The sequence below is a fragment of the Carettochelys insculpta genome, chromosome 2, assembly GCF_033958435.1.
Source record: "Carettochelys insculpta isolate YL-2023 chromosome 2, ASM3395843v1, whole genome shotgun sequence".
NCBI lineage: Eukaryota > Metazoa > Chordata > Testudines > Carettochelyidae > Carettochelys > Carettochelys insculpta.
In genome coordinates, this window is record NC_134138.1 from 193,155,721 (window position 1) to 193,429,479 (window position 273,759).

General features: G+C 54.1%; 3 protein-coding genes, 49 non-coding genes and 6 pseudogenes across 58 annotated transcripts; 57 read left to right on the forward strand and 1 right to left on the reverse strand.

The window, feature by feature from the left end:
• The first annotated feature begins 16,153 nt into the window (after nucleotides 1-16,153).
• Nucleotides 16,154-16,272, forward strand: LOC142009785 (5S ribosomal RNA). Its single transcript, XR_012644563.1, has one exon. It is a non-coding gene; the product is annotated as a 5S ribosomal RNA (ribosomal RNA).
• Nucleotides 16,273-17,425: 1,153 nt separating this feature from the next.
• LOC142009933 (5S ribosomal RNA) lies at nucleotides 17,426-17,544 on the forward strand. Its single transcript, XR_012644690.1, has one exon. It is a non-coding gene; the product is annotated as a 5S ribosomal RNA (ribosomal RNA).
• A 1,153-nt stretch (nucleotides 17,545-18,697) lies between these two features.
• LOC142009818 (5S ribosomal RNA) lies at nucleotides 18,698-18,816 on the forward strand. The gene has a single exon (XR_012644596.1). It is a non-coding gene; the product is annotated as a 5S ribosomal RNA (ribosomal RNA).
• Nucleotides 18,817-19,969: 1,153 nt separating this feature from the next.
• Nucleotides 19,970-20,088, forward strand: LOC142009893 (5S ribosomal RNA). Its single transcript, XR_012644654.1, has one exon. It is a non-coding gene; the product is annotated as a 5S ribosomal RNA (ribosomal RNA).
• A 1,153-nt stretch (nucleotides 20,089-21,241) lies between these two features.
• LOC142009940 (5S ribosomal RNA) lies at nucleotides 21,242-21,360 on the forward strand. Its single transcript, XR_012644697.1, has one exon. It is a non-coding gene; the product is annotated as a 5S ribosomal RNA (ribosomal RNA).
• A 1,153-nt stretch (nucleotides 21,361-22,513) lies between these two features.
• LOC142009919 (5S ribosomal RNA) lies at nucleotides 22,514-22,632 on the forward strand. The gene has a single exon (XR_012644676.1). It is a non-coding gene; the product is annotated as a 5S ribosomal RNA (ribosomal RNA).
• Nucleotides 22,633-23,786: 1,154 nt separating this feature from the next.
• Nucleotides 23,787-23,905, forward strand: LOC142009938 (5S ribosomal RNA). Its single transcript, XR_012644695.1, has one exon. It is a non-coding gene; the product is annotated as a 5S ribosomal RNA (ribosomal RNA).
• A 1,153-nt stretch (nucleotides 23,906-25,058) lies between these two features.
• LOC142009930 (5S ribosomal RNA) lies at nucleotides 25,059-25,177 on the forward strand. Its single transcript, XR_012644687.1, has one exon. It is a non-coding gene; the product is annotated as a 5S ribosomal RNA (ribosomal RNA).
• A 1,154-nt stretch (nucleotides 25,178-26,331) lies between these two features.
• Nucleotides 26,332-26,450, forward strand: LOC142009941 (5S ribosomal RNA). Its single transcript, XR_012644698.1, has one exon. It is a non-coding gene; the product is annotated as a 5S ribosomal RNA (ribosomal RNA).
• Nucleotides 26,451-27,603: 1,153 nt separating this feature from the next.
• LOC142009791 (5S ribosomal RNA) lies at nucleotides 27,604-27,722 on the forward strand. The gene has a single exon (XR_012644569.1). It is a non-coding gene; the product is annotated as a 5S ribosomal RNA (ribosomal RNA).
• Nucleotides 27,723-28,875: 1,153 nt separating this feature from the next.
• Nucleotides 28,876-28,994, forward strand: LOC142009802 (5S ribosomal RNA). Its single transcript, XR_012644580.1, has one exon. It is a non-coding gene; the product is annotated as a 5S ribosomal RNA (ribosomal RNA).
• A 1,153-nt stretch (nucleotides 28,995-30,147) lies between these two features.
• Nucleotides 30,148-30,257, forward strand: LOC142009825 (5S ribosomal RNA; annotated as a pseudogene).
• A 1,153-nt stretch (nucleotides 30,258-31,410) lies between these two features.
• Nucleotides 31,411-31,529, forward strand: LOC142009813 (5S ribosomal RNA). Its single transcript, XR_012644591.1, has one exon. It is a non-coding gene; the product is annotated as a 5S ribosomal RNA (ribosomal RNA).
• Nucleotides 31,530-32,682: 1,153 nt separating this feature from the next.
• Nucleotides 32,683-32,792, forward strand: LOC142009819 (5S ribosomal RNA; annotated as a pseudogene).
• Nucleotides 32,793-33,945: 1,153 nt separating this feature from the next.
• On the forward strand, nucleotides 33,946-34,064 carry LOC142009824 (5S ribosomal RNA). The gene has a single exon (XR_012644597.1). It is a non-coding gene; the product is annotated as a 5S ribosomal RNA (ribosomal RNA).
• A 1,153-nt stretch (nucleotides 34,065-35,217) lies between these two features.
• Nucleotides 35,218-35,336, forward strand: LOC142009830 (5S ribosomal RNA). Its single transcript, XR_012644602.1, has one exon. It is a non-coding gene; the product is annotated as a 5S ribosomal RNA (ribosomal RNA).
• A 1,153-nt stretch (nucleotides 35,337-36,489) lies between these two features.
• Nucleotides 36,490-36,608, forward strand: LOC142009841 (5S ribosomal RNA). Its single transcript, XR_012644613.1, has one exon. It is a non-coding gene; the product is annotated as a 5S ribosomal RNA (ribosomal RNA).
• Nucleotides 36,609-37,761: 1,153 nt separating this feature from the next.
• On the forward strand, nucleotides 37,762-37,880 carry LOC142009939 (5S ribosomal RNA). Its single transcript, XR_012644696.1, has one exon. It is a non-coding gene; the product is annotated as a 5S ribosomal RNA (ribosomal RNA).
• A 1,153-nt stretch (nucleotides 37,881-39,033) lies between these two features.
• Nucleotides 39,034-39,152, forward strand: LOC142009851 (5S ribosomal RNA). Its single transcript, XR_012644619.1, has one exon. It is a non-coding gene; the product is annotated as a 5S ribosomal RNA (ribosomal RNA).
• Nucleotides 39,153-40,305: 1,153 nt separating this feature from the next.
• Nucleotides 40,306-40,424, forward strand: LOC142009863 (5S ribosomal RNA). Its single transcript, XR_012644626.1, has one exon. It is a non-coding gene; the product is annotated as a 5S ribosomal RNA (ribosomal RNA).
• Nucleotides 40,425-41,577: 1,153 nt separating this feature from the next.
• Nucleotides 41,578-41,696, forward strand: LOC142009874 (5S ribosomal RNA). Its single transcript, XR_012644637.1, has one exon. It is a non-coding gene; the product is annotated as a 5S ribosomal RNA (ribosomal RNA).
• A 1,153-nt stretch (nucleotides 41,697-42,849) lies between these two features.
• On the forward strand, nucleotides 42,850-42,959 carry LOC142009820 (5S ribosomal RNA; annotated as a pseudogene).
• A 1,153-nt stretch (nucleotides 42,960-44,112) lies between these two features.
• Nucleotides 44,113-44,231, forward strand: LOC142009937 (5S ribosomal RNA). Its single transcript, XR_012644694.1, has one exon. It is a non-coding gene; the product is annotated as a 5S ribosomal RNA (ribosomal RNA).
• Nucleotides 44,232-45,384: 1,153 nt separating this feature from the next.
• Nucleotides 45,385-45,503, forward strand: LOC142009887 (5S ribosomal RNA). The gene has a single exon (XR_012644648.1). It is a non-coding gene; the product is annotated as a 5S ribosomal RNA (ribosomal RNA).
• A 1,153-nt stretch (nucleotides 45,504-46,656) lies between these two features.
• Nucleotides 46,657-46,766, forward strand: LOC142009821 (5S ribosomal RNA; annotated as a pseudogene).
• Nucleotides 46,767-47,919: 1,153 nt separating this feature from the next.
• Nucleotides 47,920-48,038, forward strand: LOC142009896 (5S ribosomal RNA). Its single transcript, XR_012644657.1, has one exon. It is a non-coding gene; the product is annotated as a 5S ribosomal RNA (ribosomal RNA).
• Nucleotides 48,039-49,191: 1,153 nt separating this feature from the next.
• Nucleotides 49,192-49,301, forward strand: LOC142009822 (5S ribosomal RNA; annotated as a pseudogene).
• A 1,153-nt stretch (nucleotides 49,302-50,454) lies between these two features.
• LOC142009817 (5S ribosomal RNA) lies at nucleotides 50,455-50,573 on the forward strand. The gene has a single exon (XR_012644595.1). It is a non-coding gene; the product is annotated as a 5S ribosomal RNA (ribosomal RNA).
• Nucleotides 50,574-51,726: 1,153 nt separating this feature from the next.
• LOC142009897 (5S ribosomal RNA) lies at nucleotides 51,727-51,845 on the forward strand. The gene has a single exon (XR_012644658.1). It is a non-coding gene; the product is annotated as a 5S ribosomal RNA (ribosomal RNA).
• Nucleotides 51,846-52,998: 1,153 nt separating this feature from the next.
• Nucleotides 52,999-53,108, forward strand: LOC142009823 (5S ribosomal RNA; annotated as a pseudogene).
• A 1,153-nt stretch (nucleotides 53,109-54,261) lies between these two features.
• LOC142009898 (5S ribosomal RNA) lies at nucleotides 54,262-54,380 on the forward strand. Its single transcript, XR_012644659.1, has one exon. It is a non-coding gene; the product is annotated as a 5S ribosomal RNA (ribosomal RNA).
• A 1,153-nt stretch (nucleotides 54,381-55,533) lies between these two features.
• LOC142009904 (5S ribosomal RNA) lies at nucleotides 55,534-55,652 on the forward strand. The gene has a single exon (XR_012644665.1). It is a non-coding gene; the product is annotated as a 5S ribosomal RNA (ribosomal RNA).
• Nucleotides 55,653-56,805: 1,153 nt separating this feature from the next.
• Nucleotides 56,806-56,924, forward strand: LOC142009913 (5S ribosomal RNA). The gene has a single exon (XR_012644670.1). It is a non-coding gene; the product is annotated as a 5S ribosomal RNA (ribosomal RNA).
• Nucleotides 56,925-58,083: 1,159 nt separating this feature from the next.
• Nucleotides 58,084-58,202, forward strand: LOC142009934 (5S ribosomal RNA). Its single transcript, XR_012644691.1, has one exon. It is a non-coding gene; the product is annotated as a 5S ribosomal RNA (ribosomal RNA).
• Nucleotides 58,203-59,355: 1,153 nt separating this feature from the next.
• LOC142009914 (5S ribosomal RNA) lies at nucleotides 59,356-59,474 on the forward strand. Its single transcript, XR_012644671.1, has one exon. It is a non-coding gene; the product is annotated as a 5S ribosomal RNA (ribosomal RNA).
• Nucleotides 59,475-60,627: 1,153 nt separating this feature from the next.
• On the forward strand, nucleotides 60,628-60,746 carry LOC142009915 (5S ribosomal RNA). Its single transcript, XR_012644672.1, has one exon. It is a non-coding gene; the product is annotated as a 5S ribosomal RNA (ribosomal RNA).
• A 1,159-nt stretch (nucleotides 60,747-61,905) lies between these two features.
• On the forward strand, nucleotides 61,906-62,024 carry LOC142009916 (5S ribosomal RNA). The gene has a single exon (XR_012644673.1). It is a non-coding gene; the product is annotated as a 5S ribosomal RNA (ribosomal RNA).
• A 1,153-nt stretch (nucleotides 62,025-63,177) lies between these two features.
• On the forward strand, nucleotides 63,178-63,296 carry LOC142009917 (5S ribosomal RNA). The gene has a single exon (XR_012644674.1). It is a non-coding gene; the product is annotated as a 5S ribosomal RNA (ribosomal RNA).
• Nucleotides 63,297-64,455: 1,159 nt separating this feature from the next.
• On the forward strand, nucleotides 64,456-64,574 carry LOC142009918 (5S ribosomal RNA). The gene has a single exon (XR_012644675.1). It is a non-coding gene; the product is annotated as a 5S ribosomal RNA (ribosomal RNA).
• Nucleotides 64,575-65,727: 1,153 nt separating this feature from the next.
• Nucleotides 65,728-65,846, forward strand: LOC142009942 (5S ribosomal RNA). Its single transcript, XR_012644699.1, has one exon. It is a non-coding gene; the product is annotated as a 5S ribosomal RNA (ribosomal RNA).
• A 1,159-nt stretch (nucleotides 65,847-67,005) lies between these two features.
• On the forward strand, nucleotides 67,006-67,124 carry LOC142009920 (5S ribosomal RNA). The gene has a single exon (XR_012644677.1). It is a non-coding gene; the product is annotated as a 5S ribosomal RNA (ribosomal RNA).
• A 1,158-nt stretch (nucleotides 67,125-68,282) lies between these two features.
• On the forward strand, nucleotides 68,283-68,401 carry LOC142009935 (5S ribosomal RNA). The gene has a single exon (XR_012644692.1). It is a non-coding gene; the product is annotated as a 5S ribosomal RNA (ribosomal RNA).
• Nucleotides 68,402-69,554: 1,153 nt separating this feature from the next.
• On the forward strand, nucleotides 69,555-69,673 carry LOC142009921 (5S ribosomal RNA). Its single transcript, XR_012644678.1, has one exon. It is a non-coding gene; the product is annotated as a 5S ribosomal RNA (ribosomal RNA).
• A 1,153-nt stretch (nucleotides 69,674-70,826) lies between these two features.
• LOC142009922 (5S ribosomal RNA) lies at nucleotides 70,827-70,945 on the forward strand. Its single transcript, XR_012644679.1, has one exon. It is a non-coding gene; the product is annotated as a 5S ribosomal RNA (ribosomal RNA).
• Nucleotides 70,946-72,105: 1,160 nt separating this feature from the next.
• LOC142009923 (5S ribosomal RNA) lies at nucleotides 72,106-72,224 on the forward strand. Its single transcript, XR_012644680.1, has one exon. It is a non-coding gene; the product is annotated as a 5S ribosomal RNA (ribosomal RNA).
• Nucleotides 72,225-73,377: 1,153 nt separating this feature from the next.
• Nucleotides 73,378-73,496, forward strand: LOC142009924 (5S ribosomal RNA). Its single transcript, XR_012644681.1, has one exon. It is a non-coding gene; the product is annotated as a 5S ribosomal RNA (ribosomal RNA).
• A 1,159-nt stretch (nucleotides 73,497-74,655) lies between these two features.
• On the forward strand, nucleotides 74,656-74,774 carry LOC142009925 (5S ribosomal RNA). Its single transcript, XR_012644682.1, has one exon. It is a non-coding gene; the product is annotated as a 5S ribosomal RNA (ribosomal RNA).
• A 1,153-nt stretch (nucleotides 74,775-75,927) lies between these two features.
• On the forward strand, nucleotides 75,928-76,046 carry LOC142009943 (5S ribosomal RNA). Its single transcript, XR_012644700.1, has one exon. It is a non-coding gene; the product is annotated as a 5S ribosomal RNA (ribosomal RNA).
• A 1,159-nt stretch (nucleotides 76,047-77,205) lies between these two features.
• On the forward strand, nucleotides 77,206-77,324 carry LOC142009936 (5S ribosomal RNA). Its single transcript, XR_012644693.1, has one exon. It is a non-coding gene; the product is annotated as a 5S ribosomal RNA (ribosomal RNA).
• A 1,153-nt stretch (nucleotides 77,325-78,477) lies between these two features.
• Nucleotides 78,478-78,596, forward strand: LOC142009926 (5S ribosomal RNA). The gene has a single exon (XR_012644683.1). It is a non-coding gene; the product is annotated as a 5S ribosomal RNA (ribosomal RNA).
• Nucleotides 78,597-79,755: 1,159 nt separating this feature from the next.
• LOC142009927 (5S ribosomal RNA) lies at nucleotides 79,756-79,874 on the forward strand. The gene has a single exon (XR_012644684.1). It is a non-coding gene; the product is annotated as a 5S ribosomal RNA (ribosomal RNA).
• Nucleotides 79,875-81,027: 1,153 nt separating this feature from the next.
• LOC142009928 (5S ribosomal RNA) lies at nucleotides 81,028-81,146 on the forward strand. Its single transcript, XR_012644685.1, has one exon. It is a non-coding gene; the product is annotated as a 5S ribosomal RNA (ribosomal RNA).
• Nucleotides 81,147-82,300: 1,154 nt separating this feature from the next.
• LOC142009929 (5S ribosomal RNA) lies at nucleotides 82,301-82,419 on the forward strand. The gene has a single exon (XR_012644686.1). It is a non-coding gene; the product is annotated as a 5S ribosomal RNA (ribosomal RNA).
• Nucleotides 82,420-83,572: 1,153 nt separating this feature from the next.
• Nucleotides 83,573-83,691, forward strand: LOC142009931 (5S ribosomal RNA). The gene has a single exon (XR_012644688.1). It is a non-coding gene; the product is annotated as a 5S ribosomal RNA (ribosomal RNA).
• A 1,155-nt stretch (nucleotides 83,692-84,846) lies between these two features.
• LOC142009932 (5S ribosomal RNA) lies at nucleotides 84,847-84,965 on the forward strand. Its single transcript, XR_012644689.1, has one exon. It is a non-coding gene; the product is annotated as a 5S ribosomal RNA (ribosomal RNA).
• Nucleotides 84,966-86,966: 2,001 nt separating this feature from the next.
• GLB1 (galactosidase beta 1) lies at nucleotides 86,967-239,179 on the forward strand. 2 transcript variants are annotated; one of them, XM_074988215.1, is made up of 17 exons: nucleotides 86,967-87,088; nucleotides 110,766-110,935; nucleotides 115,616-115,766; nucleotides 116,132-116,192; nucleotides 116,779-116,873; nucleotides 122,706-122,886; nucleotides 124,144-124,202; nucleotides 124,946-125,067; nucleotides 125,173-125,213; nucleotides 126,365-126,477; nucleotides 133,850-133,924; nucleotides 138,452-138,541; nucleotides 143,207-143,320; nucleotides 144,757-144,888; nucleotides 153,354-153,593; nucleotides 236,989-237,151; nucleotides 238,311-239,179. In XM_074988215.1, exons 1-16 carry the CDS (start codon nucleotides 87,023-87,025, stop codon nucleotides 237,094-237,096), a joined length of 1,818 nt encoding a protein of 605 aa, XP_074844316.1. In that variant the 5' UTR covers nucleotides 86,967-87,022; the 3' UTR covers nucleotides 237,097-237,151; nucleotides 238,311-239,179. The 2 variants fall into 2 exon arrangements, with proteins under 2 accessions (XP_074844316.1, XP_074844315.1); XM_074988214.1 differs by lacking the exons at nucleotides 236,989-237,151; nucleotides 238,311-239,179 and adding an exon at nucleotides 162,552-163,432.
• TMPPE (transmembrane protein with metallophosphoesterase domain) lies at nucleotides 86,971-94,336 on the forward strand. 6 transcript variants are annotated; one of them, XM_074988218.1, is made up of 3 exons: nucleotides 86,977-87,088; nucleotides 88,389-88,463; nucleotides 90,578-94,336. In XM_074988218.1, exon 3 carries the CDS (start codon nucleotides 90,672-90,674, stop codon nucleotides 91,989-91,991), a length of 1,320 nt encoding a protein of 439 aa, XP_074844319.1. In that variant the 5' UTR covers nucleotides 86,977-87,088; nucleotides 88,389-88,463; nucleotides 90,578-90,671; the 3' UTR covers nucleotides 91,992-94,336. The 6 variants fall into 6 exon arrangements, with proteins under 6 accessions (XP_074844320.1, XP_074844319.1, XP_074844318.1 ...); XM_074988217.1 differs by lacking the exons at nucleotides 86,977-87,088; nucleotides 88,389-88,463 and adding exons at nucleotides 88,582-89,024; nucleotides 89,531-90,103; XM_074988219.1 differs by lacking the exon at nucleotides 88,389-88,463 and having other exon boundaries at nucleotides 86,971-87,088.
• On the reverse strand, nucleotides 213,088-214,158 carry CCR4 (C-C motif chemokine receptor 4). Its single transcript, XM_074986069.1, has one exon. The coding sequence runs from the start codon at nucleotides 214,156-214,158 to the stop codon at nucleotides 213,088-213,090; it is 1,071 nt and encodes a 356-aa protein (XP_074842170.1).
• Nucleotides 239,180-273,759: the final 34,580 nt, after the last annotated feature.

The following is a 273,759-nucleotide window of genomic DNA, read 5'->3' on the forward strand; positions in this document are numbered from 1 at the left end:
ATACATACTGTTGCCTCCTTCTTAAGGTGGCACAGTGGCAGTTCGTGCCCAGTGTGCAACGCTGGCCCCATAACACACCGAGAGTGGAAGAAGAATCTTTATTTGGCATGCCAAGTAAGGTGCAGGGGGATCTCTCCTCAAAGCCTGCGCACCTTGCAACGCAAAGTGAGCAATACTTATACCTCTCTCCTCCTTTGTTCACCACCCCCCCAACAAACCAGGGGAGAGTTTCTCATACTCCCTTTATCCATTCCTCCAGCTCAGACTGAATTTCTACTGCCCATATGACATTCTGCTCTGGTAATTCCCTATTAATCAGGAGGTACCAATAGATTATTAACAGAATGTAAGTTACAGGGAGGTAGAGTTATTCAGTCGTATAGAACATGAACAGGATTTCAGTAACAAAACAATGCTGAATTTCATGAGAAAATTAAGGAGGATTCACTAACAATGCTAAATACAATATTGAACCTCATGGGAACATCAGTAAGCATTCATTTACAAAACAATGTTTCTATGAGTACAGAATATAACGTTTCCCCTGCCAACAATACTAACTTGGCTACCTCTCTGATACCTCAAGTTAACACCCCAAACAGAAATCATGGAGCGATACATAGCCCTGAAGCAAATACATAAAAATTTAAATGTGACCCACTCAAGAATTGTTCTTGAGGAGTCAAAAGGGAGACAATGTAGATAAATGTTTGTTTTAACTATTTTCTCTCTGGAGTTTTTAAATATTGTGTCAAGTCATTTTATGTATTATTGTATTAAGTCCTGTTATATAGAAATTTAGTTATATTTTGTGGAACAGTTCCTAGAAGGAAGTAAGGTAAAGAAAAACCTCCCTGTACCCTTTATTTTTGGATTGCTTAATTGATTGCCCTGTTGAGTGGATGAGGTGTGAATGGAAAGGCATGGAAGACAGGCACCTCAGGTACTTGCAAGGGTTGGAAAAGGTAGACCTAAGACCAATGAGAAGAACAAGGGAACCTGTGGAGTGGGCCCATTGAAACAAGATGAACATATGGACAACTTGGGAGTCACCAGCAAGTGCCTGCCTTTGGAAGCACTGCCCAGAAGAAGGTGCTAAATGTATATTTATTCATAAGATTACTCTTCCAGATTCTGCACATGCATGAGATGGCTAAACGGTGTCACCATGCATGAGAGAGAGGACACTATGAATGCAAGGCATCTTGCACAGGGAGCCCTGGGTTTGTCTTGTCAGCACTGGAGCACCAATGCGGATTGGAAGAAGCCCGGCTTCACCCCTCCCGCAACTAACTCACATAGCCATTGCAATTAGGGGAAGCAACTATTGGTAACAGCAACAAAACTGGAGTGTGTTTGTATATGTGTATATCTTGAAAGTGCTACTTGACTGCTTTTTGTTTTGATAGTGTATATCTGTATGTGTCTGTGTGTGACTGTAATATATCATATGCATATCATAAGTGTTGATTGCTATATGTGTATTGCCAATCAATGCGGTGTTGTGCCTTTCCCCTCAAAAGATCCTGTGCAATACTTTTCAGAACAAGACTTGGATAGGAGAAATCCTTGCCCCAGGGAAAGCAAGAGGCCTCGAAGCATCCCTGCCTGGGGGCCCATAAGGGGGAAGAGGGGTGATGGTGTCCTTTGGGCTTTCGGAGGCTGCCCACCCCACTTGCCCCCAGGGAGGGGCTTGGGCAGAGGGAGAGGTTGTCTATGACGGGCGAAGCCGCTGGGGCCGGTGCCCCCATTTTCCAGCACAGTGTACGCTTTTGCAGCATAGTCCTTGCTTGCTTTACAAAAGTCTGCCCGGCCGTAGGCGATAGCAGAAGGAGAGGGCTTCTGGGCTCCAGCGGCCCCAGGCCTGCTGGTTTAGTTTTGCCAGCGGCTGGTCTGGCCTCTGGGCAGCAGGCGTGGGAATCTTTAGGGTTAATTAGTAGAAAAAGATTCACAGGAAACTGGAATATTGTATTTAGGAAAAATGAAACTGTTTGTAATTAGTCTAGTGTTATGAATTTATATTTGTAATTTATGTTTATAATTCAAGTTATGTATCATTAAGGACAAAACCAGACTCCATATTTTAACCAAGGATCCATTTTGATGCCATACTCCATTTTGTAAAGCTCTCTTGAAACCAAATCTACCTAAATTGTGTGATGTGGTAAACCCAGTGGTAGACCGTTACCTGGAAGCTTCCGGAGCCTTCTAGAAGGACAGTATACTGGGTCTATTTGGAGACCAGGGAGTGGGTGGGGACAGCCCGCCCACGACTAAAAGGCCCCTCTTAATAGAAGAGGGATCCCATTAAAAAAATACAAAAAAAAAAAACAACCATGGCCCCAACAGAGTGAGGGGGACAACTGAAGAAAAAACGGGGACGGGAGTGAAGGTCAAAGGTTTAAAATGAGGGAACCAGAAGGGGACACTAAGCAGAGAACCCTGGACTGCGCCCACTGCCCCTCAAAGGTGTCGAGAGCCAGTGGACGCCGCCCAAAGGAACTCTGCCCGGATTCATGAGCGGAAATAGGCCCCACAGTCGCAGGCTTCCCCCCCGCCAGCCTTCTCTCCCGAGTGTTATAAATGGCTACCTTGGCCATAGCCAGGAGGAGGCTGATGAGGAGGTCCCGTGACTTAGTGGGGCCATGGATGGGGTGTGCTAGAATGAGGAGGTGCGGGGAGAAGTGCAGCCAGAACCTCAGCAGGAGGTTCTGGAGGAGCCGGAAGAGGGGCTGCAACCTGACGCATTCGATGTAAATGTGTGCCAGGGTCTCCCTCGTGCCACAAAAGAAACAGGTATCTGGGAGGAGGGTGAACCGCGCCAGGTACACGCCCGTGCTCACCACCCCATGCAGGATTCTCCAGCTGATGTCCCTGGTGGGCCGCAGGACCAGGGAAGAATAAAGGCTGGCCCACCGGCGCTCCCCACCCTCCGAAGATGGTAGAAGGTCCCACCACTTGTGGTCTAGGTGGGACATGAGGGTGGGATAGTGGAGCGTGTGAAGCACGAGCATGTACAGATGATGTCTGGATGCGGTTTGAAAGGGGACCAGCTGCAAGGCATGCAGTCATCTGGGATGATGCAGGGGAGGGGGGTGGGAAGGCTCACAGAGCCAGGGACCCACAGAGAGATCCGGAGAGCCAGGAGTGAGAGGGGGGCGGGGTGCACCCTCTCGCCAGACCCGGCACAGGTAGACGTGAGCGGCGGGTGGCAAGGCGGCCTTCACCTCCTTGAGTACGCGCCGGGGAGAATGTAGGGTGGAGAGCCCCATGTGCTGGGCAAGCATCGGGGCCTCCATCCAGTCTCCCTGGCCGTAGTCCAGGACGTCTCCGACCCTGGTGATTCCACCGAGGACCAGCCTCTGGCACACCGTGGGGGACTCCGCCGCCTGCACACGGAGGTACGGGTTGTGTAGCAGGGGCTCCGCGAGGAGGTCTTCCCCTGCGGCGGCCCCAAAAGACCTGGAGACTGAGAGCAGCCACCAGGTGCGGAGGAGGTCCTGGTGGAAGGCCGGCAGCTCCGAGAGGTCTCGCGGATGGCCTCTCAAAGGCAAATAAAGGAGCTGCCGGTTGTATCGGAGCCCTTGGAAGCAACGGAGGAAAGCATGCGCCAGCGTGCTCCACGCCGGACTATCTGCACTATTGCTGTTAAGGAGTCCCTGCAGGGCCCGGAGGTAGAAGACATGGACCTGAGTGCGTAGGCAGGTCAGGCCCTGCCCTCCCTCCTCCAGGGGGAGATGAAGAACCCCTACAGGGACCCACTGCAGTCCTGGCCAAAAGAACTTCAGAACTACCTTCTGGAGGGCGGCCAGGACAACCGGGGGTGGGACAAGGGTGTTGAGATGGTGCCAGAGCATGGACAGGACTAGTTGGTTAAGCACCAGTGCCCTCCCCCGTAGGCAGAGGCACTGGAGCAGCCCTGCCCAACTCCGCAACCGCTCAGCCACCCTGCCCTCTAAACCCTGCCAGTTTTCCAGTGGAGAGGGATGTGTGGCAGATAGAAAGACGCCTAGATAGGATAGCAGACCCGCGCTCCACCGAATGGCCTGAAGCGCGGGTGGGAGGTGGCCTGCCTGCCACCCAGTCCCAACCACCAAGCCAGAGCTCTTGACCCAGTTGACCCGGGCAGAGGAGGCTGCAGAGTAAATGGCTTGGCAGGCCTCCAACCACACCAGGTCTCCCGGGTCCTGGGCCACGAGGAGTACGTCATCGGCGTACGCTGACAGAACCAGCCGCTCACGGAGCACCAACCCCGTCAACCTTCGTCGAAGGAGACAGAGGAAGGGCTCGATGGCCAGAGCATAGAGCTGGCCTGACAGCGGGCAGCCTTGACGCACCCCTCACCTGAAGCTGACCGGAGCGGTCAGGATCCAGTTGAGCTTGACCAAACACTCTGAGGCAGTGTACAGCACCCGGAGAAACCCGATGAAACGGGGTCCGAAGCCGAATTCCTGCAGAGTGCCCAGGAGATACCCGTGGTCCACCCTGTCGAATGCCTTCTTCTGATCCAGGGACAGGAGGGAGAACGACAGACCATCCCTACACCCGAGCTCCAAGACATCCCGGACCAGGTAGAGGTTGTCAAAGATGGTGCGGCCATGGACGGTGTAGGTCTGGTCGGGGTGGATCACATCCTGCCGCACGAACCCCAAGCGATGGGAGATGGCTTTAGTGATAATCTTGTAGTCTGTGCTGAGGAGCGAGATGGCACGCCAGTTCTGAAGGTAGCGGGGGTCCCCCTTTTTGGGCAGCAGGGTGACGATGGCCCACCTGCACGACAGGGGGAGGACCCCGCTTTGCAAGGACTCAGCCCAGACGCTGAGCAGGTCTGGACTGAGGACATCCCAAAACACGTGGTAGAACTCCACGGTCAGCCCGTCCATGCCCGGGGACTTGTTGGTGGGCATGAGACAGAGGGCTTCCAAGAGCTCAGCCAGAGTGAGAGAAAGCTCTAGCCGGTCCCAGTCGCCTGTGCTGACCGAAGGAAGTTGGTCCCAAAGCACTCTGCAGGCGTCGGCGTCGGTCGGATCCGGGGAGAAAAGGGTGGCGTAGAAGGCACGAGCCCTCTCACGCATCTCCGCCGGATCCGTAAGAGGGGTGCCATCCTCCGCAAGGAGGCAGAGGATATGTTTCTTGACACCCCTCTTTTTCTCCAGGGCATAGAAGAAGCGGGAGCCGCGGTCCATCTCCCGAAGGAGCTGGATCAGCGACCTCACAAAGGCCCCCTGTGCCCGAAGGGCGTCGAGGGCCCTGAGCTCATCCCGCTTCTCCCGGTGTGGGCCGCAGAGGGATGGATCTCCGGGGCTGGCGGCCAGGTGCCTCTCCAGCTCAAGAACCTCCCGCTCCAGCTGTCCTATCAACGCATCCCGCCGCCGGCTGGCCTCCCGGGTATAGTCACAGCAGAAGAGCCGCACATGCACCTTTCCCAGATCCCACCACCGCCACGCCGAGGGAAAGGCACATTGTTGCCCGCACCAGGCCAGCCAGAACTCTCGGAAGGACGCCACAAAGCCCACATCCTCCAGCAGCTTGTTATTAAAATGCCAGTAGGCTGACCCCCGCTTCCCCGGCGAGAGGGAAGCCTTCACGGCCATTAAGTGGTGGTCCGAGAAGGGGGCTGGCCACACGCTGGAGGAGTGGGCCCGCAAGAGATGGTGACGAGAGATGTAGATGCGGTCCAACCGGGAGTGCACGGATTTGTGGCCCACCACCCGGACGTAGGTAAAGACGGTGTCCTCATCTGGGTGGTGGCTGCGCCAGACGTCCACCAGGGAGCGATGATTGATAAGCTCCCTGCAGACATCCGCAGCAGCCGGGCACTGCTCTGTCCTCATGCGGTCCCACTCCTCGAGGGTGCAGTTGAAATCCCCACCGAGGACCAGGCACTCGTGAGGATCGATGGAGTCAAGGAAGGCCACCGCCTACCAGAAGAAGAATGTTCTCTCCGGGACGGATGTTGGGGCGTAGACGTTGACGAGGTGGAGGGGCAGCCCCTCCACCCGTACCCAGAGATACAGCAGGCGGCCTGGCATGACCTCGACACTCCTCAGCACCTCAGGCTGCAGGTCTGGGGAGAACAGGGTCGCCACCCCGGCCCGATGGGCCGAGAGGTGACTAAGGTGGACCCCGTCTCCCAACTCCAGCCGCCAGCTGGCTTCGGCAGCTGGAGTACTGTGGGTCTCCTGGAGGAAGGTGACCGAGTACCCCACCTCTCGGAGAAAGGAGAGCACCTGGCACCTGTGGAGACCCGACCTGCAGCCCCTGGTGCTCAAGGTGGCAAAGATGATCGGCAGCATTTAGAGGGCTGGGGAGGATCCTCACCGGAGGGAACGCCAGTGGTCCCCGTGGGGCTGCGCAGCAAATGGTGGCAGACACCATAGGTGATTAGGGCATCACGGAAGCCGCACGCCCATTGGTAGGCCGTGGCGTCCCTCCTCCTGGTCCCCTTGCGCTCCTTCAGAAGGACCCTCACGGACTCAAGGATGAGATGGAAGTCACCCCAGCGCTGCAGGGCGAGAGCTATGTTGTTCTTGGAGCCGCGAACATCCTCCAAGAACTCGCGCATCTCATCCGCTAGTGCCTGGGGTGCCGAGGCCTCGGGGTCCTGAGTGCCCCTTGGCCTCGGGGTCCTGAGTGCCCCTCGGCCTTGTATCCTTTTGGGCTCCGTGGCCGGCAGGGAAGGTCATGCAGTGGCTGGGGTTTGGTTTTGGGAGGACTAGGGGTGGCGGAGGGAGAGCAGCCCCAGAGGTGCTGGGAGAGGGCGAGACAAAGGGGGCCTCCTGAGGGATTGTGGCCTTGGGGGCAGTTATGAGCAGACGAGGTTCGAGGGGAGGTGCAGGAAGAATGGGGATGGGGACAAAGGTGATGAATGTATTGGGGGGAGGGGGAGTGTCATGGAGAGAAGGGGAGGGCGGAGGGAGAGGGGGTGGGGGAGAGGAGGAGGAGGAGGGTCTGGAGGGTGTTGGGACGCAGTTTCTGGGACAGGACTTTGACTGGAAGTGGGGGTATGAGTAAGAGGGGTGTGGGGAAGGGGAGCTTTTCCAGGTGGCAAGAGGCGGCGGGGTAAGGGCGAGGTGCCATTGCATCTAACAGCAGGCACCAGTGAGGTGGAGGGGTCGGCGTTGGGGTTTTCGATACCGGTGGGGCGGGGGCAGGGTACGAGGGGAACACAAATCCCTCCAGGATATCCGGGGGCAGGACAGCTACAGCCGGGAGGTGATCCTCAGCTGGGGTGGGGGGGGGGGGGGTCGCACCCTGTGACGTCCCAGAACAAGGGAGGATAATGGTTGGGGGATCGCTGGCAGGTGAGGGGGGCGGCTGGGTGTGGGTGGCTGGCCCACAGGCCTCTAGCAGCAGACCCTCTACGCCCAGAGCAGCCGGGGTAAGGTCTAGGGCCTCGACCTCCTGTGAGAGGAGGGCGAGGCCGAGGCTCATCTCCTCCAGGCACCCTGCGACAGTGGTCCGGGCAGCGGCCGGAGGGGTGTCAGAGGAGGGCATGGGCTCAGGACAAGCCCCCTCTGCCCCTTTGGGCTTGGGCTCCGGGACAGGAGGGGCGATATTCTCCATTGCCGCCGCGGCGGCCTCAGTCACCCCCGGCAGATGGTCAGTAGCCAGGGGTTCGGCAGATGGATCAGGGATGGCGGCTCTCTTTAATGCCTTGCATGGCACATCCACCCCGTCCTCCAACAGGGTGGAGTGCCAGGCGTGTGCGCTTCTTTTCTTGCGCTTCCCCCTTACCAATACCCAGTCCTCCAGAGAGGTGTGCTCAGTGGTGGAGGAGCAAGGACCAGGGGACAGAGGCAACGAGGAGGGAGGGAAGGAGAAGGAGGACGGGACAGCGAGGGAAAGGGACGGCCCGCCCTGGGGTGGGCTCTGTCCGGGTCCTGCCGCCGGCCCTGCCTCCCTCTCCTCCACAGACCTGGCTTGAATGCCTGCTCGGGCGCCAGCACCTGCTTCTTCTTGCCCCTCACCATGTGCCTGGGCCTCCTCCGACACCTGAGCGGCGATGGTTCCGTCCGGGGCGGGAAGAGGAGGGGTGGTCCCAGGGCCTGTCGCGGTTGGGGTGTCGCCGGTCGTGTGGCTGGCACCCCCGGGGTCAGAGGAGGTCCCGGGCTCTTCTCTTTCATGCCGGGCCAGGGGGCAATCCCTCGGACATGCCCTGCCGCCCGACACACGAAGCACCAGGCCTCCCCCAGGGCGTAAAAGACCCGGTACTGGGCCCCTTGATGAGGCACCAGTATAGTCCCCTCCTGGGCCACCCTGCCCTGTGCTGCCGCCAGCGGCAGTTGGATTCGCGCCTGCCAGCGGAAGGAGAGCACGTGCCGTAGTGCAGGGTCTTTGCAGCCAAGAGGGAGGGGACTCAGGACCGACAAGGGTCGGCCCAGGGAGGTGAGGAAAGGCAGAAGGGCGGAATTGGGAAGGAAGGGAGCTACAGAGGAGAAAACCACCCGCACGCCCAGGTCCTCAAGCGGCTCCAGGGGCACATAGATGCCCCCGACCTCCAAGCCCCTCTCCACCGCCTCCTGCGCGGTGGCCTCCGACGCCAGGAAGAAGACGATCTTCCCGAACATTCAAGAGGCCGCCACCATGGCTGCGGGCCCCACCACCCGCACCAAAGCCCGCACGTAGGTCTCCAACCTAGGTCACCCACGCCAACGCCCGCACGTAGGTCTCCAACCTAGGTCACCCGCGCCAACGCCCACATGTAGGTCTCCGTGCCTCCTGGTGAGGGCGGGGGAGGGGCCGCGACCGTCGGGGATGGTATTCCGAGCGGAGGCGGAAGGAGCAGGGTGCAAGGCGGCTGCCACCACCTGGGCATATGACCTAGGGGCCGGGGGATCCAAGCCCTCAGGATCAGTGGTGGGAGCAGGGGGGAGGGAAAGAGGGGCTGCAGCAGGTGCATCGGCAGCTGGGGTGGAGTGTCCAGCTACAGGAAGTTTGGCCTTCCGGGCAGGGCTCTTGCCCTTTTTGGTCCCGTGGCCATTCCTGCCCTTTTGGGGGGGTGGATTAGGGGTGGGGTCACCGGAGGAGGATGCCGCGGCGGGGGCACCAGGAGCCCCGGAGCCCACACCCGCGCCCTCAACCGTCACAGAGTTCCCAGCAGCCCTGGACGAGTCGGCTGCTGCTCCAGAGGTGGAAGGAGTGACAGTGGAGGGGGGCATCTATGGACAACCCCCCAGTGGGTGGGGAGGCCATTTTATAAGGTGTGAGTATTCGTGAAAAAATGGGAGTGGGGCCTTTAACTAGCGGGGGAGGGGAGAGGGGAAAAGAAAGAGAAATGAAAGTGGAAATGGCTGCCCCTCCCCCACCAGCCAGGCTGAGGACCTGGACAGGCAGGGGTGGGGCAGGAGGGTAAAAAAAACAAAAAACAAAGGAAAGGGAACACAAAAAGGCCACAACTCCCCACACAAGATGATAAGATGGTTCCTGCTTCTGCACTGGGATGTGGGGGGAATTCAAGGTGTGTGTGTGGGGAGGGGAGTGCAAGGAAGGGGAAGGGGCTCAGGCACCTAACGAAGGAAGGAGGGGGGGATTTGCGGGCACAAAGGGGAGGGGGAAGAAAGGGGGTGGCAGAGCCAACCAGAAAGGGGGGAGGGCAGGGGTATAAAGGGAGGGATGTGCCCACGGGTGCCTGAGGGGTGGGCCCACAGCAGCTGCTGCAGAGCCTCACAGAAACAAAGGAAGGAGGAAGGGGCAGATGGTTAGGGTGGGGCCCAGATGAGAGGGCCCCAGTGGCAGCTGGGTGTGGGGGGGCGGCAAAGGAGGCAGTGGCTGCAGGGGTGGGGCAGGGACCGCACCCTAACACCCCACCCCCAACTACGCAGCCACCCCCCCATGGAGCCCTGGTGGAGAGGGACCCCACCTAAACTCACCCCCCCCAGCCACTCCACGGCAAGCTGTGGAGGGAAATCCGGGCCACCGCCCAAGAAAGCCCCTTCCCCCCTCCGAAGCAGCGAGGATGCAGCAGCCAGCAGATGGAAAGAGTGGGCCCAAATGGAGGCCCAGAAAATTCCCCCCCAGAAGATGGTAAAAGGGGGGGGAAGGGTACCCCCTTCCCTGCCAAGAGGCAGGGCAGCAAGAGTCCCCCCCCACACCACCCACCCAGCAGCTCCAGAGAGAAACTAGCCAGGAAGGGTGGAGTAGGGGGGGGAAAGGAGCAACCTGCCCAAGCAGGGAAAGGGAAGCTGGCCCAAGAAAGGGGCCAAAAGACAATCCCAGAGGGGGCTGAAGCAGCCAAAGGCTGCCTGTCCCCCAGTACTCACCTCCCAACTGCAGGGCTCCCCAGGTGGGATCCCCACAGCCTGGAGGACAGAGCGTTTCTGTTCCCTGTCTAGGCCCAGACCTTCATTGGTCAGATAGGCCCTGTGCTCCCTATAAAAGGCTCCCCATCTGGTAGCAGCGGGAAAGGTTTTGGGAGGTGCACCAGAGGAGCAGGAGCAGGAGCAGGAGCAGGAGCAGGAGCAGGAGCAGGAGCAGGAGCAGGAGCAGGAGCAGGAGCAGGAGCAGGAGCAGGAGCAGGAGCAGGAGCAGGAGCAGGAAGGTACCATAGGGAAGTGGTGGGTGAAGTGGCCCAGGGTGAGGCTACTACTTTGGGGCAGGGGTAAAGGTCCTGCTAGTTGCCTCTTGTTCTCATAGGGACCCTGAGCCGGAGTCCAGGGTAGAGGGTGGGTCTGGACTCCCCCGCCCCTTCCCCTGAGGGATCACTTTACTGGAGCAGGCGTGGGCCTGCAAGGGGACTGGTATTATTCTCCCTGGACTGGTCCTGCCTATGATGAGGATGGCTCGCTAAGCGGAGATCCCTGAGTTTGGAAGGGCCTGGGCAAAAGGGGGGCCTTTGTGAGTCTCTGAGGCAGCACAGATCCACCAGGAGGCGCAGGGACCCACAGAGGCTGACAAGGGACTTTGTCACAGTGAATAGGCGTGAATTGCATTAGAGGTGTGAATGGGGAATGTGTGATTGTGAATGATTGATCCTCAACACCACCAGCCTGTCCTGATGATCAAACACCAGTGGCTGAAGAGTGCAGACAACTCCAGGAAGGTGAGAAAAAGATCCGCCCCAAAGACAAAAGAACAAAGTCCCATTAAGGACAAGATGAAAGTTATGTCTGAACACTGAGGCAGCATGACACCACAGGACCCCTAGGCTTACATCTGACTTAAAGCCTATAAAAGAAGGGCTGAGAAGGGACGACCTCTGGGTAACGCTCTGCTTGTAACATAGAAGAGCATTGGTGCGTGCCTGACAGACCCATCCGCTCTTCGTGCCCGGCTTTCCTGGCCAGTTAGCCGTCATGAACTGCAAACTCAGGCTATGAACTCAAGCTACAGACTCCAGCTACAATCAGGACTGGTAATGAAATAGCAGCTACAGAACATTTGGGAGTGTGTGTGTGTGTGTGTAGGTATTAGGCATTAGATATTGGTTGTAGTAGTAGTACCACTACTATAACCAATATCTAATGCCTAATACCTACACACACACACACACACACACACACACACACACACACACACACACACACACACACACACACACACACTCCCAAATGTTCTGTAGCTGCTATTTATATTCTTATAATTAACGTGGTGTACTGCCTTCTCCCCTGAACAGATCCTGTGTATTTTATCTGTATAACATTTTTGGGGGACAATGCATTAGTGGGACAGAGTACCCACAATTAGAGTATCCATGATTATAATAGAAACTGGTGTGCACACTGCCAGCTTTAGTAAGCCTGACATTGTAGGATAAAGATTGGAAACGTCCAACTAATTAATCAAACAAACTCTGGAGTACATTGGAGTTGACTTGCGTATTAATACTGTTGTGAGTTGTTCTTTCAGTTGTGAGTTGCTCTTTCAGGAGTTGTACACTGAAATTGCTCTTTCAGGGGTTGTGGGTTGCTCTTTTGGGAGTTGTATAGTGAAATTGCTGTTGAAGGAGATATATACTGGTTTTGTGCAGTGGTTGGTTTTTGCTCACAGTGGTTGGGGAAAAATGTTTAGGAAAACACAGTCTAAAGAGATCTGTAGAGGAAAGCAGGAAACACTACCTTTTCTACAAGATCCCACACCCTTTAAACAAGTTTTACAAAGATTCAGGCACAGCCCCTGGGCTGAAGGGATCTGGCAGATGTATGCACCATCCCAGATTTGGAGGATAAAACCACACTGCAGTACAGGATCAATCAAGCCATTGAACATATGAATGAAAAAAATGCAAAAACAAAGAGCTGATGAGCCTGCTTTATGGGAAGCTGGAGACTGAGTAATGTACTTAAAGCTAGAAAAGAAGGACCATACCCAAGATCCAAATGGGTAGATCCGTATTCCATAGTTGACTGCCTCAACCCCTTGGCATATGGAATGGCAAAAGATTTCAAACCCAAATGGGTACACGTATCCCAAATAAAACTGTTTTAATAATATTTCATCCCCTTTAGGTAACACCACCACCTGGAATCCTGCTGGCAGCTGATCACCTCCCGTTCAATTGTTACTATCATAAAACAATTAACAGTTTTATTTCTTTATTTTTTTCCTGATTGCACAAGCCTTACAGGGAGAAAGAATCCCAGAACCAGAGCTTGAAAGTGCTGAAATTCTGATTCACAAAAGTCCATCCTGGGAAAAGATGAGACCACAGGATGAGGAATGGCTTTATCTGCTTCTGGGGATTCTTATTAAATCCATTACTGGTAGAAATGAAAATCGGCATGGACTGGACTCAATTAAATGTGTCTAGAATGGTATCTAAATGTTTACCTTACTCCCTCCCTATGCTGATGGCTTGTGTAAAGACATATCAACCCTCCAATGTTTGAGCAAACTGAAATGTGGCAGATACTATACTGGGGGGAATTGGTTTTGAAACAGGGATTATGAATACTGTAGATCTAAGGTGATCAAAAACAACTTAAGCACTTTGTCACAGCTGCAAGATAATCATATTCAAAAGTAGGTGAATGCCAATAGGGATCTGTTTCAAATGGGTTCAGGAAACTTGAAAGCTAAATGGAACATGTGGCAGTGGCTGAACACTCCCACCTGGTTGCTATATAAGAAAGAGATGGAATTAGGAAATAAAACTGCAATGGATTGGGTGTACTGAAATGCACATTCTCAGGTTGGCAATGCTTGAACATGAAATGTATTGGATGTTATCTGGGAATATTAAGGTTTTAGTGCATCTCTTGAGACGACTGAAAAGGTCATTGTTTAATACCTATAAATATGAATGGCTACAATATGTCTCTTGTATGGTTAAACCTGATTTACTGTTTGGTGAAATTGTTGTTAAAATAGCTTTCAAGTTTGTCTGCGGAGACTGAGCTATGGAGGGTAACCCCACTCCCAATATTGACCATGCGATCCTTCTGGCTTCCCCAGGTTGTGAGCCAGTGGGCTGGGAGAGAGGACGAACTACTGGGCACTCGAGGGTGTACTGAGTGGAGCCCTCAGAAGGGGGTATGCTTGTCACTGCCTGTCACCGCAGAACCGAGCAGTACAGATACTTCCTTGGGAACATGCCTATGGGATGAACTAGAAAATATAACACCGGTATTGTTTAATGGTGGTGGTGGGGTGTGTGTGTGTGTGTGTGTGTGTGTGTGTGTGTGTGTGTTACCTCTGGGGAGAATGTAGTTTAGGAAGATGGGAGCGCTAGCCAGCTGCCAGTGGATGAATGTAGATGCAATGCTGGTGTGCTGTATGGCAGCAACCACACTTACTGTCTACCAGAGGACAGCACAGACAACTATAACCACCAATGCAGTTAACTTTTCTCTAAACCTGTGGTTGGACTGGCATGATTCAACCCATCACTTACTCAAAGCAACAGAGGTGACTCAGTTTTTACAACAGACACAGAAGGAGATCAGGAAATGTGTCATTCAGATACTGCATGCAAATGGAGACATGTTAAGAATCGCTAAATCTGAAAAGGAAATCACTTCAATCATTGGTATGATCTTTTCCCAGGCTGGTCTCCCACACCAAGGGCGTGCTATCACTCATATTCCATCCCTTGCTAATTGAACTAGAATTATGCTGTATTTGCTTGTTGGGTATGTGTGTTATGTGCTGTTGGGTAAAAAGAGTGTATTCCAAATTAAAACCACAGGCTCACATAATGTCCCAATATATAACCTTCAAACAAGTACATAAAGGGTGCGTCTACAGTAGCCGGCTACTTTGAAGTAGCTGGCACAACGTTGAAATAGCACGCGTTGTATTTACAGGCACCATGCGCTATTTTGACGTTGAAATCAATGAGACGGCGAGACGTTGAAATCACTGTTTGTATCCAAAGATGAGAATAGCTCCCTACGTTGATGTAGACTGTGTGCACATGATCCGCGTCCCGCTACTTTGAAAAAGTGGGGTCCTCCATGGCAACAATCAGCAGATGCTCTGCCCAGCCACTGTGGGGCTCTAGAGCCATGTCTACACATGCACGCCGCTTCGAAGTAGCAGCACTAACTTCAAAATAGCACCTGTCATGGCTACACGTGTTGGGTGCTATTTCGATGTTAACATCGACGTGAGGTGGCGAGACGTCGAAGCTGCTAACCCCATGAGGGGTTGGGAATAGCGCCCTACTTCGAAGTTGAGCGTCGAAGTAGGGCACGGGTAGATGATCCGTGTCCCACAACATTGAAATAGCGGGGTCTGCCATGGTGGCCATCAGCTGAGGGGTTGAGAGACGCTCTCTCCAGCCCCTGCAGGGCTCTATGGTGACCGTGTGCAGCAGCCCTTAGCCCAGGGCTTCTGGCTGCTGCTGCTGCAGTTGAGGATCCATGCTGCATGCACAGGGTCTGCAACCAGTTGTCGGCTCTGTGGATCTTGTGGTGTTTAGTGCAACTGTGTCTGGGAGGGGCCCTTTAAGGGAGCGGCTTGCTGTTGAGTCCGCCCTGTGACCCTGTCTACACCTGTGCCTGGCACCCTTATTTCGAAGTGTGCTACTTTGGCGTGTAGACGTTCCCTCACAGCGCCTATTTCGATGTGGTGCTGCGCAACGTCGATGTTGAACGTCGACGTTGCCAGCCCTGGAGGACGTGTAGATGTTATTCATCAAAATAGCCTATTTCAATGTCACTACATGGAAATAAGCTACGTCGATGTAGGCTTCATGTGTAGACGTAGCTGAGGGTTGCCACTTGTAGCAGCCCTTAAAGCACCATGGACCTAGATTTCCTGTGGGAGGAAGCTGAGAGTTTGCAGGCAGCAGCACACACACGTGCTAGCCCTACACGCCCTCCAGAGACCCCAAACATCCCAACCAGTGCCATGGCATCCACCCAGCCCCCAGCGTGCCCCCAGCACTCCCCCTCTGAGGGGACCCAGGCACCCTTGGCAGCCAAACGGGGGGTCCTAAAAGAGGCGGGGCCCCTGCTGGTTGGAGGCCGAGCTCTGAGACCTGCTGGGGCTCTGGAGTAGAGAGGAGGTGCTCCACGTGATGGAGAACAAGCAGTGGAATGTGGAAGCATTCATCTGACTGGAGCAAGGTGAAGGAGTTTGGGCCTCGGCCCCGGACGGGGCCGGCACACCTGGGGCTGCCCTCGCTGCTTGGCCAGATTACAAGGAGCTCAGGGCCATCCTGGGCACCTGGGACACCTCCTCCCCCACGACCACCCCTGACACCGTGTCTGAGACCCAGCAGGCCTCAAAGGTGGAGTCTGGCCCGAAGGCCAGCCCTACACCCTGGGACCAGCCCAAGAACCCCCACTTGGGATGGTGGGAAGGAGTCCAGCAGCGACTGGGGGGTCCTCGCAGACCACCTGTCGGAGCACCAGGGGGGCGTCCACCTACTGGGTTCCCCCGACCACGACAATGGATGATCACATGGTATGTGACATGTGACATGGTTTGCGGGCGGGCGCGAGGGTTAGGGCGCTGTTGTCGGGCGCGGGGGAAGGCGAGAGCGGGAGGCTGTGTGGGGGTGAGCGGGCGTGGGAGGCCTTGGGGAGGGAGGGAGGCGTGGTAGGATGGGAGGTGTGAGGTAGCGTTGGGGGCCGGTGTGGGGAGGCGTTGTGCGGGGCCGGACGGTGGGGAGAGGCGTTGGCAGCAGGAGGTGGGGCGTGCGGGGCTGGTGTGCAGCAGGCCGAGGCTGCGGGCTGCCTTAAAGGCAGGCAAAGGGAACAGTTGCAGCGTCTACGGCCATACCACCCTGAACACGCCCGATCTCGTCTGATCTCGGAAGCTAAGCAGGGTCGGGCCTGGTTAGTACTTGGATGGGAGACCTCCTGGGAATACTGGGTGCTGTAGGCTTTTTGCCGCTGGCTCGCTTTTGCCGCCTGGTCCTCGCTTGCCCGGACGAAGGTGTCCCCGGCCGTGGCCCAGGGGAAGCGGGAGGGCGAGGGCGAGGGCTTGCGGGCTCCAGGACTGCCGCTTTTCTTTCGCCAGCGCCTGGTGTGGCCCGCGGGTAGCGGGCGTGGCAGTCCAGCGGTCCCGTCGGCCCCTCCCTGCGCAGCGCGTTGCGCGGCTGGGGGCCGGGCGGGGGGCTGGTAAGCGGGAGGGCTGTGGGGCCCGGCCCGGCCCTGCGTCCCGTTGCAGGCCTTCGGGTTAGCGTGAGCAGGGCAGCCCTTTCCCAGCATGCCTGCTGGCCCTGTAAAACGTGGTGGGAGGGCGGGCGCAGGTGCCTGAAGGCGTCCGTTTCGGGGCAGCCCTCGCCCCCGGGGAAGGCGGCAGGCCTGGAAGCGTCCCTGGCTGGGGGCCCGCGAGGGGGAGGTGTGGGGCTGGGGGCCTCGGGGGTGGAGGGGGCGTCCCGGCCCGCCTGCCCCCGGGGAGGGGCTCGGTGAAGGGGAGGGGGGCCCGTGGTGGGCGAGGCCGCGGGGGCCGGCGCCCCCGTTTTGCGGGAGAGAGGAAACGGCCGTCGGAGCGTGGGCGTGAGGCGCCGTAGGGGGCGCGGGAGCGGGCGTGGGCGTTGGGAGGCAGCCCCGCGGCGGGCGTGGGGTGTGGTCGTGGGCAGGGTTCCCCGTAAGCTGAGCGCGCGGTGGGCGGCCCGGGAGGGCGTGGTGTGCCGTCCACGTGCGGGAGGGGGGAGGCGCCCCCGGGCGCTGGCAGCGGGCAGCATGTGTCGGTGCGGGTGGGTGTCAGGTGCCCCCGCCCCCCTGGTGGTGGTGCAGATAAGGACATGGTTTGCGGGCGGGCGCGTGGGTTGGGGCGCTGTTGTCGGGCGCGGGGGAAGGCGAGAGCGGGAGGCTGTGTGGGGGTGAGCGGGCGTGGGAGGCCTTGGGGAGGGAGGGAGGCGTGGTAGGATGGGAGGTGTGAGGTAGCGTTGGGGGCCGGTGTGGGGAGGCGTTGTGCGGGACCAGGCGGTGGGGAGAGGCGTCGGCAGCAGGAGGTGGGGCGTGCGGGGCTGGTGTGCAGCAGGCCGAGGCTGCGGGCTGCCTTAAAGGCAGGCAAAGGGAGCAGTTGCAGCGTTTACGGCCATACCACCCTGAACACGCCCGATCTCGTCTGATCTCGGAAGCTAAGCAGGGTCGGGCCTGGTTAGTACTTGGATGGGAGACCTCCTGGGAATACTGGGTGCTGTAGGCTTTTTGCCGCTGGCTCGCTTTTGCCGCCTGGTCCTCGCTTGCCCGGACGAAGGTGTCCCCGGCCGTGGCCCAGGGGAAGCGGGAGGCCGAGGGCGAGGGCTTGCGGGCTCCAGGCCTGCCGCTTTTCTTTCGCCAGCGGCTGGTGTGGCCCGCGGGCAGCGGGCGTGGCAGTCCAGCGGTCCCGTCGGCCCCTCCCTGCGCAGCCCGTTGCGCGGCTGGGGGCCGGGTGGGGGGCTGGTAAGCGGGAGGGCTGTGGGGCCCGGCCCGGCCCTGCGTCCCTTTGCAGGCCTTCGGGTTAGCGTGAGCAGGGCAGCCCTTTCCCAGCATGCCTGCTGGCCCTGTAAAACGTGGTGGGAGGGCGGGCGCAGGTGCCTGAAGGCGTCCGTTTCGGGGCAGCCCTCGCCCCCGGGGAAGGCGGCAGGCCTGGAAGCGTCCCTGGCTGGGGGCCCGCGAGGGGGAGGTGTGGGGCTGGGGGCCTCGGGGGTGGAGGGGGCGTCCCGGCCCGCCTGCCCCCGGGGAGGGGCTCGGTGAAGGGGAGGGGGGCCCGTGGCGGGCGAGGCCGCGGGGGCCGGCGCCCCCGTTTTGCGGGAGAGAGGAAACGGCCGTCGGAGCGTGGGCGTGAGGCGCCGTAGGGGGCGCGGGAGCGGGCGTGGGCGTTGGGAGGCAGCCCCGCGGCGGGCGTGGGGTGTGGTCGTGGGCAGGGTTCCCCGTAAGCTGAGCGCGCGGTGGGCGGCCCGGGAGGGCGTGGTGTGCCGTCCACGTGCGGGAGGGGGGAGGCGCCCCCGGGCGCTGGCAGCGGGCAGCATGTGTCGGTGCGGGTGGGTGTCAGGTGCCCCCGCCCCCCTGGTGGTGGTGCAGATAAGGACATGGTTTGCGGGCGGGCGCGTGGGTTGGGGCGCTGTTGTCGGGCGCGGGGGAAGGCGAGAGCGGGAGGCTGTGTGGGGGTGAGCGGGCGTGGGAGGCCTTGGGGAGGGAGGGAGGCGTGGTAGGATGGGAGGTGTGAGGTAGCGTTGGGGGCCGGTGCGGGGAGGCGTTGTGCGGGACCGGGCGGTGGGGAGAGGCGTCGGCAGCAGGAGGTGGGGCGTGCGGGGCTGGTGTGCAGCAGGCCGAGGCTGCGGGCTGCCTTAAAGGCAGGCAAAGGGAGCAGTCGCAGCGTCTACGGCCATACCACCCTGAACACGCCCGATCTCGTCTGATGTCGGAAGCTAAGCAGGGTCGGGCCTGGTTAGTACTTGGATGAGAGACCTCCTGGGAATACTGGGTGCTGTAGGCTTTTTGCTGCTGGCTCGCTTTTGCCGCCTGGTCCTCGCTTGCCCGGACGAAGGTGTCCCCGGCCGTGGCCCAGGGGAAGCGGGAGGGCGAGGGCGAGGGCTTGCGGGCTCCAGGCCTGCCGCTTTTCTTTCGCCAGCGCCTGGTGTGGCCCGCGGGCAGCGGGCGTGGCAGTCCAGCGGTCCCGTCGGCCCCTCCCTGCGCAGCGCGTTGCGCGGCTGGGGGCCGGGCGGGGGGCTGGTAAGCGGGAGGGCTGTGGGGCCCGGCCCGGCCCTGCGTCCCTTTGCAGGCCTTCGGGTTAGCGTGAGCAGGGCAGCCCTTTCCCAGCATGCCTGCTGGCCCTGTAAAACGTGGTGGGAGGGCGGGCGCAGGTGCCTGAAGGCGTCCGTTTCGGGGCAGCCCTCGCCCCCGGGGAAGGCGGCAGGCCTGGAAGCGTCCCTGGCTGGGGGCCCGCGAGGGGGAGGTGTGGGGCTGGGGGCCTCGGGGGTGGAGGGGGCGTCCCGGCCCGCCTGCCCCCGGGGAGGGGCTCGGTGAAGGGGAGGGGGGCCCGTGGCGGGCGAGGCCGCGGGGGCCGGCGCCCCCGTTTTGCGGGAGAGAGGAAACGGCCGTCGCAGCGTGGGCGTGAGGCGCCGTAGGGGGCGCGGGAGCGGGCGTGGGCGTTGGGAGGCAGCCCCGCGGCGGGCGTGGGGTGTGGTCGTGGGCAGGGTTCCCCGTAAGCTGAGCGCGCGGTGGGCGGCCCGGGAGGGCGTGGTGTGCCGTCCACGTGCGGGAGGGGGGAGGCGCCCCCGGGCGCTGGCAGCGGGCAGCATGTGTCGGTGCGGGTGGGTGTCAGGTGCCCCCGCCCCCCTGGTGGTGGTGCAGATAAGGACATGGTTTGCGGGCGGGCGCGTGGGTTGGGGCGCTGTTGTCGGGCGCGGGGGAAGGCGAGAGCGGGAGGCTGTGTGGGGGTGAGCGGGCGTGGGAGGCCTTGGGGAGGGAGGGAGGCGTGGTAGGATGGGAGGTGTGAGGTAGCGTTGGGGGCCGGTGTGGGGAGGCGTTGTGCGGGGCCGGGCGGTGGGGAGAGGCGTCGGCAGCAGGAGGTGGGGCGTGCGGGGCTGGTGTGCAGCAGGCCGAGGCTGCGGGCTGCCTTAAAGGCAGGCAAAGGGAGCAGTTGCAGCGTCTACGGCCATACCACCCTGAACACGCCCGATCTCGTCTGATCTCGGAAGCTAAGCAGGGTCGGGCCTGGTTAGTACTTGGATGGGAGACCTCCTGGGAATACTGGGTGCTGTAGGCTTTTTGCCGCTGGCTCGCTTTTGCCGCCTGGTCCTCGCTTGCCCGGACGAAGGTGTCCCCGGCCGTGGCCCAGGGGAAGCGGGAGGGCGAGGGCGAGGGCTTGCGGGCTCCAGGCCTGCCGCTTTTCTTTCGCCAGCGCCTGGTGTGGCCCGCGGGCAGCGGGCGTGGCAGTCCAGCGGTCCCGTCGGCCCCTCCCTGCGCAGCCCGTTGCGCGGCTGGGGGCCGGGCGGGGGGCTGGTAAGCGGGAGGGCTGTGGGGCCCGGCCCGGCCCTGCGTCCCGTTGCAGGCCTTCGGGTTAGCGTGAGCAGGGCAGCCCTTTCCCAGCATGCCTGCTGGCCCTGTAAAACGTGGTGGGAGGGCGGGCGCAGGTGCCTGAAGGCGTCCGTTTCGGGGCAGCCCTCGCCCCCGGGGAAGGCGGCAGGCCTGGAAGCGTCCCTGGCTGGGGGCCCGCGAGGGGGAGGTGTGGGGCTGGGGGCCTCGGGGGTGGAGGGGGCGTCCCGGCCCGCCTGCCCCCGGGGAGGGGCTCGGTGAAGGGGAGGGGGGCCCGTGGCGGGCGAGGCCGCGGGGGCCGGCGCCCCCGTTTTGCGGGAGAGAGGAAACGGCCGTCGCAGCGTGGGCGTGAGGCGCCGTAGGGGGCGCGGGAGCGGGCGTGGGCGTTGGGAGGCAGCCCCGCGGCGGGCGTGGGGTGTGGTCGTGGGCAGGGTTCCCCGTAAGCTGAGCGCGCGGTGGGCGGCCCGGGAGGGCGTGGTGTGCCGTCCACGTGCGGGAGCGGGGAGGCGCCCCCGGGCGCTGGCAGCGGGCAGCATGTGTCGGTGCGGGTGGGTGTCAGGTGCCCCCGCCCCCCTGGTGGTGGTGCAGATAAGGACATGGTTTGCGGGCGGGCGCGTGGGTTGGGGCGCTGTTGTCGGGCGCGGGGGAAGGCGAGAGCGGGAGGCTGTGTGGGGGTGAGCGGGCGTGGGAGGCCTTGGGGAGGGAGGGAGGCGTGGTAGGATGGGAGGTGTGAGGTAGCGTTGGGGGCCGGTGTGGGGAGGCGTTGTGCGGGGCCGGGCAGTGGGGAGAGGCGTCGGCAGCAGGAGGTGGGGCGTGCGGGGCTGGTGTGCAGCAGGCCGAGGCTGCGGGCTGCCTTAAAGGCAGGCAAAGGGAGCAGTTGCAGCGTCTACGGCCATACCACCCTGAACACGCCCGATCTCGTCTGATCTTGGAAGCTAAGCAGGGTCGGGCCTGGTTAGTACTTGGATGGGAGACCTCCTGGGAATACTGGGTGCTGTAGGCTTTTTGCCGCTGGCTCGCTTTTGCCGCCTGGTCCTCGCTTGCCCGGACGAAGGTGTCCCCGGCCGTGGCCCAGGGGAAGCGGGAGGGCGAGGGCGAGGGCTTGCGGGCTCCAGGCCTGCCGCTTTTCTTTCGCCAGCGCCTGGTGTGGCCCGCGGGCAGCGGGCGTGGCAGTCCAGCGGTCCCGTCGGCCCCTCCCTGCGCAGCCCGTTGCGCGGCTGGGGGCCGGGCGGGGGGCTGGTAAGCGGGAGGGCTGTGGGGCCCGGCCCGGCCCTGCGTCCCGTTGCAGGCCTTCGGGTTAGCGTGAGCAGGGCAGCCCTTTCCCAGCATGCCTGCTGGCCCTGTAAAACGTGGTGGGAGGGCGGGCGCAGGTGCCTGAAGGCGTCCGTTTCGCGGCAGCCCTCGCCCCCGGGGAAGGCGGCAGGCCTGGAAGCGTCCCTGGCTGGGGGCCCGCGAGGGGGAGGTGTGGGGCTGGGGGCCTCGGGGGTGGAGGGGGCGTCCCGGCCCGCCTGCCCCCGGGGAGGGGCTCGGTGAAGGGGAGGGGGGCTCGTGGCGGGCGAGGCCGCGGGGGCCGGCGCCCCCGTTTTGCGGGAGAGAGGAAACGGCCGTCGGAGCGTGGGCGTGAGGCGCCGTAGGGGGCGCGGGAGCGGGCGTGGGCGTTGGGAGGCAGCCCCGCGGCGGGCGTGGGGTGTGGTCGTGGGCAGGGTTCCCCGTAAGCTGAGCGCGCGGTGGGCGGCCCGGGAGGGCGTGGTGTGCCGTCCACGTGCGGGAGGGGGGAGGCGCCCCCGGGCGCTGGCAGCGGGCAGCATGTGTCGGTGCGGGTGGGTGTCAGGTGCCCCCGCCCCCCTGGTGGTGGTGCAGATAAGGACATGGTTTGCGGGCGGGCGCGTGGGTTGGGGCGCTGTTGTCGGGCGCGGGGGAAGGCGAGAGCGGGAGGCTGTGTGGGGGTGAGCGGGCGTGGGAGGCCTTGGGGAGGGAGGGAGGCGTGGTAGGATGGGAGGTGTGAGGTAGCGTTGGGGGCCGGTGTGGGGAGGCGTTGTGCGGGGCCGGGCGGTGGGGAGAGGCGTCGGCAGCAGGAGGTGGGGCGTGCGGGGCTGGTGTGCAGCAGGCCGAGGCTGCGGGCTGCCTTAAAGGCAGGCAAGGGGAGCAGTTGCAGCGTCTACGGCCATACCACCCTGAACACGCCCGATCTCGTCTGATCTCGGAAGCTAAGCAGGGTCGGGCCTGGTTAGTACTTGGATGGGAGACCTCCTGGGAATACTGGGTGCTGTAGGCTTTTTGCCGCTGGCTCGCTTTTGCCGCCTGGTCCTCGCTTGCCCGGACGAAGGTGTCCCCGGCCGTGGCCCAGGGGAAGCGGGGAGGGCGAGGGCGAGGGCTTGCGGGCTCCAGGCCTGCCGCTTTTCTTTCGCCAGCGCCTGGTGTGGCCCGCGGGCAGCGGGCGTGGCAGTCCAGCGGTCCCGTCGGCCCCTCCCTGCGCAGCCCGTTGCGCGGCTGGGGGCCGGGCGGGGGGCTGGTAAGCGGGAGGGCTGTGGGGCCCGGCCCGGCCCTGCGTCCCGTTGCAGGCCTTCGGGTTAGCGTGAGCAGGGCAGCCCTTTCCCAGCATGCCTGCTGGCCCTGTAAAACGTGGTGGGAGGGCGGGCGCAGGTGCCTGAAGGCGTCCGTTTCGGGGCAGCCCTCGCCCCCGGGGAAGGCGGCAGGCCTGGAAGCGTCCCTGGCTGGGGGCCCGCGAGGGGGAGGTGTGGGGCTGGGGGCCTCGGGGGTGGAGGGGGCGTCCCGGCCCGCCTGCCCCCGGGGAGGGGCTCGGTGAAGGGGAGGGGGGCCCGTGGCGGGCGAGGCCGCGGGGGCCGGCGCCCCCGTTTTGCGGGAGAGAGGAAACGGCCGTCGGAGCGTGGGCGTGAGGCGCCGTAGGGGGCGCGGGAGCGGGCGTGGGCGTTGGGAGGCAGCCCCGCGGCGGGCGTGGGGTGTGGTCGTGGGCAGGGTTCCCCGTAAGCTGAGCGCGCGGTGGGCGGCCCGGGAGGGCGTGGTGTGCCGTCCACGTGCGGGAGGGGGGAGGCGCCCCCGGGCGCTGGCAGCGGGCAGCATGTGTCGGTGCGGGTGGGTGTCAGGTGCCCCCGCCCCCCTGGTGGTGGTGCAGATAAGGACATGGTTTGCGGGCGGGCGCGTGGGTTGGGGCGCTGTTGTCGGGCGCGGGGGAAGGCGAGAGCGGGAGGCTGTGTGGGGGTGAGCGGGCGTGGGAGGCCTTGGGGAGGGAGGGAGGCGTGGTAGGATGGGAGGTGTGAGGTAGCGTTGGGGGCCGGTGTGGGGAGGCGTTGTGCGGGGCCGGGCGGTGGGGAGAGGCGTCGGCAGCAGGAGGTGGGGCGTGCGGGGCTGGTGTGCAGCAGGCCGAGGCTGCGGGCTGCCTTAAAGGCAGGCAAGGGGAGCAGTTGCAGCGTCTACGGCCATACCACCCTGAACACGCCCGATCTCGTCTGATCTCGGAAGCTAAGCAGGGTCGGCCCTGGTTAGTACTTGGATGGGAGACCTCCTGGGAATACTGGGTGCTGTAGGCTTTTTGCCGCTGGCTCGCTTTTGCCGCCTGGTCCTCGCTTGCCCGGACGAAGGTGTCCCCGGCCGTGGCCCAGGGGAAGCGGGAGGGCGAGGGCGAGGGCTTGCGGGCTCCAGGCCTGCCGCTTTTCTTTCGCCAGCGCCTGGTGTGGCCCGCGGGCAGCGGGCGTGGCAGTCCAGCGGTCCCGTCGGCCCCTCCCTGCGCAGCCCGTTGCGCGGCTGGGGGCCGGGCGGGGGGCTGGTAAGCGGGAGGGCTGTGGGGCCCGGCCCGGCCCTGCGTCCCGTTGCAGGCCTTCGGGTTAGCGTGAGCAGGGCAGCCCTTTCCCAGCATGCCTGCTGGCCCTGTAAAACGTGGTGGGAGGGCGGGCGCAGGTGCCTGAAGGCGTCCGTTTCGGGGCAGCCCTCGCCCCCGGGGAAGGCGGCAGGCCTGGAAGCGTCCCTGGCTGGGGGCCCGCGAGGGGGAGGTGTGGGGCTGGGGGCCTCGGGGGTGGAGGGGGCGTCCCGGCCCGCCTGCCCCCGGGGAGGGGCTCGGTGAAGGGGAGGGGGGCCCGTGGCGGGCGAGGCCGCGGGGGCCGGCGCCCCCGTTTTGCGGGAGAGAGGAAACGGCCGTCGGAGCGTGGGCGTGAGGCGCCGTAGGGGGCGCGGGAGCGGGCGTGGGCGTTGGGAGGCAGCCCCGCGGCGGGCGTGGGGTGTGGTCGTGGGCAGGGTTCCCCGTAAGCTGAGCGCGCGGTGGGCGGCCCGGGAGGGCGTGGTGTGCCGTCCACGTGCGGGAGGGGGGAGGCGCCCCCGGGCGCTGGCAGCGGGCAGCATGTGTCGGTGCGGGTGGGTGTCAGGTGCCCCCGCCCCCCTGGTGGTGGTGCAGATAAGGACATGGTTTGCGGGCGGGCGCGTGGGTTGGGGCGCTGTTGTCGGGCGCGGGGGAAGGCGAGAGCGGGAGGCTGTGTGGGGGTGAGCGGGCGTGGGAGGCCTTGGGGAGGGAGGGAGGCGTGGTAGGATGGGAGGTGTGAGGTAGCGTTGGGGGCCGGTGTGGGGAGGCGTTGTGCGGGGCCGGGCGGTGGGGAGAGGCGTCGGCAGCAGGAGGTGGGGCGTGCGGGGCTGGTGTGCAGCAGGCCGAGGCTGCGGGCTGCCTTAAAGGCAGGCAAGGGGAGCAGTTGCAGCGTCTACGGCCATACCACCCTGAACACGCCCGATCTCGTCTGATCTCGGAAGCTAAGCAGGGTCGGGCCTGGTTAGTACTTGGATGGGAGACCTCCTGGGAATACTGGGTGCTGTAGGCTTTTTGCCGCTGGCTCGCTTTTGCCGCCTGGTCCTCGCTTGCCCGGACGAAGGTGTCCCCGGCCGTGGCCCAGGGGAAGCGGGAGGGCGAGGGCGAGGGCTTGCGGGCTCCAGGCCTGCCGCTTTTCTTTCGCCAGCGCCTGGTGTGGCCCGCGGGCAGCGGGCGTGGCAGTCCAGCGGTCCCGTCGGCCCCTCCCTGCGCAGCCCGTTGCGCGGCTGGGGGCCGGGCGGGGGGGCTGGTAAGCGGGAGGGCTGTGGGGCCCGGCCCGGCCCTGCGTCCCGTTGCAGGCCTTCGGGTTAGCGTGAGCAGGGCAGCCCTTTCCCAGCATGCCTGCTGGCCCTGTAAAACGTGGTGGGAGGGCGGGCGCAGGTGCCTGAAGGCGTCCGTTTCGGGGCAGCCCTCGCCCCCGGGGAAGGCGGCAGGCCTGGAAGCGTCCCTGGCTGGGGGCCCGCGAGGGGGAGGTGTGGGGCTGGGGGCCTCGGGGGTGGAGGGGGCGTCCCGGCCCGCCTGCCCCCGGGGAGGGGCTCGGTGAAGGGGAGGGGGGCCCGTGGCGGGCGAGGCCGCGGGGGCCGGCGCCCCCGTTTTGCGGGAGAGAGGAAACGGCCGTCGGAGCGTGGGCGTGAGGCGCCGTAGGGGGCGCGGGAGCGGGCGTGGGCGTTGGGAGGCAGCCCCGCGGCGGGCGTGGGGTGTGGTCGTGGGCAGGGTTCCCCGTAAGCTGAGCGCGCGGTGGGCGGCCCGGGAGGGCGTGGTGTGCCGTCCACGTGCGGGAGGGGGGAGGCGCCCCCGGGCGCTGGCAGCGGGCAGCATGTGTCGGTGCGGGTGGGTGTCAGGTGCCCCCGCCCCCCTGGTGGTGGTGCAGATAAGGACATGGTTTGCGGGCGGGCGCGTGGGTTGGGGCGCTGTTGTCGGGCGCGGGGGAAGGCGAGAGCGGGAGGCTGTGTGGGGGTGAGCGGGCGTGGGAGGCCTTGGGGAGGGAGGGAGGCGTGGTAGGATGGGAGGTGTGAGGTAGCGTTGGGGGCCGGTGTGGGGAGGCGTTGTGCGGGGCCGGGCGGTGGGGAGAGGCGTCGGCAGCAGGAGGTGGGGCGTGCGGGGCTGGTGTGCAGCAGGCCGAGGCTGCGGGCTGCCTTAAAGGCAGGCAAGGGGAGCAGTTGCAGCGTCTACGGCCATACCACCCTGAACACGCCCGATCTCGTCTGATCTCGGAAGCTAAGCAGGGTCGGGCCTGGTTAGTACTTGGATGGGAGACCTCCTGGGAATACTGGGTGCTGTAGGCTTTTTGCCGCTGGCTCGCTTTTGCCGCCTGGTCCTCGCTTGCCCGGACGAAGGTGTCCCCGGCCGTGGCCCAGGGGAAGCGGGAGGGCGAGGGCGAGGGCTTGCGGGCTCCAGGCCTGCCGCTTTTCTTTCGCCAGCGCCTGGTGTGGCCCGCGGGCAGCGGGCGTGGCAGTCCAGCGGTCCCGTCGGCCCCTCCCTGCGCAGCCCGTTGCGCGGCTGGGGGCCGGGCGGGGGGCTGGTAAGCGGGAGGGCTGTGGGGCCCGGCCCGGCCCTGCGTCCCGTTGCAGGCCTTCGGGTTAGCGTGAGCAGGGCAGCCCTTTCCCAGCATGCCTGCTGGCCCTGTAAAACGTGGTGGGAGGGCGGGCGCAGGTGCCTGAAGGCGTCCGTTTCGGGGCAGCCCTCGCCCCCGGGGAAGGCGGCAGGCCTGGAAGCGTCCCTGGCTGGGGGCCCGCGAGGGGGAGGTGTGGGGCTGGGGGCCTCGGGGGTGGAGGGGGCGTCCCGGCCCGCCTGCCCCCGGGGAGGGGCTCGGTGAAGGGGAGGGGGGCCCGTGGCGGGCGAGGCCGCGGGGGCCGGCGCCCCCGTTTTGCGGGAGAGAGGAAACGGCCGTCGGAGCGTGGGCGTGAGGCGCCGTAGGGGGCGCGGGAGCGGGCGTGGGCGTTGGGAGGCAGCCCCGCGGCGGGCGTGGGGTGTGGTCGTGGGCAGGGTTCCCCGTAAGCTGAGCGCGCGGTGGGCGGCCCGGGAGGGCGTGGTGTGCCGTCCACGTGCGGGAGCGGGGAGGCGCCCCCGGGCGCTGGCAGCGGGCAGCATGTGTCGGTGCGGGTGGGTGTCAGGTGCCCCCGCCCCCCTGGTGGTGGTGCAGATAAGGACATGGTTTGCGGGCGGGCGCGTGGGTTGGGGCGCTGTTGTCGGGCGCGGGGGAAGGCGAGAGCGGGAGGCTGTGTGGGGGTGAGCGGGCGTGGGAGGCCTTGGGGAGGGAGGGAGGCGTGGTAGGATGGGAGGTGTGAGGTAGCGTTGGGGGCCGGTGTGGGGAGGCGTTGTGCGGGGCCGGGCGGTGGGGAGAGGCGTCGGCAGCAGGAGGTGGGGCGTGCGGGGCTGGTGTGCAGCAGGCCGAGGCTGCGGGCTGCCTTAAAGGCAGGCAAAGGGAGCAGTTGCAGCGTCTACGGCCATACCACCCTGAACACGCCCGATCTCGTCTGATCTCGGAAGCTAAGCAGGGTCGGGCCTGGTTAGTACTTGGATGGGAGACCTCCTGGGAATACTGGGTGCTGTAGGCTTTTTGCCGCTGGCTCGCTTTTGCCGCCTGGTCCTCGCTTGCCCGGACGAAGGTGTCCCCGGCCGTGGCCCAGGGGAAGCGCGAGGGCGAGGGCGAGGGCTTGCGGGCTCCAGGCCTGCCGCTTTTCTTTCGCCAGCGCCTGGTGTGGCCCGCGGGCAGCGGGCGTGGCAGTCCAGCGGTCCCGTCGGCCCCTCCCTGCGCAGCCCGTTGCGCGGCTGGGGGCCGGGCGGGGGGCTGGTAAGCGGGAGGGCTGTGGGGCCCGGCCCGGCCCTGCGTCCCGTTGCAGGCCTTCGGGTTAGCGTGAGCAGGGCAGCCCTTTCCCAGCATGCCTGCTGGCCCTGTAAAACGTGGTGGGAGGGCGGGCGCAGGTGCCTGAAGGCGTCCGTTTCGGGGCAGCCCTCGCCCCCGGGGAAGGCGGCAGGCCTGGAAGCGTCCCTGGCTGGGGGCCCGCGAGGGGGAGGTGTGGGGCTGGGGGCCTCGGGGGTGGAGGGGGCGTCCCGGCCCGCCTGCCCCCGGGGAGGGGCTCGGTGAAGGGGAGGGGGGCCCGTGGCGGGCGAGGCCGCGGGGGCCGGCGCCCCCGTTTTGCGGGAGAGAGGAAACGGCCGTCGGAGCGTGGGCGTGAGGCGCCGTAGGGGGCGCGGGAGCGGGCGTGGGCGTTGGGAGGCAGCCCCGCGGCGGGCGTGGGGTGTGGTCGTGGGCAGGGTTCCCCGTAAGCTGAGCGCGCGGTGGGCGGCCCGGGAGGGCGTGGTGTGCCGTCCACGTGCGGGAGGGGGGAGGCGCCCCCGGGCGCTGGCAGCGGGCAGCATGTGTCGGTGCGGGTGGGTGTCAGGTGCCCCTGCCCCCCTGGTGGTGGTGCAGATAAGGACATGGTTTGCGGGCGGGCGCGTGGGTTGGGGCGCTGTTGTCGGGCGCGGGGGAAGGCGAGAGCGGGAGGCTGTGTGGGGGTGAGCGGGCGTGGGAGGCCTTGGGGAGGGAGGGAGGCGTGGTAGGATGGGAGGTGTGAGGTAGCGTTGGGGGCCGGTGTGGGGAGGCGTTGTGCGGGGCCGGGCGGTGGGGAGAGGCGTCGGCAGCAGGAGGTGGGGCGTGCGGGGCTGGTGTGCAGCAGGCCGAGGCTGCGGGCTGCCTTAAAGGCAGGCAAAGGGAGCAGTTGCAGCGTCTACGGCCATACCACCCTGAACACGCCCGATCTCGTCTGATCTCGGAAGCTAAGCAGGGTCGGGCCTGGTTAGTACTTGGATGGGAGACCTCCTGGGAATACTGGGTGCTGTAGGCTTTTTGCCGCTGGCTCGCTTTTGCCGCCTGGTCCTCGCTTGCCCGGACGAAGGTGTCCCCGGCCGTGGCCCAGGGGAAGCGGGAGGGCGAGGGCGAGGGCTTGCGGGCTCCAGGCCTGCCGCTTTTCTTTCGCCAGCGCCTGGTGTGGCCCGCGGGCAGCGGGCGTGGCAGTCCAGCGGTCCCGTCGGCCCCTCCCTGCGCAGCCCGTTGCGCGGCTGGGGGCCGGGCGGGGGGCTGGTAAGCGGGAGGGCTGTGGGGCCCGGCCCGGCCCTGCGTCCCGTTGCAGGCCTTCGGGTTAGCGTGAGCAGGGCAGCCCTTTCCCAGCATGCCTGCTGGCCCTGTAAAACGTGGTGGGAGGGCGGGCGCAGGTGCCTGAAGGCGTCCGTTTCGGGGCAGCCCTCGCCCCCGGGGAAGGCGGCAGGCCTGGAAGCGTCCCTGGCTGGGGGCCCGCGAGGGGGAGGTGTGGGGCTGGGGGCCTCGGGGGTGGAGGGGGCGTCCCGGCCCGCCTGCCCCCGGGGAGGGGCTCGGTGAAGGGGAGGGGGGCCCGTGGCGGGCGAGGCCGCGGGGGCCGGCGCCCCCGTTTTGCGGGAGAGAGGAAACGGCCGTCGGAGCGTGGGCGTGAGGCGCCGTAGGGGGCGCGGGAGCGGGCGTGGGCGTTGGGAGGCAGCCCCGCGGCGGGCGTGGGGTGTGGTCGTGGGCAGGGTTCCCCGTAAGCTGAGCGCGCGGTGGGCGGCCCGGGAGGGCGTGGTGTGCCGTCCACGTGCGGGAGGGGGGAGGCGCCCCCGGGCGCTGGCAGCGGGCAGCATGTGTCGGTGCGGGTGGGTGTCAGGTGCCCCCGCCCCCCTGGTGGTGGTGCAGATAAGGACATGGTTTGCGGGCGGGCGCGTGGGTTGGGGCGCTGTTGTCGGGCGCGGGGGAAGGCGAGAGCGGGAGGCTGTGTGGGGGTGAGCGGGCGTGGGAGGCCTTGGGGAGGGAGGGAGGCGTGGTAGGATGGGAGGTGTGAGGTAGCGTTGGGGGCCGGTGTGGGGAGGCGTTGTGCGGGGCCGGGCGGTGGGGAGAGGCGTCGGCAGCAGGAGGTGGGGCGTGCGGGGCTGGTGTGCAGCAGGCCGAGGCTGCGGGCTGCCTTAAAGGCAGGCAAGGGGAGCAGTTGCAGCGTCTACGGCCATACCACCCTGAACACGCCCGATCTCGTCTGATCTCGGAAGCTAAGCAGGGTCGGCCCTGGTTAGTACTTCGATGGGAGACATACTGGGTGCTGTAGGCTTTTTGCCGCTGGCTCGCTTTTGCCGCCTGGTCCTCGCTTGCCCGGACGAAGGTGTCCCCGGCCGTGGCCCAGGGGAAGCGGGAGGGCGAGGGCGAGGGCTTGCGGGCTCCAGGCCTGCCGCTTTTCTTTCGCCAGCGCCTGGTGTGGCCCGCGGGCAGCGGGCGTGGCAGTCCAGCGGTCCCGTCGGCCCCTCCCTGCGCAGCCCGTTGCGCGGCTGGGGGCCGGGCGGGGGGCTGGTAAGCGGGAGGGCTGTGGGGCCCGGCCCGGCCCTGCGTCCCGTTGCAGGCCTTCGGGTTAGCGTGAGCAGGGCAGCCCTTTCCCAGCATGCCTGCTGGCCCTGTAAAACGTGGTGGGAGGGCGGGCGCAGGTGCCTGAAGGCGTCCGTTTCGGGGCAGCCCTCGCCCCCGGGGAAGGCGGCAGGCCTGGAAGCGTCCCTGGCTGGGGGCCCGCGAGGGGGAGGTGTGGGGCTGGGGGCCTCGGGGGTGGAGGGGGCGTCCCGGCCCGCCTGCCCCCGGGGAGGGGCTCGGTGAAGGGGAGGGGGGCCCGTGGCGGGCGAGGCCGCGGGGGCCGGCGCCCCCGTTTTGCGGGAGAGAGGAAACGGCCGTCGGAGCGTGGGCGTGAGGCGCCGTAGGGGGCGCGGGAGCGGGCGTGGGCGTTGGGAGGCAGCCCCGCGGCGGGCGTGGGGTGTGGTCGTGGGCAGGGTTCCCCGTAAGCTGAGCGCGCGGTGGGCGGCCCGGGAGGGCGTGGTGTGCCGTCCACGTGCGGGAGGGGGGAGGCGCCCCCGGGCGCTGGCAGCGGGCAGCATGTGTCGGTGCGGGTGGGTGTCAGGTGCCCCTGCCCCCCTGGTGGTGGTGCAGATAAGGACATGGTTTGCGGGCGGGCGCGTGGGTTGGGGCGCTGTTGTCGGGCGCGGGGGAAGGCGAGAGCGGGAGGCTGTGTGGGGGTGAGCGGGCGTGGGAGGCCTTGGGGAGGGAGGGAGGCGTGGTAGGATGGGAGGTGTGAGGTAGCGTTGGGGGCCGGTGTGGGGAGGCGTTGTGCGGGGCCGGGCGGTGGGGAGAGGCGTCGGCAGCAGGAGGTGGGGCGTGCGGGGCTGGTGTGCAGCAGGCCGAGGCTGCGGGCTGCCTTAAAGGCAGGCAAAGGGAGCAGTTGCAGCGTCTACGGCCATACCACCCTGAACACGCCCGATCTCGTCTGATCTCGGAAGCTAAGCAGGGTCGGGCCTGGTTAGTACTTGGATGGGAGACCTCCTGGGAATACTGGGTGCTGTAGGCTTTTTGCCGCTGGCTCGCTTTTGCCGCCTGGTCCTCGCTTGCCCGGACGAAGGTGTCCCCGGCCGTGGCCCAGGGGAAGCGGGAGGGCGAGGGCGAGGGCTTGCGGGCTCCAGGCCTGCCGCTTTTCTTTCGCCAGCGCCTGGTGTGGCCCGCGGGCAGCGGGCGTGGCAGTCCAGCGGTCCCGTCGGCCCCTCCCTGCGCAGCCCGTTGCGCGGCTGGGGGCCGGGCGGGGGGCTGGTAAGCGGGAGGGCTGTGGGGCCCGGCCCGGCCCTGCGTCCCGTTGCAGGCCTTCGGGTTAGCGTGAGCAGGGCAGCCCTTTCCCAGCATGCCTGCTGGCCCTGTAAAACGTGGTGGGAGGGCGGGCGCAGGTGCCTGAAGGCGTCCGTTTCGGGGCAGCCCTCGCCCCCGGGGAAGGCGGCAGGCCTGGAAGCGTCCCTGGCTGGGGGCCCGCGAGGGGGAGGTGTGGGGCTGGGGGCCTCGGGGGTGGAGGGGGCGTCCCGGCCCGCCTGCCCCCGGGGAGGGGCTCGGTGAAGGGGAGGGGGGCCCGTGGCGGGCGAGGCCGCGGGGGCCGGCGCCCCCGTTTTGCGGGAGAGAGGAAACGGCCGTCGGAGCGTGGGCGTGAGGCGCCGTAGGGGGCGCGGGAGCGGGCGTGGGCGTTGGGAGGCAGCCCCGCGGCGGGCGTGGGGTGTGGTCGTGGGCAGGGTTCCCCGTAAGCTGAGCGCGCGGTGGGCGGCCCGGGAGGGCGTGGTGTGCCGTCCACGTGCGGGAGGGGGGAGGCGCCCCCGGGCGCTGGCAGCGGGCAGCATGTGTCGGTGCGGGTGGGTGTCAGGTGCCCCCGCCCCCCTGGTGGTGGTGCAGATAAGGACATGGTTTGCGGGCGGGCGCGTGGGTTGGGGCGCTGTTGTCGGGCGCGGGGGAAGGCGAGAGCGGGAGGCTGTGTGGGGGTGAGCGGGCGTGGGAGGCCTTGGGGAGGGAGGGAGGCGTGGTAGGATGGGAGGTGTGAGGTAGCGTTGGGGGCCGGTGTGGGGAGGCGTTGTGCGGGGCCGGGCGGTGGGGAGAGGCGTCGGCAGCAGGAGGTGGGGCGTGCGGGGCTGGTGTGCAGCAGGCCGAGGCTGTGGGCTGCCTTAAAGGCAGGCAAGGGGAGCAGTTGCAGCGTCTACGGCCATACCACCCTGAACACGCCCGATCTCGTCTGATCTCGGAAGCTAAGCAGGGTCGGCCCTGGTTAGTACTTGGATGGGAGACATACTGGGTGCTGTAGGCTTTTTGCCGCTGGCTCGCTTTTGCCGCCTGGTCCTCGCTTGCCCGGACGAAGGTGTCCCCGGCCGTGGCCCAGGGGAAGCGGGAGGGCGAGGGCGAGGGCTTGCGGGCTCCAGGCCTGCCGCTTTTCTTTCGCCAGCGCCTGGTGTGGCCCGCGGGCAGCGGGCGTGGCAGTCCAGCGGTCCCGTCGGCCCCTCCCTGCGCAGCCCGTTGCGCGGCTGGGGGCCGGGCGGGGGGCTGGTAAGCGGGAGGGCTGTGGGGCCCGGCCCGGCCCTGCGTCCCGTTGCAGGCCTTCGGGTTAGCGTGAGCAGGGCAGCCCTTTCCCAGCATGCCTGCTGGCCCTGTAAAACGTGGTGGGAGGGCGGGCGCAGGTGCCTGAAGGCGTCCGTTTCGGGGCAGCCCTCGCCCCCGGGGAAGGCGGCAGGCCTGGAAGCGTCCCTGGCTGGGGGCCCGCGAGGGGGAGGTGTGGGGCTGGGGGACTCGGGGGTGGAGGGGGCGTCCCGGCCCGCCTGCCCCCGGGGAGGGGCTCGGTGAAGGGGAGGGGGGCCCGTGGCGGGCGAGGCCGCGGGGGCCGGCGCCCCCGTTTTGCGGGAGAGAGGAAACGGCCGTCGGAGCGTGGGCGTGAGGCGCCGTAGGGGGCGCGGGAGCGGGCGTGGGCGTTGGGAGGCAGCCCCGCGGCGGGCGTGGGGTGTGGTCGTGGGCAGGGTTCCCCGTAAGCTGAGCGCGCGGTGGGCGGCCCGGGAGGGCGTGGTGTGCCGTCCACGTGCGGGAGCGGGGAGGCGCCCCCGGGCGCTGGCAGCGGGCAGCATGTGTCGGTGCGGGTGGGTGTCAGGTGCCCCCGCCCCCCTGGTGGTGGTGCAGATAAGGACATGGTTTGCGGGCGGGCGCGTGGGTTGGGGCGCTGTTGTCGGGCGCGGGGGAAGGCGAGAGCGGGAGGCTGTGTGGGGGTGAGCGGGCGTGGGAGGCCTTGGGGAGGGAGGGAGGCGTGGTAGGATGGGAGGTGTGAGGTAGCGTTGGGGGCCGGTGTGGGGAGGCGTTGTGCGGGGCCGGGCGGTGGGGAGAGGCGTCGGCAGCAGGAGGTGGGGCGTGCGGGGCTGGTGTGCAGCAGGCCGAGGCTGCGGGCTGCCTTAAAGGCAGGCAAAGGGAGCAGTTGCAGCGTCTACGGCCATACCACCCTGAACACGCCCGATCTCGTCTGATCTCGGAAGCTAAGCAGGGTCGGGCCTGGTTAGTACTTGGATGGGAGACCTCCTGGGAATACTGGGTGCTGTAGGCTTTTTGCCGCTGGCTCGCTTTTGCCGCCTGGTCCTCGCTTGCCCGGACGAAGGTGTCCCCGGCCGTGGCCCAGGGGAAGCGGGAGGGCGAGGGCGAGGGCTTGCGGGCTCCAGGCCTGCCGCTTTTCTTTCGCCAGCGCCTGGTGTGGCCCGCGGGCAGCGGGCGTGGCAGTCCAGCGGTCCCGTCGGCCCCTCCCTGCGCAGCCCGTTGCGCGGCTGGGGGCCGGGCGGGGGGCTGGTAAGCGGGAGGGCTGTGGGGCCCGGCCCGGCCCTGCGTCCCGTTGCAGGCCTTCGGGTTAGCGTGAGCAGGGCAGCCCTTTCCCAGCATGCCTGCTGGCCCTGTAAAACGTGGTGGGAGGGCGGGCGCAGGTGCCTGAAGGCGTCCGTTTCGCGGCAGCCCTCGCCCCCGGGGAAGGCGGCAGGCCTGGAAGCGTCCCTGGCTGGGGGCCCGCGAGGGGGAGGTGTGGGGCTGGGGGCCTCGGGGGTGGAGGGGGCGTCCCGGCCCGCCTGCCCCCGGGGAGGGGCTCGGTGAAGGGGAGGGGGGCCCGTGGCGGGCGAGGCCGCGGGGGCCGGCGCCCCCGTTTTGCGGGAGAGAGGAAACGGCCGTCGGAGCGTGGGCGTGAGGCGCCGTAGGGGGCGCGGGAGCGGGCGTGGGCGTTGGGAGGCAGCCCCGCGGCGGGCGTGGGGTGTGGTCGTGGGCAGGGTTCCCCGTAAGCTGAGCGCGCGGTGGGCGGCCCGGGAGGGCGTGGTGTGCCGTCCACGTGCGGGAGCGGGGAGGCGCCCCCGGGCGCTGGCAGCGGGCAGCATGTGTCGGTGCGGGTGGGTGTCAGGTGCCCCCGCCCCCCTGGTGGTGGTGCAGATAAGGACATGGTTTGCGGGCGGGCGCGTGGGTTGGGGCGCTGTTGTCGGGCGCGGGGGAAGGCGAGAGCGGGAGGCTGTGTGGGGGTGAGCGGGCGTGGGAGGCCTTGGGGAGGGAGGGAGGCGTGGTAGGATGGGAGGTGTGAGGTAGCGTTGGGGGCCGGTGTGGGGAGGCGTTGTGCGGGGCCGGGCGGTGGGGAGAGGCGTCGGCAGCAGGAGGTGGGGCGTGCGGGGCTGGTGTGCAGCAGGCCGAGGCTGCGGGCTGCCTTAAAGGCAGGCAAAGGGAGCAGTTGCAGCGTCTACGGCCATACCACCCTGAACACGCCCGATCTCGTCTGATCTCGGAAGCTAAGCAGGGTCGGGCCTGGTTAGTACTTGGATGGGAGACCTCCTGGGAATACTGGGTGCTGTAGGCTTTTTGCCGCTGGCTCGCTTTTGCCGCCTGGTCCTCGCTTGCCCGGACGAAGGTGTCCCCGGCCGTGGCCCAGGGGAAGCGGGAGGGCGAGGGCGAGGGCTTGCGGGCTCCAGGCCTGCCGCTTTTCTTTCGCCAGCGCCTGGTGTGGCCCGCGGGCAGCGGGCGTGGCAGTCCAGCGGTCCCGTCGGCCCCTCCCTGCGCAGCCCGTTGCGCGGCTGGGGGCCGGGCGGGGGGCTGGTAAGCGGGAGGGCTGTGGGGCCCGGCCCGGCCCTGCGTCCCGTTGCAGGCCTTCGGGTTAGCGTGAGCAGGGCAGCCCTTTCCCAGCATGCCTGCTGGCCCTGTAAAACGTGGTGGGAGGGCGGGCGCAGGTGCCTGAAGGCGTCCGTTTCGCGGCAGCCCTCGCCCCCGGGGAAGGCGGCAGGCCTGGAAGCGTCCCTGGCTGGGGGCCCGCGAGGGGGAGGTGTGGGGCTGGGGGCCTCGGGGGTGGAGGGGGCGTCCCGGCCCGCCTGCCCCCGGGGAGGGGCTCGGTGAAGGGGAGGGGGGCCCGTGGCGGGCGAGGCCGCGGGGGCCGGCGCCCCCGTTTTGCGGGAGAGAGGAAACGGCCGTCGGAGCGTGGGCGTGAGGCGCCGTAGGGGGCGCGGGAGCGGGCGTGGGCGTTGGGAGGCAGCCCCGCGGCGGGCGTGGGGTGTGGTCGTGGGCAGGGTTCCCCGTAAGCTGAGCGCGCGGTGGGCGGCCCGGGAGGGCGTGGTGTGCCGTCCACGTGCGGGAGGGGGGAGGCGCCCCCGGGCGCTGGCAGCGGGCAGCATGTGTCGGTGCGGGTGGGTGTCAGGTGCCCCCGCCCCCCTGGTGGTGGTGCAGATAAGGACATGGTTTGCGGGCGGGCGCGTGGGTTGGGGCGCTGTTGTCGGGCGCGGGGGAAGGCGAGAGCGGGAGGCTGTGTGGGGGTGAGCGGGCGTGGGAGGCCTTGGGGAGGGAGGGAGGCGTGGTAGGATGGGAGGTGTGAGGTAGCGTTGGGGGCCGGTGTGGGGAGGCGTTGTGCGGGGCCGGGCGGTGGGGAGAGGCGTCGGCAGCAGGAGGTGGGGCGTGCGGGGCTGGTGTGCAGCAGGCCGAGGCTGCGGGCTGCCTTAAAGGCAGGCAAAGGGAGCAGTTGCAGCGTCTACGGCCATACCACCCTGAACACGCCCGATCTCGTCTGATCTCGGAAGCTAAGCAGGGTCGGGCCTGGTTAGTACTTGGATGGGAGACCTCCTGGGAATACTGGGTGCTGTAGGCTTTTTGCCGCTGGCTCGCTTTTGCCGCCTGGTCCTCGCTTGCCCGGACGAAGGTGTCCCCGGCCGTGGCCCAGGGGAAGCGGGAGGGCGAGGGCGAGGGCTTGCGGGCTCCAGGCCTGCCGCTTTTCTTTCGCCAGCGCCTGGTGTGGCCCGCGGGCAGCGGGCGTGGCAGTCCAGCGGTCCCGTCGGCCCCTCCCTGCGCAGCCCGTTGCGCGGCTGGGGGCCGGGCGGGGGGCTGGTAAGCGGGAGGGCTGTGGGGCCCGGCCCGGCCCTGCGTCCCGTTGCAGGCCTTCGGGTTAGCGTGAGCAGGGCAGCCCTTTCCCAGCATGCCTGCTGGCCCTGTAAAACGTGGTGGGAGGGCGGGCGCAGGTGCCTGAAGGCGTCCGTTTCGGGGCAGCCCTCGCCCCCGGGGAAGGCGGCAGGCCTGGAAGCGTCCCTGGCTGGGGGCCCGCGAGGGGGAGGTGTGGGGCTGGGGGCCTCGGGGGTGGAGGGGGCGTCCCGGCCCGCCTGCCCCCGGGGAGGGGCTCGGTGAAGGGGAGGGGGGCCCGTGGCGGGCGAGGCCGCGGGGGCCGGCGCCCCCGTTTTGCGGGAGAGAGGAAACGGCCGTCGGAGCGTGGGCGTGAGGCGCCGTAGGGGGCGCGGGAGCGGGCGTGGGCGTTGGGAGGCAGCCCCGCGGCGGGCGTGGGGTGTGGTCGTGGGCAGGGTTCCCCGTAAGCTGAGCGCGCGGTGGGCGGCCCGGGAGGGCGTGGTGTGCCGTCCACGTGCGGGAGGGGGGAGGCGCCCCCGGGCGCTGGCAGCGGGCAGCATGTGTCGGTGCGGGTGGGTGTCAGGTGCCCCTGCCCCCCTGGTGGTGGTGCAGATAAGGACATGGTTTGCGGGCGGGCGCGTGGGTTGGGGCGCTGTTGTCGGGCGCGGGGGAAGGCGAGAGCGGGAGGCTGTGTGGGGGTGAGCGGGCGTGGGAGGCCTTGGGGAGGGAGGGAGGCGTGGTAGGATGGGAGGTGTGAGGTAGCGTTGGGGGCCGGTGTGGGGAGGCGTTGTGCGGGGCCGGGCGGTGGGGAGAGGCGTCGGCAGCAGGAGGTGGGGCGTGCAGGGCTGGTGTGCAGCAGGCCGAGGCTGCGGGCTGCCTTAAAGGCAGGCAAAGGGAGCAGTTGCAGCGTCTTCGGCCATACCACCCTGAACACGCCCGATCTCGTCTGATCTCGGAAGCTAAGCAGGGTCGGGCCTGGTTAGTACTTGGATGGGAGACCTCCTGGGAATACTGGGTGCTGTAGGCTTTTTGCCGCTGGCTCGCTTTTGCCGCCTGGTCCTCGCTTGCCCGGACGAAGGTGTCCCCGGCCGTGGCCCAGGGGAAGCGGGAGGGCGAGGGCGAGGGCTTGCGGGCTCCAGGCCTGCCGCTTTTCTTTCGCCAGCGCCTGGTGTGGCCCGCGGGCAGCGGGCGTGGCAGTCCAGCGGTCCCGTCGGCCCCTCCCTGCGCAGCCCGTTGCGCGGCTGGGGGCCGGGCGGGGGGCTGGTAAGCGGGAGGGCTGTGGGGCCCGGCCCGGCCCTGCGTCCCGTTGCAGGCCTTCGGGTTAGCGTGAGCAGGGCAGCCCTTTCCCAGCATGCCTGCTGGCCCTGTAAAACGTGGTGGGAGGGCGGGCGCAGGTGCCTGAAGGCGTCCGTTTCGCGGCAGCCCTCGCCCCCGGGGAAGGCGGCAGGCCTGGAAGCGTCCCTGGCTGGGGGCCCGCGAGGGGGAGGTGTGGGGCTGGGGGCCTCGGGGGTGGAGGGGGCGTCCCGGCCCGCCTGCCCCCGGGGAGGGGCTCGGTGAAGGGGAGGGGGGCCCGTGGCGGGCGAGGCCGCGGGGGCCGGCGCCCCCGTTTTGCGGGAGAGAGGAAACGGCCGTCGGAGCGTGGGCGTGAGGCGCCGTAGGGGGCGCGGGAGCGGGCGTGGGCGTTGGGAGGCAGCCCCGCGGCGGGCGTGGGGTGTGGTCGTGGGCAGGGTTCCCCGTAAGCTGAGCGCGCGGTGGGCGGCCCGGGAGGGCGTGGTGTGCCGTCCACGTGCGGGAGGGGGGAGGCGCCCCCGGGCGCTGGCAGCGGGCAGCATGTGTCGGTGCGGGTGGGTGTCAGGTGCCCCCGCCCCCCTGGTGGTGGTGCAGATAAGGACATGGTTTGCGGGCGGGCGCGTGGGTTGGGGCGCTGTTGTCGGGCGCGGGGGAAGGCGAGAGCGGGAGGCTGTGTGGGGGTGAGCGGGCGTGGGAGGCCTTGGGGAGGGAGGGAGGCGTGGTAGGATGGGAGGTGTGAGGTAGCGTTGGGGGCCGGTGTGGGGAGGCGTTGTGCGGGGCCGGGCGGTGGGGAGAGGCGTCGGCAGCAGGAGGTGGGGCGTGCGGGGCTGGTGTGCAGCAGGCCGAGGCTGCGGGCTGCCTTAAAGGCAGGCAAGGGGAGCAATTGCAGCGTCTACGGCCATACCACCCTGAACACGCCCGATCTCGTCTGATCTCGGAAGCTAAGCAGGGTCGGGCCTGGTTAGTACTTGGATGGGAGACCTCCTGGGAATACTGGGTGCTGTAGGCTTTTTGCCGCTGGCTCGCTTTTGCCGCCTGATCCTCGCTTGCCCGGACGAAGGTGTCCCCGGCCGTGGCCCAGGGGAAGCGGGAGGGCGAGGGCGAGGGCTTGCGGGCTCCAGGCCTGCCGCTTTTCTTTCGCCAGCGCCTGGTGTGGCCCGCGGGCAGCGGGCGTGGCAGTCCAGCGGTCCCGTCGGCCCCTCCCTGCGCAGCCCGTTGCGCGGCTGGGGGCCGGGCGGGGGGCTGGTAAGCGGGAGGGCTGTGGGGCCCGGCCCGGCCCTGCGTCCCGTTGCAGGCCTTCGGGTTAGCGTGAGCAGGGCAGCCCTTTCCCAGCATGCCTGCTGGCCCTGTAAAACGTGGTGGGAGGGCGGGCGCAGGTGCCTGAAGGCGTCCGTTTCGGGGCAGCCCTCGCCCCCGGGGAAGGCGGCAGGCCTGGAAGCGTCCCTGGCTGGGGGCCCGCGAGGGGGAGGTGTGGGGCTGGGGGCCTCGGGGGTGGAGGGGGCGTCCCGGCCCGCCTGCCCCCGGGGAGGGGCTCGGTGAAGGGGAGGGGGGCCCGTGGCGGGCGAGGCCGCGGGGGCCGGCGCCCCCGTTTTGCGGGAGAGAGGAAACGGCCGTCGGAGCGTGGGCGTGAGGCGCCGTAGGGGGCGCGGGAGCGGGCGTGGGCGTTGGGAGGCAGCCCCGCGGCGGGCGTGGGGTGTGGTCGTGGGCAGGGTTCCCCGTAAGCTGAGCGCGCGGTGGGCGGCCCGGGAGGGCGTGGTGTGCCGTCCACGTGCGGGAGCGGGGAGGCGCCCCCGGGCGCTGGCAGCGGGCAGCATGTGTCGGTGCGGGTGGGTGTCAGGTGCCCCCGCCCCCCTGGTGGTGGTGCAGATAAGGACATGGTTTGCGGGCGGGCGCGTGGGTTGGGGCGCTGTTGTCGGGCGCGGGGGAAGGCGAGAGCGGGAGGCTGTGTGGGGGTGAGCGGGCGTGGGAGGCCTTGGGGAGGGAGGGAGGCGTGGTAGGATGGGAGGTGTGAGGTAGCGTTGGGGGCCGGTGTGGGGAGGCGTTGTGCGGGGCCGGGCGGTGGGGAGAGGCGTCGGCAGCAGGAGGTGGGGCGTGCGGGGCTGGTGTGCAGCAGGCCGAGGCTGCGGGCTGCCTTAAAGGCAGGCAAAGGGAGCAGTTGCAGCGTCTACGGCCATACCACCCTGAACACGCCCGATCTCGTCTGATCTCGGAAGCTAAGCAGGGTCGGGCCTGGTTAGTACTTGGATGGGAGACCTCCTGGGAATACTGGGTGCTGTAGGCTTTTTGCCGCTGGCTCGCTTTTGCCGCCTGGTCCTCGCTTGCCCGGACGAAGGTGTCCCCGGCCGTGGCCCAGGGGAAGCGGGAGGGCGAGGGCGAGGGCTTGCGGGCTCCAGGCCTGCCGCTTTTCTTTCGCCAGCGCCTGGTGTGGCCCGCGGGCAGCGGGCGTGGCAGTCCAGCGGTCCCGTCGGCCCCTCCCTGCGCAGCCCGTTGCGCGGCTGGGGGCCGGGCGGGGGGCTGGTAAGCGGGAGGGCTGTGGGGCCCGGCCCGGCCCTGCGTCCCGTTGCAGGCCTTCGGGTTAGCGTGAGCAGGGCAGCCCTTTCCCAGCATGCCTGCTGGCCCTGTAAAACGTGGTGGGAGGGCGGGCGCAGGTGCCTGAAGGCGTCCGTTTCGGGGCAGCCCTCGCCCCCGGGGAAGGCGGCAGGCCTGGAAGCGTCCCTGGCTGGGGGCCCGCGAGGGGGAGGTGTGGGGCTGGGGGCCTCGGGGGTGGAGGGGGCGTCCCGGCCCGCCTGCCCCCGGGGAGGGGCTCGGTGAAGGGGAGGGGGGCCCGTGGCGGGCGAGGCCGCGGGGGCCGGCGCCCCCGTTTTGCGGGAGAGAGGAAACGGCCGTCGGAGCGTGGGCGTGAGGCGCCGTAGGGGGCGCGGGAGCGGGCGTGGGCGTTGGGAGGCAGCCCCGCGGCGGGCGTGGGGTGTGGTCGTGGGCAGGGTTCCCCGTAAGCTGAGCGCGCGGTGGGCGGCCCGGGAGGGCGTGGTGTGCCGTCCACGTGCGGGAGCGGGGAGGCGCCCCCGGGCGCTGGCAGCGGGCAGCATGTGTCGGTGCGGGTGGGTGTCAGGTGCCCCCGCCCCCCTGGTGGTGGTGCAGATAAGGACATGGTTTGCGGGCGGGCGCGTGGGTTGGGGCGCTGTTGTCGGGCGCGGGGGAAGGCGAGAGCGGGAGGCTGTGTGGGGGTGAGCGGGCGTGGGAGGCCTTGGGGAGGGAGGGAGGCGTGGTAGGATGGGAGGTGTGAGGTAGCGTTGGGGGCCGGTGTGGGGAGGCGTTGTGCGGGGCCGGGCGGTGGGGAGAGGCGTCGGCAGCAGGAGGTGGGGCGTGCGGGGCTCGTGTGCAGCAGGCCGAGGCTGCGGGCTGCCTTAAAGGCAGGCAAAGGGAGCAGTTGCAGCGTCTACGGCCATACCACCCTGAACACGCCCGATCTCGTCTGATCTCGGAAGCTAAGCAGGGTCGGGCCTGGTTAGTACTTGGATGGGAGACCTCCTGGGAATACTGGGTGCTGTAGGCTTTTTGCCGCTGGCTCGCTTTTGCCGCCTGGTCCTCGCTTGCCCGGACGAAGGTGTCCCCGGCCGTGGCCCAGGGGAAGCGGGAGGGCGAGGGCGAGGGCTTGCGGGCTCCAGGCCTGCCGCTTTTCTTTCGCCAGCGCCTGGTGTGGCCCGCGGGCAGCGGGCGTGGCAGTCCAGCGGTCCCGTCGGCCCCTCCCTGCGCAGCCCGTTGCGCGGCTGGGGGCCGGGCGGGGGGCTGGTAAGCGGGAGGGCTGTGGGGCCCGGCCCGGCCCTGCGTCCCGTTGCAGGCCTTCAGGTTAGCGTGAGCAGGGCAGCCCTTTCCCAGCATGCCTGCTGGCCCTGTAAAACGTGGTGGGAGGGCGGGCGCAGGTGCCTGAAGGCGTCCGTTTCGGGGCAGCCCTCGCCCCCGGGGAAGGCGGCAGGCCTGGAAGCGTCCCTGGCTGGGGGCCCGCGAGGGGGAGGTGTGGGGCTGGGGGCCTCGGGGGTGGAGGGGGCGTCCCGGCCCGCCTGCCCCCGGGGAGGGGCTCGGTGAAGGGGAGGGGGGCCCGTGGCGGGCGAGGCCGCGGGGGCCGGCGCCCCCGTTTTGCGGGAGAGAGGAAACGGCCGTCGGAGCGTGGGCGTGAGGCGCCGTAGGGGGCGCGGGAGCGGGCGTGGGCGTTGGGAGGCAGCCCCGCGGCGGGCGTGGGGTGTGGTCGTGGGCAGGGTTCCCCGTAAGCTGAGCGCGCGGTGGGCGGCCCGGGAGGGCGTGGTGTGCCGTCCACGTGCGGGAGGGGGGAGGCGCCCCCGGGCGCTGGCAGCGGGCAGCATGTGTCGGTGCGGGTGGGTGTCAGGTGCCCCCGCCCCCCTGGTGGTGGTGCAGATAAGGACATGGTTTGCGGGCGGGCGCGTGGGTTGGGGCGCTGTTGTCGGGCGCGGGGGAAGGCGAGAGCGGGAGGCTGTGTGGGGGTGAGCGGGCGTGGGAGGCCTTGGGGAGGGAGGGAGGCGTGGTAGGATGGGAGGTGTGAGGTAGCGTTGGGGGCCGGTGTGGGGAGGCGTTGTGCGGGGCCGGGCGGTGGGGAGAGGCGTCGGCAGCAGGAGGTGGGGCGTGCGGGGCTGGTGTGCAGCAGGCCGAGGCTGCGGGCTGCCTTAAAGGCAGGCAAGGGGAGCAGTTGCAGCGTCTACGGCCATACCACCCTGAACACGCCCGATCTCGTCTGATCTCGGAAGCTAAGCAGGGTCGGCCCTGGTTAGTACTTGGATGGGAGACATACTGGGTGCTGTAGGCTTTTTGCCGCTGGCTCGCTTTTGCCGCCTGGTCCTCGCTTGCCCGGACGAAGGTGTCCCCGGCCGTGGCCCAGGGGAAGCGGGAGGGCGAGGGCGAGGGCTTGCGGGCTCCAGGCCTGCCGCTTTTCTTTCGCCAGCGCCTGGTGTGGCCCGCGGGCAGCGGGCGTGGCAGTCCAGCGGTCCCGTCGGCCCCTCCCTGCGCAGCCCGTTGCGCGGCTGGGGGCCGGGCGGGGGGCTGGTAAGCGGGAGGGCTGTGGGGCCCGGCCCGGCCCTGCGTCCCGTTGCAGGCCTTCGGGTTAGCGTGAGCAGGGCAGCCCTTTCCCAGCATGCCTGCTGGCCCTGTAAAACGTGGTGGGAGGGCGGGCGCAGGTGCCTGAAGGCGTCCGTTTCGGGGCAGCCCTCGCCCCCGGGGAAGGCGGCAGGCCTGGAAGCGTCCCTGGCTGGGGGCCCGCGAGGGGGAGGTGTGGGGCTGGGGGCCTCGGGGGTGGAGGGGGCGTCCCGGCCCGCCTGCCCCCGGGGAGGGGCTCGGTGAAGGGGAGGGGGGCCCGTGGCGGGCGAGGCCGCGGGGGCCGGCGCCCCCGTTTTGCGGGAGAGAGGAAACGGCCGTCGGAGCGTGGGCGTGAGGCGCCGTAGGGGGCGCGGGAGCGGGCGTGGGCGTTGGGAGGCAGCCCCGCGGCGGGCGTGGGGTGTGGTCGTGGGCAGGGTTCCCCGTAAGCTGAGCGCGCGGTGGGCGGCCCGGGAGGGCGTGGTGTGCCGTCCACGTGCGGGAGCGGGGAGGCGCCCCCGGGCGCTGGCAGCGGGCAGCATGTGTCGGTGCGGGTGGGTGTCAGGTGCCCCCGCCCCCCTGGTGGTGGTGCAGATAAGGACATGGTTTGCGGGCGGGCGCGTGGGTTGGGGCGCTGTTGTCGGGCGCGGGGGAAGGCGAGAGCGGGAGGCTGTGTGGGGGTGAGCGGGCGTGGGAGGCCTTGGGGAGGGAGGGAGGCGTGGTAGGATGGGAGGTGTGAGGTAGCGTTGGGGGCCGGTGTGGGGAGGCGTTGTGCGGGGCCGGGCGGTGGGGAGAGGCGTCGGCAGCAGGAGGTGGGGCGTGCGGGGCTGGTGTGCAGCAGGCCGAGGCTGCGGGCTGCCTTAAAGGCAGGCAAAGGGAGCAGTTGCAGCGTCTACGGCCATACCACCCTGAACACGCCCGATCTCGTCTGATCTCGGAAGCTAAGCAGGGTCGGGCTTGGTTAGTACTTGGATGGGAGACCTCCTGGGAATACTGGGTGCTGTAGGCTTTTTGCCGCTGGCTCGCTTTTGCCGCCTGGTCCTCGCTTGCCCGGACGAAGGTGTCCCCGGCCGTGGCCCAGGGGAAGCGGGAGGGCGAGGGCGAGGGCTTGCGGGCTCCAGGCCTGCCGCTTTTCTTTCGCCAGCGCCTGGTGTGGCCCGCGGGCAGCGGGCGTGGCAGTCCAGCGGTCCCGTCGGCCCCTCCCTGCGCAGCCCGTTGCGCGGCTGGGGGCCGGGCGGGGGGCTGGTAAGCGGGAGGGCTGTGGGGCCCGGCCCGGCCCTGCGTCCCGTTGCAGGCCTTCGGGTTAGCGTGAGCAGGGCAGCCCTTTCCCAGCATGCCTGCTGGCCCTGTAAAACGTGGTGGGAGGGCGGGCGCAGGTGCCTGAAGGCGTCCGTTTCGGGGCAGCCCTCGCCCCCGGGGAAGGCGGCAGGCCTGGAAGCGTCCCTGGCTGGGGGCCCGCGAGGGGGAGGTGTGGGGCTGGGGGCCTCGGGGGTGGAGGGGGCGTCCCGGCCCGCCTGCCCCCGGGGAGGGGCTCGGTGAAGGGGAGGGGGGCCCGTGGCGGGCGAGGCCGCGGGGGCCGGCGCCCCCGTTTTGCGGGAGAGAGGAAACGGCCGTCGGAGCGTGGGCGTGAGGCGCCGTAGGGGGCGCGGGAGCGGGCGTGGGCGTTGGGAGGCAGCCCCGCGGCGGGCGTGGGGTGTGGTCGTGGGCAGGGTTCCCCGTAAGCTGAGCGCGCGGTGGGCGGCCCGGGAGGGCGTGGTGTGCCGTCCACGTGCGGGAGGGGGGAGGCGCCCCCGGGCGCTGGCAGCGGGCAGCATGTGTCGGTGCGGGTGGGTGTCAGGTGCCCCCGCCCCCCTGGTGGTGGTGCAGATAAGGACATGGTTTGCGGGCGGGCGCGTGGGTTGGGGCGCTGTTGTCGGGCGCGGGGGAAGGCGAGAGCGGGAGGCTGTGTGGGGGTGAGCGGGCGTGGGAGGCCTTGGGGAGGGAGGGAGGCGTGGTAGGATGGGAGGTGTGAGGTAGCGTTGGGGGCCGGTGTGGGGAGGCGTTGTGCGGGGCCGGGCGGTGGGGAGAGGCGTCGGCAGCAGGAGGTGGGGCGTGCGGGGCTGGTGTGCAGCAGGCCGAGGCTGCGGGCTGCCTTAAAGGCAGGCAAGGGGAGCAGTTGCAGCGTCTACGGCCATACCACCCTGAACACGCCCGATCTCGTCTGATCTCGGAAGCTAAGCAGGGTCGGGCCTGGTTAGTACTTGGATGGGAGACCTCCTGGGAATACTGGGTGCTGTAGGCTTTTTGCCGCTGGCTCGCTTTTGCCGCCTGATCCTCGCTTGCCCGGACGAAGGTGTCCCCGGCCGTGGCCCAGGGGAAGCGGGAGGGCGAGGGCGAGGGCTTGCGGGCTCCAGGCCTGCCGCTTTTCTTTCGCCAGCGCCTGGTGTGGCCCGCGGGCAGCGGGCGTGGCAGTCCAGCGGTCCCGTCGGCCCCTCCCTGCGCAGCCCGTTGCGCGGCTGGGGGCCGGGCGGGGGGCTGGTAAGCGGGAGGGCTGTGGGGCCCGGCCCGGCCCTGCGTCCCGTTGCAGGCCTTCGGGTTAGCGTGAGCAGGGCAGCCCTTTCCCAGCATGCCTGCTGGCCCTGTAAAACGTGGTGGGAGGGCGGGCGCAGGTGCCTGAAGGCGTCCGTTTCGGGGCAGCCCTCGCCCCCGGGGAAGGCGGCAGGCCTGGAAGCGTCCCTGGCTGGGGGCCCGCGAGGGGGAGGTGTGGGGCTGGGGGCCTCGGGGGTGGAGGGGGCGTCCCGGCCCGCCTGCCCCCGGGGAGGGGCTCGGTGAAGGGGAGGGGGGCCCGTGGCGGGCGAGGCCGCGGGGGCCGGCGCCCCCGTTTTGCGGGAGAGAGGAAACGGCCGTCGGAGCGTGGGCGTGAGGCGCCGTAGGGGGCGCGGGAGCGGGCGTGGGCGTTGGGAGGCAGCCCCGCGGCGGGCGTGGGGTGTGGTCGTGGGCAGGGTTCCCCGTAAGCTGAGCGCGCGGTGGGCGGCCCGGGAGGGCGTGGTGTGCCGTCCACGTGCGGGAGGGGGGAGGCGCCCCCGGGCGCTGGCAGCGGGCAGCATGTGTCGGTGCGGGTGGGTGTCAGGTGCCCCCGCCCCCCTGGTGGTGGTGCAGATAAGGACATGGTTTGCGGGCGGGCGCGTGGGTTGGGGCGCTGTTGTCGGGCGCGGGGGAAGGCGAGAGCGGGAGGCTGTGTGGGGGTGAGCGGGCGTGGGAGGCCTTGGGGAGGGAGGGAGGCGTGGTAGGATGGGAGGTGTGAGGTAGCGTTGGGGGCCGGTGTGGGGAGGCGTTGTGCGGGGCCGGGCGGTGGGGAGAGGCGTCGGCAGCAGGAGGTGGGGCGTGCGGGGCTGGTGTGCAGCAGGCCGAGGCTGCGGGCTGCCTTAAAGGCAGGCAAGGGGAGCAGTTGCAGCGTCTACGGCCATACCACCCTGAACACGCCCGATCTCGTCTGATCTCGGAAGCTAAGCAGGGTCGGCCCTGGTTAGTACTTGGATGGGAGACATACTGGGTGCTGTAGGCTTTTTGCCGCTGGCTCGCTTTTGCCGCCTGGTCCTCGCTTGCCCGGACGAAGGTGTCCCCGGCCGTGGCCCAGGGGAAGCGGGAGGGCGAGGGCGAGGGCTTGCGGGCTCCAGGCCTGCCGCTTTTCTTTCGCCAGCGCCTGGTGTGGCCCGCGGGCAGCGGGCGTGGCAGTCCAGCGGTCCCGTCGGCCCCTCCCTGCGCAGCCCGTTGCGCGGCTGGGGGCCGGGCGGGGGGCTGGTAAGCGGGAGGGCTGTGGGGCCCGGCCCGGCCCTGCGTCCCGTTGCAGGCCTTCGGGTTAGCGTGAGCAGGGCAGCCCTTTCCCAGCATGCCTGCTGGCCCTGTAAAACGTGGTGGGAGGGCGGGCGCAGGTGCCTGAAGGCGTCCGTTTCGGGGCAGCCCTCGCCCCCGGGGAAGGCGGCAGGCCTGGAAGCGTCCCTGGCTGGGGGCCCGCGAGGGGGAGGTGTGGGGCTGGGGGCCTCGGGGGTGGAGGGGGCGTCCCGGCCCGCCTGCCCCCGGGGAGGGGCTCGGTGAAGGGGAGGGGGGCCCGTGGCGGGCGAGGCCGCGGGGGCCGGCGCCCCCGTTTTGCGGGAGAGAGGAAACGGCCGTCGGAGCGTGGGCGTGAGGCGCCGTAGGGGGCGCGGGAGCGGGCGTGGGCGTTGGGAGGCAGCCCCGCGGCGGGCGTGGGGTGTGGTCGTGGGCAGGGTTCCCCGTAAGCTGAGCGCGCGGTGGGCGGCCCGGGAGGGCGTGGTGTGCCGTCCACGTGCGGGAGCGGGGAGGCGCCCCCGGGCGCTGGCAGCGGGCAGCATGTGTCGGTGCGGGTGGGTGTCAGGTGCCCCCGCCCCCCTGGTGGTGGTGCAGATAAGGACATGGTTTGCGGGCGGGCGCGTGGGTTGGGGCGCTGTTGTCGGGCGCGGGGGAAGGCGAGAGCGGGAGGCTGTGTGGGGGTGAGCGGGCGTGGGAGGCCTTGGGGAGGGAGGGAGGCGTGGTAGGATGGGAGGTGTGAGGTAGCGTTGGGGGCCGGTGTGGGGAGGCGTTGTGCGGGGCCGGGCGGTGGGGAGAGGCGTCGGCAGCAGGAGGTGGGGCGTGCGGGGCTGGTGTGCAGCAGGCCGAGGCTGCGGGCTGCCTTAAAGGCAGGCAAAGGGAGCAGTTGCAGCGTCTACGGCCATACCACCCTGAACACGCCCGATCTCGTCTGATCTCGGAAGCTAAGCAGGGTCGGGCCTGGTTAGTACTTGGATGGGAGACCTCCTGGGAATACTGGGTGCTGTAGGCTTTTTGCCGCTGGCTCGCTTTTGCCGCCTGGTCCTCGCTTGCCCGGACGAAGGTGTCCCCGGCCGTGGCCCAGGGGAAGCGGGAGGGCGAGGGCGAGGGCTTGCGGGCTCCAGGCCTGCCGCTTTTCTTTCGCCAGCGCCTGGTGTGGCCCGCGGGCAGCGGGCGTGGCAGTCCAGCGGTCCCGTCGGCCCCTCCCTGCGCAGCCCGTTGCGCGGCTGGGGGCCGGGCGGGGGGCTGGTAAGCGGGAGGGCTGTGGGGCCCGGCCCGGCCCTGCGTCCCGTTGCAGGCCTTCGGGTTAGCGTGAGCAGGGCAGCCCTTTCCCAGCATGCCTGCTGGCCCTGTAAAACGTGGTGGGAAGGCGGGCGCAGGTGCCTGAAGGCGTCCGTTTCGGGGCAGCCCTCGCCCCCGGGGAAGGCGGCAGGCCTGGAAGCGTCCCTGGCTGGGGGCCCGCGAGGGGGAGGTGTGGGGCTGGGGGCCTCGGGGGTGGAGGGGGCGTCCCGGCCCGCCTGCCCCCGGGGAGGGGCTCGGTGAAGGGGAGGGGGGCCCGTGGCGGGCGAGGCCGCGGGGGCCGGCGCCCCCGTTTTGCGGGAGAGAGGAAACGGCCGTCGGAGCGTGGGCGTGAGGCGCCGTAGGGGGCGCGGGAGCGGGCGTGGGCGTTGGGAGGCAGCCCCGCGGCGGGCGTGGGGTGTGGTCGTGGGCAGGGTTCCCCGTAAGCTGAGCGCGCGGTGGGCGGCCCGGGAGGGCGTGGTGTGCCGTCCACGTGCGGGAGGGGGGAGGCGCCCCCGGGCGCTGGCAGCGGGCAGCATGTGTCGGTGCGGGTGGGTGTCAGGTGCCCCCGCCCCCCTGGTGGTGGTGCAGATAAGGACATGGTTTGCGGGCGGGCGCGTGGGTTGGGGCGCTGTTGTCGGGCGCGGGGGAAGGCGAGAGCGGGAGGCTGTGTGGGGGTGAGCGGGCGTGGGAGGCCTTGGGGAGGGAGGGAGGCGTGGTAGGATGGGAGGTGTGAGGTAGCGTTGGGGGCCGGTGTGGGGAGGCGTTGTGCGGGGCCGGGCGGTGGGGAGAGGCGTCGGCAGCAGGAGGTGGGGCGTGCGGGGCTGGTGTGCAGCAGGCCGAGGCTGCGGGCTGCCTTAAAGGCAGGCAAGGGGAGCAGTTGCAGCGTCTACGGCCATACCACCCTGAACACGCCCGATCTCGTCTGATCTCGGAAGCTAAGCAGGGTCGGCCCTGGTTAGTACTTGGATGGGAGACATACTGGGTGCTGTAGGCTTTTTGCCGCTGGCTCGCTTTTGCCGCCTGGTCCTCGCTTGCCCGGACGAAGGTGTCCCCGGCCGTGGCCCAGGGGAAGCGGGAGGGCGAGGGCGAGGGCTTGCGGGCTCCAGGCCTGCCGCTTTTCTTTCGCCAGCGCCTGGTGTGGCCCGCGGGCAGCGGGCGTGGCAGTCCAGCGGTCCCGTCGGCCCCTCCCTGCGCAGCCCGTTGCGCGGCTGGGGGCCGGGCGGGGGGCTGGTAAGCGGGAGGGCTGTGGGGCCCGGCCCGGCCCTGCGTCCCGTTGCAGGCCTTCGGGTTAGCGTGAGCAGGGCAGCCCTTTCCCAGCATGCCTGCTGGCCCTGTAAAACGTGGTGGGAGGGCGGGCGCAGGTGCCTGAAGGCGTCCGTTTCGGGGCAGCCCTCGCCCCCGGGGAAGGCGGCAGGCCTGGAAGCGTCCCTGGCTGGGGGCCCGCGAGGGGGAGGTGTGGGGCTGGGGGACTCGGGGGTGGAGGGGGCGTCCCGGCCCGCCTGCCCCCGGGGAGGGGCTCGGTGAAGGGGAGGGGGGCCCGTGGCGGGCGAGGCCGCGGGGGCCGGCGCCCCCGTTTTGCGGGAGAGAGGAAACGGCCGTCGGAGCGTGGGCGTGAGGCGCCGTAGGGGGCGCGGGAGCGGGCGTGGGCGTTGGGAGGCAGCCCCGCGGCGGGCGTGGGGTGTGGTCGTGGGCAGGGTTCCCCGTAAGCTGAGCGCGCGGTGGGCGGCCCGGGAGGGCGTGGTGTGCCGTCCACGTGCGGGAGCGGGGAGGCGCCCCCGGGCGCTGGCAGCGGGCAGCATGTGTCGGTGCGGGTGGGTGTCAGGTGCCCCCGCCCCCCTGGTGGTGGTGCAGATAAGGACATGGTTTGCGGGCGGGCGCGTGGGTTGGGGCGCTGTTGTCGGGCGCGGGGGAAGGCGAGAGCGGGAGGCTGTGTGGGGGTGAGCGGGCGTGGGAGGCCTTGGGGAGGGAGGGAGGCGTGGTAGGATGGGAGGTGTGAGGTAGCGTTGGGGGCCGGTGTGGGGAGGCGTTGTGCGGGGCCGGGCGGTGGGGAGAGGCGTCGGCAGCAGGAGGTGGGGCGTGCGGGGCTGGTGTGCAGCAGGCCGAGGCTGCGGGCTGCCTTAAAGGCAGGCAAAGGGAGCAGTTGCAGCGTCTACGGCCATACCACCCTGAACACGCCCGATCTCGTCTGATCTCGGAAGCTAAGCAGGGTCGCGCCTGGTTAGTACTTGGATGGGAGACCTCCTGGGAATACTGGGTGCTGTAGGCTTTTTGCCGCTGGCTCGCTTTTGCCGCCTGGTCCTCGCTTGCCCGGACGAAGGTGTCCCCGGCCGTGGCCCAGGGGAAGCGGGAGGGCGAGGGCGAGGGCTTGCGGGCTCCAGGCCTGCCGCTTTTCTTTCGCCAGCGCCTGGTGTGGCCCGCGGGCAGCGGGCGTGGCAGTCCAGCGGTCCCGTCGGCCCCTCCCTGCGCAGCCCGTTGCGCGGCTGGGGGCCGGGCGGGGGGCTGGTAAGCGGGAGGGCTGTGGGGCCCGGCCCGGCCCTGCGTCCCGTTGCAGGCCTTCGGGTTAGCGTGAGCAGGGCAGCCCTTTCCCAGCATGCCTGCTGGCCCTGTAAAACGTGGTGGGAGGGCGGGCGCAGGTGCCTGAAGGCGTCCGTTTCGGGGCAGCCCTCGCCCCCGGGGAAGGCGGCAGGCCTGGAAGCGTCCCTGGCTGGGGGCCCGCGAGGGGGAGGTGTGGGGCTGGGGGCCTCGGGGGTGGAGGGGGCGTCCCGGCCCGCCTGCCCCCGGGGAGGGGCTCGGTGAAGGGGAGGGGGGCCCGTGGCGGGCGAGGCCGCGGGGGCCGGCGCCCCCGTTTTGCGGGAGAGAGGAAACGGCCGTCGGAGCGTGGGCGTGAGGCGCCGTAGGGGGCGCGGGAGCGGGCGTGGGCGTTGGGAGGCAGCCCCGCGGCGGGCGTGGGGTGTGGTCGTGGGCAGGGTTCCCCGTAAGCTGAGCGCGCGGTGGGCGGCCCGGGAGGGCGTGGTGTGCCGTCCACGTGCGGGAGGGGGGAGGCGCCCCCGGGCGCTGGCAGCGGGCAGCATGTGTCGGTGCGGGTGGGTGTCAGGTGCCCCCGCCCCCCTGGTGGTGGTGCAGATAAGGACATGGTTTGCGGGCGGGCGCGTGGGTTGGGGCGCTGTTGTCGGGCGCGGGGGAAGGCGAGAGCGGGAGGCTGTGTGGGGGTGAGCGGGCGTGGGAGGCCTTGGGGAGGGAGGGAGGCGTGGTAGGATGGGAGGTGTGAGGTAGCGTTGGGGGCCGGTGTGGGGAGGCGTTGTGCGGGGCCGGGCGGTGGGGAGAGGCGTCGGCAGCAGGAGGTGGGGCGTGCGGGGCTGGTGTGCAGCAGGCCGAGGCTGCGGGCTGCCTTAAAGGCAGGCAAGGGGAGCAATTGCAGCGTCTACGGCCATACCACCCTGAACACGCCCGATCTCGTCTGATCTCGGAAGCTAAGCAGGGTCGGGCCTGGTTAGTACTTGGATGGGAGACCTCCTGGGAATACTGGGTGCTGTAGGCTTTTTGCCGCTGGCTCGCTTTTGCCGCCTGATCCTCGCTTGCCCGGACGAAGGTGTCCCCGGCCGTGGCCCAGGGGAAGCGGGAGGGCGAGGGCGAGGGCTTGCGGGCTCCAGGCCTGCCGCTTTTCTTTCGCCAGCGCCTGGTGTGGCCCGCGGGCAGCGGGCGTGGCAGTCCAGCGGTCCCGTCGGCCCCTCCCTGCGCAGCCCGTTGCGCGGCTGGGGGCCGGGCGGGGGGCTGGTAAGCGGGAGGGCTGTGGGGCCCGGCCCGGCCCTGCGTCCCGTTGCAGGCCTTCGGGTTAGCGTGAGCAGGGCAGCCCTTTCCCAGCATGCCTGCTGGCCCTGTAAAACGTGGTGGGAGGGCGGGCGCAGGTGCCTGAAGGCGTCCGTTTCGGGGCAGCCCTCGCCCCCGGGGAAGGCGGCAGGCCTGGAAGCGTCCCTGGCTGGGGGCCCGCGAGGGGGAGGTGTGGGGCTGGGGGCCTCGGGGGTGGAGGGGGCGTCCCGGCCCGCCTGCCCCCGGGGAGGGGCTCGGTGAAGGGGAGGGGGGCCCGTGGCGGGCGAGGCCGCGGGGGCCGGCGCCCCCGTTTTGCGGGAGAGAGGAAACGGCCGTCGGAGCGTGGGCGTGAGGCGCCGTAGGGGGCGCGGGAGCGGGCGTGGGCGTTGGGAGGCAGCCCCGCGGCGGGCGTGGGGTGTGGTCGTGGGCAGGGTTCCCCGTAAGCTGAGCGCGCGGTGGGCGGCCCGGGAGGGCGTGGTGTGCCGTCCACGTGCGGGAGGGGGGAGGCGCCCCCGGGCGCTGGCAGCGGGCAGCATGTGTCGGTGCGGGTGGGTGTCAGGTGCCCCCGCCCCCCTGGTGGTGGTGCAGATAAGGACATGGTTTGCGGGCGGGCGCGTGGGTTGGGGCGCTGTTGTCGGGCGCGGGGGAAGGCGAGAGCGGGAGGCTGTGTGGGGGTGAGCGGGCGTGGGAGGCCTTGGGGAGGGAGGGAGGCGTGGTAGGATGGGAGGTGTGAGGTAGCGTTGGGGGCCGGTGTGGGGAGGCGTTGTGCGGGGCTGGGCGGTGGGGAGAGGCGTCGGCAGCAGGAGGTGGGGCGTGCGGGGCTGGTGTGCAGCAGGCCGAGGCTGCGGGCTGCCTTAAAGGCAGGCAAGGGGAGCAGTTGCAGCGTCTACGGCCATACCACCCTGAACACGCCCGATCTCGTCTGATCTCGGAAGCTAAGCAGGGTCGGCCCTGGTTAGTACTTGGATGGGAGACATACTGGGTGCTGTAGGCTTTTTGCCGCTGGCTCGCTTTTGCCGCCTGGTCCTCGCTTGCCCGGACGAAGGTGTCCCCGGCCGTGGCCCAGGGGAAGCGGGAGGGCGAGGGCGAGGGCTTGCGGGCTCCAGGCCTGCCGCTTTTCTTTCGCCAGCGCCTGGTGTGGCCCGCGGGCAGCGGGCGTGGCAGTCCAGCGGTCCCGTCGGCCCCTCCCTGCGCAGCCCGTTGCGCGGCTGGGGGCCGGGCGGGGGGCTGGTAAGCGGGAGGGCTGTGGGGCCCGGCCCGGCCCTGCGTCCCGTTGCAGGCCTTCGGGTTAGCGTGAGCAGGGCAGCCCTTTCCCAGCATGCCTGCTGGCCCTGTAAAACGTGGTGGGAGGGCGGGCGCAGGTGCCTGAAGGCGTCCGTTTCGGGGCAGCCCTCGCCCCCGGGGAAGGCGGCAGGCCTGGAAGCGTCCCTGGCTGGGGGCCCGCGAGGGGGAGGTGTGGGGCTGGGGGACTCGGGGGTGGAGGGGGCGTCCCGGCCCGCCTGCCCCCGGGGAGGGGCTCGGTGAAGGGGAGGGGGGCCCGTGGCGGGCGAGGCCGCGGGGGCCGGCGCCCCCGTTTTGCGGGAGAGAGGAAACGGCCGTCGGAGCGTGGGCGTGAGGCGCCGTAGGGGGCGCGGGAGCGGGCGTGGGCGTTGGGAGGCAGCCCCGCGGCGGGCGTGGGGTGTGGTCGTGGGCAGGGTTCCCCGTAAGCTGAGCGCGCGGTGGGCGGCCCGGGAGGGCGTGGTGTGCCGTCCACGTGCGGGAGCGGGGAGGCGCCCCCGGGCGCTGGCAGCGGGCAGCATGTGTCGGTGCGGGTGGGTGTCAGGTGCCCCCGCCCCCCTGGTGGTGGTGCAGATAAGGACATGGTTTGCGGGCGGGCGCGTGGGTTGGGGCGCTGTTGTCGGGCGCGGGGGAAGGCGAGAGCGGGAGGCTGTGTGGGGGTGAGCGGGCGTGGGAGGCCTTGGGGAGGGAGGGAGGCGTGGTAGGATGGGAGGTGTGAGGTAGCGTTGGGGGCCGGTGTGGGGAGGCGTTGTGCGGGGCCGGGCGGTGGGGAGAGGCGTCGGCAGCAGGAGGTGGGGCGTGCGGGGCTGGTGTGCAGCAGGCCGAGGCTGCGGGCTGCCTTAAAGGCAGGCAAAGGGAGCAGTTGCAGCGTCTACGGCCATACCACCCTGAACACGCCCGATCTCGTCTGATCTCGGAAGCTAAGCAGGGTCGGGCCTGGTTAGTACTTGGATGGGAGACCTCCTGGGAATACTGGGTGCTGTAGGCTTTTTGCCGCTGGCTCGCTTTTGCCGCCTGGTCCTCGCTTGCCCGGACGAAGGTGTCCCCGGCCGTGGCCCAGGGGAAGCGGGAGGGCGAGGGCGAGGGCTTGCGGGCTCCAGGCCTGCCGCTTTTCTTTCGCCAGCGCCTGGTGTGGCCCGCGGGCAGCGGGCGTGGCAGTCCAGCGGTCCCGTCGGCCCCTCCCTGCGCAGCCCGTTGCGCGGCTGGGGGCCGGGCGGGGGGCTGGTAAGCGGGAGGGCTGTGGGGCCCGGCCCGGCCCTGCGTCCCGTTGCAGGCCTTCGGGTTAGCGTGAGCAGGGCAGCCCTTTCCCAGCATGCCTGCTGGCCCTGTAAAACGTGGTGGGAGGGCGGGCGCAGGTGCCTGAAGGCGTCCGTTTCGCGGCAGCCCTCGCCCCCGGGGAAGGCGGCAGGCCTGGAAGCGTCCCTGGCTGGGGGCCCGCGAGGGGGAGGTGTGGGGCTGGGGGCCTCGGGGGTGGAGGGGGCGTCCCGGCCCGCCTGCCCCCGGGGAGGGGCTCGGTGAAGGGGAGGGGGGCCCGTGGCGGGCGAGGCCGCGGGGGCCGGCGCCCCCGTTTTGCGGGAGAGAGGAAACGGCCGTCGGAGCGTGGGCGTGAGGCGCCGTAGGGGGCGCGGGAGCGGGCGTGGGCGTTGGGAGGCAGCCCCGCGGCGGGCGTGGGGTGTGGTCGTGGGCAGGGTTCCCCGTAAGCTGAGCGCGCGGTGGGCGGCCCGGGAGGGCGTGGTGTGCCGTCCACGTGCGGGAGGGGGGAGGCGCCCCCGGGCGCTGGCAGCGGGCAGCATGTGTCGGTGCGGGTGGGTGTCAGGTGCCCCCGCCCCCCTGGTGGTGGTGCAGATAAGGACATGGTTTGCGGGCGGGCGCGTGGGTTGGGGCGCTGTTGTCGGGCGCGGGGGAAGGCGAGAGCGGGAGGCTGTGTGGGGGTGAGCGGGCGTGGGAGGCCTTGGGGAGGGAGGGAGGCGTGGTAGGATGGGAGGTGTGAGGTAGCGTTGGGGGCCGGTGTGGGGAGGCGTTGTGCGGGGCCGGGCGGTGGGGAGAGGCGTCGGCAGCAGGAGGTGGGGCGTGCGGGGCTGGTGTGCAGCAGGCCGAGGCTGCGGGCTGCCTTAAAGGCAGGCAAGGGGAGCAATTGCAGCGTCTACGGCCATACCACCCTGAACACGCCCGATCTCGTCTGATCTCGGAAGCTAAGCAGGGTCGGGCCTGGTTAGTACTTGGATGGGAGACCTCCTGGGAATACTGGGTGCTGTAGGCTTTTTGCCGCTGGCTCGCTTTTGCCGCCTGATCCTCGCTTGCCCGGACGAAGGTGTCCCCGGCCGTGGCCCAGGGGAAGCGGGAGGGCGAGGGCGAGGGCTTGCGGGCTCCAGGCCTGCCGCTTTTCTTTCGCCAGCGCCTGGTGTGGCCCGCGGGCAGCGGGCGTGGCAGTCCAGCGGTCCCGTCGGCCCCTCCCTGCGCAGCCCGTTGCGCGGCTGGGGGCCGGGCGGGGGGCTGGTAAGCGGGAGGGCTGTGGGGCCCGGCCCGGCCCTGCGTCCCGTTGCAGGCCTTCGGGTTAGCGTGAGCAGGGCAGCCCTTTCCCAGCATGCCTGCTGGCCCTGTAAAACGTGGTGGGAGGGCGGGCGCAGGTGCCTGAAGGCGTCCGTTTCGGGGCAGCCCTCGCCCCCGGGGAAGGCGGCAGGCCTGGAAGCGTCCCTGGCTGGGGGCCCGCGAGGGGGAGGTGTGGGGCTGGGGGCCTCGGGGGTGGAGGGGGCGTCCCGGCCCGCCTGCCCCCGGGGAGGGGCTCGGTGAAGGGGAGGGGGGCCCGTGGCGGGCGAGGCCGCGGGGGCCGGCGCCCCCGTTTTGCGGGAGAGAGGAAACGGCCGTCGGAGCGTGGGCGTGAGGCGCCGTAGGGGGCGCGGGAGCGGGCGTGGGCGTTGGGAGGCAGCCCCGCGGCGGGCGTGGGGTGTGGTCGTGGGCAGGGTTCCCCGTAAGCTGAGCGCGCGGTGGGCGGCCCGGGAGGGCGTGGTGTGCCGTCCACGTGCGGGAGGGGGGAGGCGCCCCCGGGCGCTGGCAGCGGGCAGCATGTGTCGGTGCGGGTGGGTGTCAGGTGCCCCCGCCCCCCTGGTGGTGGTGCAGATAAGGACATGGTTTGCGGGCGGGCGCGTGGGTTGGGGCGCTGTTGTCGGGCGCGGGGGAAGGCGAGAGCGGGAGGCTGTGTGGGGGTGAGCGGGCGTGGGAGGCCTTGGGGAGGGAGGGAGGCGTGGTAGGATGGGAGGTGTGAGGTAGCGTTGGGGGCCGGTGTGGGGAGGCGTTGTGCGGGGCCGGGCGGTGGGGAGAGGCGTCGGCAGCAGGAGGTGGGGCGTGCGGGGCTGGTGTGCAGCAGGCCGAGGCTGCGGGCTGCCTTAAAGGCAGGCAAAGGGAGCAGTTGCAGCGTCTACGGCCATACCACCCTGAACACGCCCGATCTCGTCTGATCTCGGAAGCTAAGCAGGGTCGGGCCTGGTTAGTACTTGGATGGGAGACCTCCTGGGAATACTGGGTGCTGTAGGCTTTTTGCCGCTGGCTCGCTTTTGCCGCCTGGTCCTCGCTTGCCCGGACGAAGGTGTCCCCGGCCGTGGCCCAGGGGAAGCGGGGGGGGCGAGGGCGAGGGCTTGCGGGCTCCAGGCCTGCCGCTTTTCTTTCGCCAGCGCCTGGTGTGGCCCGCGGGCAGCGGGCGTGGCAGTCCAGCGGTCCCGTCGGCCCCTCCCTGCGCAGCGCGTTGCGCGGCTGGGGGCCGGGCGGGGGGCTGGTAAGCGGGAGGGCTGTGGGGCCCGGCCCGGCCCGGCCCTGCGTCCCGTTGCAGGCCTTCGGGTTAGCGTGAGCAGGGCAGCCCTTTCCCAGCATGCCTGCTGGCCCTGTAAAACGTGGTGGGAGGGCGGGCGCAGGTGCCTGAAGGCGTCCGTTTCGGGGCAGCCCTCGCCCCCGGGGAAGGCGGCAGGCCTGGAAGCGTCCCTGGCTGGGGGCCCGCGAGGGGGAGGTGTGGGGCTGGGGGCCTCGGGGGTGGAGGGGGCGTCCCGGCCCGCCTGCCCCCGGGGAGGGGCTCGGTGAAGGGGAGGGGGGCTCGTGGCGGGCGAGGCCGCGGGGGCCGGCGCCCCCGTTTTGCGGGAGAGAGGAAACGGCCGTCGGAGCGTGGGCGTGAGGCGCCGTAGGGGGCGCGGGAGCGGGCGTGGGCGTTGGGAGGCAGCCCCGCGGCGGGCGTGGGGTGTGGTCGTGGGCAGGGTTCCCCGTAAGCTGAGCGCGCGGTGGGCGGCCCGGGAGGGCGTGGTGTGCCGTCCACGTGCGGGAGGGGGGAGGCGCCCCCGGGCGCTGGCAGCGGGCAGCATGTGTCGGTGCGGGTGGGTGTCAGGTGCCCCCGCCCCCCTGGTGGTGGTGCAGATAAGGACATGGTTTGCGGGCGGGCGCGTGGGTTGGGGCGCTGTTGTCGGGCGCGGGGGAAGGCGAGAGCGGGAGGCTGTGTGGGGGTGAGCGGGCGTGGGAGGCCTTGGGGAGGGAGGGAGGCGTGGTAGGATGGGAGGTGTGAGGTAGCGTTGGGGGCCGGTGTGGGGAGGCGTTGTGCGGGGCCGGGCGGTGGGGAGAGGCGTCGGCAGCAGGAGGTGGGGCGTGCGGGGCTGGTGTGCAGCAGGCCGAGGCTGCGGGCTGCCTTAAAGGAAGGCAAAGGGAGCAGTTGCAGCGTCTACGGCCATACCACCCTGAACACGCCCGATCTCGTCTGATCTCGGAAGCTAAGCAGGGTCGGGCCTGGTTAGTACTTGGATGGGAGACCTCCTGGGAATACTGGGTGTTGTAGGCTTTTTGCCGCTGGCTCGCTTTTGCCGCCTGGTCCTCGCTTGCCCGGACGAAGGTGTCCCCGGCCGTGGCCCAGGGGAAGCGGGAGGGCGAGGGCGATGGCTTGCGGGCTCCAGGCCTGCCGCTTTTCTTTCGCCAGCGCCTGGTGTGGCCCGCGGGCAGCGGGCGTGGCAGTCCAGCGGTCCCGTCGGCCCCTCCCTGCGCAGCGCGTTGCGCGGCTGGGGGCCGGGCGGGGGGCTGGTAAGCGGGAGGGCTGTGGGGCCCGGCCCGGCCCTGCGTCCCGTTGCAGGCCTTCGGGTTAGCGTGAGCAGGGCAGCCCTTTCCCAGCATGCCTGCTGGCCCTGTAAAACGTGGTGGGAGGGCGGGCGCAGGTGCCTGAAGGCGTCCGTTTCGGGGCAGCCCTCGCCCCCGGGGAAGGCGGCAGGCCTGGAAGCGTCCCTGGCTGGGGGCCCGCGAGGGGGAGGTGTGGGGCTGGGGGCCTCGGGGGTGGAGGGGGCGTCCCGGCCCGCCTGCCCCCGGGGAGGGGCTCGGTGAAGGGGAGGGGGGCCCGTGGCGGGCGAGGCCGCGGGGGCCGGCGCCCCCGTTTTGCGGGAGAGAGGAAACGGCCGTCGCAGCGTGGGCGTGAGGCGCCGTAGGGGGCGCGGGAGCGGGCGTGGGCGTTGGGAGGCAGCCCCGCGGCGGGCGTGGGGTGTGGTCGTGGGCAGGGTTCCCCGTAAGCTGAGCGCGCGGTGGGCGGCCCGGGAGGGCGTGGTGTGCCGTCCACGTGCGGGAGGGGGGAGGCGCCCCCGGGCGCTGGCAGCGGGCAGCATGTGTCGGTGCGGGTGGGTGTCAGGTGCCCCCGCCCCCCTGGTGGTGGTGCAGATAAGGACATGGTTTGCGGGCGGGCGCGTGGGATGGGGCGCTGTTGTCGGGCGCGGGGGAAGGCGAGAGCGGGAGGCTGTGTGGGGGTGAGCGGGCGTGGGAGGCCTTGGGGAGGGAGGGAGGCGTGGTAGGATGGGAGGTGTGAGGTAGCGTTGGGGGCCGGTGTGGGGAGGCGTTGTGCGGGGCCGGGCGGTGGGGAGAGGCGTCGGCAGCAGGAGGTGGGGCGTGCGGGGCTGGTGTGCAGCAGGCCGAGGCTGCGGGCTGCCTTAAAGGCAGGCAAAGGGAGCAGTTAAAGCGTCTACGGCCATACCACCCTGAACACGCCCGATCTCGTCTGATCTCGGAAGCTAAGCAGGGTCGGGCCTGGTTAGTACTTGGATGGGAGACCTCCTGGGAATACTGGGTGCTGTAGGCTTTTTGCCGCTGGCTCGCTTTTGCCGCCTGGTCCTCGCTTGCCCGGACGAAGGTGTCCCCGGCCGTGGCCCAGGGGAAGCGGGAGGGCGAGGGCGAGGGCTTGCGGGCTCCAGGCCTGCCGCTTTTCTTTCGCCAGCGCCTGGTGTGGCCCGCGGGCAGCGGGCGTGGCAGTCCAGCGGTCCCGTCGGCCCCTCCCTGCGCAGCCCGTTGCGCGGCTGGGGGCCGGGCGGGGGGCTGGTAAGCGGGAGGGCTGTGGGGCCCGGCCCGGCCCTGCGTCCCGTTGCAGGCCTTCGGGTTAGCGTGAGCAGGGCAGCCCTTTCCCAGCATGCCTGCTGGCCCTGTAAAACGTGGTGGGAGGGCGGGCGCAGGTGCCTGAAGGCGTCCGTTTCGGGGCAGCCCTCGCCCCCGGGGAAGGCGGCAGGCCTGGAAGCGTCCCTGGCTGGGGGCCCGCGAGGGGGAGGTGTGGGGCTGGGGGCCTCGGGGGTGGAGGGGGCGTCCCGGCCCGCCTGCCCCCGGGGAGGGGCTCGGTGAAAGGGAGGGGGGCCCGTGGCGGGCGAGGCCGCGGGGGCCGGCGCCCCCGTTTTGCGGGAGAGAGGAAACGGCCGTCGCAGCGTGGGCGTGAGGCGCCGTAGGGGGCGCGGGAGCGGGCGTGGGCGTTGGGAGGCAGCCCCGCGGCGGGCGTGGGGTGTGGTCGTGGGCAGGGTTCCCCGTAAGCTGAGCGCGCGGTGGGCGGCCCGGGAGGGCGTGGTGTGCCGTCCACGTGCGGGAGGGGGGAGGCGCCCCCGGGCGCTGGCAGCGGGCAGCATGTGTCGGTGCGGGTGGGTGTCAGGTGCCCCCGCCCCCCTGGTGGTGGTGCAGATAAGGACATGGTTTGCGGGCGGGCGCGTGGGTTGGGGCGCTGTTGTCGGGCGCGGGGGAAGGCGAGAGCGGGAGGCTGTGTGGGGGTGAGCGGGCGTGGGAGGCCTTGGGGAGGGAGGGAGGCGTGGTAGGATGGGAGGTGTGAGGTAGCGTTGGGGGCCGGTGTGGGGAGGCGTTGTGCGGGGCCGGGCGGTGGGGAGAGGCGTCGGCAGCAGGAGGTGGGGCGTCCGGGGCTGGTGTGCAGCAGGCCGAGGCTGCGGGCTGCCTTAAAGGCAGGCAAAGGGAGCAGTTGCAGCGTCTACGGCCATACCACCCTGAACACGCCCGATCTCGTCTGATCTCGGAAGCTAAGCAGGGTCGGGCCTGGTTAGTACTTGGATGGGAGACCTCCTGGGAATACTGGGTGCTGTAGGCTTTTTGCCGCTGGCTCGCTTTTGCCGCCTGGTCCTCGCTTGCCCGGACGAAGGTGTCCCCGGCCGTGGCCCAGGGGAAGCGGGGGGGGCGAGGGCGAGGGCTTGCGGGCTCCAGGCCTGCCGCTTTTCTTTCGCCAGCGCCTGGTGTGGCCCGCGGGCAGCGGGCGTGGCAGTCCAGCGGTCCCGTCGGCCCCTCCCTGCGCAGCGCGTTGCGCGGCTGGGGGCCGGGCGGGGGGCTGGTAAGCGGGAGGGCTGTGGGGCCCGGCCCGGCCCGGCCCTGCGTCCCGTTGCAGGCCTTCGGGTTAGCGTGAGCAGGGCAGCCCTTTCCCAGCATGCCTGCTGGCCCTGTAAAACGTGGTGGGAGGGCGGGCGCAGGTGCCTGAAGGCGTCCGTTTCGGGGCAGCCCTCGCCCCCGGGGAAGGCGGCAGGCCTGGAAGCGTCCCTGGCTGGGGGCCCGCGAGGGGGAGGTGTGGGGCTGGGGGCCTCGGGGGTGGAGGGGGCGTCCCGGCCCGCCTGCCCCCGGGGAGGGGCTCGGTGAAGGGGAGGGGGGCCCGTGGCGGGCGAGGCCGCGGGGGCCGGCGCCCCCGTTTTGCGGGAGAGAGGAAACGGCCGTCGCAGCGTGGGCGTGAGGCGCCGTAGGGGGCGCGGGAGCGGGCGTGGGCGTTGGGAGGCAGCCCCGCGGCGGGCGTGGGGTGTGGTCGTGGGCAGGGTTCCCCGTAAGCTGAGCGCGCGGTGGGCGGCCCGGGAGGGCGTGGTGTGCCGTCCACGTGCGGGAGGGGGGAGGCGCCCCCGGGCGCTGGCAGCGGGCAGCATGTGTCGGTGCGGGTGGGTGTCAGGTGCCCCCGCCCCCCTGGTGGTGGTGCAGATAAGGACATGGTTTGCGGGCGGGCGCGTGGGTTGGGGCGCTGTTGTCGGGCGCGGGGGAAGGCGAGAGCGGGAGGCTGTGTGGGGGTGAGCGGGCGTGGGAGGCCTTGGGGAGGGAGGGAGGCGTGGTAGGATGGGAGGTGTGAGGTAGCGTTGGGGGCCGGTGTGGGGAGGCGTTGTGCGGGGCCGGGCGGTGGGGAGAGGCGTCGGCAGCAGGAGGTGGGGCGTGCGGGGCTGGTGTGCAGCAGGCCGAGGCTGCGGGCTGCCTTAAAGGCAGGCAAAGGGAGCAGTTGCAGCGTCTACGGCCATACCACCCTGAACACGCCCGATCTCGTCTGATCTCGGAAGCTAAGCAGGGTCGGGCCTGGTTAGTACTTGGATGGGAGACCTCCTGGGAATACTGGGTGCTGTAGGCTTTTTGCTGCTGGCTCGCTTTTGCCGCCTGGTCCTCGCTTGCCCGGACGAAGGTGTCCCCGGCCGTGGCCCAGGGGAAGCGGGAGGGCGAGGGCGATGGCTTGCGGGCTCCAGGCCTGCCGCTTTTCTTTCGCCAGCGCCTGGTGTGGCCCGCGGGCAGCGGGCGTGGCAGTCCAGCGGTCCCGTCGGCCCCTCCCTGCGCAGCCCGTTGCGCGGCTGGGGGCCGGGCGGGGGGCTGGTAAGCGGGAGGGCTGTGGGGCCCGGCCCGGCCCTGCGTCCCGTTGCAGGCCTTCGGGTTAGCGTGAGCAGGGCAGCCCTTTCCCAGCATGCCTGCTGGCCCTGTAAAACGTGGTGGGAGGGCGGGCGCAGGTGCCTGAAGGCGTCCGTTTCGGGGCAGCCCTCGCCCCCGGGGAAGGCGGCAGGCCTGGAAGCGTCCCTGGCTGGGGGCCCGCGAGGGGGAGGTGTGGGGCTGGGGGCCTCGGGGGTGGAGGGGGCGTCCCGGCCCGCCTGCCCCCGGGGAGGGGCTCGGTGAAGGGGAGGGGGGCCCGTGGCGGGCGAGGCCGCGGGGGCCGGCGCCCCCGTTTTGCGGGAGAGAGGAAACGGCCGTCGCAGCGTGGGCGTGAGGCGCCGTAGGGGGCGCGGGAGCGGGCGTGGGCGTTGGGAGGCAGCCCCGCGGCGGGCGTGGGGTGTGGTCGTGGGCAGGGTTCCCCGTAAGCTGAGCGCGCGGTGGGCGGCCCGGGAGGGCGTGGTGTGCCGTCCACGTGCGGGAGGGGGGAGGCGCCCCCGGGCGCTGGCAGCGGGCAGCATGTGTCGGTGCGGGTGGGTGTCAGGTGCCCCCGCCCCCCTGGTGGTGGTGCAGATAAGGACATGGTTTGCGGGCGGGCGCGTGGGTTGGGGCGCTGTTGTCGGGCGCGGGGGAAGGCGAGAGCGGGAGGCTGTGTGGGGGTGAGCGGGCGTGGGAGGCCTTGGGGAGGGAGGGAGGCGTGGTAGGATGGGAGGTGTGAGGTAGCGTTGGGGGCCGGTGTGGGGAGGCGTTGTGCGGGGCCGGGCGGTGGGGAGAGGCGTCGGCAGCAGGAGGTGGGGCGTGCGGGGCTGGTGTGCAGCAGGCCGAGGCTGCGGGCTGCCTTAAAGGCAGGCAAAGGGAGCAGTTGCAGCGTCTACGGCCATACCACCCTGAACACGCCCGATCTCGTCTGATCTCGGAAGCTAAGCAGGGTCGGGCCTGGTTAGTACTTGGATGGGAGACCTCCTGGGAATACTGGGTGCTGTAGGCTTTTTGCCGCTGGCTCGCTTTTGCCGCCTGGTCCTCGCTTGCCCGGACGAAGGTGTCCCCGGCCGTGGCCCAGGGGAAGCGGGGGGGGCGAGGGCGAGGGCTTGCGGGCTCCAGGCCTGCCGCTTTTCTTTCGCCAGCGCCTGGTGTGGCCCGCGGGCAGCGGGCGTGGCAGTCCAGCGGTCCCGTCGGCCCCTCCCTGCGCAGCGCGTTGCGCGGCTGGGGGCCGGGCGGGGGGCTGGTAAGCGGGAGGGCTGTGGGGCCCGGCCCGGCCCGGCCCTGCGTCCCGTTGCAGGCCTTCGGGTTAGCGTGAGCAGGGCAGCCCTTTCCCAGCATGCCTGCTGGCCCTGTAAAACGTGGTGGGAGGGCGGGCGCAGGTGCCTGAAGGCGTCCGTTTCGGGGCAGCCCTCGCCCCCGGGGAAGGCGGCAGGCCTGGAAGCGTCCCTGGCTGGGGGCCCGCGAGGGGGAGGTGTGGGGCTGGGGGCCTCGGGGGTGGAGGGGGCGTCCCGGCCCGCCTGCCCCCGGGGAGGGGCTCGGTGAAGGGGAGGGGGGCCCGTGGCGGGCGAGGCCGCGGGGGCCGGCGCCCCCGTTTTGCGGGAGAGAGGAAACGGCCGTCGCAGCGTGGGCGTGAGGCGCCGTAGGGGGCGCGGGAGCGGGCGTGGGCGTTGGGAGGCAGCCCCGCGGCGGGCGTGGGGTGTGGTCGTGGGCAGGGTTCCCCGTAAGCTGAGCGCGCGGTGGGCGGCCCGGGAGGGCGTGGTGTGCCGTCCACGTGCGGGAGGGGGGAGGCGCCCCCGGGCGCTGGCAGCGGGCAGCATGTGTCGGTGCGGGTGGGTGTCAGGTGCCCCCGCCCCCCTGGTGGTGGTGCAGATAAGGACATGGTTTGCGGGCGGGCGCGTGGGTTGGGGCGCTGTTGTCGGGCGCGGGGGAAGGCGAGAGCGGGAGGCTGTGTGGGGGTGAGCGGGCGTGGGAGGCCTTGGGGAGGGAGGGAGGCGTGGTAGGATGGGAGGTGTGAGGTAGCGTTGGGGGCCGGTGTGGGGAGGCGTTGTGCGGGGCCGGGCGGTGGGGAGAGGCGTCGGCAGCAGGAGGTGGGGCGTGCGGGGCTGGTGTGCAGCAGGCCGAGGCTGCGGGCTGCCTTAAAGGCAGGCAAAGGGAGCAGTTGCAGCGTCTACGGCCATACCACCCTGAACACGCCCGATCTCGTCTGATCTCGGAAGCTAAGCAGGGTCGGGCCTGGTTAGTACTTGGATGGGAGACCTCCTGGGAATACTGGGTGCTGTAGGCTTTTTGCCGCTGGCTCGCTTTTGCCGCCTGGTCCTCGCTTGCCCGGACGAAGGTGTCCCCGGCCGTGGCCCAGGGGAAGCGGGAGGGCGAGGGCGAGGGCTTGCGGGCTCCAGGCCTGCCGCTTTTCTTTCGCCAGCGCCTGGTGTGGCCCGCGGGCAGCGGGCGTGGCAGTCCAGCGGTCCCGTCGGCCCCTCCCTGCGCAGCCCGTTGCGCGGCTGGGGGCCGGGCGGGGGGCTGGTAAGCGGGAGGGCTGTGGGGCCCGGCCCGGCCCTGCGTCCCGTTGCAGGCCTTCGGGTTAGCGTGAGCAGGGCAGCCCTTTCCCAGCATGCCTGCTGGCCCTGTAAAACGTGGTGGGAGGGCGGGCGCAGGTGCCTGAAGGCGTCCGTTTCGGGGCAGCCCTCGCCCCCGGGGAAGGCGGCAGGCCTGGAAGCGTCCCTGGCTGGGGGCCCGCGAGGGGGAGGTGTGGGGCTGGGGGCCTCGGGGGTGGAGGGGGCGTCCCGGCCCGCCTGCCCCCGGGGAGGGGCTCGGTGAAGGGGAGGGGGGCCCGTGGCGGGCGAGGCCGCGGGGGCCGGCGCCCCCGTTTTGCGGGAGAGAGGAAACGGCCGTCGGAGCGTGGGCGTGAGGCGCCGTAGGGGGCGCGGGAGCGGGCGTGGGCGTTGGGAGGCAGCCCCGCGGCGGGCGTGGGGTGTGGTCGTGGGCAGGGTTCCCCGTAAGCTGAGCGCGCGGTGGGCGGCCCGGGAGGGCGTGGTGTGCCGTCCACGTGCGGGAGGGGGGAGGCGCCCCCGGGCGCTGGCAGCGGGCAGCATGTGTCGGTGCGGGTGGGTGTCAGGTGCCCCCGCCCCCCTGGTGGTGGTGCAGATAAGGACATGGTTTGCGGGCGGGCGCGTGGGTTGGGGCGCTGTTGTCGGGCGCGGGGGAAGGCGAGAGCGGGAGGCTGTGTGGGGGTGAGCGGGCGTGGGAGGCCTTGGGGAGGGAGGGAGGCGTGGTAGGATGGGAGGTGTGAGGTAGCGTTGGGGGCCGGTGTGGGGAGGCGTTGTGCGGGGCCGGGCGGTGGGGAGAGGCGTCGGCAGCAGGAGGTGGGGCGTGCGGGGCTGGTGTGCAGCAGGCCGAGGCTGCGGGCTGCCTTAAAGGCAGGCAAAGGGAGCAGTTGCAGCGTCTACGGCCATACCACCCTGAACACGCCCGATCTCGTCTGATCTCAGAAGCTAAGCAGGGTCGGGCCTGGTTAGTACTTGGATGGGAGACCTCCTGGGAATACTGGGTGCTGTAGGCTTTTTGCCGCTGGCTCGCTTTTGCCGCCTGGTCCTCGCTTGCCCGGACGAAGGTGTCCCCGGCCGTGGCCCAGGGGAAGCGGGGGGGGCGAGGGCGAGGGCTTGCGGGCTCCAGGCCTGCCGCTTTTCTTTCGCCAGCGCCTGGTGTGGCCCGCGGGCAGCGGGCGTGGCAGTCCAGCGGTCCCGTCGACCCCTCCCTGCGCAGCCCGTTGCGCGGCTGGGGGCCGGGCGGGGGGCTGGTAAGCGGGAGGGCTGTGGGGCCCGGCCCGGCCCGGCCCTGCGTCCCTTTGCAGGCCTTCGGGTTAGCGTGAGCAGGGCAGCCCTTTCCCAGCATGCCTGCTGGCCCTGTAAAACGTGGTGGGAGGGCGGGCGCAGGTGCCTGAAGGCGTCCGTTTCGGGGCAGCCCTCGCCCCCGGGGAAGGCGGCAGGCCTGGAAGCGTCCCTGGCTGGGGGCCCGCGAGGGGGAGGTGTGGGGCTGGGGGCCTCGGGGGTGGAGGGGGCGTCCCGGCCCGCCTGCCCCCGGGGAGGGGCTCGGTGAAGGGGAGGGGGGCCCGTGGCGGGCGAGGCCGCGGGGGCCGGCGCCCCCGTTTTGCGGGAGAGAGGAAACGGCCGTCGGAGCGTGGGCGTGAGGCGCCGTAGGGGGCGCGGGAGCGGGCGTGGGCGTTGGGAGGCAGCCCCGCGGCGGGCGTGGGGTGTGGTCGTGGGCAGGGTTCCCCGTAAGCTGAGCGCGCGGTGGGCGGCCCGGGAGGGCGTGGTGTGCCGTCCACGTGCGGGAGGGGGGAGGCGCCCCCGGGCGCTGGCAGCGGGCAGCATGTGTCGGTGCGGGTGGGTGTCAGGTGCCCCCGCCCCCCTGGTGGTGGTGCAGATAAGGACATGGTTTGCGGGCGGGCGCGTGGGTTGGGGCGCTGTTGTCGGGCGCGGGGGAAGGCGAGAGCGGGAGGCTGTGTGGGGGTGAGCGGGCGTGGGAGGCCTTGGGGAGGGAGGGAGGCGTGGTAGGATGGGAGGTGTGAGGTAGCGTTGGGGGCCGGTGTGGGGAGGCGTTGTGCGGGGCCGGGCGGTGGGGAGAGGCGTCGGCAGCAGGAGGTGGGGCGTGCGGGGCTGGTGTGCAGCAGGCCGAGGCTGCGGGCTGCCTTAAAGGCAGGCAAAGGGAGCAGTTGCAGCGTCTACGGCCATACCACCCTGAACACGCCCGATCTCGTCTGATCTCGGAAGCTAAGCAGGGTCGGGCCTGGTTAGTACTTGGATGGGAGACCTCCTGGGAATACTGGGTGCTGTAGGCTTTTTGCCGCTGGCTCGCTTTTGCCGCCTGGTCCTCGCTTGCCCGGACGAAGGTGTCCCCGGCCGTGGCCCAGGGGAAGCGGGGGGGCGAGGGCGAGGGCTTGCGGGCTCCAGGCCTGCCGCTTTTCTTTCGCCAGCGCCTGGTGTGGCCCGCGGGCAGCGGGCGTGGCAGTCCAGCGGTCCCGTCGGCCCCTCCCTGCGCAGCGCGTTGCGCGGCTGGGGGCCGGGCGGGGGGCTGGTAAGCGGGAGGGCTGTGGGGCCCGGCCCGGCCCGGCCCTGCGTCCCGTTGCAGGCCTTCGGGTTAGCGTGAGCAGGGCAGCCCTTTCCCAGCATGCCTGCTGGCCCTGTAAAACGTGGTGGGAGGGCGGGCGCAGGTGCCTGAAGGCGTCCGTTTCGGGGCAGCCCTCGCCCCCGGGGAAGGCGGCAGGCCTGGAAGCGTCCCTGGCTGGGGGCCCGCGAGGGGGAGGTGTGGGGCTGGGGGCCTCGGGGGTGGAGGGGGCGTCCCGGCCCGCCTGCCCCCGGGGAGGGGCTCGGTGAAGGGGAGGGGGGCTCGTGGCGGGCGAGGCCGCGGGGGCCGGCGCCCCCGTTTTGCGGGAGAGAGGAAACGGCCGTCGGAGCGTGGGCGTGAGGCGCCGTAGGGGGCGCGGGAGCGGGCGTGGGCGTTGGGAGGCAGCCCCGCGGCGGGCGTGGGGTGTGGTCGTGGGCAGGGTTCCCCGTAAGCTGAGCGCGCGGTGGGCGGCCCGGGAGGGCGTGGTGTGCCGTCCACGTGCGGGAGGGGGGAGGCGCCCCCGGGCGCTGGCAGCGGGCAGCATGTGTCGGTGCGGGTGGGTGTCAGGTGCCCCCGCCCCCCTGGTGGTGGTGCAGATAAGGACATGGTTTGCGGGCGGGCGCGTGGGTTGGGGCGCTGTTGTCGGGCGCGGGGGAAGGCGAGAGCGGGAGGCTGTGTGGGGGTGAGCGGGCGTGGGAGGCCTTGGGGAGGGAGGGAGGCGTGGTAGGATGGGAGGTGTGAGGTAGCGTTGGGGGCCGGTGTGGGGAGGCGTTGTGCGGGGCCGGGCGGTGGGGAGAGGCGTCGGCAGCAGGAGGTGGGGCGTGCGGGGCTGGTGTGCAGCAGGCCGAGGCTGCGGGCTGCCTTAAAGGAAGGCAAAGGGAGCAGTTGCAGCGTCTACGGCCATACCACCCTGAACACGCCCGATCTCGTCTGATCTCGGAAGCTAAGCAGGGTCGGGCCTGGTTAGTACTTGGATGGGAGACCTCCTGGGAATACTGGGTGTTGTAGGCTTTTTGCCGCTGGCTCGCTTTTGCCGCCTGGTCCTCGCTTGCCCGGACGAAGGTGTCCCCGGCCGTGGCCCAGGGGAAGCGGGAGGGCGAGGGCGATGGCTTGCGGGCTCCAGGCCTGCCGCTTTTCTTTCGCCAGCGCCTGGTGTGGCCCGCGGGCAGCGGGCGTGGCAGTCCAGCGGTCCCGTCGGCCCCTCCCTGCGCAGCGCGTTGCGCGGCTGGGGGCCGGGCGGGGGGCTGGTAAGCGGGAGGGCTGTGGGGCCCGGCCCGGCCCTGCGTCCCGTTGCAGGCCTTCGGGTTAGCGTGAGCAGGGCAGCCCTTTCCCAGCATGCCTGCTGGCCCTGTAAAACGTGGTGGGAGGGCGGGCGCAGGTGCCTGAAGGCGTCCGTTTCGGGGCAGCCCTCGCCCCCGGGGAAGGCGGCAGGCCTGGAAGCGTCCCTGGCTGGGGGCCCGCGAGGGGGAGGTGTGGGGCTGGGGGCCTCGGGGGTGGAGGGGGCGTCCCGGCCCGCCTGCCCCCGGGGAGGGGCTCGGTGAAGGGGAGGGGGGCCCGTGGCGGGCGAGGCCGCGGGGGCCGGCGCCCCCGTTTTGCGGGAGAGAGGAAACGGCCGTCGCAGCGTGGGCGTGAGGCGCCGTAGGGGGCGCGGGAGCGGGCGTGGGCGTTGGGAGGCAGCCCCGCGGCGGGCGTGGGGTGTGGTCGTGGGCAGGGTTCCCCGTAAGCTGAGCGCGCGGTGGGCGGCCCGGGAGGGCGTGGTGTGCCGTCCACGTGCGGGAGGGGGGAGGCGCCCCCGGGCGCTGGCAGCGGGCAGCATGTGTCGGTGCGGGTGGGTGTCAGGTGCCCCCGCCCCCCTGGTGGTGGTGCAGATAAGGACATGGTTTGCGGGCGGGCGCGTGGGATGGGGCGCTGTTGTCGGGCGCGGGGGAAGGCGAGAGCGGGAGGCTGTGTGGGGGTGAGCGGGCGTGGGAGGCCTTGGGGAGGGAGGGAGGCGTGGTAGGATGGGAGGTGTGAGGTAGCGTTGGGGGCCGGTGTGGGGAGGCGTTGTGCGGGGCCGGGCGGTGGGGAGAGGCGTCGGCAGCAGGAGGTGGGGCGTGCGGGGCTGGTGTGCAGCAGGCCGAGGCTGCGGGCTGCCTTAAAGGCAGGCAAAGGGAGCAGTTAAAGCGTCTACGGCCATACCACCCTGAACACGCCCGATCTCGTCTGATCTCGGAAGCTAAGCAGGGTCGGGCCTGGTTAGTACTTGGATGGGAGACCTCCTGGGAATACTGGGTGCTGTAGGCTTTTTGCCGCTGGCTCGCTTTTGCCGCCTGGTCCTCGCTTGCCCGGACGAAGGTGTCCCCGGCCGTGGCCCAGGGGAAGCGGGAGGGCGAGGGCGAGGGCTTGCGGGCTCCAGGCCTGCCGCTTTTCTTTCGCCAGCGCCTGGTGTGGCCCGCGGGCAGCGGGCGTGGCAGTCCAGCGGTCCCGTCGGCCCCTCCCTGCGCAGCCCGTTGCGCGGCTGGGGGCCGGGCGGGGGGCTGGTAAGCGGGAGGGCTGTGGGGCCCGGCCCGGCCCTGCGTCCCGTTGCAGGCCTTCGGGTTAGCGTGAGCAGGGCAGCCCTTTCCCAGCATGCCTGCTGGCCCTGTAAAACGTGGTGGGAGGGCGGGCGCAGGTGCCTGAAGGCGTCCGTTTCGGGGCAGCCCTCGCCCCCGGGGAAGGCGGCAGGCCTGGAAGCGTCCCTGGCTGGGGGCCCGCGAGGGGGAGGTGTGGGGCTGGGGGCCTCGGGGGTGGAGGGGGCGTCCCGGCCCGCCTGCCCCCGGGGAGGGGCTCGGTGAAAGGGAGGGGGGCCCGTGGCGGGCGAGGCCGCGGGGGCCGGCGCCCCCGTTTTGCGGGAGAGAGGAAACGGCCGTCGCAGCGTGGGCGTGAGGCGCCGTAGGGGGCGCGGGAGCGGGCGTGGGCGTTGGGAGGCAGCCCCGCGGCGGGCGTGGGGTGTGGTCGTGGGCAGGGTTCCCCGTAAGCTGAGCGCGCGGTGGGCGGCCCGGGAGGGCGTGGTGTGCCGTCCACGTGCGGGAGGGGGGAGGCGCCCCCGGGCGCTGGCAGCGGGCAGCATGTGTCGGTGCGGGTGGGTGTCAGGTGCCCCCGCCCCCCTGGTGGTGGTGCAGATAAGGACATGGTTTGCGGGCGGGCGCGTGGGTTGGGGCGCTGTTGTCGGGCGCGGGGGAAGGCGAGAGCGGGAGGCTGTGTGGGGGTGAGCGGGCGTGGGAGGCCTTGGGGAGGGAGGGAGGCGTGGTAGGATGGGAGGTGTGAGGTAGCGTTGGGGGCCGGTGTGGGGAGGCGTTGTGCGGGGCCGGGCGGTGGGGAGAGGCGTCGGCAGCAGGAGGTGGGGCGTCCGGGGCTGGTGTGCAGCAGGCCGAGGCTGCGGGCTGCCTTAAAGGCAGGCAAAGGGAGCAGTTGCAGCGTCTACGGCCATACCACCCTGAACACGCCCGATCTCGTCTGATCTCGGAAGCTAAGCAGGGTCGGGCCTGGTTAGTACTTGGATGGGAGACCTCCTGGGAATACTGGGTGCTGTAGGCTTTTTGCCGCTGGCTCGCTTTTGCCGCCTGGTCCTCGCTTGCCCGGACGAAGGTGTCCCCGGCCGTGGCCCAGGGGAAGCGGGGGGGGGCGAGGGCGAGGGCTTGCGGGCTCCAGGCCTGCCGCTTTTCTTTCGCCAGCGCCTGGTGTGGCCCGCGGGCAGCGGGCGTGGCAGTCCAGCGGTCCCGTCGGCCCCTCCCTGCGCAGCGCGTTGCGCGGCTGGGGGCCGGGCGGGGGGCTGGTAAGCGGGAGGGCTGTGGGGCCCGGCCCGGCCCGGCCCTGCGTCCCGTTGCAGGCCTTCGGGTTAGCGTGAGCAGGGCAGCCCTTTCCCAGCATGCCTGCTGGCCCTGTAAAACGTGGTGGGAGGGCGGGCGCAGGTGCCTGAAGGCGTCCGTTTCGGGGCAGCCCTCGCCCCCGGGGAAGGCGGCAGGCCTGGAAGCGTCCCTGGCTGGGGGCCCGCGAGGGGGAGGTGTGGGGCTGGGGGCCTCGGGGGTGGAGGGGGCGTCCCGGCCCGCCTGCCCCCGGGGAGGGGCTCGGTGAAGGGGAGGGGGGCCCGTGGCGGGCGAGGCCGCGGGGGCCGGCGCCCCCGTTTTGCGGGAGAGAGGAAACGGCCGTCGCAGCGTGGGCGTGAGGCGCCGTAGGGGGCGCGGGAGCGGGCGTGGGCGTTGGGAGGCAGCCCCGCGGCGGGCGTGGGGTGTGGTCGTGGGCAGGGTTCCCCGTAAGCTGAGCGCGCGGTGGGCGGCCCGGGAGGGCGTGGTGTGCCGTCCACGTGCGGGAGGGGGGAGGCGCCCCCGGGCGCTGGCAGCGGGCAGCATGTGTCGGTGCGGGTGGGTGTCAGGTGCCCCCGCCCCCCTGGTGGTGGTGCAGATAAGGACATGGTTTGCGGGCGGGCGCGTGGGTTGGGGCGCTGTTGTCGGGCGCGGGGGAAGGCGAGAGCGGGAGGCTGTGTGGGGGTGAGCGGGCGTGGGAGGCCTTGGGGAGGGAGGGAGGCGTGGTAGGATGGGAGGTGTGAGGTAGCGTTGGGGGCCGGTGTGGGGAGGCGTTGTGCGGGGCCGGGCGGTGGGGAGAGGCGTCGGCAGCAGGAGGTGGGGCGTGCGGGGCTGGTGTGCAGCAGGCCGAGGCTGCGGGCTGCCTTAAAGGCAGGCAAAGGGAGCAGTTGCAGCGTCTACGGCCATACCACCCTGAACACGCCCGATCTCGTCTGATCTCGGAAGCTAAGCAGGGTCGGGCCTGGTTAGTACTTGGATGGGAGACCTCCTGGGAATACTGGGTGCTGTAGGCTTTTTGCTGCTGGCTCGCTTTTGCCGCCTGGTCCTCGCTTGCCCGGACGAAGGTGTCCCCGGCCGTGGCCCAGGGGAAGCGGGAGGGCGAGGGCGATGGCTTGCGGGCTCCAGGCCTGCCGCTTTTCTTTCGCCAGCGCCTGGTGTGGCCCGCGGGCAGCGGGCGTGGCAGTCCAGCGGTCCCGTCGGCCCCTCCCTGCGCAGCCCGTTGCGCGGCTGGGGGCCGGGCGGGGGGCTGGTAAGCGGGAGGGCTGTGGGGCCCGGCCCGGCCCTGCGTCCCGTTGCAGGCCTTCGGGTTAGCGTGAGCAGGGCAGCCCTTTCCCAGCATGCCTGCTGGCCCTGTAAAACGTGGTGGGAGGGCGGGCGCAGGTGCCTGAAGGCGTCCGTTTCGGGGCAGCCCTCGCCCCCGGGGAAGGCGGCAGGCCTGGAAGCGTCCCTGGCTGGGGGCCCGCGAGGGGGAGGTGTGGGGCTGGGGGCCTCGGGGGTGGAGGGGGCGTCCCGGCCCGCCTGCCCCCGGGGAGGGGCTCGGTGAAGGGGAGGGGGGCCCGTGGCGGGCGAGGCCGCGGGGGCCGGCGCCCCCGTTTTGCGGGAGAGAGGAAACGGCCGTCGCAGCGTGGGCGTGAGGCGCCGTAGGGGGCGCGGGAGCGGGCGTGGGCGTTGGGAGGCAGCCCCGCGGCGGGCGTGGGGTGTGGTCGTGGGCAGGGTTCCCCGTAAGCTGAGCGCGCGGTGGGCGGCCCGGGAGGGCGTGGTGTGCCGTCCACGTGCGGGAGGGGGGAGGCGCCCCCGGGCGCTGGCAGCGGGCAGCATGTGTCGGTGCGGGTGGGTGTCAGGTGCCCCCGCCCCCCTGGTGGTGGTGCAGATAAGGACATGGTTTGCGGGCGGGCGCGTGGGTTGGGGCGCTGTTGTCGGGCGCGGGGGAAGGCGAGAGCGGGAGGCTGTGTGGGGGTGAGCGGGCGTGGGAGGCCTTGGGGAGGGAGGGAGGCGTGGTAGGATGGGAGGTGTGAGGTAGCGTTGGGGGCCGGTGTGGGGAGGCGTTGTGCGGGGCCGGGCGGTGGGGAGAGGCGTCGGCAGCAGGAGGTGGGGCGTGCGGGGCTGGTGTGCAGCAGGCCGAGGCTGCGGGCTGCCTTAAAGGCAGGCAAAGGGAGCAGTTGCAGCGTCTACGGCCATACCACCCTGAACACGCCCGATCTCGTCTGATCTCGGAAGCTAAGCAGGGTCGGGCCTGGTTAGTACTTGGATGGGAGACCTCCTGGGAATACTGGGTGCTGTAGGCTTTTTGCCGCTGGCTCGCTTTTGCCGCCTGGTCCTCGCTTGCCCGGACGAAGGTGTCCCCGGCCGTGGCCCAGGGGAAGCGGGGGGGGCGAGGGCGAGGGCTTGCGGGCTCCAGGCCTGCCGCTTTTCTTTCGCCAGCGCCTGGTGTGGCCCGCGGGCAGCGGGCGTGGCAGTCCAGCGGTCCCGTCGGCCCCTCCCTGCGCAGCGCGTTGCGCGGCTGGGGGCCGGGCGGGGGGCTGGTAAGCGGGAGGGCTGTGGGGCCCGGCCCGGCCCGGCCCTGCGTCCCGTTGCAGGCCTTCGGGTTAGCGTGAGCAGGGCAGCCCTTTCCCAGCATGCCTGCTGGCCCTGTAAAACGTGGTGGGAGGGCGGGCGCAGGTGCCTGAAGGCGTCCGTTTCGGGGCAGCCCTCGCCCCCGGGGAAGGCGGCAGGCCTGGAAGCGTCCCTGGCTGGGGGCCCGCGAGGGGGAGGTGTGGGGCTGGGGGCCTCGGGGGTGGAGGGGGCGTCCCGGCCCGCCTGCCCCCGGGGAGGGGCTCGGTGAAGGGGAGGGGGGCCCGTGGCGGGCGAGGCCGCGGGGGCCGGCGCCCCCGTTTTGCGGGAGAGAGGAAACGGCCGTCGCAGCGTGGGCGTGAGGCGCCGTAGGGGGCGCGGGAGCGGGCGTGGGCGTTGGGAGGCAGCCCCGCGGCGGGCGTGGGGTGTGGTCGTGGGCAGGGTTCCCCGTAAGCTGAGCGCGCGGTGGGCGGCCCGGGAGGGCGTGGTGTGCCGTCCACGTGCGGGAGGGGGGAGGCGCCCCCGGGCGCTGGCAGCGGGCAGCATGTGTCGGTGCGGGTGGGTGTCAGGTGCCCCCGCCCCCCTGGTGGTGGTGCAGATAAGGACATGGTTTGCGGGCGGGCGCGTGGGTTGGGGCGCTGTTGTCGGGCGCGGGGGAAGGCGAGAGCGGGAGGCTGTGTGGGGGTGAGCGGGCGTGGGAGGCCTTGGGGAGGGAGGGAGGCGTGGTAGGATGGGAGGTGTGAGGTAGCGTTGGGGGCCGGTGTGGGGAGGCGTTGTGCGGGGCCGGGCGGTGGGGAGAGGCGTCGGCAGCAGGAGGTGGGGCGTGCGGGGCTGGTGTGCAGCAGGCCGAGGCTGCGGGCTGCCTTAAAGGCAGGCAAAGGGAGCAGTTGCAGCGTCTACGGCCATACCACCCTGAACACGCCCGATCTCGTCTGATCTCGGAAGCTAAGCAGGGTCGGGCCTGGTTAGTACTTGGATGGGAGACCTCCTGGGAATACTGGGTGCTGTAGGCTTTTTGCCGCTGGCTCGCTTTTGCCGCCTGGTCCTCGCTTGCCCGGACGAAGGTGTCCCCGGCCGTGGCCCAGGGGAAGCGGGAGGGCGAGGGCGAGGGCTTGCGGGCTCCAGGCCTGCCGCTTTTCTTTCGCCAGCGCCTGGTGTGGCCCGCGGGCAGCGGGCGTGGCAGTCCAGCGGTCCCGTCGGCCCCTCCCTGCGCAGCCCGTTGCGCGGCTGGGGGCCGGGCGGGGGGCTGGTAAGCGGGAGGGCTGTGGGGCCCGGCCCGGCCCTGCGTCCCGTTGCAGGCCTTCGGGTTAGCGTGAGCAGGGCAGCCCTTTCCCAGCATGCCTGCTGGCCCTGTAAAACGTGGTGGGAGGGCGGGCGCAGGTGCCTGAAGGCGTCCGTTTCGGGGCAGCCCTCGCCCCCGGGGAAGGCGGCAGGCCTGGAAGCGTCCCTGGCTGGGGGCCCGCGAGGGGGAGGTGTGGGGCTGGGGGCCTCGGGGGTGGAGGGGGCGTCCCGGCCCGCCTGCCCCCGGGGAGGGGCTCGGTGAAGGGGAGGGGGGCCCGTGGCGGGCGAGGCCGCGGGGGCCGGCGCCCCCGTTTTGCGGGAGAGAGGAAACGGCCGTCGCAGCGTGGGCGTGAGGCGCCGTAGGGGGCGCGGGAGCGGGCGTGGGCGTTGGGAGGCAGCCCCGCGGCGGGCGTGGGGTGTGGTCGTGGGCAGGGTTCCCCGTAAGCTGAGCGCGCGGTGGGCGGCCCGGGAGGGCGTGGTGTGCCGTCCACGTGCGGGAGGGGGGAGGCGCCCCCGGGCGCTGGCAGCGGGCAGCATGTGTCGGTGCGGGTGGGTGTCAGGTGCCCCCGCCCCCCTGGTGGTGGTGCAGATAAGGACATGGTTTGCGGGCGGGCGCGTGGGTTGGGGCGCTGTTGTCGGGCGCGGGGGAAGGCGAGAGCGGGAGGCTGTGTGGGGGTGAGCGGGCGTGGGAGGCCTTGGGGAGGGAGGGAGGCGTGGTAGGATGGGAGGTGTGAGGTAGCGTTGGGGGCCGGTGTGGGGAGGCGTTGTGCGGGGCCGGGCGGTGGGGAGAGGCGTCGGCAGCAGGAGGTGGGGCGTGCGGGGCTGGTGTGCAGCAGGCCGAGGCTGCGGGCTGCCTTAAAGGCAGGCAAAGGGAGCAGTTGCAGCGTCTACGGCCATACCACCCTGAACACGCCCGATCTCGTCTGATCTCAGAAGCTAAGCAGGGTCGGGCCTGGTTAGTACTTGGATGGGAGACCTCCTGGGAATACTGGGTGCTGTAGGCTTTTTGCCGCTGGCTCGCTTTTGCCGCCTGGTCCTCGCTTGCCCGGACGAAGGTGTCCCCGGCCGTGGCCCAGGGGAAGCGGGGGGGGCGAGGGCGAGGGCTTGCGGGCTCCAGGCCTGCCGCTTTTCTTTCGCCAGCGCCTGGTGTGGCCCGCGGGCAGCGGGCGTGGCAGTCCAGCGGTCCCGTCGACCCCTCCCTGCGCAGCCCGTTGCGCGGCTGGGGGCCGGGCGGGGGGCTGGTAAGCGGGAGGGCTGTGGGGCCCGGCCCGGCCCGGCCCTGCGTCCCTTTGCAGGCCTTCGGGTTAGCGTGAGCAGGGCAGCCCTTTCCCAGCATGCCTGCTGGCCCTGTAAAACGTGGTGGGAGGGCGGGCGCAGGTGCCTGAAGGCGTCCGTTTCGGGGCAGCCCTCGCCCCCGGGGAAGGCGGCAGGCCTGGAAGCGTCCCTGGCTGGGGGCCCGCGAGGGGGAGGTGTGGGGCTGGGGGCCTCGGGGGTGGAGGGGGCGTCCCGGCCCGCCTGCCCCCGGGGAGGGGCTCGGTGAAGGGGAGGGGGGCCCGTGGCGGGCGAGGCCGCGGGGGCCGGCGCCCCCGTTTTGCGGGAGAGAGGAAACGGCCGTCGCAGCGTGGGCGTGAGGCGCCGTAGGGGGCGCGGGAGCGGGCGTGGGCGTTGGGAGGCAGCCCCGCGGCGGGCGTGGGGTGTGGTCGTGGGCAGGGATCCCCGTAAGCTGAGCGCGCGGTGGGCGGCCCGGGAGGGCGTGGTGTGCCGTCCACGTGCGGGAGGGGGGAGGCGCCCCCGGGCGCTGGCAGCGGGCAGCATGTGTCGGTGCGGGTGGGTGTCAGGTGCCCCCGCCCCCCTGGTGGTGGTGCAGATAAGGACATGGTTTGCGGGCGGGCGCGTGGGTTGGGGCGCTGTTGTCGGGCGCGGGGGAAGGCGAGAGCGGGAGGCTGTGTGGGGGTGAGCGGGCGTGGGAGGCCTTGGGGAGGGAGGGAGGCGTGGTAGGATGGGAGGTGTGAGGTAGCGTTGGGGGCCGGTGTGGGGAGGCGTTGTGCGGGGCCGGGCGGTGGGGAGAGGCGTCGGCAGCAGGAGGTGGGGCGTGCGGGGCTGGTGTGCAGCAGGCCGAGGCTGCGGGCTGCCTTAAAGGCAGGCAAAGGGAGCAGTTGCAGCGTCTACGGCCATACCACCCTGAACACGCTCGATCTCGTCTGATCTCGGAAGCTAAGCAGGGTCGGGCCTGGTTAGTACTTGGATGGGAGACCTCCTGGGAATACTGGGTGCTGTAGGCTTTTTGCCGCTGGCTCGCTTTTGCCGCCTGGTCCTCGCTTGCCCGGACGAAGGTGTCCCCGGCCGTGGCCCAGGGGAAGCGGGAGGGCGAGGGCGAGGGCTTGCGGGCTCCAGGCCTGCCGCTTTTCTTTCGCCAGCGCCTGGTGTGGCCCGCGGGCAGCGGGCGTGGCAGTCCAGCGGTCCCGTCGGCCCCTCCCTGCGCAGCCCGTTGCGCGGCTGGGGGCCGGGCGGGGGGCTGGTAAGCGGGAGGGCTGTGGGGCCCGGCCCGGCCCTGCGTCCCGTTGCAGGCCTTCGGGTTAGCGTGAGCAGGGCAGCCCTTTCCCAGCATGCCTGCTGGCCCTGTAAAACGTGGTGGGAGGGCGGGCGCAGGTGCCTGAAGGCGTCCGTTTCGGGGCAGCCCTCGCCCCCGGGGAAGGCGGCAGGCCTGGAAGCGTCCCTGGCTGGGGGCCCGCGAGGGGGAGGTGTGGGGCTGGGGGCCTCGGGGGTGGAGGGGGCGTCCCGGCCCGCCTGCCCCCGGGGAGGGGCTCGGTGAAGGGGAGGGGGGCCCGTGGCGGGCGAGGCCGCGGGGGCCGGCGCCCCCGTTTTGCGGGAGAGAGGAAACGGCCGTCGCAGCGTGGGCGTGAGGCGCCGTAGGGGGCGCGGGAGCGGGCGTGGGCGTTGGGAGGCAGCCCCGCGGCGGGCGTGGGGTGTGGTCGTGGGCAGGGTTCCCCGTAAGCTGAGCGCGCGGTGGGCGGCCCGGGAGGGCGTGGTGTGCCGTCCACGTGCGGGAGGGGGGAGGCGCCCCCGGGCGCTGGCAGCGGGCAGCATGTGTCGGTGCGGGTGGGTGTCAGGTGCCCCCGCCCCCCTGGTGGTGGTGCAGATAAGGACATGGTTTGCGGGCGGGCGCGTGGGTTGGGGCGCTGTTGTCGGGCGCGGGGGAAGGCGAGAGCGGGAGGCTGTGTGGGGGTGAGCGGGCGTGGGAGGCCTTGGGGAGGGAGGGAGGCGTGGTAGGATGGGAGGTGTGAGGTAGCGTTGGGGGCCGGTGTGGGGAGGCGTTGTGCGGGGCCGGGCGGTGGGGAGAGGCGTCGGCAGCAGGAGGTGGGGCGTGCGGGGCTGGTGTGCAGCAGGCCGAGGCTGCGGGCTGCCTTAAAGGCAGGCAAAGGGAGCAGTTGCAGCGTCTACGGCCATACCACCCTGAACACGCCCGATCTCGTCTGATCTCGGAAGCTAAGCAGGGTCGGGCCTGGTTAGTACTTGGATGGGAGACCTCCTGGGAATACTGGGTGCTGTAGGCTTTTTGCCGCTGGCTCGCTTTTGCCGCCTGGTCCTCGCTTGCCCGGACGAAGGTGTCCCCGGCCGTGGCCCAGGGGAAGCGGGGGGGGCGAGGGCGAGGGCTTGCGGGCTCCAGGCCTGCCGCTTTTCTTTCGCCAGCGCCTGGTGTGGCCCGCGGGCAGCGGGCGTGGCAGTCCAGCGGTCCCGTCGGCCCCTCCCTGCGCAGCGCGTTGCGCGGCTGGGGGCCGGGCGGGGGGCTGGTAAGCGGGAGGGCTGTGGGGCCCGGCCCGGCCCGGCCCTGCGTCCCGTTGCAGGCCTTCGGGTTAGCGTGAGCAGGGCAGCCCTTTCCCAGCATGCCTGCTGGCCCTGTAAAACGTGGTGGGAGGGCGGGCGCAGGTGCCTGAAGGCGTCCGTTTCGGGGCAGCCCTCGCCCCCGGGGAAGGCGGCAGGCCTGGAAGCGTCCCTGGCTGGGGGCCCGCGAGGGGGAGGTGTGGGGCTGGGGGCCTCGGGGGTGGAGGGGGCGTCCCGGCCCGCCTGCCCCCGGGGAGGGGCTCGGTGAAGGGGAGGGGGGCCCGTGGCGGGCGAGGCCGCGGGGGCCGGCGCCCCCGTTTTGCGGGAGAGAGGAAACGGCCGTCGCAGCGTGGGCGTGAGGCGCCGTAGGGGGCGCGGGAGCGGGCGTGGGCGTTGGGAGGCAGCCCCGCGGCGGGCGTGGGGTGTGGTCGTGGGCAGGGTTCCCCGTAAGCTGAGCGCGCGGTGGGCGGCCCGGGAGGGCGTGGTGTGCCGTCCACGTGCGGGAGGGGGGAGGCGCCCCCGGGCGCTGGCAGCGGGCAGCATGTGTCGGTGCGGGTGGGTGTCAGGTGCCCCCGCCCCCCTGGTGGTGGTGCAGATAAGGACATGGTTTGCGGGCGGGCGCGTGGGTTGGGGCGCTGTTGTCGGGCGCGGGGGAAGGCGAGAGCGGGAGGCTGTGTGGGGGTGAGCGGGCGTGGGAGGCCTTGGGGAGGGAGGGAGGCGTGGTAGGATGGGAGGTGTGAGGTAGCGTTGGGGGCCGGTGTGGGGAGGCGTTGTGTGGGGCCGGGCGGTGGGGAGAGGCGTCGGCAGCAGGAGGTGGGGCGTGCGGGGCTGGTGTGCAGCAGGCCGAGGCTGCGGGCTGCCTTAAAGGCAGGCAAAGGGAGCAGTTGCAGCGTCTACGGCCATACCACCCTGAACACGCCCGATCTCGTCTGATCTCGGAAGCTAAGCAGGGTCGGGCCTGGTTAGTACTTGGATGGGAGACCTCCTGGGAATACTGGGTGCTGTAGGCTTTTTGCCGCTGGCTCGCTTTTGCCGCCTGGTCCTCGCTTGCCCGGACGAAGGTGTCCCCGGCCGTGGCCCAGGGGAAGCGGGAGGGCGAGGGCGAGGGCTTGCGGGCTCCAGGCCTGCCGCTTTTCTTTCGCCAGCGCCTGGTGTGGCCCGCGGGCAGCGGGCGTGGCAGTCCAGCGGTTCCGTCGGCCCCTCCCTGCGCAGCCCGTTGCGCGGCTGGGGGCCGGGCGGGGGGCTGGTAAGCGGGAGGGCTGTGGGGCCCGGCCCGGCCCTGCGTCCCGTTGCAGGCCTTCGGGTTAGCGTGAGCAGGGCAGCCCTTTCCCAGCATGCCTGCTGGCCCTGTAAAACGTGGTGGGAGGGCGGGCGCAGGTGCCTGAAGGCGTCCGTTTCGGGGCAGCCCTCGCCCCCGGGGAAGGCGGCAGGCCTGGAAGCGTCCCTGGCTGGGGGCCCGCGAGGGGGAGGTGTGGGGCTGGGGGCCTCGGGGGTGGAGGGGGCGTCCCGGCCCGCCTGCCCCCGGGGAGGGGCTCGGTGAAGGGGAGGGGGGCCCGTGGCGGGCGAGGCCGCGGGGGCCGGCGCCCCCGTTTTGCGGGAGAGAGGAAACGGCCGTCGCAGCGTGGGCGTGAGGCGCCGTAGGGGGCGCGGGAGCGGGCGTGGGCGTTGGGAGGCAGCCCCGCGGCGGGCGTGGGGTGTGGTCGTGGGCAGGGATCCCCGTAAGCTGAGCGCGCGGTGGGCGGCCCGGGAGGGCGTGGTGTGCCGTCCACGTGCGGGAGGGGGGAGGCGCCCCCGGGCGCTGGCAGCGGGCAGCATGTGTCGGTGCGGGTGGGTGTCAGGTGCCCCCGCCCCCCTGGTGGTGGTGCAGATAAGGACATGGTTTGCGGGCGGGCGCGTGGGTTGGGGCGCTGTTGTCGGGCGCGGGGGAAGGCGAGAGCGGGAGGCTGTGTGGGGGTGAGCGGGCGTGGGAGGCCTTGGGGAGGGAGGGAGGCGTGGTAGGATGGGAGGTGTGAGGTAGCGTTGGGGGCCGGTGTGGGGAGGCGTTGTGCGGGGCCGGGCGGTGGGGAGAGGCGTCGGCAGCAGGAGGTGGGGCGTGCGGGGCTGGTGTGCAGCAGGCCGAGGCTGCGGGCTGCCTTAAAGGCAGGCAAAGGGAGCAGTTGCAGCGTCTACGGCCATACCACCCTGAACACGCCCGATCTCGTCTGATCTCGGAAGCTAAGCAGGGTCGGGCCTGGTTAGTACTTGGATGGGAGACCTCCTGGGAATACTGGGTGCTGTAGGCTTTTTGCCGCTGGCTCGCTTTTGCCGCCTGGTCCTCGCTTGCCCGGACGAAGGTGTCCCCGGCCGTGGCCCAGGGGAAGCGGGGAGGGCGAGGGCGAGGGCTTGCGGGCTCCAGGCCTGCCGCTTTTCTTTCGCCAGCGCCTGGTGTGGCCCGCGGGCAGCGGGCGTGGCAGTCCAGCGGTCCCGTCGGCCCCTCCCTGCGCAGCCCGTTGCGCGGCTGGGGGCCGGGCGGGGGGCTGGTAAGCGGGAGGGCTGTGGGGCCCGGCCCGGCCCTGCGTCCCGTTGCAGGCCTTCGGGTTAGCGTGAGCAGGGCAGCCCTTTCCCAGCATGCCTGCTGGCCCTGTAAAACGTGGTGGGAGGGCGGGCGCAGGTGCCTGAAGGCGTCCGTTTCGGGGCAGCCCTCGCCCCCGGGGAAGGCGGCAGGCCTGGAAGCGTCCCTGGCTGGGGGCCCGCGAGGGGGAGGTGTGGGGCTGGGGGCCTCGGGGGTGGAGGGGGCATCCCGGCCCGCCTGCCCCCGGGGAGGGGCTCGGTGAAGGGGAGGGGGGCCCGTGGCGGGCGAGGCCGCGGGGGCCGGCGCCCCCGTTTTGCGGGAGAGAGGAAACGGCCGTCGCAGCGTGGGCGTGAGGCGCCGTAGGGGGCGCGGGAGCGGGCGTGGGCGTTGGGAGGCAGCCCCGCGGCGGGCGTGGGGTGTGGTCGTGGGCAGGGTTCCCCGTAAGCTGAGCGCGCGGTGGGCGGCCCGGGAGGGCGTGGTGTGCCGTCCACGTGCGGGAGGGGGGAGGCGCCCCCGGGCGCTGGCAGCGGGCAGCATGTGTCGGTGCGGGTGGGTGTCAGGTGCCCCCGCCCCCCTGGTGGTGGTGCAGATAAGGACATGGTTTGCGGGCGGGCGCGTGGGTTGGGGCGCTGTTGTCGGGCGCGGGGGAAGGCGAGAGCGGGAGGCTGTGTGGGGGTGAGCGGGCGTGGGAGGCCTTGGGGAGGGAGGGAGGCGTGGTAGGATGGGAGGTGTGAGGTAGCGTTGGGGGCCGGTGTGGGGAGGCGTTGTGCGGGGCCGGGCGGTGGGGAGAGGCGTCGGCAGCAGGAGGTGGGGCGTGCGGGGCTGGTGTGCAGCAGGCCGAGGCTGCGGGCTGCCTTAAAGGCAGGCAAAGGGAGCAGTTGCAGCGTCTACGGCCATACCACCCTGAACACGCCCGATCTCGTCTGATCTCGGAAGCTAAGCAGGGTCGGGCCTGGTTAGTACTTGGATGGGAGACCTCCTGGGAATACTGGGTGCTGTAGGCTTTTTGCCGCTGGCTCGCTTTTGCCGCCTGGTCCTCGCTTGCCCGGACGAAGGTGTCCCCGGCCGTGGCCCAGGGGAAGCGGGAGGGCGAGGGCGAGGGCTTGCGGGCTCCAGGCCTGCCGCTTTTCTTTCGCCAGCGCCTGGTGTGGCCCGCGGGCAGCGGGCGTGGCAGTCCAGCGGTCCCGTCGGCCCCTCCCTGCGCAGCCCGTTGCGCGGCTGGGGGCCGGGCGGGGGGCTGGTAAGCGGGAGGGCTGTGGGGCCCGGCCCGGCCCTGCGTCCCGTTGCAGGCCTTCGGGTTAGCGTGAGCAGGGCAGCCCTTTCCCAGCATGCCTGCTGGCCCTGTAAAACGTGGTGGGAGGGCGGGCGCAGGTGCCTGAAGGCGTCCGTTTCGGGGCAGCCCTCGCCCCCGGGGAAGGCGGCAGGCCTGGAAGCGTCCCTGGCTGGGGGCCCGCGAGGGGGAGGTGTGGGGCTGGGGGCCTCGGGGGTGGAGGGGGCGTCCCGGCCCGTCTGCCCCCGGGGAGGGGCTCGGTGAAGGGGAGGGGGGCCCGTGGCGGGCGAGGCCGCGGGGGCCGGCGCCCCCGTTTTGCGGGAGAGAGGAAACGGCCGTCGCAGCGTGGGCGTGAGGCGCCGTAGGGGGCGCGGGAGCGGGCGTGGGCGTTGGGAGGCAGCCCCGCGGCGGGCGTGGGGTGTGGTCGTGGGCAGGGATCCCCGTAAGCTGAGCGCGCGGTGGGCGGCCCGGGAGGGCGTGGTGTGCCGTCCACGTGCGGGAGGGGGGAGGCGCCCCCGGGCGCTGGCAGCGGGCAGCATGTGTCGGTGCGGGTGGGTGTCAGGTGCCCCCGCCCCCCTGGTGGTGGTGCAGATAAGGACATGGTTTGCGGGCGGGCGCGTGGGTTGGGGCGCTGTTGTCGGGCGCGGGGGAAGGCGAGAGCGGGAGGCTGTGTGGGGGTGAGCGGGCGTGGGAGGCCTTGGGGAGGGAGGGAGGCGTGGTAGGATGGGAGGTGTGAGGTAGCGTTGGGGGCCGGTGTGGGGAGGCGTTGTGCGGGGCCGGGCGGTGGGGAGAGGCGTCGGCAGCAGGAGGTGGGGCGTGCGGGGCTGGTGTGCAGCAGGCCGAGGCTGCGGGCTGCCTTAAAGGCAGGCAAAGGGAGCAGTTGCAGCGTCTACGGCCATACCACCCTGAACACGCCCGATCTCGTCTGATCTCGGAAGCTAAGCAGGGTCGGGCCTGGTTAGTACTTGGATGGGAGACCTCCTGGGAATACTGGGTGCTGTAGGCTTTTTGCCGCTGGCTCGCTTTTGCCGCCTGGTCCTCGCTTGCCCGGACGAAGGTGTCCCCGGCCGTGGCCCAGGGGAAGCGGGGGGGGGCGAGGGCGAGGGCTTGCGGGCTCCAGGCCTGCCGCTTTTCTTTCGCCAGCGCCTGGTGTGGCCCGCGGGCAGCGGGCGTGGCAGTCCAGCGGTCCCGTCGGCCCCTCCCTGCGCAGCCCGTTGCGCGGCTGGGGGCCGGGCGGGGGGCTGGTAAGCGGGAGGGCTGTGGGGCCCGGCCCGGCCCTGCGTCCCGTTGCATGCCTTCGGGTTAGCGTGAGCAGGGCAGCCCTTTCCCAGCATGCCTGCTGGCCCTGTAAAACGTGGTGGGAGGGCGGGCGCAGGTGCCTGAAGGCGTCCGTTTCGGGGCAGCCCTCGCCCCCGGGGAAGGCGGCAGGCCTGGAAGCGTCCCTGGCTGGGGGCCCGCGAGGGGGAGGTGTGGGGCTGGGGGCCTCGGGGGTGGAGGGGGCGTCCCGGCCCGCCTGCCCCCGGGGAGGGGCTCGGTGAAGGGGAGGGGGGCCCGTGGCGGGCGAGGCCGCGGGGGCCGGCGCCCCCGTTTTGCGGGAGAGAGGAAACGGCCGTCGGAGCGTGGGCGTGAGGCGCCGTAGGGGGCGCGGGAGCGGGCGTGGGCGTTGGGAGGCAGCCCCGCGGCGGGCGTGGGGTGTGGTCGTGGGCAGGGTTCCCCGTAAGCTGAGCGCGCGGTGGGCGGCCCGGGAGGGCGTGGTGTGCCGTCCACGTGCGGGAGGGGGGAGGCGCCCCCGGGCGCTGGCAGCGGGCAGCATGTGTCGGTGCGGGTGGGTGTCAGGTGCCCCCGCCCCCCTGGTGGTGGTGCAGATAAGGACATGGTTTGCGGGCGGGCGCGTGGGTTGGGGCGCTGTTGTCGGGCGCGGGGGAAGGCGAGAGCGGGAGGCTGTGTGGGGGTGAGCGGGCGTGGGAGGCCTTGGGGAGGGAGGGAGGCGTGGTAGGATGGGAGGTGTGAGGTAGCGTTGGGGGCCGGTGTGGGGAGGCGTTGTGCGGGGCCGGGCGGTGGGGAGAGGCGTCGGCAGCAGGAGGTGGGGCGTGCGGGGCTGGTGTGCAGCAGGCCGAGGCTGCGGGCTGCCTTAAAGGCAGGCAAGGGGAGCAGTTGCAGCGTCTACGGCCATACCACCCTGAACACGCCCGATCTCGTCTGATCTCGGAAGCTAAGCAGGGTCGGGCCTGGTTAGTACTTGGATGGGAGACCTCCTGGGAATACTGGGTGCTGTAGGTCTTTTGCCGCTGGCTCGCTTTTGCCGCCTGGTCCTCGCTTGCCCGGACGAAGGTGTCCCCGGCCGTGGCCCAGGGGAAGCGGGAGGGCGAGGGCGAGGGCTTGCGGGCTCCAGGCCTGCCGCTTTTCTTTCGCCAGCGCCTGGTGTGGCCCGCGGGCAGCGGGCGTGGCAGTCCAGCGGTCCCGTCGGCCCCTCCCTGCGCAGCGCGTTGCGCGGCTGGGGGCCGGGCGGGGGGCTGGTAAGCGGGAGGGCTGTGGGGCCCGGCCCGGCCCTGCGTCCCTTTGCAGGCCTTCGGGTTAGCGTGAGCAGGGCAGCCCTTTCCCAGCATGCCTGCTGGCCCTGTAAAACGTGGTGGGAGGGCGGGCGCAGGTGCCTGAAGGCGTCCGTTTCGGGGCAGCCCTCGCCCCCGGGGAAGGCGGCAGGCCTGGAAGCGTCCCTGGCTGGGGGCCCGCGAGGGGGAGGTGTGGGGCTGGGGGCCTCGGGGGTGGAGGGGGCGTCCCGGCCCGCCTGCCCCCGGGGAGGGGCTCGGTGAAGGGGAGGGGGGCCCGTGGCGGGCGAGGCCGCGGGGGCCGGCGCCCCCGTTTTGCGGGAGAGAGGAAACGGCCGTCGGAGCGTGGGCGTGAGGCGCCGTAGGGGGCGCGGGAGCGGGCGTGGGCGTTGGGAGGCAGCCCCGCGGCGGGCGTGGGGTGTGGTCGTGGGCAGGGTTCCCCGTAAGCTGAGCGCGCGGTGGGCGGCCCGGGAGGGCGTGGTGTGCCGTCCACGTGCGGGAGGGGGGAGGCGCCCCCGGGCGCTGGCAGCGGACAGCATGTGTCGGTGCGGGTGGGTGTCAGGTGCCCCCGCCCCCCTCGTGGTGGTGCAGATAAGGACATGGTTTGCGGGCGGGGATGTAAAAGCGTGGGGGGCGGGCCGGCGCGTGGGTTGGGGCGCTGTTGTCGGGTGCGGGGGAAGGCGAGAGCGGGAGTCTGTGTGGGGTGAGCGGGAGTGGGAGGCCTTGGGGAGGGAGGGAGGCGTGGTAGGATGGGAGGTGTGAGGTAGCGTTGGGGGGCGGTGTGGGGAGGCGTTGTTCGGAGCCGGGCGGTGGGGAGAGGCGTCGGCAGCAGGAGGTGGGGCGTGCGGGGCTGGTGTGTAGGAGGCCGAGGGAGCGATTGTACCTTCTACTACGATACCGCCCTCAACACGTCCGATTTCGTCTTATCTGGGAAGTTAAGCAGCGTGGGGTCTGGTTAGTACTTGGATGGGAGACCTTTTGGGAATACTGGGTACTGTAGTCCTTTTGTTTTTTTACTTGGTCCTCGCTTGCCCGAACTAAGGTCTCCCCATGCATTACTGGGTGTAGTTTGTGGTCACCCCTGTGACTGGTGCCGTTACTGCCACGGTCTATGGAAATTGGTGTCCCATCTTTTTCTAGAGGACGAAGTTTATTTGGGGGCAAATCGTAGCTGCTGGCGGGTCTCGCGTGACCATAGCGCAGAAACTTATCTGCCCTGCGTGGCGGGGGTGGTGTCAGCGTCGTGCGGGTGCGTCAGGGCCAGGAGTAGAATGAAAAATTGGGACGAAGGATTGGAATGGAGGGGAGCAGCGTGGCAGCTGCTGTGGTTAATGTCTTGTCTCCCTGTCCTACCGGGAGACACCGAAGGGAAACGCTTTCCGCTTGGGCCATTCCCTGCGTGTGCACAGCCCGGCTGAAGGGAAAAGGGTTTTTACCCCCACGCATACTCCGTCTGACCCATTCCCGCCCGTGCGGCTGCCTGTGAAAGCTGCAGCCCAGGCAGGTAGCTAAGTTGCAGCGGGGCTGCAGCAGGTCTCGCTGCGTGCAGAGCAGGGAAGAGAGGCCCGGGTCTGACGCGTTCTCTGCTCACGGCTCCGCCTTTTCTCGTTCTAGCCCCGGAAGTCGGGCCCCTGCCGCGTGCGAGTCATGCAGCAGCGCCGCTGTCTCCGCCCTCCCAGTCCCCTCCCGCCAGGCTGGGGCGGGTGGCGCATCAGCTGATTGCGCGAGTCCTGAGACCCGGCGGCGCGGACCTGGCCGGTAGAGGCGTCGTTCTTGCAGCTGGGCCCGGCCATGGTTCGCCTCCTGCTGCAAGCGGCCGTGCTGGGGGCGCTGCTCCCCGCGGGGCTCGGCGCGCGGGTAAGTGTCTCTCCGCCGAGCTGGGCTCCTGCGGCCGCGGGGAAGGGGCTGCGACGTGCCCTTGGGTGGGCGGATCCGGCGGCCCTGACTGCAGAGAGGCTGGGAGCGGGGGTGGGAACCGCGCCTGGAGAGGCATTTGGGGCCTTGCCGCCCCGCTTTCGTTTCATTTACGCACGGTGCAAGCGCTTGTGGGAGACTGGGGGGCGGCCCGTTCTCCGCGCCCAGAATTTCTGGGGGGAAGGAGCAAAGCTCTTGGAACGGGTCCCAAGCAGTCCCGTAGCGCCTTAGAGCCTGACCAAGTGGGCCTGATCCCTGCCCCCCCCCCCATATCGTTTGTTAGTTGCCGCAGGACTGCTCGTTATGTGCCAAGCCCCCGAGTGACCGGCTGCCCCTCTCGGAGCGGGGTGATTGAGGGGCAGTGTGTGAGAATAGGCTGCTGTGGGTTCCCACTCCCCGGTGCCCTCTGCTCCAATCTGAAGGGCTCTGATGCCTGAGGAGGTTCCGGGCCCCTGTTTTCTGCTCTTTGGTTGGTGGGTGGGACAGATCCAGGTTACTTCAACACTGTCATCTTTCTTAGGATCCTGCCCACTTTCCTCCTCCCGGGGTTATGGGCTTTGGGTCTGCTCTCCTGTGAGGCAATTTGCAGTTTTTCTTCTTGGGAAGAGGGGTTTTTGTGCTGCCTCGCTTTGTGAGAACACAGTCTTGCTCCATGTTTTCTGAGGTCATCCCTTCCAGAAAATCCAGGCTATCCCAAAAGCCATGAATTGTCATTACAACCTTCCACTACTTCTTGCTAGGCTTGTTTTAGCCTTTGTTATTCAGAATTAATCTGGACCAGTTGTATAACTCTGAATCTTTTTCCTGCTTGAATTTGTTTGTTTTTTTGTTTGTTTGGGTTTTTTTGCTATTCTGATGGTGCCAGAGCCCTGACAACATACCTTCTAGAAAACATTAATTTCACTTATGTGAGCTGACAATGAGGACGTGTATCCACCTTTTCCCCCGCCATTTTTAATATGCTGTATCATTCTGCTTCCTCTTTCTATGTAGATTTGGTGCTTTAGGTGCCAGATCAAAACTCATGTTGATACAGAGTGCCTCTAAATCCTGGCCTAGACTACCCGGGTGTGGAAGGGATTGATGGCCACTTTAATTTAATGTTATTTTAAACTAGCTTTCCAAAGTTTGATTGCCATAAATAAGTGAACTACCATCTTAAAAGTGCCAGCTTGTGCTGTTTGTGGTCTCAAGGCTGCTTTAAAGGATTTTTTTTAATGCATGTATCATTTTTCTCCTACAGTTCCTCTGAGGAGGAAAAGTATGGGAGGAGATTCAGGAAGTAGCTTCCTAACTTTGTGTTCCAGTGATGCTGAAGGTTGGAATGGAATGATTGATATCTCTGTCATTATTCTGAGGCTAATGTAGTCACCATCATGGGTTAGTCGGGGGGGGCGGGCACAGTGGGGGGAACTTGTCACCCATATTTAAAATAAACCAACCTCTGGAAACATTTGATATCTGAGAGAGAGACTAGAAACTGACCAAACGGAATACACATACTTATAAAACAGAAACCAAAAATTAGAAGTCTGGGAATCCTTGTTCATGTGAGTGGAAGTGTACCTGAATGTTTGCAGTCCTGTTTTAAAAAGGGACTTGTTGGAAAGGGTCCAGAGCACCATGAATAAAGAACGGTGCTGCTAGCTCAGGAGGGAAAATTCACTTATTTGTGAAACAGGAGTCAGCAATTTGAGAAAAAAATTGCATGACCAAAGTTTACTTTTGTGGTTTGATATTTTTTTCTCTCTGCTTTTGTCTTGCTGATTCTTGGAAGAGCTTCTCTACACGCCCCCCCCCCCATCACACAGCGCTCCCAGAACTGTGTGTTTTGATGTACCATTTTTAATTCCCCAAAGCTACTGTGCATGAGAAGCAGGTAAGGCAGTGAGTGAGTCCAAAGTGTTAACTGTAGGTAGCTGTGTTTTTTTTTTTTTTCTGTGCAATATCTAGGAGTTGGTAATGTTTTATTCGTTATTGCAGGGGTGAGCAGAGGTTTTATGTTGTAGAGCCCCCCACTTTTGTCCTTGCAATTAGTAGGGCCCCTCCCCAACCTGCCTGGAAGCAGTCAGTGGTCTCCCGGAAATGATGTGCCCTCTTCCCTTGGTGGTGGGGTTGGGGAGATGGCTGATTGCATTGTGCCCCTCTATGAAATTTCACACCCCTTCTCCCTGGGGGTGGGGGGGGGGCTGCCTTACCCTCAGCTGGAAATAGTTTCTGTTATGTATGCGGTTTCCAGTTTGGCTCAAAAGCTCTCAGCACCCTCACCAAAAAACTTGTTCCAGCACCTCTGCGATTGGGGCCCCATTGAAGTTCTAATTATATCCCCCAGACTTTTAAGCCTGTTTGGCTCCCACATTTACCCCTCACAATATCTCATTTCAGACCTTTCGAACAGCCAAGAGAACATTGCAAGTCAGCAGGTACCATGGGCCCTGCCCTGCTGTTTGCAGTGCTTGGAATTGGCTCTTGTTCTGGAAGAAGGAATTGAGTGGAAGGGGTAGGGGAGAAACCTCTTAACGATAAAAGAAATGGAAGCCAGGCCCTGCTGCACAAAGGCAAAGTGACTGTACTGGGAAGGTGTGTGAATGGATCAGGTGCCCTGGCTGCTTTGCAGTGTGGTCCCCAGCTGCTGTCCCTTTAAGTACCCCGGGGACAGGATTGATCAAGCCAAGCTGTTAGTTTGGTGCAAGCCTGACTGCTGGAAAGTTAGGGATCCCTGGCTGGCCTTAGTCTCTGCTCCTGTTCCCTCCCCAATCCCAATGGCAAGGGAGGAGTGCAGCCTGCCGAAGCAGTTTGCTCCTTTACAAAGGCTGGGGAGGAGAGAGCAGCAGCAGCCTCAGACAGAGAGAGAGGAGAGATGTCCAGGGAGAACAACCCTCTGGCTCTGGATTTATAAACACGGCAGCAGACAGAAGCTGGGGAAGACACAGAGCAGCGCTGCACCTCCTCCAGCAGGTGATCCAGGGGATATTTGGTTTGTTTTTTCTTCCTCACCAAACACTCCTGCTTATTTCATTCCCAACCCATCCCCCAGCTCCCTTATTTTACAGAACTTTCTTATACAAGGAGAGGAGGAGGAGGAAGACACGTGATTTTAGGAGCAGAGGGGCTGACTTTACCTGCAGCTGTTGTCTCCTGAAGTGACATGGCTGCGGAGGGAGGCGGGCAGGGAGAAGTTGATCGTGCTGTGCCCCCTTTCAGAAATTTCTCACACCCTGGTGGTGCTTTCCCCCACTATGTGCATCCCAGGGTTATTGTATAACCATCATTACTGTAAGATTTGCAACAATATCCCAAAATTGCCAGTAGAATTCTCATGGGCAGCCTGGGCGTTGGGTGCCAACTAACACCTCTGTCTGGCTTCTAGACTGAGAAAAGGGGGTTATATGTTTTAATGTGAAAAAAGCTGATGCTAGTTCCTGGTTGCAGGCCAAGTTGACCAAGAAGTCCCGTCACAAGCACTTTGTTACCTGCTGGAAACTCATATAGAACAGGAAGGTGCAGGGACTGACAGTTGCTAGAGATGGTTTCCTTCAAGCAATTGCCACTTGAAGCAAAGGCAACAGTGGTTGCTGGTGTTGTCTTCATCTCCATGATGATATCCCGGACCTTCCTGGCAGAGCGACTTGAATTCAGTACCTGGAGGTGGCTGCGGAAGTTACAGATGGCACTCTTTGTGAATGTGCTGATGCTCATAGGTTCTTTTTACATCTGGAGATGTGTAGGACCAACGTTCTACAGGCTTTCAGCTGCAAACTCCTATTGTTTCATGCCATGGAAAATCGCTGTGCTAATGTTTCTAGCTTTGGCACACTCGAGCTTTTTTACACTGCTCTTTCTTATAGCCGAAGAGCCCAATTTCTTTTCCTTAGCTTCTTACACCTGCCTAGGAGCCCATATAATCCTCGTTTTCCTTCTCTTTGCTCTGGGTGTTGTAGAACAAGTTTATAAACTCTTCATCAGGAGCGGTACTAAGGCAAGTGGTGTCAATCAGAGTGGTAAAACTGTAATGAAGCCTGTTCTGGCTGTTGTGGTAACATTTGCACTGACTGTTGTTGGGTTATTGAATGCCTCCCAACCTCCTGCAGTGACATCAGTGGAGATTCCTGTTCACAAACTGCCTTTGTCCATGGACGGCCTAAAGGTGGTAATGCTATCAGATATCCATCTAGGACCCACTGTAGGGAAGAGTAAACTTAGCATGGTTGTGAAAATGGTCAAAGCTTTGAACCCAGATATCACTGTCATTGTAGGTGATCTGACAGATTCTGAAGTGAAGGCCATCGGACCAGGTGTTGAACCTCTTAGTGAGCTTAATTCCCCATTGGGAACTTACTTTGTCACTGGAAACCATGAATATTATACTTCTGATGTCAACAGCTGGTTTGAATTACTGAAGTCCTTTAATATTCGTCCACTCCACAACGAGAATGTGAAAATCTCTTCTCCCAGGAGCAGTGTTGACTGGTTCTGTCTGGCTGGGGTTGATGACATTGAAGCTCGGGTGTGGCACTATTCTGGGCATGGCATGGATTTAAAAAAAGCCCTGGGTGGTTGCAGTGCTGATCATGCAATAGTACTTCTGGCTCATCAGCCACTGGCTGCAAAATGGGCTCTCCAAGATCGGCCAGACATAAACTTGATCCTTTCTGGCCACACTCACGGGGGGCAAATATTCCCTCTGAATGCTGGGGCCTATTTGTTGAATCCATTCTTTGTTGGCTTGTATAAAGTGGGACAGAGCTCTTTCGTATACGTCAGCCCGGGAACTATGTATTATGGTATTCCCATGCGGCTGGGAAGCAGAGCTGAGATAGCAGAGATCATCCTGCGCTCACCCTGAAGGGTCACTGGCTTAAAAATTTCATCTCCTCCATCAGCCAGGAGAACTGACTGTCTGAATCATGAGTCCCCAAGCCAAGTCCTTCCTCAGTGTAACCCTGGGCAAGTCGGTGAAGTTAGAGCTGTGATGGACTTGATTCTGTAAGCTGCTGCTTCTGTGGAAAGCACTGTTCTTCCACCCCATTGTAGGCTGATCCGACTCCAATCACAGATGAGTGGAAGTGATCCACAAGTCAATCAGATGAGTTTACTGAGATGCTGCACTGGAAAGTTATCACCAGGACATCCATAGTTTGTTATAAGTGTGCTTATTCTTTATGTTCAGTATCTGTAATCTCATAGAGTAACAGAAAAGTTTAGAGCATGAGCTTTCGTGAGTTAACTCACTTCAGACCAGCATCTGAAGAAGTGAGTTAACTCACGAAAGCTCATGCTCTAAACTTTTCTGGTAGTCTATAAGGTGCCACAGGACCCTTCGTTGCTGCTACAGATCCAGACTAACACGGCTACCCCTCTGATATCTGTAATCTGTCACTCGCTCACATTCCATTTTTTCGCTTGCTGACTGGTATTGGGTGGAATGCTGCTTAACTCATAATGATGTACTGCTTGCCTACTGGGAAATGTGGTGAAACTCTTGATGTAAATTTTCCAAAGGGCTCTACAGAGTTTTAATTCCGATCTGTCAAGGCCTACTGAGTACTACTGTAGGAAGTGAATGGGATGGGGGAAAGATTAGGTGAGGGCAAGGATTCTGTTTGTCTTGTACATTGGGGCCTTGTGACTTATAGATGCTACTGTAAAAAACAAAACAAAATGTTTTAAAAAATAAAAACCCTAGGAAAGTAAGGTGCCAGTGTTAGGCTCACCAGTTTTGGTTGGATTTATTCCAGGAGGTTTTATCAGATCTTTAATTTAATTTAAAAGATTGTTTAATTCCTCTAGACCAGTGCTTCGCAACCTTTTTTGTAAAGTACTTTTTTTTTTTTTAAGTACCCTGAGACCTCTCTTGCATACTTCTTCTAAGTGTGCGTTTACCACTGGCTGAGAAATGTGGTCCTAAAATAATCTGAGATCTTGAACAAGTGGAAGTTAACCTGTGGAATGTCCTGGCAGAGGAGACTGTGAAGGCTGGGACTATAACAGAATTTAAGAAAGAACTAGATAAATTCATGGAGGTTAGGTCCATAAAAGGCTGTTAGCCAAGGGTAGGAATGGTGTCCCTGGCCTCTGATTATCAGAGGCTGGAGACGGATGCCAGGAGACAAATCACTTGATCATTGTCTTTGGTCCACCCCCTCTGGGGCACCTGGTACTGGCCACTGTTCGCAGACAGGCTACTGGGCTGGATGTAACTTTGGTCTGATCCAGTATGGCTGTTCTTAGGTTCTTTCAGAAGTTTACAACTGCACATTGACTTCATGCGGCTTTGAAACTTTACTATGCGGAGGAAATATGCTCCTTTTTAACCATCTTAATTTAAATGAAACAAGTGCAGAAACAATTTCCTCGCCTTATTCAATCTTCTTTTTAATCTTTGCCTTTGGTTTTTTAGTAGTTTACATTTAACACGATACTGTATTGGATTTGGTTTTTCGGTTTCTGCTGCTGTCAGATTGCGTACTCCCTGTTCCAAACGAGGCATGTGGCTGATTGCTCAGTTTGGAACTCTGAGGTTCTCCTCTGTAATTTGTTTGTGTATAGATTTCCTAGTGCCCTGACCGGTAACTGTTCCTCTGTGAACAAAGATGGTCGTCTTTTTGTGTCACTTTAAAGACTAGTGTCTCAAACTTCTAGCATTTGAATCTATTTCATGGTTTGGTATGTTTCTTAGAGCATTTTAATACTGATAAGAAATTAATAATTGTTTGGTTTTTGATATAAATAAAACCAGGTTGTTTTTGGTGCCCCTAAATTGCTCTGTAACACTGAATCAAAAATTGAAGTGGAACTAATTTGTATTCCTTGACCAAGCTAAGTGAAGTTCAGAAATAAATCCTTTTTTCCCACTCTTTCCCTAGATATGCCATCTGAGATGCCATTAGTAATTACAGCTAAGGAACTTTTAATTGATTTTTTTTTTTTTTTTTTTTTTTTTTTAAATCTGACAGTGTCTCTTTCCTCATATAAACATCCTGTCTCTTTGTTTCTCTAATCTGTTCCCCCTCACCAAAACTGTGCACTCTCTTATTCCTGAGTAAGGCTCTGGGCAAACCAATATCTTTATTACATCTTTCTGTGTCTCCAACACATGTGGCCCCTGTTACTGGGGTATCTGAAACACTTCACAGTCTTCCTCATACCAGTCCTAACAAAATAAACCAGCAGTCATGTAGCACTTTAAAGACTAGCAAAATGACTTACTCCATGATGAGCTTTCGTGGGACAGACCCACTTCATCAGATCTGAAGTTAAAGCTGATCTGATCTGATGAAGTGGGTCTGTCCCCTGAAAGCTCATCACAGAATAAATCATTTTGCTAGTCTTTATAGTGCTACATCACTGCTGGTTTGTTTTGTTAGAATACAGACTAACACAGTCTGTTACTATTCATACCTGTCCTATGAGAGTAGAGAAGTTGTAGCAGAAGAGGAGCAGAGTAGGGGAATTGAATCCAGTCCCAGCCTAATCCTCTAAACACTGGACCACTTCTTGCCAGATTTCTAATATCTAAAACGGTGATAATACGCTGCATCTTCACAAAATGCTTTGTATGTATGCATCGTCTTTCATCTGAGGATCCCAAAAACATAACCAGAGCCCCGTACATATCCTAGTACTGTGTGTGTGTATACACCTTTTGTTTTTTTCTCAGGTTGAGTTGGTGTTCCTGCTCCCTGACCAGCCCAAGTTGCATAGATAGCCTCCAACCCTTGTTAGGTCAGTGGAAGAGCTGAGTTAAAATTCATGTGCAGATGCCACTAGGAGGATTATTGCTATGTTATGCAGGCTAATTGTTTAGCTAATTACCTCCCGTGGGAGCTGGGTACTGTAGTTGGCTTTAGTGCTAGTTGGAGCTAAGCTATGCAATTGGAGTTAATAATTGACGTACCTTAGACCTAGTTACTGAGGCGGGGGAGTCCACACTGCGAAGGGTCCACAGAAAAATCTCTCTTTTTGACTCTCCTTACTCATCTCATTCTACCGGAGTACCAGAATCAACAGAAGAGTGATCAGTGGTTGATTTAGTGGGCCTTTTACTAGACCCGATAAATCAACCACCAGTAGATCAATTGCTGCAGTGTGGATCCATCCCAGAGGGGAGACAAACCCTCCATGAGCACTAAAATGTTAGTTTATCTCTATTCTCCCCCTGCCCTTCCCATGATCATGCAGATTTGAACAAAAATAAATCTGTGGTATTGACTCCTACTCCAAATAAGATAGTGACTTTAAATTGTTGTGTATGAGCATTTTGACCGTGTGAATGCCTGTGTACCAATGGAAAGCATAACTTTTCCAAGAGGGAAGTCCAACAGCTTTATGTCTTGTTTATTAAACTTTATTTTTTCATTTGCTGTTGTTGTCTTTAACAGTGATTTTATTGCTTTGGGGCTTAATTAAATATTTTTGTTTTTTGATTTCTTTTCTGCTAGAATGCAAAATTATTGAAAAGTATACTCTGAGCAGCATTGCAGCCAAACCCAAATCTTACGATCACTTTGTGAAAGATATAAAACCATATACATCGTAGAATCAGCATGTCTGTTTATAACTCACAGTACTAATATAATGAATGCACTGAGTACAAAGATTATTACTGTTTTAAGCGATTAATAAAAAGTTAATTGTGTCCACGGGTGGAGAAAAGCATCTTCTGTAATCATTCGTTACTTTGGAATTACCTACTGATATCTATTTAATGTTTACATTTTTAAAAAAAAAATATTTTTAGTGCAACAATTAAACTTAATTAAGCACAAAGGCAAAGTAATGTACCATGTGTTCCGGCCGTTATGTGCAGAGGGTTTTGATATTCCTGCCTGCAAGCGAAAAGGCAAATTTGCTATATTAAACCTGTATACAACTTGGAACATCCAGGTTGGGAACTGTGAGCCCGGTGTTACCAGCTTGGGAAGATGGGTCACGTAATGTGATCGTGGGTATGGAGATGAGGAATATTAAAGATGGAGAGGCTACAAGGGCTGTGACAGCAAAATGTAAGACGTTCCTGGTTGGCTTTTATATTTGAGTGGTAGTGGAGAAGTGAGGCTGAACGGAGTCTCTTGTTGGGGAAGATATCTGATCTGTTGTGCCTGGCCTTGGACTATATGTTGTTGTATGGCGGCCAGCACATTCCTCTTACCACACCTCAGAGGGGTAAACCCAACAGCAGGAGAGGCAGGTAAACATGGGTGTTCACTGATCTGACAGGGGGCGTATCCTGCAGGAAGAATTCCAGGGGCTGAAATGGAAGCTATGTCTGTGTAAAGACTATAAGATTAGGACCCAAGAAGTGGGTCCCCATTAAGCATGCAGACTTGACTGCAGTTAACTCCACATAGCAGGGGGTGCACCCACCAGTAGTTAAGACTGCCAGACACTGCCTTGATTGGCTCAGGCTGAAATGTTTGAGGAAACGTCAGGTAAAACATTTCCAAGAATGAGTTTGGGGGAAATATATTGTTTTACACGGGCTTTTAAAAAACTGTTGAGCGGGGAAGCTGTAGCACAGGGGGTGGGGAAACTCTTTTGATCAGGGACAGCGACTCAGAAAAATTGGTTGTGGGGCTAAATAAAAGTGAGAAGCCAAAAAACGCCCCACCACAGAGCCCTCACTGATGTGGCCCCTGACTGAGACACCTCACTCTCCTCATGCTCTAGCAACACAGGCAGGAGGGTGGAGAAGCCAGGACTGAGGTTCCCCGGTTCCCCACTTCCCCAGGCCAGATGAACCTACCTGGAGTATGAACAAAAATGGTGGGGAGTTCAGTATACAGGAGGGGCTGCTGGGGAGCTGATGTGGGGGCTGGAAGGGAGGGTGCAGTGGAAATAAATCTTTGGGTCAAGTCATTTTATGTATCATTGTATTAAGCCCCGTGTGAGCAGTTTGGGCCTGGGTGGCCTCGTGGCTAGGGCCCCTGGCCAGCGCCTGTTGGGTTGAGTTTGGGGCATGGGCCCAAGAATCTAGTTCCCCCTTTTGACAGGAGAGGGGTTCCCCTGGTGGGAGGGTGCTTCCCGCTCCCCTCAGTACCTGGGGGAGGCTCTTGTTCTGCGTCGTCTGGCAGCTACCTGTCTGGCAGCTCTGGCCTGGGGCCTCCTGCCTCAGAGCCAGCTCCTGCCTCTTTGCTGATCAGCCCCAAACTGAGCTGGCTTCCCTCCCTTTGTACCCCTCCAGGCCTGACACTGGCCACAGGTGAACCAGGGTGGGGCTGATTGGGCTAATGGGCCTTGTTTAACCCCTGCCTTGCCTGGCCTCCCTCTCACACAGGCCACCCCCCAAGACCCCCACAGGGGTCTGCCCCTCCCCCAACTGTGTTCCTTCTCCCCAGGAAAAAAAGTCCTCATTCGCATGATCCTTTCCTGCACGATGCTGGATCTGGAAGGAGAAGGGTTGGAGGGAGAGGTACCATCTCATGATTCTGGGGTTTGTCTCTTTCATTGCCTGTAGCCAGCGCAGGGGGGCATGGTTGGTGGCGAGGGTAAAGTGTCTGCCCAGGAGGTAATATGGGAGTGAGTCTATGGCCCATTTGACTGCTAGGGCCTCTTTCTCTATTACTGAGTAGGCCGCCTCCCTTGGGAAGAGCTTACGGCCGCTATAAAGAATCGGGTGCTCCTCGCCTCCCACAATTTGGCAGAGCACCGCTCCCATGCCGACATCCAAGGCGTCCGTTTGTAGCAGGAACTCCTTCAAGAAGTCAGGGCTGTACAGGACCGGTTCTCGGCAGAACTGGGTCTTTAGCGCCCGGAAATCTTCACAAGCTGGGGTCCATGGGATGCAGTTGGGAACCTTTTTCCTGAGGGAGGTCGGTAAGAGGGGCAGTGATGGAGGAGAAGCCCGGAATGAAGCGGCGGTAATACCCTGCTAACCCCAGGAACTGGTGCACCTGTTTCTTCGAGGATGGAGGGGCATACTGCTGGAGGGCTTGGACCTTCCCCGCTAGGGGGCATACCATGCCCTTCCCCAAGGTGTACCCTAAGTAGGCGGTCTCATCCCTTCTAAGGCGACATTTTGCTAGGTTTGCTGTCAGGCCCACATCCTGGAGGGACTGCAGTACGGCAGACATGTTGGAGGTGAGTCTGCCAATTGCGGCTATAGATCACTATATCGTCCAAATATGCTGCAGTGTATTGTCTATGGGGACGTAGAAGCCGGTCCATTAGGCGCTGGTATGTAGCCGGGGCACTGTGCAGCCCAAAAAGCATGGTCTGGAACTGGAAGAGTCCAAAGGGAGTGGAGAAAGCCATCTCTCCTTGGACTCAGGCATGAGGGGGATTTGCCAATAGCTCTTTGTTCAAGTTAAAGGTAGTGATGTATTCGGCTTCCCCAAGCTGATCAAGCAATCATCTACCTGGGGCATTGGGTAGGCATCGAATTTGGATATGGGATTCAACTTCGGAAGTCAGTGCAAAACTGAGTGCTGCCATCTGGTTTGGGGACTAGGACTATTGGGCTTTTCCATTCGCTGAAAGATTCCTCGACTACCTCCAGCGCTAGCATCGACTGCCATTCTTGCTTGACCACCTCCCTCAACTTCTGGGGAAGGGGTCGATATGGATACCGTGGACAGCCAGATGAGTTCAACTGGGTTTCGTTGAAAAGACTGAGGAAAAGTCGGCCACTAACTTCTGGGCCTGAAGTCTCTGCTCTAGGATAAGGTTGGGCCCAGTCTGTTCCTCCCCAGGGTTTGCCACCTGTGCTGCCTGGGGCCTCAGTTCTGGGTCTGGTGGGTAGGGGGTGATGAGTAGCCCTTCCTGGGCCTTCCACGGTTTTAAGAGATTTACATGGTAGATCTGCCACCCCTTACTCTTATCTGGCTGGTCTACTTCATAGTTCACTGGGCCCACTTGCCAGACGATCTGGTAAGGGCCCTGCCAGTGGGCGAGGAGCTTAGAGTTGGTACTTGGCAGTGGCAGTAGCGCTTGATCCCCCTTCTGAAACTCCTGGAGTCTGGCCTGTTTGTTGTAAGTTGCCTCCTGGGCCTGCTGTGCTTGGAGGAGGTTCTCTTGAGCAAATGTCCCTAGAGCTTCAAGCCTCTCATGTAGGATGAGCACATATTGCACCATGTTATTGCTTTGGGAGGGCTGTTCCTCCCACCTCTCCCTTACTTGGTCCAGAATCCCCTGTGCCTGCCTCCCATGCAGGAGTTCAAAGGGTGAGAACCCTGTGGAGGCCTGGGGCCCTTCCCGAACTGCAAACATGAGGGCGGGGAGGAGCTGGTCCCCGTGACGTGCATCCATCAGCATAAGCTTGTAGCACATGGCCTTCAAAGTCTGATTGAAGCATTCTGCTAGTCCATCCATCTGGGGGTGGTAGACGGACGTTCAGAGGGTCTTGATCTTTAGCGGCCGGCAAAGTTGTTGCCCCGTTTGGGACATAAAGGTCGTCCCTTGATCCGTTAGGATCTCCCGTGGGACACTGACCCGAGCGAACGTGTTCATGAGCTCAGTTGCCACGCTCTTGGCGCTCATGGAGAGTAGGGGTACGGCTTCCGGGTACCGAGTTGCATAATCAATAACAATGAGGATGAACCGGTACCTAGCTGCACTCTTCTCCAGGGGGCCGACTATATCGACGCCAATCTACTCGAAGGGTAAACTCATGAGTGGGAGGGGAACTAATGGGGCCTTCTCCAAGGACCGAGGGGCTGTGAGTTGGCACTCTGGGCGGGAGGCACAGAAGTCTGCAACCTCTCTGTGGATGCCAGGCCAAAAGAAGTGGGCCAGGATCCTGGCCAGGGTCTTGTCTCTCCCCAGGTGTCCCACCATGGGGATGGCGTGGGCAAGCTGCTTGACCTCTCTCAGATATGGTCGGGGGACCAGGAGCTGATGGTGCACTTCTCCGGTCTGTGGGTCCTTCTTCATGCAGAAGAGACGGTCTCCCTGGATTTCAAAATGGGGGAACTGTCCTGCTGGATGGGCTGCAGTGGTTTTCCCCATTCACTACTGCCAGCTGATCATATGCGCAGCTCAGTGGCCCACTGCTCCAGCACAAAGTCTGAGGGCCATGCGAGGACTGCAGATTCAGGCAGTGGAGGTGGCTCCCTCTCCAGTTGAAGGGGGCTCGGGTCCACCTGGACTGGAGCTGACCCCGGGAAGTCCCTTCCCCTGGGTCCGCCACCTCCCCTACTCCAGCCAGATTTGCGGTCCCTGCCATTCCCTTGCTTAATGGCTGGGGTTGCTGCTCCCTAGCTGAAGGCTTCTGAAGTCCTGCAAGTAGTTCATGAAAATGTCCCTAGTTTCTACCCAGTATTATCAGATAGGCAAGAGCTGGGGCCAGGCCATCCATCGCTGGTTCTTCATGCCTTTCCACCCCTATAAGGGTCACCAGGTGCAGGGGTAGGCCTTCACATTCCCATGGACACACTGCAGCCTGATGGTGCCTTGGGGAGGCCCTACATCAGGCATGAGCGCTTGCCGAACCAGGGTCTGGGCACACCCTGAGTCAATCAGCCCAATTGTCTCTGTCCCATTGACAAATACCGGCTTGGTCAGCTTGGCAGGGCCTTGGGGATGCGCCCGTGTTTGTGGGGTCCAGAGCTTCCCAAAGTTGCACTCCATGTATGGGCAGTCTCGGGACCAGTGCCCACTGCCCCCGCTTGTGAAGCGGGAGTCCTGTTCTGGGGTGGCCTTCAGGGCGTCTCCTTAAGGGGCCCGGGGCAGGGATGGATGTGGAACCAGATCGCCAGGCTGGGGCATGAGTGGGGTCACTGCTACCTTGTCCAAGAGGCGACTGGGTTCCCTATGGGGGAGCTAGTGGGTTGGCTCAGGGCCCAGGGGTTGAAGCTCAAGGTTAGCTCAGTAACTCCGAGCCTTTCGGGGCCCAGGAAGGAATGGCAGGCACTGGGGTCCACCCCAGCCTTGTGACTCCTGGCCCCCCTCCACCCCTTGAGCCGGGGTGCCTCTGACTGACATGGGGGCTATGGAGGGGGTCACCCCCGGGGACTTGGCCACTAGATAATTCAATATCAACTGGATGGCTGCCATCATATCTTCCGGGCGGTTCTTCATCACCCATTCCCCTCCCGCAGAGGGCGGAATCTGGGTGAACAGTTCAAACAGGACCCGCTCGGCTACCTGCACCCCAGACTTTGTTTCAGGCTTCAACCACCTCGAGCAGACGTCCTGCAGCGTCTGGGCAATAAGGGGGAGTCGGGTTCTGGGTGCCCATACTTCCCCACAGAAGTGCTGGTGGAAAGTCTCTTCCGAGATATTCAGAGCATCCAGGATTGGTGCCTTGACTTGGGCATAGTCCTGGGCAGCTACCACACCCAGTGCCCGATAGGCAGTCTGAGCAATCCCCGTCAAGTAAGGTGCCACGATGGCCGCCCACTGCCCTTGGGCCCACTGGGCTATGGTGGCCACCTGCTCAAAGGTCTCCAAGAATGCTTCTGAGTCGTCTTCCCGGCCCCTCTTTGCGAGTTTGAATGGTGCCGGTGGCCCGTTCAGGGTTGTATCAGGGAAGTTACCTGCTGCATCAGCTGTTGCTGGTGGGTGGCTAGTTCCCCAATTAGTTGATGCTGCGGAGCCATCTGTTGGAGCAGCAGCTGCTGCTGCTGCTCCTCCACCATCCACTTCAGCAGGGGCTCCATTGCTTCCGTGGTTCGCACTTGCTGGGTTTATGGCTGGCACAGTAGGATGGCCCTTCTGCAGGGCTGGGACTATACCCACATTCCCCACCACGTGTGAGCGGTTTGCACCTGAGCCCCGGTGGCCTAGGGGCTCCCTGACCACGGCCTGTTGGGTTGAGTTTGGGGTGTGGCCCCAAGAATCTAGTTCCCACTTTTGGCAGGAGAGGGGCTCCCCACTCCCCTCAGTACGTGGGGGAGGGTCCTGGGCTGCACCCTCCAGGAGCTAACCAGGTGGCAGCTCTGGCTTGGGGCCTCCTGCCTCAGAGCCAGCTCCTGCCTCTTTGCTGGTCAGCCCCAAACTGAGCTGGCTTCCCTCCCTTTGTACCCCTCCAGGCCTGACACTGGCCGCAGGTGAACTGGGGTGGAGCTGATTGGGCTAACAGGCCTTGTTTAGCCCCTGCCTTGCCTGGCCTCCCTCTCACACTCCTGCACCCTGTTATATAGAAATTTAGTTATATTTTGTGGAACAGTTCCTAGAAGGAAGTAAGGTAAAGAAAAACCTCCCTGTACCCTTTATTTTTGGGTTGTGTAATTGATTGCCCTGTTGAGTGGATGAGGTGTGAATGGAAAGGCATGGAAGACAGGCACCTCAGGTACTTGCAAGGGTTGGAGAAGGTAGACCTAAGACCAATGAGAAGAACAAGGGAACCTGTGAAATGGGCCCATTGAAAGAAGATTGGACATAGGGATGCCCTGGGAGTCACCAGCAAGTGCCTGCCTTTGGAATCACCACCCAGAAGAAGGTGCTAAATGCATATTCATAAGATTGTGCTTCCAGATTATGCATATGCATGAGATGGCTAACTGGTGTCAACATGTAAGAGAAAGAGGATGCTATGAATGGAAGGCATCTTGCACAGGGACCCTGGGTTCGTCTTGTCAGCACTGGAGCACCAATGCAACAAGACACGTTGTGTGTGTGTGTGTGTGTGTGTAAAATTTATCATATGCGTATTGTAAGTGTTGATTGCTATATGTGTATTGCCAATCAATGCGGCATTGTACCTTTTCCCCCTGAAAAGATCCCGTGCAGTACTGTTCACTACAACATTTCAGGAGTGGGCTGGTGGTGAGGGCCTGGGCAGGAGTGCGGGAGAGGGCTTGGTGATGGAGGGGGACGACATTTACCTCTGCACTCCACCATTGCTGCCCCCTCTCCTGGCTGGGGGAGCAGCTGTGTGGAGAAACACTCCCAGGAGAAACTTCTCTCCTGCTGCTCCCAGGCTTTGCCCCCGTTGCTCTGTCCGGAATTCGGACCAGTTGGAGTAGCCTCTCCAGGCACTGCAGAACTGCTGTTCCCCCAGCTGGGGGAAGGGGAGAAGGAGTGGTGGTGGCGGCACATGGAGTCACTTCCTGCCCCAGCCAGGCAGATCCCTTGGGCCAGATCCTGCCCCAGCTTGCCTGACTCCAGCCTACAAGGCTCAGAGCGCCACACACCTCCCCGCCGCAGGCTGGATGCTGGGGAAGGGAGCCCTGAGTCTCGTGGGCTGGATCCAGGCAAGCTGCAATCTGGATCAGCATAATGAGCTGGGGGTTTCCCACCCCTGCTCTTGCACCTCCGTGCTGTGGAACGGGGTCTTGCAGTGTCACAGGCACATAACCCTGGTGTCAGCAGCGTGCCTTTGGGCATTCTTACGAAAACGTGCCTAAATTCTGCCAAATGATGAGCATGGGAAGGTCTGTTTGCCTATGCCCAATGGAGACCTGTGAGTTGGGCCACTGAATTCTTTAGCGATTCCAGCCACCCTGGGCATGCTCTGCCTCAGAGGAGCAGGAAATGAGCAGCTCCTTATGCTGTGATGCCAAGCACCAGAACTGGGAGCAGAGGGACTGCCTCTCCTGGCTGCTCCCTGCTGCTCCTGCTTGGCGCTTAGGCAGGGAGGAGGAGAGAGAGGAAGGCCCTGAGGCACAAAGAGAAACAAAGAACCGGGAAGGGTTGTCTGGGGAGGAAAGCGGGGAAAGGCGGCAGAGATGGGGGAGGCTGTGAGGTGAATCGGATGGGGAGTGGAGAATGGGGCAGAATGGTTTGTATTATAACCAGTAGAATGCTCTTCCCTAAAGAAAGTGGAAATGAACCCCCATTGTTTCTGAGTCCCAGCATTTCTGTGCTGGGTAGCAGACTGTGAAATTTACTGGTAAAGTGTGTCTCCAGCCCACCTAGTGATAGGTCCACATAGAAGATAACAGGTTTCTACTGGTACCAATTAACCCATTGGCTCAAGTGATAGAGCAGGGGTGAGCAAATGTTAACGTCAGGTCCCACTTTTCAAAGCACCAATTTGCCGGGGCTCCCCAACCTGTCTAAAGTAATCCAAACCGACAGAAATTTCACTCACGTTCATACGAAAGAAAAGAACTTTTCAGCACATTTCAGAAAATAAGTCTGCAGAGTGTAAAAACTTTGTTTCATTAAAAATTTTGAAATCTGTTACTGTTTGTGTGTGTGTGTGTGTGTGTTCACATTTATACACTGACGAACAAATTGCTTTATAGATATAAAAACTCTTTATCTTGCTGTTTCAAGACCCCATCCCACCCACTCTTCAGCTTGGTGGGTGCAAAACCAAAAACCCAACAGCTCCCTGCTGTTCAAACAAAAGATCCCCATAATTGCTCTAAAGAAGCCTGAACTGTCTGGGAAGCTGATCAAAGCTGCCTCTGCTACCCATGTCTCCCAGTTTGCTCTGGCTGGGAGACCGGAAATGATCCCAGCACTTCCAGGGGATGGTGGCCTCCTAGAGGGCAGGATCTCTGGCAGCACAGGTCAGCCTACTCCAGGGAGGCTGCAGGGGCACCTGTGCTGGGGTGGGGGAAAGAGGGGGAGGTGGGAGGGGGACCAGAAATGAAACTGGCCCTCTGCTGACCGTAGGCCGGCTGCACAGGGCAGTGGGCCTGAGCTGACAGAGGCTGCAGGAGGCAGCAGAATGCCCCCTTGGGGAGAAGCCAATTGTGCTGAGCCGCCTTTGGAAATTTTGCATCTGTCCAAGGGAGCAAGCCCCCCCTGTCTGCACACCTCTGTGAAAGGTCTGCTGTGACTCAAATTTCCAATCCTGCTGGTTAACTAGGTGGTTGTGGTAATGAGTATGGTCCTGTGCGATGGAATTTTTTTGGTGTGTCCTCCCCCCCATTCCAGTATTTTCAAAACTTAGACAGTACAAACAAAAACCTGTTAACGGAGGCAGGGGTCCTGTGTAATAAATAGCCTATGATCCTGCAATCGAAGCCTTATAGGTAATGCATATGTCCAAGGTAGATGATATAGTAGACTGGTGCGGAGCTAGTCTACAGAAACTAAACCACTCCTCACTGGGCAGGGAAAGATGGAAAGGAGCAGCGAGGGAGGTATCAGACACCAATGGGCGCAGAGCCCGTGGTTCTTGATGATGACGATGATGGTATGTCCAAGGAACGAAGTAAGACTGCATAGGGAAGGAGCAACCCTAACTCTGGTACTTTCTAGCTTCTGAGTGATTGACTTTAGAACCTTAACGTCCTTGTAACATAGATTTTGGTTCTTTGTAATTTTATTAGTTGGGGAGTGGAGCAATTTTATCGTGCCTAGGTTCCAAGCCCTAGTCTAGTTAGGCTGGGAATTCTGAAACTGATGCTCCAGCACTGGCATTGGAGTTCCATTTGAGGGCCATCCAAAATGTTCCTCACCTTCTGTTTACTGTTCTCCCTGTGGAACATAATGCTGCGTGCTTCCATTCATGTTCAGTTCGAGGAGCTCTGTGAATTGAGGTGCAAATTGCAAAAGAACAGCTGCATAATTCCACTCACGCCTGAAATAAAAATCTTCAAAATGGTGCTTACTTGGGCATTCTCTGGTGGTTTGAGATTAAGTAGTCTGGAGATAGGTAGGCCCCCTCCTTGCTGCACTGTGCAAAAGTATCTTCTTGGATGAGACTCCAGACTCTTTGTTCTAAAACACTTGGCAGTTCACTGCTTTATCCTTCAGCTGTCAAAGGCCCTGATCCCGACAATTATGAGAGGTGGATGGCATTATGGGATGGCAAAAGTTACGTGCTGGAAGGTTGACCCCAAGCTCCTTTATATTCCTGAGTGAGTCACGTCTAGCCTACAACATACTGTGAAAATTTCCCAAATGGCGTTGCACTGAAATACCTACCCATGGTGCACTGCACTTTACATCAGTACAAGCATTCATGGTGAGCACATGCACCACCAGCATAAGCCGTGAAGTGTGTACTTGGCCTAGTTATTTATCCACCTCAGAGGCTGAACATCAAGGTAACTTTAGTCAACCACACTTTGTTGTGCAGATATGGCCTCCTTCTGAGATGCTGCCAGGGTGGTTTTTCCTCAAGTTGTTTTTAGGTTTTCCTTATTTGCACCCTTTTATCTAAACTGCACCTCACTAAATCCCTCCCACACCCTTGGCATTTGCACTCTTAGCATATTTTCCTCTCCATTCATGGTAATTTCAATTTGTGTATGTGCCTCTCAGACTCTCCCCCTAGCATTCTGAGGGTTCTTGTTGCAGCTCTGGGAACTCCTTCTCCTTGTTCTTCGTTATTCTGTTGCACTTTGGTTGACCTACACCATGGAGTTGTTCCTGATCACATTTGAAAGCAGGAAAAGCAAAATGGGAACAAGTCACTCTCGCTCTTTGGGAACACTCTCTTTCTGGAGTAACTTAGGAAGCCGGAATAGCATTGTAAACTCACACCCTACCTTAATCTACGTTACTTAAAGTGCGGATAGGCTCTTTTTTCCCTCTTTCTGGTAACGTTCTAGTAACATAGTCCAGGGCTGTCAGATCAGAGCCATACTAACTGTTACTTTTTGGGTCTGTGACTACTGTTTGGACAACCTAAAGTTGCATTGGCTCCTTTTGCTGTCATGATGCATTAGCTGTTCTGCCTTCTATGTAGCCTCTGAGCTCCTAGAAGGTTGGTTGTTTTTTAATGAGTGACGTGCAGGTCCCAAAGTACCCGCTTGCCCCCGAGTAATGTTGTGGGCTAGGGAGGACAAAGACAGTCCTACGCTTCTTTCTCCAATGTTGTAGCACTGTTTCCAGGTTATTCCCTCTCATTGATTATACTTATTTGACTGATTCCCTTCCTTCACCTATCCCAGTGTACTAGATTTCATGTGATGCTTTCTGCCAGCCCGACCGCCAATCCCTTGTCCTCCTCATTTCCTTCAGTCTTCTCTCAAGATACACTTTGGGCATGTTATAAGATGGTCCCTGTGTCCTTATACATACAGCAGAGAATTTTAAAACACAAATTACAGTCAAAAATTGTACTGCTATTGATTAGAGGGAGTTTGCTTGTTGGAGAGCCAAATGCCAACAGGGAGCAGATAGAAATACCTTTGGAGACGCCTGCTAAAGCTGAGAACCTGTCGGACAGACCACATGCCTTTTAGAGCTTTTTTGTTCTCTCCCAGGTCAAGCTGTGATGTTGACAGGCACATACCCTGTTTTGAGGCATGGGTGCAACTTTTGCTGATGCCCCCCTGTACTGTACCAGACCCTTCTTCTGCCTCCTGGAGGAACTCTTGCAAAGATGCTGGCTGTATTTTCCCCATGTGTTTTCCTTTGTGTTCCTGGCTGTGGCCATGCAGTCATGAGACCCCCCTGGTTTACCTTCTTCTGGCCTTGGTTGGGATGACCGTCTATCAGTCCAGGAGGTGTAAGCTTTTCAGTGGGGAGCTTTGCTCTGGCTATGGAGCATATGTCTGTTCCCTCATTGTCTCCCCATCTGGGCAGAATTCTTCTGAGTAGTTTCCACTGACTCCTTTGCAGAGCAGTTGGTGGTGTTCAGGGTTCACAACTGGGTGCCTCTTTCTAGGATCCTTGTTTTTAATCTGCTCCCCCACACTTTTCCTGTTCTAACTTTTTTAAAATAAATCTATTTTCTGGGGTCTTATGCTCCTCTCTCAGTGGAGGATCTGAGTGTTTTGTCCTATGTAGACGTGGGCCACATCTACATTAGCTGGAAGATCAACGACTCAGGGTCGATCATTTGGGTTTCAGTTTCACGCATCTGGTAGGGACACGCAAAATTGATCCATCAGGGCCGGCAGTCGGCCCCTTTGTGCCTCGTGATCACTAGGAATAAGGAAGGTCCACGGGAAAAACCCTCCTGTTAACCTTCCTCAGTGAGGATGGTCAGGTAAGTTAATTTCAGATAAATCAATTCTAGCTACGCAATTGCCATGTCTAGAATTGTGTATCTGAAATTGACTTATTTTCCCAGTGTTGACGTGGCCCACCCTTCCAGAATTAGAGTAGGCTGGCACCTTTCAGCTGCATTAAATTCACCCAGTTTAAAAGGTCTCTTTCAGTTGGACAAGTATGCTGCTTATCTGTTCATTCTGTGTTTTGACTTCTGACCTACCACCTGGTGCTGCATGAAGATTTTGTGTGTACACGTGCAAAGATCATGTTTGAGCATAAGTGACTTAAAAATGACCTCTCGCAAGAAATCTGTTAGCAACAAGGAACAAGAAGGCTTCTGTCTAGTGGTTAAAGTGTTCTGTTAAATTAAACATGTTGTAAACAAATATTTGTATCTTGGTGGTAACAACAGCTTGGATTATTAACAGTGAAAATTATAAAAATCCGGTTCATTGGTCAGTTTGTTGCTCATGCCTAGAGAATGAAAGTAAAATCAGTATCGTTTTTGTAGATGTCAGTTTCCCTTTCAGGTTCTCAGTGCTGCAGTGTTAGGGTTTCAAACACTGTGGGCAGACAAAGTGAAGGGGTTTGTGGTTTTAAAAATACTCTTTAACTTTTTTCTTTATTTGTGCAAAATTTAGAGTGCACTGGTCCATTAAAAGTATAGGTTTAGGGTTGCAGGACACTTTGCATTCCCATTCCTGGCTCTGCCAAAGGCTGCCTGTGAATCAGTCTTTGCCAAGCAGATTCTAGTACCCTTACAGATACTGGATTGCAGCATAGCTCCCTGCTTGTGAATTTCTTTGAGAGCCTCAGCTGGATGGAGCTGTGGAAGTGCTCGGTATTACCTTAGAAGGCTAATGGAAATTAGTTAATTGTTTTAGATTATAATGTAGGGGTTTTGTTGCATTATACATTGCTTTGACTTTCTAACTTCATAGATAATATATCTTGTTTGGCAGAAGTTTTAAATCTTTTTTTTTTTGGTTGTATGTCTGCATAACTCTCTTTACCAAAATATATTATTTTTCAATACAGAGGCTAATGGAAATTTAAGAAAGTGGGCTATTAACAATCTCTCACTTATTAGAAAATAAGCTCTTAGTCCCTTCAGACAGGGTAGGCTTTATCTCTGCTTGCAATTGATTAACAAAACTTTTGTTATTCAGGAGTGCTTGACTTCCCCCCCACCCCCACCCACCTACCTGAACAACAAAAGTTTTGTTGCCGCAAGCGCAGTAGTGACTGTTGCTTTCTTGCCCTCCGTGCTTTCTGGCTGACAAATCACAAGCCATTAGGGGGGCTGGAAGTATTTTGTCAGCAAAAGTGCCCCCAAACAACATTTGCACAAGCTGACTTTTAGCGACAGGGCTGTGTCACGACAGTCTTGTTGCTGGGAGCTGTGTAGCTGTAGCCATATGCCTGCACATGGAGTTTGTGACGTGTCTGTGTCCACACTTGGAGCTGGTGGCACCTTCTTGTTTTCAGTGTGAATTTAGCAGGAGAAGGTCACTGCAATATGTTCCCTTTCCAAAGTATGAATGAATTGATCAGAATGATCAATGACTTGATGCACTGAATGAGTCTTTAGAAGTGTCTGTATCAGTCCAGGTTCCTTGATCTTGACCCTCACCTTCTGGTAGCTTTTGCAGTGGCATACACCTGTGCAAAGTGGTGGTAAAATGGTGCAGAAGCTATGTCTAGACTGTTGTTGCTGTTTTGGGGTACAAAGATATCTCAAAATAGCAACTCCGGGGCTTTTCACCATGCTCGAAATTGTGTAGCTATTTTGAGCTCAGTGTTCTGTTTCTGCTGCCTCTCATCAAGAGAGGGATAATGAAAACCTCGAAATAGCCCCTTATCTCGAACGTCAGTGCCATTTGGATGGCACCAAGTTCTAAATAAGGTAACTTGAAATAATTTACACAATTAGCAAATTGCATAAATTATTCTAAGTTAGGGCTACCGTCTAGATGTAGCCAGAGAGCGGGTGCTTTACATCAGCTTGATGGAGATGAAAGAATATCCAAGGTGTAAGGCAGTGGGGAATGAAATTATTTCAGTGCAGCAAATATTGGCCATCACTGCTTCAGCAACATGTCTACTATGGTTCCTTTTATCTTAATTAACTCAGCGCCTTTAGCATGTGCTGGGAGCAACTGCTGCAGAATGGAAGAGTGTGGTGGGATGGTTTATCAGGCTCTGAAGCAATCCCCTGTAAAAGTACTGGAAGATCTTAAAATCTTGTCCTACTGAAGAGCACATTGTGCCTTTTCATAGTGGATCAGATTGTACCGAATCATAGAACACTAGAACTGGAAGGGACCTCGAGAGATCATCAAGTCCAGTCCCCTGCCCTCATGGTAGGATCAACTACCATCTAGACCATCCCTGATAGGTGTCTGTCGAACCTGCTCTTAAATATTTCCAGTGATGAACATTCCACAACCTCCCTAGGTAATTTATTCCATTGTTTAACCAACCTGACAGTTAGGAAGTTTTTCCTAATGTCCAACCTAAACCTTCCTTACTGCAGTTTAAGCCCACTGCTCCTTGTCCTATCATCAGAGGCCAAGGAGAACAATTTTTTCCCTCTTCCTTGTAACATTCTTCTAGGTCGTTATAAACCACTATCATGTCCCCTCTCAGTCTTTTCTTTTCTAAACTAAGTGGGGCAAGTAGTCCAAAAATGATAACATCACAGCAGCTTGTGCTTCTGAACATCCCAGCGATGTACTGTACTGAATAGTTTAATAAGCAAGATGTTTTAATAGAAAACTGTTGTCCTTTTCGTGGAGGTGGAAGCTCATATTATGGTGATATTCCTGATACACAGAATGGCCCCCAGAGGACTTTTGGAATCGATTATGACAAAAACTACTTCCTCAAGGATAGGAAACCATTCCGCTACATCTCAGGCAGCATTCATTACTCCCGTGTGCCCCGGTACTATTGGAAGGACCGTCTGTTGAAGATGAAGATGGCTGGACTGGATGCCATTCAAACGTAAGTAGCTGTTAACTTTTTGGGAGCAGTCTTAAACCAGAACAATGTGTGTGTGGTGAGGGAACAGTAAGCTTAGGCCATGTCTACATTACCCCGAAGCTCGAACTCCTCGGGACAGATCTTCCAGGATTAGGTTTCACGTGCCTGGTATGAACGCGCAGAATCGATCTGTCAGGGGTCATCAGTTGACCCCTGTACTCCTTGCTATTGTGAGAAGTAAGGGAGGTCGACGGGCGAAACTCTTCATCGATCTTCCTCAGCGAGGACAGCCAGCTAAGTTGTTTCTCACTATGCAATTGCCATAGTTAGAATTGTGTATCTGAAATCAACTTACTTTTCCAACTTAATGAGGTGTAGATTACAAACACCCCATAGGCAAAGGCTTAAAATGGTCCAGCTTAATTTATATTGATTTCAACTGACCATTTCAGACTGCAGTGTGATCGCTTGGACACCATAGACGCTTGGACACCTAACCATATGATGCCTATTTTCCTTGTTTCCAAATGTATTCAAAGGCAGCTAAAACATAGTTCCTAAACTGGGGTGTGTGGATAAATTCCAGGGTGGGGCGTGAGGTGACCCAACCCTCCCACCCCCAGCCAATCACCTCCACCCCAAGAAAAAGCCTGCACTGGCGTTACCTCTTGCAAAAATGGAGGTAGCGTTGGCTTCATGTGGCATGAGCAGGGGGAGTCCTGCAGCTGTGCACCAGAGCCGATGTCTCAGGAAGAGCGTGTGCGGCTTCCCCTCCCCAGACAGCCGGCGTGTTTCCTGAAAAGTCGGGTCTGTTGCCCACCGGCAACTTTCTTCTGCCTCCTGCCTTCCTGCACACGGGGAGGGGTGCAGGAGCAGCACACCCAGACACACACAAGTACCCTGCTCAGACCCTCACCTGCCCCATGCTCAGGGCCTCACCAGCACCCTGCCCCTTACCGCCTGGTCAGACATCTGCGTCCCACTGACCCCAGCTTGCTCCTGTAGCATATTTTCCACACAGATTTTTCACCCCAACCCTATCCCAGTGACTGGCAGCCCTGTCCCACACACTGAATCCCTCATTTTTGGCTCCACCTCAGAGTGTATGGAGGCCCACAAATTCCACTAACCCTGGAACCCCAGAAGAATTAATCTGGCATGAGGCCTTGAACCTCGGTCTTACCTACCCTCCCCCCATGGGGCTGGGGTGCCAGGGGAGGAAGGTGTCTCAGCTGGGGCCACATCAGGGGGGCTTGTGGGGCGCCTGGATGGTTGGTTGTTTTTTGCATTTCACTTGCGTGGTCCCTGACTTATTTTTCTGTGGGTCAGTGACCCCAACCCAAAACAGCTTCTCCACCTCTCCTATAAATAAAGACTCCCCCCCCATTTTAAATATGCAGCGATTCCAGTTCAGTTGGTGGAGAGGCCGAAGAACGATGTAGAGGGCAATGGAACTCTTGCAAACTGTCCAGCACACTTGTGGGAGTGTTTGGGACTGTGCCGTTGGGGGAGTAGGTAGCCGGGGTTGTGCAGTTACTGGTGGTGGGGTATATATAAGGCAGCATGCATCCGTACATAGTAGTAAATAAACCTTCACGATAACTTATCAAAGTAACTTGCGTCCATTGAGTTTATGCTAATCAGGAAAATAATTTTTATAGATGTTTTTAATTGATATATTATGGCTGCGATTGAGAAAAGAGAGTATGATGAAGACTCCATTAAGTATGGATTCACTGTCATGGAAAGAAACAAGATCAATCGTTCTCAATGTGTAGTATGCCACTCAGCTCTCAGCAATGAGGCCCTGAGACCTAGCCGTCTTGAGCGACACTTGACAAAGAACCACAGTGCTTTGACAGACAAACCAAATGAATTTTTTGCTGCTAAACTTCAAAATTTGAAACGCATGAAGCTCAGTGCTACTGGAGCTTTTCATCAAACGGTGGCCAAAGTGGTAGAAGCATCTTATGAACTGTCATTGCTCATCGCTAAAGCCAAGAAAGTGCCCATAGTCAGAGAAAGTCTTGTGAAGCCTTGCTCGTTGAAAGCAGCTGATATTGTATGTAGTGTCAAAAGCAAGAAAAAACTATCAGAAGTTTTACTTTCCAACAATTCTGTGAAACGTTGCATCGATGACCTGGTGAAAGATCTTGTAGGCAGAGTTGGCGTCTTCTTTTTTTGCAATTCAGTGTGATGATACTACTGATGTAGCACAATGCTGTCAGTTGCTTGTCTCCGTTCAATTAATTAACAATGGAACTGTGAAAGAAGAACCGTTTTTCTCCTAAGGAATCGATGATCACATCAAAGGCTTCTGATGTTATGACAATGATTTCTGACTTTTTTGAAGTCCTCCTTTCATGGGGAAAACTGATTGGTGTATGCACAGGTTATGCTTGGGTCCTGCTCTGGATTTGTGACATTGGTGAAATAAAAAAATCTTGCCATAAGCACAACTCACTGCGTCAAACACAGACAAGCACTGACTGCTAAAATCCTTCCAGATGACCTACGTTAGTTGTTGAACTTGGCCATCAAAGTTGTCAGTTGTGTGAACAGTGCTTTAAATACGAGACTTTTTGCTGCACTTTGCACAGATTTGGGAGTGGATCATAAAACTTTTGTTTCACATGGAGGTGTGATGGCTTTCCAAATGTAACAGGCTTTCGAGATTATTCGAACTGAAGGATAAAGTTGAAACTTTCCTCAAGCAACAGCAGAAAGAAGAGTTATATCCTGCATTTACAGACCAAACATTTCAACTTTCACTGGCACACCTCGTGGACATGTTTGAATCTTTGAGCAACTTCAATCTGAAGTTGCAAGGAAACAACACTGCAAGCATTATATTGCACCGCAATGCCATCAAAGCATTTATGGAAAAAACCCAGCTTTGGAAACGTTGAACACAAGCTCAGATGCTTAACTTTTTGCCTTTTCTGACATTTTCATCACTTGCTGAAAATGAAGGTGTCCAAGAACTTTGTAAAGAGGATGTGTAGAACAAAATTGTTTCATCTGGACTGCCTTGCGGATGAATTCATCTGCTGTTTTCCAGACATCTTTTCTGGCAACCCCATTCATAAATTAGTAAGCAATCCATTCGACATTGGTGTTGATACATTGACAGAAGTATTGCAAGAACAAGCGCTTGAAATAAAATGTGATTCAAGTGTAAAAGATAATTATGAACACTCAAGCTTGGAGGAATTTTGGATAAAGTGTTTCCCAAAGTACTTGAAAGTTGGAGAAGAGCGCTACATATTATTCTTCCATTTTTGTCAAAGTATCTCTGTGAAAAAAGCTTTTCAAGTTTAGTCACGTTAAAAATGAAACAAAGAAATTGACTGGATGTCAAACAATTTGCATAGTGCACTTTCATCTTTCAAATCTAGGATTTCCCAACTTGTGAAGAAAATGCAGCGTCACACTCCACGTTAAATTCATTTTGTTTCTGCTACATCTGAGGTTAAATTACATTTTTATTAAATTTTTGGGCCAAGCAGAACTATTTATGCTTGTTTTAATTTTAAATAAATTTTTATACCAAGTTTTTGTGTTTATTATAAAATTTGAATGACAAATTTAATATTTTGTTAAACGGGTGGTTGGATGATGGTAAAGAAGAGGTGAAGGGGCATGAGGGTTTCTCAAAAATCAGAAAGGGGGTGTGATGCTGAAAAGTTTAGAAACCGCAGAGCTAAAATAAATGCTTTCCTTACATTGCCTTTCTATGTAAACTACGGATGTAGCTGCCAAAGGTTCTTAGATGATCGTGAAAAAGAGGGAAGGTAGCCTGTGAATTCATGCATTGGAGAAATATTGAACCATAAGTCTCTTACGGTGTTGTTTGCACTATAAATAACAGGAGTTTGAAAATCCCTCGCCTAGCAGCTACAGGTGATTTGTTTTTTAAAAAGACATTTAAGTAACTAACCACTAGATGGAGCCAGATATGTACATAACAAGAGAAATCAGTTTAAAAAAACGTGATCTGACTGTTTTTTCTCCTCTCTTGATCTATTCTACTGATAATGAGCCTTTGCCACTCTGACTGAACAGACCTTCTCAGCTCTGGCCCTCCCCGTTAATAAGACACCTCTCCCCCAATAATCTGGTAAAGCAGGTCTTTGCCCACGAAAGCTTATGCTCCACAATATCTGTTAGTCTATAAGGTGCCCCAGGACTACTTGTTGTTGTAGCATAAAAAAGCTTCTCTGAAGAACCAGCAGATACTGTTGGCTTCTCTGAATTTATATGAAAGATATTTGAACATCATAGTCTGTTTATTTTTTAATTTTGTTGGCTGGTACGTTAATCTCTTTTAGGAATTCATTCTACAAGAAGTAGCTGCTTGTAGCAAATATTCATACTTAAAAAATTCCAGGTGTTTTGTAAAAATCCTTGCAGCCTTTTAAGGCCTTTAATATTTCTATTTAGATGTTTTGGAAGAGAGCATGCGGAACAGCAAGCTGGGAATTGCTGCTGTCCTGCAATTCATAAAGAATATAGTGCACAGAATCTATTTCCTAGATTTATTCTTATGTTCCATTAGTCTGGATGTAAGTTCATCTTTACAGAACAGTAAAGGTAAGGTGCAAATAGTCTGATTTCGGAGCATGGGGTGAAGTCACTGTTCAGGGGGTTCTTTTTCATTTTAATCTAAGCCACTTCTTATGGACAATGTTTTCTTCACAGGTATGTGCCATGGAACTACCATGAATTCAAACCAGGAGTATATAACTTCTTCAATGACAGAGATATAGAATATTTCTTGCAGCTAGCTAATGAGATTGGCTTGTTGGTAATACTTAGAGCTGGACCTTACATCTGCGCAGAATGGGACATGGTAAATTGTGTTTAAACTTCTAGGCAGAATTAATATCTGATTTCTCTTTATTGTAAGTGTCCTCCCTTTGGGTAGGGGGCAGGAGTTTTACGGTTCCCCATGGCTGAATATATGGCTCAAAGCAAGATCCCTCATTTAGAATACTAAAAATTGTGGGTTTGAGTCCTGTGTAAATAACTTCCCAGGTCATCAAGGGGAGGTGGGATGTTCTTAAATATTGATAATTTTATTATGGTCTTGGGTACTATAGGTCCCCAATGACCAGTTCTGAATTGGTAATATTGATACAATTATGGGATAGTCAGTTGAACTTCTCCTTGTAATTCCTGAAAATGGTCATTGAAATGGTTTCTATCCCTTCATAGGGGGGTCTTCCTGCCTGGTTATTAGAGAAAGAATCTATTGTTCTTCGATCTTCTGATTCAGGTAAGGAGAGGAAAAGGATTTGTAAAAACGTTTCACTAACAGGCTGACGTGATGTTCAGTTGGTAGGCTCAGACTGTATTTTCAAGTATAGTGTTTTGTTCCTATTTCTACTGACAGTTTGGGAATAACAAAAGTGTGAGTACTTTCTGAATGGGATTTTCATTCTTGCTGAATATTTCTGCACCATGCATAAATGTATGGAAAGACTAAGGTAGGAATATGGCAAGATTACTTGTGTAAAGATTTGCAGGGCTGGATCCTTACATTGTAAAAAAAAATAATGTTCTTTCAATTAATTAGATACTTTTCTGTGGCACGGTGACATTACCTCTTGTTTTTAATTTGTGGTCTTTTGGAATGATTTGGGTGTGATCTCTGAAGTCACTTGGTTTCCTTCCATGCCGAAAGGCTAAAGTTATGAGCAAATACAGAATATCATCAATTCACAATTATTTGTTGCTCATATACACTTTGTGTTTAGATTATTGGTCAGAAAAATATCCCATTTGTGGTTTGTTTTAGTTTTTCTTTTTTTTAAATTGATAAACTTTGGACCCTCACAATTTTTTCCCTTTGTATGTTTCAGATTACCTGGCAGCTGTAGGCAGATGGATGGGTGTCTTGTTACCCAGAATGAAGCCTTATCTCTATCAAAATGGAGGGCCAATTATTATGGTGCAGGTAATGCATTTTAAAAATCAAATGGGAACACTGGGTAGAACACAGAAGGCCTGTTGGTTCCCATGGTTGAATGGTGAATAGTGCTTTCAAAGGTATGTTTCCAGTGATGAACATGGATGCTGTTTAAAATTGCCATCCATCTAAAAGATTCTAATGGGATTCCCCATTTTAATGGTAGGAACATCTCTAGAATTTTTTGTGCATCCGCTGATTGTGCCAGTATGCATCTGATGAAGTGGGTCTTTGCCCTTGGAAGCTTATGCTGCAGTATCTCTGTGAGGTGCCACAGGACTCCTCATTGTGATTCTACCAAGTCTCGCTCTCTCTTGCAATACTTCCTGCATATGCCACAGGATGGTAAAACAAACTTACTGATTTCTTTAGCCTTTTGTCTTAAGTAATGTTTTCGCTGCATTATAACTGGGATTAAAGTCCAGTAAGCTGTATCCCAAACAAAAGGGGATGGCAGTGCTGTAAGGCTCCTGGTGGTACCATTCAATTCTAATAAGCTCTCTTTGCATCTCCAACGTTTAAACAAGTGCAATTTTGAGAGTCATCTTTTAGTGCTTAGTGTTGTTATCTCTTTGCCACTTTGAAAGAGACTCAGTGTGATAATGAGTTGAGCATGGCCACTTACTAGTCAGCCTGCCCGCCTGCACTGTTGATACATAGATCATGTTAAAGCAGCTCAGCTGAACCCAGCACTTCCTGAAACTCAGGGACTTGGGATTTAAACCTTCAATCAAACTCATTTATTAATGTCTTTTCTGCTTCTTCCTCTCCTTGCTCCTTTTTTCCTTATTATATACAGGTTCCCTTGCAGTGCTTCCCTGCAACTCCCCACCAAAAGTAGGAAATGCTGCTCCCCTGAAGTCCATGGGAATTTTGCCATTCATGTCAGTGGACACAAGATTTTACCCCAGCTCTCTTTCTCCTGTAACCTCTTGGAGATTTTCTTGCAAATTCTTCTGTGCACTTGCAATCCCTTAAGTCGCTTTACAAAGCTGCATGAGCAGTAATATTACTATTCCACAGGTTGTGTAGGTGAGGCCCAGAGGAGGTAAGTCAGGTGAGCCGCCCTCACCGCATCACGCTGTCCACTTCAGCATGTGTGGCGAGTGGACAGTGTATTGGACATGGCAGTTGTACAGGTTACGTCTCCCTTGTCTGGCATGCTCAGGTCTGACAGGTCCTGAACAACAGAATTTGCTAGATGAGGGGAGGTCCAAGGCTTCTGCCTCCAGCCTTGCGCTCCCAGGACTGCTGTGGTCCCAGCCTCCCTCTCCTGGGATCCTGGCCCTAGCAAGCAGGGCTCCTGCACCAGCGTCCATGCTGCCATGGGGCGGCAGGGGTTTCAGCTCCCAGCCCCAGCACTGTGGGGGCAGGCAGGGTTCCTGCAATGGCAAAAAGAGATTTTACTTTTTTTTCCATGTCTCTGCAGATGCCATTGCAAGGCTAGCATGGAGCCTGTCCAGCTGCAAACTGTTGTGGCAAGTACTGTGAGCATCTCACATGTTCTGCCGTGGTATGTGCAGAGCCTAAGCAGCTGTCAGAGCGATGAAGACTCTGAGGCGGCCACGGACATACACAAATGTGAAACGCTGGAGCGGAGGACAGGGGAGAGGGCCAATGCAGATCACATGGCCAAGTGATTATGAGCAGCCCAACACCAGGGCAATAAGGAGAGTGCAGCGAGGGGCACTGCTGGTCAAGGAGGCTTTGAAAAACCAGCTTTATGCATGACCAGACAGCAACGTAACAGTTACGTCTGTTGCTCTTAAGGACGTGCCCCCTGAATGAGCTGTGCTGGGTTGTAAATCGCCCCTCCCCGGTGCAATACAAGCAGTGAAGAGGCTTCTGCAAGCTTCATCGTTTTGATTCAGGGGCCAGTAAAGGCATTCCCGGCAGGGGCGTCGGGTGTGGCGCAGCAAGGGCAAGAGGCATTTTGCCAGCCCAGGTGGGGGAATGTCAGCCTTCCGCTCCCAGGGTCGCTTCTCAGAGCAGAGTGCAGGGCTGCCCTTGACTCCTCTCTCCTGGCATTCTGGGCTTCCAGTGGGGGGAGGGTAGGTAGCACGCTGAGGAGGGCCTGTGGCTCATCATGGGCTGCAGCGGGCTTCTGTGCTCCTATACGGTGCATTTCAGGAGCTCTGTTTGCTGCCTCATCAGCTGCAGCATCTCCTCCTGAGTCTGGATTTCGGTGGTCTCTGAGCACCCTTGTGTCCTCCCGATCCGCCTTCCTGTCTGCCATTCATTTAACTGTGCCCTGTCCATGTGGGAGGCTTGCACGTGCTCCAGGAACATATCTTCTCACGTTTGTTTTCTCTTTCAGACCTGTGCCAGTCTAACTGCTAGTGTGTGCGGTGGGGAGGGGGAGGTTTTGAGTGGTGGGTAGTGAGCCCACTGTTGCTCACACTGCAACACAAGTGAAGGCCAGACATTAGGGAGATATATTTACTGTAGATGAGACGTTTACAACACGCACAGGAAATTTATGAAAGAATCTCTGTGCCACACAATAGGTAAGGACAAATTCTTGTTTTTAAGCATCCTCTGTGCAGCAGGTACTACACAGAGATGTTAAGGGACCTTCTTGACTTGGTTTATTCCCCCCCACCTGACCCCCCAATCCCATACGGCTGCTCAGAGAAAGTGATGTGTCTGAGGTGATGACCCAGTACATCCATTTGCTTCTTTTGTTTTCTGATATGCCTGCCTGAGCTTCATTTTCACGTGGCATCCCTGGTGTATCCTGTTTTCCGCCATGCCCTGTGAGATCTTGGCATAGATGTCTGTATTTCGTTTGCAGCTTTAAAGCTGTGCTGGCAGAGCTACCTCTTTCTCCCTAGCCCCCCATGCTGGAGCTCGTCTGCAACCCTGGGAATTCATGGCCAGATGTGCTGCTGAGATGGTGTGTCTGCTCCACTCGTCATGCTGGCCAAACAGGCAATGAAATTCAAACTTTGCCTGGCTATTTCCTGCACACCTGGAGAGGAGTGGAGCTGAAAGTGGTGGCCAGAGTGGTCACATTGGGGCACTATGGGACACCTCCAGGAAGCCAAGAACATCGAATTTCACAATGCTTTGTCTGCACTACCCTAAAGTCAGCATGCAAGGAAGATTTTTGCATTAATCCTTGTGAAAAACAGGAGTAAAAATGTCAACCTTAGGAGCTCTTAGAATCACAGAATGCTAGGACTGGAAGGGACTTTGAGAGATCATCGAGTCCAGTCTCCTGCCCTCATGGCAGGACCAAGTACTGTCTAGACCATCCCTGATAGACATTTATCTAACCTCCTCTTGAATATTTCCAGAGATGGAGATTCCACAACCTCCCTAGGCAATTTATTCCACTGTTTTACCACCCTGACAGTTAGGAACTTTTTCCTAATGTCCAACCTAAACCTCCTTTGCTGCAGTTTAAGCCCGTTGCTTCTTGTTCTATCCTGAGAGGCCCAGAAGAACAAGTTTTCTCCCTCCCCCTTATAACATCCTTTTAGATACCTGAAAACCGCTATCGCGTCCTCCCTCAATCTTCATTTTTCCAAATTAAACCAGCCCAATTCTTTCAGCCCAATTCTTAGAGTTAGCAGAATGGATTCTGTAATGTGGATTGACTGCTTAGAAAATTGACCTAAGTTACCTAAATTTGACCTAATCTTCTAGTGTAGACCAGGCCGAAGTATACATGCAGGTACCTTACTGAACTAAACCCTTTGATGATGCAATGTGGGGAATCTAGCTGAGCACAGGTTATTTGAAACTCCACAACTCTTGGGTGGTCAAATGGGAGGTCAATCTGACACATCAGCAAGAGTGGAATCGTTATGCTTACCAGCCTACTGTGTTATAAAACAGATAGTCGTCCAGTTACTTTATGTATTTGGTATGTGTATTCAATACAGAGTACTGGGACGAATTGTTCTCTGGGCAGGTATAATTGGAATTTCAGAAGTTTCCTTTGAGGAGTTTCCCTGGCATTGTTTCCTTGGCTTGGAGGCAGGACAGGTCTGCCTGTGGATCTGGCTGAGGATCCAATTTGCCATAAGAGGTCCAGCTGCCAGATTCCTTGGAGAAGTGCAGTCCCTGGCTATCCATGTGGAAACTGTGTTCTCTCCTCCCTCCTGCACTAGCTCGAGAACTCCTCCAGTGCTCTGTTGTGCAAAGGCTTTACTCTGACTTGTCCCAATTCAATTCAAACTGTGATAAAGAGTAGTTTTTATAAAAATGGAGTCAAAGAGGGACAAAAATATAGAGTTAGGCTAAGCGAAAAGGTCTGGTAATGCAAACCAAGGATTGTGTTAATATCAGGTCTGGTAAACAACGGGTGAGTGGAACCAGAAATTAATTAACCAAAACTGGTAAGTTGGAAATTAGGTGAACAAGATGGGTTACTCTACCCGGTACTCAGAGTGTTTAAAAGACACTAGGGAGGATCAAAAGGGCTTGAAGATAGGTTGAGGGAAAGGAGCAAGCTTTGTTATCGTGGCTGACAAAACAACACCTCCAGGGACTGTGGAATGTACCATGACTCTGTTAGACCTTCATCCTCCTGGCTCTGAGAGATGTCCTGACTAGGCCAGAGAGATGGGCCCAGAAGACACCACCAGTTCTGGCTCAATCCTTTACACCACCTGAATGTTAGGACTTTGGTTTCTGTTGTCTCTGCTTTCCAGGTGACCTTTTCTTACCCTAGCTCTCTCCCTTTGCTTCCTATTTACTGAGAATTTGGTTTAGCAAAGCAAGACAGTGTCTCTTGCAGCAGTGCTGTGAACCTGTACCTAGTAAGACAACCAAAAGCAATGCCTTAACCAGCCCAGTGCTGGTACAAGTTTTCCAGGTCTGATTGTCTAATCAGACTGTAATGTCTAATGAGCCTGTGATTCTCAAGCAGTGAGGCAGCAAGTGACAATCAACACCAGAGGCAGAAGTTGCATTTTCTATCTTTGCTGTTCCTTTCACTCCCATTTTGCATGTGTGTCTTTTTTGTCTTTATGGAAACAGGCTCGGACTTCAGCAATGACAGCAATAAGAGCAGCTCCAGCACATCTCAGTTCACTTTCTTTACCTCAGAAAAAACAGCTGATACTGTCTAAAAACTCACCAATCCCACCCCCCCACCATAAAAACTGTGTACATGGAATAAGGGGATATCATAAAGTGTTAAATAAGGCTTTAATTTGGACATTTAAAGTGCTTTACTAGTCTTCCCTTTTAGGGTCTTTATTTAGACTTTTAATATTCGTGCATTTGCCACAGGGCTAAGAAGGCTGAGAGCTCTATACTGGAACCCACAAACCATGTTGAAAGCATCCAGTGTTGTGCAGCAACGGATCATGTGAACTTGTTTGAATGTCTGGGACTATTTATTCCATCAAAATCAACACAACCTCTCCCATCCTCCTGTTAGCAGAGCTATAGTAGAGCTTTGTCTGTTGTACTCGGGACGCACCATTTAAGAGTGAGATGGTGCTTGGGCTAATGTTGTTTCATCCAGCATTAACTAAGCCAGAGCCTCTTTGTGCAATTGGGAGGTTAGTGCCTTTGAATGCCTCTCCTGGTAGCTCTGGCGCTCCTGCAAGACAAGCTTCTGAGAGGTGAGAATGATGCTGCATGGGTGGCATCTTCTCCCTTCATCCCATGCTTCTCTAGAGTTTGCCTGTTTGGCTTTGATGGCCTTTTCGCAGGGGGGAAGCAATGTGTGTCAGGCTTTCATGGTGTCACAATGAGTGTCTTTTCCATTGACAACAAAAGACTTCTCCACAGGAAGATACAGGTGCAGACCTGGTTATCAGATGCCAGCTTTGCTGCAGATCTGTTATTTTTATTGCACAGGTTGAAAATGAATATGGAAGCTATTTTGCCTGTGATTACGATTACCTTCGTTACCTTCAGAAGCTCTTCCATCACCATCTTGGGGATGAGGTGGTGCTATTTACAACAGATGGAGCAAGCAAATCTTTCCTGAGGTGTGGAACTCTGCAGGGTCTTTTCGCAACTGTGGACTTTCCACCAGGTGAGTGGCAGCTGTTTGTAGCAATATAACCGGGCCAATGTTTGTTCACTTGTAGCAAAGCTGGTGGTCTCCCTGACGGCTGGGTTTAAGTCGTGATCTGACATCTGATTAAACATACAGAGAAACAGTTCTTGAACTGTGGGTTGATAGGGACCTCAAAATGGGTTGCAACTCTGTTTCAGTAGGGCTTGCCAGGGGTGCCATTAGACTTCCTGGGCACATTACCCCATAGCGTAAGCATGCAGAATTAAGAGAGTATGGAGCTTGTGAAGAGTGCCCCATCCAAAAAGGGGACTTATCATTTATCCATTGAAACTGCTCAACTTTGGCAGCGTAAGAGGTTTCCTGGGCCTCAGTCTAACCTGAAGGTAGGTCAGTTTCCAAATGCCTTCAGCCTGGGACCTCCCTTGTGAATTGTTCTTTGTGGTAAGGGGTATGTTTGTAGTCTGTCCATATGTTCATGGGAAAAAAATCTACCTTACACATTTCTACTTCATGGATGTCATCTGTTAAATAGTGCAGGTTGAACCTCTCTAGTCCGGCACTATCCATAATCCAGCATGATTTGAGTTAGCTGGATATCCACTTACTATGGGTGTAGCCAAGTTTCCCGTGGTCCCATAAAGTTTGTTTCTAGCTATCAGTCCTGATTCTCAGGGCTCTGTACTGTTTAGATGTAATTTACTCCTACACGTCTTCTAAGAACCTAGAGGGATAGTCGTGTTAGTCTGTAGTTTCACAAATAACAAGTGATGCTGTAGCTAAGAGCCCAATAAGCCATGTGCGTTCTGGTAATGTTGCTAGAAAATACTGGCCTCCCATGGTTTGGCAAAGTCTCTTGTTCATTGCCAGTCAGGTCCCAAGGTTGCCGGAGTAGAGAAGTTCAACCTGTAATGACTTAGAGTTGAATCTCCAAATCTGACTGGCCAGTTTCCTGCCTTTTACACGTCCCACCAATCTACTTTAAACTAAGGTCTTCATTTTAAAAAGTGACTAGTGGTTTTTGGGTGCCTGAATTCTTGGGGGGGCCAGGTTTTCAGAAACCACTGCACACTCACACTCAGATAACAAGGCCCCTTTCCAGCATCTCAAGTTGGACCACCAAAATCACTAACCTCTTCTGAAAATTTAGGCCTGGCTACCTACCTGGGCTTCTGCTGATGCAAGGAAGAGCCACTGCATCCCACTTTCTGCCGCTGAAAGCAAAAGACTGAAATAGTATGATTATTGCAGCTTAGCTTTGTTTTTCATTTGCAGGTAGTAATGTCACAGCAGCATTTTTATCTCAAAGAAGCAGTGAACCCACAGGCCCCTTGGTATGTTGTTGTTTTTTTAAATTTTAATGTCCACAGATTCTTAATTTTATGATAGTAACAAAAAACAAAGGATTGACAGCAGTACTGTATGGTGCTTGAGGTGCCTGGGTACATGGGACACTGGAACCCCTGTATTATGATGAGGCAAAGGTTGGGAACACTGACTCTGTACGTCTGTGCCATGCTGCAGTTCAGTGGTCCCTGACTGCTGTCCTGTGGAGTATTTTTGGCCTTAGAAGATCCCAGTTGGTTTTGGTTTTTCCCAGCCAAGGAAAGTATGTACAAAGCAGCCAGAACAGTAAGGTAGGGCTAATTAGTTAAGTGAGTCAAGTGTGCATGGGAGTGGAATTTAGAGACAGAATTAATACGGTGGGTTAAAAACTGCCTCCTGTTTTTAACTAGATTTTTATACAAGTTAATGGGATGTGAGCTGGCTAGGAGCCATTTCGACACCTTATCTGCTCTGAAAGAAGAACTCAACCTTAGCTAAGGGACTGCCTCATTTCCTGTGGGTGAATGGCTTTCCATGTAGTTCCCTGTGCTTATAGTAATTACTTGAATATGATTCAAATGCATTTAGCTGCCTTTTTTTCTTATTGCTAGTAACATAAATTTACCTTAAAATAACTTAACATCTAATTTCGATATTGCTTCCTTTTTGTATTTATTTCTCTACTGCCATCCATCCCCTACCCCCACTTTTCCCTGTTCTCTCCACAAACCTACACATTTCACCTGGGCAGGTAAATTCTGAGTTCTATACTGGCTGGCTGGATCACTGGGGACACCCTCATTCTGTTGTGTCAACAGAGAAGATAGCAAAAACTCTGAATGAAATCTTGGCACAGGGTGCTAATGTTAACCTGTAAGTACCTGTTCCGGAGAGGATTTGTTTTAATGAAGAGGTTTGAGTAAGGTGGGAGCCAGCAAAGCCTGTTTTGATGATTTTATTGTTTTTTTTTTTCTTTAGGTACATGTTTCTTGGTGGGACCAATTTTGCCTATTGGAATGGTAAGAAACAATTAGAGAAAAGGGTCTTGCTTTCCAGTTCCAGTCAAGGCCCATGCACACTCCAAGCGTTCAGCCTCTAGGTCCCCCATGTTCTAAATCAATTTGGTATTCGTTTTCTCAGCACACACAGATAAGTGCTCTTAAAGGCCGCTGCTGCTGGTAGATTGGGTGTCAAAGAGCCCTTGAACTAAAAAGTGCTGGAGCTTGTCTCCTGCTATACCTCCGGTGCAGGAGTGACACTTTAGCAGCACTACACCTCTGCCTGTCACCACTTGGTTCTCTATAGCTTTGATTCACGAGCACACTTAAGCATATGCATAATTCAGTTCCAGTTCAGGGCATTTCTTAAGCATATGCCTAACTCCAGCAGAGTCAGTGACGTGATCAGGATGTTAAGCTCTGTCCTGAATAGGGGCGGTTTCCTGAAGGGGACCCAAGCTTAATTACTAGACTCAGGGTACATCTACATTTGCCAGTCAGTGTTGATCTTTCAGGGTTTGATTTTGCACATCTAGTGGGGATTCACAAAAGCAAACTATCAGGGCTCAATAGTCCACCCCTGTACTCCTTATTATCATGAGGACAAAAGGGAGGTCTGTGGGAGAGTTTATCTCAGCAACTCTCACAGGATAAGTCTATGCTAGGGAAATAAGTCAGTTTCAGATATGCAATTCTAGCTATGGCACTGGTGTAGCTAGAATTGATGTATTGGAATCTACTTCCCTCGTGAAGACTGAGCCTCTCGAGTCTTGCATCAACATCCCTTACTACACGTGATAGTGTGGAGTACAAGGGTCGATGGCCAAGCCCAGAGAAGTCGATTTGCCACATCTTCACCAGACATACAAAATCGAACTCCAGAAGATCAAACCAGCACATTGATCTTTTGGTAAGTGTAGACATACCCTTAGTGAGGACAGCCAGATAAGTTGACCCTCGATAAGTTGATTCCAGCTACGCAAGTGTAGTAACTGGTATGCATATCTAGGATCGACTTTCAGGTCTAGTGTAGACCTGACCTTTGACACCTTGCTGTGAACAAAGAAATTTGTGACGGAATGAAACAAGTCTACACAACTATTCCACTGGGGGAGGGGACTAGAGAATTTCCATCAATTGGCTTTGATTACTTATTTTTTTATTTTTCACAGGCGCAAACATGCCATATGCATCACAGCCTACCAGTTATGACTATGACGCTCCCCTGAGTGAAGCAGGGGACCTCACTGGCAAATATTTTGCTCTGAGAGAAGTCATTGGAAGGGTGAGTTTTCACAAAAGACGAGGTTCTTACAATACTTCTTTAAAAAAATTGTGTGAGCTCTCATGGTTTTGCCATAGGGTAGGTTGCTTCCTGATTTATTACCAGATTTTGAAGGCTTAGTATTTTTAATTAGTAAATGTTGATTTCATTGTGCATATACTAACCCATGAAAATAGGTAAGAACAGAAGTGTATGGCGGGGCATGATTAAAGATAGTGCTGGCTGAGGACTTGCAGTAAAACCTGGTTATCTGGCATTTGGAAAACTGTCACATTTGGTTAACTGGTAGGCCCAGCTGGGGCCTCTGGCCATGGGCCAGTGTCCCATTGCCACAGAACCAGCTGCCCACTGCCCGGCTGGGATGAGGGGTAGGACAGGACTGGCTCCTGTCCCCAGGTCTAATAACTGGTGCATTTTATTATCTCATTCCCCAGGGACGCTGGATAATAAAGCTCGTACTGTATGTAGGCATTGATTGAAAGATGTTTACTTCACATATTTTGACATGGGATGCTGAAGATTTATATATTAGAGGTTATACAGCTTTAACTTTTTGAATCTCAGACTCTCCTCTTCTTAAATTGTTGTTCTATGACTCCTCCACAGTTCCCCCCAACTGTGAATAGATAAAACAGGGAAAATGCTTAAAAATAAACCTGAATGTTCTCTGTCAATTATTAAAAAAAATTCTGCCAATCTCTGGATGATCCATTTCAGATATTGGACTGTGCTTCTGCTTTTAGCGGTGCTTGAGCTCTTTGCTTGTTGTGTAGGAAAATCACCCAAGCGAGACTTCCAAACTTTGTTGTGCACTCTGGGTTTTGTGCTCTCTTGCAGATGAACAGATTTTCCCTTCATAACTTCACAAACAAAAACCGTGGCTGAACTGAAGATTTTGAATCTGAACTTTGAACATCCCAAAATTCAGGACTGTTCAGTACAAGCACTTGCTTTGGGCCTCTTTCTATGTTGAAGCATAACTTAAGTTGTTGGGTTTATTTTTTGTATCTGTTAAAAGGCAGCTGTGGATTATTAACCTTATCTGTTTTCATAAGCTTGACTTTCCAAGTCTCACGACATCTTGATAGTTTTATATTGCCTCCCTTAAAGTATGGTTTTCCTTAGTCATCTTTGTGTGGCTTCTCTTGCCAATGAACTTCACAAAATACTTTGCTGTTCTTGAGTCCCTCAAAGTGAGGGCCTATCTGAAATGTGAGCTTAGTTTTTGTACGTGAACCAGGGAGATAGCACTTTGTGCAGAGAGCTGGTTTGGATAAGATCTGAAGTGTTGCAAGCACTGCCAACTTTTGTAGGCCAGACTGGTAGCTACAACTTTTACATTGTGGTTTGTTTAGCTTTTACCCTGTATACGCACAGGATCTAAATAGACTTTTCCTGTCTGTGGTGTGGGTTCAAAATCAGTAACAATATAACTCCTTAGAATCACATGCTGAGATAAAATGTTTAAAAAGAGACATGTCCTGTAATGAATATCTGCATTCAAAATGCCAGATTTGTTGCAAGCATAACATCTAGTGAGCCCCTGTAGGTTTTTTTTGGAAGGGCAGGGAGAGGAGAAGTGCTCAGTGTCATTGTTTTCTTGGCCTAAAATACCTCTTTGAGCTGCCTATAACTTTCTTTTTTTTTTGACTGTATGATCCATGTTTGATGGTATTTTATGAATGCTTGAGCGGAACTGGTTGAACCATTTTTAAGTACAAAGAGTGAGGAAGAAGTGGAGTCATGCAAGCATCCGGAGAGAGCTAACTCTTTTTTTTTTAAACAGTGCTACCATGGTAGCAGTTGAAACACGTCAGGGAAATACGTTGGATGTAGGGACTGCTTTGCCATTCTGTTTTGGCTTGTCTTTTAAAAACATGCGGCTCATTCCGAGTGTCTCTTGGCTTTTTTGCCTCTGATACGCTTGGTCTGCTCCGGTGCTTTTTTGCTACCATTTCGACCGCAGCCATGCAGCACAACCACATGGCATAGCTGCAGACAACATGGAAAGAAGGGGATTTTCCAGGATTTTCCAGAGCACAGTGGACAGAAGCATTCTTTCGCCAATCTAGGCTCATCTACATGGGGAGTTAGTTTGGTTTCACGCTCCTGAGTGCTGTCGCTGTGGCAGCCTGACTTTTAAGAAGAGAGCAGTCCTGGGTCTCCTTCTGTGGCTTTACTCGCACTCGTTCAGAGACTCACAGGCTTTCACAGAACAACACCCAGAGCAACCTCCTGGCTTACATGTGCTTTGGTCAGCGTGGGCCACATTCCACAGACCGGGGTGGTGTCATGTGCCTTTGTCTGTGGGAGGAGGCCACTATTGTTTCAGTTACCTGGTTTGTAAAGGAACTTAACTGTTTGCTACAACTATCTTAAATGAAGAGGCCCAGTTCTGCGTCACGTAGTGTCTTTAAGGCCTGGTCTGTGCTATGGCTTGGGTGGGGTGTGGTGCTTGAGCTAAGTTCCATAACTTCAGCTGTGTGAGCACATTTCCCATCTTGTTGCAGTGTCTATGGGAGTGCAGAACACCACAGCAGAGTCACTGTTGCAAGGCCTCACATGACCACACGTGGGAAATGAGCCCAGCAGTACTTCCTAGCATATTCTGTCAATGGGGGATGCTGACAATAAACACAGGACTCGTCATTGTTATAACAGACTTGGTTCTGAAGCCCCAACCTCCCGTCAGTGATACTGCATAGCAGTGGAGCGCTTGGTGGGGACGCTGCATGGAGAAAGAGAAGTTACTCACCGTAGTAATGGTGGTTCTTCAAGATGTGTCCCCGTGGGTGCTCCACATTAGGTGTCGGGCTCGCCCCGGCGCTGCAGGTCGGATCTTTCCAGCAGTTTCTGCCGGACTGCACAAGCGCCGGTGCGCGCCGCTCCCTTGTGCGCTCCCGGCCACGTGCGCGATCCGGTCCCCGCCAGTTCCTTGACCAACCGCCTCGGATGCTCCTGCAAAACACTAAACAGAGATCCGAAGTGGGGAGGATGGGCGGGTGGTGGAGCACCCACGGGGACACATCTCGAAGAACCACCGTTACTACGGTGAGTAACTTCTCTTTCTTCTACGAGTGTCCCCGTGGGTGCTCCACGTTAGGTGACTACCCAGCAGTAACCCAAGATAGGAGGTGGGTAATCGGATTATGTGCAGCTTGTCCCCGAGAGGACCGCTGTCGAGAGACGGGTATCCTCTGGGAATACCCTGTGAAGGGCGTAATGTTTGGCGAAGGTGTCGTAGGATGACCAGGTCGCCGCTCTGCAAATGTCTTTTAGCGCAACACCCTTGAAAAAGGCTGTTGATGCCGCCACCGCCCTAGTGGAGTGAGCCCTGGGCGGGGCCAGTAAAGGAGTCTTTTTGAGTTCGTAGCACATTTTTATACAGGATACAATGTGCTTCGAGATTCTCTGCGAAGAGAGACCTTCTCCTTTTGATTTGAGAGCGAGAGAGACTAGGAGTCTATCCGTTTTCCGGAAGGACTTAGTCCTGTCTATATAGAAAGCCAGCGTCCTCCTCATGTCCAGGAGGTGTAGGCGCGCCTCTATGTTAGAGTTATGAGGCTTTGGATAACGAGGGTAAAACTATAGGTTCGTTAATATGAAACTCTGAAGAAACTTTGGGAACAAAGGCTGGATGCAGCCGTAAGGTTACCGCCTCCTTGGAAAATACTGTGCAGGGTGGCGTTGCCATAACTGCTGCAAGCTCGCTCACCCTGCGAGCTGACGTGATTGCGAGAAGAAAGGTAGTCTTTATCGTAAGGAGACGGAGGGAAACCGTGGCTAAAGGTTCAAACGGTGGTCCCGTTAGCGCACTGAGCACCAGGTCCAAGCTCCACGAAGGTGGAAGCGGTTTCCGAGGGAGGTATAGGTTTACCAGCCCTTTGAGGAACCTGGTAACCATGGGATGGGCAAACACCATGTGCCCTTCCTCTTCATGTCTGAAAGCCGAAATAGCGGCAAGGTGGACCTTTAACGAGGATAGGGAGAGTCCTCCTCTCTTGAGGTCCAGTAAATACTCTAATATTACAGGTATAGGCACAGCAAGGGGGGCTAACTGTTTGGTAGAACACCATGCAGTGAATTGAGTCCATTTCTGCTTGTAGGTCTTCCTGGTGGAAGTCCTCCTGCTACTTTCTAGGGCTTGTTGCACTTCCTCCGTACATGTGCTCTCTAGGGAGCTGAGCCATGGATTAACCATGCTTGTAGTCGTAGAATGGTCGGAGGCGATGGTGGAATAATAGCTTCGGATGACATTGCGCGATGGTGGTGATGGTGCAGCCCTGGATCTGTGTGTCAAACTTGTGGCCTTTGGCCCTGCCCCGAGGATGCACGGCTGTGTTGGGAACGTTGCCTGGGAGTTCTGTATTGCTGGTTCTGTTGATGTCGCCCTTGCTCATAACCCCTGTGGTACTGGGGACGCTGTGGTTGATACTGGTACCGTCTTTGCTGAGGGTAATACTTTTTCTTCTTGTATGGAGGGGTGTAAATCCCCCAGGTCCTAAGAGTAGCTCTTGACTCTTTACTGGAATGAAGGACCGAGTCGGTTGATTCAGCAAACAGCTTCTGCGTGTCAAAGGGGAGATCGACGATCTTCACCTGCAAATCCCTCGGGATACCCGATGTTTGGAGCCAGGACTCCCTGCGCATGACCACTGCCGTAGCTGTTGAGTGCGTTGCCGTGTCCGCTACGTCTAGGGCGATCTGAACTCCCGTCCTCGACGCTGCGTAGCCTTCCTGCACAATGGCCTTGAGCACCAGCTTCTTGTCCTCTGGAAGCGAGTCCATGAGGGAAGTCAGCCTGGAGTAGTTGTCAAAATTATGATTCGCTGGATGCGCTGCGTAATTCGCCATTCTCAACAGTAGGGTAGAGGAGGAGTAGACCTTTCTGCCGAACAACTCTAGTTTCTTGGCGTCTTTGTCCGTTCCCCCTGTCTTGAACTGAGAAGTTCTCGACCTCTGTTGAGACAATTCCACCACCAGAGAATTTGGTTGCGGGTGGCTGAACAGGAACTCCATGCCCTTCGCCAGGACGAAGTACTTCTTGTCCGCTCTCTTGTTTATAGGCGGAATGGACGCAGGGGTCTGCCATATCGTGGTGGCGGACTCCATGATTGCTTCGTCGAGTGATATAGCTATTTTGGAGGAGGCAGGAGGTCTCAGGGTTTTAAGGAGCTTATGGTGTTTCTCCTGCACCTCTGCTGTTTGGATGCCTTGCGTGAAGGCCACCCTTTTAAACAGCTCTTGGAACTGTTTGAGATCGTCCGGAGGATGGACGTCCCCTGGGGCCGTGGCCTCGTCAGGGGAAGATAGCGAGGAACCGCTAGGGTAAGCCTCTCTGGACCCCTCTGGGTCCTGTTGACGGTGATACATCCGCTCGCTGGAAGCTCGTGAGGGAAAATCTCGGGGTTCCAGAATCACCTCCCCTTGAGATGTCTGTGTGTCTGTCCCCGTTCGCGATTGCCCTCGGGGATATGGAACTGTCTGGGGAGATCTGTCCCTGGGAGTATGCCTATGGTGTCTATGCCCCGCGTGATAAGGGTGACCATGGCAACATGGGCACTGCTCCTGAGATGGGGACCTGGACCACTCTCGAGGCGCATACCCCCTGCGCCTGGGGGAGCGAGATCGTCTGGATAATTGAGATACTGGAGAGACTGACTTTTGGTAGTACTCCAAGGGTTCAAAGCCCAAAAAGGGCGAAGGTGGTCCGAGCCATGGTGAGGCTGGCTGTAGGAACGGGGATGGGGGCTCAGGATAGGCTGGGGGTGACCCCTGCCTTCTTGTTGGGGTCCGCAGCTTGAGCGGAGGGCTCAGAGCGAGCAGCCCTGCAGCCCTGTCTGGAGAAGGGCTGCGGTGCCGGGTTTTCTGTGCTGCCTTTCCCCTCCCCTGCGGGGCTGGCTCTGCCCCCTTTTGCGTCGGGGATCTCGGCCCCGTTGTCTGCGCCGCGCTCGGCACGCTCCGCTGTGGTGCCGCGCGGGTGGTCTCCCCCCGTGCCTGCAGGCCGCGTGCCTGCGCGCTCTGCACCGCCGGTTCCCCGGGCATCGGTGCCGCTGCCTGCGGTGCCGCCGGTTCCGGCGCTTGCCTGGCCGCCGCCCTGCCAGCGGTGTGGGGCGGCTGTTTGATTATCGGAGGCTCCGCCTCTGCCACGTACGTCTCCGCGCCGCCGCCGCTCAGCTGTTTCTTGGCGTCTTTGTCCGTTCCCCCTGTCTTGACCTCTGTTGAGACGATTCCACCACCAGAGAATTTGGTTGCGGGTTGCTACAGAAATCTTCCCTCGGAATCACAAGCACACACGTACACCTCTAAATGAGCACCCACAGGGGCAGACCTCTCAAAGAATCATCATTACTGCGTAACCTCCTCTCGTGCCCAACCTGTGCCAATGCTTAGTGCATGCACACTTACTGATTTTTTTCAAATCCCATGGGCTATTTTAGTATCTCCCCCCAGTCTGGTGGTATTGCGCATGCAGGAGTAGCTGATTTGAATGGATGTGACCTCCGATCGTGCATAGCTGCTGAGGTAGGGCTAGGAGCATGCATCTTGTGCAAGACATAACAGCCTAGTGGTGAACAGCAAATCGGGTCGCAAGCTGGAATTTTTTATTGAAAAGAGAAAAACAAACCTAGGAAACCTGGGGGGCCGGGGGGAATGGTGGTGAGAGACTTAAAAATGCCAAGTGAGGTACTCCAGAGTGAGGGAATGCTTAAGGCCATGCAGCCAATCTTGATGAAGACACATGGTGCTGGAGTTATGGCACCTCAGTGCACAGTCAGGACCTGGATCAGTGAATGGGGCAGGGATGCAAAGTGAGTAAAATGAGTTCTGCAGAGCTCTGGTTTTTTTAACTGTGTCTGTTTGCAGTTGCCACTGCGCTTGTCTGGAGTAACTAAGAACTTGTCTGGTGGCTCGGAGAACACATTTGGGCCCTCAGTGGGCAGAACGGGAGGTGTAGTGGATGAGGCAGAGGCTTGTTGATACTGGCAGGCCCCAGCGAGGTATCATAATGTACCAAAACCTGCTTGGAAGAACGGGTGGTTTCAAAAACTGAGAATGGTTTTATGAGAGTTGAAGAGAGCAGGCTCAGGCAACTATTTGCCCATTTATTTAGGTTCTTATAAAGGCTCCTGTTTCTGAGTTACTGTTAAACACGTGTGGTGTGTAATCAAATCGGGTAGATTTTAATACTTCTCTTTTCAGAACTACTATAAATAGATTCCTTGCAGATCTCTGAAAAATTGTACGTTTGGTCAAATCTGTCTTTATTTTGGTCTCGTTATTCTTTATTTATGTTACAGAATGTTAGATGAGGATTTGGTTAAAATGTGGTTCCTGTTCAAGTTTCATTTGGTCTCTCTTATTTTTCCAGTATAAGCCCTTACCTGAGGGCCCTGTCCCGCCAACAACACCCAAATATGCATATGGGCAAGTGGCAATGGAGAAGGTAAATGTTTTTTGTTACCCTGTAGGTGTCTCTGTGTGCATACATATTTCTTGGTAAAGAATGTTTTTATAAGGGTGGAATGACCTTCTCTGGTCACTGTAGAGGAGAGAATACGGTAAACCCTCGATTCAACAGACTTCAGAAATAATGGACGTGGTCTGCCGCTGCCTCCACTACCCCCAAATAAATGCTGGTAACTCACCAGAGCCACTGCTGGGGCTGGAGGAGTTGCTGGGGCCGGAGGAGGGAAATTTGGTTTCTGTGGGAGTGCCAGCCTCGGGTGGGTGGTGAGTGGCTTGTGGAAGGTGAGCCCAGAGCCTCTGCTCTATGAACAGCACAAAGACCCCACTGCTGAGCTCTCTGTCCCAAGCCCTCTGTGTTCCTCCCAGGTCGCAGACAGAACGCCCCCTAGTGCGCCTTGCGAGGTGCCTCCAGTCCTGCAGATTCTGCTGTAACAGACTTTCAGCGTTAGCGGACATCCCTACCCCCCATTAGCCCATTAAATAGAGGGTTTACTGTAGAAACTAGGGGGGAAAAGGCTCCTTACACAGACTCTCTTGGGAAGGAGGATAGAGAGCATTGGGTCACAGACTGTCGTCCACAGCTGCCTTGCAGATGGACCGTGAGTCTTGGGACTTCCCACCCCCCAGCTGGGTGCCCGGGCGAGCACTCCAGCCGCACAGTGCCCTCTCCCACCACCAGGTGCTTGCCCAGCATAAGTTTCCTGCTGTGGGTGAGGGTGGGGGAAGCCTCGAGCCCCATGGGCTGGATCCGGCCTGGGGGAGAAGCAGCGTGGCTCTGTCTCTGCCAGTTCCCCTTTCCCCGGCTGGTGGACTGCACCCATGGAAACCACTCGCCGGAGGGTCTCCCCTTGACCATATTTCAGCCAGTGGGACCCATGGAGGGTGGTACCTGGGAGCGGTCGGGAGCAACAGTGTCAGCCCCGTTTCCCTTCATGGCCAGTCCCTGCCCCACCATCCCCCTCTTTTCACCTCCCCCCTCAGAACTCCCCACCTCTGCCCCCCTCCTCACTCGGACCGACCCCCTGTCCCCATGATTGTCTCCTGCACCTCCCTCTTGCTCAGCTCTCCCACATCCCCAGCCTGCTTCTGTACCCGCCCATCCCCAGCTGGGCCCTCCCTGCTTTCCAGACCTCCCACCTCTGTCCTCTCCTGCACCCTCTCTCAGGCCCAGACACCTCACCCCCAGCTCTCTCCTGCACCCTCCCACCTCTCCAGACACCCCCCTTAGGGCACTCCAGTACCCTACCTCCCACCCAGACCCTCATCGTCACCCTATCACACTCTCTGGCATCCACCTTCCACACACTGAACCCCTCAGTTTTGGCTTCACCTCAGAGCCCAGAGAGGGGCTCACAAAGGCTGCTAACCCCAGGACCCCAAAAGAGTTAATCTGGCCTGTGGGAAGCCCTGAAGCTTGTTCCTCCCTGTTCCCCTTTCCTTCCCCCTGCTGTAGAGCTGGAGCACCAGGGGAGTGAGGTGTCTCAGTTGGGGCCACATCAGTAAGGACTTGGTTTTCTTTGTTGCCTCTCACTTGTGGCCCCTGACTGATTTTTCCATAGATCAGTGTCCCCAGACCCACAAAAGGTTCCTACCTCTGCTATAAATAACGACAATGTTGAAACCTTTCTTTTTGTGGGGAGGGGCGCATAAATTAATATTTTGTTTAAAACAAAGTTCGATAAACTAACATAAGAAGTTAAAGCACTAAATCTGTTTAATTTTTTACTATTAATATTTCCTTTCTTATCAGTTATACATGTTGCCTTGTGTTATATCTCCAGTAGCCTAATACAAATAATTTAACAGTTAAATTATTTAGAGACAAACAAAGGCCTTTTGTCGTCATTGCTGGCCGTCTGCAGAAAAGTTAGTGTTGGGTGGGGTGGGTCATAGGCCAAAAAGCTTGAGAATCACTGATCTAGAGCATGGGAGTAGACGACAGGACTTCTGACCTCTCCTCCTGGCTCTCCCATTTTCTGGCTGTGTGAATTTAAGAAAATCTGTTAACCCCAATCTCAGTTTCCCTTTCTGTAAAAGGAGAGGCTGATAATTTTGTTAACCTTTTTGAGATCTGTAGCTGAAAAACACTGTGAAAGTGCTAAGCCATAGGACTAACACTAGTTTGATAAAAATACCTGGTTTGATGCACATTTTGACTCTGGTCTCAAAATTTCCTCTGACGATTACCAATATTGCCTTTACGCTGTCCCACTAAAAGGAAACGTGTCATTGTACAAGTATCAGAGAGGTAGCCGTGTTAGTCTGTCTCAACAACAACAAGAGGTCCTGTGGCACCTTATAGACTAACAGATATTTTGGAGCGTGAGCTTTTGTGGGCTGATGAAGCAGGTCTTTGCCGATGAAGGCTTATGCTCCAAAATATCTGTTAGTCTATAAGGTGCCGCAGGACTTCTCGTTGTTTATGTCATTGTACATGACTTGTAAATAAAATACAATGGTTATAATGTCGTGTGCTGTGTGTTAATTCTCACCTAGAGCAAGTGATACGTGTGTAGCTGTAGTTATCCAGTCTTCGTGTGACTCAGCATTTCGGTGGGCCCTTGAGGCTTATTTCACAGCCTGCTGAAAAGTGAAGTTGAATGACTTAAAGACTGGTGGTGGACTGACAAGACCGGGAGGGGAGGGTGTGCTGTGCTTTGCAAATAAACACTCAATATGCCATAAAGGATGTTTTTTGGTGTTTTTTGAAGGAGTTGGTTAACTGGCTGTAGTAATTTGTAAAATTGGAAAGTGCTGTAAATACTTTAGTTTTGGGCACACGATTGAGAAGCCTGGTTCATTTTGCTATGGCGCATTTGGCACTGATAACAGACAATATACCACAACCTGTCTTAAGTCACCCAGCTCATGTGGCCTGCAGAAATGAAATGTTTCACAGAAATGACAGTCCAGTGAAGGTAAAGTCACATTGCCCCCATGGTATCTAAGCTCACTTTAGGGTGGTCTCAGAAGACAAGAGACTGACTTGTAAGGATTCTCTGAGCTAATGCCTATCTAATACTGAATCAGATTACACATAGCTATGTGTACACCCACAGCTTCTGGGGACGTAGATGGGAGTTGCAGATGTGAGGCATCTCTGAGAATCAGGCTGCAGGATTTTTAATTGGCCTGTTACTCCATATATATTAGGCCAGATTGGCTGAGAGATCATCTCTCTGCTTGATTGTGATCTCCCACAACAGCTACTTGCCACTGGAACAATGAACTGTCAGCCTCAAGAATGAAACTTGTGTGCAGAAGAGACCTAGTTTTCTAGGTGACTAATTCTCTCGCACAGAGAGGTTGGCATGAACCATGAACCTCAGTGTGGTCAGAGCAAAACACAAAACCCACTACTTTGCCCCAGTCTTGCTGCAATCAGCCTCATTCCTCTCACTTCTCTCCCCATCCAAAAGAATCCACTCCATGCTTGCTGGAGGGAAGAGAAATACCCTTCCTTTATTTACAGTTGATAATTTTGGGAAGCATGCATTTACCATGGGGAGAAGCTGGTAAATTTTAAAAGATTCTTGCGTGAATAACCCACTGATATCCAGCCTACACTCTTTTAGTTGTCACTGTAGTTTCATGTACAAAATCAGTGATTGTATGTGAATAGATGATTCATGTTATCCTTTGGCACTTGTAGAAATGATTGCATATATAGTGTAGATCCTTACTGTTAATACTCAACACGTCTCATTTTGAACATGCAAAAGCTTTCCCTTGTTATTTTGAAAGAGCCAGCATTGCATTGTTTTCCTTTTACTGTGAATGTTTAATATCTATAGATATAGATATACTAGGTACAGATATATCAACTTCTACCAACACTGTAAGTGCTACTGTTTGTTGTGGATTTTCTGCAACATTACTTGAACCCAAATATTCCCCAAAGCCAGCATTTGGCATTACCAATGTACAGTGTACACTGAGCAGGTGGAGATAGTTGTGTAAAATAGACTAAAATTCTTCTACTCTTGTTTAAAAAAACAACAAAACTTGAATCTTTTCAGCCAGTAGAGAAAACTTTGAGAGAGAAGCATGAAATGCTTTTGTCTTCTCAAAAAGAGATCAGAAAACATCATAGATGTGTTAACCTACAGTGTAGTTGTACCTCTTGGACCGATTCAGAAAGGTTCTTACACTCGTGTTTAACTGTAAGCTTGTGCACTGTCTTAATAAAGTCAGTGGACTGATCACATGCTTAAATTCCAGCTTGTGCCGAAGGAGCTTGCTGAATTTGGACCTTACTGTTTCAAAAATAAATGTGGTTTCAGTTATTTTGAAAGTCCTCCTAGATTTTACTTGAGAGACAGATTCTGCTCTGAAGGGTGTCAGATAATAAATTTGGAGTACGTTTTTGGGAATCAATAGTTATGTCAGGTTTATACCAGGGTAACTGAGAGCAGAATTTGGACCATATTGTCTTGTCTTACTTAGCTACTAATTTAACACTGAATTTTATGACCAATGTAAATCTACTTTCCCTGCATTGCAGCTGGGCACAGTAGCAGAGCTTCTTAGTGACCTGTCCCCCTCTGAGCCAATCAGAAGCACTTACCCCTTAACCTTTGTTCAGCTGAAACAGGTAAGGCTTCCTCATGTGATTACTCAGCAATGATTTTGCAAAGCTTGTTAAATGAAATTCAGCCTTGATGTAATTGCACTGACATGAAAGGTCTTAAGCCAGGTCTGAGCTTGATCTTTTAAATCTTGCAGTGTTGCATGTTGCTCGATAGTGGTTCCCAGGTTCCTTGTGTTGCAGTTCCCTCACTATTTGTGACACTATCTGTTGCTATAGCCACTATATTTTCAGAGCCAGGGGTATCCACCTCTGTGAATATGAATGCAGGTACCTTCAGCTTATGTTTGCGGATGCAAATTTTATTTTAGAAGACTGGAAATCTGCAGATATCTGCTTTAGATCTGTGGGAATCTGCATCTGCGCATGTGAATGTGGATATCTGTGGCTCATTTATTTGGATGTGGATGCAAATTTTATATCTAGAGCCTTGCAGATTTGTGGATATCTGCTTTATATCCACAAGTATCCACAGATCTTTTTTCTGGATGCAGATACAAATTTTGTATCCACGCAGGTTTCTACATATTTATGGCATTAGCGCTGAATCTCAGCTGGGGTTTATTCAGATGGTTTTTCTCTCTTCCTTTCCGTTTTTATGTATTTTTGTTATCCCTGCTTTCTATTTTTCAATTTGTCCCCCTCTATCTTCCTCCCTTGCTCTCTACCCCTTGGTTGTCTCTCTCTGAAGCGTTAGGGTTCAACCTTTCAAAGATACCTTCCAACTCGTCCCTCTCTGTTTTCCAGGCATTCCCTATTCTTTTTTTTTTTTTGGTGTAGTTTTTTACCCTCTCTGGTATGTAGCTGGTAATGTGTGAAAATATCTGCCAGCGACAATTCTCTGGATAAACAGGGCGGGGGCGGGAGGAGGTATACAAGGCTGATGTTTGGTGAACATCCTGTTTATTTTTACTTCCTTTCCTCCTCAGAATGTGTGTGGCAACATTTTTGAGAGTAATCATGCAGAACTCACCTGAGTACACACATTCCACCCACCCAGGAGCCTTTCCACCACCAGCTGATTTAGAAAACTGTCCCTTGTCAGAAAAAAAAAAAAAAAAAGGCATGTAGCTCCCATCTTCCTTTTCTTGCCGTGGCTTCCTCCTCCTCTCCCCACATCTTTTGCTCCTTCCCCCTGATTTCTTCTGTGCTCCTCTCCTGGCTGCTCAGCAGCCCCACCTTTTTACTGCATGTTCCCGACTTCCAAATTGCTCCCTGCTGCTGAATAAAATGCAGATTTGGAGCCAGTTGCCTGCCTTTGAAGGAAGCACCCACTAGGAAGCATTTGTAGCGGGTGAGATGGCTAAGTAGCTCCTTGTACATCATCGCAGGACACTGGATAGGTTGGGTTCAAAAACCAGGTCTGAACATTGGGTGGCCTGCTTAGCACACTACTTAGCTGAGCTGAACTATCCCTGTGTTGACTGGGTACACGTAACTTTGTGATGGCATTCAGAGGTAAAATTTCTTGATATCTTAGATGACTGCTTCTTGGAGCAGCTGTTTCTAGAACCCACAAGGGGAAAGGCAGTTCTTGATTTAGTCTTGAGTGGACCTCACAGTCTGGTCCAAGAGGTAAGTATAACTGGACTGCTTGGAAATACTGACCATGATATAATAAAATTTATCATCCTTGAAGTGGGGAAAACACCTCAGCAGCCCACCAGTGTGGCATTTAACTTCAGAAAGGGGAATTACACAAAAATGAGGAGGTTAGTTAAACAGAAATTAAAAGATACTATGTAAAAAGTAAAATTCCTGCAAGCTGCATGGAAACTTGTCAGAAATGTTAGGAAGATCCCCAAACTTGAGCCATTCTTTTTAGGTGACATATCTGAGGAATTGTCCCAGATTGAGGTGGTGTTAGAGGAGATTTTGGAACAAATTGATCAACTTAGTAGTAACAAGTCACCAGGACCAGATGGCATTCACCCAAGAGTTCTGAAAGAGCTGAGATGTGAACTATTTAACTGTGGTTTGTAACTTATCCTTTAAACCAGCTTTTGTACCTAATAACTGAAAGATAACTAATGTGATGCCAATATTTAAGAAGAATTCTAGAGGTGACCCTAGCAGTTAGAGACTGGGAAGTGTAATGTCAGTAACAAGCAAATTAGTTGAAACTATAGTAAAGAATAAAACTGTCAGACTCTTAGATAAATATAATTTGTTAGAGAAAAGTCAACATGGTTTCTGTAAAGGGAAATCATGGCACACTAATCTGCTAGTGTTCATTGAGGGGAGTCAGTTAAGCATGTGGACAAGGGGATCCAGTGGATATAGTGTACTTAGATTTCCAGAAAACCTTTGACAAAGTCCATCACCAAAGGTACTTTAGTAAAGTAAGTTGTCAGCAGGTAAGAGGAAGGTCCTCTCCTGGACTGACAACTTGTTAAAAGATAGGAAACAAAGATAGGAAACAAAGGATAGGAATAAATGGTGAGCTTTCAGAATGGAGAGTGGTGACTAGTGGTGTCCCCCAAGGGTCCATACTGGGACCAATCCTATTCAACCTATTTATAAATGATATGGAGAAAGAGGTGAGGTGGCAAAATATGCAGATGATACTAAACTGCTCAAGATAGTTAAGAACAAAGCAGACTGTGAAGCTCCTCACCAAAAAGATCTCACAAAACTAAGTGGTTAGGAAACAAAATGCTGAATGAAATTGAATGTTGATAAATGTAAAGTAATGCGCATTGGAGAAGATGATCCCAACTATACATACGAAATGATAGGGACTAATTTAGCCATAACCACTTGAGAGATCTTGGAGTCACTGTGGATTGTGGATCTTGGCGTCATTGTGGAAAACATCCACTCAGCGTAGCAGCAGTCAAAAAAAGCAGACAGAATGGTAGGAATCATTAAAAAAGGGATAGTGAATAAGACAGAGCATATCTCCTTGATTCTGTATAAAGCCATGGTGTGCCCGCATCTTGAATGTTGCTTACAGATGTGGTCGCCTCATCTCAAAAAGATACACTGAGGTTGGAAAAGTTTCAGAAAAGAGCAACAGGCGTGATTAGGGTGCCATGAGAAGAAAGATAAAAAAGACTAGGAATTTTCAGCTTAGAAAAGAGGAGACTAAGGTGGGATATGATAGCGCTCTCGGAAAGCGTGACAGGTATGGAAACAGTGAATAAGGAAAAGTTATTTATTTGCTCCCAAAACATAAGAACTAGGAGTCATCACATGAAATTAACGGGTAGAAGGTTTAAAATTAACGAGATGAAGTTTTTCTTCACACAGTGTATGGTAGGACTGCGGAACTCCATACCAGAGGATACTTTGAAGACTACGAGTTTAACAGAGTTCAGTAAATAAAAGCTGGGTAGGGAGGGTGTCCCTGGCCTCTGTTTGACAGAGGCCTGGAATGGATGACAGAAGAGAGATCACTCAATGATTACCCGTTCTGTTCACTTCCTCTGGGGCATTGGTCAGAAGACAGGATACTGTGCTAGATGGACCTTTGGTCTGACCCAGTGTGGCCTTTCTTATGTTGGACTGGGTTAAAAAACCCAGATCTGTTCTGGCAAAACCAAACTACTGGCAGGGAAACTGGATGGATTTGCTTCTCTGGCAGCATTCACCAGAGGGATCCAGCAGCGGGAAAGAGGCTGAGGAGCTGTCATGCTATTCGTGAGTTTCTGAGAGAGCTCAGAGAGCAGGCACTCTAGTTTGGTGCTCAAAAACATTATGAAAAGAAACAGGCGAGTAGTTTAAAAGGCCACTCAATTCCCCTGCTCATGGGGTCATGTTTCAAGCAAGCTGCTGTCCGTGCGTTGCATGTCATCTTCACACACTGCTGGGTTTTGCAGCTGTTATGATCTGTCACCTGCCTTGGTTTATAGGAACCATGAGAGATACATCAGGGAAAAGGATGGCCCAGAGAGGTCACAGCCTCTCTCTCTTTTGTTTTTTCCTATTATCTGTGCAGCCGGTTGAATGCACGTGTGTGTGTGTGTGCATGCATGTGTGTGTGTGTATGAGAGAGAGAGAGAGAGAGACATATGACTGGCTGGAACTGCCGTGTACCCACCTTTTCTTGTCCCAGAGGCTGGGAACCAAGTAAAAATCCAATTGATGTAAGACCACGGTTAAGTTAATGAAGAATTATTTCAGTGTGGTTTTTTCATTTGTTACAGGAACGAATCCAGCTGCTCTGACTTTATTGTCCCCTGATGGCAATATTTCTTATGAAAGTATCCTTAATTTTTGCAGTGGCATAGCAGCTTGTTTTCTGGTACAGGCAGTACCTGCTCCTGTTTTTGGTTGTAGTGTGAAGTTTTTTAACTTGTTACCTAAGCTTTATTTGCATAGTTTTTTCCAGTTATCATTTTTAGATGATCTTATCAGTGGAATCATTTCATGATCATTTACCCTTATTGCAGTGCAGAGGAGGAGAAAGCTTAACCAAGACCATTATCTTTAAGGTTATGTAAATATGCATAGGAAACTTTGTGACATGTACCTTGAATATTAAAGGTTGAAGTCACTTGACAAGATCTTAACCAGGATATCTGAAATCATTTGTGATTATCATTCCAGAGTGTGAAAGTTGAAATTACTCTGCTAATGTGTAGGCAGAAATTCTGGTTACTGGTTTCCATTATGGGACCTCAAGTGTTGCCTCAGAATAATTTGGTTCTCTTTTTCTTTTCCTTCTAGTATTTTGGGTTTGTGCTGTACAGGACTACCCTGCCAAAAAATTACAGTGAGCCAACACCACTCCGTTCACCTTTAAACGGAGTCCATGACCGTGCCTATGTCTCTGTCGACGGGGTAAATATTGACTTTACAGCTACTGATATCCATGTCTGTCAGTTGCCTATTGGGGTGGCTGTGATTAATACAGGTTGAACCTTTCTAATCCACAACTGCCTTGTCTGGAAGACTCCATAATCCAGCATGATTTTAGTTAGTGAGATGGCCGCTTTTCATGGGTGTGGCCAAGTTTTCCGTGGTCCCATAAAGTTTGTTTATAGCCACCAGTCCTGGCTCTCAGTGTTCTGTGCTGTAATTAACCCATAAATGTCTTCTGAGAGTCCAGTAAGAAGTGGAAGTGTTGGTAATGCACCAGAAAATATTGACCTCCCATTGTCTGGCAAGCTCTTTTGTCTGGCACTGGTAAGGTCCCGAGGGTGCCAGACAAGAGAAGTTCAACCTGTAACTATATTATATATTTTTGTTTTCCCCCCATGTACACAAATACAATTTAGATTATTTAATTTTAGGTGAAAGAAAGAAAGGGATCATACCGGTGATGCATTCTGCACTTCTGTAAAGCCTTTAAAACATTCTGATCTGTTCACATCATTTCTAGGATCAGCTTGAAAGTCTTACCCTTAGTAGTCAGACAACTGAAAATTGGTCTAGTTTTCATATGAGTAGAAAAAAGCATATAAGCGGGGCTTGCTTACTACTCGTCTGATACAAACCAGAGGATGATTGATTGACCAGCTCCTGCAGAATGTTTCAATTGATTATTGCAGGAAACTTGAGTCTACCTATTTTCTGGTGACATTGGTTTAACCACAAATTTTAAAAAAATTTCACAGGATGTAGATTTCTCCCCCGCTTTCCTCTTTGAACTGTGTACAGCGCAGCTTTGTTCCTGCTCAATGAGGAGAGAAGTCGTTTTGTAGACTGTCAAAGCCCAGCATTCATTCTTTATTCCAGCATATTGCATTTATATTTAAGGAACTCTGTTTTCTATAAAATACATTGATGATCTGTAGTGAGCAGTGGAGTCCCCTCTTGGCAAAACCAGACTGTTGTTTGGTTTTCTGTTCAGAATCCTGAAGTGTTTTTACAAAAAAAAAAAAAAAAAAGAAGCATCAGAGCTCAGTCTTAGAATGAGTCATATTTTCACCTGTAAAGCATGCAAACCACTTTAGTCATCTGAACAGACCTTGACAACTCGTTGGGTTTTTTAGGAAAGAAATATCTTGCAGTGCTTTGAAAATTCAAAACCAAGAGGTTTAGCTGAACAAAGTGCGCCCCACTTTTGAGGAAGCTCATAGTGTTGAATCATTAAAATAACTGACGCCCTACTTAGCTGAGTATCACACTGACCAATTTAAACCATGGCTGTGAGGGCTGAGTTGAAGAGGGCAGCAGGGGAATATATTCCTCTCTACGAGCAGTAATCCTGTGTCATAGCCTGAGTTTTGTCTGCTGAGCATTGTTGTTTTCTCCTTTTGGTGTTTTGCTTTCAGGTTGCTCAGGGAGTCCTTGAAAGAGGCAAATCATACGTGATAAATATAACTGGGAAGGCCGGAACAAATCTGGATGTGTTAGTAGAAAACATGGGTCGAGTAAACTACGGGAGATACAACAATGATTTTAAGGTAAATCACTAATGATTATGCAATGGAATTGTCAACACACACCAGATATCCACTTTTTCTTCTATTGACAGAAGAAAATTCTAATGCAGTAGTAAGAGCAAAGGGTTTGGGAATATACTAATGTAACTCTAACTCAAAATACAACTAATACTTTTTGTGTGCATCCTGCTCTTACTGAGATCAAAGTGGCATTAAAAGGCAGAGAGATAACCTTTAACTTTTAGTGGCTTGATATCACCCACCGAGGTCTCAAGAGGTATTGTCTTCTAGTGTATTATCTAAGGATGCATGAACTAATTCAGATTAATTAAAATCAACTAAAATGTCATGTAGAACTCAAGCTCACTGGAGTTTGCAAATTCAGGTTTTATATACAAGATTGTAGTTTTTGAAGTCCATATGTGTCCTCGTTCCGTGGCAAGTTCTGCACTCTTGGAGCATTTTTTCAGTGTCCCTGGAGGAATGATATCTCATGCAAATACTTCATCTTGCCAGATTTCCAGTCCAGGCTTGAATCGATGAGATTAAGGGTAGGTTATAAACCTTAGAACTTCTGGGTGCTTAGCCAAAACACATTTCTGAACTATAATTTGTCAGTAGTAATGTCCCAACATTGCATTAATATGAACCAGAGATGGGACAGAGGATTGGGGGGAGGGGTACCATCGTTTGAGCATCAAACTTGGTATTGACCTTTAGACTGGTTACAGATGAGGAGAGAAATACTGACAGGACCTTCTTTTTTTATGTTTGTACTGTACTCAACAGACTTACCATTTTATAGTCTCTGGTCTGGTCTACATTAGGGATCAAATAGGGATCCAGATATGCAATTCCAACCATGCCATTAGCATAGCTAGAACTGACGCATGAGGATCGACTTTGTTCCCTGGTGTAGATCAGGGATCTTTGGGCTTGCGCTGACATCTCTTACTCCACATAGCAGCGTGGAATACCAGGGTTGATGGTCGAGCCCAGAGAGATTGATTTTGCCGTGTCTTCACTGACACAGCAAAATTGATCTCTGGCAGATCAATTGCGGCACGTTGAACCCTCAGTAAGCATAAACATACCTTCAAATGCCAGACACCTCACAGTGCTGTTAAGATTCTGGCAAAGGCTTATAGCCCAATGTAGATCTGAAGGCAAAAGCAAACCACCAGAGAAAGGATAGAGGAAGAAAAGGTGCCACAGCAATGAGATTACATGGTGACTCAACAAAGATGTGTGCAGAAGTAGGAAGTAGTTTTTTTTTTTAAAATACATGAAAATAAATTAAAATAAAAATGCCTGTCTTGACTCTCTTTGTTAGACAGCTCTCTAAATGTGTCAGTCCGAAGCACATCTGAGGCTTGTCAATGTACCACGTAGATGTTGCTTGTTGTCTTCAGTTATCCTGTGCTGTGGATGTTTTTATAGAACCCTGTTGAAGAGTTTGATGTTGTCTTCCAGGATGGCAGTATGCAAATTCTACTAACCTAGATAGGCAATGAAAGAACGATGTGGTAATGGTGGTAATGCAGAGCAGTTGTTTAAGGTGAGCTTGACTTTCAGATAAAAACATCAGAATGGCTGTACTAGGTAAGATCATTCATCCATCTAGTCTGGTATTCAGTGTTCCCACAGTGGCAGGTAGCAGATGATTTAAAGGGGATGAACAGAACAGGGCAATTTATTTATTGATCCAGTCTCAACATCTGACAGTCAGAGGTCTAGGGACACCCAGAGTATAGGGTGTGGCTATGACTGTTTTGGGTAACAGCCTTTGACAGACCTATCTTCCATGAATTTACATACTTCTTTTCAGAACCCAGTTATAATTTGGACCTTCACAACATCCCTGGGCAACAAGTTGCATGGGCTGACTGTATATTGTGAAGAAGTAACCTTATGTTAGTTTTAAACCTGCTGCCTGTGGATTTCACAGGGTGACCCCCTGCTTCTTGTGTGATAGGATGAAGTAAATAACACTTCCTTTTTCATTCTGTCTACGAGTCATAATTTTATAGACCTCTAGAATATCCCCAACTATTTCTTTTATAAGCTGAACATTACCAGTCTTTTTACTCTCTCCTTGTAAGAAACCCATTCCGTACCTCATCGTTTCCATTGCCCTTCTCTGTACGTTTTCCAGTTTTTCAAGATGGGATGATCAGAACTGCATGCAGTAGTCAAGGTGTAGGCGTCACATGGATTTATAAGTGGCATTATGATATTTCTTGTCTTACTGTCTATCACTTTCCTAATGGTTCTTAATGTTTTGTTAGTTTTTTTGGCTGCTGCTGCACATTGAGCAGGAGTTTTCAGATAACTGTCCACAATAAAAAACAGATCTCCTTTCTTAAGTAATAACAGCTAACGTAGACCCTATAATGTTGTATGTGCAGTTGGGATTGTGTTTTCCAATGCGCATTACTTTGTTTTTGTCCACATTGAATTTCACCTGTCATCATGTTGCCCAGTCACCTGGGTTTTGTGAGCCCTTTATAACTCTTCACAGTCTGTTTTAACTATCTTGAGTCATTTTGTATCATCTGCTAGTTTTGCCATCCCGCTGTTTACTCCTTTTCCAGATTGTTATGAATATGTAGAACAGCACTGGCCATGGTAAAGGTACTTGGGGGATCCCACTATTCATTCCTCTTTACTGTGAAAATTGACTGCTTATTCCTACCCCTTGTTTCCTTATTTTTAGCCAGTAACTTGACCTATGGGAGGACTTTCCCTTTTATCCCATGATTACTTACTTTGCTTAAGCACTTTTGCTGATGGACCTTTTGAAAGACTTTCTGAAAGTCCCGTATCAAGAGGGTCATGGCTTATTCACAAGATTGCTGACTGCCTCAGAGAATTCCAACAGATTGGTGAGGCATGATTTCCTTTTACAAAAGCTGTGTTGACTCTTCCCCAGCATACTATGGTCATCTGTGAGTCTGATAATTCTGTTCTTTACTGTAGTTTTAACCAATTTGCCTGACACTGCAGCTGAACTTACTGTCCTGTGATTGCCAGGATCACCTCTGGAGCCTTTTTCAAAAATCAGCATTACTTCAACCTCTGTACCATATGACTGGCAGATGGCGAACATAAGAAATAGGTTATATACCACAGTTAACAGTTCTGCAGTTTCATATATGAGTTCCTTCTGAGCTTCTGGATGAATACCGTCTTCTCATGGTGACTTCCTACTGGTTTAATTTACCATTTTGTTCCTAAACTTCCTCTATTGGCACCTCAATTTGTGACAGTTCCTCAGTTTTTGTCACCTGTAGGGCTTGTCTAAACTAGCTCCCTATTTCGAAGGGAGGCTGGTAAGTAGGGTGTTGGGAGTTGATTAATAACGTACTACGGTGCATAAGCAGCACTTCATTAAGCAAATTCCCCCCCTGCGGCAACTTTGAAGTTTTAAACTTCAAAGTACCGGCTCGCGTCTAGTCATGGCTCACCCACCAGTACTTCGAAGTACCCCAGGCACTGAGAAGTACTGGCGGGTGAGCCACGGCTAGACGCAAGGCGGCACTTCCAAGTTGAAAACTTCTTGTGCACTCTGCAGCACTTCATTAATCAACTCCCAACACCCTGCTTACCATCCTCCCTTCGAAGTAGGGAGCTAGTGTAGACAAGCCCATAAAGAAGGATTTGGCTGTAGGAGTTGGTTTGGTTGTCCTTCTCATCTGCAATGAATACTGATGCACAGAATTCATTTAGTTTCTCCTCAATGGCTCTAAAAAAGGGCTCTAAAGGAGACCCTAGCAATTATAATTTAATTATTTATAATTTATAATTTAATTATTAATTAAAAAGGGCTCTAAAGGAGACCCTAGCAATTATAGACCAGTAAGTCTAACATCAGTACCGGGCAAATTAGTAGAAACAATAGTAAAGAATAAAATTGTCAGACATGTAGAGGAACATGATTTGTTGAGCAAAAGTCAACATGGTTTCTGTAAAGGGAAGTCGTGTCTTACTAATCTATTAGAGTTCTTTGAAGGGGTTAACAAGCATGTGGACAGGGGGGATCCAGTAGACATAGTATATTTAGATTTCCAGAAAGCCTTTGACACGGTCCCTCACCAAAGGCTCTTATGTAAATTAGGTGGTCATGGGATAGGAGGAAAGATCCTTTCATGGATTGGGAACTGGTTAAAAGACAGGAAACAAAGGGTAGGAATAAATGGTAAATTTTCACAATGGAAGGGGGTAACTAGTGGCGTTCCCCAAGGGTCAGTCCTGGGACCAATCTTGTTCAACTTATTCGTCAATGATCTGGAGAAAGGGGTAAGCAGTGAGGTGGCAAAGTTTGCAGATGATACCAAACTGTTCAGGATAGTCAAAACCAAAGCAGACTGTGAAGAACTTCAAAAAGATCTCAGCAAACTGAGTGATGATTGGGCAGCAAAATGGCAAATGAAATTTAATGTAGGTAAGTGTAAGGTAATGCACATTGGAAAAAATAACCCTAATTATACATATAATATGATGGGGGCAAATTTAGCTACAACAGATCAGGAAAGGGATCTTGGAATTATAGTGGATAGTTCTCTGAAAACATCCACGCAGGGTGCAGCGGCAGTCAGTAGAGCAAATAGGATGTTAGGAATTATTAAAAAAGGGCTAGAAAATAAGGCTATCATACTTCCCCTATATAAAACTATGGGACGCCCACATGTTGAGTACTGCGTGCAGATGTGGTCTCCTCACCTCGAAAAAGATATATTGGCGTTAGAAAAGGTTCAGAAAAGGGCAACTAAAATGATTAAGGGTTTGGAACAGGTCCCATATGAGGAGAGGCTAGAGAGACTGGGACTTTTCAGCCTAGAAAAGAGGAGACTGAGGGGCGATATGATAGAGGTATATAAAATCATGAATGGTGTGGAGAAAGTGAACACAGAAAAGTTATTTACTTGTTCCCATAATATAAGAACTAGAGGACACCAAATGAAATTAATGGGTAGCAGGTTCAAAACTAATAAAAGAAAGTTTTTCTTCACACAGCGCACAGTCAACCTGTGGAACTCCTTACCAGAGGACGCTGTGAAGGCCAGGACTCGAACAGAGTTTAAAAAAGAGCTCGATAAATATTTGGAGGTTAGATCCATGGATGGCTATTAGCAAGGGGTAAGGAATGGTACCTAGCCTTTTGTTGAAGGCGGGAGAAGGATGGCAGGAGACAAATCGCTTGATCATTGTCTTTGGTTCACCTCCCCTGGGGCACCAGGCATTGGCTACTGTCAGCAGACAGGATACTGGGCTAGATGGACCTTTGGTCTGACCCAGTATGGCCGTTCTTATGTAATGACCATATATTTCTTGTAGGCCCCCTTAGCACCTCAGTCATCCAGTTGCCCCACTGATGGAAAGGGTTCCTGTTTCTGGTGGCTTAAAAATTGTTAGTTTTTGTGCCATAGTCCACCAGCTTCCACAAGCAATGCACACATGCCCCTGCTCACGGACACATATATTTTACCCAGGCTAGGATTTAAATCTGCGAGGGATTGCAAATACTTTCAAGGATAGGATTATAATTCAAAAGGTCTGGGCACACTGGAGAAATGGTCTGAGGTAAATTGGATGAAATTCAACAAAAGGACAAATGGAAAGTATTCCACTTAGGAAGGAACAATAATTTTCACACATACCACATGGGAAACGACTGTCTTGAACAGTGCATCTTAAACTTTTTGAGACGACAGGACACCAAATAATAATTTGTACAAGGAACACCAATGAAAATTTTCTTCCAAAAAAACCATTATTGTCAGAACAAAAAAAAAACCCCAAACAAACAGCAACATGTACAGCAAAAACAAAATGAAGTAATTTAATCAGGTGTCATAGCAATGAAGAAGTAACATTGTATCTGGTTTTGATAACGGAAAATATATAGATGCACCACATCACAGCTAGTTCCTATGCCACTGTAGCACTCCTGCGAGTTGTTTACAGAGCACCAGAGCTCTGCAGAATGCAGTTAAGAAACACTGGTCTGGAAAGTAGTAACTGCAGAGAGGGATCTGGGGCTTGTAAACCATAAGCTAAATATGAAGCAATAGTGTAATAGGGGTGGAAAAAAAGGAAACCTCATTCTGGGATGCATTAATATGAGTGCAGTAAGCAAGATACAAGTAGTTCCTCCACTCTACTCTGCGCGGATTAGGCCTCAGTTGAAGTGTTTTGTCCAGTTCTTGGTGCCGTATTTTAGGAAAGATGTGGACAAATTGGAGGAGATCCAGAAAACAACAACAAAAATGATGAAAGGTCTAGAAAACATGACCTATGAGGGAAGATTGAAAGAACTGGGTTTGTTTATTCATGAAAAGAGAACACAGAGAAGGGACATGACATAACAGCTTTCACGTACTTATAAGGATAGTCTCACCTAATAAATTATTTTGCTAGTCTTTAAAGTGCTACTTGACTGCTTTTTGTTGTAAAAGGAGGAGTGAGAGAAAAATATTCTCCTTAACCTCTGATGGTAGAACAAGAACCAGTGGGCTTACACTGCAGCAAGGGAGGTTTAGGTTGAACATTAGGAAAAGGTTTTCTATCTGCCAGGGTGGTTAAGTACTGGAATAAATTGCCTAGGAAGTTGTGGACTCTCCATAATTGGAGATTTTACACAACCACCTGTCAGGGATGGTCTGAATGATTCTTGTTCCTGCTGCGAGTGTAAGGGATTGGACTTGATCACCTCTTGAGGTTTCTTTCAGTTGTACGAGTCTATGATTCTAAGAAAACAAAACAGTGTTTAGGCAGTGAATTATGGAGGTTCCATAGCTGATTTTGACTTTTTTCCCCACAAAAAATCAGAGATTCAGTGTTTAAATGTTAGCAATGAAAACAGTTCAGTAGAGAAGTACAATATGGAAAGAAACCTGGGAGTGCACCCAAGGCTGCAGAAAAGTGAGATTCTCGCATACAGAAAATATTAGGATTTTCCAGACGCCAATGGGCATGTATAATGCTGTTTCTTGCAGAGGGGACTCTCTTCTGTAACAAGTGCCAGGGTTATGTGGTAATTATACAATATCATTAGAGAAACTAGGGGAAATTAACAGAAAGGGTTTTTTTTTTTAAATATTTTGTCTTCAAAGCTAAACTTGAGGGAGCTGTGCTGCCAAGCTTGCAGAAAGGCTTGCTTTTTAAAAAAGCAAATAAGGTACTGTTTGTTTCCTTTTTTATGAAAATCTAACAATGTGAAATGGAATTGAGTATCTAGATTTTGGGGAAGTAGCTCAAAGTATCTCTGGTGTTTTGCATTTGCCGATCTATTTCTTGTTATTGAAGGAAACAAAGGAAGGAAGCAGATCTAATGTGGTTGTATGTGCCTCCTACAGCTTGTGCCGTACTTACCTGGAAAAATTGCTTCTCTATTTTCATGCATGTAGAAAGGTGCTGATAAAGCCAGAATGTTCATTAGGAGCTGCAGATGCTTGGCATCATTTGAAAATCTTTATTTATGTGCCTAATTGTGGCTATAGGCAAGCAAGTTTAGAAAATCTGGCCAAAGATGTACTGCCTGATTTGAATTCAGAGTGTTAGACTAAGGGCTTGTCATCATGGGAAAGCCATACCAGTATAATCCCCTGTGTGGACACTCTTGTCCTGGCATAAGAGAGGCTTTGTTCAATTTAGCTTATGTCACTTGGGAAGGGGTTTAAACTATGCTGAAAGACCATTTTTATTCTGGAATAGTGTGTCTAGGTGAGGAATTATGCTGGTATAACTGGTAACTATGTCAGTTTAAATTCAGTCAATGGGGAGATTTTATTGGAGTGACCTAAGTGTAAAATACAGTAATAGAAACTGTTGTAATAACTTCTGTGAGTTGGGTGGGATTTAATTTCTGTAAGCTAACTTCTAAATTTACCTTCGATGTATGAAATATGTCCTTATTTAGGTCCAGTTTAGCATGATAACTAATAATATGCTTCACATTAAATACATTAGTCTCTCAGACTGCTATGCTTAAAGTACTTGGCTGGCTCAGAGCTTCCATGTGAGCCTTGAAGACATGACTTTGTGATACTTTGTATGAGCTATAGTCATTCTATAGGAAGCAAATAATGCTATCTCTATTACTATGTAGAGTGACACAGTGTTCCCAGCTCTTGTGATTTCCTTAACACATGAGTTCCTGCTATCTCATGATTGTGAAAATTGCAGCTTTATTTTAACACTAGGTTTTCTAGCCTCCACGGTTTCAGAGAAGACCTTCAAAATGTGAGTCACATGTATCCTAAAGGCTCAAAACCCCCCCAAAAAACATAAAAATGAGTTCCTTTAGGAGGGGTTTTATTTTGCTTTTGCTTTTTTAAAATTGACCCTTCATTTGTGTGATCCGACGCATGAATTTTGAACTCTTGGGCTTAGCAACTTGTATTTTGTGTTCAGGACATTACGATTAAAGTAATTGTAATGAGATGAGACTGTTGATTTGGTTAATGCCTTTAATCTCTTTGCAGGGTCTAGTGTCAAATTTGTCTCTTGGCCAAGTTACACTTGTTGACTGGAAGATCTACCCACTAGACATAGACAGCGTGGTGGGTCGTGGCCTAAATAGCAGAGGTGAAGAATCAAAAACAGCTGCCAGTAATCCTTCAAGATATGCAGCGCCTGCTTTTTACATTGGCAGATTTTCTATTCCCAGTGGAATTCCTGATTTACCCCAAGACACCTACATTAAATTTCCTGGCTGGACAAAGGTAGGTTTCTTTTTCTAAGATGATTACCCAGAAACCTGAATCTGATTCTAAAGGTACCTTATAATTGCTATTAAAAGTCAAGAACTGCCCACTATTAAGGGTGGCGATACAAGTAACAGGTATGTGATCGTTTTAAACAGTCACTTATATCAAATGATATTAGTGATGTTGAGATATTGTAAGTAATTGGCCTGTGGATCATACATTTTTAACTGAATCTTCGATAAATCTGGGGATAGCAAACTAAAGTGATGGAAGCTTATATTAAGTAGTCATTCAGTGATGCTGGCTAAGTCAACGATCTACCATGTGATTATGCAGCTGCTATTGATGCAGTAAGTAGGCCGCAAAGATATGTGTGGTCAGACTTATTTGGAATACTGCATTTGGTGTTGGTCTTTATTTCTTGATGGGTGGAGAGAGAGCCACCCTCTGGACAAGGGAAGTGAATACATGCTTTTTAAGAATCCTTGTTCTGGAGAAAGCGAGGTACTGGAAGTTGGCTTCTTTCAGCAAGAGTGGAGCCTGGCTGGCTGAGCAGAGGTAATTAAGGACGTAATTGCTGCAGTGGCGCTAGAAAAACTCTTCATGCAGATGATCTGAGAAAATAAGCCAGTGTCTTGGGAAGGAGATTTTAGTTGTTTAAACAAAATTAAAATAAAAATTGCTGTTAACAATGTGCACACTTCTGACAGAAGATGAGACTTGCTAACGCAGAGGAAGGGTCCAGCAGGAACAGTCTTGACCTAACTTGTACCAAGCATGCCTAAAATGATTCTAAAAATCTGTTGTCCCACCCTCACTACACACAAAAAAGTCCTGTTGGAATGCAAAACTTCCTCATCGTGTATTCACAACTGGGCATTGGCATGGCTTCCAGTTCAGAGCCACGCTGCTCCCCCTGCATCAGGTGGATGATTGCAGCAGCCAATTTGCTTGATAAGACATGGGCCAACCCAAGCTTGCCTTTGTTCAATGACCTTTTCTCCTCACCAGCCACACCTCTTTCATCACAACACTGCTGCAGTCGGTCTTGGCTGCCACACCAGGATGTGAGAGTGGAGTCTGTGTGGGGGGAAAACTGGTGCTTAACACCAGCCACGAATCATTTCCTCATCTCAGACTCTGCTGCTTGTCTTTCCAGCTTTGACCTACCATTGTATTCGTGGATCCTTCTTAGCAGATTCCAGCCTGGGCCAGCCCTCTGTGCAGCCAACCAGTGCCACTGGGGTCTTTGAGAGAGTCCATGCTGCATCTGTGGCACCGTGCAAACCAGATACATGATGTCAGGGAGTACCTGCTAACTTAATTCAGCAGGGAGCTCTAAAAGCACCACTTGGCTGCTAAGAACACTATTGCTTGTCTTAGCAAATACGCAAATGATAAATAAATAAATGGGCGCGGTTAGACCTGAGTGGCTGGGCTTCCAACAGCGCTCCCTTTTTGGCATCTCTCTGCTCCCATTGAAGCCAATAGCTTGAAGTTTCGTTGACTGCAGAAAAGCCAGTGCTGCTTGCTCTTGAAAACTGTCCTGTCGCGTGCCCGGGCCCTTTCTGTTTTGATTACAAGCCCCAATTTTTACAGGAATTTAGCACTTCCATTTTAAATGCCCATGAAGCTGAGCCTTCACGCTAACTGGTGGCATGCAGCAGTTATCCTTCTTCTCAAGGAAATCACTTGGGTTGATTTACTGTCCTCCCACAACCATTCTCTGCCCCTCCCTGGAGCTTCAATTTTATTTTTCCCTATCTCATGGAATAGGCTCCTTACTTTAAAAAAAGGCCTCTTCATATAGCTAGGTTTGCTTGTAGCCAGGATTAAGCAGCTCACTGATCTCAGGGTACAAGAGTGGCCCAGTGTGCCTGCTCCAAGGCTTGGCCCTCCCTGGCCCACACTGTTGGTTTGGGTTGGTTTGTGGGATGTGATATTTATTGCTATCGAAGTAGTAACATCAAACCAGATTCTCTAATGTGGAGGCAGCGAGAGCTGTGTAAAGATGCCTCGTACCCATACCGCTGGTTCCCCTTCTCCTGTGAGAATAAGCCATACTGGCATGATTATACCAGTAATATAACTCTGGAGTAGCTCTACACCTTTAGAGGCATGTCCAGGCCTGATTTTCAAGCCTGACCCACATTTGAACCCTGACCCACATGCAGCAGGCCCAAACCTGATCCAGAAATGTTCCAGCCTTTTCAGTTCTGGCACAAACCCAGCACTTGCCCATCTTGCTTGTGAAGTTGTGTCCACGCTGTCGTGTGGGCGTGGCATTGTCCTACTGGCAGTTTCCCACTCCCTGTGCCAACGCTCTGTCTCCAGCTTCCTCCTGCCTGCAGGTTTGGCACAGTGGCAGCTGTGTGGCCTGCTCCTGCTGACTGCTCCCTCACTGTGTGTTGTGTGTGAGGGAGGAAGTGTGATGTGGAGCAGCAGCACTTCTTCCCTGGCAGCACACAGAGCAGTGAGGTGGCAGGAGAAGGGCATGGAGCTGCCAGTGTGTCTCCCCTGGAGACGGGAGGAAATGGTCAGAGCCGACCTGGGCCAGAGCACATCAGGTTGTTTTCCAGCCTGACCCAAACCCCACACTTGCAGTCGGGCCCTGTTGGGTTCAGAACAGGTTGTAAGCCTCTGTACCACTTTACCTATAGTGGTATAGTTAAAGCAATGGAAGTTGGGTGTGCAGACAAGCCCAAAATTTCTCCTTGCTGAGGGAGATGAGTCCAGAAGGTAGCAGTCAAGTGACAGCCAGTGATGTAGGAAGAGCCAATAGCTCGCTTTGAGAGCAAAGGTGGGGAGACAGCACGTACAGGGCGAAGGTTCCCCTTAGTTCCTGGGGAGCAAGACCTGTGGGGAGAAGGCTCAGCTGAAGGACTGAGGGAAAGTGTTTATGTACTGGGGAAGCTGGAGAAAGGCCTGTGGAGGAATATGCCCTAGGGAAAACTGAAGGGGAGAGTTTGAGTGACTAAGGGCAGATAGCCCACTTGAAAGAGGGGACCTCTAAGAGAGGATGGGCACTTCCCACTTCTATGCTGCCATTACAGGAGGTGGGAAGACTGATTAGCGGGCACACAGCTGAGCCTGGTGGAAGGTCTGAAGACTAAGCTCGTCGGAGGGAGCTGCTGTGACTTGTAGGAGTGTAGGGCAGGAGACAGTGTTGCCACTGGACTTTATTTTTAATGCTCCAGAAGTGGTGACTTCTGAGGGAGCCATAAAGCTAAGTCACCTCAGGGCTGCGACTCAACGAAGACTCATGCAAGCGAGCACTGCAGCAGCCTGCAACCCTGAGGATGACTGAGAGGGGAAACTGGAGCAGTGGAGATGCCTGATGCAGAACTGAGTAAGCCCCAGCTCTTCTTATGGACTCAGTGATACCAACCATTACAGCTGCATCAGCACAAACCCCACAGTTGTCCAGTGAAGCAGCTGTGTGCCCAGATTGAGGGTTGCCAGGCAACTGAGACAAGTGATGGCTTTCCTTGCCGACACAAGGGGTTCACACAGAGGCAGGTACACCAGTTGCTGATTGCTGATTTGGAGATAATCCCACAGCTAGGGAAGGGCTTGGTGGCTGATAAGATTGTTTCCAAAGAAGCCAGCAGAATGACCACAATGATGCTTCTATCGGAAAATATGGATCTGGATTTTTCGTTCTTCAAAATTCAGGCCCTTCGAAGGAGATGGAGCTATTGTGTAGCCCATGAATTGAAATAGAGGCCAACTGCTGAATTCTAATTTGTGTACCAAAACCTACTGACTCAAATTTTGGATGAATTTAGATCCAGGGTTTTTGTTTGGGAGAGAACCATTTAAAAGGGCCAACCACTAATGCTCCTTTGGTAGTTTCCACAACCTATCTGCCTTTGCCATGAATGACATTAATGTGACTTGAGAGATTCCTGCAAACTCAGTAGAATTAGTATCATGGCCAAAGATTGCACATATCTAGCCTATATAATGTCATGGTGTGCGCTGTATGCATAGCTGTGAATGTGTTTAGTGAAGGACTGCAAGGATTTTTCTGACATACTGGTAGAAGTCGAAAATAGCTTTCTGCTATGACATTGTTGCATACTTCATAGCTATTATTGGGCAATCTTACTTTAACTTAGTAAAATTTTAAAACTTCACTGAAAACAAATAGCCCTCGTTCACTGTAAGGTTTTAAAGTTGCTATGACAATAATACAAAATGGAAGTGAGTGATAGCTGGCAACTCTGCACTGTTTCAGTATCCTCTGCACAGTCAATTGTCATTATGCTAGCAGGTATTTTATTTCATACAGTATTCTTGGGGCGAGGAGAATTTAAGCATCTAACACTAACAAGGAGTAGATTGCAGTAATTGTACTAGTGGCCAAAAGAGTTATTCAGAAAAATTGTCCTGTGCAACTCCACCATCCTACACATATTGGCTGAGTGGGCTCACTACCACTGCATTAATAGAAAAAATAACTCTGTCTAAAGGACATGCTTGGAAAAAATATGAGGTTGTATGGTTAGCCATGAAACTATTGCATATTTTTGCAATTTAGTGTATAGTGGTCCACAGTACTCAAAGGTTATGTTGTCACTTATTTATTTAGTCACTTTCGTAATTGATGCCCTGTGTGATCTCCACAGGTTATTTGTTTTGGTTTATTTCTTTTCTCCCCAGGTTTTAGAAATAATGAATGTTATATTTTGTTATTTATCTTGCACTTGTATTTATATATGCTTTGCTTTAGGTTTTTCACTTTTATATAAAACAATAAAGCTTTTTAAAAGTCCAAGCCTTTCAATTTATCACCTCTTAGTGCTAAATTCACTCCTAAAAATTACACAGGCTGTAATGGAGTGTAGAGTTAAGTTGTGGCTGTCTTGTAGCGTATTAAACATTCTATGTCTTTTTTTTTTAAAAAAGCACAGTGATTTAGAGACCCTGTGCTGCAGAGCTTAATGGTTTGTTTTAAATGAGGGTTTTCAGAGTTGAGAGAGTTCACAACTCAGAAGTTTCTAGTTCAGTATGTAGCCGTATAAGCAAAACTTTCTATTTTTAATTGTTGGTTCTTCTGCTTTTATTTTATATACCATGTTATTTAGTCTGTATGGATGTTATAAACTAATAATTTGGGCGGCATATATGGACATACAATTTCATAGCTGTGCTGAATACACAAACTGCTCCATGTAAATTAAACTTTGAGCTCCTATTTTCCAAGAAATTGTATGAAGTAAACAGTCAGAGTTTAAGATCAGAAAGGACCGTTATGATCATCGCATCTGACCTTCTATCTGGGGCTTAGAATTTCACCCACTAATTCCTGAACCAGCCCACCAGTTTTCATTGAGCTAAAGCATATTTTACAGTAATGAATTAATCTTTCCTGGGGAACAGTAACTTACAGCAATTCTAATGCCATCTTTCAGCTGAAAACGATCACAGAAGCAAAGCAGAGGCAGACTGTCTATTTTTCTGTACATAGCGCGAGAACAAGCCACAGAATGAGATTAATTTGATAAAATAAAAAAAGTTTGAGGTTGAAGTTTATTAACACCTTAGAGAGGAGAGCAAGATAGGATCTGAGGTCACAAAGGTAGATAGAAGGTTGAACTCACCTTCATTTGCAAATGTACCATCACTTTGAAAAAGATTATGCATTTGACACATTGATTTATAAAGATTTGAAATTAATTTGCAGAAACACAACTGCAATATATTTTTTCTTTTTAGTATTCTACTAATGATTTATGTCTGAGAGACTTCACTACATTTTCCTTGTCTTTATTTTTTAATTGCGGTCTCATCTAACTTCAATTTTTCAGAAGCCACGGGCCATGATGTTAAAGTCCTACCTTCCTAATGCCTTATTGAAACCTTTTTATTTAGTCGCCATTCTGCCTTTGTGCCATGCATCCTGAAACTTTTTCCCCTGATAAAGACATTTTATATGGGGAAAAAATTGATGCTGTAATTCATCATCTGCTGTTGCGTTCTTGTCTATTGAAGTCTCTGTCTTTTGAGCCTGTAACTAATACAAGAAAGGGCATTCACAAGAAAACCGAGCTGTGTGGCATGTTAAACCTCAAAAATATGAAGAACTTTCTTTTTTGTTTTGAACTCAAAACAGCCTAGCTCAGTCAAAATGTTCACAAACCCAGGTTCAGTTTTGAGTGGCTGGATCGTTTATAATTCTGCTGAAACTGTATGAAACTTCAGAGTTTTGAAGGTCACTTACAAAGAATCTTTGTAAAAATAACTTATGGATTTTTTTTTTTTTACTACCGTATGATATGTTTAAAAGACGAGGGGATTTTTTAAAAGGATTTCTGATGCTTGTTTTTACATTAGAAATATGAACAATATCAAGTCATCACTCTTTTTGGAAGGGGGCTTCTTGAACATCTCAGATGTTCGTGTGAGATCGTGCGTTACCACACACAGTCCAGGCATTTAAACTATAACCAGAATATTTTTTCTCTTAAATTTTAGTAATCCCTGGAACCTGAATATAACCAAACAACAATAATCCACCAGAAACAAAGTTTAACAGTCTAATTGAAATACCACTTTTTCTTATTTTACTCTTTCTCAAGCTTTTCTTTTCATGATGCCATTTAATGTATAGCCTTAGAGACTCTGAGGATGGGAAACACTTGAATTTCTGATGTCTGAAACAAGCTGCAAGTAAATGACCTTCCTTTTTGCGCAAAAACTCTGACCACCTCTGTTCAGTGCCCTTTTTCAACAAACCCCCCTTTACCAGTCAGCTTTATATAAATGTAAAACATTGGCTACGTCTACACTAGCACACTACGTCGAAGTAGCCTATTTTGAAGTAAGGACATCGAAATAGGCTACTTCGACGCGTATCGTCTACACGTCCTCCAGGGCTGGTGCCATCGACATTCAACGTTGAAGTAGCGATGGGGAACATCAAAAGGAGCCGCCCTGGAAGGAAATGTGGAGCATCCACACACACAAGTGCTCCCGTTGAAATAAGGGGCCAGCAAAGCCCCAAGCCGCCCCCTTAAAGGGCCCCTCCCAGACACACTTGCCCTGCACAGCACAAGATCCACAGAGCTGACAACCAGTTGCAGACCCTGTGCATGCAGCATGGACCCCCAGCTGCAGCAGCAGCAGAAGCAGAAGCAGCCAGAAGCCCTGGGCTCAGGGCTGCTGAATGCAGTGACCATAGAGCCCCGCAGGGGCTGGACAGAGCGTCTCTGAACCCCTCAGCTAATGGCCACCATGGAGGACCCCGCTATTTCGAAGTAGCAGGACGTGGATTGTCTATACACACCCTACTTCGACGTTGAACGTCGAAGTAGGGCGCTATTCCCATCTTCGGATGGGAATAGCGATTTCCATGTCTTGCCGCTTAACATCGATTTCAACATCAAAATAGCAGACGGCGCATGTAGATGCGATGCGTGCTATTTCGACATTGTGCCGGCTACTTCGAAGTAGCCAGCTAGTGTAGACGCACCCAATATGGCTGGGTCTACACTACAGAGTTTTGTCAACAAAAGCGGGGGTCTTCATTGTCTGCATTTTCCTCGACAGTATTATCCCTCAACCATTCAAGGCATAACAATTTCTGGGCATAGTTCTGTCAACAAAAGTGCAACGTAGCCACTTCTGTAGACAGAGAAGGCTTCCGGTTGCCTGGTGGCCCTCTTTTCATAGCGGCCATTCTGCTTTCTGGCACCAAAGGGCAGTGCAGTCTGGCAGTTCTCTGTCGACAGAGCAAGTTTTGTGTAGATTCAATCTGTTGACAGAGATTCTGTCGAAATTACCCTGTCGACAGATGTTTCTAGTGTAGACATAGCCTACATAAACATAAAACGCTATCATTTGGTTTTGGATTTGTTTCAACTTGAAATGTAAAGCAAAATTCAGGGCTGGGAGAGGGGAGGAAATTATTTAGCTGCCTCTTGAAATAAAATGAAAGAGGACGTTTGTGAGAAACTCCTGACAATGACAGTAGACTCTTTCATATCTGGAATTTTACCCATAAGTAGATCTTTTTATGTTTTCCATAAGTACAGTATAATGAAAGTAAATACAAATAAATGCAGCAAATATAGTGTTAGTTTACAGTGTTCAGTACTACTGTTGTTGGTAAATAAAATACTCTGCATACATTTTTGTTAGTTTCTTAATATCTAATCTTGTTTTCCATTAGTGTCATGCATTGCTAAGTATGTACCTCTCTATTATCCAGAATATTTGAATATCTGGCAGCCTCCTGGTTCTGGGGCTGCTGGATATGAAAGAGTTTACTGTAATATCAAAACAAAAAGCAGTCAAGTAGCACTTTAAAGACTAGCAAAATAGTTTATTAGGTGAGATTTCGTGGGACGGATCCACTTCTTCAGACCATAGCCAGATCAGAACAGACTCAATTTCGAAGCGCCGCGGCCAGAAGCATCCTAATGCTAATGAGGGGGTGAATATTCAATTCAGCGCCTCATTAGTAATCTTCGAAATGGCCATTAGCATGGGTATTTTGAAGATTTGTGCCCGTGTAGACACACCCTGTGTGTAGAGTTTATGGGGGAAAAAGCTTGCCAAGAGTCACTTTTGCAATCCTCCCAAGAAGTATTGGATGGACTGGGACACAAATGTCCTCTGTCCCTACTTGATGTTTTATGGGTGCTGCTAATTTATTTTCTTGGTTTGCAAGTCTTTATTTTTTTATCCATGTTATGTTTTCCCTGATCATTTCATTTTTAAATATTGATACTATTTTTAATCAATCAAGAAACTATGATTGCTTTGGCTGTTTTTGAAGTATGTTTTGATCAGGATTTAGATCCCACATATTTTAACTTGATCAAAATATAATTTGCCCAACATTGTGTGAAACGTGAAGGTTCACTTTCTGTCCTCGGCGTGATAGAGGTTAAACAAGCTGTTAATGCAGTAATTTTTATTTGACTTACTAAAAATACCTTTTTTTGTTTGTTTCTCTTTTGGTAGGGACAAATTTGGATCAATGGTTTCAACCTTGGTCGTTACTGGCCAGTCCGTGGTCCTCAAGTGACGCTATTTGTTCCAAGTAACATCCTTGTTTCATCGGCCCTGAACAATATCACAGTGTTGGAGTTGGAGCAGTCTCCATGTGACATCCAGAAATGTGCCATAGAATTTGTAGACAAACCTGAAATCAATGCAACACTGCAGTATGAAAGCAACAGCCAGAAGCTGTTCACTAAAGATTTATGGCTGGACCCTTTATGATTATTTAGGCATGTGTCCTTCCATCTCCTTTTTTTTTCCCTCCCCAGCCAATCCTACATTCCTCAGGAGAATCATCAGTGTTAAAAATTGACAACTGGACACTGTTTTTCAAACCACTGAAAGTATAGCTGTTTACTGATAGGAGATACTAAATACAGGATCTCCTTTAAAAGTGAAGATTCTGGCCTTAGAGTAAGCAGTTGTGCGTGAGACTTGACGTACATGGACGATAATATTTAACATGAAAGTCAGTTAAAAAAGCGAGCTTTGGGCACTGTGATTGCATTAAAGGAACCTCTTAATCAAGTCATGTAATCATTTGCAAAAATAGAGAAATTTACCTTGCTAAGAACTACGTGGTCCCGCTACTTGAACCCTTGTACTCCTAGTGGAGCAGTGGTCAACTACAAAATGCATTTTATCAACAGAGACTGTTCACAAAAAGCTGCCTAGACACTCCGGGGGCCCTTTTATTGACAGAGTGGATCAAAAGCGTGATCCGCTTTTGTATGTACCTGCAATCTGTTGACAGAAGTTTTGTAGGAACATCTCTTCCAACAGTAACTTCTGTAGACAGATGCTCTTAGTGTAGATGTAGCTATTGTGTCCACAAACAAGTACTCCAAAAGATTTGTGTGTGCCAAGTACTATTTGGATTTGACTTGTTTTTCTCCATGCTTAAATACCAGGTTAGTGTGGCTATTGTTTCAGTCTTCAGTTATCTACTGCCAGCGTGGCCAGACCTCCTCCCTCTCTGAAAGAGTCACGTTTAGAAATCTCCCAGAATCTGCTGTTTGTGAGTTCCTGTGGCAGGAACTGTGCGATTTGTTGGGGCTCTTAGGAGAACACCCCATAGCACAGGAATTGTGATAAAATCACAAGTGTTGGCAATAATTCTCAGGCTAAAATAGGTTTTCACCTTTCCCTAGACCAGGGGTCAACAACCTTTTCAAGGCAGAGTGCCAGAATTTGACCTTTTGACCTCTATGTACTGTCCAAATGCTGGTGATACTTCTTAAAATCATTAATAGACCTACCTACAACAGCTTCATTAATAAATAAATTAAGAGTCAGAGCTTTACCATTTAGGTGGTGGTTGGTAGCATTTGCTGGTCTTTTGGTGGCATGGCTTTGAGCAAGCTCTCCTGGTTGTATGGCAGAGGCGGGGTGGGGCTGAACCCCTGCCTTGTGTGCTGATGAAAATTGGCTCATGTGTCACTCTTGGCACCTGAGTCAGTGGTTGCTGGCCCCTTCCTGAGAGCTCACTGGGGGCTCACTCAGTAGTCCGCTTCCTTGGCCTGGTAGTCCCTTCTAAAGGGATATCCACTTTGCCCTGCTTCTGGAGGCACTGCTGAGTTGAAGAGGATTTGCCATACTGACTCTTGTGGTATAGAAGAGAACAGGTGTTCTCTCTACTCTGCGTTCTAATTAGGTGACTGTAAAACAGGCAGAAAAAGTCCACTTACATCCCTTACTTAATCTCCTTGGGCCTGTCTCTTTAAGTCTTTCCTACTGCCCTTTCTTGGGCTTGCTGCCACTTCATCTCTTTCTCGGACTCCTCCTTAGGCCCACTGGGGGTGATGATACTTCCCAAACTCTCTCCCAAAACCTGGTCTCAGCTGATTTGTTCGCCTTCTCTTTTGCTGAGCGTCAGCCTCTGGACTGCCTTTTCCTGCTTCTTTCTCCTCCTGGGACTTACTGGCAGGCCCAGATTGCTTCTTGTGCAGTGTTGGTTTGTCACCTGACCTCTCTCCACTTCCCCCCTGCCCCCAGCCACATGATCTTTCTAATCCCTGGGCTAGTGATACCTGCTTTTTAAAGGCAGATTACTTGATTCTGATAACAGTGAACATTTGGAGCTCATTGGCAGATGATCTTGTGGGAGAAATTGACAAATTCAAAATTAATTTTTCTTTGCATACCATCACACTCATTTTTTTTTCCATAAACCTGAAGAAGATTGACAAAAGCAGGGGGTGATAGATGCGTATAGTCAAAAAGACATTTTCTTTCCCAAAAAGTTTAGAATGTTTTTAAGTGGTTTTAGTGGGTGTGAGGCAAAGCTGCCAAAGGTTCACAACACTTAGTTAATCTGAACTGAATCAATTGTTTATGTTTAAACCAATGCAAGATGGTGGCTAAACACAGGATGACTTCTCCAGGGTACAGTCAGTCTACGGGCTTGTTTCTGATACCATTTGTTTTGGGTGCAAGGGAATTTCGAAGTTGGGTGCGTATTTTGAAGCACCTGGATCTAGACTGTCTGTCAGCACTTTGAAGCTAGCAGCTTTGAAATTCGCAGGCCTGCCATTGTGCCAATGAGACACTGCCATGCATGGCAGTGCCTCATCGATATTCCTTGGTCCTTCCTTGTGTAGACAAGGCCCAGGTGTCGCATTGCTGTCCAGGTGGAATATCCATGGAACTGTGATGTGATACCTGGTCAACAATGAAACTGATTACTGAATGCAAATATAAAGAGGGATTTTTAAATGGGCCTTAAACATGATCGTGTATTCTAACTGGGACTGGATGCCCATTGTCTGATACTACAAGAATATAAGATTTTGGGTCAAATAGTTTTTGCTGTTACTCTGGGAACATTACTTCACTCTGGGCTATATTACAAATCACTTGTTGGTGTGTTCCATTCAGTTCCTGTTAATTAGTAATTACGATGTAAGTGTATGATTTTTTTTATTTGTTTTGCAACTGTGCAGAAATTTTTTCTTGTTGCTGTCAATACTGAATTTCTATAGCAGTCGGTATCAGAGAGGTAGCCGTGTTAGTCTGTGTCTTCGAGAACAACAAGAAGTCTTGTGGCACCTTATAGACTAACAGATATTTTGGAGCATGAGCTTTCGTGGGCAAAGATCTGCTTTGTCAGATGCGTGAACTGGCGTGCGTGGGGGGGGCATTCAGAGGAGTATTTAAAGAGGGGAGTTCGCACCTCCACATTAGAATCTGACAATGGGCCACATCCCCCCAACTGATCTGACTTGTTTTTTCTCCTCTCTTGAGGTACACTACTGATAATGGGCCATTTCCACCCTGACTGAAGAGACCATGTCAGCTCTGGCCCTCCTTTTCACTGGGACCGCCCACTTTAAATACTCCTCTGAAACACCCGCTCCACTCCTGCATCGGACGAAGCGGGTCTTTGCCCACGAAAGCTTATGCTCCAAAATATCTGTTAGTCTGTAAGGTGCCACAGGACTTCTTGTTGTTCTCTATAGCAGTCAGTGTCTCTGCTTCTTGCTCCTCTGGTTTTAATTCAATCTTGCAAGCTCTGTAGGTGAGAAGGTGCCTCCTAAAACAAAGAATTGAGAGAGTTTATTAAAACATTTTAATAATAATATCAAATTGCTTCCTTTTGACTTTATCTAAAGCAAGTAAAGCCTCTTCCTTTAAATAGAGAGTCTTCCCTCAACTGTAGGCATGCAGAGAATGCAGGGAAAACAGAAGATGAGGTGTGTTGACTTTACCTATGCACACTTTATAAACTCTGGTTGATCTTATAAAGTTGCAGTATCAGTTTATGGAGTTAGCCACATGATGATGTACTGTGTCACGTATCGCATGGACCTGGGACAAAAGAAGGTTGTTAAACCTTGATGAGAGGTCACATCCTGGGTAAATCCCGTTATCTCCACACTCATGTTGTAGGGTTTGAAACAGTAAAATATGCCTGGAAGCAGAACCAGGAGATCAGTTGTTAACACTGGATTTTTTTTTTAAAAAGATAGAGGTTACAAACACATATACACAGCAAAGCAACCCCACAGCAGCAAGTCTTGGTACCCTGGCCAGTCCTGCTATAGGGCTAAAAGTGGCAGTGTGGCCATTCAGGCTTGGGCTGGAGCCTAGGCTCTAACAGCTGATGAGGGGAATCAGCTGCCCCAGGCTATGAAAGCTGAGATAGTAGTGGGGTCTTTTGCTGTGTGGAAGTAACTCAAATGAGCTGGGTAGAGAGAGACACAGGGACTAAGATGCTTAAGCAGGAGCCTGCTTTCCTGGCAGAGGAGTCTTTCTGAAGTGTGGGTGTAGCTGCCCACAGGTAGATTTGAACCTGGGCCCTTTGTAGTTTAGTGGAGGTGCCGCAACAGCATGAGCTGAAGACCAGCTAGCTGTAGAAGCTACTTATTCTTTCTCTGTGAAGTGATCTAGGTATCACTCCATGGTACAGTTAAGCATACATAGGTGTGGATTACACAGGCCCATCCGGGGAAGAGGAAATCTGATGGGAGAGGGGAAAGCCTCCCCAACACAGGAGAGGGATAGTTCAGGGGTTTGATAGTTGGCCTCTTAAACTCAGGGTCCTGAGCTTGATCTTTGAGGGGGCCATTTAGGGATCTGTGACAAATAACAGAAAGGCAGGGGCTGGACTCAATCTCCTGAGATCACTTGCAGCTCTAATAATAATGGCAGTCCATCAATCCAATGATGACAAATCTGGGCAGATTGTCTGTTATTGGCCTTATGGTGTGCCCTCTGGTGACTGTATGAGCCAATTCTAGAGGTGCATATTTTGCCGCAGATGGTGCATGGGAAGTTTGCAGTCTGTGGATTGTGCATTGCTGATGTTCTGTGACGTCGTTTGTGTGCCTCTTGTAGATGCCGGCAGCGGTCTTCCTCAAAGGCAATGCAGGTATTTCTGACTGTTGCACACCACTGTGTTCTGTCACTGGCAGCATCCTCAAGGTCTCTAGGTTTGATACTGCTGTACTGCAGATTGGCTTTGATGGTATCCTTGTAGCGTTTCTGTGGACGACCTATACACCGGATGCCCTGGGAGAGTTCACCATACAGAAGCTGGCAAGGGTTTCTGTTGGCATCCATGCGGCTGACATGACCGGTCCAATGTAGTTGTGACTTCATAATCATCATTTCGATGCTTGTCATCTGGGCTCTCTCAAGGACCTCAAGATTGGGCACTTTGTCTTGCCAGCGGATCTTCATGATGTTACGGAGGCAGCGCATGTGGAATGCTTCGAGCTGCTTGATGTGATGCCTGTATAGTGTCCATGTTTCACACCCGTACTAAAGAGATGAGAGAACAACAGCTCTGTACACAAGCAGTTTTGCTGACATGCAGATGTTATGGTGGTTTAGAACTTTGACATGCAGACAGCCAAGTGCCTGGTTCCCTTTGGATATTCACGCGTGGATCTCATTATCCAGTGATCCATCACTTGATATGACACTACCCGGGTATTTAAAGTTCTCCACTACTTTAAGCTGAGTGCCATCAATGGAGATACTCGGGACAGGAGCATTTGATCCAGGTGCAGGTTGATGGAGAACTTCTGTCTTTCCGAGGCTGATAGTTAGTCCGAAAAGTTGCAAGGCCTGAGCAGACTTGTTGACAATGTGCTGAAGATCATTTTCAGTGTGAGCCATAAGGGCACAGTCGTCGGCAAAGAGTGCCTCAGAAGGGAGTTTCTGCACTGTCTTAGTCTTTGCATTCAGGTGACGGAGGTCAAAAAGTGAACCATGATGCTGGTATTTCAAGTATATACCTTGGTCCAGATCTTTCATTGCATGGTTAAGGACGCATGCAAAGAACAGGTTAAATAAAACAGAAGCGAGAACACATCCTTGTTTCACACCGTTGGTGATGTTGAAGGGGGCTGTTGTGGCTCCATCAGACAGTACTTCGCCTGTCATGTCGTCATGGAAAAGGCGTATAATCTGGACAAATTTTCTTGGGCAGCCAAGTCGTATTAGAATGGTCCAAAGGGCTTCCCTGTTGACGGTATCAAACGCCTTTGTCAGAGCTATGAAGACAGCATACAGGTGCATGTTCTGTTCAATGCACTTCCCTTGTATTTGTCTGACAGCAGACACCATATTGGCTGTGCTCCGGCCAGGACAAAAACCGCATTGACTTTCAGGTAGATTTGCCTCAGAAATACTGGCTATTAGGCGGTTCAAGATGATGCGGGCGATGATCTTCCCTCCAACGGAGAGGAGGGATATGCCTCCGTAGTTTCCACATTCTGCTTTGCTGCCTTTATTCTTGAAACGGGAGACAATAATAGCATTGCAGAGGTCCTGTGGTATGTTTTCATCCTCCCAGATGCTGCTGATCATGCTGTGGAACGCTGCTAGTGCTGCTGGACTTGCTGCTTTATATATCTCTGCTGGTATCCCATCTTTTCCAGGAGCTTTTCCTGAACTCTATGGCTACGTCTACACGTGCCCCAAACTTCGAAATGGCCATGCAAACGGCCATTTCGAAGTTTACTAATGAAGCGCTGAAATGCATATTCAGCGCTTCATTAGCATGCGGGCGGCAGCGGCACTTCGAAATTGACGCGCCTTGCCGCCGCGCGGCGCGTCCAGACGGGGCTCCTTTTTGAAAGGGCCCTGCCTACTTCGAAGTCCCCTTATTCCCATGAGCTCATGGGAATAAGGGGACTTCGAAGAAGGTGGCGTCCTTCCGAAAAGGAGCCCCGTCTGGACGCGCCGCGCGGCGGCAAGGCGCGTCAATTTCGAAGCGCCGCTGCCGCCCGCATGCTAATAAAGCGCTGAATATGCATTTCAGCGCTTCATTAGTAAACTTCAAAATGGCCATTTGCATGGCCATTTCGAAGTTTGGGGCACGTGTAGACACAGCCTATGAGATGGGTATCATAAGAACATAAGAACATAAGAATGGCCATACTGGGTCAGACCAAAGGTCCATCAAGCCCAGCATCCCATCTGCCGACGGTGGCCAATGCCAGGTGCCCCAGAGAAGGAGAACAGAAGACAAGTGATTTATCTCCTGCCATCCATCTCCTGCCCTTGTTATGAAGGCTAGGGCACCATACTTTATCCCTGGCTAATAGCCATTTATGGACCTGACCTGCAAAAATTTATCAAGCTCTTTTTTAAACCCTAATAGAGTCCTGGCCTTCACAGCCTCCTCGGGCAAGGAGTTCCACAGGTTGACTGTGCGCTGTGTGAAGAAAAATTTCCTTTTATTAGTTTTGAACCTACTACCCATCAATTTCATTTGGTGTCCCCTAGTTCTTGTATTATGGGAAAAGGTAAATAATTTTTCTATATTCACTTTCTCCACACCATTCATGATTTTATATACCTCTATCATATCGCCCCTCAATCGCCTCTTTTCCAAACTGAAAAGTCCCAGTCTCTCTAGCCTCTCCCCATATGGGACCCTTTCCAAGCCCCTAATCATCTTAGTCGCCCTTTTCTGAACCTTTTCTAATGCCAATATATCTTTTTTGAGGTGAGGAGACCACATCTGCACGCAGTACTCGAGATGTGGGCGTACCATAGTTTTATATAGGGGAAGTATGATATCTTTTGTCTTATTATCGATCCCTTTTTTAATAATTCCTAACATCCTATTTGCCTTACTAACTGCCGCTGCACACTGCGTGGATGTCTTCAGAGAACTATCCACTATAACTCCAAGATCCCTTTCCTGATCTGTCGTAGCTAAATTTGACCCCATCATGTAGTACGTGTAATTTGGGTTATTTTTTCCAACATGCATTACCTTACACTTACCCACATTAAATTTCATTTGCCATTTTGCTGCCCAATCACTCAGTTTGCTGAGATCTCCTTGTAGTTCTTCACAATCCCTTTTGCTTTTGACTGTCCTGAACAACTTGGTGTCATCTGCAAACTTTGCCACCTCACTGCTTACCTCATTTTCTAGATCATTGATGAACAAGTTGAACAGGATCGGTCCCAGGACTGAGCCCTGGGGAACACCACTAGTTACCCCCCTCCATTGTGAAAATTTACCATTTATTCCAACCCTTTGTTTTCTGTCTTTTAACCAATTTCCGATCCATGAAAGGACCTTTCCTCCTATCCCATGACCACCTAATTTACATAAAAGCCTTTGGTGTGGGACCGTGTCAAAGGCTTTCTGGAAATCTAGGTATATTATGTCCACTGGGTGCCCCTTGTCCGCATGTTTATTAACCCCTTCAAAGAATTCTAATAGATTAGACAGACACGACTTCCCTCTGCAGAAACCATGCTGACTTTTGCCCAACAATTCGTGCTCTTCTATGTGCCTTGCAATTTTACTCTTTACTAGTGTTTCTACTAATTTACCTGGTACTGATGTTAAACTTATCGGTCTATAATTGCCAGGATCTCCTCTAGAGCCTTTTTTAAATATTGGTGTTATATTGGCCGTCTTCCAGTCATTTGGTACCAAAGTGGATTTAAAGGATAGGTTACAAACCACTGTTAATAACTCCGCAATTTCACATTTGAGTTCTTTCAGAACCCTTGGGTGAATGCCATCTGGTCCTGGAGACTTGTTACTATTCAGCTTATCAATTAATTCCAAAACCTCCTCTAATGTCACTTCAATCTGAGTGAGTTCCTCAGATTTGTCGCCTAAAAAGGCTGGCTCAGATTTAGGAACCTCTGTAACATCTTCAGCCGTGAAGACTGAAGCAAAGAAATCATTTAATCGCTCCGCAATGGCACTGTCTTCCTTGATCGCTCCTTTTATATCTTTATCATCCAAGGGCCCCACTGCTTTTTTAGCAGGCTTCCTGCTTCTAATGTATTTAAAAAACATTTTACTATTGTTTTTTGAATTTTTGGCTAGCTGTTCCTCAAACTCTTTTTTGGCTTTTCTTACTACATTATGACAGTTAATTTGGGAGTGTTTATGTTCCTTTCTATTTTCCTCACTAGGATTTGACTTCCACTTTTTAAAAGCTGCCCTTTTCTCTCTCACTGCCTTTTTAACATGGCTGTTTAGCCATGGTGGTTCTTTGTTAGGTCTCTTACTGTGTTTTTTTATTTGGGGTATACATTTAAGTTGGGCCTCTAGTATGGTGTCTTTAAACAGTTTCCATGCAGCTTCCAGGGATTTTAGTTTAATTACTCTACCTTTTAGTTTCTGTTTAACTAGCTTCCTCATTTTAGTGTAATTCCCCTTTTTGAAATTAAATGCCAGAGTGTTTGACCGCTGCGGTGTTCTTCCCAACACAGGAATATTAAAAGTTATTATATTGTGGTCACTATTTCCAAGCGGTCCAGTAACAGTTACCTCTTGGACCAGATCCTGCGTTCCAGTCAAGACTAGATCGAGAATTGACTCTCCCCTTGTGGGTTCCTGTACTAGCTGCTTATGTACCTTATGAGAAAAGACACAAAGAGTTTGGCTTGCTTAGTCTAGCCAAAAGAAAGTTGAAGGGAGATATGACGGCTTTCTATAAATACAACAGAGGGATAAATACCAAGGAGGGAGAAAAGTTATTTAAGTTAATCACCAAAGTTCACACAAGAGCAAATGGATATAAAGTACCTAAACTGTGGTATCACCTCCCCCCCCGGCCCCTGCCCCATACAGTCCATTTATCTGAACTCCCATCTTTTCTCCCTGACCCCGTGCTCCTGAACCACCCCTTTCCCCAAGGCCTTGCTCCTGCACTGACTCTGTCCCTCACTGCCCGGCTCCCTCCCCTCATCACTCATCTGTGTGGCTGATTGAAAAATGGGTGATCATGATGGCAACCCAGGCTCATGAGTGGGCTGCATGAGTGGCCCTCCTTCATCTCAGTGGGCCACAAGACTGTCACAACCAAGACAGTCTCCTGGGACAGAGTAGTTTTGTAAACTGGGCTGGAATTTGCAGGGTGTCCTATTGAGCTCCAGCAGCACTTTGACTGGAAGCACAGCAAGTGCATGGCTCTCCCAGAGAATGTTGTGTGAAATCCATACACACCTCGCTTCACCTGCCCTTGCTTTATGTGTTTGTCGCTTTAGTAATATCGGTAGGAAGAAAATGATGCTGACACAAACTAGTAACATCTGGCAATCTTGTGTGTGGGCAATCGTAAACAAATGTCTTGTGGGCCACATGTCGAACCCCGATGGCCATAGGCCATCACTGCTTTCAAGTCTATGAATCCCATGACTCTTTAATTTCCTTGAAAGTCTTTGTTGAGGGGCCTTGCCACAGGTTTTCTGAAAGTCTGAATACACTATCGACTGAATCACACTGTGTACTTTTTTTCCCATGAGCATTCTTTGCTGCTGAAAAGGAGAGCTAGGGCCTGATTCTCCAATATCTAGCATCTCCTGCAGTCACTTGCACAAAGTGTAAGTGTAAAGTAACTATCACGTGACAAAGCAGTGGAGAATTAGGTAAGTCTGTCTTGTAAAAAAAGTCATATGCAGTCAAAAACATACTCCACAGCTCCGCTTGGGAAGGCTGTTCCAGAACTTCACTCATTTAATCGTTAGAAACCTTTGTCTAATTACAGCTGGTCAGGAACCTTTGACCTAAGTGTTTTTTGTTTGTTTCAGTGAAAAATGATGATTAATTAAAACCAACCATTTCAAAACAGGGTCAGGTTTGATGAGTATCCCAAATCAGAAAAAATCTCAGGAGAATACCTGTTTGAAACTGCTTGACATTTAAAAAATTCCCAAATTTGAGCCACTGAGATAGAGGGAAAAAATAATCAAAACTTTTGAAATGATCTAAAAATATTTTTATTTACCTGAAATGAGAAAAAAAATCAGGTTTAGTTTACTTATGTTTGAGACTTTCACTTTTCATCCCTATTTGAGACATCTCAAACTCTGAAATCTTTGTACGATGGGAAAATTGTATCCGTTCCAGCTCTACTTCCACTACTGCCCTTGGAAATTATTTTGCAATCTACTAGACATCAGTAGGGAAGCTTTTTTACCTGACATTCAGCCTACACTTTCTTTTCAGTTCAGTTCCCGTTGAAGTGTTTATCCTTATCTTGCTTATATGTGGCCTGTCGGAGATGTTAACTACCATAAGGCTTAGAACATCACTGTTTGAGAACCATTGATTGCTGGCAAACAAACATTCCTTCTGCTATGGCTCACAAGCTAAGCTAGTCTTTCCAGACATTCTTTTAAGAGCAATTATCTTTGCTGTTGCCATCCATTCCAGTTTGATGGCTGTGCACTTTATGTTCTCTCCTCTAGCATGGAGGCAGCTTTAAGGAAATGCTATTCATTTTTCAAGCTGAACAGACATTAATTACAAACTTGGTCATCTGTGTGGTGCAACCTGAGGACGCATACTATGAATTGCTTTGTTTTTCTTTTATTTTCTTTTAAGAAGTGATGTGCAGGAGAAGGGATCCTGGTCCCCTCAGAGAACTCCAACCTAAAACCTAAGGATGTTCATGTGGAGAAGAAATGGAGACAGGGAAATGCGTGCAACTGTCCTTTTTGTCTAGATTGGTCTATTCCTTGTGCTAAGTAAAGAGCAATTGGATTTTGGCGGCCTTACAAAGTGTGTGGATCTGTCTGCCTCCACTACTGTGCACCCTGGAAGAGGTGGAGCGTAAATGCAGAGTATCCACAAAGTTGGAGCTCTGTGAAATGTTGTGCGTAAACTACAGGGGAATCAGGGTCATTGGTGGTCCTGGAGATCTAAGGCAGCTGAGCTTCAGGGTCCCTTTTCTTTGAAGGGGTAATAATACCTGGGCCTTGGAGTCATGCCAGAGAGGCAAAGGAAAGATATAGGCTGTATCCACACTACGAGAGAAAATCGAATATATTAATATCAGTTTTCTAATTCTGGAATTTGTAAGTTCAAATTTGACCATCCTCACTTCCCACACACTCCTCACAAAGTCGAGTCATTGCTGCCATGCTCAAATTGGCTAACATTGACTGTTGCAGCAGTGCATTGTGGGAAGCTGTCCCACAGTTCCCTCATCACTGAAGCATTCTGGGTATGCTTACTAGTTTTTGACATCATCTTCCCACATCGCATTTTCCTCCTTCCCCTCCCTATCCCTGAAAATATGCTGATCCTTGGAAATAATGCAGGGCCCCTAGAAGTTAGGAGAAGTGTGTGAAAAAAGAATTTTTCTTCCCCCCCTCCACATTACATTGCCAAAATGGGTGCAGCAAATATATTCATTGCCTGTGAGCCCTCTAAATAATACAGGGGCCCGCACTGTATTTTAAAGTGAGAAGGAAGAGGACAGAAAAGCATAGGAAAGAAGAGGTTTTGGTTTCTTCCTTCATTACGTTTCTTTTGGGGAGAATCTTTGGCTTTCTGGTGCACGGTAAGGCTTCCGTGCGACTGTGTTCTTAACTGGCCCTCCACTGAGTGGCCCACCTCCCATCGTTGCGTGTGATCCCGGAAAATAATACAGGAGCCTGGACTGTATTATACTATTGGAAGAAGGAGGATAGAGAAGTCTAGGAAAATAGAATTCCTGACTTTGCACTTCACTGCACAGACATGCCCGACACAGGTGCAGGCAATGAAATATCATACACTGACCTTACAACGCAAACAGGAGTCTCAACTCGCCCGCCGTGTTTCTGAGGGGGTCAAGGCAGGAAAGCAGATGGCAGGTATTAGCAAAGAGATTTTATAACTGAAACATTAAACCAGCGGTTGTCGGCAATGGACAGCAAGTTCTCAAAAATATTTTGGTGAGGAGTGGGGTGGGGGGGTGCTGTGGTCTGTGGCTGCTGAAGTAGTCACCCCGACTATCTTAGCTGCCGGGGGGAGACTCCCTCCCCCAATGGCAGCAAGCCACAGTGGTCCCATGCTATGGGCGTGGAGGGGCCAGTTGAAGTGGTCCTCCCCGAGTATCTTAGCCACCAGGGGGAGACTTTTCCCCAGCGGCAGCAAGACCCACTATTAGCATGGGAGGGTTCAGTGGGGGGTCAGTTGAAATATTTTAGCTGCCTGGGGAGACTTTCCCATGGCAGCAGCAAAACCCCCAGTATCTTAGCTGCTAGGGGAGCCTGCCCCACAGTGACAGCAAGCCCCAGATTATCTTAGCCACTGGGGGAGACTTCTCCACGACGACAGCAAGCCCCCAAATATCTTTCCCACCCTTGGAACCCTGAACGCCTGCCTGCCAGCATCGAACGGCAGACACATCCTTTTATTGGGTTGAGTTGGGGGCTACCCACATGATGTGGCTGAACAGGGGAAAGACCAGACTGTGTGGTGCCTGTCTGGGAGGGAATGGTGTTCGTACACAAATATAAACCACTGAGAAGAAGATTCTTGACACGTTATGCAAGCAAAACCCCTGCTACAGCCTTCCTGACACATGGTGTGGCGGGGCAGGGGCTGGCGCCAGGCAGCTCAGGAAAAAAAGAGTGTAGAGGCAGAGCCACGAACTTCCTGCAGAGGCTATTTGAATGGGCAGATGCACTCACAGTGCTAATAGCAAAGAGAGACATTTCTCAGGCTCTCTCTCATACTAACATGAGCCCGCCCCTAAAGGCTCACAGCTCCCGCTTGGAAAGTCAGGCTCTTCCTGTTACTGGAGAGCTGCGGCCAGAGCGGAGCACTGAGAGGGTCATTGTGGGTTACATGTGGGCCACCTCTGGAGGCTAATAAATTTGCTTTTGAGATGTGGCGCTTCCACACTGGCCTTTAATCAAACTTCTGAATTTGAGCTTGAAGCTACACCCATCAGGAAACTGCGATTTTGTAATCTCAAGATTACTGCTCCCAAGATCGAGCTAATGGTGTTTGCAATGAAGACAGTCATGTGGTACTATCAAGCTAGCTGCCTTAAACTAGAGCGACCATATCTCCCTGTCCCAAATACCAGACAGGAAGATGGGGGGAGGGGTGGCTCCTCCCGGCTCCACCAAGCCCCAGGGAGCTGGGAAGGAGGCAGCAGCTGCCAGCGCTCCCCTGGAGCCCTGGGGAAGTGGCAGCCCCCAGCACCCCCCAAGCCCTGGAGAAGCAGCAACTGCCCACGCTTACCCACTTCCCTGACGCTCAGGGAAGTGACTCCCGCCAGCAGCTGCACCTGCGCAGCTGCTGGTGGAAAAGGTCAGCGGCGGATGGCCCAAATCTGGGACAATTTGTCCCTTTAGAAAATAAGTAGGGATGCTGTTTTGGCGTCCCAGATATGGGACTGTCCTGCCCAATACAGCAAGGATGGTCACCCTATCTTAAATTCGAATTTATCTCATTGTGTAGACGCACCCACAGGGTGCTAACGTAGTCTAAGCTTAACGCAGAGCAGCCTGGTGAATGTCCAGTGGGGGGAGTGTATCCGGCTTGTGACAGGACCCTAAGAGTAATGTGGTAGGTTCAGACTTTCTAAATTTCAGGTGCTGAGGGAAGATATTTGATTTATAGGATTTCTCGAAAGCACAGCAGAATAATCAGACTGGTGGCGGAGGTCCAGGAATGGTCACTGTATCTGGAGCAGCTAACCCAGGAGAAATGCAACATGCCCTCTCACCTAGCAGTGACTGGTACAGATTGCAGTTCAGTGGCATCCCAGAGATGCATTTGAAGAGAGCTCAGGTATGGAGCAAGGCATCTCCTAGGGAAGGTACGGTAGCCCTCTGTGTTTTTCCCTTCATTAACAACCTGGCCTTCCTCTAGCTGCTCTGGCTGTTCTATTCAAAGTCAAGAAGGCTGCAGATAACTTGGGCTGGATAGAGAGCTCCTAAAGTTGACATACAATGTGGTTAACCCCTTTGTTATGTGCAGTCCTTTATATGCAAAATCCAATGGTTTGGGGACTGTTGCACACATGGTCTCTGGAATATTTAATTTTGGGGGAAATAGATTCCCAGTGTTTTTCATGGCATCTGTGTCTGTACGGGTCTTGGAGCATATACTGTGAGTTGTACAAATGTTTAAGTGGTGTTAATACATCAGAGTCAAGCTCTGAGAGTATGGAATGGAACAGAATGAGTTTCATAACGGTTGTGGGTTTTGTGGGCACAAGTGTTCACAGAATTACACTGTCATTTAAATATATCCTTCTATAGCGATTCAGCACTTTAACTATGTGACAGCCATATGGGCAAATCATTCCCAGCCAAGAAGGGAAATATGTGTTGGGGCATAAAAGTTGGGATGGTAGGGGTGATAAATTCAAATGTATGGGTCTTGTAATAGTTGCCACTAGAGATATTATTAAATCTCTCAGATTGTTCTTCTTCTTTTTGTATAGCCAGTGTAAAGCAGAATACAATGATTATTACCTTGTGCCTTTACTCAAAATGTGGCCTCAAAGGCCTGGCCCCAGTGAGCTGACAGTCTAATACTGTACAAAGGTACAAACAAGGGTTGGGTGCACGGGAGGGTGTAACATTTTTGCTGTAAGAAATGTACACAATTTCAACAATATCCCTTCCGCATTCACTGCTGCGTTTGGTGTGGACTGTTGGCTGAAGAAGGAGACAGTAGAGCAAGGGCCTTGTGTTCTGTTCCTATTTGTCTTGCCTGCATAACTCTACTGGGAGACATCAGATGGTGCTCTTACAGAAAGCAGGGTAACTTTTACGAATCTGAATGGCTAGGACTCGGCCATGATGGAATGCCTGTTGTCAGGTGTGGTACAGTTTCTGGTGATATGCTCAGAACAGATTTTAGGAGGTGCTTTAATGTCGTTAAGTCAGAACAATTTTCTTAGCCAATACACAGAAAAGTTATGCTTATGTCCATGCATGTAACTGAAACCTTATAGTCCTCAAAAATTATATCACTGGCTTATTATGTGACCTAGCCCAAATCCTTGTAGACTCTGTGTACCTTTTGCTATCCTTCTATAACAGAGAGATACCTACTGTGACAGACCAGAAGGATATAGAAGAGTAATGGAAAGGAAATATATCAGCCTCAGGATGAGCAAGTCTCCTGGGTAGCTAAAGGTTACTCCAAGCCAAAACAAAGACTATTCCAGGCCAATCAAGACATCCGATACCAATTTACCTGCCAAAGGAGGCGTTAAGACTATTAAGCTGTTGTGAATGGTTGACTCCAATTAACCTGCAAAGAACTAGTTGAGCCCATTAATTCCAGTGGAGACACCTGGAACCGATCAAGGCCCCCATTCATCCTTTTTAAAAATTCTCCCTCCAGTCAGTCAGGAGAAAAGGAACTAGAGGAGAGCAGGTGTCACCGGAGAAATGAGAAGTAGAAACACCAACAAGCTACAGGGAAAGAAGCAAAAGTGAAGTAGAGGTGAAAGAGAGGTTGAATGAGAGGGGACCGTGGGGAAGTGGCCTAGGGAATTGTAGCTGCTCAGCGGTGAAGGAAAAACTGCCAGCAGCTGGGGTCTCTGGGCTGGAACCCCAAGTACAGGATGGTCCTGGGTTCCCCCTAGCCCCTGATTCCGTACAGAGACATGCCCCTGAGAGGTAAGACAGATCCACGTGGGACTAGGAGGCTGACCACCAGTTTCTACTAAGCCAGAAGGAGTGAAACAGACCCAGGAATTTTCCCATCAACCCCTTTGCTGGCCTAGGATAAAAGTGGTTCAGTAGACTGTGATCCTTGCCTAGCAGACTCCCTATGGCTGTGGCCACGCTTGGCCAAAAATAAAAGCTTTCGAAAGGACCGCACACCTTTCGAAATCCCCTTATTCCCCTCTGCTGAGAGGAATAAGGGGATTTTGAAAGGTGCGGGGTCCTTTCAAAAAGGACCCCCGTGTAGCCGCGCCGAGCCATGCGCTTTCAAAAGCGGTGCTTTCAAAGCGCTGCGGCCGGAAGCGTCCTAATGATAATGAGGCACTGAATATTCGATTCAGTGCCTCATTAGTAATTAGTAAATTTGCATGGCCATTTCGAAGTTTTGGCCAAGTGTGGCCATAACCTATGACCCTTAACCCAACCCCACCTCTCCACCCCAGCCCCCCTGGCGAAGGCAAGCATAATCTGCCTGGAAGTGCAGGACCCACCAAGACAAGGCTGGAGCTTTGTCATAACACCTGGCTGCCTCATAGTAGTGTTGTGTTGTTTACTTAAAGATTTGTGCAGCCATTGGATGGAACAGTTATTCACATAGTGTCTCTATGCATGCTCTGCTTCAAGTGTGTGTGTGTGTGTGCGCGCGCGCCCTCTGCACCTACAATCAAAGATTTTTGCCAACAGTATCCATTCATCTCACAAAAATGCCCTCTGCAGTTTTGTGTCCTGTCCTAAAGCTGTGTGAGCAAACTGTCCTCTCAGGCCCTTCACAACAGCCTTGGCTTGAGACGGACCTTTAGAGTGTCTGCTTCTTTTTGAGCCTGCTTCAGGTAAATGTTTTTTTTTCCTCTCCTGGTTGTAGCTTATTTTTAGAGTAACGTAGTTGAAATAATCCATTTTAATTTCTCTCCCGTCCCTCCCAGAGTCCAGCTTTCATTGGAAGGGCATGCCTGGCGCAAGCTCACTGGGCTTGAAAGGCTGCATCATTTGCCAGAGGCTCTCCTGGTTAGTGACACACATTCCCAAGGGCATTTGCTGCCTTGGAGAGTCACACGTTCCTCCAAAGTTTAACTTACGTCTGGCCCTGAAATCCAGGGCAAGGAAAAACTGGGAGATTAAACTGAGGCTACTAACAATAGCACACTCTCTTCATCCCACTTCAGAGCCAGGTCCGGAGAACCTCCTGTAGCACAAGCCTCTGAGGACAGCCAATGTCCCTTTAACCGTGGTTCATAACACCCGAGACCTCCGTGACGGGTCCAAAGCAGAGGAGTTCTGACTCATTAGAAAACCTTTTCCTAAAAGACCTTTGTCCCCAAATAGGTCGATGGTCTCACAAGCTTCATCATCTCAGTTCAGTACCATGAAGGCAAAAACTCTGGTATCAGTAGGGCTGGAAAGCCTGGAAGCGCCTCCAAGAGCAAACACAACTCTGACTGCGGCTAAGTATCATCTAGACGTGACAAAGAAGGTGCACAGAAACATTCTCCTAGGCTGGTACTGTCAGGTACAGCTTTGTGGGCAGTGCCTCCCTGAATGGCTCCCATGCAGACCTAAGCATCTGACCTCATCAGTGCCCACCTTAGTGTACTCTTACTTTTCAGTATTTGTCTCTAGAGATAGGTAGGATGCTTTCAGTTAGTACAGACCACCTCTTCATTCAGTACCACAAGAATTCAGGTACTCAAAGGATTTATTGGTGGCTGATGAACCAGAGTTCCAATCGCTTATGGTACCGAGCTCCTCTTGGTACAGAGACCCACTCAGTCACTGTACTCCATCTCTCCCTGGTACAATTCACCACCCAGTTTTCAGCTGGGGCTCTTCCACTATATAGCATTTCTAGAATGAGAGCTCCATTAAGTCTTTGCTATCTCAGTGCAGGGTTCTCCTACCTCTCCATATAGGAATCCACTCTGATACCTGCAGAGACAAACAGTACTTTCAGGAAAGACATCATGAGTGATGGGACGAGCCTTAGAGTCCATTTCCTCTCCCGCATGGTGCCATACAATGGCCTTACTGGGACATCAGGTGGCATACAGACAACAATTTTCCATTGTTTCAAGTCTTGCTCACCAGAAAGAGAGAAACACACAAACCCCTTCACTGTGGTCCAGCCTGCAAGATGAGGTATCTGAGGAGCAAGAAGCCAGGACAGATAAAAAGGCTACTTCTCCAGCTACTACATCCTCATGATTTCCATATGACATGGTTATGTCTTCACCACCCTCTGTGACTGGCAACTTGCAGCAATTTCAGCACCACATAAAACAGGTGGGACATGATCTGCAGATACCCCTTGAAGAGGTCAAGGAATCACAACAGAAATGGGTGGACATGCTGCAGTTCGCAACACAAACCAAGAATTGTGTTACCTATCAATGAGATGCTTTGGAATCCTGTAAAGAACATTTGGCAGACGCACAGCAACAATACCACTATCTTATAAGCACACAGATAAAATAGTGTCCCCAACAAGAACTCCAGATTTTTATTCTCTCATAACTCCCCACCCACTCCTGGCTCCACACTTAATTCCTTGGTGTCAGCTGAATCAGAGATGCAGCTGACAGAAAGATGATCCTGTATGACAAAGACAAGAAGTACCTGAACCTGTTTGGACAGAAATCCTAGTCATTTGCAATCCTATAGGTTCAGCGAATGAATTAAAAAGAGACCATGGCAAAATGTAATTATGTAAGTTATACAACATTTCCCATAGGTAAGTTGTAGCAAAGGGAAGGAGAACTGCATGTTTCACCACATTCAGGTACTCTGCAATTACACAGCTCCAAACATTATTTAGTGGAAGTTTGTTAAACTTTTGTTTCAGTTGAGAGTCTGAAATCAAGTTAGTCAGACTCTCATAATCTTGCTCTAGTAAGCCAAATGGATTTCAAACCCAAGCATTGTCGTTGTTTGTTGGAGGGAAATATTCTAAGAGAATAGAGTGCAAGTCATACTTTGTTTGGTATTTTACTGCCTGCTGCTAATCTGGTGGGTTTTGGCGGGAATTGTTTCATCGTGGACAGCTCACTTTCCAGTTTTCTGGGAACAAAAGTCTGAGATTGTCCATCCTTACTTTGAAGTGTCCTGATATTTTGCTTTTTTTTTTTTTTCCTCGTTACACTTGGATTACAAGAAGAACTCCTTTCTATTTCCAAGTTCCTTATTTCAGCCACAGGGGGAATGGGGCGCGGGGCGGTGAAGAGAGCTTAGTGTCAGTGTTTGGAAACACTGATTTTTCTCTCCAGAAATATTCGTATAAGACACAAACAACATAAAATATGCAAGTTCACAGTGCAGGCAACGTTAGCACATATTGTGGACCAAAGACCTGTGCCAGTGTCATGTGAGCTCCTCCTGTGTGCAGCTTACTCCCTGTCCCCAGTGGATCATTGTGTGATTTCTCCAAACGCAAGGAGAAACAAGGCGTATTTAGATAATGGGCATGCCCGGCTGTGGGCAGGCCACAGGGCCAGTGTCCCAGCCAGGGCTGGCAGCTGCGGAGCACCTATTCCCACAGGAACACAGTTCCACAGAACACAGTTTGGGAAACGCTCGTCTAGATGGTGCTTGGCCCTGCCATGAGAGCCAGGGACTGGACGTGATGACCTCTCAAGGTTCCTTCAGGTTCTAAGTAGTCTGTGATTCGTTTGTTGTTGAACTTGTTTTAGTTCATTTTACATTTAATCTAAGCCAGCAGTGCTGTGTTTGCCCTGAAGTGAGTGTCAATTCTAGTTGATGTGACAAGATTTTGGGTTTTGTCTCTTTAAAGTAACAAATGAACCTTATTGTTGCTCTGACTGGTGTGGGCGAGAGATGCACATTGCGGTGCACATGGGTTTGGAAAAGCTTGGGGATAGGGCTGTGTTGGGAATCACCTACCAACTTTAACCAAGTCTAATGAAGACAAATGTGTGCCTACGGTAACTGCTGGCAAGATTCAATACAGAGCTATACAGCACTCAGTTCACACAGTTCATGCTGGCTGTGCACGTGTCCCAGGCTGGTAGCCACAAGTAGCTGAAGCATTTTTGGGCTCCCAGGGTTATAGCACAAAAACCAACAGAGAAGTGAGGCTCATACAACTCACAGCTGTTGGTAAGCGACCCATTGCCAGACAGAATGTTGTCAACGTTTTCTTTAAACATCTTAAGTTCTCTTTGGAAAAAAAAAAAAAAGCAGTCGAGTAGCACTTTAAAGGCTAACAAAAACTGGGCTGCTTTTTTTGTTTTGATAGTATATAGCCTAGCATGGCTATTGTGGGGAAAACTGCTTTAAGGGATAAAAGTTTTTCACGCTAACTAGGCCTCACTCTGTGTAAAGGGATCCTAGAGGGTCAGCTGCAAGTCCCTATCTTGTTACTTAGACCAGGGTTTATCTCCTATGCTCATCTGTTTGGGTTATCTTATACTTTTGTCTTGTAAAACTGACCTCGAGCATATCTAGTGCCTACAGAACCATCTCAAGGTAATTCTGCTGAGACGGTCATATGTTAAAAAGGAACAATTAACAATTAAGCTGTTTTTAAACAAACTGTATAAAAAGCCCTTGAAACTGTTTCTCAGGGCTCCAACTTCTTTGTAAGCTGGCAGCCTGCATGCATGCATAATAAATTTATAATAAATAAAAAATAAAATAAAAATAAATGCATAATTTCCACTATGCTGAATAGAGCTTGTCAGCTCTGGACTTCCCTCTTACTGGGACCCCACTCTTTAAATACCCCTCTGAAACCGCCCCCCCCACTCATGCGTCTGATGAAGTGGGTCTTTGCCCACGAAAGCTTGTGCTCCCAAATATCTGTTAGTCTGTAAGGTGCCACAAGACTTTGTTGTTGCATAATAAAGTTTCCTTTTAAATCTAACTCTAGCCTCACCACTTTGCCCTCCAGCCTCGAACCACTGGGGACACTGTCCCGCAGAGGAACAGGGTTCCCCGACACTCTCTGTGTTACTAAGTTCTTTCTTTATCTGGTGATGGTGGAGACTTTTAGGACAGGGTTATATTCTTAACAGCCCAATATGACATTGTGGAAAGGTAATTCAGATGGAAGGCACAAATGTGACTTTCTGCTTCTTGGCTTATTGCTGCTGCTCTCCCTGTCTGGCTGCAGACAAAAGCCTCAGAGCTTATGATGGACATGCCACTTCCCACCCTCCTTCCCATCTGCTCCAGAATTTCCTCTGCAGGACTTTGCATTAGAGAAGAGAGTGAGGGTGATTTGCCTGCACAGCCACATATAGGCTTGGCATGAGGTACGAGGCTGTACAGGGCTCATGTGCTGGCCAAAAGGACCCAGCTAGCAAAGAACCGCAGTTACCCCCTAGGGTGAGTAACTTTCCCTTTAAGTGCGCGCACACAGGTATGCCCACAACTTTAACTCTTTAAAATCCTACTGACTTGGCTGGGGTGTCAGAAGCTCCCTTTAAGGATAGAGGGCCACCAGCATCCAAAACATAGCCCTGCCCGGCCCTGACACTTCTCCTTCTCCCCAAGGCTCCACCCCGGCACCGCTTCTTCCCTCACTCACACCTCTCCACATTTTCACCCCTGCCACTCACCCTTTCGGACAGTAAAAAGTGATGGGGCCTGCCCTTCCCTCGGCTTTCCCATGTTCCAGTGGTCTGGGACTTGGCAGTAACTGCTGCAGGCCAGAGAGATGGCAGTTGGCAGCTGGGTACTTCGAGAACGGCAGTCGCCAAAACAATAAGCTTTGTCAATTAAAAAAGCTCCAAGCCATATGATGTCAGTATTGCCAAGGCTGGTCATCAGGAAAGCTGAAAATACATATTTTCTTTCACTCAGTAGTTTTTGTGCATAGGGAAGGAAGTCCATGTGAAAAAGAGAGAGCTCGCACTGGTATAAAGAAATCACCGGCTAGAATACTGGAAACATATTTTAATGTTTTACTCATGTCAGAAATGTGTGTGGCAGAGGTGTTAGCAGTTTTTGGTTATGTACTGTGTGAACATTGGGTTTTTTTTTGTCCTTTGGGGGCCCAGTTGAGCCAGAGCTTCACTGCTTCAATTAAGAGTTCATGATCCAAATTTTGGGCAAACAGCCTGTTTACAGTGCAGATGGAAACTAATCAGATGCTGTTTAGGTGTTGTGTGCTTGCCTGGGGCACTGGTCTCTTTAACCCCAGGAATGGATATTGTACTTGAAAGCGGTATTTGTTTATTTTGGTCCCGTGACTTCATAATCACGCTTCACGTTCTCCACTACTGTTTACAAATATTGCAACACATTTTTTTTAAAAAGTTGTCTCTACTGGTATGTGGTGATATATAACTTCCTTTACTAGAGACTTAGTGTAGGTGGCATGTATTGCTGCTGAACTGCAAATTCTGTTTTGTTTTATGGGCATCATTTTGGTTGTGAGACTGTCCAGAAGCTTCTCTGAAGACATTTGCCTCCATCTTGGACTGGAAATCTAAGAGGGGTTTAGGGGGCAGAATAATGTAGTGTGATCAAGGTCACTAAAAACGAACAACTTTGTTCTGCAGTAAAATGCCTATGATTTAAAATAGGTGGCCAAGCTTCAGGAATCCACTTTTAACTCTCTGTACTTTAGGTAGATGGTAATCAAGCAATGAATCACCTCACAGGAGCTTTGGGGCTCACCATCTGTTCCAAGATAGAGGGGTCTGGAAGTTATGAAAGGATATGTCCTACTCTTAGCAGGTGTCTCTTACTTTCTGGTACAAGGGTGCACGACTAGGCAGGAGTCGGGGAGGTACTTGGGGCTCTGAAAAGACTGCCCATATCTGAGCGGGCTCTAAGGTTGGTGAGGACACTAAGGGGCGGGGGTGGAGTGGCTGTGTGCATTTGCTTCTTATTTTCACTTGCAGCTGCAAATTTCTGCGCTTTCTCATATGTGTTCAGAACTCAGTTTCCAAAATGTCTGTGTTAGTTTCTCTCACTGTCGTATGGTCCTCAAAGAGGAAAACAGTAAACAAGTGCATGCACAGCTTTGCTAGACCTCAGGTAGTGACAAAGGAGGTTTCGGAGAGCTGGCACTAGTTGCAAGGCCCAGGCAATTGGACCATGGGCCTCCCACTACCAACAGTGGTCTCAGAGATGTACAGTCTGCACCTGGAACGTGGGCCTGCAGGGTCACGTCCTAAACTCACTCCAGCCTCAGCAAACCAAGAGCACGTGTGACCCGAAGTTAGTGAGTGTTAACTCAGGGGAGCTTATCCAGGACTGGAACACCTGTTCTTTTGGTTTTGCTGATGCAGCTCAGCACCACACCACGTCCAGTGAGTGTAGAGGGTGGGCGTGATCCTAGAACCCCTGGAGTGGCATGGCCCTAGAGCAGCGTGAACTTCTGAACTTGTGCTGCTTTTGGGCTGTGCCACTCTGAGGGAGGGCAGAGCTGCTGCGGCACTCACCGGAAGCAGCAGATGGGGGCATAGGCAGGGAAGGGGGAAGGGCATGGGTGCAGTCGGGGCATGTGGCCGGTGCCGCCCCTGCAGAAGCCCCATCACCAGTGACCACTGACCTGAGATGTGGTAATTTCTGCCCTCAGCCTCTCATTCCCATTAGCCATCCTGCCTCTACCTCTAAGCTCTTTGTTAGCCTTGTTAAGAGCTGAAGCAAAGTATTTGTTTTGGTGTTGGACTGTGTCTCAGTTATCTTTATTTTCCACCCTCACCTCTATGCTGAGCAGTCCCACTTATTTTCTTGTTTTTATTTATATGGCTATAAAATCTTTTTCTGTGGGTTTTACTCCCCTTTGCAATGTGGCGTTTCTCACTTTGTCCCTATACTTTGACTTGCAAAAGGTCATTTTCTTGCTCATCAATCCCATTTTCCATTTCTTGGAGGAGGTGGCTTCCTGCTTTCTCTGCATCATCTACACTAATCCCTCAAAATGCATAATTTTGAGTTGCTCTTAACTTGCATTAATGCAAGTTAAACACAACTCAAAATCCCACTCCCCCCAGCCCTGGCTTAACCCCACAAACCCTGCATGGCCCTGGCTCACTCCCCCCCCCACCCCCCACGCAACTCCAGCTCACCCCCCTGTGCATGTGGCTCCCGGCTCTTTACCCACTCAGGGTCACATAACCCCAGCTCAACTCCACCTCCCACCCTCCTGCAGTCCTAATCCACCCCAGGCTTAACCCCTGCATGCCCCTCCCATGGCCCGAACCCACCATTAGGCTTAACCTTCCTGTAGCCAGACAGAACCCCCTCTTTTTGCTTTACTTTATCTTGCCTTCCCTAGGTGCTTTAGAGCACAAAAGGGTTAAAAGAAACAGCCCAGCCCTGGAATGCCCAAGAGTGCAAATGTGCTTATCTTAGCCACAGTCCTTGATGCTCTGGAGCAAAGCTAACAAGAACAATGGGCTAATAAACAGCTGGGCCTCAGACTGCCCTTGGCTAATTACCATTAGTTGATTCACCTGCACGCTTGGTCCCAGACAGAGAAAAGTCTCCGGCCCATTAAGAAACAAATGCCCTCAATTGTCTGTGCCTCGCAGGTGTAAACTAAGCCCTTGAACTCCCTGTAAGAACCAGCATCACAAGACAGTTTAATTCAATTGGCGCTTTTTAAAATAAAGGAAGAAGCGTACATGACCCAATGGGTATAAAAGAGGGGTCTGGCAGACCCCCTATTTGAGCTCCCATTACCTTTGCCTGCCGGACAGGAGGGCCATTGTCTCCCAAGATCCTAGGGGACTCCTGTTTCCTCAAAAATAAAAAGGCTTCTTCCCAAAGGATTAAGAGCAGACGCTGGTCACACCATGTTGGTAATGCAGGGGTAAGAATAAGACCTGCTGGGTAACTTGCTTTTAGGTATTTTACCTTTTCCTTTTCCTTTGAGCGCATTTAACAATAGATCTATGACCTTTCTTAAAGTACTTCTTTAATACACATATGCTAGCTATTTGTAACTAAATATAAACATTATAACCTTTTGTAACCATAAAAGTTAAGTATCCTTAGTCAATAAATAAGTAATAAATTAAATGGTAACCTAACTCCTCCTGTTACTGTGCAAACCAAACACAAAATAAAAAACCCAGCTGTTTTCAGCTGCTCTAAGCCTGATCACTGGTGAAATGTGCTGAGAGCCAAGCGTTAAGTCGTGCTGCCTCCACGAAGCAGGCTCCTGGGGCACCCGTCAGCCAACCCTGGCTGCCCGCTGCAAATGGATTTTATCCTAGCAGTTAAAGTCTCGGGTGTAGGAGGCTCTCAGTGCAACCTTGGGGCACCCGTCAGCCAACCCTGGTTGCCCACTGTGAAGAAACTCTGTTCTAGCAGTAAAAGACTCGGGTGTTTAGGACTCTGGGGCATCCGTCAGCCTGCCCGGGCTGCCCGCTGCGAAGGGACTTTTGTCCTAGCAGTTAAAATCTTGGATAAAAACAAGGGCATAGTTGGTATCTCACCTAACCATTGGCTAACATCTCCCCAACTGCCCCCCACCACCACCAATCCCAGGACTTACCTTTCAGAAGGTGCTCCAGGTGCTCCTGCTGCTACCCTGTCTGCAGAACACAACATTCTGCCAGGAAAAAAGCGCCCCCACCTGCCCCAACTTACATGAAATTCAAGTTATGCAAGGGTGCATGGGAACACAACCCTGGCATAGCTCAAGGGACTACTGTACTTGAGAGGCTTGCTCATCCAGACCATGTCCACATAACAGCATTATTCCTGAATAAAAGAGTCTGGAAAAGATTCAGGAACAGCTTATTCCAAAACAGCTCAGTTATGCACAAAATGCATTTCAAAATAGCCCTCAGCAATTTCAGAAATTGAGCATCAACACACAATAGAGCCTATTTCAAAATAGAGCCATCGGACGCACTATGGTTTATTGTGAAATAGGCTCTATTCCCTGTCTACACAGGCCCTAGTTCGAAATACTTATTTTGAAATAGGCACTATTCCTCGTACAATGAGGTTTACCAATGTTAAAGTAAGGTATCCGCTATTTTGAAATTATTTCGAAATAGCGGCTGTGTTGTGCAGAATACCAGCTGTCATTCTGAGATTATTTTGCGGTGTCGACATACCCCCCGTTTGCTCTGCAGCCCTTTCCCATGAATTTTTCTCCTACCTTCAGAGGCAGACTTTTGATAGATTCTGCAACTTCGACTTAAAGCTCCTCCACATTCAGATCCTTCAGTTCTTCAGTCCAGTCCTCTTCCCCAGCCAATTCCCTTCATTTTTCAGTTTGTCCCTTTGAAATCAAGAACTCTCGTCACAGACTCGTTTTATCTTTCAATTTAATTTAAACCGAATTAACTTGTGATCACTCAAGCAACTACAACCTGCTCTTCTATGAGGCCCTCACTACTCACCAATAAAGGATCTGAAATGACATCAGTGCTTGCTGTTTCAGTGATTGTGTGGTACAGAAATCTGTCAGATAGCACATCCAGGAAAATCTGGGGCCTACCATTAGTAGTGGCCTTTGTCCTCCACTCTGCAGCTGGGAAGTTAAATTCCCCCGTAATCATACCATTCCTGGTGGCGTTCATTTCTTTGAAACCAGAGGGGGCTATCCATATCCAGAGCAGACCTTGGGAGTCTGTCACAGACCCCAAGCATGAGCCCAGAGGAGCCTCTAGTACCTGCCTTCCCACATGTTATTTTGAGCTGAACAGACTCTCTCTGTTCCATTCTATCAGACTACAGGCAAAGGGATCTCTTTCACTTCTCATTTCTTTACAGACTACCTCATCAATAATATCCAGTGCTGCTCCACCACCTTCTACCTTTATTTCTGTCTTTTCTGAGCAGCACAACCCTTCTACCCCTGCACTCCAGCCATGACTATTTTTCCACCTTGTTTCTGTTCTCTGTAGCTGGTTCGGGGGTCCTGGAAGGTTCCTCTTCTTCTGGGTCAGCAGGCAGCCATCCTGCCCTCTGCCGTGAGTAACAAACAACCCCCAAGTCACTAGTTTGGGGGGTTCCCACCTTGCCTCAGGTGGGTGAGAGGCGACAATTCAAAGCCCCCTGCCTTACTTCACGCAGGTGCTGGGAAAATTAGCTCTCGTCAGGGCCTAGCCCTAGGTCAGGGCAACAGCAAGCTCACCATCTTAGAAAGCCCCCAGCCCTGGCTCAGGGCGGGGCGGTAAACATCCAAAAAGGGGCCCACCCCCTGGTGCAAGGCAGGGCAGGCCCAGACTCTGGTGCAGGGCAGGGCAACAAACAGAACACAACACAGTCGTAGGTGGCCCCCCGGCCCTAGCTCAGGGCGGGACAGAGCAGAGCAGCAAGCACCCAAAAAGGAGCCCAAGCCCTGGAGCAAGGCAGGGCAGTCAACAAGCACACAACAGTTTAGGAGGCCCAGGCCCTAGCTCAGGGCAGGGCAGCCCACAAACCTCCAGGAAAGAGCCCAGGTCCTGGTGCATGTGCTGCAGGGCAGGCCCAGGCCCTGGTGCAGGGTGAGGCAGAGCAACAATCAGTCTTGGAACACCCAGACCCTAACTCATAATGGGGCAACAACCCAGTTCACAGTTCCCACCGGGCACGGACACTTTGCCTGTGCTGGCTGCTGTGGGGGGAGACTGCCACCCATCAAGTGGGTGCCAGGGGGATGCAGGCCCACCTGCTCCACCATGTCCTGGCCCAGGGGCCCTGGTTGCAGCAGCACAGTCTATGGGGTGGGTCAGTGGGGAATCCAGGCCACGACATGCCAACCTGAGGTCCTTTGACGGTCCTCTTACCCCTGGGCTACTCCCCGGTCTCCCCCGTGGCACATACTCCATGTCCTGCTGACTTCTTGGGCTCACAGGGTTGCAGGTCTGACTGGGGTCCGGGTGGCCTAGGGGGTCCCATGGCCTCAGGCTGGCTCATGATGCAGGCTGAGGCAGTACTCAGGTCAGTCCTGCAGGTCTAGTGAGTCTTCTACAGGCTGGTTCTTCTGGGGTCCACAGAATACCAGGACCAGCAGCGGCCCAGGTGGCCCAACCTAGGCCTTGGCCTCACTCAGCCAGACCTCCACTGCCCAGGCTGGGAGTCCAGAGCCGTCCTCTGGCTCCCCTGGAGGCTGGTCCTCCAGCAGACTCCTCTAGCTGCCAGGCAGGGAGCACAGTGCCATCATCTGGCTTCTCTGGAGGCTCAGCCCCCACTGAACCCTCAGCCTGGGCTTTTATAGCCCTGGCCCTTCCTCCTGACTTCTGGACAGCTGACTGAGCAGGACCCCACTCCATATGAAATGGCTCCCTGAAGGGGCCCTCCCCTTCTGGGTAATGGGGGGCCACTTCACCCCATGACATTATCTCTATAATATCTGGTTTCACTTCATTCACTCCTAACCCTGTGATAATGATCTTCTCTTTCATGTCACCTCCTTTATCTTTCAGCTGAAGAAAGCCTACAACCCAAACATTATGGCATAGGAGATATGAGGCCTCAAAGGCAGAAAGAGGTAAGCTGGTTTGAAGCTGTCAGTAATTTAAGGGCACAAGCACACTCCAATGCTAGGTGACTCTCCAAAAGGGAAGTTGCCTTAATTTTATCAATGAGACTCAGCTGAGGGCACTGAGATCTCCCTGCACCTACCTGTTGGCTCTAGTCTCACTTGGGCCGTGTCTACACTAGTCCCAAACTTCGAAATGGCCACGCAAATGGCCATTTCAAAGTTTACTAATGAAGCGCTGAAATGCATATTCAGCACTTTATTAGCATGCGAGCGGCCGCGGCGCTTTGAAATTGACGCGCCTCGCCACCGCGCGGCTCGTCCCGACGGGGCTCCTTTTCGAAAGGACCCCGCCTACTTCAAAGTCCCCTTATTCCCATCTGCTCATAGGAATAAGGGGACTTTGAAGTAGGCGGGGTCCTTTCGAAAAGGAGCCTCGTCGGGATGAGCCGCGTCAATTTCGAAGTGCCGCAGCCGCCTGCATGCTAGTGAGGCGCTGAATATGCATTTCAGCACTTCATTAGTAAACTTCGAAATGGCCATTTCAAAGTCTGGGGCTAGTGTAGACGTAGCCTTGGAGTGTGAACGTTTGGTCGTCTTTTTGTACTGAGCTTGGTCAGCCCTTAGCATGGTCAGGTCCAGCAGTGTGGCCAATAGGCTCTACTGAAATTAAAACAAAGGTTAGTTTTCAAGGCTCTAGCTGTACTCCAGATACGAAGGCTTGTGTGTGCTTATTGGTGAAGTTGTGGGAACAGTGTCTCAAAATGGGATGGTGTGTCTGTCCCACAGAGGACTATAAGGGGTTAAGGTAGCTAGGCTGGCCTACTAATGCTGCAGATTCCACCTGGTGGAGGAGCCAGGGAGCAAGGACTTGACTGAGCAGGTTCAGTTGTGCAGGAAGAGACGTGGTTGATAAAGTCAGGAGGCTTACAACAGGCGGGCTGCAGGCGGGAAAGTGCAGTCGTTCTCTAGGAGAAAGGAGGTGCGTTTTGGCTGGTGACCCCGGAGGGCAGGACAAGGCTCAAGAGACAGGCTCTGATTGCTGTCTAGAAGTTCCCTGAGCTGGAACTTGGACTAGAGGGTGCAGAGCCGTGGAAGGAGTGGCACGTTTGCTGGAGCGAATGGGAAGATGACTCAGGGCTGCTGAAGGAAGAATTTCATACACCAGCAGCAGACGAGAGAGAGAATGACCTAGGGGCTGAATTGTGAAGTCGCAGCAGCAGCAGCTGCAGCAGCTCCCATAGCGAGAGAGGGGCTGCAGACCTACAGAGGGAGACAGAGGTAACGTGCAGCTGCAGGAACAGGCCTGTGCCTCGTGAGCTAGTCCCCAGACTGAGCAGGAGGCAGGGCTGGTGACAGACTTCGACAGGCCCCAAGCTGAGGGGTCGGAGGGTCTGGGATTCTGGGAGGGAGCAGTACCTCGGTCCGAAGGGGCGGGGGCAGGGGCAGGGGCTAGCCTCCCCCAGCCGGCTCCCAGTGCCACCCAGACTGCACCCCTTGGGGCTCCGGCAATGATTTAATGAGCCTGGGACCCCGGCGGCCGCCGTCACCATGGTAATAGCCAGGCCCTGGGGCGACTGCCTCCCCTTTATTCCTCCCCTTGGTGGTGCTGCCAGGCAGAGGTGCCATCCTAGTGGTGCTTTCACACAGCTGATCCGTAATGATTGCAGCTCCCTTCCCCTTCAGTCTCTTGGCTCAAGTCTAGTTCAGGCTGGGAGTGAGCAAAAGTCCTTGTTCCGTTCTGGTGCCTGGTTTCTGTCCTGAGAGACCCCGTGGCCATTGGAAGCTGCAGGGACAGTGCCTGCAGGCAACAGTGTACAGTATGGAGACCCTCCACTTGAGAGCTGCTGCAAGAGGGGGAGGGAGCCCCAGGAAAGCGCCCCTCCCCCGGCATGCTTGCCCACTCTAAGCCTATGTCCCCCACCCCTAGCCCAGAGCCTGTACCCAGACTCCATCCCATCCCTCACACCCCAGACCTCCTCCCACATTCCAACTTCCACCTAGAGCCTGCACTCATGCCCCAGCCGAGGGGCTGCATCCAGCACCCAGAATCTCTCCCAGAGCCCAACCCCTCCTGCATCCAAACTCCCTCCCAGGGACTGCCCCTTTCACTCCTGCCCCAGCCCAGAGCCTGCACCAAAGCTCCCTTAACAAAGCTAGGCAGGCTGGGGGAAAGTGTGGGTCTTGCACCTGTTCTGGGCAACACTAAAACTTCTGCAAACCTGATATCCCCAGTGGGAAATTCAGGTGAGCAGATGAGCAGTGGGCTGGGGTGAAGAGTTCAGGGCTGGAGGTGGGATGGGGAAATGTAGTCAAAACTAAAAATGTACGTCTGTTACCATGAAAATCTTATCTCTGTACCAATCCTACTAACCTTGGGGCTTGGCTTTCATTGATTGCAAATTTGGGTGCATGGAATGTGCTTTTCATGGTTTTTAGTACTTCGAAACTAGCTAGACTTGCAGATGCCTTGTGCTGAAATGAGTTGGTTTCACTCCAATATCCAGTCAGTTGGTATTTTAATTAGAAATCAGAACCTCACTGGTGAATCACTCTCTGTCTTGCTAGAGAGGTGAAAGACTGGACAGGTGTGGAGCCTGAACCGTTCTCTCCTCCTCTGGCGAATGGTAATTCCAAGTCTGGATCTGTCACATTGACAGTGTAAGGAGAGCGTTTGCCCGTGTGTCTATTTGGAGAAAGGTCTTCAGTATCTCGATACTCACTCTGGTGCTGAGAGAAATAGGGGATATCAGCCCTGAGGGCTGCCTGGCAACTCTGGTGGTTTTCTCATGTGTGCTTAGAAGGAGAAAAGCCTCGTTTTTCAAAGCTACTGAACACTCACTGTTGCAGGTAAAGTCAGTGGAAGCTCTGTTCTCACTCACTTCAACAGGCTTTTCTGTGGTCTCAGCTGCCATTCACTGGAAGAGACTCAGCTTTCAGTGGTGATTCAGCTGTGAAGAGCTCAGTTGCCACGAATGCGTTTGCAAAGCCCTCGCTGACCTGTTCAGGAACAGAGTACAGTATGCAACTATGAGAGAACATCAATATTTAGCTGAAGACAGAGGGCTGCGTCACCCAGCGCATTTTGGTTTTCACTCATTTGTGTGCTGCTGGCTTTGAGAGTTCAGTGACAATGACACTGAGGGAGAGAACCCAGAGCTTCTTAATAAGTGCTCTGTTTTTCCCCATTACATATTTAGTGCCTTCATGCAAATTGGCAACCTCCCCCTCTCCCGCTCCCAGCTAACTACAAATGTTAGGCATGAGCAGTACAGCGTGCAAGCCAAGGTAACAGGGTTAGCTATTTATGTTAAGAACACCCACAGTTACATTAGATATCATAAGACTATCGTTAACTTTCATTTTTCAGGTCACAGGCCAATGATTGATTGATGGAGGGTTAGGAAGAAGCTTCTTCAAAGTGAAGGCTCTTGCAGTTAGTAACTGGATAGAAAGTGTGAAAAATTGGGACAGGTGTTGTGGGTAAGAGTTGTCTATTAGACAAAGTTCCTAATAGTGGGATGGTCCCAATAATAGCAGGACCTGTGGTCACCATATTTATAACACTCCAGTATGAAGCTGCTTGCACTTCTGAAGCTTCTGGTGTTGCTTGTGGTAGGGGGCATTCTGCATCACAGGTCTGACGTGGCATGGCAGTGTCTGTGTTTGTAAGTAGTGATGGGATGGTCTGGCTCTGAGCACACAGATGTTACCCTTTTAAAGAGACTTGAGCTCAGCAATGGACGTGAATGTGCTCCAATCTTTTTCTCAGAGTGCAGCTTAACTCCAGAGTATGTTTGTATAAAAATGGCACCTTCCTGCTCTGAGCTCTGCTGTTCTCTGTGCATCTGGAGTCTTGGCTATCATTTCTGTTTCAGTAGCACTCAGATTGTGCTAGACATACATCCAGACATGTAGGAAGATAGGGGTCTTGCCTTCAAGAGCTTACAACCAAAACACAGCAGATGACGGCTGAGGAAAGATATAAGAAGCACAGCAGCTACGTAGCCAAGGTGGTGACCGGCATGGGGCTTGTGAGAGCCACATCTTTATTAAAAAAAAAAAAAAAGTCTTATGCTTTCACTTCAGCTTTTCTCTTTTTTAGAGGGTATGACAGACTGTGAATGTTACTTCACTCTGTACTTCCAGTTAAACTGCAGTGCTGCTTTAGCTGAATCTGTTTGATACCTCTTGTCAGCAGCAGGTGAAAGGTACAAATATAGACACAGACTAGTGGGTCCCTAGTGGAGTTCAGGTCGAACCTCTCTAGTCCATCACCCTTGGGACCTGATTGGCGCTGTGGGAGCACGAGCACCTGGTGGCCGGGCCTCACTCGCAAGGCAGAATGACCATACACTCCATCTTGGAACGCTATCATACAACGGCGGGAAGGTCTGAAGTCAGGCCAGGAGAAAGAAAGAAAGAAAGTTGACAAGTAGTTGGAGAGTCCCCAAAGAGAACATCCTGACAAGCAGATAGCAAGTCCCCAAAGAGAACAGCTGGGGCTAGTAGCTGGAAGCCCCCCAAAGAGAACATCTTGGTTGTACAACATCAGAGGGTCCCAGGGGAGGTTCAGAAAAAGACCAAGGACAGAGGAAATCTTGTAACATGTTCTGACAGGCCGGGAGGATAGAAAGCCCAAATTAGGTAACAAACGCTTTAATTGGCCAGGTATTGAACCCCCAAGTAAGAAACAGTATAAAAGGTGATTTAGCAGGGACAAGGGTGTGGGCTCCTGGACACCAGGCGGAGGCTGGCAACTTCCAGTCCAGACAGCAGACCCCGGCCTGATCACCCGGACGTCACCACCACGAGAGGTCCCAACCAAGCCGTATCTCTGACTTGAAGGGCCGCTCTAACGTAGTTGTTGGTGAGATGTGGGAGCATTGGATGTTATTGGTAAGTCACATGTAATTGTATACAGCTATATGTAACCTAGTGTTTAGCCTGTGCCAAATAAATAACTATATATATATATATATAACAAGTGTTAAGTAATTGTAGTTAGGAATAAATGAATCAATCACTTTCGGTAAATACCACTAGCTGGTCTAGCTGGGGCTGTATAGAGAATTATTGGGACTTAGAACAGCTACAGGGCAGTGTGGTGTTCACAATCGGAGTGTTATTGTTCCTGGTACTCATAATACTGTGGACACCTAGGTTTTAAAGCAGATACGCTGAATCACATATTGCTGCTACACTATATAAGGCTGCTATAAAGGTGAAGTGGTCAGTCCCGGGCCACCTGACTCCCCCCGCTGTATCACACCCCACGCGCACCCACCGGACACAGAGTAGGTCGGCACATCGTCAGGCGCCAAAGGAGAGAATTTGCCAGACCACGGGAGGGCAATATTGCCTAGCACATTACCAACACTTTCACTGCATAGTGGATTCTTAAAAGACATTTAGGAGCAAATTGCAACTAAATAACAACACAGAACACTGAGAGCCAGGACTGGTGGCTGTTAAACTTAACATGACCATGAGAAACTTGGCCACATGCATAAGTGGTCGTCCAGATAACTAAAATCATACCCAATTATGGACATTGCTGGATGAGAGTGCCTGACTACAGACATTCAGCCTATGCTGAAATGTCCACATTTGTTTCATTAATTCCCTTCAAGTTCCAAGCCCTGCTTGTCTCCTCTTTTACTGGTGGTGGTACAATGTGGACAACAATGACACATTTCTTGTAAAATGATCCACAATAAAATTATCAAAGCCTGCTTATAATATTGTTACTGTTCTCACTGTACTTGTGCAAAGGCATTCCTGCAATAGGAATTTAGTGTAAGGAAAGTAAATTCTGAATCAGATTGCTGATCTAGTAAATTGGGAAATATCACTGGAAGTTGAAGTTGCACATTGAGGCCAGCTTTCTGTGGCTTTGCAAAGCCACCTGTTGAATGCAAAACTATATAACATGTAACCTTTTAAGTAAGTCAATTTGAGATTTAGATCACTTACATTTCTTATGCACAACCTCATTTTACAAAATCTTTAAAGTGGTAACTTTCCAGTGCAGCTCCAAACCAAGTTAATTCCCTTGGCAGATTCTTTTGAACAAAACCAGAGGTAGGCCTTGTCTACACTTGCCTTTATTGTCTGTCCACTTCACCTATGTAAATTGCATAGCTGAACTTGACATTCCTACTGAAGTTTTCTTCCACCCAGTAAAGTCGATGGAGGGGCTGCTCCCCTGTCGATGCAGGCAACTCTTCTAGTTTTGCTGGAATACTGGTGTTGATAGGAGTGAGCTTGGAGATTGATTTCGTGTGCCTTCAATGATGTGATAAATCAATGCCTGGTGAATTGATCCCTGCTGAGGCAGTCCCTGGCATAGTATGCTGGGTGTACTTTTGGTAAAATGTAAGCATCCTAACTTTTCTCTCTGGGCTTCTGCTGTTCTTCAGCTTTCCCACATGAAAATCCATCACTCAGTTGAAAAAGAGATATGTGTGAAAGAACCATGTGCCCTATGCACTGCCATTTTTTTTTAAACACAAAAGAGGAGCCAATACTGGGGGTGCTGAGGTGCTGGTACTCAGAGCCAGCTAGTACCGGCCCAAAAAAAAAGCACTGATCCTATGAGTCACCTTAAGGCTGCTGTATTGCTGCAGGGAAATAGAACTGACTGCTAACACATTCATGGTTCTGTGCAATAAAATTATTTCATGACTGTACAATCTGAATAGCAACAATGAAAATATGTTTCCTTTGAGAAGAAAATAAACTGTATCAAAGTTTATTTGTTTAAAAGTTTTAACAGCCTTACACATCACTGCCATATAAATAACCAGAGACTAAATGATAACTAAATAATAGTGAGGCTCTGTCTACACTAGCTCCCAACTGCGAAGGGAGCATGGTAAGTAGGGTGTTGGGAGATTACTAATGAAGTGCTTCGGTGCACATGCAGCACTTCATTACGCTAATTCTCCCCCGCAGCAACTTCAAAGCAGCAAACTTTGAAGTGCCAGGTTGTGTGTAGCTGTGGCTAACCCATGGGTACTTTGAAGTGCCCGGGCTACTCCGAGGCCCCTTTACGCCTCAAAATTCTGAGGAATAAAGGGACTTAGAAGTTGCCCAGGCACTTCAAAATACCCATGGGTTAGCTGCAGCTACACGCAAGCTGGCTGGCACTTCGACGTTTGCCGCTTCGAAGTTGCTGGGGGGAGAATTAGCTTAATGAAGTGCTGCATGTGCAGCTCACCAGTTCATTAGCAATCTCCCGACACCCTACTTACCATGCTCCCTTCGAAGTTGAGAGCTAGCGTAGACACAGCCTGCGTGTTGGTTTGTGGAAACATTTTACATTAACATCCATCAAATATCTCTGTTAAGCAAGGTGTTACCATATTGCAGAGTGAGCCTATAAGCTATCCAGGACATCTTAGTTTTGGTGATTTTCCTAAAATGAGTAAAATTTGATCACACTGCTATCAAATAAAGCTTCTACCAAATGTTAATAGTCCAAAAATTGGACAGGCATACTGTTGTGGGTTTTCTTCAGGAAAATGTATTTTACCTGAGTATTTAATATGTGGTAAACAAATAGTTAAGTATTTATTCATGTTCTGTCTGTTTTGTTGGGTACATAACTAGGGCATTTTTTTTCCCATAATCTCCCAAAATGGTTTAACCATTCCTGCCGGGTCAGATGTAGTGGGTTCTTCACTGTTCTTTACCTACTTTAAAAAGTAGTTTTAACATGCGCTTCACAGCTGTGCCCTGATACTGTCCACAGTCCCTGTCCTAGTATCTTTTGCCCCTATGATTCCAGTTCCCCTTCTTCCCAGATGAAGGGGTTTCACTTGTTGGAATAAAGTCTGGATACTGTATGTGAAGCAACAAAGGGTGATTAAAACCAGCTGGCGGAGTGATTCTGAACTTGGCTGAGTGGCGGAATGCACTGACAGGCATCAAGTTGTGATTGGTTATATAGAGACCTGATAGGCAGAGGAAAGGATAGGAGCAGACGGTAAGGAAATGAGCATAATCAATGAACAATCAGTGAGCAATCCATGTGAATTAACAAACAATCTGGAAATTCCAAAGAGTTTCCGTGCGCAGTTTACAGAACATTTTATCTACAAACAAGTCCTTTGAAGAGTTCAGTCCTCAGCACGGATGTATAAAGTGGTGATATCTCGTCTGTAATAGACTGATGTGTAAAGCAGTGATGTCTCGTCTGGCATCCCGATGTAATCTTCCCACGGACGTGACCATTTGTGTTATCTCTACAGAATCAAAGCAAGTGGGCAATGCAGAATCAAAGCAGAAATTCGTAAAAGAATTGTGTCAGTTGCCCTTTAACTATAGTCCAATTACCGTCCCCACAGGGTCCCTTCCTGAAATGTGGCTGCCTAGGGACTTATTTACATCAGCGGGGATGCCCTCCCCAGATGGCTGGGGTGGGGAGGCTTACCAGACTCCATTTTGCAACAAGTATCGGAGGGGTAGCCGTGTTAGTCTGGATCTGTAACAGCAATGAAGGGTCCTGTGGCACCTTATAGACTAACAGAAAAGTTTTGAGCATGAGCTTTCATGAGCACAGACTCACTTCATCAGATGTTCTTGGCAAATATCACGGCCTACTTCAGAATGTTATCCCATACATTTGTGAAATTTTCGCTCCTAGGCACAAAGAGAGCTATCAGTTTTGAGAACATATCCATCTTATTGGCCCTCAAGACATCAGAATTGTCTGCTTTGCATATTTTTATTCTTTGAACATTATTATGATAATAAATGCATAATGCAGTGTTTCCCAAATTGTGGTTCACGGTCCAGTACCGGTCCTTGGAAAAAAAATACTGGTCCTTAAACAAACTTTACAACTGTTAAAATTCCACTGGTTAAATAGTAATTAAGGTAATAATAAGTTAGGCATGTAAGTATTTTATATCAAGATTTACATATTATGTACTATTGTTGTGAATTAATAATAAACTGTGAAAATTTATTCATTTTTCATTTTTTTATATGCATTTATATTTTTGGGCCACAAAAAATACTGAAAAAAAATTGGGTTCCAACTATATAAGTTTGGGAAACCCTGGCATAATGCATACAGCTGGCTGGAAAAAAAGAATTTCTGTGCTGTAGGGAATTCCAGTGGTTGATGTGACTTTGTTCTAAATGTAACAAAAAATCAAAATTCCCTGCACAATGGAAAAGTCAAAAGAACTATTCTGGTGAAACAGCAAATCATTTAGTTTTCATGATGTCACAATATTTTATTTAATGTCACCTAGATTATTATGTAAATATTAAAACAAAAGTCATCCAAACAAGAGCAAAACATAAAGGTTTGATATTGTTAAAAAGGTGAAATTCAGAATGATTCTTTTTACTTTCCCTAGTTGAAAATTTGGCCAAAATTGGCATGTTTCCACAAAGAGCTTGATTCTGGTGAAACTCTGTTTTCCTAGAGAAAATGTTTAGATTTTTCAGCCAGCTTCCGCTCTAAGTACAAAATTTACAGGCCAGTGGCTGCTGCCTTGCCGAGAGATGATGTTACTGGTGAGTTGTGGAATGCTGTTAGAGGAGCTTGTAAGTTAACGTTCTGTTGGCCTGTGTGCGCCCTTGCCTTAACCCCCACCCCCATTCCAACCTGTAGTGTGAAGAGAGTTTCTTGCCAAATCATTGTGTTTTGTGTTTCACCCTAAGGTGTTTCTATTGTGAGAACTGTAGCTCAGGAGATTGCATAGAGAGTGAAGCTGCAGAAAATGAAGCACCACTTGCTAAGCCTTGGGGTGTCAGCAGTCATGCCCATCGGAGCCTACACTAGACCCCTGACTTACACGATTTCGACTTGTGCATTTTCTGGAATAACACAAGTTGAAATACACAACTGCTGCTCATCTGCCACCTGGTTCCTGGCTTCGCACCACTAGCAGGAGCCAGGAAACTGACCAGTGCAGCAGTGCTAGTCAGTTTCCTGGCTTGCCCAAACTGCAGGGACCCAGGAACCAGGTGGCAAGGTGAGTACTGAGGACCTCAACTTGCACGAAATTTGACTTGCGTGGTTGGCCAGGATCACAACCTGTGCGTAAGTCGGGGTTTTGCTGCACAAAGTTCCTTTCAATCTGTCATCCTTGTTGCTTCTTTTCCCTTTTTTCTTCCATGGTGGTAATTCTCCATTTGCTTTCAGTGAACCTGTGGATCACAAGCATTAGAAAAACTTATTTTCCCCCCATTTCCCCAGCAAAACTCATGCGCCTTCCCTAGGTGCTTTGATAGCAAAGTATCCACTCTTCTTACAAAGCTGGTTATATTTATGTTTATCAGCTGTACACTCAACGCGGACTACCAGAAGATTGAAAAGACTAAGTACGAGTGTCCAACTCTTGCTTTATCTTGGCTAAGTCATTCTACAAGGCTCAGTTAACCAATGATGCTTTTTAAATTCTAGTGTTTATTTAAGGCGAGTGAGCATACATTCCAAACAAAAAAAAGCCCAGGATGCTTCTGCAGAGATATTTTGAGAATCAAGCAAGGCACCGTAGGGGAGTTCCACACACAGTAAACCCTCAAAATATGCAGCTTCAAGTTGCGTGTAACTCGCTTTAACGCAAGTTAAGCACAACTTGAAGCTGCTGTGTGGCTGTCAGCCTGCCTAGTTGCCCACAGCGGGCAGCTAGGCAAGCTAAGAGCCTCTTCTCCCTGCTGGCCCCTAGTGGCACTGCTGTTAGGCTGACAGTCATGCAGGGGGAGGGATAGCTCAGTGGTTTGAGCATTGGCCTGTTAAACCCAGGGCTGTATACCCAATCCTTGAGGGAGCCATTTAGGGATCCAGGGCAAATAAAAAAAAAAAGGGGGGTGGGGATGGAGATAGCGCTTGGTCCTGTCAGGGGATTGGACTCAATGATCTGCTGAGGTCCCTTTCAGCTCTATGAGATGCAGATCTCCATATACGTATAGATAGCTGGGAGAAGCAGCCAGGAATCTGACCAGCCCAGCAGTTCCTGAGGTTCTGCAAGCTGGGAACCAAGCAGCAGCAATGTTCCTGGCTCCCCACCCCAACTTGGGTGAAAATGTGAGTTACAGGGGTGGTTGTAGCAACACAACACCTGTGTAACCCAGAGTTTTACTGTATACTTTTTTTTATAGTTGTCTGAAGGTTTTGACTGTCTGTTTCTGACTCAGCAGCAACGTGTTTCTCTTGGCATGGAGAAAGTTTTCTTCCAGTTACTTAGAATTTCATGTTAAACTTAGATACCGAGCAGGTGTCACTAACATACATTTGAGCAAAAAAACACCAGCCCAAACCCAAACCCAAACCCGTGTTGGTAATGTGAACATTTATTCAGCTTTTCTCTTGACTTCAGTCTCTTCTAATCACACTGATCACTCACTGCTAGTGACTCTTCCTGGTGAACAGAGAGCAAATTCTTCTCTTTGTACAAATCTTTAAGTGGTTTGTAGGTATTTAAATCATTTTGTTAGGCTTTAAAGTGCCACATTTCTGCTGCTTTGTCTTGCTGGAGTACAAAAAAAAAAACAAAAAACCCAAGCAACCAAACAACAAACCCCAGTGACTTTTGATAAAATAACATGCTGGCTAATGTCAGTATCTTGAGAGTTGTCAGTGAGATTTGGGACACCATAAATCAGGTGATAAACTAGTATGTGTGTTCACAGTACACACGTTGCATCCTCTGTGTTGCTCAGAAGCACAGAGTTATTGCATATCAAAAGCTTCACAATCAGATCTTTCAAGACTAGCTGAAAAAAGCCATGATCAGGAGATAAGCGCCTGTATACTATCAGGTGTGATAACTGACTCACCCGTGGAAAAGAACTGGCATGTGTTCTGTATGAGATGATCTCTACCCTGTTTACATTCATGCACCACCCCCTCCCTGCCTTACCTACCCATTAAAAAGTCAGGCAATGCAGTTAAAATGCATGCCACATTGATTGTGGTGGCAGGTGCGTTTGCCCAGAGGAGCAGCAGGTTTTCACCTTCCCTCTTAAATAACAAAAAATGTGTTAAATGTACCAAGAAAATGGCCCTCGCAACAAACTTTGGCCTCCCAGTTCAGGGGAGCTCAGATTTGTGATGCCTGTGACAGAGAGAGACCTAAACATCAAAATCTGGAACCAGTACCTTGATCTGAATCAACAATGCCCTGTTGCATGCTTGGTTGCTTGCATATCTGGGAGTGACTGTGCGTTTGCTGTGTTATACAAGGGATCATTGGAATTACTAAGGCTGTGAGGTACCTCCTTATATCAACCATTCCTTTTGAGGCTTGGGCTTTTAATGAGCCCTTCATGCCTTTCCCTTATGAAATCTTTGAGGTGCCTTTATGAATGTTAAGTGCTTTTCTCAATATTTGGCAATAGCATTTAAATCTAAATTTGATAGCCATAATTGCCCTTAATTAAACTGAACAATTAACAGTCTATTTAACATTGAGGAGGTCTGGAGCACCTGAAAGTCTAATAGATTTATTTGGGCATAAGATTTGGTGGATTAAAAAACCACATTAGCTAAGTCTACATGTGTATGCTACACCGAAATAGCTTGTAGCGACATCGAAATAAGCTATTTTGATGAATATCGTCTACACGTCCTCCAGGGCTGGTGCCGTCGACGTTCAGTGTCGACGTTGGGCAGCACCACATCGAAGTAGGTGCTGCAGGGGAGCGTCTACACGCCAAAGCGGCACACATCGAAATAAGGGTGCCAGGAACAGCTGCAGAGAGGGTCACAGGGCGGACTAGCACTTCCAGGGCAACAGCTAGCCGCTCCGTTAAAGGGCCCCTCCCAGACACACTCAGCCTTCACAGCACGCGGTCTGCAGAGCCACAGGCACACACACCTTGTCGAAGCAGCAGCAGCAGCCAGAGGCCCACGTACCCGCCCCTGCAGGAGCAGTGCTCGCCCTGCTCAGTGCTATGCAAGAGGCAGCTGAGCACCTTTTATTCACAGAAGAGGAGCTGCCCCCAGGGGAGGAGGGAGCAGCCCCAGACCCTGCTGTCCTCCGCCCCCCACCCCCGCCCCGGCTGCACACGCTGCCAGCTGTGGAGCTACCCCACAAGCACCGACTGGTGGGAGCGGCTGGTGCTTGGCGAGTGGGACGAGCACTGGCTCCAGAACTTTCACATGAGCTGGCAGACATTCCTGGAGCTCTGCCAGTGGCTCACCCCCACACTGAGGTACCAGGACACCTTCATGCGGCGTGCCCTCAGCGTCGAGAAACGGGTCGGCATCGCTGTCTGGAAGCTGGCCACTCCAGACAGCTACCGATCCGTGGGACAGCAGTTTGGTGTGGGCAAGGCCACCCTCAGGGCTGTCCTCATGGAGGTAAGAGGACCCATGGAGAGGGAGGAGCCCTGGGGGTGGAGGGCCAGACACACCCTGCACACCCCTCACTGGTGCTCTCCCATGTCCTTCCCCTGCAGGTCACCCGCGCAATCAATGCCCTGCTCCTCCACAGGCTCGTGCGGCTTGGGGACCCAGATGCCGCCATCGTGGGGTTTGCCAGCCTGGGCTTCTCAAATTGCTTTGAGGCTCTGGATGGGACCCATATCCCCATCCACGCCCCGGAGCACAGCGGAGGATGCTTCCTGAACAGGCAGGGCTACCATTCTGTGGTCCTCCAAGCCTTGGTGGACACCCGGGGCCTCTTCCTGGACATTTATGTTGGCTGGCCTGGCAGCACCCACAACACCCGGGTGTTCAGGAATTTGGGCCTGTGCCGCCGGCTGGAGGCGGGGACCTGCATCCCTCAGCAGGAGATCCCTGTGGGGAACACCACCATGCCCCTCTGCGTCGTCGCAGACGCGGCATACCCCCTCTGGCCCTGGCTCATGCACCCTTACACGGGCCATCTGTCAGCCAGCCAGGAGTGCTTCAACGTGCGCCTGAACCACGCGCACCAGGTGGTTGAGCGCACTTTTGGCCACCTCAAAGGGTGCTGGAGGTGTCTCCTCACCCACCTTGATGCAGGCCCCACCAACATTCCCCAGATTGTGGGCGTGTGCAGCGCCCTCCACAACCTGGTGGAGAACAAGGGGGAGGCCTTCTTTCAGGGCTGGGCTGTGGAGGCCGGCAGGGCTGACATGCAGCCACCCGCTGCGCGCAGTCGCCAGGTGGACCCCGAGGGGATCCGGGTCCAGGAGGCCCTGTGGGCCTATTTTGACCAGGCCCCGGGGTGAACACTGACAGGCCCCCCCACTGCACCCCCCCATCCTCCACAACACTCCCTGCCCCTACGCCCACACCACAGAGCACCCAAGAGCACAACCCCCCCGCAACTTTTCTTGCAAATAAAAATGGAGCTGTTGTTTTTGAAACCAAAAAAAACCACAGTGAATTCTCTTATATTAATTCAAACAATATATATATATTAAGAACAAAAGGGGGGGAACTATTTATTTGGGGGGGCAGGTACCATAAAAGAACAGGGGCCTAACACAAACTATATACACAAATATATGATGGGGGATATGTACAAAGGGGGAGGAGGGGGGCCACGTCCTGGGCCCTGCACCCTCTACTGTCCAGCGCCTGGGTTTGGTGGGCACGACCCTCGCCTTGGCCTCAGTCCTGGCTGAGGCTGGCTGGGGGCCGGGCGAGCCGGCAGGTATGGCCAGCGGGTGTCAGCAGGCCCCCTTGGCGGAAGGCCCCAGGGTGGCGGACGGCGGTGGGACGGCGGTCGGAGCAGCGGGTGGAGCAGCGGGCAGGCCGGGCATGGCAGGCAGAGCGGCAGGTGGCACGGCATGGGGGGCCAGGTAGTTCGCTATGCGCTCGAAAGTGCGCATAAAGGCCCCCCCATGCCTCCTGGCGCCAGGCCAGCGACCGCTCTTACAGTTCCAGCCTCCGCTCGTCCACCCGCAGGCGCCGCTCCGACACCTCCAGCTCACGCTGGAGGATCATGAGCAGCTGGGGGTCTGTCGCCGTCCTCTGGTGGTTGTGGCTCCGCCGTCGGCCCCGCCCTGGGGCTGGTCAGTACTCCACCGAGGGGCTGGCCTGCTGGGATGGCACTGGTGGGTTCTCCGGGACCACGGACACCTCACCGGCACTCTCCGGGCCCTCTGATGGTGCAGCTGCGGAACACGGGGTGAACAAGAGTGGAGACAGCCGTTAGTGTGGCCCCCGAGCCGTGGCCCTTGTCCCCCCACCCCTCTGCTGCTGGTTCCCCATCCCCGTCCCCGGGAGATGCTGATGCTGCTGATGGGTGTCCCACCCCACTCCCCTCGGGGGACCCTAGGTTCCGCTCCCCCCATCCCCAGGGATGGGGCATGGTGTTGTCCTGCTGGGGGGGCAGGGGCTGATGCAGTCTTCTGAGGGACATGCCACTACTGTCCTTGGGGCCATGGTCATCTGGGCACGTGGAGGGCCCTGTCATGTCTGTTGCCCCTGCCCCTCAACCCCGGGGGTGTACCCCCGGGGGTACATACCTGATGGTCCGCTCCCATGGTTGGGGGACACCCTCTGGGCAGACGCCCTGCTGGAGCTCCGGGATGGCAGGATGATGTGCAGCCCCCCCATCACTGGAGGAGGATTCCCCCTCCTCCTCCTCCGGCGTCCCAGGGGTGGGCTCCTGGGGGGCCCCTGGGGTGTGGGGCTTGCCTCCGGGGCCTGCTGGGGCTCGTCGGCCGAGGTGTCAAGAGTGGCCGGAGGGGAGGAGGTGTGCTGGGGGCCCAGGATGGACCTGAGCTCCCTGTAAAAGGGGCAAGTGACGGGGGCGGCCCCAGATTGGCTGGCCGCATCCCGGGCCCGGGAGTAACCCTGCTGCAGCTCCTTCACCTTACTCCTGACGTGGTCAGGAGCACGGGCAGGGTGACCCCGGGCGGCCAGGCCCTCAGCCAGCCGAGCGAATGCATCCGCATTCCGCCTCTTGCACCCCATTACCTGGAGCACCTCCTCCTCGCTCCAGAGCCCCAGCAGGTCCCAGATCTTGGCCTCCGTCCAGGAGAGGCCCCGCTGCCTTTTCCCAGGCTGGCTGGATGCCTGGGAGCCCTGGCTCCCCCTGGGTGGGGTGCCCTGGGGGCGCTTGGGGGGCTGGTGGGCAGCCATCGCAGCGGGGGGGTGTCTTGGGGCTGAAGGGAGGCGTGCAGGCTGGCCGCGTGTCAGTGCTGCTGCCTGCACGTGCTCTCAGCTTCCTGCACAGGAAGGCGGGCGGGGGAGCTTTAAGGGGCTGCTGCACACGGCGACCATAGAGCTCAGGGGCTGGAGAGAGCATCTCTCAACCCCTCAGCTGATGGCCGCCATGGCGGACCCTGCTCTTTCGATGTTGCGGGATGCGGATTGGCTACACGTGCCCTACTTCGACATTCAGCGTCGAAGTAGGGCGCTATTCCCATCCCCTGATGGGGATAGCGACTTCGACGTCTCGCCACCTTACGTTGATGTCAACTTCGAAATAGCGCTTGCCCCGTGTAGACGTGGTGGGCGCTATTTTGAAGTTGGCGCAGCTACTTCGAAGTAGCTGGCACGTGTAGACCCGGCTTTTGTCAGATACATCCACAAAAGCTTATTCCCATAATAAATCCGACAAAGTGGTTTTTATCTACCAAATCTTATGCCCAAATAAATTGGTTAAATCTTTAAGGTGCCACCAGACTCCTCATTGGTTTTGCAGATATGGACTAACACAGCTACCCCTCTGAGACTTGTATATTTATCTACAGGCTAATAAACCAGGTGGTAGGGGAGCTAGATGCTGCTCTACATAAAAGAGCGAGGCATCCTAGAAGGAAAGGAATATGTATGTCCAGGAATTGAGGTATGTCACTGCTCTGGGTGGCATCCTCCTCCTGACGGAAGACCACTGATGTTGCTGAGGCAGCCATGCACCCTGACGACACAGCCAAACAGATGACAGACCAGATGCAAGATTAGGGCCATAAAATGGTGACCTGTGACAAACACTTGGATGGAAGCTTTGGCTCTCCATGCTGAAATTCCCCTGGCAGAGATTAAGGGAGCCCATGCTAAAATGCTTGAAGGGTTTCACCACAACTCAAAAGGGACAATTATAACATAATTTGGAGGTTCAGAATAAAACTTACATTTGTTCAGCTTTGCTCAGGTTTGGTACGAAAAGCACCTGCAATGACATGAGATCCTGGGAAAAGCGTGCAACGCACTCATTTCTAAAATCTCTGCCCTTAGTTTTCTTTACCTTCTTGACACATTCTTGAGGATGAAACACTGGGTAAAACATTACATGGGTGCTCAGTGGAACTGCAATGTGAAAAAACACCTGTCTAAGAATGACTCACTCAAATGTTTGCCATCATCCTTCAGTAGGTTTGGAGACAAAACAAGCTGCTTGGAAACTATTGTGCCCCTGAAGTGACTCTTCATTCACGTTCTTAGCCTCGGTTTGTTTTCACACTTGTTCCGAATGTTAGCTGTGAGGCCGCTCTTCAGGAGCAGACTGCAAAGGGCTTTAGAAGGAAGGGCATCATCGTTGTCATCAGCCCTGTTTTCCCAATGAGAGAGGTGATCACCTACTGGGCCTCTGGGAGAGGCTGTTAGCCGATGGTCATGTGAGATGCCGCTGTGCCCTTGTGTTAATATGAGATATTACCTGCCAGCGCAGAGCTCACCAGTGACCAGGCTAAGAGCCGCGGAAAAGCAGCTAGGTTCTTTTGTTTTGTGTTCGGGGTAGCCAGTAACAGGGGGAGCCAGGTTACCACTTAATCAGTTACTTTGTTTATTTACCTAACAAAGTAATCTCCTACTGTTACAATGTTGCTTTAATTGTTACCTAGCGAGTTAAGCTCTTGTGGTTACAAGGTTCATACTTTGATTACAAATAGCTCGTGTGCACTCTCATTCATAGATCTATATTTGTTAAATGCGCGCAAAGGAAATAAAAAGTAAAATACCTAGCAGGTCTTATCCTCACCCTGCATTACCAATGTGGCTTGGCCCGTTTCCCTCAATCCCTTGGGAAGAAGTCCTTTGTCCTTTTTTTCCAGGAGTTGAGCATCCTCGAGGACCTGGGGAGACCCCCACTCTCCTGTCCGGCAGGAAAGATGATTGGAGCTCAAATAGGGGGTCTGCCGGACTCCTCTTTATACCCATTGGGTCACGTAGGCTTCTTCCTTGGTTTAATTGAATTAAGCTGTCTGATGCTGGCTCTCACAGGCAGTTCAAGGGTGTAGTTCACACCTGTGAGGTAGAGACAATTAAGGGCATTTGTGTTTTAATGGGCCGGAGATTTTGAATGGTAATTAGCCAAGGGCAGTCTGAGGCCCCGCTGTTAATTAGCCCATTGTTCTTTGCTCCGGAGCTTCAAAGGCCGTGGCTAAAATAAGCCCATCTGTGCTCTCCGGCATTCCAGGGCTGGGCTATTCCTTTTAACCCTTTCGTGCTCTGAAGCACCTAGGGAAGGCAAGACGGAGTAGAGGAAAAAGGGGGGGGCGGGCTCTGTCTGGCTACAGAGGCAGAGCTAGAACTCCTGTATCCAAATTCTGTGCACTCACCTTGAGGCCAACCCCCTCAGGTGTACAGAACTCTGACTGCTGACCCAGCTAGTGCATTGACTCATGGGCTTTGGTCACCTTACTCGGGGTACCTTCCTGCTTCCACATGCTCTAGCCATCCTCAAGAACAGCTAACATTCACCCTAGCAGGGAGCTTGCACGCACAGTGGTCTCTGCGCCACTGCAAGCCCATCATTACCCCCAAATGAGTGAGTCTGAGGCACCAGAGCTGCCATGGAAGTGGCTGCCTCTGGGTTCTGGAAGCAAAAGGCTCTACACTGACTCTGAATAAGTGTAGCAAGTGGGTGTAGGCCTAGGGAGAGGGATGATGATGCTACATGAGGGGGGGTGTGTGTGTGTGTGAGTTGTGCATGCACGTCAGAGGGTCCCAGCTTTCCAGGAAGGTGTGTGTGGAAGGTGTGCTGCACTGATCCTGCCCAGAGACTGGCAGAGCAGCCGCGGACAGCCTGGATGCCATTCTCTGGTGGAGTGTTGGCCACATAGCCTTTTCCTTTGGAGAGCGCACTGTGATGGGTGAACTTCAGCCTGCGTGAATAATACTCTCGCATTGACTGATGGAATTTTTACCAACCCGTTTCATCTGCTTACAGGCCAATTGGGTAATTGCTGTTGCACGAGCAAGAGTAGCGAGGGCAGGTGGGTGCACAGGAATTTGCAGGGAGGGTGCTTTTTTTGGCAATATGGGGATCTCCCCTGTTCCCAGTGGGCCTTGTTCTTCTCCCACCTCCCTGGGCTTGCCCGCTGGCCCTGCCTCGCCCCTCCCTACCCCTCTGCAGCCATCCCCGGTGTGACGCCCCACCCCACTCCTTCACTCAGTCCAACACCCCTCTCCTTGCTCAAGCCACAGACCCCTCCCCACAAGGCTCCAACATCCCCCCCTCAACCCTAGCACAGACCCCCTCAGCCCAAACATCCCAACCCATCCTCGCTCGACACGAAGACCTCCATCCCCTCTCTGAATGACCCCCCGCCAACCCAGAGAGTCCCACCACCCCACCCCCATTCAGGCCTCCACCCCCTGCACTCAGCCCAAATCTTGCCGGCCCATTTGCAGACTGGGCTTTACTACAAGCAGTGTTGCTTTTGTGTGGGTACTTGCCAGTACTGAGTACCAGCACCTCGGCAGCCCCAGCCGTGGGACTGCATAGCGGGAAGGAAGCCAGCTGAGTACCAGCTCCAATTTTTTTTTTTGAACAAAACAAGCACTGAGTACAATGATGGTAAATAGACTAGTTTGTGTCTCAGGCTTACTGTGGCGTTAATACCATGCAGCCAATATGTCATAGGTGTCTAGTGTGTTCTTAGGACAATTAGGAGTTGGCCAAGTGGATCAGACCCACAGCAGCATGACCCAGGTGATGGCAGAAAATGCAATGTCAGTGCCACTAGTTTTTTCTTGGTTGGGTTTAGTAAGGAGGGGATTGTAGAACCACAGAACACTAGAATTGGAAGGGACCTTGAGAGGTCATTGGGTCCAGTCCCCTGCCCTCAGGGCAGGACCGTCCCCTATAACAGTCTGTCAAACCCACTCTTAAATATCTCTGCTCAGTGGGAAAACGGAGGGGACAGGGCACGGGAGAAGAGGATAAGAGGGGCAGGTGCAAAATGACGCAGAGTCAAGAGAGACTGAGAACAGGCAAGCAAGGGTTGCAGCAAACTCCACAGGGCAGAGAAAATCCAGTCCAAACTGCAGCAAGTTCTCTGGATATCTAAAGATTTCTGCCTAGGAGGAGCAGCCACCCACAAACTGTGTTAGGGACATGCTGGTGTGGGGTAGGAGGAGGGAGAGGCCTCCACAAGGTCCTTGCATCCCCACAGTGGGTGTGTGCATGACTCCTCTGCACAATTCTGGGTCCCAGGGCTGTTGCAGCGGGGTGGGGGTGGGTGTGTCCCAGCTAGGCCCTTTTCCTTCCCCCAGTGCAGGAGTCCTGGCTTTGGCCGCTTCTCCCCCTACCACCTGGAGACTTTCTTTGGTTAATGTTATTTTGTGAGGGGGCATTTTTCAAAGGGGTTTTCATCTTATTTTTTAAAACAGGGGGCTTAAGTAAAGTAATTTCACCTTAAATATAACTAGACACTTTAAATGATGCACACAGGAACACAGGATGAATTGTAGGAGTTGAGTTTTTAAAAAGAACTCACTTTTTATTCACAAAATTTGCACAATGTCCATACCAATTCTTATGTAAAACTGCTATTCTAGGTAACAACATGGAGGCAAATTCACTCAAAATGCCTGTATATGTGTGAGGACTTGTATAAAAAAGCATACGTCAGCGGTATAACACACAGTACAGTTTGGACCGGGAGGTCAGCAACCTTTCCAAGGCAGAGTGCCCGAGTTTGACCTTTGGACCCCTGTGTAGGGTCTGAGTGCTGGTGACACTTTTTAACATCACTTGTTGGTCTTACCTATGACAGCTTCACTAATAAGCGGTAAAGCTCTGCATCTTAATTTAGTTAGGTAGTGGATGGTAGCATTAGCTGGTCTTTTGTTAATCCACATGCAGCATGGCTTTGGGCAAGCTCCCAGCTGCATGGGGGAGCAGGGGTAGGGCTGAGCGCCCACCTTGTATGCTGATAAAAATCAGCTCATGCCACTCTGGGCACCCGTTCTGGGTGGTGCTGACTCCTGGTTTAGACTCTGGAGCACCCCACGCTCTTACGTACGCCATGTTTCAGTTTTTCTTGAAAACTGAAATCACTCTGGCACACTAAACAAACAATTATTGCATGCCAAGACGTGGTTCTAACAAACCTTATGCCAGTAACTGGATTGAGGCCAGTACAGTAAATATGATAATCCTTGAGTATGCCAAGATTTCAAACACGTTTTACAATGACTGTTGATCCTCCTCCCCTCCTTCTGCCCACGTGGGGCTCCCTATTGGTGCTGATGAAGAGCAAGAAAAGCAGAGCTTAGCACCATGCAGGCATGTGTTATTGACACTGATTTATAATACTATGAAATGACTGTTACACTAGGCTAGGTTTCACTTCTCAAACATTTTCTTTCTTTCTGAGTTTCTTTTGTTTTTTGGCTCATTATATTAAAAAAACAATAGACATCCAGAGGCAGGACTGAAAAGCTTATGGCATATGTATTGTAAGGTGCTAGCTTATTTTTAAGTGCACATCTGTTCAGCTTAAAAGAGTGGCCTTTTAATGTTCCAGCATTTGTCAGTTTTGCTTGTAACTGTGTGAGACACGGCGGTATCTCTACAGAGCATCTTGATCCCCAGTAGACTGTGTGTAGAATGAACCAGAAGATTCAGTGGGGAAAGTGGCGAGAAGCCCACAGCGTTTAAAAAGCATTCCAGGCACTGGCCAGTTCTTAAAGAGCAGCTTCACGTACTTCTTAAATTTTTCCCCCATGAAGAAATAGATAATGGGATTGAGAAAACAGTGAAAAAAGGCCAGTGTTTCTGTCACTTGTATTGCATAGTCCAGAGTTTTGCTGACTTGACAACTTGCAAGGACACCCAGGTCTACCAGCGACAGTAAAAAAAGCACAATGTTGTAAGGGCTCCAAAAAACAAAAAATACAATCATGACAGCAAAGATCATCCTCACAGCCTTATTCTTTTTCTCACTTCTACAGTACAGCAAGGTTTTAATGATCATCGAGTAGCAAAAAATCATAACCACCGAAGGGATAATGAGCCCCAGTATATTGACTTGCAAAGAGAAGAAAAACCTCCAGTTTGTGGAATTGTCAGGGTATCGTGGTTTGCAGGTGGTATAATTGCGTTCCTTGTAAGATTCGTTAAATATCAGCTCTGGAGCTGAGGCAAAAATGGCCACTAACCATACAATGAGACTGGTAATGATGCCATAGGTGACAGTTCTTGCTCTCAAGGCAAGCACAGCATGCACTATTGCTAGATATCTGTCTATGCTCATGAGCATAATAAAAAATATCCCACTGTAAAACCCAACCAGATAGATCCAAGAAATGATTTTACACAACCCGTCCCCGAAAACCCACTGGTCTGCTGCATAATAAGACCAGAAGGGAAGGGAGAAAACAAACAGCAAATCTGAGATTGCCAGGTTGAGCAGAAAAATGTCAGTCATGCTCTTCAGCCTCTTGTATTTGAACAGAACCAAAATGACTAGGGTGTTGCCTACCAAGCCAAGCAGGAATACCAGAGAGTAAAGCGTGGGCAGAAAATGTGATCCAAAATTCTTGACGCCTTCTTTAGTGCAAGGAGCCGCAGACACGTCGTAATTGTCGCTATATTCATATAGAGTAGCGTCAAAATACAATTCTGTGGTTGTGCTGTTCATCTTCCACATCCTGAAAGCATCAGGTATAAATGCTATTAGATTCTCTGGAGGGAGGTAACAATCTTTACCTAAAATAGGGGTCACACTGAACCAGGATCACCAAACAAGGGTTTGAAAAGAACTTGACTAAAAGCGAAGTCTTTAGTGTTGTAATGCAAGTCTCATCTGGTGTTTGAAACTCTAGGTTTCTGGTGGAGCCAGGCCTAAGATACTTAATCTACAAACTCATACAGGCAGCAATGGGGAGCATTCTCTACAATTTTAAGTTACACTCCCAGCATTATTCCATGTTACATAAAAGTTTAGGGCATGAAGTGCAGCCGTTTTCAATAGAAGCTAAAAGTAGAAGGCAAGAAGTGGAATTTGATTAGCAAAGTAAATCATAGAAATCCTTCAAGCCTTGGAACCAAATCATAGGGACGGAAATCCTACTCCCAAAAAAGTAAATGACAAAACTCTGATTAACTTCAATAGAGTCAGCATTCCATCCATGGTATTTACTCAGGCACACATTGACTGAGGAGCTAATAACAAATAAGCAAGGACCTCAGCATCTGACTCTTTTTCAATGCACTCCTTTTCTGTGCAATGCTTATGAATATCAGCAAAATCACTCCCTTGCTTAATAGACACAGCATTTAACTTGCTGTCCAGAAAACCTGTATGCATTTTAAATACCATTGTCTCTTTCTTCAGCAGCCCAATGACAGGAATTTGTCACATTATATGCATGTTCTCTTTTAATAGGTTTATTGTAATTGCTTTATTTTAAGGTTACACTGCTGAGTTGGTGAACACAGCATAAAAAGCCTGCATGCATACATGTGTGTATGTAGCACTAGCATTATTCACCCAACCATTTTCCATCTTTTTGACAAAGTGAATTTAATCTCGCTACATTTTTGGAGGCCAGTAAGTAACCCCATTCGTGGAAAAGAAGAAAGTGAAACAGAGCAGGATTAAGTGACTTGTCCAAGATTGCACAATGAGTTTTGCTAGGACCAGGGAAAGAATCTATAACGACTATTTCCACAGGTTATGCTTCAGTCACAACAGCTGATGCCTTCCCACCCTGTAGTCGTGTCTATTTCAGCTAGAAACTTACTTTTTAAGTTGAAGAGCAAATTACAGAAAACACCAATGGGGAGTGGGGGGAAAACAGTTTTAAACCAGTGCTCTAGCAAATACTCTCACACTTTGCCTAGACACTGAATAACTCAATAATTAGGAGTCATTGTTGCTAGATTGACACATTTTAGTTCATTTAAAAATGCAAATTCTACCCTTTTGTAATAAAAAATAACAAACATTTTTGATTATTCCCATGTTTGAAAATTGGTAAATTTTAAAGTGAGCCATAGAGAGAAAACACATTAAAGGACACGAACCACTGAATAACCATAAATATATATAACAAACATATAAAACACACAAAGTCACTGCTTCTGAATTATATGTTATAAATTGTACCTTTTTTTCTCCTCCTTTGTAACTGAGCTGAAGAAACACTTCGCCTGAAAGAGCAGAATGTACTGTTTTCTGACTGAGCAAGTGACTTGCTCACTGCACGAGTGAATGTGATGTGGCATAATTGGAAAGGAAATACAAGGTGTGCTTTGGGGAGTCCAACCCAGAGACATCATATTTTTACGATAGTGAGATGAGATAATGTGCCTTCAAATATATGCATCGAAACTACCACCACTGTCTTGTGAATGCCACGAGGCAGGGATTACTGGTTCTTAATCCTTCTAGCTTTCACCTTTTCCACCTGCTGATTGTCTTATGCTCGTGTCTCAGACAGAATTTACTTGAACGCAGCTGCTCCTTTGTTTTAATTTCTCCCAGCTATTTTCTCAAGGGCCAAGGTCATGAAAGGGTCAAGGCCACGAAAGGTTCATGTGATTTTCTCGATGTGAATGCTGCATTGCCCCCCAAGAGGACCAGACCTCTGAAAAGTGACTGCAGCATCAGTTAGTTAGCAGCTGAAAGGTGTGTCTCTAGTATCCTCTTTCAGCTGTTTACAAATCTGTTTGGTTTTATTGATGCACACGGGCTTTTCTGCCTTTGGTTTTTGCATAATTCGCTAAAGCAGGGGTTTTCCAATGCCTTCCATGTGCCTTCAATGTCTTAAGAAGAAGATTGTGTCCTTGTTCACCTAGCACGGCAATTCAAAAGCATTGATTGACTCCCTTGTATTTATGATGTTACAGATCACTTTCCTCTCCTTTACAAGGTCATCAGATTACTTTGGCTGCTACAAGAATTGCTTAAGTGGAAAACACTGAGAAATTACTATGTCTAACTGATTTTAATGTAATATGTTGTGATCGAATGCACCCCTGCATTCACTCCTTATTGTCTTGTGCAATAATCTGTGTCCAACATGTACCTAGTGAAGTAACATCTGAAAACTGATAACTTACTGGTCATTCATGGCATGGTGAAATGTGAAGTTATGAATTCCCCCACATGCTCAAATCCTTGCAGCCCCGATTAGGCAGGAGTGGTTAACGTTAACTAGAATTATATGCCCTGGAGTTACATCTCTTGAGTCAGCCCGGCATAACTGAGAGTGGCCACACTGTAACATAACATGCAGGTTGCTGCATCCACTTTGGCGCTGCATTCCCTTGCATGTGGCACTAAGACTTGTGGAGACACATCCCGGCATTTGTAGCATTGCAGTAAGCCGAACCACGCCAGTACAAATGTTAACAGAGTCTCATGAGGGGAGTTAAAAACCTTTACTTATTTTAAAGGGCACTTTGAAACAGAGTCACCAAGTTCTTTGGAAAGAACTTGAAGAATTATAATGAAATCTTTGCCGTTCTAATGTTAAGTGGTTAAGATTAGTCACAACAAGTGAATCATGATCATATGACACAAAAGACATTGAAACCCTCTATCAGGACAGAGGAAGAGACCATGACAAGAAAACTCCACTTTTGGACCTGAGAGTTTTGCTCAGAAGTTCTGACCAGATCTCCAAGGACCTTTCTCTCCTACCTGACACAGATCACTACCCTGGAACAGGCCTGACTGTAGCATCTGAGACCCCAAAGGAGTGGAAGCATGAGAGTCTGCTGGCAAAAGGTGGGAAAAAGGAGACTAGAGATGTCAAGGCAGCAGGAGAGAGGATCCACAGGGTGCTGAGAGAAGCTCAAGCAATACAGCTCAAAATTCTGAAGCAGTAAAAAGAATTTCTCCATTCAGTAAGTAGGTCTTCCAGCACCACACCCCCCAGCTTGTAACACAAGGGAGTGAAAGTCTTCCCAACTTACCAAGAGGCTTACTGCCTAGAAGAGTTCAGGGGGAATGAACTGTGGGATTCGGAAGTTCCCAGATGGTAAGTGGATGTAGCTTCTTGGTCAGGTGAAAGGGAAAGGCAGAACAAGTGTCTCATAAGGGTAATGCTTTGGTGTATAACAAATTTAAATAAAATATATTTAAAAAGTTTCAGGCTACCCTGAAACCCATTGATTGAAGTATAGAGATCCTAAAATGTGTGACCATGTCATTCACGTTGAACATGTGCACAAAAATGTAATTGCAGCAAGGGAGGTTTAGATTGGACATTAGGAAAAATGTCCTAATTGTCAGGGTGGTTAAACACTGGAATAAATTGCCTACAGTGATTGTGGGATCTCCATCACTGGAGATTTTTGAAAGCAGATTAAACATACACGTGCCGGAGATGATAATACTTAGTTCTGCCATGAGTGCTGGGGACTGGACTAGCTGACCTTTCAAGGTCCCTTCTACTTCTGTGATGGTACAGCTGTGATCGAGGGCCGCCTTCAGTTTAGCTATAGGCAAATTAAGTGTCAGCGTATCTTTAGTCACTGCTGCTTAAATGTCACAGGATTTGGCAAATTTGCTGAAAGATTGCCCCATGCTTGATGCAGAAAGTAATACTGCCATGACACTGATTGTCATGCAGATTTTGTAACTCTAATTGATGATGTTTAATTTAAAAAAGTAATTTTCAATTAGCTTTTTGTCTACAAACTTAAAATGTATGCGGTAGCCTTTATAAGCCTTAGTCCACACAACTGCAATATCTTGAAAACTACCAATGTGAAACGTGTACCGGGGCTGACAAGATTTCCCTGGGAAATTGTTGGAATAAAGTCTGGATACTGTATGTGAAGAAACAAAGGTTTATTACATCCAGCTGGTGGAGTGATTCTGAACTTGGTTGAGTTTCAGAATGCACTGACAGGCATCAGTTTGTGATTGGTTATATAGAGATCTGATACACAGAGCAAAGGATAGGAGCAGATAGTAAGGAAATGAGCATAATCAATGAACAATCAATGAGCAATCCATGTGAATTAACAAACAATCTGGGAGATACAAAGAGTTTCTGTGCACAGTTTACAGAACATTTTATCTACAAACAAGTCCTTTGAAGAGTTCAGTCCTCAACATTGATGTATAAAGTGGTGATATCTCGTCTGTAATACACTGGTGTGTAGAGCAGTGATGTCTCGTCTGGCGTCCTGATTTAATCTTCGTAGGGACGTGACCATTCGTGTTAGCTCTACAGAATCAAAGCAAGTGGGCAATGCAGAATCAAAGCAGAAGTTCGTGAAAGAATTGTGTCAGTTGCCCTTTAACTGTAGTCCAATTACCCTCCCCACAGGGTCCCTTCCTGGAGTGTGGCTGCCCAGGGACTTGTACACCAACTGGGATGCCCTCCCCAGATGGCTGGGGTTGAGAGGAGTTTACCAGACTCCATTTGGGAACAGTGGTTCTTAGCAAATATCATGGCCTACTTCAAACTTTTATCCTATAGAAATGTACTTGGCTAAAAATGATGCTAGACCTGTAGTCTCTCTCAGCTTCTGTATTAGCTGGTGCTCTGGCTGTAACACTCCTGGGGGGCTTGGAGAACTACTCTACAATATCTGCAGACACTGCCTTAATGCTTGGCAAAGCTACAGAGGTGACTTGCCTGGTCCTTTTAAGGGTATGCGTCTGACAGTACTTTTTAGCATCTCAGGTATGAGGCCCATGGAAATTCTGTTTAAGCCTGTCACTGGTTATGTCCACACCTAAATGTCCAGTGAAAGGGCATTCCTGGGCTAACGTCTGCACGCTGTCCTGTGTTTAACCAGCATGAGCACCCACTTGCAAATCTCACCACGATGTCTTGCTTTGCCCATGGGAATTGCTCATTACAACAAACCACCTTGGGGTGTGGGGAAAACAAACAAAAAAAAAAATCCAACCCTTCCCTTCCCTTCCCGAGCCACGTATTATCCTGAGCTGTAACCCTCTCTTGCAAGTTCATTAAGCTTATTACATCTTGTCCTAGTCTCAGATGTTAAGACCAAATATTTTCCCTCCTCCTCGTAACAGCCTTTCAAAATGAAAAAAGATTTTAAAGTCTCATGTTTTCCAGAACTTGGAGTTTGTTAAAGGAACTAAAACTGGGGAAGGCCACAATATTTAGTACCATAATTATTGGTATTGTTTATTAATTTGTACTGCAGTAGCCCATAGGTCAATAACCAGACTGGCCCTCACTCCGAGCTCTCAGTACTGAACAAAAAGGACAACCCAACAGCCCCTGCCTAAAAGAGACTTAAATTATATTTTGGTGTTTTCTTCTTTATTATTTGATATTTAATGCCAAGATCTTCAAAAGCAGTTGACCAAACTTAGGCTTCCAAATCCGTATTTAGGCCCAATGTAAGAGACCCAGTTTTCAAACCTGCTGAATTCAGCAGGAGCTTCTGGGTGCTCAGCACTGTTGGCAAATCAGGCCGTTTGTTTAGGGACCGAAATGTGGACTTAGGCCCTTTGGAAGATGCCGGCCTAGATGTCTCACTTTCAGAAAACCTCGGCCCAGCAGGAGCTTTAATTACGGTGCTTGGGAAAAAGCAGCCGATGGTGGCAGACTCTGCTCTCACTGGACTCAAGTCCTCACCTCAGCCTGCAGACGTGCAGTTCCACTGACTCCATGGCAGTTGCCTGAGTCATATCGCAAGCTTTTGCTGACGCTCCCTCACACCACTGAATGAGAATGGTTTGCTGCACATCTCCGCCTTCTAGAATAAACGTATGTTTCTCTTCATTGTTGCTAGGGTGCCACAAAGTTTACCGAGCTACATGACAGAAATCCCCAACATTTGACTCAGAAGTCAGCGTTGACATGACAGTGACTCCACTGTTTCTGCTGATTCTCAGACAGATTACAGGCCACTCCTGGCCCAGAAGGTCCCTGGGTAGCTGGTGTCAGAATTTAGCATTTTGGTTCTCCTCTCCTCACAGCAAGTTAATAACATCAATGGAATAAAACAGACGTGAGGGAACAGCCTGTTCCTTTGGGCTTAACGTACAGTACAACATAGTGCGGAAAAGACTGATCCTGCCTCATACCACGTGGTGTGTGCAGTATTCTCTCTGCACACCTTGTACCTCATTGGGATGGCTTCATGCTGTTGCTGTTAATCAGGCAAAACGGCTGTTGAAGAGCTGGGCTACACTGTAGCATTACTTTGGTGTAACTATGCCACTCAGGGGTGGGAATGACCCACATTTCTGAGTGAGGTAGTTATGCCCACCTCGCCCCGCCCTCCCACCTAGACCGTGCTGTCAACAGGAGAGGAGAGCGTCTCTCATGCACATGGCTACCACCTGCGAGGGAAGTGAATTTACTATGATGATGGGAGAGCTCTCTCCCACTGGCATAGAACATCTTCATTGGGCGAGCTCAAACTGGGTCTTGTGATACCTCACAGGGTTATTAGATGGGGGGGCACAAGCTGTCACCTTCGCCCCCGCGAGCCCCCTTTCATTCCCGTCATTTATAATAATGTTAAATATAAAAAAGTGTGTTTAATTTCTACAGACAGTCGCACTCAGAGGGGTGCTGTGTAAAGGGGGTGATGGATACAAAAGTTTGAGAACTGTGGGTCTGCATTAAAGTGCTACCGCGGCTGAAAGCTGTTGGCGTGTAGACTTACCCTGTGAAAAAGCCTCAGTAGCTACGTTTGTTCCAGAAACCGCTGGTGGTTTTGTCACCCTGCCACTGCCCAGCCTCACTGCACAATTGATGAGTCCAGCCACAGCCCTCCAGAGGCCCAAGCAATGAATGGAGCCCCAGTGGGAATCTTTGCTCCCGGCTCTGCAGTGCTTTCTTGCCACGACACCAAGTCCCCCCAACCCTTTGGAATGACTTTGGCATTGTGATGTGTGTTTGTTCCGCACCCTCCATCTTGCTCCTCCCCAGCCTAGTGCACCCCGTGCTCAGCCCCAGGGGAAGCTGTGGTGCTTCAGTCTTCTTAGCATAGGTACAATGTGCCTCAGCAGCACGTGCCAAGGAGTCCTCATAACATTTGGCCTCCTGGTTAGGGCATTAGCTTCCCTGGGGACAGGCCGGGTGCTGACAGGGAGTGTGAGGTGAATGCTGCTCCATGCCTCCCCCATCCTGCTCCACCCCATTACAGCTGGAAAGGTAGGTGTGGGTCACAGGGGCCCGAGCTGAGCTGGGAAAGCAGCAGCACAGAGGGAGGAGCTCCTACATCTCTCTTTCCTACTGGGTCCTGGCACTTTTGCTGAGGTTTTTTTGTTTCTCAACCAGTGGGATGTGACCCTGTGGCTCTTCCCTCCTGAGCCACCTGTGTGTGTGATCCTACGTGTGGGCAAATAGCCAATACCAAGTGTAATCACCCACGGGTGGACTCACCTGGGACCACTGGAGCTTGCTCAGTGCATGAGCCCCATGAACCACACCTAGGTGTGTGGGTTACATAAGAAAGGCCAATCTGGAGTTACTGGGTCACAGGAAGTGGGAGGTCCTTCCACTCATGTAAAAGAGCCAAAATCCACCCATGCATGTCCAATAACATGGGTCCTTTTCTCCAGCGCAGAGGTGCCAGCCCTGAAGTGCTGTCTAGAGTCTCCTCTGGAGAATTGGACTTTGCCTCCCTGAAGTACTCCAGGATATTGTAACTGGATGCTGCCCATAATGCTTCATCTCCCATTCCAAAGTACTGCTTAGAGTTTCTGTGGGCTGCTAAACCTTGAGCAAGTTCTCAATCTCTCTGTGCCTCACTTCCCCATCTGCAAAAAATGGGACTATTCCAATTCTACCTTCCTCGCTGTACTTTATTTCTATTCTCCCACCTTTAGTCTGCTTTGGGCAGGGCAAGGACAATCCCTTCCTTGGACAGTACTTAGCACTATGGAGCCCCAGTCTCACTGGGGACCCAGAGGCCCTACTGTAATAATAATGATAATAAACCACTGACATGCTCCAAATCAGAGGTGAATGAAATGAATCACTTACAATTTTTTGCCATTCCTCTAGTGTCAGATTCACTGGGTCCTTTATATATTTTAAAACATGAATTTAATGTGCAAGTAACAGCTCTGCTCCCTGAACTTCTCCAGCCATTGCAATAGTCACTGAACTTCTCTAGCCATCACATGAGCCATAGTCGCCAGCTTGACACCTTTTGCCTCTAGGTTATCATTGGTAATTATTTCCCCATAGGCCGGGATGCAGAAACATTTTTATAGAGGGGATGCTGACAGCCATTGAATCAAATTGTAAACCCAGCATATAATGGAATATACTTCAACCAAGGGGGCACTCCAATGCCCGTTTGTATCCTGAGTTTCAGCATCTATGTCCGTAAGTATAAAAAGAACTATCAGTTCTGAGAACATATCCATCTTGTGCTCCTCAGCACATCCTCACTGGCTGCTTTGCCTACTTTTATTCTTTGATTTTCCCTCAAACCACTCTAGAAGTAACACCTGTAAACATTAAATGTGATAGAAAAGATACAGTGGATAGAGCTGGTTGGAAAACGGACTTTCCATTCTGCGGGAAAGTCCTATACTTGAAATTTGTTGTTTTTTTTCTAAATGGGATCAAAAAGTCAAAATTTCCTGCAGAACAGAAACTCTAAAGCCGTTCTGAGCAACAGCAAAACATTCCATTTTTCATGATGTCACCTTTTTATTTCATGGTACATATTTTGCTGTGTAAAATTAAAACAAAAATAACCAAAATAGAGTCAAGAGAAATGTTTGGACATTATCAAAAGGAGAAATTCTAAATAATTCTTGTCATTTTCTCCAGCTGAAAATTTGGCCAATATTGGCACGTTCCCACAAAGTGCTTTGATTTTGATGAAACCGTGTTTCCCTCCAGAAAACTGTTCTGTCTGATTTTTTTCAGCCAGCTTTAACTCTGTGTACAAAAGTAACAGGCCAGTGGCTGCTGCTGTGCAGAGAGAAGATGCTGCTGATAAGTTGTGGAATGTTGCTAGAGATACGCTTCTGAGTCAATGTTCTATTGACATGTGTGCGCCCTCACCTCATTTCCCCTCCTCCGCCCCACACCTGTAGCATGAAGAGGGTTTCTTGCCAAATCACTGTGTTTTTGTTTCACCCGTATGTCTTTCTATTCCGAGAAATGCAGAAAAGGAGATTGCATAGATAGGGATACTGCAGAATACGAAGCTCATCTTGCTAAGCCTTCGGGTGCCGGCCGTCACGTTTGTAGATGCCTGCAGAGTTCGTTAGCTTTGTTCCTTTCGGTCTGTCATCATTGTGTCTTCTTTTCTGTTCTCCCTCCGTGGTTGTAGTTTCCCCTTTATTTTTAGTGAATACATTAAGAAAATTTATTATTTGCCCATCTTCTCATGCTCCTGTCCTAGGTGCTTTGGTAGCAAAACAGCCAGTCTTCTTGACATGTAGGTTATGGTCATCAGCCGTACGCTCAAAGTTGGCCACAAGCAAACTCAATGGATCAAGCCCAAGTTTCCACCTCTGGTTCTGCCTTGGGTAATCAGTCTAAACGTCACATGATTTTTCTCAGCGAAAACCAAATTCCATTATCAGTCCCAGAATATTGAATCTGTCAAAAGAGCACGCCCATCCTTTCTCATAAGGGTTGCAGAGTGTGGTCCGGAGAGAACACAGTGCTCCAATCTTGCTGTCCTGCTTGCAGGCTAGTATTATTACAACCATGGTAAATGAATTTGTCTGTGTGTTCGCCCAGCAGAGGGGGGGGCATTCCCTTCGTGACACAGCAGACGCTGTGTAAGGGGAGAGAGGAGCTGCTCATGCTGCGCCTCCCCCTTACAAAATTTCATGTGCCACACCCCCACTTTGTGCACCACTGGCATAGGTGACAGATCTTGCTCTCCAGGCAAGCACAGCATGAACTGTTGCCAGATATCTGTCTACACTCATGAGCGTAATAAAAAATATCCCAGTGTAAAACCCAACCAAATAGATCCACGAAATGATTTTACACAACCTGTCCCCAAAAACCCACTGGTCTGCTGCATAATAAAGCCAGAAGGGAAGGGAGAAAACAAACAGCAAATCTGAGATTGCCAGGTTGAGCAGAAAAATGTCAGTCATGCTCTTCAGCCTCTTGTATTTGAACAGAACTAAAATGACTAGGGTGTTGCCTCCCAAGCCAAGCAGGAATACCAGAGAGTAAATAAAGTGTGGGCAGAAAATGCGATCCAAAATTCTTGATGCTGTCTTTGCTGCAAAGTGCCAAAGAAAATACATAATATTCATGCTAGACACTATAGAGGCGTATAGTCTTTGCTGAAATCTGTGGTTGTGTTATTCATTTTCCACATCCTGAGAACAACAGGTAGAAACGCTATTAGATTCTCTTGGGGGGAGGTAACAATCTTTATCTAAAGTAGAGGCCACTTTGAAACAGTATCACCAAAGAAGGCTTTGAAAAGAACTTGTACTTCTTAGATGATGCTTAAAACTGACATTTTTGGTGGAGCCAGGTCTCGGTTAGCAGATTTATAAACCATCATAGGACAGAAATGTGGGGGCCATTCCCTGAAATGTTAAGGCCTCTCATTATGCATTGCTACATAAAACGCTGAGAAAAACCACTTCAAAGGGTGACTGGACTATAAAAGTGAGTGGCAAAAACACTGCCAGTCTTCTCTCCCTACTCATCTCTCTTTCTCTCTCTCTCTCTTTTGCATAAGAAGACAAAGGAACCAAACCTTTGACTTTCAGAAAAGATTCTGCTTTGAAATTTGGTCAGCAGTGTTGCTGAGAAACCTCACATTTGTACTGTCTTTGTGTTTTGTCAAAGCTGTAGTGCAAGTGTTCAGAAAATAAGCAACATGTGCTGGGTCATCATCTGAGAATGCTGTAACAGGAAATATATGGCAAAATGCTGGTAAAACAGAGCAGGAAACATAAAGTTTTCCCTGAATTAGTTCAGTCATAAACTTAACTAACATTATTTTTTTAACAGACATCACCACCATGGCAGGATGGTCTTCTGAAATGGTGGCCAAAGCATGAAGGGACATACAAATGTTCATGTAAATACTTTGCAATGCCTGCTACAAAAGGGCTATGCCTATTCTCACTTTCAGGTGACATTATAAATAAGAAGCACACAGAATACCAGTCATAGATGTAAATAAATTTATCTTAGCGATTGGCTGAATAATAAGTAGGACTGAGTGCACTGGTAGGCTCTAAAGTTGTACATTGTTTTGTTTTTGAATGTAGTTATGTAATAAAACAAATCTACTTTTGCAAGCTGCACTTTCAGCAGAAAGGGAGAGCACTTCAGTACTTGTACAAAGTGAATTGAAAATTACTGTATCTTTTGTTCATAATTTTATAGCAGAAATATGGGAATAAAAATACCAAGTGAATGTAACACATTTTGTATTCTGTGTTGTGATTAAAAACAATGTATTTGAAGATGTAGAAAAGCATCTGAAATATGTAACAAATTTTAAATTTTACTCTATTGTTTAACAATGCAATTAAAACTGTGATTAATCACAATTTGTTTTAAAATCACAATTAATTTTTGAGTTAATCATGTGTTAACTGTGATTAATCAACAGCCATACTTAAAATCTCTCTCTTTGTAGTAAAGTCAAACTTGTTTTAGTCTTTAATAAAAACTAATCCTGTAACATGTTTATACTAAACAGTTCAGGTATCTGTTAAGGTTACAAACTGTAGGATATTGTCCCTGACAGAGCAGGGTCAGGTCTGGGCAGTGAACAACATACATTTGCGGTTGCTGGAAATTTTGGACTGGAAGTGTATTGGAATAGCATTACCATATTTCCCTATGCTGAATCTGGAACATCTGATAAAATGCCTCGTATTCAGGCAAGTTCAGTGACGATCAGAACTCTGCAGTGCAACTGTGCAAATTAGCTTCAAGTTGCCGGAGCCCTGTTGGAAAGGAATACTGTGCATCTGGAGTCTTTTTATTTTCTTTCTTATCTTTAAGGTTTACATGGGGAGAGGTGATATACACACACACATTCCCTACAGCTCTCTCACATGGAGATGAGGGTGACCCAATGGATCTCACCCAAACATCCCTGTCTAGTCGTCTCTACCCTTCATGTTTGGCTGGGCCCCTGAATGGATCTCTCTCTGTTGTTACCTGGCAGTGCATTGTCTCAAGACGTGGGGGGCAGGCGATGTCACAGGCCACGCTCCTAAGATTTCTGTGGGAAGAACGTGGTAAGCAGCAGCCTTTCTGCACTATGCAGGAGGGAGGGGATGGGAGCTGTTTACAGCTAAAAGGAGATGGGGGTGAGGGTAGGAATGACCTGGACCATGTTTTTCCAGAGGTCACCTCTTTCCTCTCACTCACCGCTACTCCTCTAGCTTGAAGCAGTTAATCCCTTGCTGCCCTCACAGTGTAGTTTGCTGTTTAATGACCCCAAGCTCATTACGCTGGGTAGTAGGGTGGCACTGTCAAAGAGAGTAGGGTGACAGAGATAGGAAGGGGTAGTCTCTGTGACCTAGCAAGGGGAACTGCCTGTTCATTTTCAGAAGCCAAGGGCGTGTAGTGGTGGTGGTAGTGGTGGTTACAGCAGAGAAGCTATTGGGAAATGGGAGGAGCCTGGGTTTCATAGATCTTACAGGCACAAGGGACAGTTAAAACTCCTGTATAAGACAGGCGATAGCACTTCATCCACTGCTGCATCCAGTTACTGAGCTCAGTAACATCCAGTCTTCCCGTGAAGCCATCAAGGCTGTTTCTACACTTGCATTCTTCTTTCCCTTTTGCATTCCCTTTTTTTTATGGGAAGGAGTCTTCTGAAGATGGGGTTTACTTTTGAAAGAGCAGTGTCTACACTGGTTTTCTTCTTTCGAAAGAAGCAATTTTGAAATAAGAATATGCAAATGAGGTGTCAGACATGCAAATTTGTACATCATTTGCATTTTTGACTTACCTCATTTGCATACCTCTTTCGAAAGAGGAATGCACGTAGACACAGTCCAGGAGATGCTGAACCCTCACTTCCATCAGCAGTTTGTACCAGTGGTTAATCGCACTCGCTGCTAGGAATGTGTCTTATTTCCAGTTGAAATTTGTCTGGCTTTAACTCCCAGCCTCTACAACTTGTTATGCTTGCCCTTCCTAGACTGAAAGTCTACGTCTACACTAGCCCAAATGTGCTGATAGGAATAAGGGGATTTAGAAGTTCCCAGGTCCTTTCAAAAAAGTACCCTGTTTGGACGAGCCGCGCGGCAGCAAAAAGCAGCAATTTCAAAGAGCCGTGGCTGGCAACATGCTAATGAGGTGCTGAATATGCATTTCAGTGCCTCATTAGTAATCTTCAAAATGGCCATTTGCGTGGCCATTTTGAAGATTTGGGCTAGTGTAGACATGGCTAAAGAGACCTTTAGTACCTGGTATTTTCTCTCCAATGATAATTCTTACTCTAATAAAGACACCTCTTCTTCGTTTTGATAAACTCCACAGATAGAGTCCTGTACATTTCTCTCTGCAAGTCACTCTTTTTTTCAGCTTTTGTATAATTTTTATGTCTCTTTTCTGCACACTGCCCAAACATCCACTATCCTCTTCAAATTATGGACAATAGAGCTGCACAGCCGTTCAGTCTCACCGATCCTGTATATAGAGGTAAAAATCATCTGCCTACTCCTATTCACTGTTCTCCTGCTTATAGAACTAGGGATTACATTAGCCTTTTTTAGCTACAGCATCACATAGGTAGCTCCTGTGGGGTTGCTTATCTGCTATGCCCCTAATTCCTTTTTAAAGTCCTAGTTTCCAGGAGAGTATCTTCCATTCTGTATGTACGGCCTTTCTTTGTTCTTGGGTGTATGATTTGGCAGCTGGATGTATTAACACGTTTTGTTTGAACAAGTCCAGTTTACCAAGAGAACCACATCACTCTGTATGAGTGCCCAGTTAGCATCACTATTTACCATGCTGCAAATCTTTGTCCTCCATGTGTTTGTCAAGAGTAATTTTCTGTTTACTTCCAGATCATTAAAGAAAATATTGAATAGAGCTGGGCTTAGAGCTCAGTTGCTGTGGCTCCCCTATCCCACTCCCCCAGTAGAAGCCTTGTTTGTTGCTGATTCTTCAATGATTCCTACTTTTTTGAGTGGGCAGGTAGCCAGTTCTTAACTCATGTAACCTGCTCTATTTCATAGTTCTAAGTAGAATGTCACACATCACTGAAGCCAAAAGCCTTACATGTTTTGGCTACATCTACACTAGAGAATCTTGTAGATAAAACTGGGGTTTTTGTCGATAAAACTTGTGGAACATCTACACACAAAATGCATTTTGACATCAAAAACTGTCGACAAAAAGCTGTGTAGACCCTCCAGGGGGCCCTTTTGTCGACAGCGCAGGTCAAAAGAGAGATCCGCTTTTATGTGCAGGTGCGATGTGTCAACAGAAGTTTTGTTGGAATGCCTGTTCCGACAGTAACGTCTGTAGACAGATGCTTGTAGTGTAGTCCTAGCCTTTAAGTATATTACACCTACACAGTTGCCTTTGTTGCCCAACTCATGGTCTTATCGAAGAAAGCAATCAGGTTTATCTAAGAAGACCTATTCTCCATAAAACCAGGCTGACTGGCATTGATGATTATATTTTTATCTTTTCATAGTAGGTGGAATCCTGCATCAGTTCTTCCATTTTTTGATGTTAGGCTAACTGGCCCGTTGTACCCCACTTGCCCTTTTAGAACATTGGCACCACATTAGGTCTCGTCCAGTGTTCTGGAACTTCCTCAGAGTCGTTGAGCTCATTGACTGATTGGATTTGGTGCTGGTGGCCATGTAATTTTTGTGGAGTAGGAGGGTGGGGGCTGGAATGGTCTTTTGTCATATGCTTCTGTTTCACCACTTATTTTGGCACCAGCCACCATTGGCCATGGAAGATATGTCCGATCACAAAAGTAAAGTGCGAATGCTGACCTAGATATGGAGCTACTACATAGAGATTTATACCAAAGATATCTGTGAACTTTGGTATGAGATAAGCCCATAGATGTGTATTCAGAATTCCCCAGCCTCTTACACCTCCTCCCCAAAACTTGATGTCCTATGTAAGATGTAACTAGTGTCTGTTTTCCCCACATTTTACTTAAAATACAGATTCACTGATGCAAAAACACAAGCTGTAGTCTTCTGAAGTATCTGTTAACCACAAAAAGATCTTTATTTCAGGTTGCTCACTGATGCTGTGCCTGCAGGAAGATAAAAGCTACCCCACCTCCACCCTGACAAAATATTGACAATAAACACCTGAGATACAGGCTTTATTTATCTCACCAAACTTTTTCTCAGCCACCGACCAAAAGCCACTATGCTGTTTAGGTCTGAGGGCAGGCTGTATCGTTTGCACTTGCTTTTTTTTCTTTCTACAGAAGAGTTTAACTCTTTGTCAAGAGCAGAACTGGAAAAGTTTGGGATACAATAGTCCATTGGTGTTTAAAAAAATGAAAAGAAAAGAGAGAGAGAGAGAGAAAGAGAGAGAAAGTGCGCTCACGGTGCAGGATCTTTTTATTATTTTTCAGTACAGAGTAGGAATCCAAGGTGTGGAGCAGGCTCTGATAGGGCTAGGCCTGGTAGATGCACATAGCAAAAAGGTAGTCCTTGCTTTAAATGATTTCACACTAGCTGTCCATATTAAATCCATGTACGTCATATGCAGCAGGGGCTTAAACCAAGATTTCAAAAGAGCAACTAATGTGAATATTTGTACCGAATCAGAACTAATGCCAGTTATTTGTGCAACACTGTTTTGTGGTAATGCAGAGCTAATTACTATAATACAGATTGAACAGCTCTCATCCGGAACTTATCAGGCACCATCCATACTCCAGCATGATTTTAGTTAGCTGGACAACCACTTATCATAGGTGTGGCCAAGATTCCCATGGTCCCATAAAGTTTGTTTATGGCCACCAGGACTACCGTTCAATGTTCTGTGCTGTTATTTAACTGTAATGTATGCCTAAATGTCTTCTGAGAGCCCAGTAAGCAGCGGAAGTGTTGGTAATGCTGCTAGACCATATTGACCTCCTATGGTCCGGCAAATTCTCTTGTTCATCACTAGTCGGGTTCCAAGGGTGCCAGATTAGAGAGGTTCAGCCTGTATTACCTACTATAAAGCCATTTAGGTGTGTGCCCTATTGTTGTCCACATGGAATAGACAATATGCACACCAATATACTTCACTTTACTTGAGACAAGACACAGTATTTTATGGAAATATGCATCTCATAGAGCTGGAAAGGACCTTGGGAGGTCATCAGGTCCAGTCTCCTGACAGGACCAAGCATCATCCCTTTCTTTTTTTAGCTCCAAATCCTTAAATGGCCCCTTCAAGATTGATCTTACAATCCTCAGGTTAGCAGGCTAGTGCTCAAACCACCAGGCTACTCCTCTCTCCTACAAGATCAGCTGTATAGGCTGGAATCAGAACTGGGCCTCTCACAGAAGAGACGAGAACACACTCACCAAGGTGCCAGCCAGATGAAGCCTGCAGGGCCCAGTATCCCCTGGAGGTCTCTCATCCAAGTACTAGTGAGGCCTGACCCTGCTTAGCTTCCACAATGAGAGGAAGTTAGGGGTGTTCAAGGTTGTACAGCCATAGCCTGTTGCATACACATTGAGTAACTGAATTCTGGAAGGCATGAAGGGAAATGCTTTGCATGAATTTGTTGCCTTTTAATGCAATTTACATATTTTGTAATTGTAAGGGATTTTCTTGTACTCAATTAGTTGCAAGTGGACTCTCCAGTCATGTGCAGAACAATAGAAATGTACTGCCTATAAAACCTGGCACCTAGCCTCTCGCCATGGTTAGTAACCAAAGACTAGCTGAATGTGAACGACAATGACCATTTTCAGTTACAGGGTTACAAACATGCTTGACTTAATATTGCTGTGATCTTTTGCTTTCATTGCTGGGATAGATCAATTCTTCCTACTTGCATAAAGACAAATATAAAACAGCTGTGCAAAAATCACTCTCAAAACAAGATGCTCCAAACCCTGGTGTCCTGTTTGTTGAGGGTTTACTGCTAGCAGCTGTAATAACCAGGTAACAATGCAGTCAGGACTGCTGGAGATTAGCAGCCCCAGTAGGTGGAAAAACAAAGAAAACAGTAGCACTAATAGCGACCAAGGTGAGCCTACAATGCAGACGGGAGATGTGGTTTGAGGGAACTTGAAACAGATGGTGGTGAAATGAGCAAGATGAACTCCAAGGAAGAAGTGAGATTAATGAAAGTTGGTGACAATGCTGGAACGCCCTGTTACAGTGTCCGTCCTTCAGCTCTAACGTGGTGACACCTTTATCGTTGAAGCGGAAGGTGATGATCTGAGTCTGCCCCACAACTTTCACTCCCTCAAACCAACTTCTATTCATTTCACGTTTCCCTCTTCTGTCTTCTGGCGATGGATTGGCTATACCCTTAGAAAACCAACATCACAAGGCAAACCTTAAACTGGAACCCACAAGGAAAAAGGAAGACAGGGCACCCAAGAAACAATCTGCACAGCAAGCAGGAGACTCTGGGATGGTGGGGGAGGAGTAGGAATTGGGTGTGCTCATCTGAGGGGGGAGGAAGAGGAAGGGAAGAGGTGGAGTTAGAAGAGGGGGATGTGGACTTGAGGGAAGGAGTCAAGGGGAGGTGTGGCCTGAGGTGGATGGGGCTTGAGCTTCTCTCCAGGCCTGGAGGAAACCAGCACCTATGTTTTCCTCACTAGCAGCAGCCTTGCTTAACCTCACCCCTCTCTAGTTAATTCATAGACAAGTAAGGCTGGAAGGACCCTGGCGAGGTCACCTAGTGCCTCTCCCCTCAGAGAGGGAGGAAGAAGTAAACTCTGGCAGGCGTTTTCCTAGACTGTTGTTAAAAACCTTCAATGGCAGATTCCACCATCTCACTCGGTAACCTTGTCCCCTCCACCCTCTCCTACTTAACCTTAGCTACCTGTTTTCCAGTTAGAAAGTTGTTCCTAAAATCTCACCTAAACCTCTTTTGCTACAGTCCATTACCTCTTATCCTACTGCTGTTCTGGATTTGAAAGGAGGGTATTCCCCAGAATGTAATCAATGGTAACCATTTTATGGGCATTCAGACACCATGAGCTAATGAAATAGAATACCACATAATTAAGGGTTAATTTGGAGAGAGGCTTTTAGAGATGTCTAAGGAGCTCAATACTGCTGAAAGATTTGGGGAGTGTGTCCTTTAGAGATCATTTGCATGAAATGCAAAGGTGTGCATATGTAATGCTTGTGAAGAAAAGGGGTTTTGTCTATTGTAAACAACTTGTTATAAAGTCACCATTTACGCTATCACCGAATTGTGGAGGCTCACCAATGCTTGAAGTTGTTGTCGGGGGGTACAGAGCAGTCTTCACTGCTGCATAAGATATGGATGGCACAGGGGTCCCTCCATCTAACCATTGTGAGGTTGAAGGTGGGGGATGATTAGTGGTTGAACCAGCTGGCTGGGAGCTTTTTGACTATACGGCTGTAAGACTGATTTGGCTAGTTCTCCCCCCTGCCCCCACCACTCAAAGATAGATCTAAAGCTGGGTCCATGGTTATTTTGTGAGCATCCTCCTTGGTGGATACTGAGATGCTGTGGCTAGGCCTGGAGCCGAAGCCTCTATGAGCTGAAATCACAGAGCGCTGAAGCCACAGAGAGCTGGAATCACAGGGTTTTGCCTACAGCAAAACCCAAAAGACAGAGAGCAAAGGGCTGTCAGGAGTGGGTGGCTGGTAAGAGAAAGCAGCAGGTGGCTGGCAGGAGTGACCAGTGGGTGGGTGGGGGGACAGCTGGCAGAGCAAGTGGAATGTCAGACCAGCACAAAGGGGGCATTGCCTTAGGCTCAGTGAGGGAATGCATCAAGGTGATGTGTCAGGGCCTGCACAGACTGGACAGAGTTGTAAGTGGGGCATTTGAAGCGGGTGTGTGGAGAAACTTTGGGTCTGTGAATGGGACCCTTACAGTATTGGACTGGTGAGCCTGAGAGGCCAAGGACATTGTTCAATCCATTTGAACTGGGACAGTTACTTGAGGGTTGGTTATGAGCTCTGGCTGTGGCATTTTCTCAAGCTTATGCCAATTGACTTTTCTGCCTCTTTCATTAAAAGTTTTTTTTCTACACTCAGACTCTGTGATTGTGAGCGGGGAAGCATTGCCTCTCTGAGGCACCCAGGGGTGTGTGAATTTCCCAGGCTACTGGGTGGGGGCTTGAGATGGTTCTATCTGAGAAAGATGAAAAGGAACCCCTAGATAATGAACTTGGCCCTGGCTGCTGCCGACTCCTTCCGGCAGAAGGGTTACATAAGGTCAAATATAGGTGAGGGAGGAGGCGACAGATAGGTCAATAACTGAGTCTGAAAACCTTGGTGGTTAGAAATCATTGAGCCTAGATGCCTCTGATTAGAGAGTTTATTGAAATTTAGAAAAGTGATGCTCCCTTAAGGCCCTTTATGACCTATGTGTTTTGCACAAGTGAGTTATAAAAGATTAGCCCATACAGTGTATTTTCAGTGAGGTGTCCTGTGGCACCTGAAAGACCAACACATTTATTTGGGCATAAGCTTCCGTGGGCTGAGGCCCACTTTGTCAGGTGCATGAAATGGAAGTTTCAGTTTGGCGGGTAGATATGCACCTTAATATGAGTGTGTTACATTACTATGTGGAGGACCACTGCTGCCTTTACAAGCATGGTGAATGGCAGAGACCTCTTGTGCAGTCCTATACTGTCTGCCAGGTAAGGGGGATCATGACTGTGTAGCGGGCTACTAAGCCTCTATGACAACAGTTCACTTTCTGAAGGGAAACTCCATTTATCCTTATAAAACAAAAACACAGCCCTGGAGCACCTGAAAGACTAACAATATAATTTATTAGCTGATGAGCTTTCATGGGACAGACCCACTTCTTCAGTGCTGAAGAATCCTAAGGATCTGAAGAAGTGGGTCTGTCCAATGAAAGCTCATCACCTAATAAATTACACTGTTGGTTTTTAAGGTGCTACATGAGTGCTTTTCTGTTTTATGAAGATACACTGTTGAAGCATAAGGCTTCTCTGTGTTTAGGCGGCTAACATTCAGCTTTATTGAATTCAATAAGGCAACAGATGAGCCAAACTGGACACTAGTAAAACCGGGTCCAGCAAAGCTGCTTGATGCAGCTAACTCTAGTATTTTATACCCTTACACAGACAAAGCCTAGTGTCAGAGGCAATTAGCTAGAGAATCGTAAATCACTTCTCAAAGAGAAACTATTATCAGCACAAAGAAACAGGTACTAGAGAGCTGGAGCCTTGACTCCAAACAGTTCGTTAACGCATTCCATAGAGCTCATCCTTCCTGCTATTCCCAAACAGGTCAAGGAAAGGACAGGCTCTTGTGTGCGTGCAGAAGCAGGGGATGTGAAATGGCTTCTTATACAAGATGGTTTCCACAAGACTAACACGGCTACCTCTTTGAGTCTATTTATCTTGGAATTTTGACCTTGTTTGGGAGCTGGTGGCAAACTGAGTGCTCCCCAGTGCACACCTATATTTAAGTATGGGAGGGGTAGCTGTGTTAGTCTGGATCTGTAACACCAACGAAGGGTCCTGTGGCACCTTATAGACTAACAGAAAAGTTTTGAGCATGAGCTTTCGTGAGCACAGACTGTGCTCACGAAAGCTCATGCTCAAACCTTTTCTGTTAGTCTATAAGGTGCCACAGGACCCTTCGTTGCTGTTACCTGTATTTAAGACATGGAGGTAAAGTGTTTTTGTTCACTCTAACATTATCAATTTGCAAACCAGTCAAAACTGACAAAAAGCTGACACTGAGTCATTTCAGACTAGTGCTGTAGTGCAGAATCTGTCCCTCTGTTGCAAAGATAATTCACTGATGGAGATCCATTATATGCCCCAGGAAGTCCTGGGGAGTCTCTCTAGGTTCTTGAGAGTGGGCTTAGTGAGTCTTGGGTAGAGCTATGGGCCTTTGTTTTGAGAATGTATTTGCAAGATTAGTTGGACAATGTGGATCCTTGTTCTACAAGGGAGGCTAAATTCAGCCAGAGCCATTGAGGCAGGAGCTCTGAAAAACATTTTCAGACCCATGGGACCACCAGTATGCTTTGTGGGGATGAAGCTGCAAGTACCAGTGTGCCCCAATGGGTGAAGACCTGAGCCTCAGGACTCTGGGAAATAACAGGAATTTAAACTCTGCCTACAAGTAAATTCTGAACTTTAATCCTGGGCTCATTGCTCAGAGCAGACTTTCTGTGACTTCTGACCCTGAAAACCCCAACGTCAATCCATTTTTCAATGGCTATTCCAGACAGCTAACGTATAATTTGTCCTTTTTGATGGAGTCACCAGTATGCTCTGTAATTCTTCAATTTCTTCTCCATCATGATGGCAGGTTTGGTTGGATCTGAGACTCTTTCTCTCTGTGTTGGCTTCATATTTAATAGGATGCATTGGTTCAATTTGGGGCTGTTTAGCTTTATTTCTTTGTTGTTGCTGCGGTTGTTGTTTCAGAAACATTACTTATTTCACCTTACCATGATGGTCAGGCTTCAGCCGAGAAGTCTTCCAACTTACACAGAGCCCTCACCAAGTCCTGTATGACATTATAGTCTCTCTTCTCTCACTTGCTCCCACATCCTATTGAATGTGCTCTCATTTTTCTCTTTATCAAAAGATCTTGTAAGAGTCCAACTGTGCCTGTTCTTCCTCTTCAAGGTTGACACAATCCTTCTGGTCTCCTTTCTTACCTCTGATGTGGAATTCCTCTTTTCTGCCATCTTTTCTCGATGGTCTGGTGCAGTCCAGAAAAGGAAGTAAACCCCAGCAGTGCATTGCTCATGCTATCCTCAGTCAGACTAGTACTGGGGTCCACCAAAGACACCATCATAGTTTATGGGCTCCACACTGTTTGCAGTAAAGGTAGAGATGCACAGGGAGCATACTAGCTTTCCAGGACCACCCAGCACATAGTCAAAGGAGTTCCCTACCTGCCAGGGAAGTCTGGATTTAACCAGGAAGAGGAAGCTGAGCATGAGGGGATGAAGAGGCGAGAAGCAGTCCCACTGGCATGGAATGGGGAGCCCTGGCTTAGCGCCCTAAAGACTGGTCTGATCTGATTCCAAGACTTTTGTTTTGGAACTGTAGGGTAACATGCACCTGGGCTCAGGGGCAAAGGCCTTTACATTGTAGTCCCAAGTAATCCTTTCATGGGACTTCATCAAAGGGAAATTTACGTGTGTTTGCCATCTCTTTGCCATGCTCCAAGCAACATAGCACAATTGTTAATGCCCAATCAAGGCAAAACCTGTAGGACCAAACCAGGCCACAATGGACACATCCTATCCCTTTACTGGAGCTCTCTTCCTAACTGCTTTGAGTCTGAAAAAAAATTAATGATTCGGGGGAGGGATGGACAAAGGTTCAGGGCAGATCTTATTTTGTGGGAATGGTTTCAGCCATCCATGCTGTGCTTATTGATGTGTGTCTTTACTTGTGCAGGAGCCACGAACTCCCATCATGAACTTCCTTGGTGGTGGTGAAAGGAACGTCCTGCAGATCAACCTCCGAACATGGCGTTGGAATGATTGGGATGAAATTAAGCAGTGACATGTGACAGAATCATCAGAAGGTTTTGTGATATAATGTGTGAAACTGGGAAGAGGTGACTATCCATATACTAACGAGTTATGTACCACAGTTAGGAGAGGAGTAAAAGGTAAAAGAGGAGTTTTTTAATGAGTTATTGTGTCTTACTAGAAACATACCATCCAATGAAAAGGTAATTACTGGAGGAGAGCTAAATGCATATATAGGCTCAGCAATGGCTGGACCTGAACCTAGCCACAAGAGCCAGAAACTCTGACAGAGATGAAGACTTGTCTGGCACTGGATGTGGTGACTGCAAACACACTTTCGGAAGAGAGAAACCCACCTTATAAGTAATGTCAGTGGAGGACACTGGTCCCAAACTGACTTCTTTTCCACAATAAGACAGATCACAAATAATTAGTTGTTAGGTAACACCCAGGGAGTATGTGAGAACAGAAGGTTAGTCTTATGGCTGTCCGAGGGCAGAGACAAAAAAGCCTCTGAAACCCTGTGCAAAGGAAAGGCCTAAATGGTGGACCCTTTAAGATGAGAAGAACAACAAGAAGTCCTGTGGCACCTCATAGACTAACAGATTTATTGGAGCATAAGCTTTCGTGGGCAAAGACCTGCTTTGTCAGATGCATGTAGGACAGTGGGTCTTTGCCCACGAAAGCTTATGCTCCCATAAATCTGCTAGTCTACGAGGTGCCTCAGGACTTCTCATTGTGTTTGCGGACACAGAGTAACATGGCTACCCCTCTGGTACTTGTTAGGATGGGAAGGCGAGGCCATACTGGTAGGGGCATAGCCAGCGGAGACTGCAGCACCATAGTGCTAAGATGTCTCTTGCAAGGATTGTGTCTAGAAGGCAGCCAAGGAGGAGACCATAGATTTGGTACATGGTCCAGGTATTAGTGGTTCTCAGAGAGACCAACCTGGGGAACAGCCCGACCTATCATGAAATTTGGAAGAAGATATAAAAAGCCACTGACCCCCAAATAAGGAAGTTAAAAGAAAGAAGGTGAATGAAGTGAATGTTTAGAGCTGAAAGCAGTTTTAAACTGTTTTAACTTTACTTGAGCGAGAGAGAGTGCACCAGCACTGTGAATTAATATATTGCCTGTGTTAAAACGCTGCCACCTGGTGGCTCCTGGCAGAACCGCAGCGTGAAATTTCGTTTTGTCTCATTTGGAATTTATGATCTGATTTGTCCTTTGTTCTGGTGTTTACAGCGACTCACGAGCAACGCCACAGAAAACAGTGATGTAAAACCAGTGCTAGTGAAAGAAGACTCTGGTCCTTTTCAGTGGTGCTTTTACTTATCCTTACTTAAAGCAAGAAATGGAAGCTGTATGGGCCAAATTCAGACTTCATGAAGTGAATACATCCTGTTTGACCTGCTTGCCTTAACAAATTTGGCTCTGTACCAATGTAACTCACTTTTAAAACCTAAATAGAATATTAGCATGGAGCTGTATACATCACAACTTTAATTACACGTCAGTTTCCCTTGAGGTTTACTGAAAGAAGCTGTTCATTCACCCCCTGTTGCTACTCCCATTGCAATAAATGGATTTGAGCTGAAGCTAGGTCTGCTCTACTGTTGCCAGCTAGTTTTTCTTAAAGTCCCAGCTCCTGGAGTCTGGTAATTACATGAGAATCACATATTTTACTAAAAACAAAAAAGCTTCTAATTGTCATAGTCATTGACAAAATCTTGTTACTGTGAATTTTAAAGGTTCAATTACCAGACGGCAAATAAACTGAACCCAAAGTGTAGAATTAAAAAAAAAAACTCATACTTTTGGTGCTTTAATCTAATGGTTTCCATTCTTGGTGTTGCAAGTGCTCAATATTTAGAAGCGATTAAAATCCATCATGAATGAAAATGTCTTAAGGAAATAAGATCTCATGAAATAGGTCTAGGAAGGCAGTTTTCTGTCTGTCTGTACATAAAGCCTTCCACGGTATTGACTGAAAGCCAACCATTGCATGTGCATAGGAATCAAAGAGCATAACTGTCTGGGGACAAAAGTGAAACTGGCTAGTCTGATTCTGCACAGAAGCAGAGAAAAATGTAAAAAATAAACAAATGGCAAAACCCCAATTAAAAGAGTACTTTAGTTTTTAATAATCTAAATGACAAAACAAATCTTAGTTCTCAAATCACAATGGTGCTCTCTCGCCCTCTCCCCACCCTTCCTTCAGTACCAGGCAAATTAGTAGAAACAATAGTAAAGAATAAAATTGTCAGACATGTAGAAGAACATGATTAGTTGGGCAAAAGTCAGCATGGTTTCTGTAGTGCGAAGTCGTGGCTTACTAATCTATTAGAGTTCTTTGAAGGGGTTAACAAACATGCAGACGGGGGGATCCAGCGGACATAATATACTTAGATTTCCAGAAAGCCTTTGACACGGTCCCTCACCAAAGGCTTTTATGTAAATTAGGTGGTCATGGGATAGGAGGAAAGATCCTTTCATGGACTGGAAACTGGTTAAAAGACAGGAAACAAAGGGTTGGAATAAATGGTAAATTTTCACAATGGAGGGGAGTAACTAGTGGTGTTCCCCAAGGGTGAGTTCTGGGACCAATCTTGTTCAACTTGTTCATCAATGATCTAGAGACCGGGTAAGCAGTGAGGTGGCAAAGTTTGCAGATGACACCAAACTGTTCAGAATAGTCAAAACCAAAGTAGATTGTGAAGAACTTCAAAAAGTTCTCAGCGAACTGAGTGACTGGGCAGAAAAATGGCAAATGAAATTTAATGTGGGTAAGTGTACATTGGGTAATGCACATTGGGAAAAATAACCCCAATTACACATACAATGTGATGGGGGCAAATTTAGCTACAACAGATCAGGAAAGGGATCTTGGAATTATAGTGGATAGTTCTCTGAAAACATCCACGCAGTGTGCAGCGGCAGTCAGTAAAGCAAATAGGATATTAGCAATTATTAAAAAAGGGCTAGAAAATAAGACTAAGAATATCATACTTCCTCTATATAAAATTATGGTACGCCCACATCTTGAGTACTGCGTGCAGATGTGGTCTTCTCACTTCAAAAAAGATATACTGGCATTAGAAAAAGTTCAGAAAAGGGCAACTGAAATGATTAAGGGTTTGGAACGGGTCCCATGTGAGGAGAGGCTAGAGAAACTGGGACTTTTCAGCCTAGAAAAGAGGAGACTGAGGGGCGATATGATAGAGGTATATAAAATCATGAATGGTGTGGAGAAAGTGAATACAGAAAAGTTCTTTACTTGTTCCCATAACAGAAGAACTAGAGGACACCAAATGAAATTAATGGGTAGTAGGTTCAAAAGTAATAAAAGAAAATTTTTCTTCACACAGCACACTGTCAACCTGTGGAACTCCTTGCCGGAGGAGGCTGTGAAGGCCAGGACTCTAACAGAGTTTAAAATAGAGCATGATAAATTTTTGGAGGTTAGGTCCATAAATGGCTATTAGCCAAAGGTAAGGTATGGTGCCCCTAGCCTTTAGTCAAAGGCTGGAGACAGGTGGCAGGAGACAAATCGCTTGATCATTGTCTTCGGTTCACCTCCTCTGGGGCACCTGGCACTGGCCACTGTCGGCAGACAGGATACTGGGCTGGATGGACCTTTGGTCTGACCCAGTATGGCTGTTCTTATGTTCCTGCAGCAGCATGCTGTGTTGTACAAATCCATAGTATCTAGGAAGGATGGTAATTTCCAAAGCACCTTTCATTGCCCAGGGGACAGAGAGAGAGAGTAGCTAGGGGCTGTATGCAGGCACATGTAGTTAGAGATGCTGTGTGGCTAGGGGTGAGTTCTGGGCAGGGACAAGATAACTACAGTCTGTGTGCCAGGAGGACTCCCCTGCAGCCCCTGCTGTCTGAGGGCTCTGCCAGCTATAGAGCGGGGTCCCCCACCCCAGCAGCTCCTACTGGCAATGTGAGGAAAAGGGGGCTGGGAGCTGGCCAGGGGAGGGAGAGAGGAGTCCCAGGTCTGGCCCTGGAACTGCCTGACACTTTTACTTCAGTTTAGGGGCAAGGGGGCACTGAGGGGTCACCAGGGCTCAGGCATCCAGACCTGCAGCTCCCAGCTTAATTGGCAGGAGAGAGGGGGAGCAACAGGGATCAGAGTTTCAGCCGAGGGGAGGGGCATGCTGGGGTGGGGGGGGGTCTAGCCTGGGGGTGGGAGGAATGGTGCACTGGGGAGCAGGACTTTAGCCTGTTGGGGCGGCTGCACTGGAGATGGGGCTTCAGCCCTCGGTTCCTGTCCTCAGCCCCGTGGGGTCACCAGCTTGGGCATTCAGCTCTGCAGCTCCCAGTTTCAGTGTGCGGGGGGGTAGGGGGATGCCGGGGACTGGGGCTTCAGCCCCACAGCCTGAAAGGGTTGGCAGACACCCCCCACTCCTTGGAAAATGCTGCTTTAGGGTGCACATGCTGAGGAGTGACACACACCCCAACTCTCTAACAAGGTGGGCTGCCCCTCCTCTGACAGGCTTTGTGTGTGTGTGTGGGGGGGTTGTGTCTACACTTGCAATCTTCATTCGAAAGAAGTATGCAAATGAAGGAAATTGAAAATGCAAATGAGTTGCAGATTTGCATGTCATGCACTTCATTTGCATATTCTTATTTCAAAAGAGCGTCTTTCGAAAGAAGAAAACCAGTGCAGACACTGCTCTTTTGAAAGTACATCCCATCTTCAAAAGACTCCTTCTCATTTAAGATGGGAAGGATGGTCATCCTGCCCTTGGCACTGGTAGAACCCAGCAACTTTTATCTGGGTCCGTTGGGCTGCCTTGCCCAGTGTCAAAGTTTGACTCAGACTCACAATTTATCAGACCACTCTGTTTTATTAGCAAAGCTGCTCTGCTAATACATTTAGAAGTGAGCCCCCCAAGTGGGGCTTGTGTCTCTTAATTTATACAGTTTTTTGGAGAACAAGTTACAGAGAAGTTACAGACAAAAGAAGAAAAAGATTTTAGTCACCACCCTTCGAGATCTCTGAGACCAGTCACATATCTTCAATTACCTGCCACCCTTAACAATCTCCTTTAACAGCTTCCAGTTAACTTAACTAATTGCCCTTCACACCTTCCATTCTGATGCCTGCTTCTTAGACGTGCTGGCTCCATCTTAATTGCTTCTCCATTCAAAAGCTAACTGTCCCTACGTGTGCTCCCCCAGATACTTTGTAACATGTTTTGGCATGCCCTCTCATATACAATGTATCCAGCATGTCCCCTTATACAACGTTATACTTATACAATGTTATACTTCCACACCGGGCAGGGCATAGCTCCCCCCAGGACTCACAGCAGGGAAGTCTTTGGAAAGATTGGGCCTCAAGCACCCCAAGTCAAGGAATGTTATTCCTGCAGAATAGGGTTATGAAGAAGCCAGGCCCTGAGTATGTCCTGCACACCCTCAGCTCTCATTGACCTCAGGGAGAGTAAGCTGAGAATTCCCTGCGCCTGGGAGGACCCATCCCTATGTAGAGATGACACCAAGGACTACCCAATAGCTTCCTCAGCAATTCCTAATCCTGGGTGCAGGGAGGGACGATTCCTTCTCTGAAACCCAAGCAATAGGATGATCAACACTGAAAACCGCACCCTGGATATTAGGTTCTAGTTGACTAGTGCCCAGTGTCAAACGGCCTGTTTTTGAGGAAGGCCCCAGAGAAGCTAGTCAAAGGCTGTGCCTACAGGGTCATGTATTTGGAGTTATTAACCTGGATAACTAAACAGCTTTAGTGAGACTGGTCTCCTGTGGTCAATGGATGGTGGGCAGACACCTGTTCTTCTCCTCTTGGATACCTCTGCAGCAACACAGTCTATCACGTGATACAGCTGCCTTGCTTGAAAGAAGTGACAATGCGCTGAAATGGTTTAAATTTTTCTTGGGGGATTTGCCCCAGACCCAAAGAGTAGTGATGGGAAAACGCATCTTCACTAGACCTTTCACTCGTTCAGCTTCACAAGAACATAAAAATGGCCATACTTGGTCAGACCAAAGGTTCATCTAGCCCAGAATCCTGTCTTCTGACAGTGGCCATTTACAAGGGTCCCAGGGGAATGTACAGAACAGGTAACCATTAATTGATCCATTCCCCTGTTGCTCATTCCCAGCTTCTGGCAAACAGAGGCTAAGGACACCATCCCTGCCCATCCTGGCTAACAGCCATTGATGGATGCATCCACTATGAATATATCTAGTTCTTTTTTGAACCCCGTTGTAGTCTTGGCCTTCAAAACCTCTTCTAGCAAAGAGTTCCACTGATTGATTGATGTGTGAAGAAATATTTCCTTTTACTTGTTTTAAACTTGCTGCCTGTTAATTTCATTTGCTGACCCCTAGTTCTTGTGTTACTAAAAGCAGTAAACAGCAATTCCTTATCTACTTTCTCTGCACCAGTCATAATTTCATAGACCTCCATCATGTTCCTCCTTAACCATTTCTCAGTCTTATTAATCTCTCCTCATATGGAAGCTGTTCCATATCCATATCCATATCCCTACACAGAACCCTTCTGTATCTGCTCGGCTTCTAACCTGGGTGTTCTTTATCCACTCGGTGGGCCACTTCTAAGCTGAGGGTCCTGCAGCCTGTGCCCTGGCGTAGCTACGATCCATAAAAAGGGGCACTCGCACTTGAAATTCTCTCCCTGTCTGCACTCAAAGTACTGGCCCCTCAGGGCCCTCATCAGCGCCCTGGTGATTTCCTCTTTCTGGTGTTCTTGGTCTTCCCTCCTCACCTCTGTACACAGATTCTTCTCTCTGGCTCAGGATCCCTCTTGTGGGGGCTGGCTGGGTCAGCAGTCCCTGTTTGTCTCCCCTTACCCAGACTGTGCTGGAATGTGGAGCCTTACTCCCAGGGCTTCCTGCTTTTGGGGCCTGCTCCTTAAGCGTCACTGCCTCACACAAGGTCGATGGCTGGTGTTACTTCACCCACTCCCTTCTTCAGGCTGGGGGCATTGGGTGAATGGCTATTCACGATCCTCTCCGTCACCTGTGCCCTAGTCTGTCTCTTGGGGTTTAGCCAACACCAGCAGTGAGCCCACAGATGCTGGGCCACCATATGGGGTCAGGCTGAGGGGAGCACTTCCTCTGACAAAGCACCTTTCAGAATATTTCTGGACTGATTCACGGGTGGCCGAGTGTGATCGCCTCCAGCTTGGCATAGTCCAGTTCCTCCTGAGTGGCTCGGTTCTGATGTGGTGCTTGTGCTGAGCTAGTTAAACCGGGAGCCAACCGTGCTTTGTTTTTATCCTGTCTTAGGGCCTGGGATCATGACTCCCACCAGAGCCAGATGGGCCTCCTAGAGGAAAGACTGTCCCCTACTGGACGCCCCCGGCAGATGTCATAGTTCTGCCGTCTATTGGATAAGACATTCTTCTTGCATCTGGCGCTCGACCACTAGCTTCCACATCAGCTGTTGCTGCTGTTCTTGCTGGGTCATCTGTTCCTGCTGCTGGATGCAATCTGTTGTAGCAACAGCAGCATGGGCAGCTGCTGATGGGTGGCCTGCTGCTTCTGGATCTCCAACGACTCCTTCTACAGCTTTTGTGTGTCTGTGTTTTCCTGGTCTCTCAGCCCTTGCACTCTCCCTGGGCCCTTCTAACAGGAGTTGGCTGATTCCCATGGTGACGGGCTGTACTGGGTGTGGTGCGGGGTTGTAAACATGAAAATGCCAAGGTCAAGACAGACTGCAAAAGGGAGAGCAAATACTCCCAAGACTGGTGGTCAGCACTGAAGCTGAACTCACCAACCGGTCACAAATTGTGTTTCTGATCCCCCACTGGTTATGGAGGCACTGAGAAAGAAAACCCACGGCCTCTGTATCTTTCCAATTCTTTGGCTCCCAATGTGCACAGAGGTTCAGGCTGATGAAAAGCAATCAAAGGAACAAAGTTTCAAACCCTCCCAGACACACAATCCCAACTGCCACAAAAACACCAAGAAGTCCTGTGCCACCTTATGGACTAACACAATCCAAACTGCTACAGTAACTGAAATTTACCTGAAATCAGAATCAAAATTCAAACAGCTGAGCAAACTCACTCACACCGAAAGCTACTACACTCACCGGGCAGCCTTTGCAGAGGTGGGATCTCTTGCTGTTCCTCTTAAATTCCCACGTCTGCAGCCCCCTGTCCACTTCGCTCCCCTGGTTGCTCTGCCTCTGGCTTTTAAAGCCTGCTGGCCTAACCCCTTGTTAGCCACACAAGGGAAGGCTGATCCTGAGGCTGATCAAAGGCAATCAAAGGATCAAACACTTCCAGACATGCCATCCCAACTGCCACAGAAACTGAAATCAGAATCAAAATTCATTCAAGCAAACTCACTCTCACCAAACGCTTGCACACTTACCTGCCAGCCTATTCAGTGGTGGGATCTCTTGCTCTCTCTTAACCTCCCCTCTCTGCAGCCTCTTGTCCACCTGTGTGGTAAATGGCCGTTCGGCTAGCTAAAATGATGCCAGCTTACGGATGTTACCGGACAAGAGCGGTTCAACCTGTAAGGCTGGAGGCAGATGATGAGAAAAGAGCTGGAGGGAGCAGCCAGTCATGCCCATATAAAAAGGGAACTACAGGGCGGAGGAGTGCTGGTGTCTACTGGGAGCCCCGGAACAAAGGACCGCATCTCTGGAGGGCTGAGACAACTGAGCACAGTAGTGCTGTTAACAGGAACTGGGGGAGCAGGAGACATTTCCTGGACAGCTGCTGGGGGTTTGTAGCTGGAGTCTCTGAGATAAGAGAAGAGAGGGTCCTGTGCCCAGGAGGAAGTTTCAGTGTCAAGTTTCAAGGGAAATGGCTGATTACAGGTGCCCTGGAAGGGGAGACAGTGTGTCACGCAGGGTTACTACATTTGACCTTCCAAAAAGGAGGACAGCCCTGAGAGGGAGTGTGCCCCCCAGCTGGGGAAGCCTGGCAGGAAGACAGCCGCTGCAGTGGGGCTTCCACCCTGCTTCCCCCCAGCTGGGAGCTGGAGCACTTTTGATTTGCACTTAACGTGAGTTAAAGTGCGTTGAGCTCAAATTGAAATCCCGCATGCTGGGGGATTACGGTGCCAAAGTGATACACACGTAGGAGCAAGCCCAAGATTGTCACAGACACTTCACCTGGCACGTCTGCTCAGTTTCCTTGCACTTTTATAGTACTGGTATCCACAAGAGCAGAAAGGGCCTCCCATATTCCATACAGCATCACACCGGATGGGATGGGGGCTGCCAGCCCTTCAGGATTGTCCGGGAGTTTCCGAAAACTAAAGATTTCCAAGAATACGTCTGACAAAAATAGGTAACTCTGTCATTGTCATCCCCTGCTGGACGCCTTACGGTCTATTTGCTCAGGACTAAGGACCATGCTCGACAACTGCTCTCCTCAGCCAGAGTGGCGCTGCCTACTCATCTCAGTGGAGAGAGAGCTGAGCTTTCCTGGTGGCTTGTGTGGAACAAGCCTCTCTATCATTCCAAGCGCCAGGTGCATGCCCGTTGGCCTGCCTCTTCTAATGCAAGCAGTGAGCAGCATGCACATGCTTTAAGCAAACAGCTCCCCACCCACACGCCCAGTGAAACCCTGCCTGGCACACGCAGTTCCACCATCTGAGAATGAGCCATGCAAGACAGAGCGTAGTCACATCGCTTGATGCGCCACTGGAAGGCGCTCAAGTACTACCATGAAGGTGTATGAGACTATCTAAAATGGAACGGACTGGTAGAACCACCCTTTTTTTTCGAGAAAAAAAGGAGCCAGAACTCAAGCCCCAAACTGCACCCCCTCACCCCAAACCGCACCTCTTTCCTACCCCCCCAGCAGCTTACTGCCCCCCCAGTCCCAATCCACACCCCTCTCACCCCCGGCTCTACCTCTCTCTGCCTGCCCCCAGGCAGCTTAACACCTCTCCGCAGCCCAAAGGCACCCCCCTCCCACCCTTAGGCTCAACTGCTGGATGCCCCTACTCTCCCCAGGAGGCTTAACTTGCCCCCCTGCAGCCCCAAACTGCCCTCCCCCCAAACACTGACTCAGCTTATCCAGGAGCTCCACAGGAGGGTACTTGTTCGCCGGCCACCTGTTATTTTTAGGGGCTGGGCAGCTCCCCTCCCTGGCCCTTCAGCTTGCCCAGGTAAAACGGCAGAGGCATCTCCCAGCGCCCTGCCATGTTGAAGGAAGGACTCAGTTTAAGTGGTTTAACGGCCAGCCATTAAACCGGTTAAGCTGAGTCCTTCCTTCAGCACAGCAGGGCATTGGGAGCTGGAAGAGAGTGATGGCAGCAGCAGCAGCAGGAGCTGCATATAGCTCCTTACAGAACCACATGCAGCCCGGAGCTGCCCAGCCGCATTTTAAGTATGGCGGTACCAGCGAAAAAGGTGGCGGAACGCTGTTCCATGGCATTCCGCTGGAAAAACAGCAGAGTAGAACTCTTCGCTTTTCTGTAGCATTGTTTGCCAAAAGCTGCCAAAGCACTTGGCAGACAGCAAGCCTCACACTGACTCTGTGAATTGGTTGACTACTGCAAGAACCGGTTAATGACCAGCACACTGAGACAGCAGTTAAGTGACACGAGGTGGCAGAAATAGAACCAAGGGCATGTCTGTACTTATGGGAAAATTGAGGCTCCAGGGGTCGATCTTCCAGGGTTCAGTTTTAGCAAGTCCAGTAGGGATGTGCTGAATTGAATATTTAAGGAGTCTTTGTTGACCTCGGTATATCTTGCAGTTGTGAGGAGTAAGGGAATTTGATGGGAGAGTTTCTTCTGTTGACTTCCCACTCTGGGGATGGCGGAGAAAGTCAACCACTACAACTACATCAGCTCCAGCTACACTATTCTCATAGCTAGAGTTCAGTTTCTTGTGCTGACTTTCTCCCCAATGTAGACCTGCTCCTAGAAATTCCTGTTCCCATTCATCTGATGAAGTGGGTCTTTGCCCACAAAAGCTTATGCACCAATAAATCTGTTAGCCTATAAGGTGCCACAGGATTTCTTGTGGCTTTTGTTTCCATTCAGTGATTTGGGACAGGAGAACACAGTGGAGTCCATACAGGGACAAGGGGAAAAGCATTATCCAATCATTTGGGCAGCACAAACCTTAACTATAGATTTGTAATGTGGGTTTGAAATGTCTTGTACAAACATACAGATGCAAGTGGCTGAAATATTTTTCTCACTTTGCAAAATGTGGCTACACTAAGGCTGAAAGATGTAAGTCTTAGAAGCTTGGGTGTGTCTATATATAAAAACCCCAAGCCCTTACTGGCAATATTAGGCACTTCATAGTAACTATGGGCTAACATCAAACGGAGTTGTGGGGATGTAGCCAGTGTCAGACTTTGTCATTTCATAATTTAAACGTACTCTTGTTTTCAATCTTGAACTCAGAAAAAAAAAAACTCCAAAACTTTAAAACGCATAATTTTATGTTCTCTTTCCTCACAGTCCAAAATACTTAATGATGTAACAAACTGAAATGTAAACTATGCAGTCATTGACCCAGATTGCCCAGGCCATTAATACTGAAATAATTTCCTTCCTTGCTAAAATGCAGCCCCTTTGGGGTGAAATGTGAAATTTCTTGGCCAATGAACGGAACACTGTGCTTTCGGACAAGAACTGAAGGTGAGTGTCATGTGCAAGTGGAACGGAACAGAAGCAGTGTTAGATCTTCAATTCTATCCCTTGAGCTGAAATTTCAGTGGGGCACAAACATTAACGGCCCTTTCCTTGTGAAAAGCCCCTTACATTCTTTAGTGAGTACAAGTGAACATAAGGACGGCCACACTGGGTCAGATCAAAGGTCCATCTAGATCAGTATCCCGTCTTCCAACAGTGGCCAATGGCAGATGCCCCAGAGGAAGTGAACAGAACAGGCAATTGATGATGTGCCGACCTACTCCGGGTCCCATGGGGGCAAGTGGGGTTTGATACAGCGGGGGGAGTCGGGTGGCCCGGGACCGACCACCCCACCTTTATAGCAGCCTTATATAGTGTAGCAGCAATATGTGATTCAGTGTATCTACTTTAAAACCTAGGTTTCCACAGTATTATGAGTTCCAGGAACAATAACACTCCAATTGTGAACACCACAATGCCCTGTGGCTGTTCTAAGTCCCAATAATTCTCTATACCTCCCCAGCTAGTCCAGCTAGTGGTATTTACCAATAGTGATTGATTCATTTATTCGTAATTACAATTACTTAACACTTGTCTTATATATCACGCAAGAACGTTGTGGTTGACGCAGCCCTCAATGCCGTCGAGCTCCTACCAGTAATGGATGAACTGGATCAGGAACCGACTGTGGATAAACTGAAGAGAGCCATCGACAGCATTGCAGCAGGAAAGGCCCCTGGCCAGGATGGCATACCACCAGAGGTAATCAAGTGTGCCGCGGACACCCTCCTGGAACCCCTACATGAGCTACTGTGCCTGTGCTGAAAGAGGGTGAGGTTCCACAGGATATGCGCAACGCTAACATCGTAACATTGTATAAGAACAAAGGAGACAGAAGCGACTGCAACAACTACCGTGGAATCTCCCTCCTAAGCGTCACTGGTAGACTGTTCGCTTGTGTCATCCTTGGCTGACTCCAGAAGATTGCTGAGAGGGTGTACCCCGAATCGCAGTGCGGATTCCGCGCAGAGAGGTCTACCGTTGACATGGTCTTCTCTCTAAGGCAGCTGCAGGAGAAATGCAGGGAGCAGAGGAAGCCACTCTACATAGCCTTCATTGACTTGACCAAGGCCTTTGACTTGGTCAGCAGGGATGGTCTGTTCAAATTGCTCCACAAGATAGGCTGTCCTCCACGGTTACTCAAGATGATCCAGTCGTTCCACGAAGACATGAGAGGAACCATCCAATATGATGGCACATTATCGGATGCTTTCAGAATCAGGAGCGGCGTCAAATAAGGATGCGTGCTTGCTCCGACATTGTTTGGGATCTTCTTTGCATTCGTCCTGAAGCATGCCTTTGGATCTTCAACAGAGGGCATCTTGCTGCACACAAGATCTGATGGGAAACTGTTTAACCTTGCAAGGCTGAAAGCTAAGTCTAAGGTGCGGGAAGTCCTCATCAGAGACATGCTGTTCGCAGACGATGCTGCTGTAGTGTCTCACTCAGAAGACCAGCTTCAAAAACTGCTGGATCAGTTCTCCAAAGTGTGCAAGGACTTTGGGCTTACCATCAGCCTAAAGAAGACAAATGTACTCGGTCAGGATGTTGCTGAATCCCCATCAATCAGCATTGACAGCTATATGTTAGAGGTCGTCCACGAGTTCGTTTACCTCAGGTCCACCATCACTGACACCCTGTTGTTGGACACTGAGCTAAATAGGAGGATCGGAAAAGCAGCCACATCTCTGTCCAGACTCAGCAAGAGAGTGTGGAATAACAACAAGCTGTACACTCACACCAAAATGCAAGTCTACAGAGCCTGCATCCTCAGCATTCTCCTTTATGGCAGCAAGACTTGGACTCTGTATGCCTGCCAGGAAAAGAGGCTGAACTTCTTCCAGTTGCGCTGCCTCAGGCGCATCCTTGGAATATCAAGGAAGGACAGAGTGACCAACACCGCCATCCTCGAGCAAGCTGGAATCCAACCATGCACACCCTCCTCAGGCAGCGTCGACTCCGCGGGCTTGGCCACGTCCACAGGATGAATGATGGAAGGATTCCAAAAGACATCCTGTATGGTGAGCTAGCCTCTGGCAAAAGGACGCCCGGACGCCCCCAGTTGTGCTACAAAGATGTCTGCAAGAGAGACCTCAGAGAGGCAGACATTGAGCTGGACAACTGGGAAGAACTAGCAGATGACCACAGCAGATGGAGGCAGGGGTTACACAAGGGCCTTCAGAAGGGCGAGATGAGGATCAGACAGTAGTAGAGGAGAAGCGAGCACACAGAAAGCACACTAAGGACTTGCCAGACACCCACCACATCTGCAAGAGATGCAGCAAGGACTGTCACTCTCGTGTGGGTCTTCATAGTCACAGTAGACGCTGTAAATGAAGCCCTCAATTGAAACTATAAAGGGCGCGATCCATAGTCTATGCAGACTGAAGGATGCCTACTACTACTATATATATATAAGGCAAGTGTTAAGTAATAAATAAATAATTATATATATATATATATATATTATTTATTTGGCATAGGCTAAACATTAGGTTACATATAGCTGTATATAATTACATGTGACTTACCAATAACATCCAATGCTCCCATCTCACCAACAAGTACGTTACAGCGGCCCTTCAAGTCAAAGATACGGCTTGGTTGGGACCTTTCGTGGTGGTGACGTCCGGGTGATCAGGCCAGGGTCTGCTGTCTGGATTGGAAGTTGTTAGCCTCCGCCTCGTGTCCAGGAGCCCACATCCTTGTCCCTGCTAAATCACCTTTTATACTGTTTCTTACTTGGGGGTTCGATACCTGGCCAATTAGGCTACGTCTACACGTGAAGCCTACATCGAAATAGTTTATTTCGATGTAGCGACATCGAAATAGGCTATTTCGATGAATAACGTCTACACGTCCTCCAGGGCTGGCAACGTCGATGTTCAACTTCGACGTTGCGCAGCACAACATCGAAATAGGCGCAGCGAGGGAACGTCTACACGTCAAAGTAGCACACATCGAAATAGGGATGCCAGGCACAGCTGCAGACAGGGTCACAGGGCGGACTAGCGCTTCCGGGGCAACAGCTAGCCGCTCCCTTAAAGGGCCCCTCCCAGACACACTCAGCCTGCACAGCACGCGGTCTGAGGAGCCATAGGCACACAGACCCCGGGCGACGCAGTCATGGACCCCCAGCAGCAGCAGCAGCAGCAGCAGCAGCAGCAGCAGCAGCAGCAGCAGCCAGAGGTCCACCCAGCCCTCCCAGCAGGAGCAGGGCTTGCCCTGCTCCATGCCATGCAGGAGGCAGCTGAGCACCTCCTTGCTACACCGGAGGAGGAGCTGCCCCCAGGGTAGCAGGGCTCAACCCCCAACCCTGCAGCACCCCACCCCCACCCCCGTCTCACACGCCAGCGGCTGTGGAGCTACCCCACCAGCACCGACTGGTGGGAGCGGCTGGTGCTTAGGGAGTGGGACGACAACCGCTGGCTCAGGAACTTCAGGATGAGCCGGCAAACATTTATGGAGCTGTGCCAGTGGCTCACCCCCGCACTCAGGCACCAGGACACCGCCATGCGGCGTGCCCTCACAGTGCAGAAACGGGTCGGCATCGCTGTCTGGAAGCTGGCCACTCCCGACAGCTACTGATCCGTGGGGCAGCAGTTTGGTGTTGGCAAGGCCACCGTCGGGGCTGTTCTCATGGAGGTAAGAGAACCCACGGGGGGAGGGCAGGGCAGGGCAGGGGAGGGGGGCCCAGGCAGAGGAGGGAAGGTGAGGGCAGGGGAGGGCGGGGGAGGCCAGGGCAGGGCAGAGGAGGGGAGGGGAGGGCAGGGCAGGGCCACACACACCCTGCTCACCCCTCATTGGTGCTGTCCCATGTGCTTTCCCTGCAGGTTGTGCGTGCCATCAACGCCATGCTCCTGCACAGGCTCGTGAGGCTGGGGGACCCAGATGCCACCATCGCGGCCTTTGCCACCCTGGGCTTCCCCAATTGCTTCGGGGCTCTGGATGGGACTCACATCCCCATCCGCACCCCGCATCACAGTGGAGGACTCTACATCAATCGCAAGGGCTACCATTCTGTGGTCCTCCAGGCCTTGGTGGACAGCCGGGGCCATTTCCAGGACATTTATGTGGGCTGGCCTGGCAGCACCCATGACGCCCGGGTTTTCCGGAACTCGGGCCTGTGCCGCCGGCTGGAGGCGGGGACCTACATCCCCCAGCGGGAGATCCCTGTGGGGGACACCACCATGCCCCTCTGCGTCATCACAGATGCGGCGTACCCCCTCCGGCCCTGGCTCATGCACCCATACACGGGCCATCTCTCCGTTAGCCAGGAGCGCTTCAACCAGTGCCTGAACCACGCGCGCCAGGTGGTGGAGCGCTCATTTGGCCGCCTGAAGGGATGCTGGAGATGTCTCCTGACCCGCCTGGATGCGGGACCCAACAACATCCCCCTGATTGTGGGTGCCTGCTGCGCCCTGCACAATTTGGTGGAGAGCAAGGGGGAGGCCTTTTTCCAGGGCTGGGCTGTGGAGGCCGGCAGGGCCGACGTGCAGCCACCTGCTGCCCCCAGTTGGCAGGTGGACCCCGAAGGGACCTGGGTCCGGGAGGCCCTGCGGGCCCACTTCGATGATGAGGCCACGGGGTGAACTCTGCCAGGCCCCCCACTGCCCGCCCCTTCCTCCACCACACTCTCTGCCCCAATGCCCACACCATGGAGCACCCAACCGCACCCCCCTCCCACTTTTCCTGGACAAATGACAGCACGCACTTGTGGCTGAACTTAAACTGCTTTTTCTTTTAGAACTTTTTTTTTTAACTATAACTATAAAACAAGAACAAACTATATGCAACATGTGTGGAACCAAAGTAATATGTACAAATAAAACAATAGTAATAAAAAAGCGTACTCAGTAATAAAAAGAAAACCAGGGAGGATAAAGGGGAGAACTATTTACATGGGGGGGACGGGGCAAACGGGGGGCACAAAATAATAAGTCACAACTATATACAAGGGGGGGGCCACGTCCCGGGCCCCTCGCCCCTAAAGTCCGGCACTGGGCGTGGGCTGCCGGGAGCCCCGCCGCGGCCACAGCCCTGTCTGGGGCTGGCTGGGGGTGGGGCAGACCGGAAGATATGCCCGGCGAGTCTCAGCTGGCTCCAGGGGTCCCTCGGCACTCCGGCCCTCGGCGGTGGGTGGCGGGGTGACGGCGGACGGGACGGCAACGGGCGGAGCAGCTGGTGGTGCAGCGGGTGGAGCAGGCACATCGGGCGCTGCAGCGGCCGGCGTGGCATGGGGGGCCAGGTAGTCCACCAGGCGGTTGAAAGTCTCCATGTAGGCCCCCCATGCCTCTTGGCGCCAGGCCAGCGCCCGCTCCTGCAGCTGCAGGTGCTGCTCCGCGACCTCCAGCTGCCGACGGTGGATGGCCAGCAGCTGGGGGGTCCGTCGCCGTCGGCTGGTGGTGGCGTGGGGTCCGCCGTCTAGCCTGCCGTGGGGCCGGTCGGTCCTCGGCCAAGGGGCTTGCCTGGAGTGATGGCCCTGGAGGGCTCTCCGGGACCACTGATGCCTCGCCGGCGCTCTCTTCCAGTCCTTCTGATGGTGCAGGTGCGGGACACAGGAGAGGAGGTGGGGAAGAAGAATGGAGACAGGCGTTAGTGTGGGCCCCAAGCCGTGGCCTTTGTTCCCCCAGCCCTGTGCTGCAGGTTCCCCATCCCCATCCCCGGGAGATGCTGCTGTGATGGATGGGGTTCAGGGGTCCCCCTGCACTGCACCCCGTCCCCTGGTGGGAGCGACTCTCACTTCACTCCGCAGGGTCTGACAGGAGAGGTTTCTTAGGCCACAGATGCCCAGTTTCTCCCAGGAGTGACAGAACCAGCTGTCAGAAGAGACAGTCCTTCCAACCCGTCCTGGGGAGAAGACCCCAAGGGGTGCCCCTCTGGGATGCAGCTTTCCCCCTCCTCAGGCTGGCTGCCTTCCAGCTCTCCCTTCCCCTAGCCTCTACCTGTGGCCCCCGCCCTCCCCCCCCAATTCCAAGCCAGCTTGGCTCCTCCCTCCTCTTTGTTCAGAGCAGAGGTGTCACCTGCCAGCTGTAGCCCCAGGATCATCCTTTGCCCCTGGGAGCTATTCGGCTCTTGTTGCTCATATCTAGCCTGAGTCTCCCTTTTGCACTCCCCCCACTCCATCACATGCTGCTGCTGCTGCTGCTGCTGCGGGGTGTCCCACCCCCTCCTCCCGGGGGCACCTCGAGGTTCCTCTCCCCCCTGCCCCGGGGATGGGGCATGGCACTGTCGTGCGGGGTGGGTGGGGGGGCAGGGGCTGATGCACTGCTGTGAGGGACATGGCCCTGCTGTCCTTGGGGCCATGGCCATGTGAGCATGTGGGGGGCCCTGGACACATATCTATTACCCCCCACCCCTCAAGCCCAGGGGTGTACACCAGAGGGGGGTACATACCTGTGGGTCCACTCCCACAGTCCGGAGATCCCCGGGGGGCGGAGGCCCGGCTGCTGCTCCGGGATTGCAGGAGGAGGATCTGCAGCCCAGATTCTGCAGAGGAGGAGCCCCCCTCCTCCTCCTCCTCCTCCTCCTCCTGCCACGATGTCCCGGGGGTGGGCTCCGGGGGGGGCCCCCGGGGTGCGGGGCTTACCTCCGGGGCGGACTCCGGCTGCAGGGCCTGCTGGGGCTCGTCGGCCGAAGTATCAAGGGTGGCCGGAGGGGAGGAGGTGTGCCCCGCGGGGGCCCAGGATGTCCCTGAGCTCCCTGTAAAAGGGGCAAGTGATGGGGGCGGCCCCAGATCGGCCGGCCACATCCCGGGCCCGGGAGTAACCCTGCCGCAGCTCCTTCACCTTACTCCTGATGTGATCAGGAGTGCGGGCAGGGTGACCCCGGGCAGCCAGGCCGTCGGCCAGCCGAGCGAACGCATCTGCGTTCCGCCTCTTGCTCCCCATTACCTGGAGCACCTCCTCCTCGCTCCAGAGCCCCAGCAGGTCCCGCAGCTCGGCCTCCATCCAGGAGGGGCCCCGCTGCCGCTTGCCAGCCTGGCTGCCCTGGCTCCCCTTGGGCGGGGTCCCCTGGGGTGCTGCGGGGGCTGCCGGGCAGCCATGGCAGGTGCTGGCCCTGTTCTGGGTGGCTGAGGGACGTGCAGGCCAGCCGCGTGTCTGGGCTGCCGCCTGCACGTTCCCTCAGCTTCCTGCACAGGAAGGGAGGGGGAGGGGACCTTTAAGGGGCCGCTCCACGCAGCCACCATTGAGCTGAGGGGCTGGAGAGAGTGTCTCTCAACCCCTCAGCTGATGGCCACCATGGAGGACCCCGCAATTTCGACGTTGCAGGACGCACAACGACTACACGGTCCCTACTTCGACGTTGAACATCGAAGTAGGGCGCTATTCCTATCCCCTCATGGGGTTAGCGACTTCGACGTCTCGCCACCTAACGTCGAAGTTAGTGCCGCTACTTCGAAGTAGCGTGCACGTGTAGACACGGCTTTAAAGTGTTTGTTACCTAATTTGGACTTTCTATCCTCCTGGCCTGGCAGAACATGTTACAAGATTTCCTCTGTCCTTGGTCATTTTCCGATCCTCCCCCCAAGGACCCTCTGATGTTGCACAACCAAGATGTTCTCTTTGGGGGGCTTCCATCTACTTGCCCCAGCTGTTCTCTTTGGGGACTTACTATCTGCTTGTCAGGATGTTCTGTTTGGGGACTCTCCCACTACTTGTCAACTTTCTGATTTCTTTCTCCTGGCCTGACTTCAGACCTTCCCGCCGTTGTATGATAGCGTTCCAAGATGGAGTGTGTGGTCATTCTGCCTTGCGAGTGCGGCCCGGCCACCAGGTGCTCGTGCTCCCACATGCCCCTTTGGCCGTGGCCGAGCGAGCAGGACCTCTACCTCCACACCACTATCGCTGTCAGCAGCTAACAACGGCTGAGTATCTGCATGGAGGGCGAAAGAGTTGACCTGAGTCCCTATTGAGGTTATCCTGCATACAAGTTGACACCCCAAAGAAACAAGTAATAGTGCTATGAGTATTATACAAATAGACCAAAATAATTGTTTTAACCCTCCCAATCCAAATATGGATGGGATATGACCAAACCATTTGTCCCACCAAGATGCCGCCTCTCTGGCCTGTTGACCAATTTGTTCTATATCCTGGATTATATCACTTACATTTTGCTTGATCGACTTAATCTCAAAACAACATTGTCCATTAAATTGTGGATACTTGTTATCTAGCCATTCACAAAACCCATTTTCTTTAGCAAGTAAATAATCTAATGCCAAGCAATTTTGCATAACATATGTACAAATTTCTTGCATTTTATAGTTTTTTAACCCTAATGCTTCTGCAGTTCTATTCCCTAAATGCTCTATACTTACGCCTAAAGTTAATATTTGCTCCTGCATAACTAGGTTACCCAATGGCTTAACACTAACAACAGCTTGGGCTGTTTTTGATACCCAAGTTTTAAAAGCAACCCATCCATCCGATGTCCAACCTCGCTTTTTCCGGCCTATAAATCATGATTCAGAATTCTTTCTGGTATAAATGGTGCCACCAGAAATTGCTAGTTTTCCTATAGTACAGCGACCAATAGGGTACTTCGGCAATGTTGAATGAGCCTGACTCCCACAAATCCAAAACCAGGCTGGGGGTAAGCTGTTTTGTTTTATCCACTTATGTGCCAATAAGTGGTCGGGAACTTTGGCATGTGGCCGTGTGTTATTAAACCTGTGCCACCATGGGCATCCACCCAGCACACCCTGATTTTGTGTATTTTTGGCCTTACTTTTGGGTGAGTGACCCAAACACATCATGGGTTTTATGATGGTAGCATTAAAGTGCTTAGTGGAGTGTTTGGTAATATTACACCCTCGTTCAACCATATTCAGTTGCTGAAAAACCCCGTGGGCCGCAAAAAATGCCGGATGCGACTTATCATTATTACACATGTCCGCAAGCGATAACCAATGGGTATTATTCTTACTAACAAAATTATCGGTTACATTTATATTTGAATGGTCATACAACTCAAACAGCGAAAGCGTTAAATTACAGTTTTGTTGAAACCCAACAAAAATTGGCTTATAGTCTTCTCGCTGTTCTCCAATACATTGATATATTGTCTGGTGTAAGTGCGGAAAGTCCCAACAAAAAGTTCTTTCTGGGGCGGGAGTATCCGTTATAGCCAACATTATAAGTGTACCTGCTCTGGAATTTTTTTCTTGATAATCGGGGAAATATCCGAGGTTAGTAGAACTGAAATTAGAACTATTCATAAACACAGGGTCCAATCGAATTGGAGCCTCATTAGCAGAGGGTACTTTATTAGTACAAACTACGCGTTCAGTGGCCTTGGCTAAAACCGCGAATGCAGCTGCCCATAATTCAACAGTATTGGTGGAGTTTCGTGCTGCTGATTTCCATTTGGGATTGCCGCTCCCAACGTGGATTAGGCCGACCTGTAATAAAACAAATTAGGCTCAGAAAATTATCCTGGCCATATGGTTAGATTATTTGTTACAAATTATCTTCTGCTAAGCCAGTTGTGATGCACCAGCACTTCCCCTTTGTGCTGTAAGAGGGTTACCCAATAAGTATTAGGGTGTTGGGCCTGTCGTATTATCTTTCCCTCCTCTGGGATTGGTCCCTTCAATTGGGGTATACGAACCCATACTAATTCTTCCGCTGCAAACTTTCCTTGCCACGGCAGTGGGATTTTGGGCTGCAAATCTGGCCACCTTGATGTTTGCTGGTTTAAATTAATAAGTACCTTTGGCAAAATTAAATCCCATCCCTTATAACCTTTTCCTTTGTTTTCTGTTTTAATTCCTAATTTCAGTACCCCTATTTTTTGTTCTACTACCTCATTGCTTTGTGGATGGTTTTGTCAATGAACGTTTGATGATATAAAATGTAAGCCACTGTTCTAGTTGGCATGAGGTGAACGGTGGTCCCCCATCTGTTTGAATTTCTGTGGGTATTCTGCAATGTGCCACTGGATTTTCAAGGCCTCCTATTACCTCCTCGGCTGTTGTCCTTTGTAAGGGCAAGACCCATGTTTGTCTGCTTCCCAGATCGACTATTACCAGCCCCTGGGGATATTAACAGGCCCCTTCTAATGGTCCCATTAGATCAACCTGCCAAACCGCTCCTGGTTTGAACTGTTCAGCAGTTAAAGCACCTTTGTCGTGGGCGATCGTCCCCATGGACTTTTCTGATTGACACACAAAACACTGCCATCCTGCATGTTCCCAAATGTTCAGCGGTATTTCTGTTTTCCCCACTATCTCCTGCTGGTATCGGTGATAGTTCTTTCTAGCCCCATAGTGTCCCCATTCGTTATGTAACCAGTTTGCTAACCATTGCACTTCTTCCTCTGGAACCTTATTAGCCCCTATTGCGACAGGCTGTTGTGCCTGTTCATCCACAAATTTATGAGCCCAGTGGGTATCCGGCCTATGGGACCGTATATGCACTATATAGGCTCGGTGATACCTTTCCCTAACGCTTTGTAATACTTTTTGCCACCTGTCTCGATTTAAATCTGCAGTTCCCTTACCCGTAGCTATAAGGATGATGTAATGTGAATCAACTCCCATAATTAACCCCTCCTTTGGTGAATGCTTCTCCAAGGCGTGTTCTACACCCATAAAAAATGCCTCAGCTTCTGCGTGTTGAGCTCCGTGCCTGAAAGGCAATGCTTTGACCTCTACGGCTTCACACTTTACACAGTACATTGCCGCTCTATCCTGTCCTCCCTTTGTGCTCCCATCTGTAACTATCCAGGGTTGCCCTACTGCTTCACAAAACACAGGGCGGGTAGTTATATCCTCCATTTCGTTAATCTGATCCTTAAGCTCCCAGTTTCCCCAAAAATATTGGGCCTGTGTTGTTAGTTGTGCCCAGGTGCGCAGGGTCCCAGAAAAATCCGGGGCGGGGCAGTCTGGTGTAATCCATTTTAACGCAGTTATTAAAGGAGCTTCTATAATTCTTACGTGCCCCTTTGACCAGAATTGCAAGTGTGCAAGTCCCAACAAAAGCTTCCCTAACAGCCCATAGTTTCGTTCTGATCCATTTATGCTCCATTGCTCCAAATGTATTATCTTGCCCCTTTGAGTTATCCTGGTTAAAAAATGGTCTGCAGTCCATGCCAGCCATATGGTTATGGGAATCTCCTCTTCCACCCTGGTTAGAGTTAACGGCTGGTTACTAACTTCAATAAGTTTCGTCAATGCCTCCGAATCCTCTGTGGTCCAATAAAATGGGTGTTTCTTAGTGACCTTTTTCTGCAATAACCTAATTGCCCAATTAATTTCTAAGGGGAGAAACTGTCAAATATAGTTTAATTCTCCTAAGATTTGTTGTACTTGTTATTTATTCTTGGGATACTTATTTTCCCACTCCTTTAATTGTCTGTCCTTTCCTTCCCTTGGCCGAATGCCCTTGGAGTTTATTTTTAGGCCTAGGAACGAGAACTCAGTTCCAGCTTCCTTTAACGAGTTACCTTCACTGACCTGCCATCCATCCAGCTTTAACTGTTGATATACCTTATTTAGACGCTTTGTGTAGTTTCCCTCTCCTCTCCAGCAACTAAGATGTCATCTACATAATTTAACACACCCGTTCCCGGTTTCTCCTTTGTCTTACTTAAAGTCTCCATCAACTTTAAACTGCTCACTGCTGGGGAGTTAACGTAGCCTTGAGGGCAAACTTTCCATTTATATATTTTCCCTAACACTGAAAAGTTTAAGATGCTCTGATCATCCCTTAGGGGGACTTGAAAAAACATGTCCTTAAGATCAATACTCGCCCCACATCTCAGTTTCTTAGACTGTAACATCTTCCAGAGTTCCGGCAAGGTGTATGATGTTGTAAATTGCACCCTTTCTACTCATGTATTAGCCTGTCTGTAATCCACCACCAGCCGGTACTCGTCTCCGCTCGGCTTCCTTATTCCCCACCCGGGAGACAGAAACCTTGACTCTGGAACTAACTCTATTTTTTATTCTGACAGCAATTTCTTTAATAAAGTTCTTATATAGTGTAGCAGCAATATGTGATTCAGTGTATCTACTTTAAAACCTAGGTTTCCACAGTATTATGAGTACCAGGAACAATAATACTCCGATTGTGAACACCACACTGCCCTGTGGCTGTTCTAAGTCCCAATAATTCTCTATACAGCCCCAGCTAGTCCAGCTAGTGGTATTTACCGAAAGTGATTGATTCATTTATTCGTAACTACAATTACTTAACACTTGTCTTATATATTTATATATATATATAAATATATATATATATTTATTTATTTGGCAAAGGCTAAACACTAGGTTACATATAGCTGTATATAATTACATGTGACTTACCAATAACATCCAATGCTCCCACATCTCACCAACAACTACGTTAGAGCGGCCCTTCAAGTCAGAGATACGGCTTGGTTGGGACCTCTCGTGGTGGTGACGTCCGGGTGATCAGGCCGGGGTCTGCTGTCTGGACTGGAAGTTGCCAGCCTCCTCCTCGTGTCCAGGAGCCCACACCCTTGTCCCTGCTAAATCACCTTTTATACTGTTTCTTACCTGGGGGTTCGATACCTGGCCAATTAAAGCGTTTGTTACCTAATTTGGGCTCTCTGTCCTCCCGGCCTGTCAGAACATGTTACAAGATTTCCTCTGTCCTTGGTCATTTTCCGAACCTCCCCCCAGGACCCTCTGATGTTGCACAACCAAGATGTTCTCTTTGGGGGGCTTCCAGCTACTTGCCCCAGCTGTTCTCTTTGGGGACTTACTATCTGCTTGTCAGGATGGTCTCTTTGGGGACTCTCCCACTACTTGTCAACTTTCTGATTTCTTTCTCCTGGCCTGGCTTCAGGCCTTCCCGCCGTTGTATGATAGCGTTCCAAGATGGAGTGTGTGGTCATTCTGCCTTGCGAGTGCGGCCCGGTCACCAGGTGCTTGTGCTCCCACAGCAATCATCAAGTGATCCCTCTCCTATCGTCCATTTCCAGCCTCTGACATACAGAGGCCAGGGACACCATCCCTACTCATCCTGCCTAACAGCCATTGAAGGACCTAACCTCCCTGAATTGATCTTGTTCTTTCTTGAATCTTTTTAAAGTCCTGGTCTTCACAACATCCTCTGACATGGAGTTCCACAGGCCTACTCTGTGCTGTGTGAAGAAAAGCATCATTTTGTTTGTTTTAAACCTGCTACCCATTAATTTTCTTTGGTGACCCCTCATTCTTATGTGATGGCAACAGTAAATAACTTTTCCTTATTCGCTTTTTCCCTTATGGTTGGGGACTGGGATTTTTTTGCCTCAGCTGAAAGATTTCACCTTCAACAGCACAGTGTCCCTGCTGAGGAATGGCCTCTATTCTGTCTTGAAGGACAGAGTCCTGCTCGGTGAACTCCTCTTTCCAGACCCTTATATTGCAATGTGAACTAACAAAAGTGGAGATGAGAAAATAATAAAAACATGGTTTTGTTAAAAACACGACTGTTTTCTTCACAAAATGTCATCTTCAAATTTGAGATGGGCCTGAGTGGAGACTGGATCTACTCCCAGAGCATGCAGAACTTTGTGGAAGTTTGGATTAAGATTGTTTCCCAAATGTGACTCATATCAAAGCTTTAAATCGCACTCCACTCCCACCTGGAGAACATGTGGATTCTGATTACATGGCTCAGGTTCATTTCTACTTGAAATCAACAGCAGCTAGTGCCCCCATTCATACCTACTGCATAGTTGTGAGAGTTTGTGCATGTCTGTGCGTCTGTCCATTTGCTCAAGCGCTCCTCCTAGTGGTAAGAGCTAGGACCACCGGATTTGGTATGCAGCTTCCTCTTATCCAAATTTAAACTGAGGTCAAGGTTTGGTTGTGCCAGGGCAATGGGATGTGCATGCAATGAGATTGTCTCATAAAACGCAAAGGGGAGTGGGGTTTGGTAGCAGGGACAGTTATACTCCAGAAATATCACAGGAGGGCAGCAAGTAAGGGCCCTACCCCCCACCCCCGAGAGCCATAGAGCATCTGTCAGCCAGCCAGTGTAGCCCTTGAGGTGCCAGGCTGGTCCCTGAGCCTTCCACACCCAGCCTGCAAACCACCGCACACTGCCCACTCCCCTGCCCTGATTCCTGCACCCCCACACTTTTCCTGAGCCCCCACCATACAGCCAAGCCCCCTGCTTGGATGTCTACAACCCCTTCCCCTGAATCTCCCACCCACTGCATGGCTCCTGCACCCCTCCACATTCCCGGCCTCTTGCCCTGAGCTCTCCATACCCCCAGCCCCTGCCCTGAAGGACCCAAACAACACTGGGTAAAACTCCTAGTATATCTCTAATGGTCAAACATTCAGCTGCTTAAGGACCCCACAGGTCTGGAACGTAGCACAAAGAGCTAGGGACAGCTGACTTCCCCTTGCTGACACCTAGCAGTGGCAGTAACCAGCTTGTGCTCCAGCTCCTTTGACCACCGTGAACACAGCTAATCAGAAGTTGCTGACCCTGTTCTAGGCCATCTGCAAAATGAGTTAGGTGGGGACAGTTGTGCCGCTGCTTCAGGGACCAGCCCTGCAGGGGGGCAGCCAAGGGAGCCCTGGCTGCCCAAGGATGCCGTCTGGCTGAGTTTACACTTGGGAAAAGAAGCTGATACTTCCTCTGCCTGCCGGCTTCTTGTGTGTCCATATTTGGGGTGGCCGGGCTAAGGTTCTGGATTTTACGTAATCGAGTGTTGTGGCCATGCAGCAGGAGTTACATTTTGGTTAAACGTCTGCTTCGCTCTTCTGCGTGCTGGGAACATAAACCCAAATGTATGACGTTTAAAATGTCACAGTTTGAAGGCGATTTTCATGGTTTCGGGGCCTGAGTTTTGAATGCTTGGGATTAGCAATACTGAAAGCCCTCGTTTCCCTCTGTAGACCCTGGCTCTAATTACTCACCTATGCTGCTTCTCGCCCCAATGAGGAAGTGCTATTACTAAAATAACGCTGTCCCCACCTAGCTGGGAAAATGGTATTTAAACAAGATGCTGGTAACATTTGAAACAGGAACAAGAAGCAAATCTGTCAAATTGCAATGGAATTTCCTTCTTTAAAAAACTGCCTCAGTTCCCACCTTCCTGCGCCGAAGTGCAGCATCGCCGCAACACACCAAGGCTGTGGAAGGCACAGCAAGGGTACATTTCCACTTACAAGCAACAGCGTGGCTGCGACAGTGCGTTTGTAGTTTACTTGCTACAGCTGTTTGGAAAGCGGCTTTTCCTGCTCTGCTGGAAGATTTCCATTTCTCAGTGGAGAACTGCCAAACTCGAGCCATGCTGGCGCTACGTGTTGCGGTTGGATAGCCAGGCTCCCTACCTGGGCTTTACCTCCCTAAATTTTTCCCCTTGGTGAGGGGAGTCACCGTATCTTGGCAGCTCTATGTCCATAATGTGTCCTGGACGACGTATTGGGAGTTGGGAGCTGGGCCCACAGAGGTGAACCAGAGCACGAGGCACTTACGCTCCCACTCCCACGAGGCACTCTGGCAGCATCTCAGTAGCAAAACATTTTGGGCTGTGGCTGTAACGTGTCTGTCTATGAAACGGGTAAATGTGGTGGTCTTCAGGCATTCATGATGAAAGATCCAAAATGTCTATGCAGAGCATACTTTGGGTAAAAAAAATTCTTTATTTGAAAATATATTTTCCAATATGTCAGACAGATTCATTAGAAATTGTTCAACCACCTCCATTACTCTGTTTTGTACTAGAATAAATAAATAAAACAACATAGTGGTGAAAGGCAAAATCATTCTGCCTTACGAGGCACACAAGGCATAGAAAAGGCTTTAATAGCCATGATATAACTGGCCTAGTTTACGCCAGATTCAGCATTGTACGTTCACGTGGAAGGAGAATTGCATATGTGAGCTGTGACTCTGAGCTGCATCTCCAAGAAATGCAGCAGGATCCATTCGCTTCCCAGGAAGGAGACGAAGGAGGTGGGCAGGCAAAGGCAGATCTAAGTGATCATTTGAACTCTTCACTTCCTACCTTTACCCTGGGCTGTTGTGGCCCCTGTTGTAAGGTAAAGCCGTCAGGAGCTGTCCTCTTCCCCCTGCTCCCCCGCAGCGGTGGATGTTATGGAGACTTGCCAGGATGTGTGAAGGGTCACTATAAGGAGAGCTGGGGTAGCTGTGCACAGTGCCTGCATGTGGGGTGTTGGTCCCCAGCGCTAGAGCTTCCATAGCCCTTGGACTCTGGAGCCGAAATCCCCCCTTAATCCGTCGCAAGCCGGAAGAACTTCATCCAATTACAGTCAGGCCCAGCAAAGGGGTTGGGGAGGGCACAGTTGCCCTGGGCCTGGTGTTTCAAATGCTGTTTCTGACTGCCGCCACTGCCAGGAGCTCTGGGCCCCTTTGAAGCGCTGTGGCAGTGCTGCTCCTGCTGCACAGGGCTGTGGGAGTGTGTAAAACTTTATACAGAGGAAGACAAATTTATTTGGGTTTTTTGAGGGTTGTGGTCCTGGATGCTGACAAGGCCTCATTGCTGAGTCTTCCCATAGCTGAGCTGGTTCAGCATCTGTGGTGCTCTGCTGGGGGGTCCGTTATCCCAACTCTGCCCCTTGGTTGGGAGCGACCAGAGCTTCTCCCCTATCAGGAGATGGTGGTATGGGCTCTATAGAGCAGGTAGGCAGGCTCAGTGGCACAACTGGCACATCAGGTGGCAGGCTGCAGGGGAACTCTGTGATCAAACCCATCCCACACACCATAATGCTGCACTCTGACTTCCTCACGTGAACACAGCAGGTGTGCGCTAAAAGGCTCTTGTAATTCTGGAGGCCCCTTCGCGAAGGGGCCTCCAGAAGAAGGACTTCCTTCTGGAAGCCCCCCCGGGGGCTGCGCTTCTACATGGCGTTTTGGAGTCCAGAAGAACGGTCTTCCGCACTCCAAATCATGCGATGTTATGCTAATGAGGTGTGGGGAATTTGCATCTGCGTGTCATTAGCATCTTTCACTCCCTGTATTAGCATCCCTGTGTAGAAACGGCCATTATTTTATAGTCAAACAAGACCTGAAAAAATATGATCAAATATACCTAAAACATGAGCTAAAATAATAAATAACTATGAGCTTCCCATGGAAGTACATTGTCTTTGGTGGTCCTGAATGCTACCTGTTCTCATTTGTGCAGCCCTCACTAGGCTGTGAGTTTGAGTCTGAGGGTGATATTAATGTAAGTTAAGATGCATGCCTGGAGCATCCATGTGAGCGAATTACAGTACAGCCCTTTGCTCTGCATTGTTCTTCACGTTCTCCTGTGGTCGGAGGGCCTGAGCCTATGTCCATTGACATTTAATGGGAAGTCACCTATCGATTTGATAGGCGCTACATCAAGATCCATGTGCTGGTATCTATGCAAAATGGAAGTTGATGACATTACCAAGCGTGTCGTCTTTCCTTAGGCCCAAGCGTGTTGCGTGTGAGTGCACAGCGGTTTCCTAACATTTATTGTTAACCCCTTTGTTTTGACGTAATTGTCTTTTTGCCAGGGAGAGACTTCTCATTTCTGCCTGGGGGTTTCCTCTTATCTTTTCTGCACTGTTCATCATGCTTTAAAAAGAAGCTATTTGCTTTGTGGGAAAGGGCAGAGATCTTTTATGTGGTGGTTTAAACATTTAGGCTGAGATATTCAAAGTAACCTAAGCGATCCAGGCTCCCCAGTCTCCTGAAGATTACTGGCTGTAATGTGGCTGAAGAAGTGGGGCTTTGTCCAAGAAACTTATGCTCCAAAACATCTGTTAGTCTATAAGGTGCCACAGGACTTTTAGTTTTTGGGCATGCCGACTAACACGGCTACCCCTCTGATACTTGTCACATGCCCTTATGCAACGTCTGAAACAACAGCTGTCACTTTTTTGATTAAACCCAGTGCATTTAATTAGACATGTCTATCTCATTAATAATTTGTGCTGATTGCACCACCACAAAAATGGGATATTAGTAAAATTAAATGTGACAAAGAAAATATTCCAGGGGGATCTGTGGCTTTCCAGTATCATATTTATAGGTTGGGTCAAGATACTACTGTTCTTGCAGTTCAACGCTGATGAGCTCCAGAATTTTGGGCTCCAGCTAGGGTGACCAGATAGCAAGCGGGAAAAATGAGGACAGGGATAGGTGATAATAGGAGCTATGTAAGAAAAAGCCCTGAAAATTGGCAATGGTGGTATAAAATCAGCTGGTCATCCTGGCCCCAGTTCTCCAACTGACTCAGCGAATCTCTGAGACCTCAAAGAGCCCCAGTAAAGCCAATGAAGCGTTCTGTAGCAATCCTAAATAGACAGGTATATTTTAACAGAACCTTCGCATTACCATGTATCTTTGTATTTCCCTGTATTAGCCTGTATCTTTTAAGAGGAGCTTTGTCCACTTTGTATCTAACTCCATATTGTTCCTAAGACTCCATTTTGAGGGATCTGCTCTTCTGTGTTAGCCTGTAAACCTTGTGTTGTCTCTGTGTACGGATGGGTGTGTCTGAGCTGCACCTAGAAGTGTGAATGTGGATGCTTAGAGAGTTACCCTCTGGAGCCAGCCTGTCTGGACAACAAAGACTTGGTGGCTAAAGAGCGATGAGAACTGGACTCTACAACAGTGATCCACCCAGAGAGGAAGATTAAGTCCCATCTGTAGGTGATGAGTCACACAGAAACCTGGTGCAGTGGGAAGCAATCAAACCCATCTGCCATTGACTGGTGACTCATCGCGCCTGGGGCAGTGAGACAGAACCAGGACTAGGGACTAAGCTATAAAAGATGCGTGCACCATTACAGGGTTGGGCTCCTCTTCTCGGCTTGTCGACATCAGCGCGTTGATCCGGATCAACAGAACCTGACTCCACACTCACATCTACTCCACCTGGCCAATGGATTAGAGTGGACAACCTTTGATAATTACAAACATCCACGACACGGTGTGTGGATGTGTGGATGCGTGTGCGTGTGTGTGCATGTGAGTAAACTACATCTGTTGTATGCATATAACATAATGGTACTGTATGCTCAATACACGTGGCGTTCTTGCCTTCTCCCGCTAAAAAGATCCCATGTGCTTCTTACAAGCACAACAGAACGAGTTGAAAACTGAGAACAATTTTGTAAAACATTTTTTGTTAAATTTTCAAAATTGGAAACTTTGTGGACCTGCTGCTTCAGTGAGGATGCGTGAAAGTGCAAGGGACCAATGATGTGTGCTCATTTTGCGTGTCTGGATACTTGGTTTTGCCAGGAACTGGCTTGGCTGTATGAGAAATCTGGACCTTGCCCCTGTAGGCTCACTCTGAGAGCGGATTTGACCAAATAGGGGAGTTCTGGGGGTGGGTGATTGGCCTGGAAGTGAGTCACATGACTCCTCTAAGAACTCCCCCACTGCCTTTTTCCAAATGGGATGGGTTTTGCCCTTGTAGAGTCAACCCAAAAGCAGATTTGACCAATTGGAGGGAGTCACTTCAGGGCAGGTGACCTGACCAGAAGAAGGTCACGTGACCCCTCAAAGTGCTTTCACTACCACTGCCTACCACCTCCACTAATCAGGGTGCACCACCTCCCCGAGAAGTCCCAGAGCTGGGTGGAAGAAGCCATCTCGTTCCAAGAACACATGTTTTAGAAATCTTGGAAACATGGATTTCTTAACCACCCCATTGAGAAAGCTGGACTTTGTTTTAGCCTTGAGGGCATTGGACATCAGTGACATTTCCAAGGAGGAGGGAGCGACTGAAGCAATGGCTTTGGCTCAGTTACAGAAGGAGACCCTGGAACCCAATCCTGGGACTGTGATTCTGGGCCAATAGGAGTGGTGCCTGCAAGCCCAAGGAGAGTCAGAGCTTCCTTGTGCTAGTTCCCTATGCTGCCATTTCTACAGCAGGGGGGAAGGGGAACAGCAGCACATGATTTCACTTCTTCCCTCCCACCAGGCAGAGCTGGCTGCTCAGGGGCTTTACACACACATACACATCTCCTAGAGCAGGAAGGGACCTTGAGAGGTCATCTAGTCCAGTCCCCTGCCCCCTTGGCAGGACCAAGCACTGTGCCCGACATTTATTTGCCCTTATTGGCCTCCTCAAGGATTGAACTCACAATCCTGGGTTAGCAGGCTAAAGCTCAAACCACCAAGCTATCCCTCCCCCAAGCACTAGCTCCCCACCGCTTCCCTCTGTACTGGGGAGCCAGCACTCAGGCTCCAGTCACATGGGGGGCCACTGAGGCGCCGAGATTCACCCCACTATAGGGGGAAGAAGAAGCTGGAGCAGGCCAGATCAAAGCAAGCCAGGGGTCAGATGTGGCCTGCAAGCCACAGGCTTCCCATACCTGGTTTAAAAGTCATTGTTATTTATAAGGTGCATTCTGTGGTTGTGATACATCCATTTTACTTCAAAACAACCCAAAACTTTAAGCGTGAAAGAAACATGTAAAAGAAAAGGCATTCATTGATATATTCAAGGGCCCCTGCTCAGGAGAAGGTACAGTAACATTACGGATGGTTGTGATTTATTTTTTTATAGTGTAAGAAGACCCTACAGTACTCTGTTTTTTCCCCCTGAAATAGAAGATTTTAAGTAAATGAAAAAAATAGCCAAAATCAGCCCAGTCGTGCAAGACAACATAATTTCTCTCCCTCTGCCCCCAACCACAAAAAGAGGACATCTATGATTTTCCGATTTGGGAAAGGGTGCCTACATTCCTTAAAGTGTTTATTAATTCTAAGGTGTGGTAATTTACTCAACCAGCTAGTTACAAACTTCAAAATTTGTTTCAAACCAAGAGTCAGGAAGGTGTAAAAACCTCCGGTTCTTGGAAACTGGTGCCTTCCAACAGAAACTATCTTGAACTGAATTGCTGCTGGAGTACAAGAGGAGGTTTGTTACGTGGCTTGTTTTTAACTCTGAAAACGTAGAATGGCACTTTTTGTCCATGTTGGCCTGCCTCGATAATAGAACTCATCTTTAGTGCAGAGTTCTCTATTTAGCATGGAAACAGCAACTTCAAGCTGTATTTTACCAGGGAAAGATAAAACTCCAGTTTTAACTATAGCTGTGCTTAATGCCGTTAAATTAAAAGAAGCCAGATATTACACCGGTTGTATAGGGATTTAATGCACCTGGGCAATACTACTAACAAGGGCTTTTTTTGGTTGCCAGTACTTGCCAGTACTGAGTTCCAGCACCTCGGCAACCCCAGCCTTGGGACTGGCTGTGGGAGGGGAACAGGGAGCCAGCTGAATACTGACTCCTTCCCTCCCTTTTTTTTTCCCCCCCAAAAAGCACTACTATGAACTAAGTATCAGAGAGGTAGCCGAGTTAGTCTGTATCTTCAAAAACAACAAGAAGTGCTGTGGCACCTTATAGACTAACAGATATTTTAGAGCATGAGCTTTTGTGGGCAAAGACCCACTTCATCAGATATTTTGTTTATTGGTTTGGTAGTTTTATGAGGGTTTTGCATTTCAATTAAATACAAAGGAGTGGGTGGAAAGATGGCAAAGTTTTGTAAAATGTTTATTTGACACTAAGATGGGCCACCTCTGTTGTGTTTTTCCCCTAATAAGGCATGTGCTGATCTCCTGACAATGCTGTAGTCAGAGCTACCGGGACCACTCCACTAGAACCACCAAAGAACAAGGAATCTGCTCTGAGACCTTTAACCACAACAATGCTAAACAGCACAACAGTGCAGATGAAGCATCAGTGAACCCCAAAGCTCACGTACAGTAATCCCTCGAAATGCGCAATATCGAGTTGCGCTTAACTCGCATTCCTGCTCCCCCGGCCCTGGCTCAACCCCCTGGCCCCTCACAGCCTCAGTTCAACACCCCTGCCCTGGTTCAAACCCTCCCAGCCCTGGTTCAACCCCCTGCAGCCCAGCTCACCTCCACCTGCGTGGCTCTGGCTCACCCACCCTTGCCCCAGTTCAGACCCCCTCCATGGCCCTGATTCAACACCCCCCCGGGGCTCCAGCTTACCCTCCCCAGCTCTGGCTTAACCCCCACCCTCTGCATCTTGCTCCAGCTCACCTGCCCCACACGTGGTTCTGGCTCACTCCTTCGTGCATGGCTCTGGCTCACACCCCCCGCCCCCGCTTTACCCAGCGTGGCTTTGGCTCAACCTCCCACAGGGCTGCATGGCCCTGGCTCAACTCCACCCCTCCCACACCCCCTCAGCCCTAACCCACCCCAGACTTTACCTCCCTGCTCCACTCCCACTGCCTCAACCCACCGCCAGGCTTAACCTCCTCAACTACCCACCCCCCAACCCCAGGACTTACTTTTCAAAAGGCGCTCCAGCTGACCTCCCTAGCTGCAGCGCGTGCGTTCTGCCGGGGGAAAAAAGCTGCCCCCTCTCCAGGCCTTACATGAAATTCGAGCTACGTGAGGCTGTGTGGGAACGCACCCCTTACACAAATGGAGGGATTACTGTACCTCAAGCCATCAGCACCACACCAAGCTCTGAAACTACTCTGAGCAAATCCGCACACATTCACAAGCCTGCAGCACCCGCTGGAGTGGTGGTGAATAAAAAAAACAGGGACTGGAAACGACATCAAACTCAAAAGCTCTTGTGAGTAACTTGGAAAAACAGTTTAGTTTTCCAGACGGTGGCTCCGAGCAGGCATGACCGTTTGTGGAAAGGGGCCCATGTAAAAGGGACACCCTCAAGGGTACATATCGGCTAAGGTATAAACAAAAAGGGGGCAGCGTTTGGGGGATAAGCAGATGGCTGCCAAAAGCTACGTCTACACGTGAATGCTACATCGATGAATAACGTCTACATGTCCTCAGGGCTGGTGCCGTCGACGTTCAGCGTTGACGTTGGGCAGCACTTCATTGAAGTAGGCGCTGCAGGGGAGCATCTACACACCAAAGTGGGCCACATCGAAATAAGGGTGCCAGGCACAGCCGCAGACAGGGTCACAGGGTGGACTCAACAGCCAGCCGCTCCCTTAAAGGGCCCCTCCCAGACACACTTGCACTAAACAGCACAAGATCCACAGAGCCGACAACTGGTTGCAGACCCTGTGCCTGCAGCATGGATCCCCAGCTGCAGCAGCAGCAGCCAGAAGCCCTGGGCTAAGGGCTGCTGCCCACGGTGACCATAGAGCCCCGCAGGGGCTGCAGAGAGAGCGTCTCTCAACCCCTCAGCTGATGGCCACCATGGCGGACCCCGCTATTTCGATGTTGCGGGACGCAGATCGGCTACACGTGCCCTACTTCGACGTTCAACGTCGAAGTAGGGCGCTATTCCCATCTGCTCATGAGGATAGCGACTTCGACGTCTCGCCACCTTATGTCGATTTCAACTTCGAAATAGCGCTCGCCACGTGTAGACGTGGCGGGCGCTATTTCGAAGTTGGCACGGCTACTTCAAAGTAGCCAGCATGTGTAGACGCGGCTAAAAAGTTCCAGGCCAGGGTCACCATACAAATTTTAAAAAAAGGCGAAAGATGCAATGCAGAGAACAGACAAACAAAAAGAGATGCCCCCTCTCTGAGGCTCTCAGCGTGGCTTGTCTAAAAACGGGGAGGCAGAATTCACCCTGTGGGGCGGGGGGGTGACTCCCACAGAGAGTCTGATCTGGACAGTTCCCCAGACAGCTCTTTAGGTGGGCCATGCAGCAGTAGGAAAAGATTATGCTCAGCGATGCAGTGGCATTTGAACTGCATTTAGGAGTCAGTTTCTGACCCCCATTGTGAGCCACCCTCGACATTCATTTACCTGTGGGATGCTTTTTCCATTCACCTTGTCTGTCTGTGATTCCTGATTGCCTTCCTCCTCCAGCAGGGAGGATGACAAGAGGCTATCACAGTGTCAAGTTGTTTCACAGAGATCTCCTTGGGACTGTCACCTGTTAGGCTGGTCATACCACTGACCCTGCCTACCTGCCCTCTGGGGCACCCCACCACCAGCTCCTTGGCAGAGCCCAACAGCAGAGTCACATAGACACTGAGAAACAGCACAGCCCCAACAGGACCAAAATCCCAAATAACTGCATCTTACTCTGTATAAAGGTCTAACACAGAGAAAACTCATCAAGTTTGCCCCCTTTGCCAGTGAAAGAGGGATATGCACAGCTGTTGTCCCCATCTACCCCTGCAGGTAACTATTATTTACACTGGGTTTGACAATAAACAAAAGTGATTTTAATCAATATAAAAAGTAGGATTTAAGTGGCTGCAAGTAACGAAAGACAGATCAGAGTAAGTTACTAAACTGAAAAGCTGCGTCTACACGTGCAAGCTACTTCGAAGTAGCGGCACTAACTTCGAAATAGCGCCCGTCACATCTACACGCGTCGGGCGCTATTTCGAAGTTAACTTCGATGTTAGGCGGCGAGACGTCGAAGTCGCTAACCCCATGAGCGGATAGGAATAGCGCCCTACTTCGACGTTCAACGTCGAAGTAGGGACAGTGTAGACGATCCGCGTCCCGCAACGTCGAAATTGCCGGGTCCTCCATGGCGGCCATCAGCTGGGGGGTTGAGAGATGCTCTCTCTCCAGCCCCTGCAGGGCTCTATGGTCACCGTGGGCAGCAGCCCTTAGCCCAGGGCTTCTGGCTGCTGCTGCTGCAGCGGGGGATTCATGCTGCATGCACAGGGTCTGCAACTCGTTGTCGGCTCTGTGCGTCTTGTGCTGTTTAGTGCAAGTGTGTCTGGGAGGGGCCCTTTAAGGGAGCGGCTGGCTGTTGAGTCCGCCGTGTGACCCTGTCTGCAGCTGTGCCTGGCACCCTTATTTCGATGTGTGCTACTTTGACGTGTAGACGTTCCCTCGCTGCGCCTATTTCGATGTTGGGCTGAGCAACGTCGAAGTTGAACATCGACGTTGCCGGCCCTGGAGGACGTGTAGACGTTATTCATCGAAATAGACTATTTCGATGTTGGGTGCACGTGTAGACGTAGCCAAAGACAACAAAACATGCCAACGAAGCCTGATACGCTAAAGCTACGTCTACACGAGAGTTTTGTCAACAACACACCGGTTTTGCTGACAAAACTCTTGGAGCGTCCACACAAAAATGTGTTCTGTCAGCAGTAAGTCGAC

Coding starts and splice junctions, on each gene's coding strand:
- GLB1 (XM_074988214.1), top strand. CDS start 87,023: ATGGTTCGCCTCCTGCTGCAAGCGGCCGTGCTGGGGGCGCTGCTCCCC. Junction 125,068..125,172: donor CAGGGTGCTAATGTTAACCT/GTAAGTACCTGT, acceptor TTTTTTCTTTAG/GTACATGTTTCTTGGTGGGA. Junction 143,321..144,756: donor CCTATGTCTCTGTCGACGGG/GTAAATATTGAC, acceptor TTTTGCTTTCAG/GTTGCTCAGGGAGTCCTTGA.
- TMPPE (XM_074988219.1), top strand. CDS start 90,672: ATGGTTTCCTTCAAGCAATTGCCACTTGAAGCAAAGGCAACAGTGGTT.
- CCR4 (XM_074986069.1), bottom strand. CDS start 214,158: ATGAACAGCACAACCACAGAATTGTATTTTGACGCTACTCTATATGAA.